The sequence below is a fragment of the Toxotes jaculatrix genome, chromosome 4 (genome assembly GCF_017976425.1).
Source record: "Toxotes jaculatrix isolate fToxJac2 chromosome 4, fToxJac2.pri, whole genome shotgun sequence".
NCBI classification, from domain to species: domain Eukaryota; kingdom Metazoa; phylum Chordata; class Actinopteri; family Toxotidae; genus Toxotes; species Toxotes jaculatrix.
This window is the reverse complement of record NC_054397.1, coordinates 5980519-6235216: the sequence shown is the minus strand read 5'-3', so window position 1 is coordinate 6235216 and position 254698 is coordinate 5980519. Positions and strand designations below refer to the sequence as shown.

General features: G+C 39.7%; 13 protein-coding genes and 4 non-coding genes across 25 annotated transcripts; 13 read left to right on the top strand and 4 right to left on the bottom strand.

The window, feature by feature from the left end:
• Positions 1–14093: 14093 nt before the first annotated feature.
• trim2a (tripartite motif containing 2a) lies at positions 14094–32928 on the top strand. Of its 3 annotated transcripts, none has more exons than XM_041036658.1 (12): positions 14094–14235; positions 22128–22306; positions 24035–24272; positions 24793–24944; positions 25138–25318; positions 27230–27953; positions 28518–28621; positions 28893–29060; positions 29912–30080; positions 30622–30692; positions 30809–30949; positions 31270–32928. In XM_041036658.1, exons 2-12 carry the CDS (start codon positions 22173–22175, stop codon positions 31420–31422), a joined length of 2235 nt encoding a protein of 744 aa, XP_040892592.1. In that variant the 5' UTR covers positions 14094–14235; positions 22128–22172; the 3' UTR covers positions 31423–32928. The 3 variants fall into 3 exon arrangements, with proteins under 3 accessions (XP_040892592.1, XP_040892589.1, XP_040892590.1); XM_041036655.1 differs by having other exon boundaries at positions 29912–30092; XM_041036656.1 differs by lacking the exon at positions 14094–14235 and adding an exon at positions 20003–20114 and having other exon boundaries at positions 29912–30092.
• Positions 32929–33429: 501 nt separating this feature from the next.
• Positions 33430–47251, top strand: mnd1 (meiotic nuclear divisions 1 homolog (S. cerevisiae)). Its single transcript, XM_041035281.1, has 8 exons — positions 33430–33566; positions 34365–34430; positions 35035–35092; positions 37251–37399; positions 38893–38967; positions 39108–39222; positions 44689–44733; positions 46416–47251. The coding sequence occupies exons 1-8, from the start codon at positions 33564–33566 to the stop codon at positions 46520–46522; spliced, it is 618 nt and encodes a 205-aa protein (XP_040891215.1). The 5' UTR covers positions 33430–33563; the 3' UTR covers positions 46523–47251.
• A 1374-nt stretch (positions 47252–48625) lies between these two features.
• Positions 48626–78585, top strand: tmem131l (transmembrane 131 like). The gene is made up of 34 exons (XM_041036175.1): positions 48626–48799; positions 49547–49620; positions 53297–53340; positions 59984–60055; positions 63447–63570; positions 63708–63824; positions 64992–65096; positions 66272–66349; positions 67544–67697; positions 68444–68502; positions 68586–68691; positions 68820–68922; positions 69186–69306; positions 69493–69663; positions 69762–69831; positions 69939–70062; positions 70176–70245; positions 70344–70453; positions 70578–70647; positions 70955–71088; positions 71263–71405; positions 71519–71705; positions 72441–72626; positions 72950–73099; positions 73238–73790; positions 73899–74011; positions 74168–74337; positions 74432–74638; positions 74816–74894; positions 75455–75561; positions 75699–75831; positions 76194–76252; positions 76378–76511; positions 78016–78585. Exons 1-34 carry the CDS (start codon positions 48676–48678, stop codon positions 78322–78324), a joined length of 4560 nt encoding a protein of 1519 aa, XP_040892109.1. The 5' UTR covers positions 48626–48675; the 3' UTR covers positions 78325–78585.
• A 776-nt stretch (positions 78586–79361) lies between these two features.
• On the top strand, positions 79362–82813 carry LOC121180635 (toll-like receptor 2). The gene is made up of 2 exons (XM_041036221.1): positions 79362–79484; positions 79886–82813. The coding sequence occupies exon 2, from the start codon at positions 79895–79897 to the stop codon at positions 82289–82291; it is 2397 nt and encodes a 798-aa protein (XP_040892155.1). The 5' UTR covers positions 79362–79484; positions 79886–79894; the 3' UTR covers positions 82292–82813.
• A 1564-nt stretch (positions 82814–84377) lies between these two features.
• On the top strand, positions 84378–85665 carry LOC121181038 (protein PERCC1). Its single transcript, XM_041036804.1, has 2 exons — positions 84378–84625; positions 84728–85665. The coding sequence occupies exon 2, from the start codon at positions 84743–84745 to the stop codon at positions 85589–85591; it is 849 nt and encodes a 282-aa protein (XP_040892738.1). The 5' UTR covers positions 84378–84625; positions 84728–84742; the 3' UTR covers positions 85592–85665.
• Positions 85666–87636: 1971 nt separating this feature from the next.
• pdia2 (protein disulfide isomerase family A, member 2) lies at positions 87637–93610 on the top strand. Its single transcript, XM_041036334.1, has 11 exons — positions 87637–87990; positions 88711–88917; positions 89848–89981; positions 90075–90212; positions 90757–90873; positions 90971–91096; positions 91288–91482; positions 92090–92210; positions 92940–93118; positions 93213–93380; positions 93475–93610. Exons 1-11 carry the CDS (start codon positions 87696–87698, stop codon positions 93529–93531), a joined length of 1737 nt encoding a protein of 578 aa, XP_040892268.1. The 5' UTR covers positions 87637–87695; the 3' UTR covers positions 93532–93610.
• A 1877-nt stretch (positions 93611–95487) lies between these two features.
• si:dkeyp-75b4.8 (lipopolysaccharide-induced tumor necrosis factor-alpha factor homolog) lies at positions 95488–100386 on the top strand. 6 transcript variants are annotated; one of them, XM_041035289.1, is made up of 6 exons: positions 95488–95553; positions 95917–95979; positions 96853–97018; positions 98220–98327; positions 98456–98663; positions 98779–100386. In XM_041035289.1, exons 3-6 carry the CDS (start codon positions 96880–96882, stop codon positions 98882–98884), a joined length of 561 nt encoding a protein of 186 aa, XP_040891223.1. In that variant the 5' UTR covers positions 95488–95553; positions 95917–95979; positions 96853–96879; the 3' UTR covers positions 98885–100386. The 6 variants fall into 6 exon arrangements, with proteins under 6 accessions (XP_040891223.1, XP_040891228.1, XP_040891224.1 ...); XM_041035292.1 differs by having other exon boundaries at positions 95508–95553; positions 95931–95979; XM_041035291.1 differs by lacking the exon at positions 95488–95553 and adding an exon at positions 95631–95668.
• A 414-nt stretch (positions 100387–100800) lies between these two features.
• On the top strand, positions 100801–105908 carry zgc:136472 (uncharacterized protein LOC678514 homolog). The gene is made up of 11 exons (XM_041036634.1): positions 100801–100981; positions 101190–101390; positions 102197–102321; positions 102436–102573; positions 102852–102959; positions 103656–103781; positions 103891–104088; positions 104187–104307; positions 104985–105166; positions 105458–105547; positions 105659–105908. Exons 1-11 carry the CDS (start codon positions 100801–100803, stop codon positions 105740–105742), a joined length of 1554 nt encoding a protein of 517 aa, XP_040892568.1. The 3' UTR covers positions 105743–105908.
• Positions 105909–106773: 865 nt separating this feature from the next.
• On the top strand, positions 106774–146520 carry LOC121180831 (synaptogyrin-3-like). Of its 2 annotated transcripts, none has more exons than XM_041036491.1 (4): positions 106774–106878; positions 109569–109803; positions 110129–110274; positions 146293–146520. In XM_041036491.1, exons 1-4 carry the CDS (start codon positions 106774–106776, stop codon positions 146518–146520), a joined length of 714 nt encoding a protein of 237 aa, XP_040892425.1. The 2 variants fall into 2 exon arrangements, with proteins under 2 accessions (XP_040892425.1, XP_040892426.1); XM_041036492.1 differs by lacking the exon at positions 146293–146520 and adding an exon at positions 110412–110529.
• Positions 146521–149261: 2741 nt separating this feature from the next.
• LOC121180711 (voltage-dependent T-type calcium channel subunit alpha-1H-like) lies at positions 149262–191180 on the bottom strand. The gene is made up of 35 exons (XM_041036329.1): positions 191049–191180; positions 188537–188811; positions 181416–181509; positions 181063–181196; positions 180585–180682; positions 179167–179326; positions 177114–177426; positions 176900–176992; positions 176193–176769; positions 173499–173875; positions 171568–171719; positions 170846–171031; positions 170421–170538; positions 169773–169928; positions 168837–168924; positions 167778–167968; positions 165763–166062; positions 165370–165470; positions 164694–164817; positions 163879–163947; positions 163505–163689; positions 163285–163411; positions 161977–162102; positions 161793–161882; positions 161144–161336; positions 159530–159681; positions 159299–159408; positions 159068–159201; positions 158905–158975; positions 156954–157032; positions 156534–156655; positions 155867–156157; positions 155624–155774; positions 153788–154347; positions 149262–151554 (listed from the first exon to the last, which is right to left on the bottom strand). Exons 2-35 carry the CDS (start codon positions 188785–188787, stop codon positions 150859–150861), a joined length of 6669 nt encoding a protein of 2222 aa, XP_040892263.1. The 5' UTR covers positions 188788–188811; positions 191049–191180; the 3' UTR covers positions 149262–150858.
• Positions 191181–198933: 7753 nt separating this feature from the next.
• Positions 198934–215230, bottom strand: LOC121180093 (E3 ubiquitin-protein ligase RBBP6-like). Its single transcript, XM_041035229.1, has 20 exons — positions 214084–215230; positions 212961–213060; positions 212728–212767; positions 210088–210129; positions 209870–209958; positions 209614–209710; positions 209349–209491; positions 208965–209137; positions 208608–208711; positions 208145–208491; positions 207962–208025; positions 207692–207749; positions 207546–207600; positions 207119–207445; positions 206845–206940; positions 205057–206692; positions 203771–204399; positions 203567–203637; positions 203351–203438; positions 198934–202089 (listed from the first exon to the last, which is right to left on the bottom strand). Exons 1-20 carry the CDS (start codon positions 214247–214249, stop codon positions 201108–201110), a joined length of 5307 nt encoding a protein of 1768 aa, XP_040891163.1. The 5' UTR covers positions 214250–215230; the 3' UTR covers positions 198934–201107.
• A 538-nt stretch (positions 215231–215768) lies between these two features.
• trnal-aag lies at positions 215769–215850 on the top strand. Its single transcript has one exon. It is a non-coding gene; the product is annotated as a tRNA-Leu (tRNA).
• Positions 215851–216471: 621 nt separating this feature from the next.
• On the top strand, positions 216472–216553 carry trnal-aag. The gene has a single exon. It is a non-coding gene; the product is annotated as a tRNA-Leu (tRNA).
• A 456-nt stretch (positions 216554–217009) lies between these two features.
• Positions 217010–217091, top strand: trnal-aag. The gene has a single exon. It is a non-coding gene; the product is annotated as a tRNA-Leu (tRNA).
• Positions 217092–217562: 471 nt separating this feature from the next.
• trnal-aag lies at positions 217563–217644 on the top strand. The gene has a single exon. It is a non-coding gene; the product is annotated as a tRNA-Leu (tRNA).
• A 1594-nt stretch (positions 217645–219238) lies between these two features.
• On the bottom strand, positions 219239–224614 carry LOC121180722 (voltage-dependent calcium channel gamma-3 subunit). Its single transcript, XM_041036346.1, has 4 exons — positions 224193–224614; positions 220528–220611; positions 220223–220363; positions 219239–219842 (listed from the first exon to the last, which is right to left on the bottom strand). The coding sequence occupies exons 1-4, from the start codon at positions 224401–224403 to the stop codon at positions 219274–219276; spliced, it is 1005 nt and encodes a 334-aa protein (XP_040892280.1). The 5' UTR covers positions 224404–224614; the 3' UTR covers positions 219239–219273.
• A 2630-nt stretch (positions 224615–227244) lies between these two features.
• LOC121180087 (protein kinase C beta type-like) lies at positions 227245–253827 on the bottom strand. Its single transcript, XM_041035223.1, has 17 exons — positions 253391–253827; positions 252551–252582; positions 243893–243975; positions 242201–242312; positions 238189–238317; positions 237624–237780; positions 237070–237204; positions 236813–236909; positions 236528–236674; positions 236240–236413; positions 236010–236101; positions 235341–235403; positions 235102–235240; positions 234920–235000; positions 234727–234834; positions 234147–234287; positions 227245–233662 (listed from the first exon to the last, which is right to left on the bottom strand). The coding sequence occupies exons 1-17, from the start codon at positions 253552–253554 to the stop codon at positions 233510–233512; spliced, it is 2007 nt and encodes a 668-aa protein (XP_040891157.1). The 5' UTR covers positions 253555–253827; the 3' UTR covers positions 227245–233509.
• Between the last annotated feature and the right edge of the window lie 871 nt (positions 253828–254698).

The following is a 254698-nucleotide window of genomic DNA, read 5'->3' as shown; positions in this document are numbered from 1 at the left end:
TATCATCAGTCATGTGATATAATTTTTCTACTGTGAATGCAGTCTGTTCATATTTTCTCCAGACCTGCACCTTTCTTTCTAAAGTTTAATTGCAAAAATAGCTGTAACTGGTCATTTATTTAGCTTAGCATCAGTTAGTCCCTCTTATGTATTACCATTACATTCAAGTCACAGAGTTACTCATCCAATTTTCTGTAAAATAAACAACTAGGATCTTTGAAAAATCGAGAAGATATTTCCAAAATCCTCAAAGACTTTTTAAGATTTTTAACCCATTTCTTAAGTTGTGCCGCTGTTTTCTAATCCAGGTGACAAATGTCTGCTCCATTCGATGTGAAACAAAATGTATAACTTTGATTGGTGAAACAAAAGTTCTCTTATCAGTTATATTTGGACAAATATCTGGAAGTGTTGAACAACCCTCTGAGCTTTTCAAAGACTGTCAGTTATTTATTTTTCAGAAAAACGGATGCTTAGCTCTGCTGCTTGCATGTGATGGTAATACATAAAAAAGCACAAACTGAGGCTAAATTCAGCCCTTTGACCATTTCACACCACTTGCCTTTCAACCTGCATTGTGCCATTGCCTCGATGGCAACAACATTCACAACAGTGCATTGCCTTAAAGCTTAATGTAGCCGATCCATCACCAGTAGAAATTCCTTGATTGTAAAAGGAGAGTAGAAACTTTTCCTACATTCCATCACACCGAACTGAAACAGTGACTCCGCTGGTTAGTGATTCACTTTGTAAATAATGTAAAGACATAGTATTTTTCTGACTATCAATATGTTTACATAGCATTAAAACTGAAGGGTAAAGGAGTGAAGCATGTGAGAGCACATACGTTTTTGAACAGACACAGCATCCATATCGTCCATCAGACGTTTGAAAGTCCTGACCTGTGGTGCGTTGACATGCTGTGGGTGTCTTCCTGTTCCCTGTAATGCAAATGAAGTTGATGAAGCGATGACACAAAAGGCCCAGTGTGACGTGTGTGGCCCGTATGTAGTCTAAAATTAGAACCTTAATTAAAGTAATGTAGGGCTGCAGCCAACCGTTATTTTCACTATCACATCTATTACAGCTCCTGCCTCTTTTTCTCCATCTCACTAAAATTCATGACTAAATAAACAACAGTTCAGAAAAAAATCATTTAGTCATTATTAGAGTTTAACACTGAAAAACTCTGCCTCATTGGTGTAGACATCACAAGAACCCACCAATGTTTGGATTCAACTTTAAAATGGTGAGAAAAGCCTGGATAAAAACACAAGACTCTCTTATTTGAAAATACAGGACACTATCATAGTTATAAGCTAAAATATGTATTCAGGGAGTTTATATGTCAGGAAATAGTGAAGAATGTCTATCCATATCTTTTTATTATGTCAAATTTTTCATGATTATTTTTCTGGCAATGGATTAATCAAATAATGGTTTCAGCTCTAAATTAATGACTCTGCTTTTGAAATTATAACGGATATCTGTCTGGAAGTGCTATAACTCATCAGCTTCCAATACCATACAACCTATGATAAAATTATTTCTGAACACTAGTTTGATACTTGAGAGGTGGAATAGTGAGTCAGTGGACCTGGAGACTGTTAAATCCATTTCAGATATTTTAACATAAATCAATTTGTTACTTGTAAACCTTAAAATCAATATATTTACAACTTCAAAACCTAAGAAAAATGAGTGTTTGACTATAGACACTTTTCCTGCCAAGGTTTTGGATCATGGACCTGTCTCTGTTCTCTCAGCGTGGACACAATTTACACAATACATCCCAATCATCTGCACTGTCTGTCCTGAGCCTCCTCCCTTGTGTCTCCTCCTGCTGTCTGTATAATAGCCCAGAGCATTACAATGGGTGCCCTTTACATTAAATCACTCTGGCTTGCAGCAGTGGAGCTGCTGTGGAATTTGAATACTTACTTGCCCTTTTCACCACAACGTCCCTGTTACGAGATGGTTACCGCAGGAACAGTACAAACATCAGTTACCAATACTGACTATGGCCCTGTAAACCAAAATGTCAATGCCATCTACAAACTTTTGTCAAGTTAAATTGGTCACACCACCCAAACTTGTTCATGTTATCAGACTTTATATTATTTAGAGTGAATCTTTTTATGTAACCTTTATCATAATCCTATGTGTTCCCTCAATTTATCTCTCACCAAATGATTAACATGTTGTTGACATTAATTTACCCCAAGGATGTCTTTTGTACACTGGAAAGGACTTGTTAAGGTGTTTTTTTTTTTTTTTTTTTTTTTTACTCTGATGTGATTCCTTGTGATGAGAACATTGACGTGTCTTGCTGTAGTTTTCACACCTGTGGAAAAAAAATAGGTGCTCCGCTGCTCTGCTTGGTCTTTTACAATCTGAAGTCTCATGATGAAAAAAACCAAAAGACTGATCACTACATTGAGCTAATGATCATCTCCGATCACTAGACCACAGGGCTGCAAATTGTGATGTTAACTCTGTTCCAGTTTATATTTCTGATGATGGCATCGAAGAAATAAATAAAATCACATGTTGCTGTGTAAACTGAAAACGTGTTCTGGGTGTTTCTTTAAACTGAGCTACTCAATAATGGATGCTGAAGTGAATCGTGAACTTTTTATTGGCCAAAATTATAATTAGCTCATGTTGTTAAAAAAATGCAATAAATAAATAAGAGTAAAGCACTTATAATACTGTTATTTTGACTGATACAAAGGCACACAAATTTCATTTTTGCTAAAAAGGCTAAAGAAAGGTTAAAACCTATCTCAATCCAAGATAAATGTGCTGTTATAATCTCACTCAAGCACAAACAGTAAAAACTTTTTTTTTCAGGAATTGTCCCACATCTACCTTTACACCACTAGAGTGCAGCAGAGTACCTTGGTTTATCAGTCTGTGACCCTAACATCATTGCATCCTTCTCAGAAACAGGTTAGGCTAAAAAAAAAAAAAAGCAAAGAAAAACAACAAAATTACTCAATATCCTAATTCCCGTAAAGTTCAGCTACTGTACTGGTAACACTGACAATAATTAGTGTTAGGATCAGGAAGGATTTCCCCCCTTCACCTCATGTCTCTGCTGTGTTCCCCCCCCCTGGTGTGTGTTGTTTGTCCCTGTATGTGTCCTCTACCTGTTCATGTGTGTGTCTTGTGTATATGTGTTTGACAGGACAAAGCATGGGGACTCCCGTTTCCAGCCAGCTCACCTGCACACCTGATTGGAATCCTGCCATTACTCCACCTCCTCCTACCTGTGAGTACTAAAGATTAGTGCTTCACTCCGCTCCTCGCTGGTTCGTCTCTCCTCATTCCTGGTAGAAACATTGGCTAACCTTGCTGTAGTTTTGACCACAGACTGTATAAGACATGGACGTAGCACCCGTGACGTCACCCACTGGTTTCGGGGAGTCGGTTTTGTGACCAAACCATGGGCATTTGAGCTGCGCCATCTTGGATTTTAGTGGGAGTGTACTTTCCATATTCGGCGGAGAGGCGGTTACTCTACGGGTCAGCCAGCCGAGAACCCGCCCACTTAGCTCGGAACGACATTTAATATTTACCGGCTTTCGCCGCTGCCTCCATCCACTATCCACTTACAATTACAGCAGCACACAAACAACGGCAGCCGCTTACTGACGGAGCTGCTCTGTCCATGCAATGTCGGACTTCTTAAACTGAAAAATGAGACGAAACAAAATTGTAACCTAGTATTTCCCCAATAAACGGACTCTGAGAGCACGGAACACACCGCAACAGCGTTCCTAACATTAGCTGCTCCGGTCCTCTATCTGTATCAGCGGCGACCATAAATCGGCAATTAAGTCATAAGCCAGCGGCAAAATATGCTAATACAGGCTAGTTAGTGCAAACATCCAGGTAAAATAGTGAGAAATGTACTTACCGAAAAAACTGCAACACAGACTCCTTTGACTGTCGGTTAGTACAGTCCACACTACAACAAGCCATATTGCCACAAAAACCTATCCGAACACTGGCAAACAAACACGGAGCCCTGTCAACCGCTGGAGGTACCCGGAGGCCTCTGGATGTAGCCGCCTAGCCCAGTCGAGGCTTTAGCAAAGAGCTAACTTCCAGTGTCTGTCTATGGAGCTGCCACACAACGTAACCAGGCCCTAATTTATATAAGCATTTTAAGCCTAAATAACACTATAATACTATGTACCAGGCTTTAATTATGTTTTTTTAGGCTCTCAAGTTGGCTATTTTAACATGGGGGTCAATGGAGAATTGCTCACTTCTGGAGCCAGCCCCCAGCGGCAGCCGAGGAACTGCAGCTTTTTGAACGCGGAAGTGATCCTCACTGCTGAAACCTACAACTCCCGCCTTGGTTTTGACCTGCTTGTTTAAGGAACTGTTTGCTTCACTTGTGGATTACATGCCTGAGCTATCTTCCCTGTGCCGCAGGTGCACCCACATTCTACCATCCAGCCCGTCTCCACTCTGTGCCCTGTTCTGTTCATCTGCTTTTTGGAGAGCCGAACACACACTGTCCATTCACACATTCATCTATGATGAATGCATTGCCCTTCAGTGTTTTCTGTTGTCAGCTCTATTGTGTCTTTGGGATTACTCCAGAATTATTCACAGTTAGTCCAATACCACACACAGTATGGTATGTCCTGTATGACTTGCTATGGTGTACATATAGTCTTACCCTAAAGGCATTGACCAGTATAATCTACTACCTAAGACAAAGTACAATGCACTGTATGGCATCAGATGTCAAATGGCTTGTGACTTGGCACGTTAAGATGTACAACAAAGTTGCTGTAGCCGTGTGTGGGATTATGTTCCTCTCAATCCCTCTTTATCCTGCAGCTCACCCCAGCACTCGAAGAGAAGGATCTTTACTTTCACTCTGATACTGCTGTTGGAAGTGACGGGTCTTCTCATAATTGCATGTCATCCTCAGCTGGTGAGCAGTGCATTCGTGTTCTCTGATTTTTGTTAGTGGATAACAGAGCAGCTCAGGGATGTTCTCTTGCTCGTCAAGTGCGTCATGAAGCAGACAACTGGGATTAGAAACGACAACAGTGTTCCTGCACAGGAAGGAGCAACATGATCCCTCCAAAGAGTGAGTCACAACTTGTCTGTTTTTGTGAGCAATTTTCAGTTCATGTTTACTAAAGCAGTAGTTTGTGGGAGTTAGAAATAAGCACATCGTCTTGTGGTGAATTTCACATTCTCTAACACTGATTGTTTGCATATTTGTAGCCGATTGGCTCTGACATCAAGCATTTGCAACCAAAAAAAAAAAATGTAAATGTGCCCCAAAAATGAGGCCATCATGGACTCCTGAGTTCATGTGAGTTCACTCTTCAGAGAGAATTTTTGCTTTTTAATATCCGGTGACAGTCTGTGCAGTGTTTTAGTACAGTCTCCTGGTGATGACCTTACTCCCTGTCACTGTAAAGGACATAATGTCTCTGCTGATTCTTCTCACTGCATCACTCTGACCTTTAACAGATGTATGCACATGAATGTATGTGCCACAGCCTCAGATTACCAACACGCCTGGATTTCACTGACTCGTTCTACTACAGCCACAGGGATTAACAGTGTAAGATCAACAGAGGACTGCTGAGATTAGCAGCCCGTCTAAATACAACAACCTGTAGACAACTGCCAACAACTGCCAACAACTGCCAACTGCAACAAAAATAAATAAATATATAAATAACTGATAAAAACATGCACAGCAAAATGCTTTTATTTGAATTCAAGGACAAAACTAAATTGCATGAACTATCAGTGTTCTGGAGAGAAAAGCTCTTGCCTGACAGTCGAGCACTGATGTGAGTGATGCTGACATCTTCCCTCTGTCTTCAGATCTACATGTCACGAACACATGGTGAAAGTCAAACCTCTGAACCGACCCGACGAACGCAGAGAGACGACGCTGAAATAGACATGGGGTGAGGAACATGTTTCACACTCTGCAACAGCTTTGATGATCAAATAATTGTTTCAGTCAATTTCTGGTTACAGATTGACAAATTTGGGAGATCTGCTTTTCTATATTTGGGTTTTTTTATTGATAGAAGAACAAAGAAAAAGAATCTGAAGACACCACACCTTGGGCTATGGGAAACTGTAGTGGACATTTTTCAAGCTTTTGGTTTTCCTTCACAGCAAATACGCCTCCGTCCACTAAATCTCCTGGTTACCGTAGTCTAGCTTGATTTAGATGATACTGTACATTCAAGAGCATCCTTTCTCATTTCTCTCCTTAAAAGCCTCATAATTACCATTTCCACATCAAACTTTCATTGCAATTTGGTCCTTAACATGTGCAATCAAAACAGCGTGAATGAGACAAAAGAAGTTGGTCAATTATTCAGTAGCCATTCACAGAGCTTTCTGCTAATCCCACCATGCTCTACTGAACTAATGACAGCAGCAGGTGCAGGCAGCTGTGACCAGTGCGACGTGAAATTATGGACAAATGATCAAGCTCCAGTCTGCAAATTCTGATTTTTGTTCTTAAACTAGCTTTCGAACAGGCACGATTTACAGGATCCGCACACATTTGCGATACACTGTGATGCAGGATTTGTTGATTGTGTACATGTAGCTTCTTTTGATGCTATGGTTTGATTTTGGCAAGAAAACACATTATTGATTTTTTTTTTTACCCCTGACATTCCAAGTTTGATAATGAGTATTGAGTTTTTACAGAGCTTGAGCTTCGTTATGTTTGGTTTAATTCTCAAACCAAAGCTGTTTTGAATCTGTGGAACTTTTACTTTTCATAATTTGGACACATTTTGCAGAAAACACTTAGTATAGTTTTGCTTAGGTAACACTTTGAAAATAGAATTTTCCATGTAAAGGAGCATTTTTACATTTAGGTTTTGCTTCTTTAGCTTTTGCTAAAATATGTGAATATATGTTACATCACAGGTTCTCGGCTGTTACTGTACCTGTTACAAAACAGAGGTGGGATGCTGAAACGGACAGAAATCTTTGCAGCGAGTCTGTGATTGTGTGTTGCATGCTAAGCAGGTGCCCTTTGACCGTGGTGTGCACACACACACACACACTCACAGTGCATTAGTTTTCTAAAATAGTTGTGAGGCCTTCAGATGCATCAAGATCAACCCCTCCCCCTGCTCTGATACACACCGGACAAAAGACCTCATACCGCCTTTTTTCTATCACACAAAATCAGTAATGGAAAAGGAATGCAAATAACTTGTTTCTGTCTTTCTCTCTGTTCTTTTCTTTCTTTTTTTTTTTAATCTGAAAAGAGTCTTTCATGGGCTGCTGCATAATCTAGGGTTGTCATGGCAACAGCCTCCCTTCATAAGGAGGGAGGGACCCGACTGGAAACCACAGTTACAACTGGTGCTGGGATGTCCCATCAGGAGTCCCACCAGGAGGCTGGTTTTGTTGAAAAACTTAAAAAAAAAAAAAAAATCACAAATACAAACACAATGGACTTAAGCTAAAAACAAACAAAAAATTATAATCTTTCATGTCTTTATTGAACACAGCACACCACAAATGTAAGTGAACTCTTGGATTTAATAACTGGTTGAACCTCTTTTGGCAGCAGTAACCTCAAACAGTAACTGTAGATCAGACCTGCATACCATTCAGGAAGTATTTTGGATCATACTTCCTACAGAGCTGAGAACAACTCAGCCATATTTCTAGGATGTCTGGTATGAACGGCTCTCTTGAGGTCATTCCTCAGTATTTCTCTCATTGAGCCACTTCAAAAGGAGGATTTGCTCAGTTTGAAGTCATTCTGTGGTCGATTTTCTTTGATGTTTAGGGTTGTTGTCCTGCTGCATCACCCAAATTCTGCTGAGCTTCAGCTGGCAGACAGCCACCCTGACATTGTCCTGTGACACCTTGATAAACTTGGGAATTCATTTTCCCTTAAGTGATGGTGAGGGGTTTTTTTGTTTTTGTTTTTGTTTTGTTTTTTTACTCCAAGGTGTCCAGTCATGGACACCAGGTAGACTCATGAACAGAAATGTTAACTAGCTCCAATGATTCCTTTATGCCTTTATGACCGTATTTTAAGACAAATTCATCCCTAAATACAGGTCATTCCAAAGGGTTCACTTACTTTTTCTAGCCATTGTATCCATACAATGCATCTGATCTCAGAGGTCAATGTACTCAGTACAAAATTGAGTACATTGACTCAAGTTCTGTACTTAAAGAGACTATAATATTTGTATTTTAATAGACTAAATGTATGCGAAATGGGTCACTCATGGTGATGAACCCACAGAGATTAACTTTGTGACTTTAAACAACATAAAGGAGATCCTGGGTAATATCCACTCGTAATTTTCCACCTACATATCAGAAAACCGCCTGTAAAACCACTGGAAAGGTGAATAGAAATAATGCATAGATACCGAGACTATTTTTACAAGTGAATGTAATATTTATGATTTCTTTTTTTTTCCCGGACTGGATCCGCTGGAACTGCATTCGGCTGCGGTTGCCTGCCCCTTTTATTGTCGACTGATCCCTTTAATAAATGAGGTGGAAGTGAGTGGAAGCGGCTGCTAGTTCAGCCGTAGTTTGTTCGTGTAGAGCAGCAGACAGGACGGTGGTTGGAGAGGAGACAACCTGACCGGTTAAACAGGGAAAAAGTCAGCGAGGATCGCACCTGTCATCTCATACGAGCTCATGCGTCGTTTTAGTTTTCACAGCGTCAGATAAGGTAACCCTTAGGTGAGTGAACGCACCGCATGCATGTCCCTCTATGGAAAACAGTAGCTGGGATTGAATCAATATCCGCATTTTGTCCACGCCTGATTTTTTTGTAAGACTTGAATTAATACATAAGACAGAAGAAGCTTTCAGATGCAGAATTAGATTTGATTTCTGCATAAAGTTACACGCATCCAATCATTTATAGTGCAAGTGTCCAGACGGTCCTGGGAGTACCGCCAGCCTCCTCATGGCATGTTAATTTATGAATGTGTACCACTTCAGTAATCCATTTACAGCAGGTCTATTTCTAAGACAAATGCAGCAGAGCAAGCAGCAGGCGCATGTTTGTATCTTAAATCTGTAAAAACTTGAATGAACCACCGTGCGTTAATGAGTTGAATCAAACATTGTCTCAGGGATCACTTGGGTGACGGTTTTATGTTTTATGAACATCAACATAGTTTCAAGTACATATATATATATATATATATATATATATATATATATATATATATATATATATATATAATAAATATTCAGATTTACTGTCAGAAGGCTTCAGCTCCCAGGTTTCTTGTGAGGAGATGGAAGTACTGAGTGCTTTTAGAGCTGCTGATGTGTGTTGTCTTGCACTTTAAGAAGCGGTGTTTAGTTCTTGTGAGTATTCTGTTATTTGAAGTTAAACTTGACCTATAAATATGTGCAATTTGATTTGATGGAGGAGTTGAATGGAACTTTTCACAGCATGGATTCTAATAAGTTAATGAATTGCTGAATTACACTGCAATCATTTCTGGAATGGAGTAATCAAACTACAGCTCCTAATCACATAACACTCCGTTAATTTGACATTTTTGGCTTTTTTGTTGTCTTACTTGGGGTGGATATCAGTTTGGTGTTCAGTGGGCAGACTGGTCTGGGATGTGGTTGAGGTCCGAGTGCCGTAGGCAGGAGAAGTTGTCTTTATACAGAGCCAGGTTCGCCTTTTCATCAAGCTCCCAGTCTTAGTGTTAAGCTAAGCTAATCAGCTCCCAGCAGGTTCTCTTCTAACTCTTGGCAAGAAAGCAAATAAGTAAATGCTCCAAAATGCTGAACTCTTCCTTCAACTTTGTTTTTCAGTTGTGTCATTGTAACACTGGAGCTGCTTGAATACAGTAAGTGATTGTGTGAAAAAGAAGTAGAGAGTGGTGCAGTAAACTCTGCATAACTCTCCCAACGCTGCAGTGCTCTGACTGTGCTGCAGCTGTAGCACTGCAACTGTGGGAGTATTCTCAGGCTAATCAAGAAATAAACGGGCCACAAAGATGACTCAGAGCTCTGAATTAATGCGAAGTGTTCTCCTAAGCTCACTGTTACGTACAGTTGTTGGCTGACATGTCGCACTGCATTACACATCATGCATCACGGTTGCTCGCTGAAGTGAAGACTCACTGCTGCTTGATTGACTACAAATGTATAATCTTGTGCAACCAGGTATATTAATAAATTATACTTTCTAATATTTGCAAAATATTAGAAACACCTATCTATGGCCTTCAAAATTACTGTGGAGCTAAATAAAGACTTTTCTGACATATTGTCAACAAACACTAAACCATATAAGCTCCACAAAGGTTCTTCTGACAGAAGAGTGTTTAGACTGTATTTAACTTAGGGAAAGTTCTTGTGCAGTTCATGTGTGAGAACTTTGAAAGGTTTTGTGGAGGATGTAAGGAAGTAAGGTATTGAAAAATATCCATTTTGTAGATTGTTTTGGATTTCAATAGATGTCATGGTTCAGATGCTGCGGAAGTGATGAAGGCAATTTTTTTCATCCCTAAAGTCAGTTTCTGGGTCTCTAATTTGTGCAACTCTGTCGAGGTTTAAGATTCAAAGTTTTAATGTCTAGTGCACAGAAAACCAGTTGTACTGTGCAATGAAATTCTTGGCTTGTTTTCTTCGGTGAATGTCATCCATACCAAAGATTAGATAGAGATTACTATCCAATTACAAAACTGAATAACGAGAATCCTTTGTAAAGTAAAATGTATATATCCAGCCATCATATGACAAACATTAAGTATTCATAAAAGGGCTACTTGTCCGTTAGCTGAGTAAAACGTGAATCCGTTTATGACCCAGAACCTAAACGTCTTTTTGTATGGGTTTGTATGGTGACCATCAGAACTTAATTACACACATAAAGACTGAAATCTTTTTCCATTGCAATTCTTGACTGGTGTTGGTATTGATGTTTTTCTGGTCCACTGACTGAAGGCCCTGAAGGCTTACTGTTCTGAACTGCTGCACTGTGACACTGTGACCTCCCAGGAGCAATGAGCTCAGCTGAAGCTCGACCACAGCGACACAGCGTCTGTCTGGTTACAACTAACTGATTAGCACTGGACGTCAGCCAGCTTAGTAACTCTTAACCAAGTAATAGTTCTGATTGTCTGAGGATTTGGAGAAGTCACAGTGTGTCTGTGTGTGAAGGGGCATTACTCTTACTGCAAAATAACAGTAATTAGATGCACTTTAGGCCTGGGAACTCTATCAATATGCATCCTATTATTTAAACTTTACTGTACAATAATTGTGAAAAAAGTCGTCTGATGATGAAAATGCCAAAAAGCTGCAGTCTTTTTCTAAGATCCATTGAATTAAATATTAAAAATTGTGAAAATTGCAAAACACAAGTTCTTAAAATGTGCTTGTTTTTTCCAATCAACAGATCAAAATCCAAAATATTCACTTTACAATGATAAACACAGAAAAGCAGCAACTCCACACATTTAAGAAGCTGGAACCAACAAATGTTTTGCTTTTCAGCTTGATGGCTTTGATTACCTAAAATCTTTGTTGATTAATTTCTTGTCCCTTGAAAGTCTGGGACAACTAACAACAACTGCAACTAACAATTATTTTCATTAGTGAGTTATTTGGTGATTGTTTTGTTTTTGATTAATCAAATAATTGCTTGGTCAGTGAAACACCAGAAACTCTAAACACACACACTATCAATGTGCAATTTCCCCATTGTGGGACTATTAAAGGTTTTATCTTATCTTATCAGTATGAACAGTGTATGTCGAGCTCCAACCAGCAGGGGATATCAGTGTTGCAGAAAAGGAATATCACCCTCCTTAATAATTAATATAAGCATAAAAATGGAGTGACAATGCAAACATACCCAGTCAGCGGTTGGTAGTGGAATGTAATCGATTAAAGGAAATCTGTTGTTTCTCCTGCTTTGTTTCAGCTCAGTGGTTTCATTTGAGATTAAGGCAGAGTAAAAAAAAAAAAAAACAACCACAAAAACAGGTAGTTCATTTCAAGCAGTCTTTAGTGTGTGTGTGTATGTGTGTTCACTGTCATTCAGACATGCTGTTTTTGCATTTCAGATTATTGTGTGCTTGATTGCTTTCTGTTCCTTAGCATCTAGGTCAAGCACTTTTCCTTTGTTTTCTTTACTACAGGGAAAGAGGGGGGTCAGAATGGCCCTAACCACCTGGTATTCTTGTTGTACTCTTCTGGATTCAGAGGCTCATTTTCTGCACAGTTTGCTGCAGTTAATTATTGGGCTCCTTTTCATTTTCCTTTGACAGTCAAAATGGAACTTAGCCACCTTTTTGTGCCCATTTACATACCATACATTCAGGCATAACGGGCATTTTCTGTTCAGGTGATTGTTGTGTTCACATAAATTTCCAAAATGCACAGTGGTGGATTAAAATTCTGGATCTTTAAGAGACATCCTCAGCTGGTTTCTCTTTACTTGGTTATACTAATAACATTCTCATATATTATTATATAAGATAAAACTGAATCAAATCATAGTGTTCCTGTTTCCGTATAGAACCATTTTCAGTGCTGTAAGTAATCCAGTTAAGTGGGAGTGGATGTAAAGGGGGAAAACAGATGCATTTGGATAATTACTACAAACATTGTTTGCAGCCTGCCAATAAGATTAAAGCTTTCAAGAGATGGGAAACTCTCTAGGGGCATATATGTCTGTGTTATGTTGTGTGGGTGTGTGTGGGTGTGTACAACCTAAAAAGACAGCATGAGTTATTTTATTGTTATGGAACACTCAATGTTTTTCTGCCAAGGTGGAAATATTAAATATGTGGTAACAATGACGGGAAGGCAGTGTCTCAACAGGACGATCATTTTACACTTACTGTAAAATGATCGTCTCAGTACTTCACAGTACTGAGATGCAGCTAAGATCTATAAAAATTTACATATAGAGACACTAATATAAACACAACACACACAGACCTGCTTAGAAGGCCCAAACCTATGTACTTTTTTGGTAGCAACTGAGATGTGGCACCAGGACTTTTGAAAGCTGGCGTCAAATGTTGTTAATTAGCAATTCAGAAAAAGCTGCGTATATTAGCCACAAACCACTGAGAGGATCTGTTTTGTATCTCAACCTTCATCTTGGTGATTTGTGGGTAAACTAGTTCTCTTCCTCCCATCCCTCCAGAGTTATAGTCTTTGGTTCTGTTACATCATCTCTGTCTTGTCCCCCGGGGGTGAAAAGGACAGATAGTAATAAGCTTAATGTAGCTGGTGAAAACTTTTACTTTAAAAGTTTTACTGTTTGAACTATAATGTACTGTTTACAAACTGCGATGATCATTCAGAGGATTGTTATAGTTATTGTGGTTTTTGGTGACCATGTTGGAGCACCTTGTTTCAGTTATTGTGACTTTAGTTTTTTCAGTTGTTACTCTTCGTCTCTTACGTCAAGGATTCTCAGGAATGCCAATGGAAAAACTATGTTTGCCTTCCACTCTGCCGTATAACACACTAATGTTCAGCTCTTCAGGGACATTATGTTTTAGCTCTGACAATTTGGACACCTGTCTTTAAAAAATATGATGTCATTGCAGCTTGTTACAGAGAGAGGCACAGCTCATGTACACTGGGGGCCTTTCTGGGAAATGAAGATAAAATTGTGCACGTGGGAAAAGGGTCCAGCTTTCCCCACCTGGTTAAAAGTATTTTTGTTTTCACAGAAAGAGACAAAAGATAGGACATGTAACTTGTAACAAACAGTAGTCTGTTTTAACAGGCTCAGTACTTAAACAGTTGAAATAATTTGGCTCCTGCTGGCATGTTTCCCTTCTTCTCTTTCCGTCAGGTTCCCCGTCCTCCGTCACTCCTTATCTGTTTCTCCTCCATGCTCGTCAAGCCTCTGGGACGCTTGCCCTTGCTGGGGTTAAAGAGCAGCACGAGCCTTAAGCCCAACCCCTCCCTGGCCTCACTAAAGCCCTCTGATTGGTCTGTTCTTTCCCTCTACACCACCGGTGTGCCCTCCCCCTCCATCTACACTCGCCCAGTGGCACCCTGTCAGTCTGTTTGGATTATTGTAACAGCAGCTCAGGCCTCTCACATGCGTTCCCCTCTCTGCCCACTGCACACTCTACAGTATATCAGAGATGAGAAGGATTAGGTGACATAGAGCAGTGCTGTTTTCACCCCAGAGAAGAGAGAGGACATGAGAGCAGCCATGGAGTTGAAGTAAGTGGGATGTTTTGGATTTTAAAAAATGGAGTGGAGGTTTGGAAAGAGTGAGTAATGGATGGAAAAATGACAAAAGGAAAGAAAGTAGGAACCATATTTGATTAAAAGAAAGGAGAGGCTGCACCAGTCTTGAAAAGTTGTTTGTGCATCAGTCTGCTTGGCTTCTGTAACAGGAAAAGATTATTATTAAAAGATGCTTCTGTAATTCCAGGTTATTACCCTGGAAGTCTTGTGAGTAGATACTAGAAATACAGGTTCCAGCTGCGGTTCATGCGGTATGTTCACATAGTGAAAAACATATTGTTTTCTTTCAGCAAATGTGCTTTAAGTAGCTTTTCTGTGCAGGTGCATACTGTATACAGTATACGCAAGAAAATATTTACTTGACATTCATTTCCTGTTCTTCATGCTTGGTGGCTACAGTTCATCTGTCTTGAAAAGTAGCAGGTACAGTGCACAGCTAGTTCATACACTTTGACTGATATGGCCCAAAGTTTGTCTCCTTTACAATCTGTACAACATACAACACCTTGTTTTCTTAGATATCTGAAGGGTAAATATGAAGATACAGTCAGCAGAAGTTCATCATTTAAAATATAACCTTGCAAACTCTAAATGGATTTCATTGGCCATGTTAAGTGCCATGCAGTTGATTAAGAATCAAGTAAATCAAAAACTAGAGCTGCTTTCTGCAGTTACTGTTTTGCCAAAGCGGTGCATTTTGTCTGGACAGTGTGCCACATCGTTTTAGCTTCACTGAATTCTGGCTGACAGATGTGCAGCATGGACAGTTTCCAATGGCCTTGTGCTGGCACATCTGTAGACTATAATTTGAGGTCAGTCGTTAGCATACATGAACTGACACCACACAGACTCAGACACAGCATTGTCTTATCTTTTGTCACCAGATACACAGTTGGCAGATATATAGCCAAGTGACGCGCTGACAGGGGGTTTCCTTATTCACGCAGTGTACTAAGTGTCACTCAGAAGAAGATCAGACAAACTTTCAGGGTTCAACGTCTTTAAACTACCCAAGCAAAACTTGCACATATGCACTCACTGACTAATATACTTTCATCAGTGGCTTTTTTTTTTTAATATAGATGCTGCTGTTTTAGACTTTTTAAAGGGGGGAGGGGATGGATGTGGAGCTGGATGAGGGGATGTTGAGGCTGAAGGCGTGCTCTGCCGCTGTAATCTCTCATCATCCTGTACCCAGTGGATGCTTTAGATTAACATGAGACTGTTCGCGCAAGTTAGGGGAGGGGCTTGTGTCACCCTGCAGCAATAAAAACTTGTGAACCCACTGATTCCACTGAAACAGAAAGCTGGTAAGGTTATACGAAGGTTTGCTTTTAATTATTTTGCAACAACTTCCTGGAGCTGCTGCAGATTTCTTTTTTTTCAGTGTGGATGAAACAGTGCTATTACCAGGGTCACCGTGGACATAAGCCTTACAGGCCGACCATCTGGCTTTAGGTGCTGACAGGATTTAAAATACAATAAATGCTATAAACAAACAAACTGTAGCTGTCAACTCACACGTAAACACAAATAAAATGATAATATAGTGTAGTACTCAGGCCATGTGGTCCTGTCCTGATTATGGTGATTTTAGGTGTAATGAACATGTAAGAGTGGTTGCCTGGTAGCTAAGTGGGCGGCCATTTGTGTCTTTTTTTTTTTTTTTTAACCAGCAACAGTCATTATGGCACTGTAGGCCATGATGAATGGGATGATGTGATTCTGCTGCCGGTTAAAACTGTCCGTTCCTTTTATTGTGTTGTCTGGCTGATGTGACTGTGATGTGGTTAAAATGTCCAGTCTAGTTTGAGTTTCATGCAAATGATTGACAAAGTAGTCTTAGTCTTATCTCTTGTCCCCAGAATGGATGATGGGCAGCCAAGTGATGTATTGACATGGGGTTTCCTTATTCCCTCAGAGTACAGGCTTTCTCTCCAGAACATGTAAAATGAGACCAGATCAGAGAGTGCTGGTGAGTGGATCTGTGATCTTCATGCTGTTTACCCCTGTTTCTGGTCTTTATTGCTAAACTAGGGCAATTGCCTCCTGGATTCAGCTGTAGGGCAAGAAAGGAATCGTACTTTCCAAAATGTCGCGTGTTCACGTGAGTTGTATGTTGAGGTCTTTCATAGTGCAACAACATAAAAAATGTATTTGCCTAGTTTGAATTTCTACACTTGCACAAAGAACAAAATATTATTTAATCTAAAAAGGTGCATGCAACATGACAATATCTGTTAAAGTGCAGGTAAAGCAGTTACCAAACAGTCATGTGATAATAAATGTGCAGCTTGCAGCAGTAAACTGTCCTGTGGCTCTACTCTGACGCTAACGTGGTAGCATAGCAGTGGACCTGCATGTGACTGGACTCTTGGACTTCTGACCTGGCAAACGAATGAGTCTTACATCATAACACATTGTAAAATGTACAGGTGAATTGAGACACGTCTCCATCAGTGCTGTGTGAATACGTGTGTGTACATATTCACACTTTGAAAGTGGTTGTTGTCACTGAGCAGTGTCATCATTGTGCATTTTGTTATGGTTGTGTTTAGAAACAGACAGAGATGATAAAAAACAGCTGAGGTCGGTGATCTGGAAAGAGCTGTGGGATGGACACCAGAGGGAAACCCAGTGTAACATACAGGCCACTGCAGCCACTATATAAACCAAAACCCAATCCTCTTCGTACTGGTGAGCGGAAATGAACTGGTTTAAAATTACAGCTTGGCCTAGAATCTCAGCGTACAACAGTTAAAGGTCAACTTTGGCTAAAGTTGTTTTTATGTATTGGATGATTGGTTGAGAGGGCAGCGAGTCTTGTTTTTTTCTTTTGTTTTGTGGTATCCTTTGAAGTGTCTACATGCATCGGTGGTGCTGCTGTGAGTGTGAAGAGTGAAGCAACTAAAACGGGTTAAGTGATGTGTTTACTCTTTACGTTTATGTGTTTGTGCCCCTGAGCTGCTGTTAGTGTCTCTACTTGCTGTTGGCTTTCAGACAGACCGTCCAGTGACATAATGGTCAGACTGGCTTCTTTGAAACTGAGGGACACTAAAGTTCCAAACTGTTTATTTTTAGAACATTTATATCCATAATTGAAGAGTGACTTTCAGATGAAAACAGTTTGCGTCCTCAGTGGAAAATATAGGCCTCTTTCCCTTCTGTGTTTACAAACTCTTCTGATGTAACCAAACCTTTAACAGCATCCGAAAATTTTATTAACTTTGATATAGCTGTTCCTAATGTTAACACTGAAAAGCCCATCTGTCAGTTTAGAAGTCGTAACAGGTTCCAGTCTGGTGGCGTTGATGCTGAAATTGACCTTCAGATTGCAGACTGTGCCTTTAACAAAGCAGAAACAAAGCAGAAACAAAGCGTGTTGTGTCACAGACACTGGTGGATAGAATGATGTGAGTTTGCATTATCCAAATTGAGGGCAGCGTCTATAACCACTCATTAAAAGCACCCTGCGGGGATTTTGATCAATAGTTGTGCTACGGAGCAATGGTTTTGCTCTTGTTTAGAAGATTACCTTCGAAGCATAAGGCCGGTCATGTTCTGTATTTTTCTTATTGTCAACAAATTCCATGAAAAGACCAAAACCGATAAAGAATTGATCCTAAGTTTTGTCTGTTTCCAAAGCTTATTTATAAAGTTTATATTAAATACATCGTACCCAACATTTGGTTAAAAACTAAAATTGGAAAGAGAAATTTAGAGAGAGACGAACACATGGGTAGTTTTGTTCTTTTCATGAGATTTGTTGACAAGAAGTAAAACATACCTTATTCTGTCATTGAATCTAAATTGAAGCTTTGGAAATTGATTGTTTGTGTCATTTGTCTGCATTGTGATGCTACACCCACTATTCGGCCAGTGTGCTATTCTCTTTTCTCCAGAGTTACACTGGCCTCTCCTGTTCTGTGTCCCACTCCTCACTGACTCAGAGCTCACTGAGTTTGGCAGAGGCTGAGATGAGATCACTGGAACAGCTTTAGAGCTGCCAGGCAAAGTGAAATGTGTGAAAAAGCTCTGTCAAGTTCAACTGATGTTATTTCTGAAGTGAACTAATGGAAATGGTGGATTTAAGATCTCTCCATGTTATTTTGAATTGTAGACCGAGGACAGCCATTTCTCCAGTTGTTTAAGTTAAGTTCCAGCCTCAGAAACTAGATAAGTCCTGGTTCAAAATTTCTATTTAATGCCATTACTATCTCACCAAGGAGGTTATGCTTTCACCTATTTGTCTGATTGTTTATTTGTCAACAGGATTATGCAAAAATACAGAAATTATTTGCACCAAACTTGGTGGAGGGATGAGGCATGAGCCAGGGAAGAACTCATTACATTTTGGGGCAGATCTGAATCATTTACTATGAATCAGATTTTTTTTTCTCTGAAGTCTGGTGCATGTTGTTTGACATAGGCCTTGGTGGAGGTCTGCACTTTCTGAGTCCGATTCTAGTTTCAAAATTCAAGATTCAGACATGTGACAAGACAGCATCCCTTGACTTTACCTTGTCACAGTGGAAATCTTCTTCACAGTGTTTTTTTTGTATGTTTGTTTGATGTCTTTCTTCAAATCGACTGAGCTCAATTCTGAGAAGACTGATTTTGATCTTGAGTGAACTTCAAAGTGCACCTGTTTTCATTTGAAGATATTTCAAACAAAATGATCTTTTATTTTATTTCATTGTTTCTCTGACTACAACTTCAGGTCTTTATGTTCTTTCCATTAAGGGCAGAATTTTTTTTAAGTGTCAGTGTTGTACTGTGGTCTAAAGGTTAAAGCTTTGTGTCGTGGTTTATGTGATCCATTCTTGCAAATGCAGAAAGCTTTATATAGTTTAGATCATCACACAGACAGCAGTGCAGGCAGATCCCTGCCTGTGAAATCACGTGATCCACACGTGGCCTTCATCTTTTCATTGTTATGTCAAGAGGCTATGAAAGAATAACAGCATGCTTTATTGTTAACAACTGACCTACTCGACCAATACTGTGTTGAAAATGATGACCAGTGTGTGTTCATATATAGTATGTGTGTGAAGGTACAGGATATGAAGGAATGTGTGCATGCACATACAGGAGTGTCTCTGATTTTAGCAGATTTGAGGCTATATTCACTCCTTTTATCTTTTATTCTCTTATGTTTTGAGTCGTGATTCTCTTTCATTTTCATTCCCTGTCTTTGTATTTTACCTCTGAGCTTTGTTTTTTTAATTTTTTTCGTGTGTGTGTCTCTGCATGTACAGTGAGTCAGCAGCTTGCACACACCTGCACACATATGCACTCAGAAAGATACCTCTGGCTTCAACTCTATTGGCCGTGGCGGGGACCCATTACTGCTGTCCCCTTTTTTCCCATTTGTTAGATCACCACCCATCAGCCAATACTCGCTCACATACTCCTGATGCTGCACACGCTCCCTGCACTGCAGTGAGCCAGCATTTACTTCAGACAGAGAGGCAGGAGGGAGATGAATGGCACAGGCTGAGCAACGAATGCAAGTGATGGGAGGAGAGGAAGTGGTAAGGGAGAGTAAGAGAGGGAGGGAGGGAGGGAGGGGAAGAGATGATGTAAAAACTGAAACACAATCTGGCTAAATCGCCCCTCCTCAAGTTTGCTCACGTGTGTGTGCACACCCATAAACACACAGAGGAGCTGTCTCGCTCACACGCTCACATCTTCTCATCTCATGTTTGGCTCGTTGCTGCTACCTGAAGCATCATTTCATGTCAGAAGTGACATGACTTGAAGGCGGGTTTAGAGGGATTTTAGTGTGTTTTAGTGTGTTTTGCCGTACAGGAGTGGATGACGCCTGTTGATCGGTCCATAGATGCAGCACTGTAAGTCGACTTGTTAATTCATGTTGCTTTGTACTGAGGTATTTGGAATAGCTGTTGTTCCCTTTAACTCACATTTTTGCATGATAACTATTTTCTCATTGACTCACTATGTGAAAAAAGGTAAAATTCCTTTGAGTTAGTAAAAATTTGTCCAGTAATATTTCCCTTTTTCATGTGTACCTTCCACTGTGTATTAAATCCAGCAGGAATTATTCCGCTTAGCTGGTGCGGATCTGATTATGTAAGAGTGGAGCGTTGTGTGGCTGCTGCGACCTTGTGCACTGTCAGCACAGGGCTGCTTGTGTTGTCCTGTTGTGGCTGTCTGCAGAAGGATTTAGGAACTGGAGTTTTATAATCAGTGCCATATTTGATGCTCCGTTCATTTGCTTAATCTGGCCAGTGAAGCGGGGAAGATATGAACATACAGCCTGAGGTCTGAGGTTTGTGTTTGTGCATGTCTGTGCTGGCAGTACAGTGTTCAGTGTCATTCAAATGTCCCTTTGTGTATGGATACATGTTTTGATGGTTTTAGCTTGTGGACTGGTCAAACGTTAGATTAGATTGTTGAGGTTTCTGTTACAGTAACTTGCTTTTCTGTTTCAAATGCAAGTCTAGCTTTGTGAAAGTGGACTGAGAGCATCAACAACTACAATTACTATTTGGCAGCTGACAGCAAACACATTACATACTGCTCATGTAACATACTGGAAATTTTGGTAATAACCCACTGACAGCATGACAGCCTTATTATAACAGTAATCTTATCCTCCACTCTCCATTTTCAGGCTTACCGAATCACCACGTTGTAGGTACAGGCTCTCATATCTGCTTTCAGAGAGGGGAGCGGGAGGAGACGCTTATAAGAGAGAGAGAGAGATTAAATGAAAATAGAAAAGAGAAGAAGAGAAAGAGAGCATGCAGCACAGAAAGAAGCACAGTCCCTGAGGGTTTCCTCTGAGCAGCAGAGGTGGCCTGTTTCTGTGCCTGTCTTGAATGTGAAGAGACAATAAAAGCACTGACACACTTTCTGTGTCTAAGTTAGCTGCCAGATTATGTTACATGGAAATCGGACAGAAAAGAAATCATGCCATGAAAAGATGTTTCAGATTAAAATTAAAGAGCACATTGAATTTGTCCAGAATTATGTGTGTAAATATCGTGTTTGCTTTATTGAGGCACTGTGTTTTATTTTGGTAGTTTCAGAGTTCTGTTTCTCACCGATGCGTGCTGAACACAGAGTGCTTTGCTTTCACTTTATAATCAAATATTTATCAGTTAAAGTGCCTTTTACGACAAACACCCAGCACTGCTGCAGCTCATGTACAAACCCCGCTCTATTAACTACTGCAGTGGTTCCCAACATGGGGGTCGAGATCTCCCAAGGTGGTCGCAAAAAAAAATTCATAAGGCAACAAGATGAGCAACATGAAAGGAAAAAACAATGAAAAAAATGATGCTGTGTTTATTTCTTCAGACTGTTTTTCATGTAGTTTAACCTCACACTGTGAAACTTTCATAGTCAGATACAGTAGTTGGCACATTTGTAAACATTTGATGTTGAAACCATGACCTCACTTTGACCCCTCAACAACTTCACAACCTCTCAGGTGCTACATATATTCCCAAATTTAATAGTTAGAAAAGATAATTATATGGAAATGAGTTCATCCCACTGATCACAAAGACCCCATGAGTTGGTTGTGTCTTGTTGATGTTCTGATTGAGGGGATGTTTACAGTCACTGTCCCTGTTTCTAGTCTTAATACTTCTGTGTTTTTAAAGCCTGTAGCCACAGGCGCTGATTGGCGTGACTGTTTTTGCATTTGGCATTTCCTCTCTCAGTGAGGGGATGGAAGGAAGAAGCTATTTTGCCTTCAGTTGCAAACTTTGATCTTTACTACCCCACAGATTTCCACTCATTTCCATGAGGTCATCACCCTGTGTTTGATCATGTGTCTTGTTGTTTTGCTCAGTCCTCGCTTATCTTGTCCCCCCCTCTGTTTCGCTCTGCAGGGTGCAGGGTACGAGGAAGAGGGACTCCTGTGTCAGAGTTTTAGGATGGCCAGTGAAGGCTCCACTATTCCCAGCCCTGTGGTCCGCCAGATTGATAAGCAGTTCTTGATCTGTAGCATATGTCTGGACCGCTACGAAAACCCCAAAGTACTGCCCTGCCTGCACACCTTCTGTGAGAGGTGAGTGGAGTCACCATGTTGTTCTAATGCTGGAATTTCTTTTTTTTTTTTTCCTACAAACCACATACATTGTAACCTGTGAGGTTTTGAATTCAAACAGATGATTTGTATGTTTTCTCTGAGAAAAGGATCCTGTACAAAAATAAGTGAGAGATGCAGTAATAATAATAATAATAATTGTAAATTTGAGCATTGTTTCACAAGAGATGGGGTTGCATCTCTGCTGTTGACTTTGGTGTGTTTGTGCCATCCTCTCTGTTAACCATTCTTTGTTTCTGACACAAAAGAGAAACTGTGGGCTGTGGCCGTCTGTCCCTGGTTGCTTCTGGAGAGTCATTAAGCTGTTAGAATTAACAATTAACAATACAGTTGTTTTCTGTTACTGTGTTGTGTATCTGTTTCACACATAAATGTCTGTGATGAGTTTTGAAGTATTTACCTCCCATATTTAACATTTTTATTGTTTAGATTTAATTAGATGACACTTGTTGCAAAGTTAAGGTTGAAATTAGTTTAAAGCTTTGCACATCTTTTTCTGTGCTAGGATTTGATTTTCCCTTGTCTGCCAGATAGCACCTACCTAGTGCTATATTTAACCATAATATGATTGTAAGAGAGAACCCTGACCAACTCAATGAATGTTTGAAGTGTGATATAACACTTAACCCTCAATGGCAGAAAGGCATTATTGCACTGACCCTTACACATGTTGAAAGCCTCCTTTACTCTGATCTATTTCTAACCACATCCAACATGACGCTAGGTGGGGTCAGAAGACCGACCACTCTCATCCATGATGTAATGTTGCTTCACACTTATGTTACCATTTTATCAAGTGCACATGTACAATCTAGTGCAATACAATATCCAATTGCCCTGCATAAATTTGTGAAGCGTATTTATTACAATAAAATAGTCAACTGTCTCTAAGGAGTCTAAATGTGTGTATGTTTGCTTTAGCACCCTCAGTTACCAATTTAACTTTTTAAAATTTAAATCCCTTCAATACATTGTCCATCAATCTTCAGTCTTGATTAAATATTATAATAATCAGTTTGGTGGTGATGTTGCTAATGTTTTCCCACCTCCATGTATGTTCATGAGGGGAAAGAATATTAAAAGAACCTCTTAATATAATCCAGTCCAACACAACAAACTACTCATGACCTCAAAAGTCAACAAAGCTGAACATTATAAGCTTCACAACAACAGGATTTATAGGTTTATTGCGGAGCTGTTGCATTTGATTGCACTTGTACTGTGCAGGTGTAGATAATAACCTGCGAAGCCAGTAACTCAGATTGCAGTGCTACTGTAAACAACTTCTGAATTGTAAATATTTTAACCACTAGATGGCATGAAAGGGAACATTTTCACCCTGTGCTCCTCAGACTTAAAGGTCAACTGACTGATAATAAACTGGTACATTATGGTGTTGAATGTTTTTGTTGAATGCTGATAATTTATGTTGTGTAAACAAAGAAAGGAAGATTGTGTCTCAAGAGATTTTCCGCTTAAAGAAAATTCTTTTTGTAGTCACAGTCACAAATGCATGTCTATGTATTATATCATCACTGTCTGTATTCAGTATAGCTGAGTCCTTTGTCTCTCTCCTTCTCAATGCAACACACACACAACACCACCCATCCCTTTCTCTAGACTCTCTGTGATATAACTTTGTACAGGAGGCTCCCACTCATCACAATTCCCCCTGCTCACCTCCTCCAGGTGCCTGCAGAATTACATCCCTGCCCACAGCCTCACACTGTCGTGCCCCGTGTGCCGCCAGACCTCGATCCTACCGGAGAAGGGTGTGGCGGCATTGCAGAATAACTTCTTCATTACCAACCTGATGGACGTGCTGCAGCGGGAGCCGGACAGCTGCAGCCAGGAGGCCGCCGCACTCAACAACATCACCGCTGTGGCTACAGGCCAACTGCTGTCCTGCCCCAATCATGCAGGCAACGTAAGAGTCTCACACACCACCAGTTTGTGCTTGCAGTTTGGGAACACATCCAAACAAAATTGGTCTGGTTAAGTGTCCTAATGATGCCTCACATGAATACTATGACATGAAGCACATTTTGAAGTTTATGCATGTCTAAAAACTGAGCAACTGCAATAAATCAGCTGTGTAGGTCAGTTATGGCAAATTATCAGCTGTGCTAGCTGCTCTGTGAGGCTGAACTTAGACAATGGCAACACTAATTTACTGATGAAGATGATTTCACAGCAGTCCATCCAATAGTTGTCATAATACTGTATATTTCACACAAAATCAAAGTCATTCGGATTTACTGAGGACCATGAATGTCTGTACAAAATTTCATGGCAGTCCATCCAGTTGTTAAGATATTTCAGTCTTTACCAAACTGCTGGACTGACTGACCAATGCTACGTTAGCAATACCACTTGTGGCTTAAACATTTTGGAATAAGACTCAACCCCATATTTAAGTCTAATCTGTACTTCTTCCTGCTCTGTAGGTCATGGAGTTTTACTGTCCTCCATGTGAGACGGCCATGTGTCAGGAGTGCACGAGCGGCGAACATGGAGAACATCCAACTGTGCCTCTTAAAGATGTAGTGGAACAACACAAGGCCTCATTACAGGACCAGTTAGACGCTGTCAAGAAGAGGTACAACAGCAGCATTGTGTAGATGTCATTACACTGCACTACACACTTTATGCACATCACTCCTAAATAACAGCTGTGATGGAGTGAATGAAGCAAACACAATCCTCCTTTTTGTGCATGCTCGGTCATATGATTGTTAACTAACTATATGACACATTTCTCCTCGTTCCTGCACTCCCTCCGATGCGCTCAGGTTACCAGAGATCGACTCGGCCCTGCAGACGCTGTCAGAGATCCTGCAGCAGCTGACCAATCAGAAGAGCTCCATTGAGGATGACATCCATACCACCTTTGATGAGTTGCAGAAGACCCTCAATGTCCGAAAGAGTGTTTTACTCATGGAGCTGGAGGTCAACTATGGCCTCAAGCAGAAGGTGAAGCTGACACATTCAGAGTGTAGTTTCAGTGTTTTGCTTGGATGTTTGGTTTAGACTTTGGTCCTATCTGGCTGTGGTCACTATAGTGATAACTGTTGTGTGAGTTTTTTGCAGTGGTTGTCTACCTCTTAAAAGGACTGTATTAAGTAGAAGCTCTGATTTGTTGTCATTAAGATTTTATGGATTACGTTACATATTGAAATTATAGAGAAAGAAATAATTGGTGTAGCATTACAATTGATACAACACTGGACTTGTTTAAATCTATTTTGGCAAAGCATTTAACCTGTCACAGGCTACTCATCAGGCTGTTTTTGCTGATCTGTGTGCCAGGGGCTCAGCTGGTGTGATAAGCGATTAACAGGCAGAAAGAGGGGGGTTGGGGGAGCTGGTGCACCACCCCAATCCAGACAACCAATCACCTAGTCTGGTTAAGAGCCTGGGAGCTGTGTCACATGGGTTGCTAATGATTTACAATTCACCGACTGGTGTGCAGTCAAAACACTGGAGCCCAGGGGAAAGTCAGATATGTGACTTGCAGCTGTGTTGTTGCTGTAGCTAGATGGAGCCAGTGCACCGTATGCAAACCCCATGTTGATTTGGGTGTGTCATGTGCAGTGAGGGAATACAGTACAGCTTTGCTCCTCCTGCTGCTAACACTTTATCCTCTTACACTGGAAGCTTGATCTCTCTTCTTTCAGTGTGTATCTGAGTTTTTGGAGTTTCGGTGTGTGAATTAGTGGTGTTTGGATGAAGCATTTGACTGTAGTCTGAGATACAGTTTTAATGGCCTCTCTTGTTGGAGAAGAGGAGTGTGATAGCCAGATGCGGGTGAGTCTATCTTGGTGCTTTAAGGAGTGTGTGGTGATGTCGCAGTTATGAAGAGAAATAGTGAAAAGTCGGCTTAGAGAACTTTGACAACAAAGAACTTCTTTTTTAATAACACTTGAAGTAGCATACAGACAGATTTCATGCTCTAAATGTGAATTGAGTTTATTATTAGCTAAAATGATAACACTTTACACTAAGATGACAAAACAGATCCAAGTAATTCATAGCAAATTCATAACTAATAACGATTTAATGCATGAATTAAATCAGGGTGTATCATGAATTCCTGTTGCTCCCCTTTAAGAAATCATTTATGTGATTAGTTAACACTTAATGGACCATCATTTAATGATTATTAACACAATTACTTTATACATTAAATTATACAGTTACATGGAACAGAGCCATTCATTTGGTCACCCCCTCCGAAAACAGACCTGTACCTGTTCTCATAGAAATATGAAGCTGTTTTTATCAAGTTGGTAGTCAGAAGCAAGCATCTACAAGTCACTGCATGACCCAGAGATCTTTGTTTATGTTGCAATGACAAGCCAGGGGGTGTCACGTAAGCTTTTTTTTAACAATGTTTTGTCGTTGTATGAAGCAGAGTGTAGCAAAGAAGAGCAGCAGGTGCCAGGTGACAAGAATGTCCAGACATGTTTAAGCATATCTTAACATTTCAATGAAACGAGGAAAAGAAACTATGACTATTGACCATCAGCATTACCTTCCAGACTGATTCTGTTGACCTCTGGGTTGACTGTGATTTTGCAGACAGATCTCTGCATGTCAGCACAGGGTGACATAGCCATATTTGACAGATATTCATCTGTCTTCAGGGGCAGTCACTACAGTAAAGCTGCAGCGGTGTATATCTGAAAGTGAGGATTATGTTTTTTCCAACACGTATTTACTGATATACGATCTCATTCCCTTCATGCGGACAAGTCATGGTCTCTGCTTTATGTTTTTTTTCTGACAGTTTTTTTAAGAGGTCACAAGCCTAAAAAGTTGGGAAACTCTGTTCTACCTCACCTCAAAGTAACCCTGCTGCCCCCTGGTGTTTCTATGTGTTAGGTGCTCCAAGCCCAGCTGGATACCCTGCTGCAGGGACAGGAGGGCATCAACAGCAGCTGTAACTTCACGGAGCAGGCTCTGAGCCACGGCACCGAGGCCGAGGTGCTGCTGGTGAAGAAGCAGATGAGCGAGCGTCTCATTGAGCTGGCCAGCCAGGAGCTTCCTCTGCAGCCCGGAGAGAACGACCAGCTGGACTTCATTGTGGAGACAGATGGACTAAAGAAGTCCATCCATAACCTGGGCACTATTGTAACGACTAATGCAGTGGCCTCTGAGTCTGTGGCCACTGGTGAAGGGTTACGGCACTGTGTGGTGGGCGTGCCCACTTCCATCACCATAACCACTAAAGACAAAGATGGAGATCTGTGCAAGATGGGTAACGCAGTCATAACTGCTGAAATCTCCTCACCTGATGGCAGCAAAGGTGAAGGAGATATACTGGACAACAAGAATGGAACTTATGAGTACCTGTTTACAGCCCCTAAAGAGGGAACTTTTAATTTGTCACTGCGTTTATATGACCAGCATATCAAAGGAAGCCCCTTTAAGATAAAGGCCACTAAGTCTATAGATGTGTCACCAACTTCAGACGGCATGAAGAAGAGGCTGAAGTCTCCAGGCAGTGGGCACATCAAGCAGAAGGCCATCAAGAGGCCGGCCAGTATGTACAGCACAGGGAGGAGGAAAGAGAACCCAATCGAGGACGACCTCATCTTCAGAATCGGTAAGAGAGCTGTTATTCTGACAGCAGAGCAGCCTTAAAGCAAGATGTATGCCAGCAACAGGGTCACTTTACTGTCATTTAATTGTGGAGTGTTTATAAGGTATAAGACGGCAAAAATGGAACATTACGGCAAACTTGATTCTTGATTTGGAAGTACAGGACTCAGAATTGTGAGAGGTGATTAATTTAAGTAATTTACAGAGAACTAGAACTGTTGGCCAGTGTCTCTGTTTGTAATTTATTTGGAATTTGTTTTTTGAAAATTGCATATTCCCCAGGCATTGTTGCAGTGCAGTGTGAGACAATTTTCCTTAACCTTTATATCTTGTCTGTAGAGCAGCAATGGTTAATTAATTGGTTTTACTATTTTGACTATTATTTGGATAGTTGATTAAACATTTTAGTCATTATTCAAGAAAAATATTTATAATTTATTTTATCATTCACTATAACACTGTAAGCTGAATATCGTTGGGTTTTGCACTGTTGATCAGATCAAACAAGACATTTGAAGATGTCGCTCTCATATATCAGCTACTAATGAAACTATTTTCATGCTTCAAGGCACAAAAGGAAGAAACAAAGGGGAGTTCACTAACCTGCAGGGAGTGGCTGCCTCCTCTCTGGGAAAGGTGCTGATAGCAGACAGCAACAACCAGTGTGTCCAGGTAAAAATAACTTCCTGTGCTGAGGTTGCTGCTCTCAGCATGCCGATATTAGAGATGTTAAGGGGCACAATGAGAAGTCACTGGTGTGGCACTGTAACTTATCATTGTTCAGGCAGCACGTTGAACAGTGCTGCCTGTGCACGTTACCATTTCAGTGTATGCTTAATGACTTTGTGCAGCGTTGGTAGGTAAAACTGCACATCAGATACATTTAAAATGTAAAATGTTTTATTTGTGAAAATTCTCTTCGGCTGCGTTTCGTGTGGTACAGATTTTCTCCAACGATGGCCAGTTCAAAAGTCGTTTCGGTATCCGGGGCAGGACTCCCGGTCAGCTGCAACGGCCGACCGGTGTGGCCGTCCACCCCAACGGTGACATCATCATTGCCGACTATGACAACAAATGGGTCAGCATCTTTTCAAGTGAGGGCAAGTTTAAGGTGAGTCAAGATATTTCATACTTATACTATCAGTATGACAATGTAATAAAATACATGATATACACTCAGAAAATACATCAACTGAGCTTGATGTTATCTGTGCACTAGTATTACTACCAAAATATAATTTTCTATGAAAGCAATAATAGTAGGGATATTACCATGTAATCCAAAAATAGTAGTATAAAAAGTAGCTCTGTACCTATAAAACCACCTGTACATTTACGGCGATGGACATATTTGAATTGATATGACTTTTTCAACAATTCTAACAGAAAAACAGGTACCGAAAATTGTCCGTCATTTGCAGTTTTCACACCTCATTTGCTAATTTCTGGAGTGTTAAGAGGTGCACACATGCAGATTTTCACTTCCCTCTTCAGTCTGTCTCTGTGGTTTTGATCGTGAATGACAGAAGCCAGTATAGATTACAGATAATTGTAGCCTTGTGCTTTAATTCTGGATTATGTCCTTTTTCGTACTTACAGTTACAGTAGGGTTGCACCAGCAAAATTGTTAGATACTGCCGTTTTCCATTGAGGTCAGCCTGTGACTCATTCACTGAATTCACTGAGATCTTTTCTTAACCACTGTCACAAAAGTACTTATTCCATTATTTATGTCTATCATTGATAAGTGTGTGCACAGTATATTAATGGGATTTCATTTATTTTGCTCTCTTTATGACTGTAATTCACACATAAGACAAAATATAATTTATTAAAGGGACTAAAGATAAGTTTTCTTTTATACTCTACTAATACAACTGTATGTTTCTAGTCATGAAGTATATGATTAAAAACCTCTGGTGCAACAGAAATGAATGAAATCCTTTCCTTTTGCTCGTGCAGAATAAGATTGGCTCAGGGAAGCTGATGGGTCCTAAAGGCGTGTCAGTGGACAGAAACGGCCACATCATCGTGGTCGACAACAAGGCGTGCTGCGTCTTCATCTTTCAGCTCAACGGCAAGCTGGTCACCAAGTTCGGTAACCGTGGCAACGGTGACAGGCAGTTTGCAGGTACACTCAATGGTAATATGTGCACTGCCCCCTACAGTCTTTCTCCAACCAGCTCACACCTGCATGTGGAATGAAGACGTACAGTGTGCCAAACCAGGAGCCATAAAGATCCCATCATCCTTTGACTTCTGAGTGTTTTCAAATTTTATAGATAAGACATGAACTAATAAACAAATAGACTTCCAATTTAGACAACACTAAATTTAGACAACACTGTCTGATGATGATGCATACATCTTTTTATAAATTCATGGGCCATTACATAGATTAGTAATTTAAGTGTCCTTAAAACAGCATGTTGTACAACTGAACTTGGTATGAGCAGCTTGATTTTCTCTCATCAGCCATTTTTGTTTCTGTTTTTATTTGTCATAAATGCATTGACCATTATAAACCTGCATGTCTACTAAAAACATCTGCTCTGCAACAGTTTGCCAAACTGAACTGTTTCTGTCTCGTCATTTAAGATCAGAATTTGAGGAATGGCCTGAATCTGAGATCTTAATTTTTTTATTATTTATTTATTTATTTTATTATCCAGGCCCTCATTTTGCTGCTGTCAACAACAACAATGAAATAATTGTGACGGATTTCCACAATCACTCAGTCAAGGTAAGTACAGTTTCAGAGTAGTACATCTTTACGTTTTTAGTTCATGTGTTAGTCTGTATTTGTTTACTACTTTGATATACCAAATGTTAGATGGTTGTTTCTATTTCAAAATGTAGGTATTCAACACAGAAGGAGAATTTTTGTTGAAGTTTGGTTCTAATGGTGAGGGCAACGGCCAGTTCAACGCGCCCACGGGAGTGGCAGTGGATGTTAATGGTAACATCATAGTAGCAGATTGGGGCAACAGTAGGATACAGGTCAGTGCAAAGGACAAGAACGAAATATTTTACCACAACAAGCCTAAAGAAAACACAATCGAGTGTTTTAAGTGCCATACTATCATGTGGCTTATACATCACATCAAATAGTTCAGATGGATTACACAATACATTACACATTACACATCATTTATGCAACCTTTTTTTCACATCATTATAAGCAAACATTGCCTTGTCATATTTTACACGAATAGCTTAATTGTACATGCCAAGGAATTTTACCAACTGCAAATGAAATAGGAGACAAATCATGTCCTGGTTTTATCCCATATACAAACAGATGTTTCTCTCTCTGTCAGGTGTTTGATGGCAGCGGTTCGTTCCTGTCCTACATCAATACATCAGCAGACCCGCTGTATGGCCCGCAGGGACTGGCTCTCACCTCTGATGGACATGTTGTGGTTGCAGATTCTGGCAACCACTGCTTCAAAGTGTACCGCTACCTGCAGTAGCCCTTACCCCGCAACGCACAAACTGTACAGTGTATATAAACACACATACACACATTAGTATGGAGCGACAAGCAGATTTTTTGCACTCATCCACTCACCCATTCATCCCGAATTGTGCTGTCGTTGTGCCATCTGTTTGAGTGTTCTCCACACATGGCATCCTGTTTGACCCCAGATGCTGAAGAAACAACAGAGAGCATTTTTTGTGGTGTGGATGAAGCAAGAGGATCTATAATATTCACAGACGGCTGCTGCTGACTGGTGCTTTGAGGAGTCAACCGTAACCTTGTTCACATTCCATCGAAATTGCGCTGATTTTTAAACTAAAAATTTTAGTATTGTACATATGTTAGGTCTTTCATTTGTTGTGACATGGCAGGAAAACTGGAAAATAGTGCTATTGCACTTGTTCCTAAAAAAAAAATACTGGTTGGGCACTGTGTTAAGTGAGACTTAAATTAAAGTGAAGAAATTACCTAAGTCACCTGAAAATTAAAGGGAATTCTATTTATAGTTTAAGTAACTGCAGCTTCCTGATAAATGCTCTTCACGTTTTGCCTGTTCACTATAAAAGAAAAATATTCCACATGCTGTAGGCAGCAGGGTATTTCCAAGCATGATTAGGCATCCCTGTGCATGCTGTTTTTACTGATACCTGAAAAGCTACTGTGCACAATAAACATATGTGTTTGAAGCAGACACTTAACAAGATCACCTGAATGAACCTTTGAATGGAGGCAGTTTTTCACCTGCAATACTTCTATGTGTGAAAATGACTAGTCAGTGTAATTCATCATCACGTTAAACAAACTCATAAAATGGCCATAATTTCTGCTTAATTGGCTTTATGAAAACACATAGAGTGTTTGTGTTCACATGACAAGTGTGAATGTGTACGTGTGTTGTGTGATCAATTACGGTACCAACCATAAGCGACTTGAAATGCTGACTTCTGATGTGTAGGTGTGTGTGAAGCCTCTTGACATTTCAACTCACTATCTGCTGTGATGATGTGCAAACATCTTAGAACTCGATGCAGAATTTGAGCACATAGGTAAAATGTAGAAAATAAACTCAGTAGGGTGCATCAGGCCTCACTTAAAGGGTTTGTTCCTCATGCTGCAGTGTAGGTTTAATCCAACACCATAAGACACAGATTGCATAACTGCGGACACCTTCACTCCTTTCCATGTGCCCTTATACCTTAAATAAAATCTATAGAACTACTAACAAGTTTTAGTTTTTTAGTAAAACAACTTGTGTGCCCTCAAAAATAAATAAATAAAAGATGCGATATGTAGTCCAGCAGCTGAGGTGTATGTTGTAAAAATGCACTATGCTACCATTTGAAAGCCTTGGTCAAAAACTGTTTGTCTTTCAGCACACACCTTTCATTAGGTATCCTGAATTTGGTCGTCTATTTTCTACACAATCCTGTTATTTGTTTTCCATTGTCTTGTTTATATTTGTAATGCCAAATGGAATTAAAGTGCCCATAGAAATGAATATTGTGTTTCTGTTTGGTTTTGTGTAATACATGTGTTACACAATAAGCTGAATTTCCGACTGAAAAAAAAAACAACCGGGTCTCTTGTACATAAAGGCTTTTCTTGTTCAGCGTTGTCTCAGCTGTATGTGAACAATGTACTTTAATATACAGCAGAGGGCGTCAGAAAATCACGAGGTGAAACCAAACAACATAGTCCCTCCCCTTTAAAAGAATGCTGCCTTCCCGTGCAGTCGGAAATAATCACGACTGAAGCCAACAAGCTACTAATGATCTCAACATGGGATGTCTAGTGGGAATGTACAAGCCGTGTTAATGCCAGAAAATCACAGCGCCGTCAGCATTCATTCACCCCTGTTCAGCTCTAAAATGATGGTAACATTATTATAAAGTTTAAGAGTATGGATAAAGAAAAGCCTGCTGATTTATACAGAACTATTGATTCGAATTTCTTGTTTCCGAGGACCGAGAAGGCGGCGTTACGTCATAAATTTCCGCGGGAAAATTCAGAACCGCCTATCTGCTGTTTATGTTGTTTGGATTACAGCCATACAAGGAATAGCGATACTTTACATCTCAAATTACGCAAGTCTTTAATCTCTGTGGATGTTGCTGGTACAGCCAACATAACAAAATGGTAAGTAGATGTTCGCCTTTACTTGTAGTTTGTGTGTTGCAGCAGAGAGGATCGACGGTTATGTTCATGCTAGCATGTTCGCTTACGCCCAACTAGCATTAGCTAGCATGAACAGTTAACGTCTAACTGTTCATGCTAGCTAAACAGTTAGCGTCTAACAGACGATAGCGTAAGTAACGCTACTGTGCTAAGATGCAGAATTTGTTTACGTTATATATTTCGTGAAATGGTATCAACTTGTGTGCTACTGAACGACGGTTCAAGACGGTCGTATTCACTATCAGTACTGTAAAATTACCCGACTGATTCAGTGCTCATTACATTCCTTAACGGAGGGCCAGTGGAGTTACAAACACTGTGCAGAGGGGATGGGTTTCTCGGGGAGCTATCGGGGGGGAAAGTGGTCGATGTCAGACCGAAATGAATCAACAAAAACACGATTTACACCGATAAAATGCGGACAATTTCAATTAACCGGCAATCCATGTCAAATCCAAGATGGCGTGTTGTTAATTTTCTTCCTCGCCGGCTATTGCGTTGCCCGGTACTGTCACTGGTGGCTGGAAGCTATATTACAATAACACTGATGCAGAAGCTCAGATGTACAGTATATGTAGCATGGATCACTGGTGCTGACCTCCATTACAAATTCATATTTCAAAGTGCTGTAAATTGTATTGTTGCATGCTCAATGATAAGAGTTCATCAGACAGAATTAAATCCTTCATACATAGTTATAGTGTCTGTGATATTCAATTACTTTGTGATTTAATGATCATGTTAAACTTTCTGTTACAGTCAAAGAAGAAAGGACTGAGTTTGGAGGAGAAGAGAACTCGCATGATGGAGATTTTCTTTGAATCGGTGAGTTTTCCCATTGCCACACCATGAAACACACACACACAGTCTAAAGTAGGAGCCATATCAATACAATATGAGGCGTTTCAACCTTCATCTATCTTTACATTGTGATTGCGTGGATTTAAAAGCTGATCATTTCTTTATCGTGCTTTGCAGCACTAACATGCAAACTGAATAGACTGGTAAAGACTAAATGCGCGAGTGACACTGGGGGTTTGGTGTACTGATTTTAAAAACTTGCAGTAGACACGAGGGATGTTCTTAGAAGACATGCATCACTATGGTTTTCTTTTTCTTCATCCATATGGTGTGAATGCACACATACTTTTCATAACTAAGTCAGGCAAATAAAAGTACAGAAAAGATTTCTAGGTCACCTAAATAAACCACCAGTAAAAATGCCTGAACAGGCAACGCCGGAACTATATATTTTACAACAACGATGAATGTAAATCCATAAATATGTCAGTTGTATTAATTTCCAAGCAAAGCAGCTGAAGGCATAGAAATTGATACAGACTTAGGTAATTGCTAAATGGTTCCCATTTCTATGATACTGTAATACAAATTATTTTTCCTTGAACCCATTTTCTCACCCTCTTTCTAGAAAGATGTGTTTCAGCTGAAAGACATTGAGAAGATTGCCCCTAAGGCAAAGGGCATAGGTGAGTAATGATCAACAGTTTTATTAGAACTGCCTCATTAACCCTGAATTTTAAATGGTCTGTCCACATGTGCCAACCTAGTGAAGTGTCCAGGTTTGCTGCCAAACTGTGTACAGTCTTATTTTGTGCATTTCCCCTGTTGAACAGTAGATGGTTAAGAAATTTCTTAAGGGAAACCGAGTGTTTGCAGGTCATGAAAACTCTTAAAACACATAGATTTCAGTCTTCTCAAAAAGGCCTTTAAAGGTATTGAAAAGTCTTAAATGGTATCAAATATTTATTTTTAGCATAGTTCATGGAAATATTTTGGGACTATTCTCATATCTCATATTTTCAAAGACCATTGGGGTTTTTTGTTGTTGCTGACTTCACATTTCATGTTACCGGTGACCTGTTTCTAAAGCATACCATGATTTTTAGACTTTTTTCATACAGTTCTTCTACTGCTCAGTCACTCTGTGGACATTTGACAGACAATCAACAGTGAACACTTCTCTCAGGTTTATTTTTGTTATCTATTTGTTGTTGCATTACACCACAGTCACTGAGGACAAATTACATTTTCCTGATAGTGAGGGTTTGCAGAGTTACAGCAGCTTATGTTAAAGCTGACTTGTAGGTGAAAATGTATGCTTTGTGTTGCCTTACAAAATGTAAGAAATGTTTGAAATGTAAAAGACTTATCAGAACACTGTAAACTTTGTTGTATTCACATTGCTACCTATAGTAGATTTGTGAGGAAAATATGGAAATCTTTTAATATAAACTGTTAAAGGTAAAATTTCAGCTTTTGTCTGGGGGCCCCAAAAGTTTTTGTTGGAGGCCCAGATTTGGCCCACAGACCAATATTTGCTTACCACTGCCATACTGTGGTACTGCCATACAGCATTTGTTGACAACCATTGCGCCCGCATGCATTCTTAAAAATATTGTGCTGACATGCTTGCAGAATTACCATAGCAACCAGGACTAGCTGTTGAAATCTCAGCTGTATTCAGTCTGTATAAGCAGAGCCAGACCTATGAATAGCAGCATCTCATAGTGCAGAGTTCTGCTGAAAGCTTTTGGTTTTTAGATAAAACACATTACCTCAATGTCAGCATGGAGTCTTATATCATGAGTATCAAGGGAAAATGTGTAAAAACACAAGCTTTTAAAGTGCTCAGTCCTGCAGAGGAACAGAACCTTGTTGTATGTCTGGGTGAACCAAGGAGGGATTTTGTTTTAAAGTGGACAAAACATTAAACTGGTGAAATTGGATCTTGTTGCTGTGATTAAAAGCACATGTTTCTGACCCCTGTACTTGGGCATAATGTAGTTACTGAGTGATGGGGGAAGGGACCAATAAGAGATTTACATTGTGGGCACCTTTCTGTGTAGAAAGGGAGAAAATGTGAGAAAGGGAGCCAAGGGAATGATCTCAGCTAAAACGAGAAAAAGATAATTACACACTAGTAACCATTATAAGGCGGAATAGTACTGGAGGGGGCAAAAAGTTATTTGAATCACATGCACAAATAAGAAATGAAGGACTGGAAAAGACAGTTCTAGAGTCAGTCAGATACAGAGTTTGGTCAGTCCATCCAGAATGTTTTTCATTTTCGATCCTCGTTTTTATTTTTGCTGCTGTTCAGAAATCCTCTCAGGACTCAGCACAGCTCAGCCCCTTAACGCAGCAGATCAGCTCTTTCAGTTTCACAGTGGAGCAGCTAAACGTGTGGGAGTATCACATCTCACCACTGACACTGTTCAAGATGTAACTATGCTCTGTTCCATCCTCTCATGCAGTGTTCTCTCAGATAAGTATAAAACAGCCAGATAGGCTGCAGATGTGTGGGTTTAGTTTTCTGAACATATGAGTGGTAAACCTTGCCAGAAGTACCTAAAAATGAGACCTGATGCTGACGAGTATTGTTCAAATCTTTAGGTTTAATAATGCATTCTTCTAACATCAGGTGCAGTTTGTATCGCCAGATAGACTCAAAGTCTTCTCAGCTTGTGCTGGCCATACCTTCACCATAAATGAGTCATTCTCAAATCTAATCAGTAATCCACAAATCACATCAACTCTGCTGTCACGCAATGTAAAGATGGAAAATAAAGGACAGTGGACATTTAATGCGGAAGGTGTTCTTTCCCCTCTCCCTGCTGCTTTAAGCTCCTATGACTGTGAAGGAAGTGCTGCAGAGCCTGGTAGATGACAACATGGTGGACTGTGAAAGAGTGGGTACATCCAACTACTACTGGGCCTTCCCCAGCAAGGCCTTACACGCTCGAAAGCATAAACTGGAGGAACTGCAGAAACAGGTGAGGCCTCACAACACAGTGTTTATAGCAAAGAGATCGTACATAGATCTCCAGAGATGTGTCTTTGTGTCGAGGTGTGGTGAATGCAGACGGTACGAGTTTTACACCAGCTTGCTGTGTTGTGTAAGGTACATCAGTACACAGACAGGCTGCGAGGCAAGAAAACAAAAAGGGGAAACAAATATTGTAAAAGTATATAATAATAATAATAACTATAATAAATGTGGAAATTATGTGATGTACACATTCACACTCTATGCACTAACACCATCATATGATCTGTTTGTATAAAATGCACACTTTAGTATACAATATATTATTATTATACACTATATAAATGATATAATGCAATATAAATTTGAGCCGTGTTACATATGTTAGCAAAGCTCAGAAAACACTTCTGGTAATTAATGTGAAGAGAAAAATGGGAACAAGACTCAAATGAGCAGCTGATTATGGGAAAGTTTCTTTGTGTTTAAAAAAAAAAAAAAAAGCAGGGGTTAAATTCTAGACAGATTTTTTTTCGTTTTTTTTTAGTTGTTTTTAATCAGATTTTTCAAAATTTTTTTACATTTAAAATAAAACATTAAAAATCATGTTACATTTGGTGGCTTTTGTGGGAGCTTTGTCATCACGTAAAGTAGCACAGCTCGCCTTTGAATTTGCCGTCATCTGTTATGACCCATTTCCCTCTCCTGATGCATGGCAGACAGATGGTGTGAGGGTGGTGACTCCACAGAGAATGCCGGCCACCAGATATGTAGGACAGAAATTAAATGTTATGAAGCTGCAATCTGTCTATAAACATTTGGTTGTACCACAAGCATAACTTCATGTAGCCTTTACTGAGATATCACAGTTTTTGGTCATTAGAATAACTGTATACTGTTAAATTCTATCTGTTAAAGACAGCGATGTAGATTTGTGTGCTTGGTGTTATGACAAAAACAAAAAGAAAAATTAAGGTTTGGTCAGGGTATAATTTACATAGAGATTACAACATAGCTCCTTCCATTTCTGCCAGATTAATTAAAAAGTGTGCTTTAACACCACTGTAATTGGGGATCAATGCCAATGAATCATTCGTTTCTAAAGCTCTGCTCCGCAGTCATGTTCCACTAAGATTTCAAGGTTGTATTCACTGCAGTCACAACTTAAAGGTGGTGATTACTGAGACCTGGCAGTACTTTCCAGTGCACTAATATAGGTGGTGATTTCAAGTAACGATATCATGAAAAGTTGTATTGAATTTAGTATTGGTTCTATGGCAGCGTACAGTAAAATTGCATGAATTCATTCAGTAAATATAAAGATGTCCTACGATCTACCTTGTTCTATTGGCCCGTCTGCCTTATAATTTGACTATTGAACTGCTGTGTATGTGGAAAATAAAATGTGTCATTGCCCTACTTTGAAGTTGTTAAAAACATATTTTACTTTGGAAGCACTTTGATGTCAGTTTTTACCTAATGAAACATTGTTTTACTTTAAAGATTTCTGAGGCGAAACAGCGGAAAGTGTCTGTAGAGAAATCGGTCGAAAAGGCGAAAGTAGGACGTCAAGATACAGTAAGAACATACTCCCACACCTTAAACGGAAAGATTTATCTATTTTTACCATAAAGTGAATAAAATAAAACGAATGACATGTTAATTAGACTTAACATAAAATAAGTCTCTCTAAATGATCTGTGTCTGTGTGCGCACAGGAGGAGAGAAGCTCCATGCTGAAGGAGCTGCAGGCTCTGAGAGAGGAGAGAACTCAGCTGCAGGCTGAGTTGGAGAAGTACAGAGAATGTGACCCAGAAGTCGTTGAGGAGATGAGTGAGTGCAGACACGACCTAACTCGTTTTTCCAAAAAGTCTCTTTTAAGCTTTAGCATCAATCAAAGTCACCTGCAGTCACTGACCAGACGCCTGTAAAACGCAGCACAAACCAGAACAGTTATGTAGAAATAAAACCTCTCTGTGAAACGTCAAAGGTCCAAAAATGCTTTAGCCCCTTATATTGTATTATATCTATTTTAGGACAAGCTTTAGTACAGTGATATATTTTGCAGGGCTGCTGTACTGTTTGCATGACATTATAAAGAGGTTCACTTTTTGTTTTGGGTCATTGAGTCTATGTAGCATGTCATGTCATGCATTTCTGTTTATACAGTGCTCCAGTAACAAAGCAGGTTTGAGAGAAGTGCTGTACAAGTACTTATTTGGTGATTTTCTGATTGGTCTTGCATAACATGGTTCAATCATGGATCACATGTGTGTTTGTGTGTGTGTGTGTGTGTGTGTTTGTGTGAGGTTATTAGAAGCCTGGTGATAATTCCTCAAATCATCTGACAACAAGCTTTTACTTGGTTTATTTAAGTGGCTCACTGAGCAGATGGTGCTGTTTTGCAACTGGTGAGTATCGCTTCTTAAAATGAGGGACTGAGTTGGGCAACATCCCAAAAAACAAGTTTTTGAGGAGTTTCCATCTGACTGTAACTACCATCCACCAGAAAAGAAATGTAGTTTTCAGTGTAGCCTCCCATAATTTGGCAAATATTGCTGTGATAAAATAAGACCTTTGTACATTTGGCAGACATTAACATTCTTCACCCTTTTTAGGCTGTTCAGAAGAACGTCATTCAATCATTCAACACAGAGATAGGTACATTCATTGAAAAGATACCCTGTAAAACTACCAATAACCAAAGCTGCAGTGAACTTGGCCCACAATCAAAAGCACCTACTCATGCTGCTAAAAATAACATAGGCAGGATGTGGCAAAACATATTTTACACCTGCAAATTCTCTCCGCACACATTTCACTGAACACTGTCTTGGATGTTCAGGTGGCTCTGAATAAGGTGCGAATGCATCCAAATGCACTGAAGAAATACCTGGTTCCAATTGCTTAAAGCTACCATAATATGCAAGTACTGGAAATCGAACTACCACTAACCTCGCGAGTCAAAGGCAAACAACTCTGCTCACCCCACCCCTCCCTCTCCTTGCGCAGCTTTGCTCCACCCAGCCCTTTACCTACATCCTCATCAAGCAGCTTAGGCAGACCTCTTCCACCAGCCTATAGTAGCTTGAAGCCTCTGTGTGAGACACCCATGAGCTCCCGCCCCTGATTTTGGCCTTCTGATTGGTTAGAAAGGTGAGGCTTGTCCAAAAACTTTAGATGGGAAGATGACTGCACTGCTGCCGGGCTGTTCAATGAGTCTGGGTCACCGAAGCCTTTTACTGAACCTCTCCACATTAACACGTGGTTTGAAGCATATTTCAACCAAAAAAAATGTACATATTGTAGCTTTGAGTTAAGTTAAACTCTGCCCATGGACACGTGACCACATTCTTATGGAATAATGAACACAAATACTTCCTAACTGTCTAGTCAGTAGCGTGTATAATGTGTGTGAAGCACAACAGTCCTCTCGAATACAATTGTATGCATTTAATCTTCTCACGTGAGACAACTCAGGGACAGATTTTGATGTGTATGTGTGAGCCACAGCAGACCTTTTCTCCAACTTTACTGCTGAGAAGTCGCAGTTAATATCAAATGTCAGCGAGGAAGTGGTCACTCGACATTAAGGTGCGTTCTTATGTCTGTTTTAAACCGTCAGCTTAAACCTCAAAGTGCTTACACACTGACGAGACAACAAGTACCAATAGTGTGAACCTTTCTGCTGAAACTGGCTCATCTTTTGTGTGTTCTGGTCCTAACCCTCGCATGTCGGTTTTAATTGCAGTCTAACAGAACCTTGTAACATCTGACCTCTCAGCTCAGAGAGATGCGGTTAAAAGCTTTTAAAACATTAAGGCCACTGGGAATAACTTATTTACTGGCTGTTAAACACTTTTTTTTGTGGTATGGTCACACAATGTACGAAGCGATTAGTGATGTTACAAAGTATTACTGTAGTGCTTTGTGTTCGTGTTACAGCTGACCTGTGGCAAAAGGGAGTGTGATACTTTATGTACACATGTGACATGTGTGGTGTTATAAAAATATCTGGTCTGTTTACCTGCACCTCCCAGTTTTACACCAGGAATGCAGTCTGCACACAGTTCTGCTGGTTTTTTCCACTCCATCATGACAATATTGTCTTGTCTACTGAAAGTGTCTCAGGCATGCAGGCAGATAATCCCTGACTAATGTACATGTAGTTCAAATGAAAAATGTTGATGTTTTGAGAGAATTCCTATCATTAAGCTAAATTATAATTATTTTAACTAAATTAAAGCAGAAACACCCAATTTATCTATTAGTTGATTGTTACAGAACATTAATCTGTAACAATTCTGAACATCAATCAATTTATGTCTCTTATAAAGTAAAAATGTAAAGTATTCTTGCATCTCAAATGCTGTTGAGTTTGTTTTTGTTTTGTTTTTAAGAGTTCTTTAATAGTATACAAACAGAATGTCACTGGGTTTCATAATGTTGGCCAGACAAACATTCAAATATGTCAATGTGTGGTTTGAAAAATTGTGATTGACACATTTCACTATTGTGTATATAAATGATCAAGGTCAAATTTCTCCTTCATGTCAGGAACCACATGGGTCACTCTTTTCAAAGTTAGATTTAAGTGTGAATTGACTGTGAATTTACTCAGCAGAGTTGAAGTACCCCAGAAAACAGGGAAAGGCAGTGTGAATGCAATAGAGATACTATAGCTTGACAGTGAACAATGGCAAAACAAGTCAGAATTTAAAATTCCCCCTGTAACATTTTATTATGTGTCCCAGAGAAATAACCTCATGACCAAAGTTAGTCCCTGTGGGGAAACTTGGTCCTTCTCACTGAAACCTGAGGCTTACGGCAAATCGTTCAATCCATGGATTGAAGGGTTCTGTAATGTAATGCTGATCACAAATACACACTGTGTATCCAAATTAGATAGCTGAACCAAGTAGTTAGACAAAGGAGGAATTTCACATCGCTGTCTCCACTTGCCTGTAAGAGCTTCTTTTTGAATTACACCTCATGCACACAGCTTTGTTAGAGATAACCATCTCCCTTCAGTGAAACTTGAATTGTATCCTGAGAGCTTTGTGCAGCTTTGCATAGTGTGTATGACATTATGTTATGTCTACTGCTGAAGGGGTAAGACTGGACTTGCAGAATGGGCTCAGACCTGTTCGTGCTTATGTTCATGCAGATGTGAAACTCATTGGTTCAGAGAGCATTTTGTTACACATACATTTTAACCCTTTCCCCTTTTATTTTATGGATTTTCAGGAAAGGGACCCAGAGAGAATAACCAAAACTACTCAACCATAATTTTGCTTTCTAACAGCTGCGGCTCCAGTCAATACTAAAGGCTCTTTATAAAATCAAAAGTAGGCTAGCCCTAGCATAATTTACTTCCTTAACTTTACCTCTGTTCACATGAAACTAGACCCACAGTCTTATTTATTGTGTACTAGTTATTGTGTGCTAGACGTAATCTGCCCTGAGTGTGTTTCACAGTGGTTGCCGTTACCACTATGCTGTTGTGGCAACAGGCAGGACTAAAAACCAGCAAACGTTTTTGGCAAATCCAACTGAAACCAAAATTTAAACACATTTGTAGATTGGGCTCAGGCTGTAAATGTTGCTTTTCTCATTAGATCACACCCTAAGTACAATTAAAAGCCCATGTACCCCCCAGTTCTCTGCTGGTATGTTCCAGTGACAGGGTGGAGAGACGACGTTTTGATTTAATTGGATTTGTCAGGTCAAAATGTTTGACATTTGTTGCCACACCCATAGATACCCGTAAGCTGCTTTGGTATCAGGTGAGCTTAAACCACCCGACGTGGGCAGGGCAAAAGACACCTCAAACAAATCAGAGCTCTGTGCATGGCAATTATGACACTATGTGAGTCCACAAACCAGAGTTTAAAAGTTTGACATGTATTCAGACATTAACAACCACATTGAAGGAAAACCATAAAGTACACAGATGTTAATCCTAAATGTTTTTTGGAATTATTCACAACTTTTGAAAAAGTTGTTTGTGATTATCTTTTCTGTTTGTAAAACATGGATTGTTGTGAAATATACTGAACTTGTGCACAAGATTTATTATTGATTTATAATTTACTTTTATGTGATATCATTTCATTCAGTAGTTTTTTTTTTTTTTTTTTTTTTTTTTTTAACGTGGTCATGATCAAAAGATAAAAATTTGTTATCTACGGCAGTAGCTCTGACTCATTCACAGTTTATTCTCCCTGTTAATCAGTGAACCTTTTCCTGCCTAATAAAATTAATAAAAATAAATTGAGCGGGTAAGCAGATCAAAAGTCAAAGCTTAGTGTGTTATCACAGCTAGATCTGTTTGGTGGTGGTTGAGACATCTGCCCATGTACCCGTAAGTTGTGATTCTCTTGCCATCCAACTTCTCAGCCGTAATGTAAAATAAAAACGACTCCAGCTCCATAAGTCAGAAGTTATTCAGTTTAGTCCCCTCACATTAATTAAGCTTTTGTGTTATGGCATCGTTATAACTGTAGAGATGGTGTGGAAACGTTTTCCCTGTAGGCTCATGCAACAAATACCTATCAATTGTGACAACTATACCAAATATTTTCGCAGGACATTCAGCAGCTGTAGCTCAGTTCCACTAGAGCAGCTGCCAAATCAGTGTCTGTGGATAATTATCATGGAATCAATAAAAGATTATTTTTAAAGGCTGGTAAAAGGTAAAGAGATTATCCCACATGCATAGACGCTTGATGTTGTTACCTGCTGTTGTTTAGGATTCAGTTTTATACCTCACCAATCAGATAAGTCAGAAATAGAGATGTAGTCAGTTAGAATACATTGTTCAGCTCCATTTGCAGGGGAAGTGGAAGCTAAACTGTCTAATTTATTAGTATACTGCTTTTTCATGCAGTATGGCAGTTGCTATCCAAACCATCACTTCGCTGACCAAACTTTCAACCAAAAAACACACTATTTGCTGTAGACCTTCATTTATGTTTGTGTAGCAAGTATGTTTTCTGTCTGGTGTTCAGTGTTTTGTGACAGTTTTGTTTTACTTAATGCATTTAAAGTACATTTGATGCAGAAAACATTTTCTGCTCGGAGGACCATTAACTGAGCTTTCCCATTAAGCAACTATTTGTTTGATCTATTTTACATGCACACAGTATTGTGAGTCTTATGATTATGCCTTGGTTTGTGCAATGACGCAAAACTGACTGAAGGGAATGATAAGTTACATTTACCTGATACTAGTGAAAGAATCTCACATTGCAGACATAATGTATAATGCTTGTATTGATTGTAAATTGTGTTTTGCAGGAAAGTCAAATGTTGTAGCAAAAGAAGCTGTTTCCAGGTGGACAGGTGAGTCATCTTATCTTTTAAATACATGCACATGTAATTGCTGATTAATCAATTAAATAATTTCCAACTATTTTTGCTTATCAAATAATAGTAATTTTTCAGTTTCATGGTGCCAACTTCTCAAAGAAGGATTTGCTTGCTTCCCTTGTCTTACGTTGTAGTGAGCTGAATATTTTGGGTTTTGGGCTGTAGTACTGACAAAAGAAGACATCTGATAACATCATATTGTGCAATTAATAATTTTATCTATAAACTAAGTAAATAGTAAAACATACCCATTATAATTTCAAGCAACCCAATGTAATGTTTTCAGATTGTTTGTTTTATTCAACCAGCAGTCCAAAACCTAAAGACATGAAGTTTACTATTATATATTACAAAAAAAACTATCAAATCTTCACATTTGAGAACTTGGAACCAGTGAAAAATTAGTGTATTTGCTTGAAAAAATAACTAAAACAACAACATCAGTTATCAAAACAGTTGACTGTACTCTCAAATTTTCTGTTGAGAGTACAATTATTGTGGAAAGTTGCCTCATAGTATTCTGTATGAAAACAGCTTAAGACTGACTGTGACATGGTTTATTCCAAATTCAAAAAGTGCAAGTTATTAGGGCACTGTCATGTCACCTCCCTGTAGCCAGCACTTAGGCTCTCTGCGTGCATTAGTTGGCCTGACTGGTAACCTAGGAGACAGGTGACCTTTGAGGATCATGGTAACCAGCCAGGTTGTGTTGTGGTTGTGGGGTTTTGGCTCTTCAGGTCAACGTTCCCTGTAACTTGTCAACAAAGTCACACAAGTTTTAGTCGGCACATTTTCTATTTAGTCCCATAGAATTATACTTATTTTAAGAAGCTATGAGTCATCTATGAGCCTCTTACATGACTTTTTTTTTTAAACTGGAAGCTGTAATGTTCAGCTGTTCAGTTGCAACTACCAGTATTACTTTGGCTGTTCTTTCAGTAGATTTCCAGTACATTTCTTTTTGCACTGTGAAGATATTGTGTTCATCAGTTGCATGAATGCCCAAAATCAACACAACAGTCACTTACATTTTCCTTAGACACCAAAAAAAATACATGCACTGCTGTTGTTGCTATGTAGCTGGTGTTATTTCAGTACACCAGTTAGTACGCTTTTCTTATCACAACAGACGCCTGCAGGCAAGTAACAATGCTGCTTAATGTGTTTGTGTGAATTCGTGTGAATTGCCTGTGGCTGCAACTTGCTTCGTGAAAGCTTAAGACATTCCCTTAAAAAAAAAAAAAAAAAAAATGCTGTGTAGTTTTAACCTGTGGCCTTGTCACACTGAGACACACCCACTCAAAGACACACACTCAAGAACAGGCCCTGACACAGTTGATCACTTGCACTTTAACTGCATATTGTCATATCAAAGTTGCAGTACAGTGATAATGTAAAACTTTGAAAATAGTCATTACTAATAGCATGAATCAGAATTTATTGACTTAAGCTTTTGATAAGACAGGCATTAATCCACAGGAAGGCATTTGATTTACTCTTTAGATGGGTGACTTTTCTTCCACCACATAAATAAAATCACAATTGCATCTCAGTTAGGCACATGTCTAGATGCCTGCTAAAAATTCCATCACATGCACAAATCTGACAGAAAAATATAGTAAATCGAGTAAAGATTTTGATTTTTCTATTTTCAGATAATGTTTTTGCCATCAAGTCATGGACAAAGAAGAAGTTTGCATTTGATGACAGTCGCATTAATAAAGCCTTTGGGATCCCTGATGACTTTGACTACATGGACTAATTGCCCGTCGTTCTACCATAGTTCATGGACAGAATGGGAGTTTAAGCTTCAGTTTGAAGCCTCCATACCTGTTCTCTGCATTTTTTTGTTTCATTAGAACGAAACCAAATGCACCAGGATTCGTATCTAAGGCCGGAGGTGGGCTTTGAACAATGACTGATATCAGTGATTTTTGCTGCAACAGATGGACTTTATCAGCAGATGTGTTGCTTTGGTGCAACCAGAGAAGAGACTGAACTGGCCATTAGTGGCTGCAAGGGGTGAGGGGGTTCTGTGGTAAACACAACGTAGCAGCCAGACTTTTAGGACACCTGTTTGCATGAAAACTGAGAACTCCAAGTTGATGATGGAAAGAAATCAACTCTTAACACATCTGTCTTGTCAGTGGTCTAATTTATATGGTTTAAACAGATGGTTTGGAACCAAATGTTTGTGCACTTTTTCCTCTACATTGTCCCTGTATTTTTCTGAGGGGGGAAAATGAAAAACTCAGTGTAAGCAATAGCTCTTTCTATTCATTTATAAAAAAAAATTGGGACTGTCAGGAGAATTAAATTACAATGGATATGTTTGTTTACACATGCTGTAAATATTTAAAGTACATTTACTTTTTTGCAGAACCTCTTTTTCTTGTGTTGCAAATAAAATGTCCCTCTGAGTTCAGTAAGCCATTTTCTGCAGTTGCATTCATTCCAAAACTTAGTGTGCAGTGTGCAAATGCATTTACACCACTTTTTTAAAATTCTTCAGAAATTGCCACTGGAGTTTTACAAAATCTGTCACAAAAGTACAGCATTTTTTTCAGAGCTGTACACTCACTTTCTGTATGAGCAGGAAGGGAACAGTGCTGTCATAACATATCCAGAATGACTATACCCCAGCTTTTTTTCCTCCTTTTTTTCTGTCAAACCAGATGCAAAACGGGTAGTTGTGTGTTCTGTGTTTACTCAGTGACCTACTTGTCATGGCCAGTGCGTCTGGATTCGTTGATTTAAATTTCAAATGTGCTCATCTTGTCTTACTCATTAGTTTAGTTTTCTTTCCAGTAGATAAAAGATATGAAACCTTGTTCACGTGTCTTAATACAAATTAGTACTATCTATAAGCCATTAAAAGAGCACATATTGGTATTAAGAGACTAATGGTATGTAAATGATATATATCCCCACAAACACACTGTAGGCTATTGATTGTCTGTAGCCTACTGTCAGTTTCCTATGTACAGTGCTTCCTAATGCATACGTTCACTTATTTATACCCATAAGGATAATCTGCTATTAAACACTGTGCAGATGCAAAAGTCAGTGTTCTTACAAGTTGTATATTTAATGTGGCAAACCTAATCCTCTTGTTAGAAGTGCGTTGGTGACTGTAGCAACACAAGAAAGAAGAAAAAAAAAAAATCTAAATGCCTAACTGTAGTTTTGTTTGGTGGAGCTGACACACCTTCAAAAGTGTAACCCGAGTGTCTTTTCATGTGTGTACCTGCCCAACCTGTCGCAACTTTGATGCATGAATCAGATATGCTGAATGAGAAAGCTTTCCAAGCGGACTGTGCAGAGTTTTAACTCACTGGCACTATGTTAAAGACTACTATTAATCGCAGCTTCTTAGGTTGAATGTTTCTTGTCCTCACAAAGACCAACATTGCAGTAATTATGCTAGCTAAAGACTTTCACTTTGTCTAAAGCATACACTCACAGAACACCAGACTGAGGTGTAAATAGATTTAGTGCATGCAAGTTTACTCAGTGTCCCTATTAAGTAGGTTTGAAACATATTAAACATATTTTTTGCCCTGAGTATTTACCTCTGAAATACAGTAGAGTTTAAGTATAATGTACCATACAATGGAAAAACCCAAGTATTTCACCTTTGTACCTGAGTACAGTAATTAGTTCGTCTCCAGTACATGCATATCTTTGTAGATGTTTTTTTTTTGCTATCTTTGTTTGATTTACCTTCCGCAACAAGCACATAAAGAGCCTTGCCGCAGATGACCCCATGTCTACCCTCACTGTACAATGTGTTTGAGCAGGCGGGGACGAACCGAGAGGGAGGGAGGTGCTGCTGCTGCCGCTGCCACTGCTCGGTGAGAGAAAGAAAGACCAACACAGCGAAACACAAGGTAGGCTGCTAGCTGAGAGGGCAGCATGGCGGGGCTACAGGACTTCCAACAAGGCAGCCACTGTCACAGGAAAACGTGGATCAATATACTACTAGGAATACTACAATTACTTTTACCCTGCGTCCAGCGCGGAGGAGCTCAGCTGCAAGGTTTGTGCTCACCTTTATTTTCCGCCTCGGGAGTAACGTTAAAACCACCATTGCAAAAAAAATGTACGTGAAGTTAGCTAGGCTGCCTTGACAGCAAACGTTAGGCTGGAAAAGGGGTGGCGAGCTGAACTGTCCAAACAGTAGATAATCTCAAAATGGGCGATTTTTTTTCTGAATACATTTTCACGACGTGACTTGGGCATATTTTGATTTTTACCAACTTGGAAGACGGTTGTAGCTATTTTTTGTCAGCCTGCTACTTCATGCTAGCTGCCAGTCCGCTGTGCTGTTTCTAAACGAAACTATAACTTGTTCAGGCAGGGAAGTAAATTAACATATTTATGGGACTTAAAATGGGAATTCAGCGGTTTGTATTGTCGCTGTAATGAAGCTACACAATGCTATAAGCTAACTCTTCAGTCGTGTGTACTGCAGTAGCAGTGGAGATGTGTTTTCCAAGTTCGTTAGCCACCGAGCTAACCTTCCTGCTAATCAAGCAGCTAGCGAACAGCCTTTGTCAGACTGCCGAGGCGAAGTCATTTCCTCACTTGTCTGTGTGATTGTCATCCACTCCGTTTCAGTTAATTCATTTGTAATAACTACTAATAACAAAGGGGATTCGCCCGTTTGCATCCCATTTCTTTCGACTGCTTAAATTTGGTGCATTTCCAGTTGTCTGTCTTATCCATGTTACTAAATTTCCAACCCAACATCTCACTATTAATTTAATTTCTTGTTCCCTCAAAGCTCTGAGTCAGATGTCCACCAGCGTGGTCGAGGTCTGGCAGCCAGAGGATGCAGACCCATTAGTCCCGCTTCAGGTAATCATAATGTTTTTTTTCCTGGGGTGTGTTTGTATGGAGGAGGAATTGAGAGTATCAATACACAAAACATAGATCACGTAACAGCAGCTTTGAAATGCAACCAGATGCATGAACACGTGTGTGGTTAGTGCATCCTCATTGTGTTTGGCTCCACTGTGCAGCTAGCCGAGTTGTGCGTGTTCAGTCGTACATGTAAGTAAAGGTCTGGTATCCAGCCACGATATTTGTGATTCTAGTTTTGTGTAAATGTTGCAGTTAAATAGCTTGTAGCCAGAGTTAAATACACGACTATGAAATGTGACCGGAGCGGGAGGCCACCTGCCATGTGGCTCCTCCTTATTTTCTTTTGTACATAGTGTCCATTGTGGAGTTGAGTCACCAGTACACACTGAGAGCACGTTAGGAATGAGGCAGTGCTTTCCTGCATACTTGTTTTCAATTATTTTCCTGCACCTTTAGTTTGCATGTTTTGTTTGTTGTGCAAGTTTTTTTAGGATGTGAGTTCCAGTTTCCAAAACATTTTCAAGAAGGTGGATGTGGTGATTATACATTCATTGAGCAAGGCCAGCACACACAGCTGGAGTTTAGTGTTTACTGATAACCTGTCATGAGGTCACCAGCTGACTGTCATGTTACCTGAGGTGGGTGTGGCAGTTTCTGCAGGACTTTGTAGACAGATAGCACTGATAACTTAGTTGCCTTGCAAATAAGTAAAATAGTTTTGGCACATTAAGGAAGGGTTGTGTTTGTTTTTTAAGGTTGAATAGTAGGCTTTTCTTAAATTTGATATATAGTAGTAATGTAGAAAATGAATAAAAGCAGGGTTGCTTTCTATTAGTGAACTTTGTTTTTGTTTTGTTTTTTACTTTGTTGGTTTGCAGAATTTTAAAATGCTTATTTTGCAATCTGCCAACTGCAGTAATTACCATAGACCAGAGATAACAGGATTATGAGGATTAGATTAAGATGATGATTCTTGGAGTATGTTGAATAATAAAAAAATTTAAAAAATTAAAAAAAAAAAAAAGGCAGTGAATGGACTGACTGTCTCAGTTTCATGGACTATGTGAAATAGAGCATGACATGGATGTCTGTCTCCTATACTCCAGTCCTGGGGGTGGTCAGCTGGTTAAGTAGTGTATGTTGCTTCAGGCTCATGTGAGTGGCGATGCAGGAGGTAGAGTGTCATGTCCCCTGACACACAGTCAAAATCAAATCTGATATCAAATTTGTGGCAGAAGACATAGCTGAGCACATACTGAGCGCGTAACTCAATATCTTGTAATTGCTGCCATCCGCATCTCATACCTTTTATAATTTTGTGAATGTTGTTTTGGGTTTGACTAATGTTCAAGTTTGGATCAGCTGCAAGTGTAACGCTTCCAGCTCCCTAATAATTGTTAGATTCATTTTTATTCAATTTCCTTGTCTTTCATTTGCCTCTTTGTTTTTTTTTTATGCAAACCCTTGTGCTAAAAAATTGAATTTCTCCATTTATCTTAAAATCCCTGAATCTAGAATCCAGTTCATTTAAAAATGGTGCTGTTCTGCTTTTGAATATTCCTCCTGCTTTAATGGCTCACCTGCTGCAGCGAGCAGCAGAAGCATGTGTTCTGTCATTGTTGTGTTTAATCAGCTGGAAAATCAGTTCTCTTGTTCACTTAAGCCATTAACATACCAATCTTCAAAGGTGCTGGAAGCACTGTAGGATAAAATGCACAATAAGGAAAGCTACAGCAAGTGGCACTTTCCAAGCTGCAAATTGTAACACTTGCCATGTGTAGACAAGGGATGTGAAGATATGGATAGAACTGGCATATCTAATTTTATATTCCAAAATGTAAAACACGATCATGTAAAGCATCTGTACAGTCATTGGAAAAAATGTTTAGAACAAGTGAACTAAAGGCTTTACAAGCCAAGCCACCTCATCACATCAGTGCAAAAAAATCCTATTAATGCACAACTGCCATAAAACACTCTTGCCCATTAATTTGCAACATTGCATGCAATGGCTTAATATACCAAAAACAGAGATAGTAATGATGTACTATACTATACTATACTAAAACCTGACCATGTGGATTATTTTCTTATCTCACAAACATAGCATCTTGATGTTGTGAAGATTTAATTTCTTCTTAACTGTACCAACATCACTACGTTCTTAAAGGATTTGTTGTATAATTGCAGTAGTTTTCAATTAAGAGGTTGTTGAAAGACATGACAGAGGAAGTAAAACTCCTGACAGATCAGGGTAGTGTTGCTCAAACAGCCTCTACAGTTACATTGGTGTTATTTTGTGGTGTGATCATGAGGCCACAATTTAGTTCAGTTCAATTCAGTTTTATTTCTGTAGCACCAAATCATAACATACATTATCTCAAGGCACTTTAGAGAGTAATGTCAGGGCCTTACTGTATTATAGAGAGAAACCCAACAGTTCCCACCACGAGCAAACACTTGGTGGTAGTGGAAATGGGAAGAAATCTCTGACAGAACTGGACTGAGGTTGGGCGGCTCTCTGCCTCGACTGGTTGGGTTGAGAGGAGAGAAATGGGGGAGAGAAAAGAGGCAGAGACCAGGAACCACAGTCAGGCAGTTGTCTGACGGCAACTGTCAGACTGCTTGTTGTAATGATAATAATAACAGCAATATGTATGGGTGTAATAATGTTATTAAGAATAACAAAAGTATTATTATTATTATCATTATTATTACTACAACTACTACTACTACTACTGCTAATAATAATGAGTGTTGATTAGTAGTGGCAAATCTGATTCCTGCAGCTCTGGAGTCAGAGTTGCCTGTGGAATGAGGACAAGGAGGAAAAGCACAGAGTACAGGAGAGAGAAGACAGTTAAGGACATGCAGTCGTGTGATATAAATGCATGGGAGTTGGAGGGCTCAGTTTGTCAGAGGACTTCTCCCGGCAGCCTTGGCCTATAGCAGCATAACCAAGGGATAGCTCAGGGCTCACCTGCCTGAAGTGCAAGCTTTATCAAAGAGGAAAGTTTTTTGCCTAATCTTAAATGTAGACCAGAGCTTATCTCTGTGGGCCATGCTTGCTGCACATAACCTACTACACAGTGTTAGACAGTTTTTACTGTTTGTACTACTGTGGTGTTATTCTCAGTTACCAGTCCTCATTCGGTGACAGGAATATATACTCCCTGTGTGCATGTCCATTGTTTATGGTTTTCATGTCGTACTGCAAGCTTGTGTATTTTGAAATGTTTTGCAGAACAGACCGAAACTGAACCTAATTTTCTTTACACACCACTATTGCTCAAATCATGGTTTAATTCAAGCCAAGCCATTGAAGCACTGACAGATCCCTTGTCAAGTGACTATCAAGTGCACTGCCAGTCAAATGTTCTTTCAAGAGATGTGAACTCAGTACATGCTGTATGTTGACATGCACAGTGTAATCTGGTTAGGCAATGATTAGAAGTGTGCACATGGTTTAGAGTAACCAGGGTTTTCCCAATAGCTCAAGCTGGCATAATTGTAAAGCCAGTTTTTGTTTCCCAAAGCTATTCTAGTTTTCTGCTTGGACTTGCTGCTTTATATGCTGTGAAATCCTACAGTGTTGATTCAGAACACATGGGTTGCAGTTAGCTTTTTTGACTTTATTAACTTTATTAAATGTACTTTCTTTCATTTTCAGGTGGAGAAGGAGCGAAGAAAAGATGGTCTTCCACTAGAAGACAGGTAAGTTCCTTTTTAATTAATCGTCTGTGGGAACAGCATAAAAGCGAAACTCTTCTGTGGGTTCTTACACACATTTGTAACGTATTACACATTTCATAACAGTGAGCAGCCCCAATTTTAAAAGTGAATTAAGTTGATGAAAGGTTTCCACCTGCTCATGAGTGGCACTTGGCAGTGGGTGGAGAGTTTCCACCAAGCCACATAATGATGAACAAACCCCAAAGCAGCATACAGACTGAATCATCCCGAAGTGTTTCTCTGGTGTGGATCAGAAATATACTGTAAGACACAGAATGAAGCAGAGCTGTGGTGTAGATTTGGTTTGTGAACAGCCCGATGGAAAACTAAACTTACCTCTGCATCACCAAAGAATGATTGTGTGCTATAGTACAGACAAGAAGTGCTGTGGAAAAAAGGTGCTCCGATGTACTGTGATCACGTCCAACAAACTGTAAATTACATTGCAGCTCTGGTGAATGGTTTATTTAATATGCAGAATCACACTGTAGCTGTAAGGTGACATGTTTTTGTATTCACACAGACAAATGGTGTGCTGTGGTCTCAGGGTAATAGGACTGAAGATTTGTAAAAAGCCTTTTAAAAGTCTGCCCCTGTGTGCCGGCTATGTTGTTTATGTTGGTGAGTGAGGGGGTGTGTGATGGAGAGAGTTTGGGGGCGTGGGTTAGAGAGGCACAGAACCAAATTCCTGACTAATTTTAGAACTCCTTGAAAGAAAAAGGAGGGGAGGTCTGTCTTTCCCAGCTGTTTTTGTTTCCGTAGAAAATTGTTCGGAAAATGGATGTTTGCAGCAAAATATCACCAAGTCATGGTATTATTTAGTAATACGCTGCTGGTGTCTGTGCTTGCTCGGACACGGAACAATCTTGAGGCTCGTTTTGCCCCGAGTTACACATATGTTCTAGGTTTTGTGCTTGTTTCTGCTCCCTGATTGCCTTTGCAGAGAAGCGGTGTCAGTAATGTAAAGAGCCCAGCTTGTCCTATACCTAAACTAACCCAGTATGTTCCCCACACTTAACTCTTTTGTGGTTAAACATTTGTATGTCAGCACAGTAGGTACAGTTCAGCTGACTTGTCTCTGCAAGACGTTTGTAATGCTCTGCTGATGAGTTATGTCAAAGTCATGCTGTTATATAACCCACCATGACATTTGTGGCTGTAATATGAAATTAGTTTGATGTCCAAATGGGAAAGATTTGCTAATGCAACCTAGCATAAAATTTGAATTCTGTATGTAAGACCTGTACCAAATATTGAAGAGTTTGGACTAATTTGTGCCAGAGCATTTTAAAAGCCCTATGATATTACAAATCATGCATTTTCTATTGTAAAAGTATGTTTAGGAAACACTAGTTGTTACTAGTTGTGAGGAGAACTATGCAGCCTGTGAAAAAAGTTGTTCAATGCCCTCTGTGGCTCTGGAAGTAGATGTCTGAATAAAATAATCTCTCGCCTTGAGAGACTGCAAATTTCTATCAGAAAGCCTGCATCACGAACTTGTGGGTGTGGAGTTTAAAATGTATGGGCATTTACCAGGCAGAGTGAATCTAATAGAAAAAATGGTATTAAGTTGCCTTATGGGAATTGTGGGAGCAAGTGTTTTTGAGCTAGGCCCAGACTAGGGACTAAAACTCTGTATATCTCGAACTTTGATTGCTCCAGTTTTGACAATTCTTTTTTCAAATCTGTCTCCCAACTGTAATTAAAGTTGATCTGGAGTGAAACCTCTGGAGTACTCCTTTAAAGGGACCTTCAGTTATGAGGTGATGTTCATCTGGTATATATGCACCTAACATTTGCTGAACTGTCTTGAAATAAGGCTGTTTTTAAACCCAGTGAGGTGAGAGGCAAAGGAGGCTTTGTAGCGCTGCTTGACCTGGAGACCTCCTGAGCTGTGGGCTGTGAGGCCTCTCGTGCCTGGGTTATCAGGCACTTGGCAGACTTGCCATCACTCTCTCCCAGCCTAAAGAGCAAAGCAGCCTGCAGATGCAAAGGTTAATGATATCTCTTTCTCAGTCCAGTCTTGTGTTAAAATTCACTGGCTTTTCTCTTCAATTTTTTTTAAAGCTCCTTTTAACTTTAATTTCCACTACAGTCATTTTTTGTAATACCCATGCTCCTTTATTGTTGTTGATTTACAGAGATCTTCCTGACACAAACCTGCTCTTTGCCCTTGAATTGTGTTAATAATTTGTATTACTGTGCCATGTGGTTTTAATTTCACTGTTAGTTATATTGTTTCCCTGCCTTCTACAAATGTGTGTGAACACCAGTTGACCTAAACTCTCCTCTGGTCCTAACCTTTCCCCTGGAGCATGGCTGAGGTCACTGCTAACACTGACTTTGAGTTAGATCCAGGGGATCAAATAGCGCCAAACATAACTTGTTATTTTTGTACTGTGGCAGTGGACAGAACCCTTGGACTACAGCTCAGTGGTACGCTTATTGAGAGACTAAGTTTTTCTCCTGCTGTTGAATTCAGTGAAAATACTAAGGTACTTATACACATGACAAGGTAAATGTCCTCCTTTGCCTTTAAAGAAGTACATAGGAACCTGACACTTAATGAGAACCTGACACTACTAACCATTAAAGAGAGTGCAGCATATTTACCACTTTGCATTTGAACTTTGAATCTGGCTTTTGCATATTGAAACTAGTCTGTTTTACATATACATTAATCAGTATATGTGGATTGCAATTGGGTAGCGTATTCCTAAACATTGTCTTTTACTGCTCTCTTATTCCACAATAATCTATTTTTAATGAGAAGAATAACTATGTGATGTTGAAACTGCTGACCTTTAAATTTCAAACAAAAATGCTAGATCTATATCAGCTGTTTGTCATAACACAGGACTCCTCTGCAGAGGCAGATGGCCTCATTTCCCTTCTACATTTGACCCCTCATATGCTCATCCACACACTCTGACTTACACTGTGTAGCAGGTTATGAATTAACAAACAGAACTACAGAGAGAGAGAGAGAAGCATTTATTACATAATGTGTAAGACAGTGTCACTCTCATCAAGTAAAACCCCACTTCCTGCTTATTTCTGGTTGTGTTGTTTGCATTTTGTGTTATCATAGGCTAAATCTAGAGAGAGAGGGGGGTGTGCTAACCTGTTGCAGGTAAGCAGGTGGTAAACCACGAGCGTTATGACAGCTCATTCCCTCAGAGCGGGTGGATGAATAGCTATGACTGGTTGAAAAACAGAAACTTATTGTTGGGGATAATAGGGTGAAATATCTGCCACATAAATCTATAAAATAAGGTCGACCCTTTGACACCTGTTTGGTCTTAAGTGAATAGAAAGTTTCTGTGTCAGCAAACAAGAAGAACACTGCACGCTCACCTGGTACTGTGGTTAGGTCTCACTGGGTGGTAACCTACACTGAAACTGTTGATTTGTATTTTAAAATAAAGGGGATTATGAGGGGATTTTCTCATCATTTGTTTTATTTTATCACAGCTACTTATGCTTGTGCTCATGTTAAGGATCTCTACTTGGCATCTGGTCTTGCAAGTGATTGATTTCTTTGTGTGTGCATTGTTGCGTGTTGCTTCAGTTACCCATTGTTGAGAACTGTCCATTTTAGCCTGAAGTAAATTGTTCTTTTCTATGATGACTAAGCAGACCCTCCATTTTTATTTCTTATCTAACGGCTTGTTGGGGCACAAATTCGAAAAAGCTGCACTTATTGATTGGCCAGAGCGGAAGGAAGATAGGGTAGCTAGGATTGCTTGGGGTTTTCATGTTTGTCAGTGATCTTTTCTGTTTCTGTTGTCTCAGCATTGACCTCTTTTCTATTTTGCATCCTTCTCAGTTGCCTATATAGGCTTAGCTGCTGCTCAGAAAGTGACCCAGTTCACTAGAGCTTTGGCGCAGGTGGCTAGTGACAGTTAATGGGAAGGTGGATGTAAAATTAATCATCACCACTATACAGTATGTAAAGTGTGATCGTTTTTTTTTTTCTGCCAGCACTAAACACTGTTTAATAAACTGTTGCTTAATGGGACATGTCCCAAAAGTGGGTAGAGAATGTGTCAGCCATCAGCCCCAAAAAATGTCTTTTTATGAGATTAATTGTTGAATGAAAAAATGCTTTGTCTTACATGATAGACCCCAAGACATACCTCTCACGTCATGTCTTTTTTAAAGGCACTGTTTTAATATGACTAGAGAAGAAGTGCAATTAATAACCTACAAAAGTGATTTCAAAGAAGAAAAAATCCAAATAGTTTTTAAATTAATTTGTCATAAGCAACAAAACTCTGTGACAAACTTACTAAACAAAACTGAAATCTCAGACCTTGCACAGCACTGTCATTATAACATGGGGACGAAAACAGACATTAAGAAGGCAGTTATGTAAAAAAAAAAAATAAAGTGAGTTTCTTGAGGGTATGCTTTGCATTTCTTACAAAATTCTTTTAGTTGTCAAGTGCAAGCCCGCATATCATGCTCATGCGGTCACCAAATCCACAACACACGTTTTGTGTGTGTGCACTAATAAAATGTGTCTGGTAAAAGTCTGTTGGTTACAAAGGGGTTTTTTCTTACATCTGTAGTTTATCTGTTGTCTCTGATCAACACAAATCAGGAAGTCTCACACTTATGCACAACTGTATTCTGGTCTCAAAATCCGCACTGTGGTCACTGCATCAACTGTTTGTCACTTCCTCTCCTGTACCCTTGACAGTGTTGCAGCCTACTAGTCATGCCTAGATAAGAGACCCCACAGTGCTATAAGCTTTGGCAGATGGCCATTGGTGACTGGTATGAGGAAATGTTACTAATGTGAATAATCACCTGGGGCTCAATTTATGAGCTATTTTACCTAGATGTAATGGCAAAGAGAAGCTCCTAGATGAGGACACTTATAAGCACTGTATATGTGTTTGTAACCAAATTTAGACTGCTCAGGCTGCCTGTGTGTTTTAAGGAAGTGTCTTTGACAGAAGAGTAGTTATGGTATGAATTGGCAAGCTGCAGTGCTGCTGCTGTGTGCTTAGCAGAATGCAGTGTAGTGTATTCTCCCTTCCTGTTGCTGTTCACTCATATTTTACTTCCTTTTTATTTGTGTTGGTACATGTTCATAATGTACTATGTATTTTACCGATGTTAGCTGCATTTCGGGGGTTTTAATCAAAGATTTTCTCTACTCTTGCTCTTTAAATGAGGTAATATGTTATGAAGATAAACTGAACTTGATTAGGGAATACTATTCAAAACAAAAATACTGCTGTGATGATCACTTGCACCTAGAAAATAACGCTGACGCGAGTCGTAATCTTTGAAAAGTCTGGATGTCGCACTGATGGTGTGTTGACTGAAAAGAGTCGACTCCCCCCTCTCACAGTCCGCACATCCTCTTTGCTGCAGTGCTGGGTTGGTGTGGGAGTTTGCATTGTTCTTGGTGTTCTCTCATCTACCTGCCATTTGTAACCAGTGCTGGTGGCTTATGATTATTTTTATTGTGCTGTAAGCAGCAGGGCCTAGGGATGGTGAAGGTTGCTTGTCTTTCTCTGGGTTGCTGTAGCTATCAAAGTGAACAAGACATTTTAAGCAGCCCTCAGTTACCACTTTGTGTGCTATTTTGTGTTTCGTGCTATACTTTGTCAGCTTTTTTTGCCATACTACAGCACGTCCGATGTGTGCTATGGTCGTCAAATACTGAGCATCAGTTGAGACGCTGAGTGGCCAGTGTGTTTTTGTGTGTGTCGCTACTGGGTTTACTCTAAAAATAGCAAAGTTGTTCTGTCGAAAGCTTGTTTTTTGGCATGTGCCATTTCAGCTTCTAGTGTAGCTTTAGCATGGCTCTAGATATAGACTCTACTTTTTAGGGCCTGTGTCTGTATTCCATGTTCTGTTTTTTTCCTCAGCAATGAAGACCTACAGAAAAATTACTTATTTAAAGATGACTACATTAGTAGCATTTAGAGTCCTTTGCCTGTGTGATCTATATGAACACTTAAACCATGGTCTGTCCACTTGCTTGCTTCTGTTGGTCAACAGTTGTGCGAGTCTTCTGTCAGCAGGGTTCAGTCGTCTTTTTACACACACATACACATATAGCTGCTCTCACACAACCACATATCAGCTGCTCTCTCCCCGTTTCAAGGCTCCCGTTCCCAGAGCACATTAGCACAGGATGTCTCACTCACCGTCACCAATAAAAACACAGTGGAGCTCAAAAAGGAGCAACCCACGTTTTCACATGCTCACATTTTTGTTACTTACTTTTGTGCGATTCCATTACATGTAACGAGTTTCTGATTTTTAAGTATTTGTTACTGTGTGTGAGAGAGTTTACTGTTTTAACCTGGACTGACTCATTTCTGTGCTGGTGTGGTTCTGTTCCCTTTGTCAGGCAGTCTTTTGAAGTGGCCTGAGGCTGTAATAGTTTTATCTGTTACTTGTGAACTGTCACATGCTCTGTTGGAAAGGGGACGTATTGTTCTTGTCCTACGTTATTTGTAAAATATATGCATAGATGTTTTTAATCTCAAGTTTTACATTTTAGTTAATTAATAAAATAATAATAATTAATAATAATTAATTAAATATAAGTGTTGTCCTTTGGCCTAATGTTTTTTTTTTCTGTTCTTCTCCCCACCAGCTCCTCTCCATATACACGGGAGAATGGGAGGCCCTTGCATTTTCAGCCCCCAGCATTTGAGTTTGGGACACAGTAAGTGCTGCTCTCACTTCTTAGTTTAATATAACGTGTCTTAACAAGCATAGAGTTATTCATTGTGTTTTGAAGATGATGAAACCCTTTTTTTTTTTTTTTTAAACTTACCCAGCTCCTTAAGACAAGGACAAAATGTACTTCATTTCACCATCTCTCAGTCTTGAGTGATGTGGAAAACTCCACTGACTTATTTCAAACTGAAATAAAGACAGTGGCGTCATACAGGGTGACTTGTTTCTCTGAGGAATGCTACAGAAAGGGACGATTTCGTAAAGCAGGAGGCCCTTCAATGTGAAAGAATAGACAGGATATCCAAGTATGGTAGCAAGTTCACTTTCCCAGCATCCAAGTGCATACTGGAGAGGTTTGACCCCAATCAGAACGGTTCAGGACTTCACTTTTTGCCTCTATACTCCCAAAACAGAGTGAATATCAGATGTTGTGGTTGGACAGCGGTCCTTGTTGCTCCTGTTAAAAACAAATAGCCACAGGCAACATCTATTTTGTGATATTTTATGTCCTACCTTTGGAATGCAGAAAGCAGGCACATTACTAAAAGTCCTGGTAGTTTTGTATGAATATTTCAGATTTGTTTCAGGGAATTTGTATTTAAGATAAAATCAGGAATGTGATTCTCACATCTGCTTGTGGTTTCCTTTTTTGTGTGTGTATGTGTGTGTGAAAACTGTGGGAACAATCATGATTCGACTGTTTAGTTCCACCAGTAGTATTAATTAATAAGCATGGCTGAAGATCAGACTAAAATAAATTAGTGTTAGAGCTAAAAGATATACAGTGGTACAGCTGGTGTATGTGACCAAACAGGAACTGCAAAGTTAAAGTTGATAGCTACAAATAAATAGCAGAAATTATGTAATTACACCACTCTATCTCCCGCTTTAAATTCTGTTGCACATATGGTGTAGTTGCTGAAAATGAAAGTTAAGTGAAACTCTTACTGACAAACAGGAAGTGAAAGATACTTCACTTGAGGTTTGACAGAACATCTCAAATGGAGATGTCAAGAATCTGGGCATGATATGTTGTTGAGTTGTCACAGGGTAAAGTTACCTTTTTTCCAGCTTTTCCCTCAATGACAACAAATAACTTTTATTTTGCATTCTAAAGTACTTACAATTAAATCTTTTGTCTTCCTACTCACCTTTTGAACCGAGGTACAAAAATTTTAGCTAAACGTTTTTGTCATCTCAACTAATTATACTCTACCTCTGCTGCACACATGTACACACAGGCCACCACTGACTCCACACTAATTACATCAGCTTTGTCCTCAGCCAAATTCCATGTGCTTCTTGGTGTTTAACTGTGTCCAGCTTGGCCTTAAATATCTTGTGAAGATTTTCAGATGTACTGAATGCTAGCCAAATATTTGCTGTCACAGCAGACTAAACAATGCAGTTGTTAGAAAACCTTTCAGATGAGTACATACAAGTACTTGGTCAACATTTGATTACCTGTGTAGTTGTACACTTAAGGTGCAGATTGGAATAACCAGTTCTTCTAATGGTACTTCTGGTAATTTGTTGTTACATTCCAAGAATAGTTCCAGCTGCAGCATTGCCAGCTTTGTGTTGTGACAGCAGTGTCCATGAAGCATATATAGTCCACAATTTGACAATTCTCAGTGCCCAAGGTGTGTAGTTTTCCACGTAATTTAAAGTCTAGTATTTACAACATTACAACATTAGGAAAATCTAAATATCCCCATAAAAATCTTAGTTATCTCCAAAATGGTCCGTGTTATAAATTATGTAGATTAGTATACATTTCAACTGTAGCTATCCAACCACTGATGGAAAAATAACGCACATCATAGACAAATATTTATTTGTCTATGGTGTGTAGTGTTTTTTTGTTATGGCTGATTCACAGCAGGTTAATTTATTGTAGCTTAATTTCATTCAAAATAATTTGTCGTCATTTGTTCGTTGGCATTAGACTACAGCAGGAAGAAAATATTTCCAGCCTCATCTGCAAGTGAGTTTGCAGTTCACATATAAGGGTTATGTACACAAACAACACAACCAGTGATAAGTCATTACTATATTGCAATGTAATAAGACAACATGAGTCGTGTCATCTAAATATAACATAAAGATGAAGCAGCACCTCTCTGGTACAGACTCAACTAACAGTGAACCGTAAAAGTGGTTGTATTTCTTGCAAGCCTCTCGTATTGGATTGCTACCCTCCCCTGCAAAGCAATAAAACTATAATTACACTAAGTCATGCACACACGTTGCATTATACAAGATTATCTCTAGGACCCGGTCAGCTCGTAACTTTTCCCACATGAAAGTACTTAACATCCCACCTTAGTCAGTGATACATGGCTAATGCAACATCCTTTATGAATATTTGTACACATGTAAATGGCTTTGTTATCATATTCCACGTGTGTAAGAACACCACACTTAGATTATTAACAGAGATTTTTCTTTAAATGGAAAATATAATTAAATTATCAATATAATTGAAATGAATTGCTTGTTGAAAGGGAGGCAGGGTGAGAGAAATGAATTGGTAGCCGTAGTGTGACTGTCACCAGGCAAAAAATGCTGAGTGACAACGTGTCACTGTAATAGCTCGTGCCTTTTCAAAGCCTTTCTTATGTCCATATTTGTATATGTGGTTTTATTTCTGACACCAGTGCCTTTCTCAGATTAAAAATTAAGAGCTCATACTTGTTATCCATCTGTTGACAGAGAGGCAAATGACTGATTTCCCTCTTACAGCTTCCCTGTATTGACAGAATGCAAAGTGCTAGCTGTTCATTGACCCCCCCACGGCTCATTTCTGAAATACTAGGCTAATCTCTAACTTGCAAACACGGGCTCATGGTGGATTTTTAAATTTCATCTAACCTATAAACGCAAATGAAAACGTGAAACTGTTTCCTAGTTTAGCTCATCTAAATGTCACTTCCTGTTCTCTCACAGTAAATTTCTGTGTTACACTAAGCACAGTATAAGAAGAAGGCAATATTCTTGTTTGGTATTTTATATATGACCTTAAACTTACGATCATGTAGCATGGAGAAATGTTGCTTGCATTATGAGACGTGCAAAATTAACATTTTGGCCACGAATGTTCCAGTGGAAGTTGGCTATTTAATGGTGCATTTTTTTAAGTTAGCCTTAACCGCCACAGTCATATGGGCGGCAGGAGGATGTAATTTAACAGAGTCTCTTTAGAGGACTCATGAATAAGCTAACTCATGGTGTATATAACTGTGAAGTGAACAGTTTGGTACCTTTAAATTTTGGTGTGTGCGCCTTTTAGTTTCCCAGCTGGCCATGATGCTCCCTGGGTAAAAGCTGAGTGGAGAGCCAAGTTATTTATGATACTGTTCTGTCTGTCTTTACAGGCCGCTGGGGCTGCCAAGAGCTGAAACCATATATATACACAACCCCAGCCAGGAAGTTCCTGTGACACTGCTGTCAATGTTTACATCCAGCAGGCATTTTTACATACCTTCCTTTCACAGAAGAGTAAGTGTCCATGTGTGTACACCGTTAGGTGCGCAAGACATTCAGAGATTGCGATGATAAGAATGAATAATTCTGTTCAAATAATTTTTGTGTCTTGTTGTAATAACTGATTGTCTCATGTTTCCTCTCTGTCCAAGGTGATCCCACCCAGAGGGAAGGCATCTTTTAAATTAATTTTCCTCCCGCTTGAGGAGGGCAATGTAGAAAACACATTATTTATAAACACATCAGCCCATGGGTTGCTGTCATACCAGGTCAGTTCCATTAATACACATCTTCACATCTTGCTGTATAGTGTCAGACCATGCTATGTTGGGATAATGGTGAAACCCCCGCCATAAAGCTGATAGCAGAGTGAAAGACATTCATATATTTGTTTACGGACACCATTTGTCAGACTTTGTTTTCTTAAAAATAATTATGATCCAAAATAGCAGCAAACCAGACTGCTGCTCAGCACCCAGAATGTTTGTTTTTTGCTTTTTATCCTACATGCTCATGTTCATAAACAAAGGAAGTCAACAGTTCTGTTGTTTATGATGGTTGTCGTCGTTTCAGATGAAAATCTGATAATTCAGTACTTCACTACTGCCTCAGGCAAAAACAGCGCTTCTGTTCTTGCAGCTTTTATTATTGCATTTCAAATGTTTTTGCTTTTACTTGACCCTTAGTAGACCTGTGTTTGTACTTTGTGTTGCTAGAATAAAAAGAATGTGGTGTGGAAATGTGCATACATGTGCTTCAAACTGTCGTTGTATCCTCTGGACTTACTTTCACTCCAGTCCCTGAGTCTGTCTTGTTGCTCCACCCTAACTGGTTTTGCTGCCACTTTAACTACTTCAGGATTTGTCTGACCTCCATTCACTTAAAATTTGCAGACCTTGGCTTCTTTTGCTAATTCTGTTTACTCTTATGTGTCTTTCAAAATTTTTATTGGAGCAGTTACAGTGTTCTTGGAAGCTGGGTTGTGACAGAATTGGGCTCTTAGCCAGCCAAAATGAAACAAAAACAAAAAAAATTACCTACAGAAGTTCACTCCCAAAGCTTTAGAAGTGTCTATTTCGTGTAGTTGTGAATTTTGTCCATCCCATATTGAACTTGCATCACAGCACTTCTGACAAGTACTTATTAATGGCAAACACGCCCAGACACGCAGACACTTGGACTCTCATGCACAGCCTCCAACAGTGCCACTCCCTTTACATGTTTACTTGTTTCTTCTATGTTACCAATGAGTGCAGCAACACAGTTGCTTTCATGTGTATTTTTCTCACTTTCTCACATGTTCACTGCCCCAAAAGTTCACTTCAGGCCCTCAAAATGACACTGCTCCTTTGTTTCCTTTCCATGACTGCCTAGACTTAATATAACACACACGGCATGGAGAATCCTTTTATAAATGTTAACTGTTCCTTTTCCAGGTATTTGGTGTGGGAGTTCACCAAGGTTCATTAAAGTCTGTCCAAAGAAAGGATAGTCTGCTAATATTCCCTCACATCCAGAGCATTAAGCTGACCCAAACTCAGGTATGTATTTAAATGTCTGCGTGCTGGTTTGTGCATACCGTACAAATAAGTTCATCATTGGCTCATCATTGGAAACAGCTGATTTCCCCTTTCCTGCTGGTCCTGATAAATAGATTCCTGCATACATACACACAGAGGCTTTGTGATACACACTGACAAACACTTGTTGTTGTGAACTTACTTGAATGTGTGTTCAGTCAGCATGAAGTCAAAATGTTTTTTCCATGGTTAAAAAATGTAAATGTTTACCTGTAGAGTATAACAACAAAACACTTTAAAATTTAAAGGAATGCGAGCGTTGTACAATCTTTCGTTTGCACACATATTTTGGAACCATTTAAAAAAAAAAAACACTGAAACTAGTGACAAATGAGTGCATAGTTTTAGAAACAAGTCAAAGCAGTGAAAGTATGTGAGAAGTTATCTGAAAGGGATCCTCGCCTCCACAACAGGAAGTGGGGTGGCAGTTGCAAAATGTCAGCTTGGCCAAGCGCAGAGAGACTGTAGCTCTGCTGCCTGTGCTGAATGCAGCTTTTTTTTTCTGCTCCATGAGCTCCCCATGTTTTAACACGTGGTTAAGAAAATCAATAATCATACTTTAAACTTGTGTCCCATTTGAGATGCAGTCATTTAACTTTGTGTGTTTTTTTAATATATATATAAAACTTAGAATTCAGCACAGAAGAAGTATATTAACAACTGCACAGCCTTAGTGCTCTGCATTTCATCTTGCTGCTACTAAGTGAAGATAAATTAATTTTTTTTTTAGCTGGTGTAGAGCCCCCAAATGTCTACCATCATCAGTACTGGAATTAGAGCTTGAAATTGGATGATATTTTAACCACATTTAAAGACTGCAGAAGTTTACAACCACAAGATCCTCAGTTATTCATTGGTCTGTGTTTGTGAATCTGTGAGTGCAGACAGTCCTTATACTACTCCCTTTAATTTGTTCAGTAAGCGACCAAAGCTGCTCTGTTGATGTATTGTATTGCTATAATGTGTAGTGCTCTGTACTGCCACTAGAATTCAGTAAAGTGCGGGACTGTAGTAGCCACTGATTACTCAAATGCCTTGTAGCACATACAAGACACATTTTAAAGATATCTCTTTAATGTTAACATTAAAACATTTAATCTCTGACTGTGTCGCCTGTTATGCTGTTTCTCCTGCAGGAAGATGCCTCCAACATCACTATACTGGGTCTACTCCTGGAGTGCAGCTTACCGAAGACTTTGTTCAACAGTCCTCAGGTACTTCTGTTCCTCCAATCTGTTTCAGTAGTTGATATTTATAAATGTTGTCAAGCCCTTGAATGGATCGTTAACGACAGTGGTTTTTCAGTTGACATAATGACACGCGTTGAGGAATAACAGAAGAAGTGCAGTTCACCACACACTTTGTCTTTTTTATGATAAAGTATGTGGTGTTATTCAATACATATTTTATTACATCATTTTCGGTTTGTTTCTACTTCACAAAAGTGGAGCTGAGTCTTTCTCACTGCTCTCGTCATGCCCGCCCTTCTGAGCAGAAGGCCATCTAGTCTAAAACTTCGGCAGACAGCCGGGCTTGTCATCTAAGCGCCTTCTGTTTTCTCCAGAACCCCTGAGGAGAATGAGATCGCTTGCCAGACTTTTAATTGCTTTCTCAAGAGACTCTATAATTGACACGGGGCTCCCAGTGCTCATGTGGTGCAATACCCATGATGCAAGAGACGGCTGCAGACAGCCCAACTATATTGTCATAATTATACAAACTGAAATCATCCATGCATTCTTTTTTTTTTTTTTTTTTGCATCTGTCCCAGCTGTGACCTTCGGCTTGTGCCCAAGATCTACACCTGCTCCTCAGTCCTTTTCCAAGACTTCACTAACAAAATTGTGAACTGGCCTTTGGTCAGTGTCGATTCCCCTCACAGATTAAATGAGCCTTGCAGGAAGTTAGCAGCAGCCTTGGTTTCAAGGGATTAGGTTTGCTATTGCAAGCCTTGAGCCTTGGTGGCACCAAGCCAGAGCGTCTGTCTACAGTTCGTCAAGTGGTGATTCACCCACCGAGGCGAGCCCTGGTTTGCAGTGAGATTTGCACTCTCCCTCTACTGATCTGTCAGTTTGATGAGGGTGTTAGTCACAGGGTGGGTGGTAGTAGTAGGCTACTGCCCACTTGGTTCTGTCTGTCGTTGTACAGTCACAAGCACTACAGCAAAGAAAATCATTTTAACTTTCCCATCACCATTGATTTTCTTTACACTGTTTCCTCAACAACTTATTTCATAAAATTCACACATGCATTTTCTCTTCTTAACATCTGGATTGCCCCTTTTTTTTGAGTGTTTGTCTTTTGCCTATTTACTTGACTGTTACTCATTGTTCTCATGCTTATCTTTTTTCTCTCTTACCCAAATCCGTTTGGTGCGTGACTGGTATGCCTTTCCTGTTGTGTCCCAGGGGTCCTGCCTCCAGAGCGAGGAGCGCCTCAGTCTGCAGATTAATCTGTCGGCGCGTGGTGACCGGCCCGCTGACCTGGACAAGCTCAAGCCTTACATCATTGAGCACATTCTGGTGCTGCTGGTGTCCCCCACTGCTGGACAGGCTGCAGTAGGTAGGTGTTTATGACCCCACTGCCCCACTGTCTGGAGGCAAATTGACTACAGGTGTTGCACACCATACATCTTGATTTTGATGTGTCCAGTCACACAAACATTTCTGCTTTGTCAGCCTCTAGTAAAGACTTGTCCTTTCTTTTGAGTCATGGAGGGAAAAAAATCTTTTTTTTTTTTTTTTTTTAAGAGAAAATAGAGAAAATAATGTTCATGGTGCTGTTTTGAAAGAACTGTCAGATGAGAGGCATGAGAGAAATATGAGAGGACATCAGTTCCGCTTTCCTGGGCTCACTTCACCAAAGTAACACAGACGCTAAAGATAAAATCAGCCACTGGTGTCTATACAGTGTTTACATGCTCAGTGTTTACAAGTGGTGTACAGTTACTGTAAATAGTTTTGTCATGAGAACGCACAAAGAGTGTTATTGAATCACATCAGTGAACCAAATTTGTATTTCTGATCACTTGTTTAATAATGTTAATTTTTACAGTACAGTACATTATAAGACTGTTTCTGTCAGCAGCAGACTGTGACTTGGTATTTAATCTTGTTATACCTTTTTTTGTAAAACTGGTTATATGAACATGGACGCCATTTTTCATTTCCTTTTAAGGAAATCTGTGTCAGCCTTGGCAAGCAGGTTTCAGCAAAATTCTCATACTGACTTGCTCAGTTATTTAGTAAGTTACACTGTACATATGTGCACTGTTTTTATTTGTCTCTTGATTTGTCTGTTTCCTACAGGGGAACCAAAAATAGGAGTTTATATGTTAAATTCTGGAGGCAAGAAGCTCTATGTAAAGGTGAGTTTTTCTCGTTGTTTTGCTTCATCATGCCCTCCAGTTAGCATTATTTATGCTTTGACAAGATGTTTTAATCTCCCCAGGAAATGCAGGTGCTATCAAAAGTGGAGGCCAGCCTGGAATTTAATCAGGTTCCTCTGAGACCAGAAGCAAAAAACTTCACTGAAGTGGCTACCCTAGCCTGCAGAGGTGAATACTCCTTTCATTTCCAATAATTTCTTCTCAGTTCTTATAATTCCTTCAGAGTGCAATTTCATGTGACCCAAATGTCTTGAAATGTGTGACGGAGTTTTGACGAGTTTTGTGTCTGATGTCAGATTCATTGCCAGGCCATGGAAGAAAATGCATAAGTCATATCAGTTTTAAAATTCTGGGTAACAGGACAACCTACAGCTTTCTTGGACTACATACCCCACACAGGTAATGTGGAGACCATTTGCTGTTTCACACTCAGCTTGTTGTAAGAAACTGTTGTAATTAAAGCAAAGCTTTTTGGCCTTTTGGCTAAAAACGCTACAGTTGTAGCCCGTGAAAAGCACCTGGAACTACACACGCACATTTTTCTTCTCATGAGAATAAGTCCATTACAGCACTGGTTGAAACACTTAAATGCTGAGGATGTTTCTTTAATGTGTAAGACTGAATAACAAAGTAATATGGTGTGATTTTTTTAATTTGTTCAGCCTGTTCCACGTGAAACAAAGAGATGCAGACCATGTGGATCTGTGGCTGACAAACCCCCTCCTCCTTCCCCTCACTGTGACAAATGTCAGCCTCTCACAGAAACTGCAGGGAGTAATGAAGGTATGCACCACTGAATCATGTAATGATAGGAAAGTGATCTAATCACATAATGATAAAATGATCCTCAGCAAACCTTCTGTTAGTTTATGCCAAGTGGATTCTGAAAAACACACTTCATTTGTCCTGTGAATGTTAGGTTAAGGACAAGTTTTGACACCAATATCTCTGCTGCCCCCTGTTTGTCAGGTGATGAACTTCAGCGGTCCTCTCACAGTTCCCCAAGGCTGCTGGCGGATCCTGTCCCTCCAGCTGCTCAGCAGGGCCCTGCCTGTCAATCAGCTGTCTACCCTGAGTCTGGATACCAGCCTGGGCTCAGCCCTGCACATTCCGTTCTACTTCCACTCTACTCCTTCCAAGGTAAAAGAGCAGCTCTAGTGGTTAGTTAGTGGTAAGCTGGATTGGGGATCAGTATACAAGATCAGATGTGGTAATCGGTGATGTGTTCATTTTCTCAGCAGGGGGAAGTGGTGTTTGAGGCAGAACGAGAGTGTGGGCGGCCTTGCCCACTCAGATTGTCTGAAACAGGTGAGACATGGGGTAATCCTTTCTGTGAGAGAAAAAGTCATTATCTGATTTTTTTTTTTTTTTTAAACGTTCATTGATTCATGTTTTTTTCCCCTCTGACACATCAGATCGTTCAGAGTGGCAGCGTTCTCTCCTCCCAGACTTTTTCCCCTCGTCCTGGGCTGTAGACAGCAAACTGGCAGCTGAACTCTGCTCTCGATGGCAGAGCCACAAAGACAAACTGCCTTGCAGGTCAGTATTAGATGCAGCACACTGCTTTCCTTGTGCGTGCCATTGTGAGCCTTGTTGTTGGCCATGACACAGTATTAATGTCATTAATCATGTAAATCCTTTTGTCCCCTCAGGTGGCCCAGACTCCCCGTGGAGACATCTTCTCCTCTGGACTTTGGTGCTACACCTGTCAATGAGAGCAAGGTGGACAAACCTTAAAGATTCCTCACTGAAAATTACGGGTTTTAAAACTTGCTTAAAACTTGTGAAATTTGTCTAATCAAATAAGTGTTATGTTTCAGGTGAAGACTTTCATGCTGAAGAATCCTTCCTCTTCAGTTGTTTCTGTGGAGATTAGAATCCTCTCTCTGTACCCTGCCCCTTTGGAGGCTCTGGACCTCCTAACCAAATGGTATGCCACGAGTACTATAAATGTTTTTATATCACAGTGAATGATTTAATTTATATAGATTTTTGCTTCTGCTGTTTTGTGCCTTGAGGCTCTGGTTAAATTGTTAAATGGTTTTCTTTGGCAGGTTTAACATCAGCCCCCTCTCTGTCAACATCAGCACTACAGAGTTTTCTCTGTTGGCTTCTCCCCCAAAGGTAAATCCTGAAAACAATCTGGGGAAATAAAGTTGAGGCACTGTTTAATCTTTTAGTATTTACTCATAGCTTTTTGGATGACAGCATGTATATTCTGAATGCCTGTACCTTACTGTATCTGCTCTTTGCTGCTGTAACGGTGTAATTTCCCCATTGTGGGATTAATAAAGGTTTATCTTATCTTATATAATCCTATTCTAAATTTACTGATTCATTAAACACATTTACAACGTTGGCATTCTTGTTGTGCTTCTGTGTTGCCTTCCCTGCTAATTCCCCCTTTCCTTCTCTGTGTGTTTGTGTTCAGGCGGGTGAGAATGTGGAGGACATGACACGAGAAGGTGTCCTGCGCCTGCTGCTGCAGCCCTGGGAGGCGAGAGAAGTCGCTGTGGTCTTCACTCCCTCTGAACACAAACCCACCACAACCATTCTCATTATCAGGTGATTCATATTAATAGAACAAGTATTTGTTTAGTTTTCCTAACAGTTGAGAATTAAAAAGTTTCTTAAGAGACAGTTTGCAATTAAGGTTAATTCTGTTGCCTGCCATTTTCACATTAGTTCATATCTCTGAATTAAGGCTTTAGTTCATGTGTGTTTTTAACTGTTTTTCAGAAACAACCTGACAGTGTTTGACATGGTGACGGTGCAGGGCCACGGGGCCAAAGAGCTGCTCAGAGTTGGAGGCAAACTACCCGGACTGGGAGCCTCCCTGCGCTTCAACGTTCCTCAGTCAACTCTAATGGAGTGTCGTGATGGTGAGACTGATGTTTACACTAAACATAGATAAATCACTGTTAAGTAATCTTGTCTTCAATTTAAGTAGTATTCACTTAACAAATGGGTAAACATTATTATATGTCACTCCTAGGTCTGCGTACCAACAAGCCACTCTTCGCCATCAGAAAAAGTTTCAAGGTGGAGAATGCAGGAGAGCTTCCTCTGACCGTCATGTCGATGAATATAAATGGATATAAGTGTCAGGGATTTGGCTTCGAAGTGCTGCAGTGTCGCTCCTTCAGCCTCGACCACAACGCCTCCTCTGAGATCACCATTGCGTAAGTGGAATTAAAGTCTGCTTAATTGTTTACAGCAGAGTGTTGACATGTGATATCTTCAGTACTTGGTGGATATTACCAAGTCAATTAAAATGGAGATGGCTATAAAGTCTTTCAATTACAGGCTGTGCCCACATCATTTTTCTCATTTTCTGTTCTCTTCCTTTTTTTTTTTTTTTACATGCTTGATGCATATCTCTAAAATATCTTACCATAATCGTTGCATCACTTCACTGACTTCCTATTGCTCCTATAATGTAGTTCAAAAATAATTAACTATTGATCACCTACAAAGCATTAACTGCATCAGTTCCAAGCTAGCACCAGGGCGCACACTTAGATCAAAAGAAAAGGCTATTCTCGCAGTTCTGATGTCTAATCTTGCACCCAAAGGTGACAGTGCATTTTCTGTCAAAGCACCTAAACTGTGGATTGAATTACTGTTCACGATCTGCACAGCTGCTTCTTTATTGTCTAACTCTTTTAAACTTTTAAACTAAAGCACACTTTCTAAACTGGTGTTTAGCTGCTCTGTATGATTTTATTTCTCCTGGTCTGTATGAATTTATTAATTGTATCATGCATGTTTATATGTTTTCACTTTCACTGTACAATCTTATTACTGTTACTCAGGTCTTCTGCCAAAGCACTTTGTTTTTATTTTTTATTTTTATAATTTATTATTGTTACTGTTTTTTTTCCTCTCTCATCACCTCTGCATGTCGGTTTTCTCAGGTTCACCCCAGACTTCACCTCATCCTGGGTGATCCGGGACCTCACTCTGGTGACATCTCGTGGCACCTCTTTTCCTTTCACGCTCAATGTGACGCTGCCCCACCACATGTTGCCTCTCTGCGCTCAGGTGGTTCCTGGCCCTAGCTGGGAGGAAACCTTCTGGGTGATAACCCTCATTTTCACATGGTGAGTATCTTCTAAGGAGTTATTTCATTTAAGGATCTCCTCCACAAACATTACCTGCAAGATACTCTACACAGAATGAGATTTTATGTAATTTGCTATATCCGCAAAAATGTTTAATGAACTACTGAAAAGCATTTAAAATCCTATCTATCTATTAATGTGAAAATATGGAGATACGATGGGCCCTAAGTTTATACCTACCACCATTTCTCCCATTACTCTCCATTCTGAACACAGTAACAAGCTAACACAACCACACATACCATGTAAAATTATTGTTTTGTCTTTTTTTTTTTTAAATCTTTTTTGTCTTTTCTTTGCAGCTTCTCGCTGTTTGGTGTGTGTCTGATGGCCTTCCATCAGGCTCAGTATATCCTGAATGAGTTCTCCACACCCACCATAAGAAGCAACCACAACTCTGTCCTTTCCCGGGACAACGGATCTGTCAACAATATCACACCCAATGGAGTAAAGTATGTCCAGTGTTCTCCTCAGTCATTTACATTCACAGATCATTGACTGTTTACTGTTTGCACAAAGTCAAACACATGAATTTTTTTTCTGGTGTTAAAATACTTAGATATGTCTCCTTTTTTGTCTTGTTTGTGCAGTAAAACGAAGGGAAGTTGTAAGAGCTATGTGGACACTTGTCATACCTCTGACAAAGGTAAGGGGCGTGGCTCCCCAGCTTTGGCCAGCAGCCCTGCCCCACGTCCACAATCCTCGAAGAAAGGCTCCTCAACTACCGCATCCCAACCGCAAAAGAAACACAAGGTTTCACTTTATTACACCAAATACAAATCCAGCTCGTCCACAGCCGTAGCTGGCGCTGTGACGATGGATGAAGAGCACGAAGACCTGACACCGGATGCTCCCCTCACACCGGACCCTGATGTCTGCAACAATAACGAACCAGCTTTCATCAGTGAGCTGGATAAAAAGGCACCCGCAGACTTTAAAGAAGACCCCCACAGCACTGTAGAGGATAGAGTGCCAGCAGCAGTTATATTTCCTATGGAAATGCCTGTTGGTTTCCCAGATAACGTCACACTGGGTCCAGGACCTCGACCAGGCCTGTTAGTGTGTAGTCCTGTAGAGAAGAGCTGCACTGAGCACTATGCAGAGAATATCGACTCTGAGAAAAGGGACAGTTCTGAACTGGAGGTAAGGAAGGGACTGCAGGTTACAGTGGCAACACCTATTGCAAAGAGTACAATTTGGTTTCCTATGAAAAAATAACCATCATCACTTTTATTGTTTTTACCATTCCAGCTGAGAGAAGATGGCAAAGGCCAGAAAAAGAAAGCACAGAGCACAGAGACTGGCACCGCACCAGGGAATAATAAGGGAAAGAGGAGTCGCAGGAAGACAGAGAATATCTCCAGGTAGAGTAAAATGCCATCCGATACTGGTCTTTGTTGTGTAAAATTTAAAGAGTGAACAAAGAGTTACATCAGTGAAACTAAATACGACAGTGTAATCAAACACTAACAACAGTATGGTAAAATGTGTCATGTTTTTTTGTGTGATTACTGCGTTAGTGCTCCTGAGCACAGTGTGCTAGTGATGCCAGAGAGGGAGAAAGAGCCTGACTGGAAAGTAGGGGACCGTAACATCAGTGGAACCCGCAACAGGAATCGCTGCTGCAACATCTCCAAGTCAGAAGCGCTAAAGCCTGGACATAGTGCTGAGAGCCCCCTCAAACAAAATGGTGGGTACAGTCCTGACCTGTCACAGTTCTCTGCAGCTTTACAGCTCAAACACGACTGATTTTAATGTCACGGGCTTTTGTCGATTTCTTGCAGGTGTGTGTCCTTCCCGCACTCGCAGAAAGTGTGCTACAGAGCGGCGCGGCGGTGGAGTGTGTGAGTCAGGCTCAGACTCCGGCAGCTCGTCAGGCAGTGTGAGGGCCAGCAGGGGGAGCTGGGGCAGCTGGAGCAGCGCCAGCAGCATGGAGGGAGACAAGGACGCCAGTGCCCGGACACACGCCTGCACTACCTCATCCAGAAAAAGTACGGAGCTCTAATGCACTGCCTTATCTAGGATTATAAGAACCTGAACTCAGATTTAAACGCTGCTGTACTTCCCTCTCTTGAGTTTATAGTCATGATACAATAATTGTCAATATGATAACTGGCAATAGATGAGAACAACAGTTTGCCAAATTTTGACATTTTCTTTTTCTGCAGGGGACTCCATGCAGTACAGCGTCTACCCAGTAGAGAGAGACTGCTACCAGACCATGAATACAAACTACAAGGCTCTGAGGTACTAAACCAAACACACACACACACACACTCTTTCTCTCTCTCTCTGCTGGACACAAGAGCTGGCTCTGATGATTGTATGAGCCTCCACAGAGTCATGGTATTATCTAAGGGTTTTTTAGCATTTGTCAGCGAAAGTAATACTAATTCATCTGCGTGTTAATGTGGACAAAAGTTGTTAAGTTGGTTTTAAAAAAATATATATCTTCCAGTGCCTAGGATTTAGTGACATCTAGTGGCAAATTGCAGATTGCAACGAACTGAATACTCCCTCCCCTCTCACCTTCCTTTCCAACCCTTTCCAAGCTCGGGAATGTTTGGGGTTTTTTTTTTCTATTGTTAGTGTTTCTGTTGCCACAAAATGGTGTCATTTTCCAGACTGAATTAGATTTTACTAAAACTTGGGAATCAGAGAGTAAAATCTTTATGTTATGGACATGTCACCACAGCCAAGCCACTGGAGATAATTGTCTAAATTATAATCAGTTTTGTTTGAGAGAGAAGTGTGAACTTTTTGTTTTTTTTTAATCCACTTGTAACCTGTGACTTCTCTTTGTTTAGCATGAACAGCTTGTACCGTAAAGACTTGTGCCAAAGCCCAGAGTCCACAGCCTCCAGCTTTGCCCCGAGTTTTGCTGCTGTTGCTGCAGGAGTGGACAGGAACATGGGTAACGGCATTCATATTAAATACATACTGTTCTTTTAAGTTAAATCACATTTCAAAATTTGGTTGGTCAGTTTTTCAACAGAAAGCCCTGTGCAATACTTCTGATCTCTAATGGAAAGTTGTTGTGTTCTTCCCCAGACCTGACCGGTCAGTATTTGCCTGAGGAGACGTGGTCGGCTCCATCCATACCCCTCACCACTGAGTTCAGATACAACACCACTGAGGCTCTGCCCTACATACCTCAGCCAGCAACCACCGGGCCATACAACGGGTAGGTGTTTGAATTCACATTGGTTCAATCTCCGCAAATAAATGTTTTCCTTTAACAGTAAACTAACTAACTCTGTCTGTAATATAAAAGGAACTGAGGGGATTAAATGTCTGTATTCAACTGAAATCTCTATCACTGATGCTGATGCAGCTTATCTCCTCTGTGTAAACAACTTCCCTAACAGCTTAAAATAACTTTATTAGCAAGCACACCTATCTGTCCTGCCTCAATGCTGATACTAGTTTATAATTTGTATAATTGCCAGTGCTGCCGCAATATATCTGTGTTTCTGCAGACCAGTGTATCAGTTTTATCTGTCCCTGTTTAAACCATTGGATCAAATGTTTCCTTGTTTCCTGCAGGTTTACCTGGAGTAGTGCCAACAGTCCCTACACCTACTGTGAGGAAGCCAACTACATAGGTACAAGCTTGCGACGTGCAGTTTACCTGTATTTGAATCTGGTTTCATATTTGACATCACACCCTAAAGGTTTCTGTGTCAGATTCATGCTCCGCTTTTGTTTGTTTGTTGTAATCATTTTGTAGGAAATGGAACCTTTCCGAGTGGTTTCCCCGGTCAGGAGGCCCAGAACACACACAGCAGTCAGACCAGCTGGAGTGAGGAACAGCCTCAGGAATCTCCCCCAACCTGGGACACAGCAGCCTGTGTGGGCAGCAAGGTGACGACTCAGACTAAGGGTCTGCTGATGTTGTTGAGCTGCAGCAGCTGAACAACATTTTTTTATTTAAGTCAGTGGTAGTAGACTTACAGCTGTGATGTAACAAATGAAATTTGATTAATATTGGCCAACTCTAGGCACATATATAAACCACAAGAAGATAACACTGTAAGAAGTCTGTTTCCCTAAGCAGCAGAGTGTTGCACTTAAAAAAATAGATTCAGGATGTGGTTAAAGTTGTGTTGTCTGAAAATGAAAAATCGAATGCAGTAGTTAAATAAAATTATGGCTATAATCATTATATAAAGGGAACACTGTGAAATAACACAATCTTTACATAGAGACGACTGTACGGCTATATTATATATTATATATTATAAACACAAGACAGGTAGAGACTTTTGGGGAAACAACGGGTAATTGCAGTTTCTTGCACAACTGGTTGTGCTGTGATTACAATATAACCACAGTATGAAGTACATTGGCTCAGGAGCCTCTCCTCTCTTTTGACTCATATATCTTTAAGAGGAAGTTATCAGCTCTTGCAGTTTCATCACTCTGCTCTCTGATCAGAAATGAGGAACCAGGGCATGTGGTTTAAGAGACTCAGTCTTACGGAAAGTGGGTTTTTATAAACTCTTTTCATCTGCTGCTTCTGCTTTTTACACAGCTGTGGTGGTACTTCGTCTTGCTCAGTGCTGTGTGCACTACATTTACAGTTTTTGGTCACGATACTCGTGAGCTGATATTGTCGGCCAATATTGTCTTGTCACAGATAAACCAGTGTGGTGTGAGTTCGCAGGTATGTGACATGAATCTGCAGAACATAAATATTTTGTTAAGTGCAATTATACCTTTGATTACTTTAAAAATTTTATTTTAATATATAGTTATTACAATTGCATTTCAGTTGATATATAATAATTTATGTTTGAGTGTGGTTTTCAAAATTTACCATCTTTTGGTAATATCATAAAAAGCCTCACAATTCCAGTATCTGTCGTTCTTAATTAATAGTTTTTTATTAACATTTTGAAATATGGGGATGCTGCTGAATGGATCGCTTTTATTTTACATAAATACTATTTCACATATATTTTTCACAAGGCTCCCCAGCTGCTCTCAAACAGGGGACATTGCAGTTATATGGCAAGTGTCTTAACCGCGAGTCACCTCAACACCCTCCTTTTCCCCATCCTCAACATCCTGTTGAGGGTGGGGAAAAACTTTACGGTCTTTACTGGAGCGGGAAGGTCATTTTATTTAAGCTGAAAAGAAGACGCAAGATTTCCACAAGCAACAGACGGCCAAATGTCCGGTGGTAACAGAGCACAGATACAGATAAGGTCAGAAATGTCATGGTATAGTAGGTAGGTAAGTATAATACTGGAACACAGCCTCTTTAGACAGCTGTGGACAGTAGCACCTGAGCACGCAAACTAGCTACAGTATCTCAGAAAAGTGGCGTAAAAGTTCATGTTTTCCCTCCTTTCATCCCTCACAGCCATACTTCCCAGGTACTCGCAGCCTCTCCCCCATGTCCAGCCTGTTTGGATCCATCTGGACGCCTCAGAGCGAGCCCTACCAGAGCCACTTCCAACCTGAGCGATCAGCCCCGATGTCCCCCTTGTCCCCCATCACCCCTCCTCACTCTCCCTTCAGCCGGGAGCCAGAGGAGACCTGCAGACCGATCCAGTACTCGAGCTTCAACCCTTTCGGCCCGCACATGAACCTGGACATATGGAACTCTTCTTCCAACCGCAGCTCCAATTCACAACTCTCCAACGACTCTGGCTACTGTGGAGATGTTTAAAATATTAAAAATACAAAAAAACAAAACAAAACAGCAGACCTTAACAATCATTGCAAACATATAAAACATTGATATGTAAAAGAAAGGAAATAAAAATGAATGTTCTTTTATCATTATTGGGGAAAATGTGAATATTCCTTTTCTTTTATGTTCCCATTTTCAAATGTTAAATGTTGTGAAAGGTAAACCATTTGTTGTATATTTTTCTAGATGTTTTGCAGTTTTGATCCTAGAAAATAAAAAAAAAAAAAAGGTTTTGTACTTCAAGAACTTATCGGACTTTTTTCAAATTACATAATTTACATAGCTGCCATTCCTTCTTGGCTGCCTGGAGTTCAGCTGTCTCGGTTAGGTTAGGTTAGGTTAGGTTAGGTTAGGTTAGGTTAGGTTTGTTTTATCCTCTGCACTATTTTACACCAACCACAATCTTTCAAGATTCAGTTGAAACATATGAGACCACTGAAGAGTTGTCCTGTGACAGTGCTGCCAAGGCAGTGCTTCTCCACACCTCCCATGTATAGTTCTGTGCCAAGAATAGTTTTTATTTATCAGTTAACGTAAAACAAAGTGCACTAAACAGAAAAAAAACCTAAATCAAATCCATATTTGCTGTGACCACCTTTTCCCTTTTAAACAGCACCAGTTCTCCTCGGTAGACCTGCAAACTGTTTTCAAGGTAGCCGACAGGTAGATTGTCCCAAGTATCTTAGGAACTTGGTACAGTTCTGTAGATTTAGAAGACATTACCGTGGAGAAGCATTCATTGGCATTTTTATCACTTTCATCACAGTGAATATTTTGTTCAGATAAATGATTGCAGGAGCATCCATTAGTCGTGAAGCAGCATGACAGGATAAAGGGTTTGGTTTGTTGCAGGTGCTGATCCGCCTCAAGCACGTCGTGCTGTTTTTGGTTCTGACGGCTGTCTACGCACAACTGAACTGTGAAGCCAAACATACCACAGCCTTCCTGTCTGTAAGATTATCTGATCCTAAAGCTGTGCCAGGAAACTGGAGCTTTACCTCCTAATGTGACAGAGTAAAAACAATGAGGCAGAGGAGCAATACAGACAACATCTGTGTCACTGTATGCATCTTTCTGTCACTGCATCACTGTGCTGAAGAACGACAAGAACTTTCAGGACACCGAGACCTTTCAAGGTATATTCACTTTATTTTCTCTCTTCAGATTCAGATCATTTACTGTGAATTTACATTTTTCTCTCTGAAGTCTTGTGTTTGTTGTTTTACATTGACCTTAGCGGAAGTCTGCGCTCTCTGAGTGCCCTTCTAGTTTATCAATTTGTTAATTGATTTCATACCATGGTCACATAGATTTCTCAATTCTGATTGACTGGCAAAGGTGTGTTAATTTCTTGTAATCGGACATTATAACTGTACCCTTTTAAATCAGTGTGTTCATCTTAAACCGCAGACAAAGACTTAATTTTAAATGTGCTTGATATTTGTTTGAATCTGGCCATACAGCTCGAACATGCAACATATCACACAACAGTTTGGATGAAAAGATCAGATGTTTTTTTTTCTTTTGTGTTTTACAGGAACTCAAGATGAAAACCCGGACATTTCTCACGTTAATTCTTCTGCTGATGCGTCAAAGCTTCTCACTCTGCAGACCACAGTGTCACATCTGTGAGCAAACAATGTGGAACTGCTCGAGACAAAACCTGAGGGAAGTCCCTGTAGCCCCCTCAGTGCTCATCACTGAACTCGACCTCTCATTCAACAGACTGGAGACAATAATGAAAGATGACTTTCTTGCTTATGGCGGTTTGAGGTCTTTGATCCTGACTCGCAACAAAATCAAAACAATCCATGAGCTAGCATTTGACCCGCTGATTGATTTGGAGAAACTGGACCTGTCCTTAAACCAACTGAACACGTTGTGTTCCAGATGGTTTAAGAACCTTTGTTCCCTTCAGTACTTGAATCTTTTGGGAAACAATTATAAAACATTAGGCCAAGGCAATCTGTTCCAGCCTCTGAAGAAATTAAAGACCCTGTATTTTGGAGGACTTTACCTTCGGTCAGTCAGAAAAGGTGATTTTTCAGGGCTTAGAGGTCTTGAAGAGCTGTTTATTGATGGGAAAAAACTACAGGACTATGCACAAGGAAGTTTGAGGCAAATTGGGCCCATTAGCCAGGTGACCCTTGGTCTGAATGGTCCATTTATGATGAATCTAACACTTGTAGAAGTCTTACTGTCTGATGTTGTACACCCAAACACAACGCTGACTTTCACTGACACCTGGTTCTTCTCAGTGTATCAAATGCTGCCATTTAAAGTGGTTTACACTGGTGGTACTACAGGTCTTGCTTTTAAAAATGTTAACATCACAATTTCAGCTGGTGCTGCACTTCTACATCACTTGTCAGACTCCAGTGTAACTATGTTGACAGTTGAAGATACAAATTTCCAGCTACGGTCTCTGGACCCCGTTATGTCAGTCCCAGACATGGACCATTTGCAGTCTGTCGTCGTAAAAAACGTGAATGTTCCTCAGTTCTACAGTTTTCCAGCCCTCCTTGTCATGCATCCACTATTGAAAGTGGCGCGAAGGTTTACTGTGCTGAACTCCAAGTTTTTTGCCCTTCCCTGTCAATCCTCTGCTCTCTTCTCAAAGCCGGAGTACATAGACATCAGTGGCAACATTTTGAGTGACTTTGCGCTGAGCGAAATGATGTGTTACGGCAAAGGTGTCCTTTGGAATCTGCAAACCATCAACGTCAGCAGGAATCACCTGCTGTCAATCAACAGCCAGCTCTTCACCAAACTAAACAAGCTTGAAAACATTGACATGAGTGGTAATGCGTTTCACAGTATGCCTGAGACTTGTAACTGGCCACTGAGTCTCAGGTTCTTAAACCTTTCGTCAGCACATTTAACAAGGGTGACCTCTTGTCTGCCGCAAAGTTTACGCATCCTTGACCTGTCGAACAATGACTTTACTGTGTTCAACATCGAACTACCTTTTCTCAGAGAGTTATACATCTCTGGCAACAAGATCGGTAGTTTGCCTGATGGTGGTTTATATCCTCGTCTTGTATCTCTCTCCATTCGAAACAACAACTTACAGACATTCAGCGATAATAATCTAAATGATTATAATAATCTGAAGAGTCTGGAGGCTGCTTATAACACATACGTCTGTTCATGTGATTTTGTAGCGTTCATGACAAGTGACTTGACGAAACATCGAGTCAGAATTAGAGATGATCTCAAGTCGTACATCTGTGACTCCCCCGACACTGCGAGAGGACAGAGTGTAGCAGACGTGAGCTTGTCGGTGTTTGAGTGCCACAAGGTTTTATCTTCTTCTTTACTCTGCTCAGGCATCCTGGCAGTGTTTCTGCTCATTGCAGGTTTGTGTCACAAGTTCAGTGTTGTGTGGTATATGAGGATGACCTGGACCTGGCTGAGAGCTAAAAGGAAACCAAAGTTAAAAGAGGGAGAGCTTGAGTATGACGCCTTTGTGTCCTACAGCGAGATGGACTCTGGTTGGGTGGAGGCGCATCTGGTCCCGGAGCTCGAGCAATCTGAGCCTCCCCTCCGACTCTGCCTCCACAAAAGAGATTTTGTTCCTGGAGGATGGATTGTAGATAACATCATGGATGCCATTGAGAGGAGTCACAAGACACTCTTCATCCTTTCTCAGCATTTTGTCAGGAGCGAATGGTGCAAGTACGAGCTGGACTACACCCATTTTAGACTGTTTGAACAAAATGACGACAGAGTTGTGCTGATTCTGTTGGAGCCCATTGATAAGAAGGCCATCCCCAAAAAGTTCTGTAAGCTGCGGAGAGTCATGAACTCCAGGACGTACTTGGAGTGGCCCGGCGATGACGACCAGATCGCCAGGTTCTGGCAGAGTTTGAGGACAGCTATTGAAAGACCTGTGACTGATGATGGCAGTTTAATCGATTTCACTGGTAATTTGATCATTTGAATTCCATTTTTTTCCCCTATACATATGTAACCTTTGAAAGCATCACTTTCTCGTTAAAATGTCTGTGGTCAGAAATCTTCCTCTGTATTTGTCATGTCCATCCATTGTTTCTTCAAACTTTGGGATGGTACAGCTGAAAAGTGGAACAACAACAGCATTGCTTTAAAGTAAAACAAAACCTTGTCAGCAAACTCAAAAAAAACCCAAAACAAAACAGAGCAAAAACATGCAAATAGAGCAAATTAAGCAGTTGCATCAGGTTTTAATTGTCAGGGATCAAACTATGAAGGCTCATCTAAAAGTTAGAAATTACGTCGATCTGTTGTTGCACAGTGTGGTGCAACACAACAGGTTGGATTCACTGTTTTCTTTCTATCAGTTAAACATAGTGCTAATGTCAAAAATAGCGAGTAAGTCACAGAACACAACAGATGATTTACTGTTCAAGACGGTTGAATATAACATTTTCCTTGTAAACTGATTTTGTAAATATGCACTACCAGTCATGTGAAAAGGAGCTGATAATCATTGATCTGCTATAAAATACTTGCATAAAGAGCTTAAATGTGCTAACCTACAGTACTTACAGCTATTTTTTACTATACATCTGCAACTGTATTTTTATATTTGTGTTTATTAATATGATTAATTTAACTTATAATACAAATCTGTGTGTGTGTGTGTGTGTGTGTGTGTGTGTGTGTGTGTGTTGATTGTGTGCATGTGTGTTCATGTGCTTGTGTGCCTAAAAACGTGTGTAATTCATTGTCAGGCTCTTGAGAGCTGACATATTGCCGCTATTGATCTTTAGGCCTAAAGTCAACACAGAAGCCTGGATACTGATGACAGGCAGGCCACAGGAGCCAGGGTGTCCTGATAACACACACACAGACACACACACTAACACACAAACACATTAATGCTCGACATGCACATATGTACAGAGTTACAGATGTCCGTAAAGGTCAGTAAAATCTGGTGAAGTGCAGGACTTAATAAACAAACTTCACCAAATCGTTGCTTTAATGATACATTACATGCATACAGAGGCTCTGATACCTGACTCATACTTACTGTTCAAAAAAAGTGACAGGTTTATCCACTAAAAGCAACATCGAATCCACAAAAATGTAATTTAAAGTTGAAGAAAGATGACAATATTTTCAAACTTCTTAAACATATAATGGGGGTCTAAAATATATTTCATTTGGTAAAATGGTGCAGCTGGGACAACATGTTCTCTTGAATTCCCCACATTCACGATCCTGCTGTTGTAAATACTCACTGGAGCACAGAATGTGTATCAGTCTGCAGCTTAAAACAGTCCATGACAAATTAGCAATTTACTCCTGTATGAGTAATGTGCTGAAAAATACAGTGCCCGGCTGTTTTTTTTTTTTGTCTCTTGGGGGATTTGTTGACTGTAACAAAAATATGGAATATCTCCTACCTCATCTTGTACACTGACCTTTAGTTGGTGGCGTGGGTTTATACCAATTGATGCTAGCAGAGCTGTCATGTGTTACCCAGCTCACCGGGAGCAGTTTGCTGCTTGAGGGCACTTTCTTCTGCTCTACTGCCTGATCTGTTTTCACCACAACAGAGTTTTATTCTCTGAGTTGGTCAAGAGCCACAGGTGAAACTTGATGTGGTGTCTGTGAATACAATCATCTTGTTATGGACAAGGATTGGCTGTCGGGGAGTTTGAAGTGGTTGACTCTGGTTAGTTTTATTTTACATCCATCCAATGGAAAAAATATTTCAGTGCGGTACGTGTTGTGGCGAGCAAGTTGTACTGTATCTCTGGTATTGCTGGTGACGAGCGGTGGTGGGCTGATGTCTGCTCAGAGTGTTCCCCTTTAGAAGTCAAAACAGCATATGATTTGATTTCATGCTCTTTTATCCTTTAACTAGCCTGATAACAGGGACGGAAAAGGCATTGATGTGTGTGTGTGTGTGTGTGTGTGTGTGTGTGTGTGTGTGTGTGTGTGTGTGTGTGTGTGTGTGTGTGTATAACAACTCTCCATCATCCCCTAGCAGAGGATCCATTAGCCTCGGACCCCCTCCCTGGTTGCCCAGTGATAAAGTAAACAAAGTGTGTTTAACCAATCTAGCAGACAAATATTTGTTCTGGAAGCTGCCTCATCCGACAGGAGACACACACACACGTCTGTAGTCGTGTGCTATATATATGGTCACAGTCCTAAGTCCTACTGGACCAGTACTGCATGTGCGCACACACAAACAGAAAAGTGGATCCATCGGTGACCTGAGCCAGACCTTTTCTTGGACACGGACTCACCTGAACCTGGCAGCTAATTCACTCTTTCCAAGGTAATTAAACATTAAATTTCTCAACCAATTTCAAAATTTCACTGCGTCAACAAACTTTCCTTTCAGATTCTTACATTTTCTCTTTTGGATTTGTCTCTCCAGTGTTACTAAGCCAACATGGCGGCAGGCGTCATCAGGAACTTCCTTGTCCAGGCCCCGACTCCAGCCTACTTCCCCCTGATTTTCCAGCACTCTCCATGCAAAGAAGACGAAGAAGAGGAGAAGCAGGAGGAAAAGCCAGAGGAGAGGGAAGATGAAGAAGAAAGAGAAGAAGAGGAGGAGGATGAAGAATCTGAAGCTCAGGAGGAAGAAGAAGAGTGTTTAGAGGAGGTTTTTCTAAACCCGTCCCACTGCGCTTTGGATGTGACCAAGCAGCTGCTGAGGTTTGCAGACCTCATCAGTCGTGATGTTCAGAGGTATTTCGGCCGCTGCTCTGGTGACCAAGAGGCTTGTGACATCTACAGCGACTCTGTCTCCGTCACAACCAGCGGGCGTCTGCGTTACTACGATGACCTGCTGAGAATAGCAAGAGCAGGAAGTCCAGAGGAGCAAGAAGGCAGCTTTGGGATTTGTAGTGATCATCAACGAGTCGGGGTTGCTAAGGGCAACAGCAGTTTGGGGCCCCTGGCTGAACTGTTCAACCACATGGGCCCCAGCCAGAGCCGTGGTCGACCCATGATCAAGCGGCACCTGCCGCTCAGTTTCTGGACTGAGCCGATCCCCTGCTGCTCACTGGTCAGTTTCAGTAACGCACCTGAATTCACACACACAAGCAGTGACACACCTTCACAGGACAACACACACACAGACTCTGACACACACATGCACTATAATGCACTCACGCACCACAACACACACACACCCATCGACAACAATCAACCAGACTTTAGTGACTTGCTGGCAAACTGGGATCCAAACCCAGAGCTCACACACGCACTGACGGAGAACACACACATGCAGCACTGAAGGCTGCTGGGACTCACAGTTGAGTGTAAACATTCCTCCTTTACAGTTTTGATACGCAGTTGTAAAAAGTTTAATAAAAAGGAAAATAACGGGAAATAAAACAACACATTTGTTGTGCACAAATACAAACAAAATGTTATTTGACCTACCAATAATGGTGTCCAGTCACAGTTTTCTCTTCCCCAGGTTCTCAGTTACGTGTCTCCGAGATTTTGCTGCTGCCCTTAATACAATAGAGGGGAATGGAGTTTAGTCTGTGAAGGTCCAAATAATAAGGTCTAAATAATTCAGCAGTAACCCGCCTTTCCAAAGACACTGTCTCGGTTCCTCTGAATAATCTCTAGCCTTCACAGTGAAGTGCAACGAGAATTGTTCAGCCTGTTTATTCACTTCATTCAAGCATTTTCTAAAATCAGTTTTCATCTTTCTTGATTTTTTTGCTGAAGTCCAGTGGTTTGACTTCTTACCTCGCTGTAGTGATGTACAGGTACTTTAGGTACCTCATGATGTCACTGTTGGGTGTGGTTACAGGTTCAGCAGAGCTCACCTCTGGCCACACCCAACCATAAGCATGAGTGATGCTGGGAGTGGTGCAGGGAGTATTCAGAGCCTTTGTTATAGCTGCTGGTGGAATTCATTTTTAATTTGTTATATTTTTAACAACTGCAGCTAAAGATTAATTTCATTATTGGTAAATCTCATTATTTTCAGGGTTAATTGACTGTTCGGTTTGTAAAACATCAGAAAATAGTTGAACAAAACAAACTCCAACGAACCAAAATAATTTAAATAATTGCAATAAAAGTAGCAAATCCTCAAACTGGTAGTTTCCAGTTCAATAATCAACTAAGAATTTAAGCTTTATTTGTACAGTTGGGTATTATTATTCTATAACAAAGCATCATCTTTTGTATTTTCTTGGTAAGTTTTATATGTAAAATCAAATGCATGAATGAAAATATCTAAAGTCTCATGAAAATTAGTTTGTTTCAAGTTGTTTTTCAAGTAGAAGTTGGAGATGGAGACTGTTTTGAGGTGTATTGACTTTTTCAACTATAATTTTTCAAAATTAAAGAGGCTCCAAGATTTTTTTTTTTTCCAGCTGCTATTTCCAAGATCAAGCAAGGAAATCTCGATCTCCACTTTTAAACCGACATGAACGAGAAGTTCCTTTCAGTGCTTAAAAAATGTGCAACTCCATGACAGCTGGGCAAACGCCATCTGCTGACAAAGATGGTGTGATATGATCCAAAGCTCCATGGTCTCTACTGGATCAAACTGGTGGTGAGATAGACACATACAGTAAAATCCTCCTCTTTCTGCCTTACCAGACACCCCTAATTTAGGTGCACTGACCCTTTAAAGGGGACTAAAATATATAACCATCCCTTGACTAAGGCACAGCATGAATCTGCTGTTATTGCCCAAACGTTACTGACAGTATCATCCCCAAAAAACCCCGAAATCTAAATTTTCTGTTGCAAGCCTGATGCAAAACGGATTAATTTCCTGTCTTTTCTGTTCAACAGTAGAGTGAATGAAAACTTTGAAGTCAGGTGGGAGAGGGGAGGGCGAGGTGGAAGTGTTTGCTTCAGCTTAATCAAACAGAAATGGTGAGATAAAACAGGAGAGTGGAGAAGAGAGAGAGCTAGAAATCCACATAATTACTGTGCTCACACTGTTTTTTAGGTAAATGAGGGTCTGATAAGGCCCAGAGAGAAGGCTGACAGTGTGAGGACTGAGCATGCACATGTACATGTTACCATCTGTTCGGTGATGTTCTCTGATAGAAAACAGAATGAGAAAAAAAATTCAAGAAAATGGTGAAAAGGGAGGAGAGAAGACAGAGGAATAAGCGTACGTGTGATGAGTCCTGAAACCAGTTTGCCCAATTCTGACTCTACAAGGCATCGTGTGATTGGTTTAAACTGGAAAGAGTCCCCCGCAGGCGCAACTCCTGATTGGATGAGCAGGAAGGCCAGTAACATTTCAACACACACTCTCTATATTAGACACATAAAGGTACAAACTTTCGGTGACACGTGTCTTTACGGTTCCCATACCTGAGCGGAGGTACCAGAGCAGCTCAGACAGAAACTCCAACATGAAAACGCACACTCTTTTGTCCGTAACTCTCCTGGGCCTGCTGCTGTGGGCCTCCTGCATCCAGGCCGACGGCTCCGACGAAAACAGTGACAAACAGGCAGAAACACAAGAAGAGACCTCAAAGGAGACAGCAGAGGAGACTTCAGCAGAAGCAGAGACGGAGGAGGAAACTGAGGAAGAACCAAAGAAAGAGAAAACAACAGAGATAGAGGAGGAGAAAGATGTGATGGTTCTCCACATCAACAACTTTGCCCGAGCTCTCAGCGAGAATCAGTATTTACTGGTCGAATTCTGTAAGTAGTTATGGTTTAACATAAAAATAATAGAAATACAACAAATTCTTAAAATAATTGAGGCTTTACAGTATGATGGGTTCTTGTTTTCTTTTAGACATTAATGTTGATTTTAGGCACAATTTACGTCAGTGACCACAAATATTATTAGAATGTGATACAGATGTGTATTTTTTTTTTTTTTTAAAGCTATGCAAGACGTGATCTCTTTTTTTTTTTTTTGGAGTGATAACAAACTAAAATACTAAAACGAGTGTGGATGTTCTTGACCTTGGGAACTGTCCGTGACTCTTGGGAACACATATACGGTGATAAAAGCTCTAACCTCAGCTCTTCAGTGGGACATGCCGAGTTTTCCACCACAGTTTTCTATTCAAGCCCTTGTGTGCACTGAGGCCTTCTCATACAGAGTAAATGTGTGTGTGCATACACGTGGCCTCTTCTCGTCCAGATGTTCTCCTGGCTTAACTCTCCCACAGATGAGCTCAGCAGTAGTGGAGGAGAGGTCAGGACAAGGAAACACTGAGCCCAACTGCCACTGTTGCTATCAGCAGCTCATTTCCATGTTTATCGGGACACGTGCTCCTGATAGCAACACAAAGTGGACAGAGCAGAACAGCCTGCTTTTGATGAATAAACCCTTCTCAGTTTTCAGCATCTCTCATACATGTGCTGCAAAAGCATGAGAGCCACGAACTGTGTGTGTTTGTGTGTGTGCAGATGCTCCCTGGTGTGGTCACTGTAAACAGCTGGAGCCACTGTACGCAGAGGCTGCTGGGAAGCTGAAGGAGGAGCAACCAGCGATGCGTTTGGCCAAAGTGGACGCCACAGAGGAGAAGGAGCTGGCTGAAGAGTTTGACATCGGGGGCTTCCCCTCTCTGAAACTGTTCGTCAACGGAGACCGCAAGCAGCCCATCGATTACACTGGTAAACAGACACACACACAGAGACACACATCTCCATTCATTCATCAGTCATCAACTGTAAGCCATACTGCTCATCAATAAGCTAATAACTGTAACCTGAACAGTCATGTCTGAGCTTAGACAGTGTGTGTGAGTGTGTGTGTGTCTGTGTTTACCCTCCCTGTTTACTGTTGAACCAGTCTACTGTCTTTAACTGCCTTAAACTATTTAATTGGATCAACAGTTTTTCGTGCCTTTGTGCTAATTTGAATGTTCAACCATGCAAATCAACCATGAATCGAAACCTTTGATTTTAACAAAGTTACACAACAATTACTTTGTGAGCAAAACATAAAGGTATAGTTCCCATGAAAAAAAAAAAACAAGCACAGCAGCAACAGTTGTTTAAAAAAAAAAAAACATCCTTATCTAAACACAAATGTTGTAGTTTCACTTCAGCTCTCTGTGGAGCTTTAACAAGGAGGTAATTAGCGTAGCTTAGCATAAAGACTGGAAAAATAGGGACACAGCTAGCCTGGCTCTATCCAGTGTTAAAAAAAATGAATGGTGTCAATCTTCTCATCTAACCCTACACAAGAAAGCAAATAAGAGCATTTCAACATCAAACTTTGCCCTTAATGCTGTTTTCAGACACATACGCATGTGACTCTTCATCTGTAAAACTGAGGATGACATAAACAGATATTTCTGAGCCTGACGTGCATAAATGTCAGTGTGTGTTTATCTTTCGTGTTTGATATGTTAACTGTTCATCTGCTCACTCACCTCAACCTATTTGTCTGGATCAACATATATTTGCATATTTTTATTACCTGTTGGCTTGAGTTTCCCTGTTGCTTTTGTTTTTGTTTTATCTTATATAAAGCAGCTGAAATAACTCTTACATGAACTGACGCAACTTCATTTGTTTGTGTTTGTATGTGCTGGCCAGGTAAGAGGTCGGTAGAGGGAATAATCCAGTGGATGAAGCGTCGTACAGGTCCTGGTGCTCCAGTCCTCGACTCTGCAGAGTCTGCAGCTCAGTTCATCGATGCCCATAACATCACTGTTGTCGGATTCTTTGATGTATGTTTATCTATTTTCATCTATCCAATGTTACGTATAACTACTAAAATATATTTATATTTGTATTTATATTTTGAATTATATATATATTAGAATCTGGAAGGTGAGGCCACCAAGGTGTTCAAGGAAGTTGCCTTTGATATGACCGACACAGAGTTTGCCATGACAGCGACTCCTGAGGTTTTCCAGAAGTATGAAGTAAAAGCCAACTCAGTGGTGCTCTTCAAAAAGGTATGGACATGTACTGATGCTGAGAGAGAACCAGAGAGTCCAGTGTTTTATAAAGAGGCAGTGCCAAGGTACAGGGAGCTTTAAGGATGTTAGCTTTGCTGCCATCTAGCGCCTAGATATAGTGTATACAGTACATTCATGTTAAAGGTCCTGTTTAGAGAAATGAGGATGTTTTGCCTGTTCTTATTTATTTAGGTAATTTTCTAACTTTAGGATTTCTGTATTTAGGGTTTAGTTCAGATTAAGAACAAGGATTAACTTACATTTAGGTGATGTGATTTGCCACAGAGCAGAAGGTAAAAGAAAAGACCAGATTTTTTTTTTTTTATCATGGATTAATACTCACAAATGAGAAGCTGAAACCAGCACTTGTTTTGTGGATTTGCTTGATAAATGAATGAAACAATAAAACAATGGTCAAATTTGTTGAGGGTTAATTTCCTGTTGATCAGTTAACACAGAACAGTAGAGGACAAGAATAGATTTGGAAATTAGGGCTACGGTCCAACGATGTTTGGTGAAACGTGTGTTTGTGTTTGTTTAGTTTGATGACGGCAGAGCAGACTTTGCATTGTCAGAAGACGGGAAGCTGGACAAAAATAATCTGACCAACTTCATCAAGGAAAACAGCCTGGAACTGATCATCACATTCAGACAGGAGGTAACACACAAACACATGCACATACACACGCGATTAGAAAATTAAAATTAGATGTAAAATTATGTTGAAATAATACGGTGTGTACGTGTGTGCTCAGACTGCAGATAAGATCTTCACCTCTAGCATCACCCTGCACAGCTTGCTGTTCATCAACTCCACTGTGGAGAGTCAGGCAGCCCTGGTGGACGAATCCAGGAGTATTGCCAAAGAGTTCAAGGGCAAGGTGACAGTTTGGGGTGTGTGTGTCCCTGTGTGTGTGCCTGTTTGTGTGCCTGTGTGTGTATGTGTGTGTAAAAGAGTGTGTCTTTGAAAGTAAGTCAGTGATAGAAAGACCTAAAATGTAATTTAGCCCTATTTTATTGTTTCTTATGTCCTGTGTGTGTGTCTGTGTGCGCGTGTGTGCATATTATGCAGATGCTGTTCATTGTAATTGACGTGACAGCAGCCCTGTCTCATGTGCTGACATACTTCGGCGTGTCCAAGAACGACGCCCCCACTGCACGCATCATCAACATGGAGACAGGAAAGAAGTTCAACATCGCCTCCGGGGATCTCACAGTAAATTCACTGCGACAGTTGTGCCAGGAGGTTGTGGATGGCACTGCCAAGGTAATGCACACAAACACACGTTTCATATTCAGCCACGCTGAAACATTAAACCCAGTGGTGGAAAGTAGCTGAGTACAGTTACCCAAGTACTGTGCTTAAGTACAGTTTTGAGGTTCTACTACAGGTAGTACTTTACTACATTTCAAAACTATTTTATTTTATTATTACAGTGGTCTCCAACCATTTTGAAATTTGACAAAAAATGGTTTATGAGTTGTTACCAGTTCCATGACCTCCCCACCAAACTTTATTTATATAACTGTAAATATAAAAAAATTCACAACAAAATCAAATATTAGAGAAGAGTCCAAAAAATGAAAACAGATTTCTGTACCCCCTCTTTATCCTGTGACCCTTCGGAGAGGTCAAACCTTAGCTTGTTGCTCACAACATTTTACTCCAGAATGAGTACTTTTACTTTGGCTACATTTTGCTTACTGTGGTATTAATTAAGTTGGATTTTGAATGCAGGACTTTTACTTGTAATGGAGAATGTGTGATATTTGTGCTTTTCCTCAAGTAAATGATCTGAATGCTTCCACCAGCTTTATGCTACACTTCCACCTCTGATTGAACCCAATGACTTGTCCTGTTTTGTGTGGTGCAGCCCTACTATCGGACAGAGGAGATCCCAGAGGACTGGAATAAAGGACCAGTCAAAGTCCTAGTGGGGAAGAATTTTGAGTCTGTTGCTCTGGACCCAACCAAAAACGTCTTTGTGGAGTTTTGTAAGTCAGTATGTCTGCCTCAGTTTGAGTGACATGTGTACTGTAAAAACTTAACTTTGGTTAAATCAGATAATCTTTTATCATTAAATCCAATCCAAGTGATAAAGATGGATTATCCAGAAATTAGTGAAAAGCAGAGGCGTGATAATTCTGACAGCTGTTATCTTGTGCTGTTCAATGGGGTGAACATGGGAATTCTTCCCATTCCTGCCTTCCTTCCCACGTGAATGCACAATTTGCATGCATTTTATTTGTTGAAGACAAAGACTCTCTCTCTCCAGTTTGAAGAAAGTTTCATGAATGTTATTTTGTGCCTTTTCACACATGCTAAAGGATAGGTGCGCTTCACTGCAACTTGGGCCATCACTTGGCCATCATTTCTATCAATCACAATAACATCGTACTTACCAAAGTCATTGCTGAGATTTGGGAACACTGCCACACCAGTATAACAAAGTTCAGCGGGGCAAGAAACATAAACAAACCAACAGTTTATCTAAACCATTTTACTCTGCACCGATGTAACATCAAAAGGGTTGTCTGCAATAATTCCTGACTTTTCTTTCTCACAAAAATGAAACTGATCTCTAGTCTGTATACTCTCTAACTCTCTAACTCTTTTACTGTTTAGGTTTTAATAACCCCTATGTTATATAGAGCAGTTACCTGGCCTGCAGATGCCCTTTTTCATCCTCTAATAGAGGTGTGCGTGCTTGTGTGTTTGTGTAGATGCTCCATGGTGTGGACACTGCAAGGAACTGGCTCCCATCTGGGAACAGCTGGGGGAAAAGTATGCTGACCATGAAGACATTATCATAGCCAAGATGGATGCCACAGCCAACGAGGTGGAGTCTATTGAGATTCAGGGATTCCCCACGCTCAAATATTTCCCAGCTGATGGGAAAGAGGTATGCACACACACACACACGCATGCACGCACGCACACACGTACACACTTGTTTTCATAAAGAACTTATGATCATTTCTCTCTGCCACTGACAGGTGGTAGAATACGCTGGAAAGAGGGATCTGGAGACCTTGTCTAAGTTCCTGGATAATGGAGGAGTGTTGCCTGAGGAGGGAAGTAATGAGGAGGAGGACGAAGATGATGAGGAAGACGAGGAAGATGATGATGCTAAGGAGGGTGACGGCCCCAGTGAAGACAGCGAGGTTTATATTTTTACAGCTACTTTTTCTATTTTCCTCTAAAAATAGTTCTGCTCCACTCACCGCTCTCCTATTTCTTTATTATTCTCTCTTTCAGGATACTGATGAGTCTGCAGAGGTACAGACGAACATAACGTCTAAAGATGAACTGTGATGTCACTTTGGTTTCTGGCCAATCAGAATCAACCTAGCATCTTCCAATTTTTCTTAATAAAATTAATTTGGGTTTAAAAGTGTTGTGAGCTCATGGCTATTTTAAACTGGCTTTAAATTCTGCTGCGGTTTGTGTAAATACTTGATTTGATTTTAAACATTTTTCCTATAAATATATAAATATCTCATAAAACAGTTCAGGCCACTTTTAGATTAGTTAAGTAGTTCAAACTTAGACTTTTACAACTTCATCAAAAGAAAAAGAAGGAAATAAAGAAAGAAAGAAAGAAAGAAAGAAAGAAAAAGAAAGAAAAGGAGAAAGAGGGAGGAAGTAGATTTAAAGATAGGGAGTCATGTTTCTCATTCCTGAGTCTCTCATCAACATGACAGACAGACCTGTGTCATAAATAATAATGGACTGATCAGAGGAGGCGCTTTGGGACTTTATCTGAGAACACGATGTGGAACATAGACTGAAAAGAAACAGTAGATAGAAATAACATATAGAACTCATCTGCCTGGCTGTACTGAAACAAAGCGGTGCCTTGAGCTACATGTTAATGTCAGCATGCTAACACACTTCCCATTATTTATCTGCACTAATATCTTCTACATGCCAGTATTATTTAGTGGTAGTCACTTCTGCTTTTCATACAAACAATTGCTGCATTGTTATTCAGTAAATACTTACATAGTGTCGCTGCTCACAGCAACAATTCACCCGTATCACACTGTAAAAATACTCAGGTACAAGTGAAAGTCCTGTGTTCAAAATGCTCTTAAGTAAATGTATGTCAGTATTCTCAGGAAAATATACAGCCTCGGTTCTTCATGGCATGGACTCCAAAAGATTTTGGCAATATTCCTCTTAGATTCTGCTCCATGTTGACACGATTGCATCACATCATTTCAGCAGATTTGTCCGGTGCACATTCATGCTGCCAATCTCCTGTTCTACCACATCCCAAAGGTGTTCTACTGGATTCAGATCTAGTGACTGGAGAGGCCTCTGAAGTACACTGAACTCATCGTCATATTCATGAAATCGATTTGAGACCAGGCTACGGTTTTCGAGTCTTCAACTGTCCAGTTTTCGTGAGTCTGTCCTCACTGTAACCTCAGATTTCTGTTTCTGGCTGACAGGAGAGGTCTTCTGCTGTTGTAGCTCATTGGCCTCAAGGTCAGACATGCTGTGGATTCTGAGATACTTTTCTGCTCAACACAGTTGTAATGAGTGGTTTTCTTAGTCACTGTAGCCTCTCTGTCAGCTCCAACTAGTCTGGCCATTCTCCTCTGACCTCTTTCATCATCCAGGCATCTGCAGAACTGCTGCTCACTGGAAGTTCTTGTGTTTTTCACACGACTCTGTGTAAAATCTAGAGATTTTTGTGCGTGAAAATCCCAGGAGATCAAACTAGCCTATCTGGCACGAAGAATCAAGCCACAGTCACAGTCACAACTGAAGCTTAACTGAAGCTGCCACTTGATTGGCTGATAGGATAGGATAAGATAGGATTGTATGAATTAGCAAGTGTACAGGTGTTCCTAATAAAATGCTTGGTGGTGAGTGTAGACACTTTTGTGTTTATAATTTTTTAAGTGTTTGACGCCGTTAAACAGCTGACAGTGGCTGCAAATTAGCTTCATCCCTCTGCATGTTACATCTGTTGCACTACTTATGTGTGTAACAGTGTTTATCTGTGTGGTCTGAATTAAATAAGCAAACAAATATGTAAAAACAGAAACCGCTAAGCAAATTTTACACATTTTACTATACAATGTTTTGTTGGTTGCTGTACTGTAAACGTGCTGCCAGAGAATGAGTCAGCGTTTGGGAAGCAGTTTAATGTGAGAGGGTAAACTCCTGTGAGTGAAGGAGGTAAAGAGGGTTGGCTTTCAGTCTGAGGGAAGTTAAATGTTTCTAATTCCAGAGGAAAACAGGTTCAACTGGCTGTGATGTCTCGACTGTCACCAACATGGTACATGTTTCGTCCTGTCAGCTGAGCTTCCTCATTTGTCCAAGGTAAGGAGACCACTGCTCTCACATATCTCTCACATCACACTGTTTAATTAGTGCAGGAGGACATGTACTACTCTTTGCCGTCTGTATTGGGAGTTGTTGTATATGGAGGTGGCAGGTTTGTGCCTCTTTGGATCAGATACCAGGTGCCTTGTTGACATAAGAGAAGAGTCCCATGTGAGCTAGAATTACTTGGCTGCGTTCAGCAGGCATGTTTTATAACTGATACAGCTGGTTTTGGGTGACATATTGGCATGAAAACACTTCTTGTGGTGAAATGGTGAAGTGGAGTCGCATGATTCAGGATTATTGGTTCGTTCAGTGTTACATATTGTAATCAATTTTGTATTTGTTTTGTACTCACAGTAAGTGTTTAACAGGGCACCTGAACTGTAATAAGCTGACTGTGAGTGTGACATGTCTAAAAAGGTAAATACTTTACATCAGTTTCATAAAAGTTAAAATGTTTTGAACGTACATTATCTCTAAATCTATTCCGTTTATGTTAATGTTTAACTTTGGTGTCCTATACACAGGAAAGTACAGGATACTTTGTCACTGTTCTCGCCATACTGTAATGTTATGATTGAAGCCTCCTCTCTTCTGAAGGGAGTTCACACAAGTAAACGCACAATGATCTCAAGCGTAGCTCTCTGTTGTTTCTGGTATCTACTCACACAGTGGGCTGGTACAAAAGAAGTAATAAAACTGTTTGGGTATTGACCTGGAGCCAGATCAGTGTTGCCAAACCTTTTTTCTTGCTCGTGAAACAAGTCTACTTGCAACCTCTTATCACAACTCATGGTGTAGGCATGAGCTGTGGGCAGTTTGGCCAAGGATTGATTTTTCCTTCACAGATTGTTTCCTCTACAGGATTTTTAGATGCCCAAGATAATAAAAGTAAAATAACCAGATATATGAGAACAATCAGGAGAAAAAGTACAGTGCAATATTTTTAGACACTACAAATAAAGAGAAGATTATTTCAAAAATAACACAAATCAATGTCTGGTGTGACCAGCCTCAGCCTTTAAATCAGCACCAGTTCATCCAGGTGCACCTGCCACAGTTCTTCTGTGGACTCAGGCTGTCTCAGTGTCTTCTGTCTCTTCATGTGAGCCCAGACTGACTCCATGATGCTGAGATGCAGGGGCCCATATTCAAAAGGCACGTGTTTAAACTTTCATTGGTTCTGGCCCTGCTCTCTCTCTCTCTCTCTCTCTCTCTCTCTCTCTCTCTCTCTCTCTCTCTCTCTGTGTGTGTGTGTGTGTGTACCATTACAAACGTCCTTTTTATCACCAGTGTCCTGTTTGACTGGATGATCTCCTGATGGAACCCCCTCCCTATGAAGAGGCCAGTCTCCACCCTCCTGCTCTGAGTACAGAAGGAGTTAACATCCCCCCACCCCCTTCCTACAACGCCTCCCTCTCCTCCCCCTCAACACCTCCTCCCACCTATGGAGAAGCAGGTAAGATAACAACTCCCTGCTCTCAGTTGCTCATCCACACTGAAACAGGTGGATTTGTGGATTCATGTTTTTCACTCTTTTTTGGACCTTTGTCCACATGCACCTGGGTTTTTCTCACCCATAAACTAAGGTTTCTGGAAACAGTATGCAGAATGGATAAATCTGAAAATGCTTGCTTTGTCTTTTAGCGTAGACCAAACAACTTAACTTTTTCAAAACAATGAAGTGAGCTTGCATACACAGTAAGTAAAGTTAAGAAGCCAATTTTGTCGCCTCTAACGTCTTAACTCTTATTATTGACTGTATTTGTGTTTAGTTTATCAGAGAACTTCATGGTCATAAAAAAGTGATTTTGTTGACATCTCAGTGTATGAAATACTGCTCAACTGCATAACAGGAACTGATCTCTAATCTGGCCTCATTCTGACAACTGAAGCAGAAGATTTTGTAAAAGAGAACAATTCAGCTGTGATGTTCACTATATTAAAGTGTAGATGAGTCACATTATTGGTTATTACAAAGAGCACAAGGGGGGCAAAAAGGAGCTTCAATGAGCTGCAACTGAACAAAATGACCCTTTAGTCTGCGCCACTGCTAATCACGTTTTTTGTTTGCCAACAACAGATGACAAAGAAGACGTTTTGCAGAAGCACTAGTCAGGGCACACCTTATTTTTCTACATTAAACTGTCAAAATTTTGTTAAAACGATTTGCATCCATATTAGCATTTTCAAATTGTTCCTGTAGAGAGCTCTGTCCACAGTTAAACACCTGAACAACTTGAAAACACACAAATCTCCTCTTCCTCTTTTCAGTTGGCAAACAAAACGTGGTAAGGAGAGGGACAGAGATCCTGTTGACCAAATTATTATCTCATTGCTTCTTTGACCAAATCAACAAAACTACAGGTTAATGACAACCGCTGTGCTCTATCATCGGCTAAATCGACATTTGAAATGTATGATCACAGGAAATTTTGAGATGTCTGAATTTTGATCACAGAGAAAGTTAAAGGCGAGGGAAGGCCCCTTTCGTTGTTGTTTTGCAAAATCTCTGTTTTGCTTGTATTCCACCAAGCCAGCGATTTATGGTTTGCATACGCTGCAGACTGTTTTGGAAAAGCTCAGTTTTGGGGTCTTGCACAAAGAGCTGAAACAAACAGAAGAGTTTTTCTTTAACGTGAGGGTACTCTTTACTACAGTTACAATCCAGCCGAATCCATTTCCTGTCCTGACTCCACCCTCTGTGCCAACTGCTGTGACCTCACCTCCCCAAAACACTGGAAACATAATCCATCCACATACACAAGGTATTAGGTTACATACAAATTATAGCTCTTAATGATGTGCATGAAAATAGTATTTCACATGCTTACCTCTTTGTCCCTGTTTCCCCCTGACATCCCCCTCTGTCCGTCCTGTGTCTCCTGTATACCAGTTGGTGTAACACCGCCTGTCAGCGGCAGACAAACTCAGCCAGCAGTAGTTGTGACCCAGCCACTGCCTGTTCCTATCTCAGTGACATGTCTGAGAGACATCCCTGGTTTGGTACGCTGCCCACACTGCCACCACACTGTCACCACTAAAGTCACATACCTGCCTGGGAGGGCTGCCTGGTGTATGTGTGTGCTTCTCACATTGATGGGGTGAGACACACAAACACACACGTGTGAGAATTTAATGTCAGAGTGCCGTTACAGCTTTAACAAAGCTTAAGCTATGTATTCTGTGTCTGCATGCGTGTGTGTGTGTGTGTTTCAGGCTGGTCTGTGGCTTCTGTCTGATCCCGTTAATGGTACGTGGACTACAAGATGCACATCACTCCTGCCCACAGTGTGGAAACCATCTGCACATTCACACAAGATGACGCTGTCGGGATTAATAAGGCTCCTGTTGTCCTCAGTCCACCCAGAACCTTGTAACACTCATATTTTTGTCACAACATGGATAAATAGTTTGTCATGAGCTACAAATATAAGCAGCTCACTGTACAAGCTACAAGGAATCAGAGTGTATTTAGGTGATGATAAGTGTTTAATATATAATATCTAGAGAACATGCTGAGCATAAGGATGGACAGAGAAGTGGATGATGCTGCAACAGCAACTTGATAAGTTTCTGTGGACATTTTTCCTTTGTAAAAACTTGTCACAGCTGAAATTTCTTTAACCAACGGGAATTCAAACCCACCACAGCAGCTTCTCACATTTAAAACCTACAGGGGGTGAGTATGCAATACCAAAAATGTTTAATCTTTAATCGTGTATATTACTTTTCTAATCTTTTCCATCTCTCTAGTTGACATTTTTGAACATTTTAAAGCATTCTTCACAAGCACAGAAGCATTTCTAATATATACAGATGAAAACTAGGCAAAATCACTTTTTGCACTTTTGACCTTTTGTAAGAATGTATTGGGAGGGATGGGAGGGGGTGTTAATTTAAAAAAAAAAATGATGAGGAACAGAATATTGAATCCGTCTCTGCATATGTACACTGCAGCATTTTACCACAATTCAAAGCACAAACAAACAACTAAACAGAGAGGACATTTAACAAACAAGATGATGTCCAGTCCCGGGATTTAATATGTGGTTCGGTTGTTTTTTTTTTCATAAATTGTAATGATTGTATTTTCCATATTTAAATACTAAAATAACAAAATTGTTATTATTTCTCTTTTTCTAATGCAAATACAGCTAATATTAACTTTTGCTGAATGTAATGACACAGTGAAAATTTGTCCAGGTATGAAAGCCAGACATGTTTTTCTTTGTTAAACCAAACAAAGCCTGTTGGAAAACTCGCCGACTTAACAAACTGTCATTTATTTTCCACCATAATTCTTCTTATAAAAGCTTTGCACACGTATTGTAAACCCACACAGGTGGTTTTAATTTTACTGATTAGACCTCTTGTCAGGACTAAATCCAGCATATCGCTCCACCCAGCTTCAACCTGAGCAGGTCAAATCTGTGTGTGTGAGAGTGTGTGTCTGGGTGTGTGTCAATCTTCTCATCCAGCTCTCGGCAAGAAAGCAAAAAAACCTATTTCTCAAAATGTGAAACTATTCCTTTGATGATACAGACTTGATGTATACTGTGATTAGACTTCCTGGTGTAGAAAGCAGGGTGGAGGTTGTGGGCGAAGTACATGGTAGTGCCTGTACTGCAGAGTCTATGCACTGCAATGCAATGACTGATTAAGGCATCTTTACCTGTTGTTGTTGTAATGGTGTGTGACCATAGACTATAACTCCCTTCCATGTTGGACTCAGCTTTCTTTTGTTTTTTTAATCAGAATGTCATCCCGTTATTATTTTTCATTCTATCATGTTGATAGGGAAATAAAAGTGGTCTCGGTTACTTTGACAAAGCTGTGCACTTGTATTTTTCTACCATCTGCTCTAGTCGGTGAATTTTGCATATGTTGCATATGTGCATGTGCTTAGTGAGTGTGTCTGAATGGGTTTGTGTGTCCATTTTGACCTTGCTGAGGCTAACAGAGTTAGGCAAAGGGCATTTAGATATTAGTGATATACTTGATATGAACAGCAGCCAATAGCAGAGATACAGCTGGGCTTAGATAGGAAAGTTAATCAGCTACAGACTGGTGGGTCTAGCCGGCAGATAACAGTATTCACAACTACCAGCTCAGCACTGATACACTCATACACACACACACACACACACACACACACACATTATCAGCCCTTCCTTTCACCACTCCCTTCATACCTTCCCGTCAAGCTTGTTCCAGTGTCCAGATTGTGGGAGAACCGTCATGAGGAGACTGTTGCTGCTCGGGGTGACGGCCTTCTGTCTCTGTGTGTTTGTCGCCGCTGACACACAGCAAGACCGACAGGGAGACAAATCCTTCCCTGAGAAGGATGGCGTTTTACAGCTGAAGAAAGGAAATTTCAACAGGGCACTGAGAAAATACAAGCAGCTCCTTGTGCATTTCTGTAAGTTGCACACTCAGGCTTGCACAGCAAAACCTTGACCTACATGTTTTTAGAGGCTAAACATGAAAATGTAAATATTTATAACAGTGATTAAATGGTTTGCAAGTGACTTTAGACTGCCTCAAAGCCACGCAACCACCTGACACTGCAGCATGTTCATCATATACTTATTTATACTAACTTCCTGTTTGTGTTTCTATGTGTGTAGATGCTCCTCTGTCTGGAGAAGCCTATCGTGTGTCCGCAGCTTTTGAGGATGCTGCTGCGGAGCTTCAAGAGTCAGAGGTCAAACTGGCAGTCGTTGATGTTACAAAGGAAAAGGACCTGGCTAAAGATCTAAATGCCACAGGTCCCCCAACAATCAGGCTGTACCTCGCTGGAGATAAACACAACCCTGTGCCCTGCCCTGGTATGTGCAAGTGTCAGACAGTACATCCTTTACTCCTTCATATCTGGGCAAGATATATTATTTTCTTAAGAACTAAAAACCTTGGTACAGTCACCTGGTTTCAAACTTGTTGAGCTATTTAAAGGTCTGGGGTTGCTCACTGGCGGAAAGCAGCGTGTGGACGAAATCTGGATTTCTAACAAAAATATCTGACCTCCCACCCCCCCACGAAAGTTTTCCCTTCGCAAAAAGACTTTTGCATAATTTTTCATAAATCTACTTTCATTAAGAATATGAATAAGAGACTTGTGTAACTCCCCAAAAAGATGACCTTGAATCACCATGCCATGTACATTAAACTGCAACCATTAATGTTTAAGGCACAAATCAAAAATGTTTGTTATGTTTATTCAGATATAACATTTTATTTGATGAATTACGAAAATAATCAGCTGCTTAATAGATGATGAAAATAATTGTCAGTTTGAGCCTTTGATCATTTTTTCGTCAGTGGGAAAAATGGCATCTGCCTTAAGATACAACCCTTAAACAGGTTTTATAAAGTAGTTTTATTCCTAAAAGGAAAAAAAATCCTACATCTCCAGGAAGATTATTTTCTCATTTGTAGAGAGCCAGGCTAGCTGTTTCCACTGGCTTTCAGTTTCATAGTTAACAATCAGACATGAGAGTGGTATTGATCCTCTCATTTAACTCATTTTCATTTTCCCAAAATCTCTTAATCACAATAATTGAGCTGTTGAATGTTATTTGGTTTGGTTAAAATAATTGAAGGTAAAAATTATTTGTTTTCCTGGATTGTGTTTCAGTTCCTCAGAGCTCGGCGTCCATCTTGACCTGGCTGAAAAGAAGGGAGGGGTCTGCTGCTGACTTCATCACAGATCTTAGCCAATTAGAGGCATCAGAGGAGCTGACAGTGGTTGGGTTCTTTAAGGTGAAAACCAGCTGTTTGATTTACCTTTTCTTCTCCCTGGTGTTGCGGTTTTACTGAAGTTTAACAATTTGTGTTTGCATTTTTTTGTGTGTGTGTGTCTGTGTGTGTGTGTAGGACCTGGACCATGAGTATGTCCAGGTGTTCTACGCTGCGGCCATCAACCTTCCTGACATCAGCTTTGCTGTGACACAGAACAATGATGTTATCAGTAAATATGGTCTCACACACGATGTTGTGCTGCTGCTTAAAAAGGTACTTTAATAGAAATGTTATTCATTGTCTACAACAACACATAGTATTTATAGAAATTATATATGACATCATTATGTTAGTTGTAAATTTTGCAAAAATATCAAAAATATTTTGAAATTTTTACCAGACTAGGGCTGCAAGTGATGATTATTTTTATTATTGATCAATCTGCCAATTTTAGGACTTGAATAATTAGAACATCACACTGCACTCATACCTATGTGTTATTGTGTCTGTGTGTGTGTGTGTGTGTGTGTGTGTTTGTGTGTCTGCTGCAGTCTAAGCTCATCCAGGCTTATAAAATGATGCCTCAGACATCTAAAGAGGAGCTGATCATCTTTATCACCGTCTACCAGATGGACCCAGTCACCGAGTACACCGGAAAGGTTGAGTATAAGATGCATGTTGTATTTCCACTCACGTATTCTGTAACTGCTCTGCTGCAGGGCAAGGACGGCTTGGAACAGTTTTGTGTCTTCTTTTCTAAAACTCCAATGACCTGCTGACTCTTTGCACGTTTGTGCAAAGTATGAAATTCTTTGATGAATCAGGCCTCACATATTCCTCAGATATACTCAACTCAAAATTTGCTCGGTTCTGAAGACTTCAGGGCTTGAACGATTGCTGTTAAAAGCATATGTGATGCTTGTATTTGCTGTGATTGACTAACGTGAGCAGCTGTGTGTAAAACAATTTTTTTTTCTGTGAAATGTTGAGAACATATACGACAGCAGAAGAGTAAATCGTGCTGCATTAGAGGTTTTGGATGTTTCTCTGGGCATTTTGATCTGTTTTCCTGTTGGAATCCACTGTAAAACTGTAAAACTACACTAACTTTAAAGAGCCGTCTTTAAACACAAGTTTTTAAAACTAAAAAGATAGCTTCTGGACTGATACCCTGCTAAGTCAATACTTAGTAAAGTGTTCTTACATGAAAGTGGTTGGCAGGAGTAAGCACAAGACAAATAGCTACATAGCTGGGAAATTTAATTCAGTTGTTTGCAATGTTTATCATTTCTAATATCATTATATCCAGCCTATGATGTGGATTGAGTAGATGAATGTTATTCCGTCTCTTGCAGACAGCCACGCAGGTCTTATCCTCACCTGTGTTAAACCACGCCCTCCTGTTTGTGAACAAGAGCTCTGCAGACTTTGAAGAGATTTACTCTGCCTTTAACAGTGCTGCAAAGGCATTCAGGTTGAAGGTACACACACACACACACACAAAAATCTTTCAAACAGCAGCACTGTCTTACATACAGTGTTAGAAGTAAGCCGTTTGAGTACTTCACCTCTGCACGTGTGTGTATTCAGATTTTGTTTGTGTGGGTGAACGTGGATGAGCCTCGTAATGGCAGGCTGATGGAGTACTTCCGTGTACGAGATTTTGAGGCTCCTCTCATCCGATTGGTCAACCTGACAGACCATGTGACCTATCACCTGCCCTCTGACTCTCTGGATACTGATACCATAAAAAAATTCTGTCAATCCTACCTCGAGGGCAAGGCTAAGGTAGCTTAAACTTTAATTTGGCGTGATACATTACAAAAACTGGGATGACAGGTTGTCCTGATATGTAATATGTGTTTGTGTGCATGTTAATATAACAGCCTAAGATGCAGAGTGAGCCGATACCTGAGGGATGGGACACAAAGCCGGTGAAGGAGCTGGTGGGAGTGACTCTGGAGAAAGTTGCCTTTAACCCAGACAAGACCGTTTTTGTCCTGTTCTGTACGTAAACACACCTTCCATCTGCAGTCTGCCCAGTGAGCATGGATTTGTTCATTTACCAGGTGAAAAGATGTCTGAGCATCTAAGTTAAAACTGAACCAAATTAGACTGAAAACTTTTTTTTATGTCTAGCTTATATTACGATTGTTTCAACATAGTTTTAATAACTGTATTTCAAAGTAAAACAGGTCAGAACTTTGAAATATAGTCCTTTAGGTCACAAATTATGCTAAAACAAGAGTTAAATGTAGCAGAGACATGTAAAAAATGTTCAATTTTGCCAAATTGGCAGTCAGACATTACTTGGAAATCTACAAATCCATACTGTAGTTGTAGTTCAACCACACTCTTATGGCTATATTTTGTCCTCTGCTGTTGTTTATTTTATATCCTCACTGTTTTCCAGCCTTGTTTTTGATATTTTCCTCTTGTTGCTTCCCCTTAACCACTAAGAGTAAATATTGGACTTAAATTTGATAGGTGAAGAGAAACAAAAAATTGGTGTTGTTGGATGTGCAAATAAGAATATTATTGTCTGCTTCTGTTTCTTTGCATTCATAGCTCTCTCTTCTTAACTTTTTCCATGTTGTCCGTATGTATAGCTTACCTGTGTTTGCTTCCTGTACAAATCCAAATACAAAGCATCTTAAACTTTGCACTCACTGTGTGTACTTTAGATCTGCCCTACAGTCAGGAGTCCCGTGCTCTGTTCCCACTGTGGGAGAAACTAGCCGAGGCCTTAAAGGAGAGAGAGGACGTGGTCATCGCTCGATTCGATGCCTCTGCCAATGACATCAACATGTCGATGCAGGGATCCTACCCATCACTCTGCCTGTTTCCTGCTCTGCATGCTGAAAGGGTATGAAAGGGTATCATTCCTGGAGCAATTAGTTTTTGGGGTGTTTGTGTCTAAACTTTACCTGAGTTAACTGTCTACAAAATGCAAACTAGTTATGGATGTTTACAACCATCAAACAAATCCAGAATGTGTAAATATCTGTTTAAATTGAAACAAAAACACTGTATTAATGAGGAGGTCTTATTCACTAGGAAATGTCAGTGACAAGCTGAAAAACATTGGCATACACATATTGACCATCCTCTGTGTGACAAACTGGACATCTATCAATGTGATCTATGTTCCCGTCAGATGGTGGTTTACACTGGAAAAAGGAAGTTGAAGGACCTGGTTAAGTTTCTGGATAAAGAGATGGAAAAAGCCAAAATAGAGAGAGTTAAGGTAAATCATGTTCCTCACCGGTGCTCTGGTGTGAGTTTGTATGACTGTGTGTGTTTGAAAGCTTCCTTTTTACTCTGTTTAAAAATAAACTTCTTTCCTTTGTGTCTCCAGGAGGATGAAGACAGGAGGAAGTACATCGAGGCCATAAAAGCTGAAGAGGCAAAAAAAGCCAACAAAACCAAAGACGAGCTTTAGTACAAGAACAAAGAGAGTATACTTTGTGCGTGTGTGTGTGTGTGTGTGCACGTGTGTGTGTGTGTGTGTGTGTGTGTGTGTGTGTGTGTGTGTGTGTGTGTGTATGTACTTCATACCTTTCAGTCAGTACTTTCTAAACATGGATCTGGTTTTATCTACTCAAACAAGCTGCCATTAACCATCTGTCCAATCAAATCCAATAAAGTCTTCAGTTAAAAACTGATGGTTGAAAGGTTTTTCATTTCTTTAACCTCAACCTGACTTGACCTGATGCTGACATCAACTAAGTAATAGTAAATGTACCAGTTAATATTATAGAGCCCAACTGATGCTTCGGCATGGTTGACATTATAGACTGATTTTAGTTTAACACCAGTTTGCTTATATATTGGCAAATAAGTACCGAGAACTTATGTTTGAGGTAAATTAGAAACACTGTCCCCACTACAGGAGTTTTTTTTTAACTTAACTTTTTAGAAAATAAAATCATAATAAAAATAGAGTATTTCCTGAAACAAAATTTTCCTGGCAGTGTGGAATGTTTTGAAACTGCTTTTACGTCTTGCTAATCTATGAAAAGCTTGATAATCTATGGAAAACACAAATACAAACATATTACATAAAACTCTTTGCATGTGTAAAACAAAAAAATCTCTTTTTCTTACAATTTCGCTTAAAACTTTACGATTTTGTAAAACGATAACACTAAATAATAATAATATCAATACCAAGTCCAGTCCTAATTTTTTTTTTTTTTTGCTTAAGTACCATAATAGCCTATGGGAAATTAAGGGGAAAATCCTCTTCATGAGCCTCATACTCTCAAACAAAGCAAAAGAAAACCCGATGAGGATTTTAATTTGAAACCGTAATGACTGTTCACAGTTCAGCTGCTGCAGTCTGTGATCTGCTCCCGGTGACGCGGTGTGACTTCACACGGAGGCTGGAGGAGGACGCCGCCGCGCCGCGCAGCTCTCTGACCGTCTCCTCTCGTTGTCTCAGCGGGCGTCAGGCAGCAGAAACCCGGAGGGATGGAGGCAGCGGGCGCGTACGGCGCCGCGAAGGCCGGGAGCGTCGCCTTCGATCCGGTCGCCTTCTTCACGCATCCCCGGACCATCCTCAGACTGCTGTCGTGGGTAAGCCTCCTCCGCAATGTGTCGGTTATCATCAATGGACGGGCCTACCTGCCCCCTCCCCCCTCCTCTGTCTCTCACCCATTCACATTCTTTATGTATTTCTACCTCCTTCCCTGCCGATGCGTCTTTTATCCAGTCAGGTTAGGATCGGTTTAAATCAGTATTTTTTCAACAGGCTGATGAAATTTGATTCAAAGCTCTGCTGTGATTTTCATTTAGGGATCGCGCTGCAGCTCGGTCTGATAAACAGAAATCATTTCAGTGGTGCAGCTCCTGGCTGGAGCAACAGGACTGGCGTTTGGTTACCATATGTTCAGCTGCTGGCTCTTTGTGTCTAGGTTGAGCTAATGTGAGCGATTTAGATTTAAATGCCTCCCTTCAACCAGATTGCAGCTGTATGTGAGTCGGCTCTGTGGTGTGATTGTATGGTGTGAGTCACCATACAACGCTTAATGTGCACCGAAGGAACAATTTTGTTTGGACACATAGGAAGTTAACACAATCACATCAAGTCTCCGTCTCTGAGTCTCATAATTCAGTTCAGCTCAACACAGTTTGTCAGAGGCGGTTTGCCATTCCCTCTTGAAACAAAGCAGATGTGATGGTAAAATGAAATAGAATAGAATAGAATAGAATAGAAATACTTTATTCATCCCAAGTTGGGAAATTTCACTATCACAGCAGCAATACACAGGCACTCAGCCTCCAAATATAAACCTCTAATGGTAAAAATAAACAATATAGACATTATTTACAGAAATAGGAATTTAAAATAAGAGTAAAAAAGGAAGTGTGCCATTTGAATAGAAATATAAAAACTAAGTACAAAAAAAAATAGCATAGTAAAAGCAAAATCAAGCCCTAAGGAAAAATTTCTGATAAGAAAAACATACAAACTGGAACAGGTTGGCACAATAAACAACCTGATGTGTAGACCTTATAATAAATTGTTGTAGATAGACATTATTTTCTCATTTGGTATATAAATGATGAGAAAATTGCCCATCAGCTTGTTTTGTCCAACCAACGCTTCAAAACCTAAAGATTCTGAATTTTCTATCACAGAAGACAAAGAAAAGCAGCAAATGCTCTAAGTTGAGAGGCAGGAACCAGGGTATCTTTAAAATTTTGTAATGTTTTTACTTGAAAAAAGGCAGAAAAGGATAATGAGTTACCAAAACAGTTGCCGATTATTTCTCAGTTAACCATCTAATCAATTAATCAACTAATTGTTTCAGCTTTAATAGAGAAACCCAAGATAAGTAAAGTAAAATGATATGCTTTATGTATTCTGTATGCTGTTTACAGTCTCTTGGTTAGTGTCTTACATTGCCACCCAGTTTTGTAATGATTGAAGTAAAAAAATATCTTAACAGGATCAGTTCACCCACAGTGCAAAACACTTTCCATTATCTAATGATAATAAATCCAGATGGTGAGATGGTTTTGGTTTTATTTGTTGAGTCTTTGAGATATCTGACGCTGAGACCTGAGTCATCAAGCAAACACAGTTGAGGCAAATATCAAAGCTGGGTAACTGACCTCAAAGGCTCCAGGTTCACCGTTTGCTAATTATTTTGGGGGCAGTTTTATTGACTACAAACGTTTTTCAGTGATATGCTACATTAAAGCACAATATACAGCAGAATGAAATGTAATACTGGCTCTTCCAGTATAACTGGAATGCTGTATCTTGCAGCTTGACACCCTGTCAAAGTATAGTGATAATACCTTTAAATGTTCCCTGTTAAGTTCTCTTGTAAACTAGCTTATGTTTACATTCAGGGTTTCTCACCAAAGCACATTGCTTGTGCCCTAATAAATGTGTTGAATGCATTTCCTTCCTCATACAACATTTGTAAAGCTGCTTTTTTTCTCTCTAGCAATCTTGCTAGAGCTCACAGTCTTCCTCTTTCTTGCCTTTAGTTGCGCATTCCTTTGTTTCTTTGTAAGTTGCTGCCAATTATCAATCAGCAGCACAGCATGAAGGCTTTGACAGGACTGTGCATCGTGCTCTCTGTGTGCTCTGACGGTTGCATGTGCCTCCTGAAGTGTGTGCATGATAAAAAAATAAATAAATAAAAATAAGGATACACTTCCAAAAACACTGCTCCATAACACTACTGGAGGTCAAAAACTCCACATGGTAGCTTTAATATTTTAGATAACATTCTGCTTTCATCGTCCTTAAATAAATTAGCATTTTATCAAATTATAACTACAATAACTTTGGATCAATTGAACCCTGGTAAATGTTTTGTTTGTGGTCCTCAAAGACAACCTACCAAAACAAAAAGGGTTAGAGTTAGACGCACTGCTCACCAGTCAGCGGTGGATGTCTCAAAATCTCTGCAATTATAACTAAATCTGAATGCATGGCTCAGTTCTATTAAGCGCGAGTGGGAAAATGTTTTGTAATTTGGGTGAAGTGATCCTCTGAGAAATTTTGTTTCGTGAGCCTCACTTCACCAAACTGGATGACAAGTTATTATCCAGCACTCATACAGCACCACTTTGGCAGATAATTTCGAAACTATCTGCATCCCCTCATCCACACATACAGCGTTTGCTTTGCACTGGTGCGTCTGTGTGTGGCATGTATGAGGAATGAAAGGCATTCATACACCAGTGTGAGTTCATTCTCTTTCACCCGTTAGATAAGAAACCAGCCCGTGTGTCTTTCCCTGCAGGTTTTCTCCATGGTGGTGTTCAGCTGCATCGTGAACGAGGGCTACATCAACATCGGCAGCGAGCGTTTGCTCTGCGTCTTCAACAACAACGCTGACGCCTGTAACTACGGTGTCACTGTTGGCGTGGCCTGTTTCCTTGGCAGCATCTGTTTCCTGATCCTGGACGTTTACTTTCCCACCATCAGCAGCGTCAGGGACAGAAGACGAGCTGTCCTGCTGGACCTTGTCTTTTCTGGTATGAATAAACACAAATATCATGGATTGTTGTTGAACATTAAGAATGAATTGGAAATTTTCAAAGATATAGTTATAAATAGGCAACACATTACAAACCAAGAATGTTGAAAGTAACTAGAAAAGCTTTTAAGTATATAAAGATGTAAACTGTTTCACAAAAATACTAGTGAAATCAAGTCGGAAAAAACTCCAATAACAATCTATTTTAAATAAAATAAGTAAAAACCCCTGGATTAAAGAATGTTTTAAGATCAGATTTAAAGATGATCTGCATTATTAGGTTGTACTCAAGCTCTAAAAGACCCTTTTCGTCCCTCCTCCAGGTCTCGCCAGCTTCCTGTGGTTCGTTGGCTTCTGTTTTCTGGCCAATCAGTGGCAGGCGACCTCTCCAGACGAGCTCCCATTGGCCCAGGGCTCCGATGCTGCCAGAGCCACCATCGCTTTCTGCTTCTTCTCCATCCTCACCTGGGTCTGTATGTTTATACCTGCGTGTGCACCTCTCCTCTGTCTTTGTGTGTGCATTCATCTGTCTTCATCATCATCATCATCATATTTGTGTTTATGACCGGCATTGTGTGTGTGTGTGTGTGTATGTTATATTTTCAGGGTTATCAGTGTCTGCTGGCAATGAACACACTTAAGAGTATTTCCTTCATGGAGGACAAGCAGATGCTGCTGCCTAGGACCCCTCCTACCCTCTCTTTAGTCTAACACACACACTCACACATCCTTTATATTACTGACTGATAAAGAGCATAAAGATTTGTCATAGTAGCAGATTTGGTTCCATTTTACAAAATCCGTTAAGTAGTGGAATCAGCAGATTGAGAGTAAGGCTTGGCGATATGGTCGAAGCTGATACCACAATATGAACAAAAATATTTTTTCAGTATTTATTACTATATGGCATATGGATCTAAAGAAAATCGTAAATGAGACACTCAGATTGATACTCAATGCAATGAGCTGCAATCCACTGTGCATTTGAGACAAAATTCTTCATATGTGTAAAGCAAAAAGTGCAAAAAAATTTGTATCAATTTCTAATTACAGTTTGTTTTGAACCATTAATTTGGACAACAGAAAGGAAAATCAATATGCCACAGAAATGAATCACTGCCAGTGCCAAATGTTTTTACTCAGAGGTTTTTCAGGTGTGAATGTGTCTTTAACTGTGTGTGAACAAGGTGTTCCTGAAAAAGAGAACATTGCTCTCAGTGATAACTCCCTTGTTAAATTAAACTTTTAAAAAAAATGCAATGCCAGAAAACATCATTGCTCAGACAGAGACCTACTGACTTATTATCCACAGGTAACTCAGTGGAGTCTGTTAAAACTATCTTACCACCAAAGATAAAGCAGCTATTCATCTCACCATCAGAGGACATGAAGAGGTTAAGATGTAATTGTGTCAAGGAAGTACAGTATGATACAGTGTTCGTCTGTAGAGGATTTATAGCTTGTGACAATGAACAAAATCAATGTTCTTTTGACTTTAGATGCTTTTTGGGGACGTCTACTAATTTTATATATTGAAGCTGATTTACTGGTCTTGAGGAGTAAAACTCTGGCTTTCTGAAGTCTGAAAAAATGTCCTGAGTGATTTCACTGTTGTTGTTGGTTTAATCTGGGCTTGGGGACTACTAACGTTTAACAAAAAACAGTTACAAACCGGTTGAATGGAGTTTGAAAGATGTGGGGGTTTATAAAGCATGGAGGCTGTGAAGTAAAGATGCTCTGAAGTTGTGTTATTGGAAATGGAGGATCCAGCATTTTTGGAGTATGACGCATACTAGCTCCTCAGTGTCAGGAGACACTGGTCTCAGCTGTGATGATTTTTACTGTTCTTTTTAAATCTGTCTCTTGGGAGTCCGCAAACTTTGTGGAAGTACAATACTAAATTGCTGGAGTTCTATTTTAAAGCACAGATTTTCCAACTAAACCTTTTGTACCCTGCTCTTCTAGTGCCCCCCCCCCAATTTCTGTTTGTGTAACTCTGTTCTCCATCCACTTACATTTCCTGGAACTCGATTTTTGTGTTTCTTGTATTTATAATAATAATGATAATAATAATAATAATAATAATAATAATAATAATAATAATAATAACAATAACAATAATAATAGTTATTATTATTATAAATACAATTATTATAATAATACAATTTCCAGGTCCTTTGCTGGTTGCTGTCAGTGCTGTTGATTGGGATTGGTCAAAAAGATGTACATCCAGGGGTTGAAATTCAGCCCAGGAGCTTGGTTTGGAGAGGCCTTTTACCTGATCGCACGACGGACACAAGTGGAACTGTGATTTTATGAATACTTTATTTGCAATATAAAAAAACTAATCTAATGATATACAGTCAGTAGAGTGTACTACAGTAAGCTACATATGCTCACACATACTATGCATACTCAAAAACTGTTTATTTAAAAATTAAATCTACTGTGTGTGTGTGTGTGTGTGTGTGTGTGTGTGTGTGTGTGTGTGCGTCGAGAACAGAGGCAAAAAGACTGGCAAAATTCTGTTCAATTTCTGCTTTATTTGGTAGCATGAAAACATGGAGAAGATACTTTGTGTGTTGCTTACATGTGGTTTTGCTCAAATAAAAGCAATTAAGTGTGTGTGTGTGTGTGTGTGTGTGTGTGTGTGTGTGTGTGTGTCTGTCTCTGTCTGTCTGTCTGTGGCTTCTTTCTTAATTTACCTAGCTCGTCTTTCTTGTTTTCTTTTTACAGTTTGATGACCTACTGAGCACTTGAAATAATAATTAATCTTTTAATGAGGTCATACTACATAAGAAATAAAGCCAAAATTTTTTTGCCAAAACTCAACTTAAAAGTTAACATTAATGTTACAACTCTTTGAAATTACTATCTAAAATGATATTGAGAATTTTTTTCAAGAACTTTAGTGTAGTAAGGCGTCAAAATATCGTAAAAAACATCATAGTATAGTAAGGCGTCAAAATCGGTGAAAAAAAGTCAAAAAAATTTTTGACCTAAAAATGTCATAAAAAACGTCATAGTATAGTAAGGCGTCAAAATCGGTGAAAGAAAGTCAAAAAAAATTTTGACCTCAAAATGTCATAAAAAACATCATAGTATAGTAAGGCGTTCCAAAAAAAGTCAAAAAAATTTTTGAACTCAAAATGTCATAAAAAACGTCATACTATAGTAAGGCGTCAAAATCGGTGAAAAAAAGTCAAAAAAATTTTTCGACCTCAAAATGTCATAAATAACGTCATAGTATAGTAAGGCGTCAAAATCGGACAAAAAAAGTCAAAAAAATTTTTGACCTAAAAATGTCATAAAAAACGTCATAGTATAGTAAGGCGTCAAAATCGGTGAAAAAAAGTCAAAAAAAATTTTGACCTCAAAATGTCATAAAAAACATCATAGTATAGTAAGGCGTTAAAATCGGCCAAAAAAAGTCCAATTTTTTTTTTTTACCTCAAAATGTCATAAAAAACGTCATAGTATAGTAAGGCGTCAAAATCGGACAAAAAAAGTCAAAAAAAATTTTGACCTCAAAATGTCATAAAAAACGTCATAGTATAGTAAGGCGTTTTTTTTGGGCAAAAAAAGTCAACATTTTTTTCGACCTCAAAATGTCATAAAAAACGTCATAGTATAGTAAGGCGTCAAAATCTGACAAAAAAGTCAAAATTTTTTTCGACCTCAAAATGTCATAAAAAACGTCATAGTATAGTAAGGCGTCAAAATCGGACAAAAAAAGTCAAAAATTTTTTCGACCTCAAAATGTCATAAAAAACGTCATAGTATAGTAAGGCGTTTCTTTCGGGCAAAAAATGTCAAAATTTTTTTCGACCTCAAAATGTCATAAAAAACGTCATAGTATAGTAAGACGTCGAAATTGGACAAAAAAAGTCAATTTTTTTCAACCTCAAAATGTCATAAAAAACGTCATAGTATAGTAAGGCGTTTTTTTCGGACGAAAAAAGTCAAAATTTTTTTCGACCTCAAAATGTCATAAAAAACGTCATAGTATAGTAAGGCGTCAAAATCGGACAAAAAATGTCAAAATTTTTTTCGACCTCAAAATGTCATAAAAAACGTCATAGTATAGTACGGCGTCAAAATTGAACAAAAAAAGTCAAAACTTTTTTCGACCTCAAAATGTCATAAAAAACGTCATAGTATAGTAAGGCGTTTTTTTTTCGGGCAAAAAAAGTCAAATTTTTTTTCGACCTCAAAATGTCATAAAAAACGTCATAGTATAGTAAGGCGTCAAAATCGGACAAAAAATGTCAAAATTTTTTTCGACCTCAAAATGTCATAAAAAACGTCATAGTATAGTAAGGCGTCAAAGTCGGACAAAAAAAGTCAACATTTTTTTCGACCTCAAAATGTCATAAAAAACGTCATAGTATAGTAAGGCGTTTTTTTTTCGGGCAAAAAAAGTCAAATTTTTTTTCGACCTCAAAATGTCATAAAAAACGTCATAGTATAGTAAGGCGTTTTTTTCGGGCAAAAAAAGTCAAAATTTTTTTCGACCTCAAAATGTCATAAAAAACGTCATAGTATAGTAAGGCGTCAAAATTGGACAAAAAAAGTCAAAATTTTTTTCGACCTCAAAATGTCATAAAAAACGTCATAGTATAGTAAGGCGTTTTTTTCGGGCAAAAAAAGTCAAAATTTTTTTCGACCTCAAAATGTCATAAAAAACGTCATAGTATAGTAAGGCGTCAAAATCGGACAAAAAAAGTCAACATTTTTTTCGACCTCAAAATGTCATAAAAAACGTCATAGTATAGTAAGGCGTCAAAATCGGACAAAAAAAGTCAACATTTTTTTCGACCTCAAAATGTCATAAAAAACGTCATAGTATAGTAAGGCGTCAAAATCGGACAAAAAAAGTCAACATTTTTTTCGACCTCAAAATGTCATAAAAAACGTCATAGTATAGTAAGGCGTCAAAATCGGACAAAAAAGTCAAAATTTTTTTCGACCTCAAAATGTCATAAAAAACGTCATAGTATAGTAAGGCGTCAAAATTGGACAAAAAAAGTCAAAATTTTTTTCGACCTCAAAATGTCATAAAAAACGTCATAGTATAGTAAGGCGTTTTTTTCGGGCAAAAAAAGTCAAAATTTTTTTCGACCTCAAAATGTCATAAAAAACGTCATAGTATAGTAAGGCGTCAAAATCGGACAAAAAAAGTCAACATTTTTTTCGACCTCAAAATGTCATAAAAAACGTCATAGTATAGTAAGGCGTCAAAATCGGACAAAAAAAGTCAACATTTTTTACGACCTCAAAATGTCATAAAAAACGTCATAGTATAGTAAGGCGTTTTTTTCGGGCAAAAAAAGTCAAAATTTTTTTCGACCTCAAAATGTCATAAAAAACGTCATAGTATAGTAAGGCGTCAAAATCGGACAAAAAAGTCAAAATTTTTTTCGACCTCAAAATGTCATAAAAAACGTCATAGTATAGTAAGGCGTTTTTTTCGGGCAAAAAATGTCAAAATTTTTTTCGACCTCAAAATGTCATAAAAAACGTCATAGTATAGTAAGGCGTTTTTTTTGGGCAAAAAAAGTCAAAATTTTTTTCGACCTCAAAATGTCATAAAAAACGTCATAGTATAGTAAGGCGTCAAAATCGGACAAAAAAAGTCAACATTTTTTTCGACCTCAAAATGTCATAAAAAACGTCATAGTATAGTAAGGCGTCAAAATTGGACAAAAAAAGTCAATTTTTTTTTCGACCTCAAAATATCATAAAAAACGTCATAGTATAGTAAGGCGTTTTTTTCGGGCAAAAAATGTCAAATTTTTTTTCGACCTCAAAATGTCATAAAAAACGTCATAGTATAGTAAGGCGTTTTTTTCGGGCAAAAAAAGTCAAAAATTTTTTCGACCTCAAAATGTCATAAAAAACGTCATAGTATAGTAAGGCGTTTTTTTCGGGCAAAAAAAGTCAAAATTTTTTTCGACCTCAAAATGTCATAAAAAACGTCATAGTATAGTAAGGCGTTTCTTTCGGGCAAAAAATGTCAAAATTTTTTTCGACCTCAAAATGTCATAAAAAACGTCATAGTATAGTAAGACGTCGAAATTGGACAAAAAAAGTCAATTTTTTTCAACCTCAAAATGTCATAAAAAACGTCATAGTATAGTAAGGCGTTTTTTTCGGACGAAAAAAGTCAAAATTTTTTTCGACCTCAAAATGTCATAAAAAACGTCATAGTATAGTAAGGCGTCAAAATCGGACAAAAAATGTCAAAATTTTTTTCGACCTCAAAATGTCATAAAAAACGTCATAGTATAGTACGGCGTCAAAATTGAACAAAAAAAGTCAAAACTTTTTTCGACCTCAAAATGTCATAAAAAACGTCATAGTATAGTAAGGCGTTTTTTTTTCGGGCAAAAAAAGTCAAATTTTTTTTCGACCTCAAAATGTCATAAAAAACGTCATAGTATAGTAAGGCGTCAAAATCGGACAAAAAATGTCAAAATTTTTTTCGACCTCAAAATGTCATAAAAAACGTCATAGTATAGTAAGGCGTCAAAGTCGGACAAAAAAAGTCAACATTTTTTTCGACCTCAAAATGTCATAAAAAACGTCATAGTATAGTAAGGCGTTTTTTTTTTCGGGCAAAAAAAGTCAAATTTTTTTTCGACCTCAAAATGTCATAAAAAACGTCATAGTATAGTAAGGCGTTTTTTTCGGGCAAAAAAAGTCAAAATTTTTTTCGACCTCAAAATGTCAGAAAAAACGTCATAGTATAGTAAGGCGTCAAAATTGGACAAAAAAAGTCAAAATTTTTTTCGACCTCAAAATGTCATAAAAAACGTCATAGTATAGTAAGGCGTTTTTTTCGGGCAAAAAAAGTCAAAATTTTTTTCGACCTCAAAATGTCATAAAAAACGTCATAGTATAGTAAGGCGTCAAAATCGGACAAAAAAAGTCAACATTTTTTTCGACCTCAAAATGTCATAAAAAACGTCATAGTATAGTAAGGCGTCAAAATCGGACAAAAAAAGTCAACATTTTTTTCGACCTCAAAATGTCATAAAAAACGTCATAGTATAGTAAGGCGTCAAAATCGGACAAAAAAAGTCAACATTTTTTTCGACCTCAAAATGTCATAAAAAACGTCATAGTATAGTAAGGCGTCAAAATCGGACAAAAAAGTCAAAATTTTTTTCGACCTCAAAATGTCATAAAAAACGTCATAGTATAGTAAGGCGTCAAAATTGGACAAAAAAAGTCAAAATTTTTTTCGACCTCAAAATGTCATAAAAAACGTCATAGTATAGTAAGGCGTTTTTTTCGGGCAAAAAAAGTCAAAATTTTTTTCGACCTCAAAATGTCATAAAAAACGTCATAGTATAGTAAGGCGTCAAAATCGGACAAAAAAAGTCAACATTTTTTTCGACCTCAAAATGTCATAAAAAACGTCATAGTATAGTAAGGCGTCAAAATCGGACAAAAAAAGTCAACATTTTTTTCGACCTCAAAATGTCATAAAAAACGTCATAGTATAGTAAGGCGTCAAAATCGGACAAAAAAAGTCAACATTTTTTTCGACCTCAAAATGTCATAAAAAACGTCATAGTATAGTAAGGCGTTTTTTTCGGGCAAAAAAAGTCAAAATTTTTTTCGACCTCAAAATGTCATAAAAAACGTCATAGTATAGTAAGGCGTCAAAATCGGACAAAAAAAGTCAACATTTTTTTCGACCTCAAAATATCATAAAAAACGTCATAGTATAGTAAGGCGTTTTTTTTCGGGCAAAAATTGTCAAAATTTTTTTCGACCTCAAAATGTCATAAAAAACGTCATAGTATAGTAAGGCGTCAAAATCGGACAAAAAAAGTCAAAATTTTTTTCGACCTCAAAATGTCATAAAAAACGTCATAGTATAGTACGGCGTCAAAATCGAACAAAAAAAGTCAAATTTTTTTTCGACCTCAAAATGTCATAAAAAACGTCATAGTATAGTAAGGCGTCAAAATCGGACAAAAAAGTCAAAATTTTTTTCGACCTCAAAATGTCATAAAAAACGTCATAGTATAGTAAGGCGTTTTTTTCGGGCAAAAAATGTCAAAATTTTTTTCGACCTCAAAATGTCATAAAAAACGTCATAGTATAGTAAGGCGTTTTTTTTGGGCAAAAAAAGTCAAAATTTTTTTCGACCTCAAAATGTCATAAAAAACGTCATAGTATAGTAAGGCGTCAAAATCGGACAAAAAAAGTCAACATTTTTTTCGACCTCAAAATGTCATAAAAAACGTCATAGTATAGTAAGGCGTCAAAATTGGACAAAAAAAGTCAATTTTTTTTTCGACCTCAAAATATCATAAAAAACGTCATAGTATAGTAAGGCGTTTTTTTCGGGCAAAAAATGTCAAAATTTTTTTCGACCTCAAAATGTCATAAAAAACGTCATAGTATAGTAAGGCGTTTTTTTCGGGCAAAAAAAGTCAACATTTTTTTCGACCTCAAAATGTCATAAAAAACGTCATAGTATAGTAAGGCGTTTTTTTCGGGCAAAAAAAGTCAAAATTTTTTTCGACCTCAAAATGTCATAAAAAACGTCATAGTATAGTAAGGCGTTTTTTTTTGGGCAAAAAAAGTCAAAATTTTTTTCGACCTCAAAATGTCATAAAAAACGTCATAGTATAGTAAGGCGTTTTTTTCGGGCAAAAAATGTCAAAATTTTTTTCGACCTCAAAATGTCATAAAAAACGTCATAGTATAGTAAGGCGTCAAAATCGGACAAAAAAAGTCAACATTTTTTTCGACCTCAAAATGTCATAAAAAACGTCATAGTATAGTAAGGCGTCAAAATCGGACAAAAAAAGTCAAATTTTTTTTCGACCTCAAAATATCAAAAAACGTCATAGTATAGTAAGGCGTTTTTTTCGGGCAAAAAATGTCAAAATTTTTTTCGACCTCAAAATGTCATAAAAAACGTCAAAATCGGACAAAAAGAGTCAAAATTTTTTTCGACCTCAAAATGTCATAAAAAACGTCATAGTATAGTAAGGCGTCAAAATTGGACAAAAAAAGTCAAATTTTTTTTCGACCTCAAAATATCATAAAAAACGTCATAGTATAGTAAGGCGTTTTTTTCGGGCAAAAAATGTCAAAATTTTTTTCGACCTCAAAATGTCATAAAAAACGTCATAGTATAGTAAGGCGTCAAAATCGGACAAAAAAAGTCAAAAATTTTTTTCGACCTCAAAATGTCATAAAAAACGTCATAGTATAGTAAGGCGTCAAAATCGGACAAAAAAAGTCAAAAAAAATTTTGACCTCAAAATGTCATAAAAAACGTCATAGTATAGTAAGGCGTTTTTTTCGGGCAAAAAAAGTCAAAATTTTTTTCAACCTCAAAATGTCATAAAAAACGTCATAGTATAGTAAGGCGTCAAAATCGGACAAAAAAAGTCAAAATTTTTTTCAACCTCAAAATGTCATAAAAAACGTCATAGTATAGTAAGGCGTCAAAATCGGACAAAAAAAGTCAAAATTTTTTTCGACCTCAAAATGTCATAAAAAACGTCATAGTATAGTAAGGCGTCAAAATCGGACAAAAAAAGTCAAAAATTTTTTTGACCTCAAAATGTCATAAAAAACGTCATAGTATAGTAAGGCGTTTTTTTTTGGGCAAAAAAAGTCAAAAATTTTATTGACCTCAAAATGTCATAAAAAACGTCATAGTATAGTAAGGCGTTTTTTTCGGGCAAAAAAAGTCAAAAAAAATTTTGACCTCAAAATGTCATAAAAAACGTCATACTATAGTAAGGCGTCAAAATCGGCCAAAAAAAGTCAAAAAAAATTTTTACCTCAAAATGTCATAAAAAACGTCATAGTATAGTAAGGCGTTTTTTTCGGCCAAAAAAAGTCAAATATTTTTTTGACCTCAAAATGTCATAAAAAATGTCATAGTATAGTAAGGCGTCAAAATCGGCAAAAAAAGTCAAAATTTTTTTGACCTCAAAATGTCATAAAAAACGTCATAGTATAGTAAGGCGTCAAAATCGGTGAAAAAAAGTCCAATTATTTTTTTTAACCTCAAAATGTCATAAAAAACGTCATAGTATAGTAAGGCGTCAAAATCGGTGAAAAAAAGTCAAAAAATTTTTTGACCTCAAAATTTCATTAAAAAACGTCATTATAGTAAGGCGTCAAAATCAGCCAAAAAAAGTCAAAAAAATGTTTGACCTCAAAATGTCATAAAAAACGTCATAGTATAGTAGGGCGTCAAAATCGGACAAAAAAAGTCAAAAAAAATTTTGACCTCAAAATGTCATAAAAAACGTCATAGTATAGTAAGGTGTTATTTTCGGCCACAAAAAGTCAAAAATTTTTTTAACCTCAAAATGTCATAAAAAAACGTCATAGTATAGTAAGGCGTCAAAATCGGTGAAAAAAAGTCAAAAAAATTTTTGACCTAAAAATGTCATAAAAAACGTCATAGTATAGTAAGGCGTCAAAATCGGTGAAAGAAAGTCAAAAAAAATTTTGACCTCAAAATGTCATAAAAAACATCATAGTATAGTAAGGCGTTCCAAAAAAAGTCCAAAAAATTTTTGAACTCAAAATGTCATAAAAAACGTCATACTATAGTAAGGCGTCAAAATCGGTGAAAAAAAGTCAAAAAAATTTTTCGACCTCAAAATGTCATAAATAACGTCATAGTATAGTAAGGCGTCAAAATCGGTGAAAAAAAGTCAAAAAAATTTTTGACCTAAAAATGTCATAAAAAACGTCATAGTATAGTAAGGCGTCAAAATCGGTGAAAAAAAGTCAAAAAAAATTTTGACCTCAAAATGTCATAAAAAACATCATAGTATAGTAAGGCGTTAAAATCGGCCAAAAAAAGTCCAATTTTTTTTTTTTTACCTCAAAATGTCATAAAAAACGTCATAGTATAGTAAGGCGTCAAAATCGGACAAAAAAAGTCAAAAAAAATTTTGACCTCAAAATGTCATAAAAAACGTCATAGTATAGTAAGGCGTTTTTTTTGGGCAAAAAAAGTCAACATTTTTTTCGACCTCAAAATGTCATAAAAAACGTCATAGTATAGTAAGGCGTCAAAATCGGACAAAAAAAGTCAACATTTTTTTCGACCTCAAAATGTCATAAAAAACGTCATAGTATAGTAAGGCGTCAAAATCGGACAAAAAATGTCAAAATTTTTTTCGACCTCAAAATGTCATAAAAAACGTCATAGTATAGTAAGGCGTCAAAATCTGACAAAAAAGTCAAAATTTTTTTCGACCTCAAAATGTCATAAAAAACATCATAGTATAGTAAGGCGTCCAAATCGGACAAAAAAAGTCAAAATTTTTTTCGACCTCAAAATGTCATAAAAAACGTCATAGTATAGTAAGGCGTTTTTTTCGGGCAAAAAATGTCAAAATTTTTTTCGACCTCAAAATGTCATAAAAAACGTCATAGTATAGTAAGGCGTCGAAATTGGACAAAAAAAGTCAATTTTTTTCAACCTCAAAATGTCATAAAAAACGTCATAGTATAGTAAGGCGTTTTTTTCGGACGAAAAAAGTCAAAATTTTTTTCGACCTCAAAATGTCATAAAAAACGTCATAGTATAGTAAGGCGTCAAAATCAGACAAAAAATGTCAAAAATTTTTTCGACCTCAAAATGTCATAAAAAACGTCATAGTATAGTACGGCGTCAAAATTGAACAAAAAAAGTCAAAACTTTTTTCGACCTCAAAATGTCATAAAAAACATCATAGTATAGTCAGGTGTCAAAATCGGACAAAAAAAGTCAAAATTTTTTACGACCTCAAAATGTCATAAAAAACGTCATAGTATAGTAAGGCGTTTTTTTCGGGCAAAAAAAGTCAAAATTTTTTTCGACCTCAAAATGTCATAAAAAACGTCATAGTATAGTAAGGCGTCAAAGTCGGACAAAAAAAGTCAAAATTTTTTTCGACCTCAAAATGTCATAAAAAACGTCATAGTATAGTAAGGCGTTTTTTTTTCGGGCAAAAAAAGTCAAATTTTTTTTCGACCTCAAAATGTCATAAAAAACGTCAAAGTATAGTAAGGCGTCAAAATCGGACAAAAAAAGTCAAAATTTTTTTCGACCTCAAAATGTCATAAAAAACGTCATAGTATAGTACGGCGTCAAAATCGAACAAAAAAAGTCAAAAATTTTTTCGACCTCAAAATGTCATAAAAAACGTCATAGTATAGTAAGGCGTTTTTTTTTCGGGCAAAAAAAGTCAAATTTTTTTTCGACCTCAAAATGTCATAAAAAACGTCATAGTATAGTAAGGCGTTTTTTTCGGGCAAAAAAAGTCAAAAATTTTTTCGACCTCAAAATGTCATAAAAAACGTCAAAGTATAGTAAGGCGTCAAAATCGGACAAAAAAAGTCAAAATTTTTTTCGACCTCAAAATGTCATAAAAAACGTCATAGTATAGTACGGCGTCAAAATCGAACAAAAAAAGTCAAAAATTTTTTCGACCTCAAAATGTCATAAAAAACGTTATAGTATAGTAAGGTGTCAAAATCGGACAAAAAAAGTCAAAATTTTTTTCGACCTCAAAATGTCATAAAAAACGTCATAGTATAGTAAGGCGTTTTTTTCGGGCAAAAAATGTCAAAATTTTTTTCGACCTCAAAATGTCATAAAAAACGTCATAGTATAGTAAGGCGTTTTTTTTGGGCAAAAACAGTCAAAATTTTTTTCGACCTCAAAATGTCATAAAAAACGTCATAGTATAGTAAGGCGTTTTTTTCGGGCAAAAAAAGTCAAAATTTTTTTCGACCTCAAAATGTCATAAAAAACGTCATAGTATAGTAAGGCGTCAAAATCGGACAAAAAAAGTCAACATTTTTTTCGACCTCAAAATGTCATAAAAAACGTCATAGTATAGTAAGGCGTCAAAATCGGACAAAAAAAGTCAACATTTTTTTCGACCTCAAAATGTCATAAAAAACGTCATAGTATAGTAAGGCGTCAAAATCGGACAAAAAAGTCAAAATTTTTTTCGACCTCAAAATGTCATAAAAAACGTCATAGTATAGTAAGGCGTCAAAATTGGACAAAAAAAGTCAAAATTTTTTTCGACCTCAAAATGTCATAAAAAACGTCATAGTATAGTAAGGCGTTTTTTTCGGGCAAAAAAAGTCAAAATTTTTTTCGACCTCAAAATGTCATAAAAAACGTCATAGTATAGTAAGGCGTCAAAATCGGACAAAAAAAGTCAACATTTTTTTCGACCTTAAAAATGTCATAAAAAACGTCATAGTATAGTAAGGCGTCAAAATCGGACAAAAAAAGTCAAAATTTTTTTCGACCTCAAAATGTCATAAAAAACGTCATAGTATAGTAAGGCGTTTTTTTCGGGCAAAAAAAGTCAAAATTTTTTTCGACCTCAAAATGTCATAAAAAACGTCATAGTATAGTAAGGCGTCAAAATCGGACAAAAAAGTCAAAATTTTTTTCGACCTCAAAATGTCATAAAAAACGTCATAGTATAGTAAGGCGTTTTTTTCGGGCAAAAAATGTCAAAATTTTTTTCGACCTCAAAATGTCATAAAAAACGTCAAAATCGGACAAAAAGAGTCAAAATTTTTTTCGACCTCAATATGTCATAAAAAACGTCATAGTATAGTAAGGCGTCAAAATTGGACAAAAAAAGTCAAATTTTTTTTCGACCTCAAAATATCATAAAAAACGTCATAGTATAGTAAGGCGTTTTTTTCGGGCAAAAAATGTCAAAATTTTTTTCGACCTCAAAATGTCATAAAAAACGTCATAGTATAGTAAGGCGTCAAAATCGGACAAAAAAAGTCAAAAATTTTTTTGACCTCAAAATGTCATAAAAAACGTCATAGTATAGTAAGGCGTTTTTTTCGGGCAAAAAAAGTCAAAATTTTTTTCGACCTCAAAATGTCATAAAAAACGTCATAGTATAGTAAGGCTTCAAAATCGGACAAAAAAAGTCAACATTTTTTTCGACCTCAAAATGTCATAAAAAACGTCATAGTATAGTACGGCGTCAAAATTGAACCAAAAAAGTCAAAATTTTTTTCGACCTCAAAATGTCATAAAAAACGTCATAGTATAGTAAGGCGTCAAAATCGGACAAAAAAAGTCAAAATTTTTTTCGACCTCAAAATGTCATAAAAAACGTCATAGTATAGTAAGGCGTTTTTTTCGGGCAAAAAATGTCAAAATTTTTTTCGACCTCAAAATGTCATAAAAAACGTCATAGTATAGTAAGGCGTTTTTTTCGGGCAAAAAAAGTCAAAATTTTTTTCGACCTCAAAATGTCATAAAAAACGTCATAGTATAGTAAGGCTTCAAAATCGGACAAAAAAAGTCAACATTTTTTTCGACCTCAAAATGTCATAAAAAGCGTCATAGTATAGTACGGCGTCAAAATTGGACAAAAACAGTCAAAATTTTTTTCGACCTCAAAATGTCATAAAAAACGTCATAGTATAGTAAGGCGTCAAAATCGGACAAAAAAAGTCAAAATTTTTTTCGACCTCAAAATGTCATAAAAAACGTCATAGTATAGTAAGGCGTCAAAATCGGACAAAAAAAGTCAAAATTTTTTTCGACCTCAAAATGTCATAAAAAACGTCATAGTATAGTAAGGCGTCAAAATCGGACAAAAAAAGTCAACATTTTTTTCGACCTCAAAATGTCATAAAAAACGTCATAGTATAGTAAGGCGTCAAAATCGAACAAAAAAAGTCAAAATTTTTTTCGACCTCAAAATGTCATAAAAAACGTCATAGTATAGTAAGGCGTTTTTTTCGGGCAAAAAAAGTCAAAATTTTTTTCGACCTCAAAATGTCATAAAAAACGTCATAGTATAGTAAGGTGTTTTTTTCTGGCAAAAAAAGTCAACATTTTTTTCGACCTCAAAATGTCATAAAAAACGTCATAGTATAGTAAGGCGTTTTTTTTGGGCAAAAAAAGTCAACATTTTTTTTGACCTCAAAATGTCATAAAAAACGTCATAGTATAGTAAGGCGTTTTTTTCGGGCAAAAAATGTCAAAATTTTTTTCGACCTCAAAATGTCATAAAAAACGTCATAGTATAGTAAGGCGTCAAAATCGGACAAAAAAAGTCAACATTTTTTTCGACCTCAAAATGTCATAAAAAACGTCATAGTATAGTAAGGCGTCAAAATTGGACAAAAAAAGTCAAAATTTTTTTCGACCTCAAAATGTCATAAAAAACGTCATAGTATAGTATGGCGTTTTTTTCGGGCAAAAAAAGTCAAAATTTTTTTCGACCTCAAAATGTCATAAAAAACGTCATAGTATAGTAAGGCGTCAAAATCGGACAAAAAAAGTCAAAATTTTTTTCGACCTCAAAATGTCATAAAAAACGTCATAGTATAGTAAGGCGTTTTTTTCGGGCAAAAAATGTCAAAATTTTTTTCGACCTCAAAATGTCATAAAAAACGTCAAAATCGGACAAAAAAAGTCAAAATTTTTTTCGACCTCAAAATGTCATTAAAAACTTCATAGTATAGTAAGGCGTCAAAATTGGACAAAAACAGTCAAAATTTTTTTCGACCTCAAAATGTCATAAAAAACGTCATAGTATAGTAAGGCGTTTTTTTCGGGCAAAAAAAGTCAAAATTTTTTTCGACCTCAAAATGTCATAAAAAACGTCATAGTATAGTAAGGTGTTTTTTTCGGGCAAAAAAAGTCAAAATTTTTTTCCACCTCAAAATGTCATAAAAAACGTCATAGTATAGTAAGGCGTTTTTTTTGGGCAAAAAAAGTCAACATTTTTTTCGACCTCAAAATGTCATAAAAAACGTCATAGTATAGTAAGGCGTCAAAATCGGACAAAAAAAGTCAACATTTTTTTCGACCTCAAAATGTCATAAAAAACGTCATAGTATAGTAAGGCGTCAAAATTGGACAAAAAAAGTCAAAATTTTTTTCGACCTCAAAATGTCATAAAAAACGTCATAGTATAGTAAGGCGTTTTTTTCGGGCAAAAAAAGTCAAAATTTTTTTCGACCTCAAAATGTCATAAAAAACGTCATAGTATAGTAAGGCGTCAAAATCGGACAAAAAAAGTCAAAATTTTTTTCGACCTCAAAATGTCATAAAAAACGTCATAGTATAGTAAGGCGTTTTTTTCGGGCAAAAAAAGTCAAAATTTTTTTCCACCTCAAAATGTCATAAAAAACGTCATAGTATAGTAAGGCGTTTTTTTCGGGCAAAAACAGTCAAAATTTTTTTCGACCTCAAAATGTCATAAAAAACGTCATAGTATAGTAAGGCGTCAAAATCGGACAAAAAAAGTCAACATTTTTTTCGACCTCAAAATGTCATAAAAAACGTCATAGTATAGTAAGGCGTCAAAATCGAACAAAAAAAGTCAAAATTTTTTTCGACCTCAAAATGTCATAAAAAACGTCATAGTATAGTAAGGCGTTTTTTTCGGGCAAAAAAAGTCAAAATTTTTTTCGACCTCAAAATGTCATAAAAAACGTCATAGTATAGTAAGGCGTTTTTTTCGGGCAAAAAAAGTCAAAATTTTTTTCGACCTCAAAATGTCATAAAAAACGTCATAGTATAGTAAGGCGTTTTTTTTGGGCAAAAAAAGTCAACATTTTTTTCGACCTCAAAATGTCATAAAAAACGTCATAGTATAGTAAGGCGTCAAAATCGGACAAAAAAAGTCAACATTTTTTTCGACCTCAAAATGTCATAAAAAACGTCATAGTATAGTAAGGCGTTTTTTTCGGGCAAAAAATGTCAAAATTTTTTTCGACCTCAAAATGTCATAAAAAACATCATAGTATAGTAAGGCGTCAAAATCGGACAAAAAAAGTCAACATTTTTTTCGACCTCAAAATGTCATAAAAAACGTCATAGTATAGTAAGGCGTCAAAATCGGACAAAAAAAGTCAAAATTTTTTTCGACCTCAAAATGTCATAAAAAACGTCATAGTATAGTAAGGCGTTTTTTTCGGGCAAAAAAAGTCAAAATTTTTTTCCACCTCAAAATGTCATAAAAAACGTCATAGTATAGTAAGGCGTCAAAATCGGACAAAAAAAGTCAACATTTTTTTCGACCTCAAAATGTCATAAAAAACGTCATAGTATAGTAAGGCGTCAAAATCGGACAAAAAAAGTCAACATTTTTTTCGACCTCAAAATGTCATAAAAACGTCATAGTATAGTAAGGCGTCAAAATCGAACAAAAAAAGTCAAAATTTTTTTCGACCTCAAAATGTCATAAAAAACGTCATAGTATAGTAAGGCGTTTTTTTCGGGCAAAAAAAGTCAAAATTTTTTTCGACCTCAAAATGTCATAAAAAACGTCATAGTATAGTAAGGCGTCAAAATCGGACAAAAAAAGTCAACATTTTTTTCGACCTCAAAATGTCATAAAAAACGTCATAGTATAGTAAGGCGTTTTTTTCGGGCAAAAAAAGTCAAAAATTTTTTCCACCTCAAAATGTCATAAAAAACGTCATAGTATAGTAAGGCGTTTTTTTCGGGCAAAAAAAGTCAACATTTTTTTCGACCTCAAAATGTCATAAAAAACATCATAGTATAGTAAGGCGTTTTTTTCGGGCAAAAAAAGTCAACATTTTTTTCGACCTCAAAATGTCATAAAAAACGTCATAGTATAGTAAGGCGTCAAAATCGGACAAAAAAAGTCAAAATTTTTTTCGACCTCAAAATGTCATAAAAAACGTCATAGTATAGTAAGGCGTTTTTTTCGGGCAAAAAAAGTCAACATTTTTTTCGACCTCAAAATGTCATAAAAAACGTCATAGTATAGTAAGGCGTCAAAATCGGACAAAAAAAGTCAACATTTTTTTCGACCTCAAAATGTCATAAAAAACGTCATAGTATAGTAAGGCGTCAAAATCGAACAAAAAAAGTCAAAATTTTTTTCGACCTCAAAATGTCATAAAAAACGTCATAGTATAGTAAGGCGTTTTTTTCGGGCAAAAAAAGTCAAAATTTTTTTCGACCTCAAAATGTCATAAAAAACGTCATAGTATAGTAAGGCGTCAAAATCGGACAAAAAAAGTCAACATTTTTTTCGACCTCAAAATGTCATAAAAAACGTCATAGTATAGCAAGGCGTCAAAATCGGACAAAAAAAGTCAACATTTTTTTCGACCTCAAAATGTCATAAAAAACGTCATAGTATAGTAAGGCGTCAAAATCGGACAAAAAAAGTCAAAATTTTTTTCGACCTCAAAATGTCATAAAAAACGTCATAGTATAGTAAGGCGTTTTTTTCGGGCAAAAAAAGTCAAAATTTTTTTCGACCTCAAAATGTCATAAAAAACGTCATAGTATAGTAAGGCGTCAAAATCGAACAAAAAAAGTCAAAATTTTTTTCGACCTCAAAATGTCATAAAAAACGTCATAGTATAGTAAGGCGTTTTTTTCGGGCAAAAAAAGTCAAAATTTTTTTCCACCTCAAAATGTCATAAAAAACGTCATAGTATAGTAAGGCGTTTTTTTCGGGCAAAAAAAGTCAAAATTTTTTTGACCTCAAAATGTCATAAAAAACGTCATAGTATAGTAAGGCGTTTTTTTTGGGCAAAAAAAGTCAACATTTTTTTCGACCTCAAAATGTCATAAAAAACGTCATAGTATAGTAAGGCGTCAAAATCGGACAAAAAAAGTCAACATTTTTTTCGACCTCAAAATGTCATAAAAAACGTCATAGTATAGTAAGGCGTTTTTTTCGGGCAAAAAATGTCAAAATTTTTTTCGACCTCAAAATGTCATAAAAAACGTCATAGTATAGTAAGGCGTCAAAATCGGACAAAAAAAGTCAACATTTTTTTCGACCTCAAAATGTCATAAAAAACGTCATAGTATAGTAAGGCGTTTTTTTCGGGCAAAAAAAGTCAAAATTTTTTTCCACCTCAAAATGTCATAAAAAACGTCATAGTATAGTAAGGCGTTTTTTTCGGGCAAAAAAAGTCAACATTTTTTTCGACCTCAAAATGTCATAAAAAACATCATAGTATAGTAAGGCGTTTTTTTCGGGCAAAAAAAGTCAACGTTTTTTTCGACCTCAAAATGTCATAAAAAACGTCATAGTATAGTAAGGCGTCAAAATCGGACAAAAAAAGTCAACATTTTTTTCGACCTCAAAATGTCATAAAAAACGTCATAGTATAGTAAGGCGTTTTTTTTCGGGCAAAAAAAGTCAACATTTTTTTCGACCTCAAAATGTCATAAAAAACGTCATAGTACAGTAAGGCGTCAAAATCGGACAAAAAAAGTCAACATTTTTTTCGACCTCAAAATGTCATAAAAAACGTCATAGTATAGTAAGGCGTCAAAATCGAACAAAAAAAGTCAAAATTTTTTTCGACCTCAAAATGTCATAAAAAACGTCATAGTATAGTAAGGCGTTTTTTTCGGGCAAAAAAAGTCAAAATTTTTTTCGACCTCAAAATGTCATAAAAAACGTCATAGTATAGTAAGGTGTTTTTTTCTGGCAAAAAAAGTCAACATTTTTTTCGACCTCAAAATGTCATAAAAAACGTCATAGTATAGTAAGGCGTTTTTTTTGGGCAAAAAAAGTCAACATTTTTTTGACCTCAAAATGTCATAAAAAACGTCATAGTATAGTAAGGCGTTTTTTTCGGGCAAAAAATGTCAAAATTTTTTTCGACCTCAAAATGTCATAAAAAACGTCATAGTATAGTAAGGCGTCAAAATCGGACAAAAAAAGTCAACATTTTTTTCGACCTCAAAATGTCATAAAAAACGTCATAGTATAGTAAGGCGTCAAAATTGGACAAAAAAAGTCAAAATTTTTTTCGACCTCAAAATGTCATAAAAAACGTCATAGTATAGTATGGCGTTTTTTTCGGGCAAAAAAAGTCAAAATTTTTTTCGACCTCAAAATGTCATAAAAAACGTCATAGTATAGTAAGGCGTCAAAATCGGACAAAAAAAGTCAACATTTTTTTCGACCTCAAAATGTCATAAAAAACGTCATAGTATAGTAAGGCGTCAAAATCGGACAAAAAAAGTCAACATTTTTTTCGACCTCAAAATGTCATAAAAAACGTCATAGTATAGTACGGCGTCAAAATCGGACAAAAAAAGTCAAAATTTTTTTCGACCTCAAAATGTCATAAAAAACGTCATAGTATAGTACGGCGTCAAAATTGAACAAAAAAAGTCAACATTTTTTTCGACCTCAAAATGTCATAAAAAACGTCATAGTATAGTAAGGCGTTTTTTTCGGACGAAAAAAGTCAAAAATTTTTTCGACCTCAAAATGTCATAAAAAACGTCATAGTATAGTAAGGCGTCAAAATCGGACAAAAAAAGTCAAAATTTTTTTCGACCTCAAAATGTCATAAAAAACGTCATAGTATAGTAAGGTGTTTTTTTCGGGCAAAAAATGTCAAATTTTTTTTCGACCTCAAAATGTCATAAAAAACGTCATAGTATAGTAAGGCGTTTTTTTCGGACGAAAAAAGTCAAAATTTTTTTCGACCTCAAAATGTCATAAAAAACGTCATAGTATAGTAAGGCGTCAAAATTGGACAAAAACAGTCAAAATTTTTTTCGACCTCAAAATGTCATAAAAAACGTCATAGTATAGTAAGGCGTCAAAATCGGACAAAAAAAGTCAACATTTTTTTCGACCTCAAAATGTCATAAAAAACGTCATAGTATAGTAAGGCGTTTTTTTCGGGCAAAAAAAGTCAACATTTTTTTCGACCTCAAAATGTCATAAAAAACATCATAGTATAGTAAGGCGTTTTTTTCGGGCAAAAAAAGTCAACATTTTTTTCGACCTCAAAATGTCATAAAAAACGTCATAGTATAGTAAGGCGTCAAAATCGGACAAAAAAAGTCAAAATTTTTTTCGACCTCAAAATGTCATAAAAAACGTCATAGTATAGTAAGGCGTTTTTTTTGGGCAAAAAAAGTCAACATTTTTTTTGACCTCAAAATGTCATAAAAAACGTCATAGTATAGTAAGGCGTTTTTTTCGGGCAAAAAATGTCAAAATTTTTTTCGACCTCAAAATGTCATAAAAAACGTCATAGTATAGTAAGGCGTCAAAATCGGACAAAAAAAGTCAACATTTTTTTCGACCTCAAAATGTCATAAAAAACGTCATAGTATAGTAAGGCGTCAAAATTGGACAAAAAAAGTCAAAATTTTTTTCGACCTCAAAATGTCATAAAAAACGTCATAGTATAGTATGGCGTTTTTTTCGGGCAAAAAAAGTCAAAATTTTTTTCGACCTCAAAATGTCATAAAAAACGTCATAGTATAGTAAGGCGTCAAAATCGGACAAAAAAAGTCAACATTTTTTTCGACCTCAAAATGTCATAAAAAACGTCATAGTATAGTAAGGCGTCAAAATCGGACAAAAAAAGTCAACATTTTTTTCGACCTCAAAATGTCATAAAAAACGTCATAGTATAGTACGGCGTCAAAATCGGACAAAAAAAGTCAAAATTTTTTTCGACCTCAAAATGTCATAAAAAACGTCATAGTATAGTACGGCGTCAAAATTGAACAAAAAAAGTCAACATTTTTTTCGACCTCAAAATGTCATAAAAAACGTCATAGTATAGTAAGGCGTTTTTTTCGGACGAAAAAAGTCAAAAATTTTTTCGACCTCAAAATGTCATAAAAAACGTCATAGTATAGTAAGGCGTCAAAATCGGACAAAAAAAGTCAAAATTTTTTTCGACCTCAAAATGTCATAAAAAACGTCATAGTATAGTAAGGTGTTTTTTTCGGGCAAAAAATGTCAAATTTTTTTTCGACCTCAAAATGTCATAAAAAACGTCATAGTATAGTAAGGCGTTTTTTTCGGACGAAAAAAGTCAAAATTTTTTTCGACCTCAAAATGTCATAAAAAACGTCATAGTATAGTAAGGCGTCAAAATTGGACAAAAACAGTCAAAATTTTTTTCGACCTCAAAATGTCATAAAAAACGTCATAGTATAGTAAGGCGTCAAAATCGGACAAAAAAAGTCAACATTTTTTTCGACCTCAAAATGTCATAAAAAACGTCATAGTATAGTAAGGCGTTTTTTTCGGGCAAAAAAAGTCAACATTTTTTTCGACCTCAAAATGTCATAAAAAACATCATAGTATAGTAAGGCGTTTTTTTCGGGCAAAAAAAGTCAACATTTTTTTCGACCTCAAAATGTCATAAAAAACGTCATAGTATAGTAAGGCGTCAAAATCGGACAAAAAAAGTCAAAATTTTTTTCGACCTCAAAATGTCATAAAAAACGTCATAGTATAGTAAGGCGTTTTTTTCGGGCAAAAAAAGTCAACATTTTTTTCGACCTCAAAATGTCATAAAAAACGTCATAGTATAGTAAGGCGTCAAAATCGGACAAAAAAAGTCAACATTTTTTTCGACCTCAAAATGTCATAAAAAACGTCATAGTATAGTAAGGCGTCAAAATCGAACAAAAAAAGTCAACATTTTTTTCGACCTCAAAATGTCATAAAAAACGTCATAGTATAGTAAGGCGTTTTTTTCGGGCAAAAAAAGTCAACATTTTTTTCGACCTCAAAATGTCATAAAAAACGTCATAGTATAGTAAGGTGTTTTTTTCTGGCAAAAAAAGTCAACATTTTTTTCGACCTCAAAATGTCATAAAAAACGTCATAGTATAGTAAGGCGTTTTTTTCGGGCAAAAAATGTCAAAATTTTTTTCGACCTCAAAATGTCATAAAAAACGTCATAGTATAGTAAGGCGTCAAAATCGGACAAAAAAAGTCAACATTTTTTTCGACCTCAAAATGTCATAAAAAACGTCATAGTATAGTAAGGCGTTTTTTTCGGGCAAAAAAAGTCAAAATTTTTTTCCACCTCAAAATGTCATAAAAAACGTCATAGTATAGTAAGGCGTTTTTTTCGGGCAAAAAAAGTCAACATTTTTTTCGACCTCAAAATGTCATAAAAAACATCATAGTATAGTAAGGCGTTTTTTTCGGGCAAAAAAAGTCAACATTTTTTTCGACCTCAAAATGTCATAAAAAACGTCATAGTATAGTAAGGCGTCAAAATCGGACAAAAAAAGTCAAAATTTTTTTCGACCTCAAAATGTCATAAAAAACGTCATAGTATAGTAAGGCGTTTTTTTCGGGCAAAAAAAGTCAACATTTTTTTCGACCTCAAAATGTCATAAAAAACGTCATAGTATAGTAAGGCGTCAAAATCGGACAAAAAAAGTCAACATTTTTTTCGACCTCAAAATGTCATAAAAAACGTCATAGTATAGTAAGGCGTCAAAATCGAACAAAAAAAGTCAAAATTTTTTTCGACCTCAAAATGTCATAAAAAACGTCATAGTATAGTAAGGCGTTTTTTTCGGGCAAAAAAAGTCAAAATTTTTTTCGACCTCAAAATGTCATAAAAAACGTCATAGTATAGTAAGGTGTTTTTTTCTGGCAAAAAAAGTCAACATTTTTTTCGACCTCAAAATGTCATAAAAAACGTCATAGTATAGTAAGGCGTTTTTTTTGGGCAAAAAAAGTCAACATTTTTTTTGACCTCAAAATGTCATAAAAAACGTCATAGTATAGTAAGGCGTTTTTTTCGGGCAAAAAATGTCAAAATTTTTTTCGACCTCAAAATGTCATAAAAAACGTCATAGTATAGTAAGGCGTCAAAATCGGACAAAAAAAGTCAACATTTTTTTCGACCTCAAAATGTCATAAAAAACGTCATAGTATAGTAAGGCGTCAAAATCGGACAAAAAAAGTCAAAATTTTTTTCGACCTCAAAATGTCATAAAAAACGTCATAGTATAGTATGGCGTCAAAATCGGACAAAAAAAGTCAAAATTTTTTTCGACCTCAAAATGTCATAAAAAACGTCATAGTATAGTAAGGCGTCAAAATCGGACAAAAAAAGTCAACATTTTTTTCGACCTCAAAATGTCATAAAAAACGTCATAGTATAGTACGGCGTCAAAATCGGACAAAAAAAGTCAAAATTTTTTTCGACCTCAAAATGTCATAAAAAACGTCATAGTATAGTACGGCGTCAAAATTGAACAAAAAAAGTCAAAATTTTTTTCGACCTCAAAATGTCATAAAAAACGTCATAGTATAGTAAGGCGTTTTTTTCGGACGAAAAAAGTCAAAAATTTTTTCGACCTCAAAATGTCATAAAAAACGTCATAGTATAGTAAGGCGTCAAAATCGGACAAAAAAAGTCAAAATTTTTTTCGACCTCAAAATGTCATAAAAAACGTCATAGTATAGTAAGGTGTTTTTTTCGGGCAAAAAATGTCAACATTTTTTTCGACCTCAAAATGTCATAAAAAACGTCATAGTATAGTAAGGCGTCAAAATCGAACAAAAAAAGTCAAAAATTTTTTCGACCTCAAAATGTCATAAAAAACGTCATAGTATAGTAAGGCGTTTTTTTCGGACGAAAAAAGTCAAAAAATTTTTCGACCTCAAAATGTCATAAAAAACGTCATAGTATAGTAAGGCGTCAAAATCGGACAAAAAAAGTCAACATTTTTTTCGACCTCAAAATGTCATAAAAAACGTCATAGTATAGTAAGGCGTTTTTTTTCGGGCAAAAAAAGTCAAAATTTTTTTCGACCTCAAAATGTCATAAAAAACGTCATAGTATAGTAAGGCGTTTTTTTTCGGGCAAAAAATGTCAAATTTTTTTTCGACCTCAAAATGTCATAAAAAACGTCATAGTATAGTAAGGCGTTTTTTTCGGACGAAAAAAGTCAAAATTTTTTTCGACCTCAAAATGTCATAAAAAACGTCATAGTATAGTAAGGCGTCAAAATTGGACAAAAACAGTCAAAATTTTTTTCGACCTCAAAATGTCATAAAAAACGTCATAGTATAGTAAGGCGTCAAAATCGGACAAAAAAAGTCAACATTTTTTTCGACCTCAAAATGTCATAAAAAACGTCATAGTATAGTAAGGCGTTTTTTTCGGGCAAAAAAAGTCAAAATTTTTTTCCACCTCAAAATGTCATAAAAAACGTCATAGTATAGTAAGGCGTTTTTTTCGGGCAAAAAAAGTCAACATTTTTTTCGACCTCAAAATGTCATAAAAAACATCATAGTATAGTAAGGCGTTTTTTTCGGGCAAAAAAAGTCAACGTTTTTTTCGACCTCAAAATGTCATAAAAAACGTCATAGTATAGTAAGGCGTCAAAATCGGACAAAAAAAGTCAACATTTTTTTCGACCTCAAAATGTCATAAAAAACGTCATAGTATAGTAAGGCGTTTTTTTTCGGGCAAAAAAAGTCAACATTTTTTTCGACCTCAAAATGTCATAAAAAACGTCATAGTACAGTAAGGCGTCAAAATCGGACAAAAAAAGTCAACATTTTTTTCGACCTCAAAATGTCATAAAAAACGTCATAGTATAGTAAGGCGTCAAAATCGAACAAAAAAAGTCAAAATTTTTTTCGACCTCAAAATGTCATAAAAAACGTCATAGTATAGTAAGGCGTTTTTTTCGGGCAAAAAAAGTCAAAATTTTTTTCGACCTCAAAATGTCATAAAAAACGTCATAGTATAGTAAGGTGTTTTTTTCTGGCAAAAAAAGTCAACATTTTTTTCGACCTCAAAATGTCATAAAAAACGTCATAGTATAGTAAGGCGTTTTTTTTGGGCAAAAAAAGTCAACATTTTTTTTGACCTCAAAATGTCATAAAAAACGTCATAGTATAGTAAGGCGTTTTTTTCGGGCAAAAAATGTCAAAATTTTTTTCGACCTCAAAATGTCATAAAAAACGTCATAGTATAGTAAGGCGTCAAAATCGGACAAAAAAAGTCAACATTTTTTTCGACCTCAAAATGTCATAAAAAACGTCATAGTATAGTAAGGCGTCAAAATTGGACAAAAAAAGTCAAAATTTTTTTCGACCTCAAAATGTCATAAAAAACGTCATAGTATAGTATGGCGTTTTTTTCGGGCAAAAAAAGTCAAAATTTTTTTCGACCTCAAAATGTCATAAAAAACGTCATAGTATAGTAAGGCGTCAAAATCGGACAAAAAAAGTCAACATTTTTTTCGACCTCAAAATGTCATAAAAAACGTCATAGTATAGTAAGGCGTCAAAATCGGACAAAAAAAGTCAACATTTTTTTCGACCTCAAAATGTCATAAAAAACGTCATAGTATAGTACGGCGTCAAAATCGGACAAAAAAAGTCAAAATTTTTTTCGACCTCAAAATGTCATAAAAAACGTCATAGTATAGTACGGCGTCAAAATTGAACAAAAAAAGTCAACATTTTTTTCGACCTCAAAATGTCATAAAAAACGTCATAGTATAGTAAGGCGTTTTTTTCGGACGAAAAAAGTCAAAAATTTTTTCGACCTCAAAATGTCATAAAAAACGTCATAGTATAGTAAGGCGTCAAAATCGGACAAAAAAAGTCAAAATTTTTTTCGACCTCAAAATGTCATAAAAAACGTCATAGTATAGTAAGGTGTTTTTTTCGGGCAAAAAATGTCAAATTTTTTTTCGACCTCAAAATGTCATAAAAAACGTCATAGTATAGTAAGGCGTTTTTTTCGGACGAAAAAAGTCAAAATTTTTTTCGACCTCAAAATGTCATAAAAAACGTCATAGTATAGTAAGGCGTCAAAATTGGACAAAAACAGTCAAAATTTTTTTCGACCTCAAAATGTCATAAAAAACGTCATAGTATAGTAAGGCGTCAAAATCGGACAAAAAAAGTCAACATTTTTTTCGACCTCAAAATGTCATAAAAAACGTCATAGTATAGTAAGGCGTTTTTTTCGGGCAAAAAAAGTCAACATTTTTTTCGACCTCAAAATGTCATAAAAAACATCATAGTATAGTAAGGCGTTTTTTTCGGGCAAAAAAAGTCAACATTTTTTTCGACCTCAAAATGTCATAAAAAACGTCATAGTATAGTAAGGCGTCAAAATCGGACAAAAAAAGTCAAAATTTTTTTCGACCTCAAAATGTCATAAAAAACGTCATAGTATAGTAAGGCGTTTTTTTCGGGCAAAAAAAGTCAACATTTTTTTCGACCTCAAAATGTCATAAAAAACGTCATAGTATAGTAAGGCGTCAAAATCGGACAAAAAAAGTCAACATTTTTTTCGACCTCAAAATGTCATAAAAAACGTCATAGTATAGTAAGGCGTCAAAATCGAACAAAAAAAGTCAACATTTTTTTCGACCTCAAAATGTCATAAAAAACGTCATAGTATAGTAAGGCGTTTTTTTCGGGCAAAAAAAGTCAACATTTTTTTCGACCTCAAAATGTCATAAAAAACGTCATAGTATAGTAAGGTGTTTTTTTCTGGCAAAAAAAGTCAACATTTTTTTCGACCTCAAAATGTCATAAAAAACGTCATAGTATAGTAAGGCGTTTTTTTCGGGCAAAAAATGTCAAAATTTTTTTCGACCTCAAAATGTCATAAAAAACGTCATAGTATAGTAAGGCGTCAAAATCGGACAAAAAAAGTCAACATTTTTTTCGACCTCAAAATGTCATAAAAAACGTCATAGTATAGTAAGGCGTTTTTTTCGGGCAAAAAAAGTCAAAATTTTTTTCCACCTCAAAATGTCATAAAAAACGTCATAGTATAGTAAGGCGTTTTTTTCGGGCAAAAAAAGTCAACATTTTTTTCGACCTCAAAATGTCATAAAAAACATCATAGTATAGTAAGGCGTTTTTTTCGGGCAAAAAAAGTCAACATTTTTTTCGACCTCAAAATGTCATAAAAAACGTCATAGTATAGTAAGGCGTCAAAATCGGACAAAAAAAGTCAAAATTTTTTTCGACCTCAAAATGTCATAAAAAACGTCATAGTATAGTAAGGCGTTTTTTTCGGGCAAAAAAAGTCAACATTTTTTTCGACCTCAAAATGTCATAAAAAACGTCATAGTATAGTAAGGCGTCAAAATCGGACAAAAAAAGTCAACATTTTTTTCGACCTCAAAATGTCATAAAAAACGTCATAGTATAGTAAGGCGTCAAAATCGAACAAAAAAAGTCAAAATTTTTTTCGACCTCAAAATGTCATAAAAAACGTCATAGTATAGTAAGGCGTTTTTTTCGGGCAAAAAAAGTCAAAATTTTTTTCGACCTCAAAATGTCATAAAAAACGTCATAGTATAGTAAGGTGTTTTTTTCTGGCAAAAAAAGTCAACATTTTTTTCGACCTCAAAATGTCATAAAAAACGTCATAGTATAGTAAGGCGTTTTTTTTGGGCAAAAAAAGTCAACATTTTTTTTGACCTCAAAATGTCATAAAAAACGTCATAGTATAGTAAGGCGTTTTTTTCGGGCAAAAAATGTCAAAATTTTTTTCGACCTCAAAATGTCATAAAAAACGTCATAGTATAGTAAGGCGTCAAAATCGGACAAAAAAAGTCAACATTTTTTTCGACCTCAAAATGTCATAAAAAACGTCATAGTATAGTAAGGCGTCAAAATCGGACAAAAAAAGTCAAAATTTTTTTCGACCTCAAAATGTCATAAAAAACGTCATAGTATAGTATGGCGTCAAAATCGGACAAAAAAAGTCAAAATTTTTTTCGACCTCAAAATGTCATAAAAAACGTCATAGTATAGTAAGGCGTCAAAATCGGACAAAAAAAGTCAACATTTTTTTCGACCTCAAAATGTCATAAAAAACGTCATAGTATAGTACGGCGTCAAAATCGGACAAAAAAAGTCAAAATTTTTTTCGACCTCAAAATGTCATAAAAAACGTCATAGTATAGTACGGCGTCAAAATTGAACAAAAAAAGTCAAAATTTTTTTCGACCTCAAAATGTCATAAAAAACGTCATAGTATAGTAAGGCGTTTTTTTCGGACGAAAAAAGTCAAAAATTTTTTCGACCTCAAAATGTCATAAAAAACGTCATAGTATAGTAAGGCGTCAAAATCGGACAAAAAAAGTCAAAATTTTTTTCGACCTCAAAATGTCATAAAAAACGTCATAGTATAGTAAGGTGTTTTTTTCGGGCAAAAAATGTCAACATTTTTTTCGACCTCAAAATGTCATAAAAAACGTCATAGTATAGTAAGGCGTCAAAATCGAACAAAAAAAGTCAAAAATTTTTTCGACCTCAAAATGTCATAAAAAACGTCATAGTATAGTAAGGCGTTTTTTTCGGACGAAAAAAGTCAAAAAATTTTTCGACCTCAAAATGTCATAAAAAACGTCATAGTATAGTAAGGCGTCAAAATCGGACAAAAAAAGTCAACATTTTTTTCGACCTCAAAATGTCATAAAAAACGTCATAGTATAGTAAGGCGTTTTTTTTCGGGCAAAAAAAGTCAAAATTTTTTTCGACCTCAAAATGTCATAAAAAACGTCATAGTATAGTAAGGCGTTTTTTTTCGGGCAAAAAATGTCAAATTTTTTTTCGACCTCAAAATGTCATAAAAAATGTCATAGTATAGTAAGGCGTTTTTTTCGGACGAAAAAAGTCAAAATTTTTTTCGACCTCAAAATGTCATAAAAAACGTCATAGTATAGTAAGGCGTCAAAATTGGACAAAAACAGTCAAAATTTTTTTCGACCTCAAAATGTCATAAAAAACGTCATAGTATAGTAAGGCGTCAAAATCGGACAAAAAAAGTCAACATTTTTTTCGACCTCAAAATGTCATAAAAAACGTCATAGTATAGTAAGGCGTTTTTTTCGGGCAAAAAAAGTCAAAATTTTTTTCCACCTCAAAATGTCATAAAAAACGTCATAGTATAGTAAGGCGTTTTTTTCGGGCAAAAAAAGTCAACATTTTTTTCGACCTCAAAATGTCATAAAAAACATCATAGTATAGTAAGGCGTTTTTTTCGGGCAAAAAAAGTCAACATTTTTTTCGACCTCAAAATGTCATAAAAAACGTCATAGTATAGTAAGGCGTCAAAATCGGACAAAAAAAGTCAACATTTTTTTCGACCTCAAAATGTCATAAAAAACGTCATAGTATAGTAAGGCGTTTTTTTCGGGCAAAAAAAGTCAACATTTTTTTCGACCTCAAAATGTCATAAAAAACGTCATAGTATAGTAAGGCGTCAAAATCGGACAAAAAAAGTCAACATTTTTTTCGACCTCAAAATGTCATAAAAAACGTCATAGTATAGTAAGGCGTCAAAATCGAACAAAAAAAGTCAACATTTTTTTCGACCTCAAAATGTCATAAAAAACGTCATAGTATAGTAAGGCGTTTTTTTCGGGCAAAAAAAGTCAAAATTTTTTTCGACCTCAAAATGTCATAAAAAACGTCATAGTATAGTAAGGTGTTTTTTTCTGGCAAAAAAAGTCAACATTTTTTTCGACCTCAAAATGTCATAAAAAACGTCATAGTATAGTAAGGCGTTTTTTTTGGGCAAAAAAAGTCAACATTTTTTTTGACCTCAAAATGTCATAAAAAACGTCATAGTATAGTAAGGCGTTTTTTTCGGGCAAAAAATGTCAACATTTTTTTCGACCTCAAAATGTCATAAAAAACGTCATAGTATAGTAAGGCGTCAAAATCGGACAAAAAAAGTCAACATTTTTTTCGACCTCAAAATGTCATAAAAAACGTCATAGTATAGTAAGGCGTTTTTTTCGGGCAAAAAAAGTCAAAATTTTTTTCCACCTCAAAATGTCATAAAAAACGTCATAGTATAGTAAGGCGTTTTTTTCGGGCAAAAAAAGTCAACATTTTTTTCGACCTCAAAATGTCATAAAAAACATCATAGTATAGTAAGGCGTTTTTTTCGGGCAAAAAAAGTCAACATTTTTTTCGACCTCAAAATGTCATAAAAAACGTCATAGTATAGTAAGGCGTCAAAATCGGACAAAAAAAGTCAACATTTTTTTCGACCTCAAAATGTCATAAAAAACGTCATAGTATAGTAAGGCGTTTTTTTCGGGCAAAAAAAGTCAACATTTTTTTCGACCTCAAAATGTCATAAAAAACGTCATAGTATAGTAAGGCGTCAAAATCGGACAAAAAAAGTCAACATTTTTTTCGACCTCAAAATGTCATAAAAAACGTCATAGTATAGTAAGGCGTCAAAATCGAACAAAAAAAGTCAAAATTTTTTTCGACCTCAAAATGTCATAAAAAACGTCATAGTATAGTAAGGCGTTTTTTTCGGGCAAAAAAAGTCAAAATTTTTTTCGACCTCAAAATGTCATAAAAAACGTCATAGTATAGTAAGGTGTTTTTTTCTGGCAAAAAAAGTCAACATTTTTTTCGACCTCAAAATGTCATAAAAAACGTCATAGTATAGTAAGGCGTTTTTTTTGGGCAAAAAAAGTCAACATTTTTTTTGACCTCAAAATGTCATAAAAAACGTCATAGTATAGTAAGGCGTTTTTTTCGGGCAAAAAATGTCAAAATTTTTTTCGACCTCAAAATGTCATAAAAAACGTCATAGTATAGTAAGGCGTCAAAATCGGACAAAAAAAGTCAACATTTTTTTCGACCTCAAAATGTCATAAAAAACGTCATAGTATAGTAAGGCGTCAAAATTGGACAAAAAAAGTCAAAATTTTTTTCGACCTCAAAATGTCATAAAAAACGTCATAGTATAGTAAGGCGTCAAAATCGAACAAAAAAAGTCAAAAATTTTTTCGACCTCAAAATGTCATAAAAAACGTCATAGTATAGTAAGGCGTTTTTTTCGGACGAAAAAAGTCAAAAATTTTTTCGACCTCAAAATGTCATAAAAAACGTCATAGTATAGTAAGGCGTCAAAATCGGACAAAAAAAGTCAAAATTTTTTTCGACCTCAAAATGTCATAAAAAACGTCATAGTATAGTAAGGTGTTTTTTTCGGGCAAAAAATGTCAATTTTTTTCGACCTCAAAATGTCATAAAAAACGTCATAGTATAGTAAGGCGTCAAAATCGAACAAAAAAAGTCAAAAATTTTTTCGACCTCAAAATGTCATAAAAAACGTCATAGTATAGTAAGGCGTTTTTTTCGGGCAAAAAAAGTCAAAATTTTTTTCGACCTCAAAATGTCATAAAAAACGTCATAGTATAGTAAGGCGTTTTTTTCGGGCAAAAAAAGTCAACATTTTTTTCGACCTCAAAATGTCATAAAAAACGTCATAGTATAGTAAGGCGTTTTTTTTGGGCAAAAAAAGTCAACATTTTTTTCGACCTCAAAATGTCATAAAAAACGTCATAGTATAGTAAGGCGTCAAAATCGGACAAAAAAAGTCAACATTTTTTTCGACCTCAAAATGTCATAAAAAACGTCATAGTATAGTAAGGCGTTTTTTTCGGGCAAAAAATGTCAACATTTTTTTCGACCTCAAAATGTCATAAAAAACGTCATAGTATAGTAAGGCGTTTTTTTCGGGCAAAAAATGTCAAAATTTTTTTCGACCTCAAAATGTCATAAAAAACGTCATAGTATAGTAAGGCGTCAAAATCGGACAAAAAAAGTCAACATTTTTTTCGACCTCAAAATGTCATAAAAAACGTCATAGTATAGTAAGGCGTCAAAATTGGACAAAAAAAGTCAAAATTTTTTTCGACCTCAAAATGTCATAAAAAACGTCATAGTATAGTAAGGCGTTTTTTTTCGGGCAAAAAAAGTCAAAATTTTTTTCGACCTCAAAATGTCATAAAAAACGTCATAGTATAGTAAGGCGTCAAAATCGGACAAAAAAAGTCAAAATTTTTTTCGACCTCAAAATGTCATAAAAAACGTCATAGTATAGTAAGGCGTTTTTTTCGGGCAAAAAAAGTCAAAATTTTTTTCGACCTCAAAATGTCATAAAAAACGTCATAGTATAGTAAGGCGTTTTTTTCGGGCAAAAACAGTCAAAATTTTTTTCGACCTCAAAATGTCATAAAAAACGTCATAGTATAGTAAGGCGTCAAAATCGGACAAAAAAAGTCAACATTTTTTTCGACCTCAAAATGTCATAAAAAACGTCATAGTATAGTACGGCGTCAAAATCGAACAAAAAGTCAAAATTTTTTTCGACCTCAAAATGTCATAAAAAACGTCATAGTATAGTAAGGCGTCAAAATCGGACAAAAAAAGTCAAAATTTTTTTCGACCTCAAAATGTCATAAAAAACGTCATAGTATAGTACGGCGTCAAAATTGAACAAAAAAAGTCAAAATTTTTTTCGACCTCAAAATGTCATAAAAAACGTCATAGTATAGTAAGGCGTTTTTTTCGGACGAAAAAAGTCAAAAATTTTTTCGACCTCAAAATGTCATAAAAAATGTCATAGTATAGTAAGGCGTCAAAATCGGACAAAAAAAGTCAAAATTTTTTTCGACCTCAAAATGTCATAAAAAACGTCATAGTATAGTAAGGCGTCAAAATTGGACAAAAACAGTCAAAAATTTTTTCGACCTCAAAATGTCATAAAAAACGTCATAGTATAGTACGGCGTCAAAATTGAACAAAAAAAGTCAAAAAATTTTTCGACCTCAAAATGTCATAAAAAACGTCATAGTATAGTAAGGCGTCAAAATCGGACAAAAAAAGTCAACATTTTTTTCGACCTCAAAATGTCATAAAAAACGTCATAGTATAATAAGGCGTTTTTTTCGGGCAAAAAATGTCAAATTTTTTTTCGACCTCAAAATGTCATAAAAAACGTCATAGTATAGTAAGGCGTTTTTTTCGGACGAAAAAAGTCAAAATTTTTTTCGACCTCAAAATGTCATAAAAAACGTCATAGTATAGTAAGGCGTCAAAATTGGACAAAAACAGTCAAAATTTTTTTCGACCTCAAAATGTCATAAAAAACGTCATAGTATAGTAAGGCGTCAAAATCGGACAAAAAAAGTCAACATTTTTTTCGACCTCAAAATGTCATAAAAAACGTCATAGTATAGTAAGGCGTCAAAATCGGACAAAAAAAGTCAAAATTTTTTTCCACCTCAAAATGTCATAATAAACGTCATAGTATAGTAAGGCGTTTTTTTCGGGCAAAAAATGTCAAAAATTTTTTCGACCTCAAAATGTCATAAAAAACGTCATAGTATAGTAAGGCGTTTTTTTCGGACGAAAAAAGTCAAAATTTTTTTCGACCTCAAAATGTCATAAAAAACGTCATAGTATAGTAAGGCGTCAAAATCGGACAAAAAAAGTCAACATTTTTTTCGACCTCAAAATGTCATAAAAAACGTCATAGTATAGTAAGGCGTCAAAATCGGACAAAAAAGTCAAAATTTTTTTCGACCTCAAAATGTCATAAAAAACGTCATAGTATAGTAAGGCGTTTTTTTTCGGGCAAAAAAAGTCAAAATTTTTTTCAACCTCAAAATGTCATAAAAAGTCATAGTATAGTAAGGCGTCAAAATCGGACAAAAAAAGTCAACATTTTTTTCGACCTCAAAATGTCATAAAAAACGTCATAGTATAGTAAGGCGTTTTTTTCGGGCAAAAAAAGTCAACATTTTTTTCGACCTCAAAATGTCATAAAAAACGTCATAGTATAGTAAGGCGTTTTTTTCGGGCAAAAAAAGTCAACATTTTTTTCGACCTCAAAATGTCATAAAAAACGTCATAGTATAGTAAGGCGTTTTTTTCGGGCAAAAAAAGTCAACATTTTTTTCGACCTCAAAATGTCATAAAAAACATCATAGTATAGTAAGGCGTTTTTTTCGGGCAAAAAAAGTCAAAATTTTTTTCGACCTCAAAATGTCATAAAAAACGTCATAGTATAGTAAGGCGTCAAAATCGGACAAAAAAGTCAAAATTTTTTTCGACCTCAAAATGTCATAAAAAACGTCATAGTATAGTAAGGCGTTTTTTTTCGGGCAAAAAAAGTCAAAATTTTTTTCAACCTCAAAATGTCATAAAAAGTCATAGTATAGTAAGGCGTCAAAATCGGACAAAAAAAGTCAACATTTTTTTCGACCTCAAAATGTCATAAAAAACGTCATAGTATAGTAAGGCGTTTTTTTCGGGCAAAAAAAGTCAACATTTTTTTCGACCTCAAAATGTCATAAAAAACGTCATAGTATAGTAAGGCGTTTTTTTCGGGCAAAAAAAGTCAACATTTTTTTCGACCTCAAAATGTCATAAAAAACGTCATAGTATAGTAAGGCGTTTTTTTCGGGCAAAAAAAGTCAACATTTTTTTCGACCTCAAAATGTCATAAAAAACATCATAGTATAGTAAGGCGTTTTTTTCGGGCAAAAAAAGTCAAAATTTTTTTCGACCTCAAAATGTCATAAAAAACGTCATAGTATAGTAAGGCGTCAAAATCGGACAAAAAAAGTCAACATTTTTTTCGACCTCAAAATGTCATAAAAAACGTCATAGTATAGTAAGGCGTTTTTTTCGGGCAAAAAAAGTCAAAATTTTTTTCGACCTCAAAATGTCATAAAAAACGTCATAGTATAGTAAGGCGTTTTTTTTGGGCAAAAAAAGTCAACATTTTTTTCGACCTCAAAATGTCATAAAAAACGTCATAGTATAGTAAGGCATCAAAATCGGACAAAAAAGGTCAACATTTTTTTCGACCTCAAAATGTCATAAAAAACGTCATAGTATAGTAAGGCGTTTTTTTCGGGCAAAAAATGTCAAAAAGTTTTTCGACCTCAAAATGTCATAAAAAACGTCATAGTATAGTAAGGCGTTTTTTTCGGCCAAAAAAAGTCAAAATTTTTTTCGACCTCAAAATGTCATAAAAAACGTCATAGTATAGTAAGGCGTTTTTTTCGAGCAAAAAAAGTCAAAAATTTTTTCGACCTCAAAATGTCATAAAAAACGTCATAGTATAGTAAGGCGTCAAAATCGGCCAAAAAAACGTCATAGTATACTAAGGTCAGTGAAAAAAAGTCAAAAAAATTTTTGACCTCAAAATGTCATAAAAAACGTCATAGTATAGTAAGGCGTCAAAATCGGTGAAAAAAAGTCAAAAAAATTTTTGACCTCAAAATGTCATAAAAAACGTCATAGTATAGTAAGGCGTCAAAATCTCTCCAAACTACATTCCCGGGCTGAACTTCAACCCCAGCCCGCCCCTGATCAATAGAGACCAAATACAAAAAATGTACCAGGCTATAAATGTTTTTTTACGCTGTTGTCTATTTTAACATGGGGGTCAGTGGACAATTGCTCACTTCTGAAGCCAGCCCCAAGCAGCAGTCGAGAAACGCGAACGCAGAAGTGATCCTCACTTCTGAAACTCCCCCCTTGGTTACGTTCCACTCTGTGCCACCTGCAGCTGCAAGGACACGCTGCTGCAGTACAGAGATACTGCATTTTATAGGGTAAAAAAACGTTCCGGCCACCGGCCGGGAACAGACCGACCGTTCGGGAAACCTCCCAAACCTCCCGATGGCCAGCCTGCCCCTGGTCACATCACAACAAGTACAAATGCAACAACAGTAACCACCATTTTATCACTAAATCCGTATCAAAACTTTGCATCACACCGCTTTCATTGGGTCTTTATGTTTCGTCTTCAGTGATTAACTGGTTCAACAGTAATCAGTGTGTAACAAACAGCCTCTGCTAACACCTGTGTGTGTTTGTACTAACAGGCTGTACTGACGCTGAGTGCATTGCGACGCTTCTTAACCGGCAGCAACACAAACTTGTTCACATGGCAACACCTGGACCCTGCCCCCAGCAACGCTCGAGCTACACCATACCCCATTGCGAACGGTGCTACCATAGTAACCACCAACCCCTATCAAGCCCCGCCTTTCACTGAAACCCTGGACCCCCAGAAACTCACACAGCAGAGACCCATGGCTCCAGCTTTCTAAAGACAGATGGACAGAAAGAAAGAAAGAGGTGTGAGCTGTACAACACCACACGGACACCGTTCTGCCTCGCTGTTTAGTGGCTCTCCATCCCCTCCTGGGATTGGCGGGATTTTGGGTCATGTGATGTATGATCTATTTTCACCATGGCAACTGCTGGCTCAGCTTAGTTAGGTGTAACTCTCTGTGTAAAGAATACTGTCTTATGTTCCTGCACACACTCAGATATCGACGCACGCAAACAAGTACACAGCTGTACTCACTCACACCTGGAAACAGATATACACGTATAGGGATGCACCGATCCACATTTTTTCACTAATGATCCGATCCCCATACCTGAATTTGGATATCTGCCGATACCGATACTATTCCGATTCCAGAGATCTGTTTGCTTTAATATTATTATCATTATTGTTAATTTTACATGATGCTGTAATAAAGCTTCTCTACAGGCAAGTATGATATGTATGAATGTATGTATGTCCCAAAAGGCAACTTGAGGTAAGTATAAGGTCATAAACGAAAGTCAGAAAAACAGAAAATCCTGTTAACAGTCTATATTTATTAAATTCAAGACAGATACCCATAAAGGGTAACATTCTTTTAGACTACCCCTCTCCAAATAGAAATAAAAAGGGCTACTTGATCTGATCAGCACAAATTAAGTAAACTGGCTCTTGTAGCAGCAACAAATAAAGGTTTTTCAAATCTCAAATATCCTGAGAGGCAGAAGCTCACTCATTGTTCATTTTCTTCCTGCTGTACCTAGAAGGGACATAAGTCTGTGAGTAATATATTGTTGGTGTGTGAATTACCTGTATGACTTACCTGTTATGGTGTCCCGCTACCAATGCTAATGCGCTAGCCCGTCAATGGGATTCTCCATATTATGTTAACGTCAAGTTAATCGCTACTCGTAGGTCGCGACGGAGCTTCCGCCCCTCGGTACAACGGCTTAGCAAACATTGCATGTTGCTGTCTTGCTTCGTGGTGTTTCTAGTGCAAAATATTTCCACACAGCGGACATGTTGTGCTGAAAAGTTGGTTAACCATGGTGGTGCTCAATGCTCGCCTGCTAGCTGGCTGCAAACTATTTTTTTCCACTACCTCATTCAGCGTCTCTTTTTTTATGTTTGCACTACAACCTGCACTATTTTCTCATCAGTCTGAATGTATATTTATATATGCATATAGTTATATAGTTATCTTTTTTTTTGCACTATTTTTTTTGTTTTCACATTCAGACTGACCCATTGCACCATTGGTAACTGTGAAAAAAAAAAAAAAAAGTTGTTGCTCCGTTGGTTGTGTTGTTGTTTTTGTACTGCATGAGAGCAAGAAAAACCGGAGTCAAATTCCTTGTTTGTATGCACAAACTTGGCCAATAAATCTGATTCTGATTCTGAATGGATTTCCTGAACGGTGGCGTGTCTCATTGCTCCGCATCACATTGAAACACGCCTCCGTTCAGGAAACCCTTTCAACATTTTGCAGCCAGATAGCAGTGCAGCCGACAGGGAATCACTTGTGGAGTCATTTCAGCAGACAACGTTAAAGCAACATTGGATCGGAAATTCCAGATTTGTGAATTATGTTGGTAAAGGAACCTGATACTGATACTGGACCAGTATCGGTATCGGAACCTGATATATCGTATATCAGCATTGGAACCCGATATATCGGTATCGGTATCTGCCCCATCCCTACATGTACACCTCGAAACCTGTACAGTATATACTATACACCTGGAAGGACACACAGACAAACACACACACATAACTGCATGTTCATATGGTGAGGTGCAGATTAACATAGATGTAGATCAGTGATGATGCTCCACCTGCCTTATTAAGGGATACAAGGTCTTAAGTGAGGGAAATATGGAGAATAGTGAAGCTCTATTTATCTGCTTCTGTTTGCCTTCAGTCAGTCTGACTAATCACAAGCTGTCCTGCAGACATGTGGCCTCCCATTGGCTGAAAATGTAACAGACACGCAGCTTGACCAATAGATTGTGAGCAAATGAGTAAAAGGCGGTAGAACTTGCAGAAATTGGTACATTTTCTTGGCAGGGAAATAAACGCAGGACAGCTTAATGCATTCTGAACGCTATAGTGTTTCAGTGTGAAATATTCATGTGATTAAATATTTTATTGTGATCTGCTGAAGTGGTATACTGAAATATGAAAAATAAAATCTATCCACCACCATCACAACTACTGTGAGAACTGTGTTTGCCTTTGTTCACATCATCTTTAAATAATTTCCTCTTTGCTTCTTGCAATGTGAGAAACAGTTTTTTATATAATTACGCATTGAGACCAAGATGCAAGGATGTGTTAGGCATATTAGACAACATCTGCTTGAAGACTATAATTAGACAGGGTACTCGAGTTATGTCGAATTCATTAGCAGCAGCAGGCAACAGCTGTGTGTTAGCTTTATTTTTAGATTAAACAGCTCATGTTGAAGGTCTACAGCCGCTCCTACTGTGTTTTTTTAACCTCTTCATAAAGGGGGAAAGGACAGGTTCAGAAGAAAGATTGTGGAGTCAAATGAAAGTCAGAAAGGAAGTGGTTTTATTCCAGCACTGTCCAATCATGTTACTGCAGGTGAGCTTCCTGTATATCATTCCCTATTTCCAAGAATCAACAGGAACATTATATAATCTCATCCAGAGTCATCATCATTATAATCATCATTCCATAATACTAGCATCCTCATCATTGCCAGCACCAGCAGATAAAATGACATTCAACAATGTAGAAATTCACCTTTATGGTTCTCATATCATTGCTGCTGTGTTAATAAAATATAATCTTCGCCTTTTTCTACAAAGTTTTAACACCAGAATAAGCCCTTCTGTACATCTGCTTCAGTCTACATTTCACCCTGCACTCATTATACAGCATAACATCTTCAAACACCCGGCGACACGGGCCAGCTCTGGCTTCAGACAGCAGGGGGCAATCTAACTCTGCGGACCTCTGATCACATGCTTCACACTCACCTGCCTGAACTACCTCTACCCTGAGAATACTAAGACAGAGAAAAGGAAAGTGGAGGGGAGTGAGAAAACTAAGCCGTCTGAACATTCGAATGGGTTGGATCAGGAAAAAGCGAGGTAGAGACTACTGAAGCCTAGGTCACACTACAGGATTTTAACTTAGAGGCTCTGACAGCGAATTGATTTTTCTAACTGTCAGGGTTGGGTGGATTCAGGCGTGGGAGGAAAATTCCGGGATAAATCAACAAGATATCAAGGTTTTCTTAGACTGTAGTCTGAGAATGATCAAGCAACATCCAGTGGCAGTTTACTGTTGGTCAAGAGGTAAGAAAAATTAGAACAGAGGTCATATTTACCAGCTAAAAACTCCAGCTTGGTTAAATACAAGATTCTTATTTTAACAGGCTGCTGTACAATTTGGTTTTTGGAGGAATATGTCTGTTATAAAATGGTGTGTGTTTGCACCAATCCATAGTCTTCAAGTCTTCAATTACAAATTAAGCAATTTCTTATAAAAAACTTTAACTTTTTGTAAGTTTATGATTTAAAAATATGTTTCTTCTGTAAACATTAACTGTAATTTCTGCACCACAGAGCAAGAAATGCAAGACTTTTACTTGCAGTAAAAAGTTCTGGCAAATTATTATGAGACAGAATTAGATGCTGTGTGTAGATGTAGTGTAAGTGATTATCCAAGAGTTGGAACAATTTTAATAATTAATGAATTATTAGGTCAATTTTTAATAGAGAAAATAATCAGCAGATTAATCAATAATTTAAACAAAATCATTATTTCCCATCCCTGTCTGTGTTATTTCTTTGTCTACATGTTTGTATCAACATGAGCAGATCAGTCTGTAACTTAACCTGTACTGTACCTTCCGTGTGATTTCATCTTGTACTCTGACCTAGGCTTGAGGTGCAAGTTTAAGGATGAGAGTGAGGGCAGAAGGGGGAGCGCAAGCAAGGGAAAGGTTAGTGTTTGGGTAAATATAGCTGGAGAGTGACTACTATGTCTGAACTAAAGCTAGGACTATGATAGAAGAAAAGGAAACATCTTGTGTGCATCTTGTGTGCAATTAGCACAAAGGGGTAAAAGTCTTTTGAACACATACACACTCATACATACACAGTCTGAAAGAGGTCGTCTCAAACACCCTGTGAAAATTTTGTGATTGGACAGGACAAGGCGAGGGGCGTTGCCTGAAACAGGAAACAGGTATACTTCCTGTTTGGGATTGCGACTCTCACCCCTCTCGTGTGCTCCAGCAGCACATTCGTCTCCTCCACTTTAGAGAAGAACCAATCCATCCACCCATCACTGAGTTTGTTTAGTCCTCCATAGAGCTCCCCTCCGGCTGATTAGGAGAGAGGGGTGTGGCGTCAAATGACAGAGTTCGCCTTCTCAGCTCAACATTGCTGTCCATCAGCTGGGTTGCCGTAGTAACCGGCTCCTCCTCCGGCGGCGGGCTCATCCTCTGCTTCCTGTTCCTGCCCGACACCGGGGACACTGATTGGCTGAGGCGGCTCCTGTGCTCCCTGGGGCTCGGGGTAAGGTGTCTGCTTTTGTGTGAGGAGCTGGGAGGAAGTTGTGTGTGTGAGTGAGTGTGAACAGAACTATTAATACGGCTGACTTCCTCATCGGCGTCATCTAACTGGGGGCCGGGCTCGGAGCCAGGGCCAGGGCTGGCTGAGTTACAGTGCGGAGCTGATAGGGTGGATTCACTGCTGGGGACCCTCAGACTGGACAGGCTCTGAGGGCTGACAGGCCTCTTCTCAACATCTGTTTCTGGCTGCAAGCCGCAGATGGCCTGCTCAGGTACACGTTCTTGTCCACTGGTTTCACTGTGGCTCCGGCTGTGGCTCTTGCATGAGATGACCCTCTGGGAGTGTGTATATTTCAGTGTGTGTACACTGGATGATCGCTGGCGTGGTGGCGTGGAAGAGGCGGTGGACACAGTGAGGTGAGGCTCTGCCAGATCGTCAGCTGAATCACTCTGATCCAGAGAATCAGATCGCACAGCCTCCTGGAGACACAACACATGCACAAACACACACATATAAACACACAGCCTTCATTATGTGTTGGTTATATATCAAAAATGACTGAAGTACAACAGCCATTGAAAAGCAAAATTTGTGAATACAATCCATTGCAACTTGGATGAAGGTCAGACAATAAATATAAAAGTGTGTTATGCCTGGTGCTTGCAGGTCACCCTGGATCAAAACATGATCTAGCCGGGCAGCCGAAATAAAATTGTAGTATTTCCCCAATAAACGGACTCTGAGAGCATGGAACACACCGCAACAGCGTTCCTAACATTAGCTGCTCCGGTCCTCTATCTGTATCAGCAGCGACCATAAATCGGCAATTAAGTCATAAGCCAGCGGCAAAATATGCTAATACATGCTAATTAGTGCAAACATCCAGGTAAAATAGTGAGAAATTTACTTACCGAAAAAAATGCAACACAGACTCCTTCAACGGTCGGTTAGTACAATCTACACTACAACAAGCCATATTGCCACAAAAACCTATCCGAACACTGGCAAACAAACACGGACACTGCAGCCCCTGTCAACCGCTGAAGGTAGTCAGAGGCCTCTGAATGTAGCCGCCTAGCCCAGCCGATGCTTTAGCAAAGAGCTAACTGCCAGTGCCTGTCTATGGAGCTGTCACTCAGCATAACCACACCCTAATATCAATAGAGACCAAAAACAAAAAAACGTACCAGGCTGTAAATATGTTTTTTTAGGCTCTAAAGTTGGCTATTTTAACATGGGGGGTCAATGGAGAATTGCTCCAGCCCCCAGCGGCAGCTGAGGAACTGCAGCTTTTTGAACGCGGAAGTGATCCTCACTGCTGAAACCTAAAAACTCCCCCCTTGGCTGCTACCAAATGCGTGCTCTGCCATCATTGGAGGTAATAGAGCCACCTGATTGGTTGGCAACGGCAAACAACCCCTCAACGCAAACAGTGTATTTTTTTCATGCAAGATTTTGAGGAAATTATGTTCATAACATGCAACGAGTAACAGCATAAGTTGTAGAAACGTAGTGGAGTAGAAAGTACAGATAATTGCTGCAAAATGTAATGGAGTAAAATAAAAAGTAGGCATTATTATTTTTACTTAAGTAAAGTACAGATACAAGTACAGTAATGAAGTACAAATACTTTGTTACATTCCACCACTGCAATTTTGTGAGAGTTTATAATCCAGCACAGTTTCAGGTCATGAAACAATCCTACACAACTACACCGCACAACAGACAAAATCCAAAGTCCTTGTTGTTCTTAAGTAAGTCGACCTGAAGCTAAGATGAAGCTTTAGCAGTCTGAGCTGCTGAGCCAAGTAAAGATTTTTTATATCTACCTTCACTGAACTGCCAACTTCCAGGAAAACAAGGGATTTTTTTGTGAAAAGAAGCTATCCGCTTGATTTGTCTAACTCAAGACTGCTCAAGCCTCACGTTAGCTTTGTCCAAACTGAGGATTGCCTGTGGCTCTGTGAGCCAGTGTTTTTTGATATTTTTAGCCCATATGATAACTGCAAATCATATTCTTTCCAGTAAAGCTAAAGATTTTGCAAATATTGCTGTTGTGTTTTTAGTATTTGCCTGTATTTTTCCTGCCATTCTAGGCATCGTCAGTATTCAGTCTTGAAACTTGCTTGGGTTGCATAATTCCATCACAGTGAACACAGTTAAGGTAGTCTTAATCCACCTTAACTGCCTTTATTTATCTTTGTGTTACATTCCCCTATACATGAATGTGTAACTAATAAAATGTTTTAATATGTCCTGTGTCGCTCCTAGTTCCTTCTACCTGCAACTAATAGGTCAATCTCAGGGTAAATAAAGACTGAGGAGCTGTACTTGGGCATTTTGCTGCCTGTTTACACCCAGAGAATTTGTGTTTGTGAGATATTTGATCAGGACTTAGTCCACAGTATTGTATTATATATAACTGTTTAGATTTTTTCTTTCTCTCTAACACCTGGGGGCAGATTGGTTAGGTGGGTGAAAAAATAAAAAATAAATAAAAAGACTGGAATACCGAACAAATTTACCTCTCATATTCTTCATCTGGCTTTATGTTACTTCCCTCTTTATGTTACTTCCATCTTTCCTAAATAATCTAAAAACTCTAAAACTGTACAGTATGCATTTGAAAGTGGTCAAAATGTTAAAGTATCTGTAAGAAGAGTAGTGAAGAGAAGAGAAGAGAAAAGAGAAGAAGAGGTGATAATAACACACCTGTCTCCGCAACTGTCTGCTCGCGGTGCGGAAAGATGCTGGTCTCTTCAGAGCTGAACTATCTGGGATGTAGGAGGGACTCAGCTTGTTTCTGTCTAAACTGTCTTCAGGACTGAGCCAATGAGAAGGACGTCTGCTGGAGCTGTGAGTGGGACTCAGTCTGAGTGACGGATGTCTGTCTATGCTGTGGCTGGACATGAGTTTAGGTCTGTCCGTGTTTTGTTCTTGATTCAGCCTGTATCCATCTATACTGTGGGCAGAGCTGAGTCTGTGTCTGTTTATCCGATGGGCCGGGCTGAACTTGTATCCATCAATGCTGTGAGCTGAGTTAAGTCTGTGTCTGTTCATTCTGTGAGCAGGACTGAGCCTGTATCCCTCTATGCTGTCGGCTGGACTGAGCCTGTGTGGGGAGTGCCTGTCGATGCTCTGAGAGGTGCTGAGGCAGATCATTGGCCTTGAGCTGCGTCCAGATCCCAGTGAAGCGTGGCTTATGGTGGGCAGAGCTCCTGGAACCTGCAGCAGAGAGCCGCCTCCACTGGAGCCCAGGGATGACATGGAGCCTGCAGAAAATAATGTGACAAACATCACATGGATGAAAAGAGAACAGCAGAATAAAGTGTAGTATTTCTAAATCAGAAGCAGAATCAGCTTTATTGGCTCCTACATACAAGGAATTTGACTCAATTTTTTTTTGTTGTTCTCAGTGTACTCACACACAGTTCCAAGAAGATAGATAGAAATAGACATACAGCTAAAAATAAGGACAACAAAACTGAACGAAGATGGGTGAGCACAAACATTTAAGTACTATGTCTATACAAGTAGGTAAAAAAATTGATGTGTATATATGTGTGTGTCTGTGTGTGTGTGTGTGTGTGTGTGTGGTGTGTGTGTGTGTATATATATATATAATTTACTATGTCTGAGTCAAACTGTGTAAATTGTAAACATGACTACAGGACATGTTCCTGAAAACAAGAACTGTCTCGGCTTCGGATGGATTTTGCTGTGAGAGGTATGATCTAACCTCTAACCTCTATAATTAACTGATCCTATTGACAAGTGCTGTCTGTGCACACAAAGTCTGATATACAGTCTCTTATTTCTCTGTGCCATAGACTTCCATTTTTGTCCATAAACTAATGAAGACACATCAATGAGCCACACTGTGGCAGAGTGACATGTTCCTTCATTTTAGCAAATATGGGCACAGTAGCTTATCTTGGCTCAATACCACTGTCCCGCTGCTGTAAATACTCACTAGAGCACCAAATGTGTGTTAATCCACCACTGAAAATAGACCCCAAAAAATGCACCCTTGTGTATTTCCTCTGTTTCAGTAACACTTGCTCAGAACTACAGAGACCTGCTGTTACGGGGCATATTTGGCCTTTTTAACAAATTAAAGTGCGTATTGGTGACCTCAAAAAAAAAACAAATCTTATTTAGTTGGAAGGAATGGACCTGGGGGGCCTGAGTGTCATAGAGTAGGGAAGTTAGAAAGTATTGAGAGATGGATTAACACATTGATCAACACATTGCTGATTCATAGGATTTGTTGATAATAAAAATATACAACTAATGTCCCAATCTGAAAAAAAAAAAAGTCACCAATGTTCTTTGCAGACATATGCTGGGCCTATTAATTTGTCACTATTATTAAAAAAATATCCTCCACTTTCAGGCCTATAAAAACAGTGCCACTCATTGTCCCACATCACCTCAGCTGCCTCCTAAGCTATTTATGGAAGCAATAATCTTTACAGCAATCAGTTAGTGGTTATAGCACAGTCAAAACTGTTCCTTAATTTAATTGGCTATAAATAACTGAAGTACCTGAGTAGCTGTAGCCGGAGTAGGCCTCGTGTCCAACGGGAGGATAAGGGGAGCATCTGAGTGGCTGAACGTAGCTGTCGCTGGGGAGAGACAGCATGCGTCCCATGCTCAGCAGGTTGCCATGGGAACACTCCTCATCCTCAACCTGCACCTGCCACATGAGATCACCACCACTGTCACCGATATTGTCACCTCCACTCTCTTTCCTGCCACACATGCAGAAATATGAACACTGTACGTTACCTGAGCAGGTGTATCAGAGTTTTGGCCCAGGTCTCCGCTCAAAGACGCAGTACTGAGGCGTCGGTTGGCCTCCTCCCTCTCCCTCCTCTCCTCCCGCTCTCTCCTCTCTTCCATCTCCTCCAGCTGCGCCTCCTTGTTGCTCTCCTCCAGGTGCTTCATCAGAACAGCTACAACCACATTGACCAGAACGAACTGAGCCGTTAGGACGAAGGTGACAAAGTAAACGGGGGAGATCAAGGGCAGGTAGGAGAGGCAGTTGCGATCCTGTGGGCGACACTCACGTAGGGTGTCCTGGAAGACGTGGATAAGAGAAGAGGACAAAGATTATGTATGAAGCAATGAAGAAAACTGATTATAGATAAAAGGATTATGGGGATATTCAGGTCTATTAAAACAGTACACTGTACTTCATCTCCTTTACGACAGGGGGAGATGTTGAGCTGGGCGTGAAAGGACCTTGAGCCTGTCACAGAAGAATAATACACACTCCTAACCCTCTAATGTCAGCATCTCTTAGTCTGTCATAAAAACAGTGATCTGCTCCCAGCTTAATGTAACGCCTGTCTCATAACCAATGCTTTGAGACACACAGACACTAACATGGACCTTGTCGTCTATCCACCTTCTTAAAAACTCCCACACAGTGGAAGAGAGAATGAGAAATAACCTTCATAATCCCATTCCAGTTGTCGCCGGTAGACACCCTGAAGAGGGTGAGGAAAGCCATGCCGAAGTTGTCAAAGGTAGCGTGGCGACTAAGACCCTCACATGGGTTCTCGTCTGAACACTCTGAAAGAGGACAAGAAGAGGAAAAGTATTAGAGGCAGCAAGTGTGGGAGAGGAAGGCAAGGGGGGGAGAAGAAAGAGAGTTGTGCGTAGATTAGAGCACTGATTAGAACACTGATTCTAAATTGACATAATTAATGTATGTAACACAACAAAATTTATTCATGTTATGTAATCCACGAATATCTCACCAGTGTCAGCTGGGGCACACACACATCTGCACCAATTTCTATGCATGCACACACTCACGTGCTCGCGCGCACACGCACATGCATGCACGTACACGCACACACACACTAACCCAGTTTTCCAAAGAGCTCAACTCCCAGAGCTGCATAGATGAAGAACAGCAACATGAAGAGCAGACCCAGATTCCCCACCTAGACAGACATATTACACGCACACACAGATATATACAGTGTATGATACACAGAAAAAAAAGACATGTACAGTATACATAGAGAGAGACGCAAACATGCAAACAGATAGAAAGAAGCCATAGACAGAGAGAGCTAAGCCTTACGGCATTGATGTTTACTACTTCTTAGAAGGTATTTGGAGTCATTATGATACCTGGAGATGAATCGTATCTCAGATTTCAGTTATCCAGTCCTCATGAATGACACACATGCCAGTTTATTCAAATTACAAAGCAATTCATATGGACTTCGGCTTTCCTTCCCTCACGGTGGGAGGTGTGGAGAAGCCTAATTAGATGATGGGTAGACCTAATGATGAAGCGCAGGGGAAAAAGCACTCGGACACTACCGCAGAGACCTGGGTTCAATCCCTGGGAGTGATGTGTCACTTCAAAGACAGCTTCGTGGGTGGGAGGGCAGTGATCGGTATTTTGCCGCACTAGAAATTCCTGCTGGTTTGTTGGAACATGTGTGTTACACTGTAAAGCTCCATATGATTTTGGAATTTACCAATTCAAATTTGAGAAGAAAAATTAAAACAATTATAATTTAGCTAAAGTTCAAAAGCAGGACCACACCTTAAACAGTTTATAAACGTGTGCTCACCCTGCACCCTGTTTGTTCTTTTTTAACACGCACCACTCTCCCTGCACCTTTCTCTTTCCACTTGCTCATCTCTCCTAGGTCCCCTGAGGGTACGCTGAGCCCGCAGCTGAGGTAGATCCTTCCTCCAAAGCCTTCCTCTGCACCGCAGCCATCATCATACTCGACTTATTCACCAACCACTGCTCACACAGTGCATATTTAGAAAGAGTCTACAGCCACACTAATAGCTGGAGGGTACAGGAGTTTACCATCTTAGTTAAGCGTAATAGCGTGCTAACATTTTCTAATTAGCAATTAACACAAAGTACAGCTGAGACTGATGGGAATGTATAGACATAGTACTAAACCAAAAAGTTGGTCAAGCTAAATATTGACCTGATGATGGTACAAGATAAAAAAGTTAAGGGATCACAGATGCTATTACAATTCATCCTGAGGGGACAGGAATGTCTGTAACCAAAGTTCATGTTGATAGTTGAGATAAATCACTATGCACCAAAGTATTGGGCTGACCTTCCTCGAAGCTAAGCCACTAATATTTGAAAAGACAGTTAAGTATTCATCTCAGTTTATGGCTAGGTCCTTGCTTGTGAATTGCTTGTTCAGGCCGACAATAGCATCATCATCATCGTCATCACTGAGGCAGGTATCATAGCAGAGGGCTCCAGCAAAAACAAAACAAACCAGAAAAAAAAAAAAAAAAAACATAGGGTGATCTGCATAGGGTCTGACTAGCTTGTAAGATTGTGCTAATTTTACTCTTCCGCTCACAAGCACTGAACCAGAGGAGAGAAATACTGCTGCCATGATAACTTGACAGAGTTTTACAATCCTGCCTCAAAGGAGCATAAAGTGCTGTGTGGTGTCTTTGTGTATGATAAGCTTTCAGGCCAGAGTTTCTGGTTCATATTTTATCTTCTCTAACAATTGCACCAAAGCAGCTGTGAAGTTATGATTTTAGTGCCACACTGATAAATTTAAGAATCAGCAATTAGCCTTTAGCTCAAAGTGAGGATGTCTTCATGCTTGTTTAGTGGTTATTTGGTGTCATTGGGTTAACACCAGCCAGCTGGGGAAATCAGTGATGTTAGTGAATCATGTGGGAGGCAGTGAGTGCCAGGCCTCATAAATTGCTAAATAAAACAAGCCATCTGCATTTCATCAGATCTGGAAACCAGGCTAGCACTTAAACAGATGTCTTTTGTTTTATAACATGCTGCCTCTTACCTGAGGCAGCGCTTGCATCACTGTGTCCAACAGAGCTCTCATTCCTGTAGCCATCTTCAACAGCTTCAGCACTGAAACATCGTAAAATGTGTCAGCTCTCATCAGCCACATATCATCCTGTTTTGTTTTTTGTGTTTTTGTGTTTGCGTCACTGTGCGTGTACCTCGTGTTATCCTCAGGACTCTCATGATGCGTATGATGGTGGGGTTGATGGGCAGGGAAGCATTCAGGTCTATTTCCTCCAGTGTGATTCCCATGATGGACAACAACACAATGGCAAGGTCCAGCTGGTTCCATCTTTACACACACACACACACACACACATTTTCAGTTTCTATAAGCAGGATGATGTATGTTATTAAGCGTCTTTGTAATCATGCCAGGGCTTGAATACCTCTCTTTGAAAAAGCGGCGCAGGCCAAAAGCGATGAGTTTGAGAATGGCCTCGATGACAAAAACCAGCGTGAAGACATAATTGCAATACTTCAGTATCTCCTCAAGGAACTGCAGGACACACAGGCACAGACACGCACTTCAAAAACCCACCGTAGCTGTACTATACCACCGCATACCGCTTCATTACTATGGTTCTAGGACAGGTGGTAGAAGGTGTTGCCATGGTTACCTGAGGCTGGTTGTAGTGCTCCATGCTCATGGTGAGCAGGTTTGTGAAGATGATGATGGTGATGAAGAGATCCAGGTAGTGGCTGGTGCACACGGTGTGGATGGATCGACGCAACAGGGAGTAGTCGGCGTAATACGGCTTCTCCTGGGCCCCTGCGTCGTACGCACACACACAAACACACACACGGTCATTAAAATGCTTCTGAAAGAAAAATATGATATGGGCTATGAAGTCACTGATGAAATGGGTGCCAAGTGGCGCACTGCTGTGTGTGTGAGTGTGCATATATGTGTGTGTGTGTGTGTGTACAGACTAAAAGTGCCACCTCAGGAATCCAACCCTATCCATCACACACGCACACACACTCCATGGCACCTCAAGGTGTCTTTGGGCAGAAACCCTCGCTGTCTGCTGCCAGACAGTTAACTGACGAAGAGGAAAGCACTACTAGAGATTACACTGCAGAGAGAGAGGAGGACAGAGTGATATAGAAATGAGGAAGAGCAACAGAGTAAGGAAAACGGGTGTGTGTGTGCGTATGTGAGGTAGTGTTAAGTGTGCATCTCAGTGTAATATAGGTAGAAATTATGCATGTACTCATACAGTATGTATGCAGAAAAAAGAGGTTTATCATGTGTGAGTTTAATATTACATCCACACTATATGGCCAAAAGTACGTAGACGCACTTGTCTTGTATATGTTTAGATTGGGATCGGTTTTCGTGGTAAGAATTAGTTCCAGTTAAGGGAAATCTTAAGTGTTTCAGACAACAATGTGCTTCCAACTTTGTAGCACCGGTTTCATCATAATAATGCCTGTGTTCACAAAGCCAGGTCCATAGAGAAATGTTACTCCCAGGTTGGCCTCAACCTCAATACTATCCAACATGTTTGGGAGAAACTGCAAACCAGGCCTGATCTACTGGAGATATCCAGATCCATGGATCTGTCGCCTGTAAGTGTCCATTGGAAGCATTTGTTTTTTCTTCTTCCACAGCCACATTTCCAGTACTCTTTAGAGTAGTCTGAATGCCATTTTTTTGCATGCCATCTTTTGTTTGTATCTCTATTTCCTGAAGATTTCCTAGTGTGCAGACGGAAAACCATATTCTTCTTCTTCAGACTTTGAAGTAGAAGTGACTTATTACACGTGCCATTAATGTCAGTTTTCAATAAATATAGGCATTCATGCACATTTGTTGCAGAAACATGAACCTCTCCAGTAAAAATAGACCTGACATGAAAAGAAAGCAGGGCAGAGAAAAGAGACGAACATAAGCCGTGAGTGAGATGCCCTAGTCGTTGGTAGAGAGGACACTGACACACCAGCTAGAATGGCAGGGGATAGTCTCTGGCAGCTGCTGTGTAGCCAGAATGAATTGGACACTGGGAATACTGCTCATGTGGCTGAATGGAAGCAAATCCCTGCAGCCAGGTTCCAAATTCTTGTGGAAAGCCTTCACATAGGAGTGGAGTCTGTTGTAGCAGCAGATTAATGCCCATGGCTTTAGAAAGACATGTTCAATAGCTACATATACGTGCAATAATCAGTTGTTCATATGCTTTTGGCCATATACTGTATACCCCCCCCAACCTCCCCTCATGCTTTCTCACTTCTCCTCCTCTTCTCCAACCGCCTCTGTCGTTTCTCCTCCCTCAGCCGTGCCTCCTCCTCCTCCTGCTGCTGGCGACACTTGTGAAAGTTTTCCACCACCACGCCCACAAACATGTTAAGCACAAAGAAGCTGACGATGAGGAGGAAAGAGATGAAGAACAACAGCATCCATGGGTTGTTGTTTCTTATTGGCTGCAGTAAGCGATAATAGAGAGAGAACGGGCGGAAGAGAGGTGGGAAGGTAGCATGGGGGACAAAAATGAAAAAGAGGAGAACAAAAGAGTGACGAAAGAGGGCGAGGAGGGGCGGAGAACAAGAAGAGGAGAGAGCATAAACAAGAAGACAATGTAAGTCCTGAGTCAGCAGTGAAACTGCCAGCACTGTCAACTCACATCTATTTATCCATCTGCCTTTTCTCTTTCCTTACACCTCCCTTCTCTCTTCAAACAGTTCTCCTTTCTGCTTGAAACAAACAAGATCAAATGGACCTGAGACTGACACAAAACAGAACCAAAACTCAGTGAAATACAATACACACTGGACGAACGGTTTGTAAGTCTCCCTGAGGTTCATTTTTTCCTCCACATACCCTGTTTCTTCCGCTCTCTGTTTATGCGTGTGTATGTGTGTGCTTGTGTGTGTGTTCACCTGCTGATCCACAGCGACAGCATCCAGGCCATCATACATGATACTGACCCAGCCGTCTTTACATGACAGCACAAACAGCGACATGAGAGCCTGGAAGAGTGAGGCACATGTAAATCAGCGTCATGCTATCAATCGGTTTGTAAGAGCAGGTGTGATTGATCAGTGACTGATGTGTGAGACAAACCTGTCCAAGGTTGTCAAAGTTGTATTTCCGTCTAACCCAGTTGTATCCTGCCCCTAGACACTGGGTTTTATTGGTGATGTTACTCACATCGAGCCCGTCACAGTAGAAGAATTTCCCCTTAAACAGCTGCACACACAGACAGAAGTATGCACAGATAAAAACACACGAGAACAATGTAACCTCAAGGTAGTGTAAACAAAGCTTCCCAGACTGGAGATAAGATTGATGTACTGGTGTACAGTAAATTACGCAGCGAGGGCCTACAGGCCTACTGTATGATCCAGCTAAGATATCCAAGTACCATCTGCTCCAGCCTGCCTTACAGTCATTACAGGCACTGAAACACTCCAGCATGGAGAGTTCTCATTAGAAGATAATCCAGTAGTAGTGTGTTTTTGAAAAATATGCTTGAGTGTTAATATTAGCTTCAGCATTCATCAAGCGTCATTTCCAGTGGAAGCATTAAATCTCAATATTTGCAGAAAGATTTGCAAAATGGAAACTAGCATAAAGACGAGGAGAGTTTACAGCCTTTACATTGTAGTACAAAAATACCACTGAAAATATAATACTTTACACACTGATCCTCAGCTGTTTTGGCATGTGAGCCCTTAAAATTAAACAATATGGATGTGAGATATGAGCAGTTCAACCAAAGAGCAACTTTCTCTTCTAGATTCATTCATTTAAGAGATTTTTGAGAGTTGTTGAGGCCTGAAGAGCTGAAACTATCCATTGTTTCATGAGGAAAAGAAGCAGTTACAAGTCAAAAGTAGTTACAAAAAACAAGGTTGGGAACCATTGTACAACATGATAAGCTTGTTTTTTTTATTATTAATTTGTTTTATATGTTAAAAACAGAAGAAAATTGCCTGCAATAAATAAATAATAGTATTTATTAATTAATTTAATTAATAATAAAAAAATACAGGTGAAATCGAATAAAAAAAAATACATTCTCAGCACAATCCGCCTGTAGCTGAACCATTGTTTTTATAATTACTTCCAGGGACTGGTGCATAATCAGCAGCTCATTTGCATTTTCTCCCAATTTTTCTGCTCACTTTTTATTACCTGAAGCATTTTCTGAGCTCTGCCTCATTTATTTTAAACCATGGTGATCAGTGTCTTCTTGCAGCAGGAAACAAGGAGACACTGATCACCAACCAGCTTTGGATGCTTGACGGCATTAAACTGTGTGACAGTGAGTTTCAACTGCGCATTTTTCGTCAGCAAAAAGCTGAAATGCTGAGCCTTATCTTCGACCAACAGTTGATGAGCAGGGGAATAAACAGTATAAATGTTTACCTGGACTCCTAATATCCCAAAAACAATGAAAAAAGCACAACAGATGAGGACGATATTCCCGATGGGTCTGAGAGATGTGATCAGAGTCTCTACCACCAGCTTTAGACCTGGAGCCCGACTTATCACCCTGTAACACACACACACACACGCAGTCACACACTGATGTGCACCAGATAATTTCAGTGGGATAAACATAAGAGAAAACCTCCCATACAACTACCTGAGAGGTCGCAGTGTGCGGAGCAGACGAAGCACACGGAGGATGCCTAAGATTCGATTACCACCTGCTGATGCGATGGAGACCAGGATGTCCACCAGCGATACAAACACCAGCAACCCATCTAATATATTCCAGCTGCTTTGGAGGTAGACGCCATTCCCAAAGTACAGGCCCATAGCTACCACCTTATCACACACACACACACAGACAGACACACATAGATCCAGCAAAATTACTGAAATAATAAAATAATATGAGGTGTAAAATGAGACTGAAAGCAATTCTGATCTCCACCCAGGAAGAAAATTGCCCTTTTACAAGTAAGATGAGCAGAGTGAAGTGCTTGTTCAGAAAACGTGTACTGTTATGGTTACCTTGATCATCATTTCACCCACGAAGATCACAGTGAAGATGTAATTGGACACACTGAGGAACACCCGCTCCTGTCACATACACACACACACACACACACACACACACACACACACACACACACACACACACACACACACACACACACACACACACACACACACATGCACGTGAGAGTGTGCACAGACACACACAGAGAAGCACATTCGTCAGTCTAAGGGTTCTGTGTCCCAGTAGCTTTAGCTTTGATTCTGAATTCAAACTAATTACAGCATGTTACATAATGAGGTGGGAAAAAAAACATCCATTACGACTGGAGCAGAAACATAATAAAAACATACTGGGAACAGCACGTGCGGTTATCATAACTCCCAAACTGCTCTTACATCAGCTGCAAGTACATGAGTGCCGCTGTCGTCGACAGCTTGTCTTGTGTGTGTGTGTGCGTGTGTGTGTGTGTGTGTGTGTGTGTGTGTGTGTGTGTGTGTGTGTGTGTGTGTGTGAGGAATGATTTTAGTTCTGTCAGTGGAGCTGGTTTTCACTTCTTTAAAGAGCTGTGTGAGGGTTATGGCTGGATGTCGATGTATATATACAGGAGTAGAAATGCATTAAAATAACATTTAAAAACACAATGAAGATGGAAATAATATCAATAAAATAGACCAGATCAGACAAGGAATGTAGTTCCAGTGCAAAATTACAAACATTAAGTTTAAGTTAAAGCTTGGGGTTAGGTTGTTGTTACAATGCTGCTCGGGTGTGTACTATGCGAATGAGTAAAAACACGTGAATCCATGTGTCTGCATGTGAGTGCTACCATGCTGTTCGGCTGTATGTCAGGTCTCTCCAGTGCAATGGTGATGCAGTTCAGGAAGATGAAGAGGAGGATGACATGATCGAACATCTTGTGGCCTACGACCCTCTGACACCACAACCTGAACCTGAAGAGAGACACAAAGAGAGGGAACGAGCATCATCAGCCGCTGCTCTGTTTGTTGCGTGATTTGTACTTGCAGCACATCACCAACATCACGGACATCACTGCATTTTTCAACATAATGTGTATGTTTACACTTGGCCAGATTTAATTGATAAAAGTGAAAATTGTATGGCTAAGCCTTAGCTGTAACCTTCACACTTTAACTGTGAATTTTCACACATGCTGTGGTTTAAGCCACCTAGGGCACTCAGGAGAGTATCAGGAGCTGTGTGTGCCTGTGTTTGTGTTTGTGTGTGTACGTGTGTACTTGTACATCTGTCTTTGTGAGGACCAAAAAGAAGCATAGACCTTACAGAGTGATGGCATTTTGGGAAAGTGCATTTTGTTCAGGCCCCACAACTTTAAAGACTTGGTTTTAGGGTTCAGGTTCGAATTGGTTTTTGGTTAGGGTTAGGCATTCATTTATGGTTGAGGTTAAGATAAGGGGCTTGGGAATGCATTGCGTCAATGAGCGTTGTCACAAAGAAATAAGCGTGTGTGTGTGTGTGTGTACCGGTTGTGTGGAGAAAACAAATAGAGGGACCATTCTTCATGCTCCAGGCACCACTGAGGCTCATATGGCTCCAGCATCTTCTTCAGCTTCTTACATAAACTCTGGAAGGAACACACACACACACACACACAAATTACACAGGCGTAATATACAGAGTTAAATTAAATTTTCCTTTCTCCACTTTATGAGCTCCTTGTCTAAATTATCATGCTACGAAGTTTACGAGGTGATCTTATATATTAGTGCATGTGCACAAAAATTCAAACAATATTCCCGGTGTTCTCTCAGAAGCAGGACACCAACAAAGTGCACATTTCTTCTGACTTAAATTTAGACTACTTAAACATCTTTTATCATCAAATCAATAAATAAAACAAATGCCCAGAGATTCACCTCCTCAACCTCCTCGTCCTCCTGATCACTGTGGTAATGTGTCGTTAGGAGAGCGTCGTCGTAGCAGTTGTCAGGGAGGTGAAAGGTGGTGCCGTTGCAGTCGGGTGGGTGAAGCAGGGGCACCTGCAGGTACTCAGGCTGGTCCAGAGACTGCTCCCTGCTGCTGGGGTTGGAGCTCGTATGAGTGTCGGATAACAGGGACTCCATCTCTCCCGACTGGCTCTTCCTGTGGAGGCTGGGGGCTCGACTGATGCTGGTCCAGCTGGAGCGACGACTCTCCGGACCGCTGTCCAACAGAGACTGCGAAGACAAATTTAAATAACGGTAACCTCATTGTATTTCTGAAGGAGTGCAAATAGAAATTTCATTCTTCACAGATTAAAGGTACCCGGTGGAGTTTCTGGCCACTAGCAGTGCCGTAGAGCACTGTTTTCATGAATTTGTCTCCATTTTGTTTTCAATCTAATGGCCTGCAAATGAGGACAAACACTAGGGCTCTGTGATTACACAAAATGTGGTCTAATTTTTATGAGGCATTTATTCTGCTGTGTTTGTATTAGTGGGGAGATCCATGGCATTAAAGCAAATTATTAGCAAATAATTATTTTTCAGACAAAAAGATCCAATTCAAAGGGATGTGAGGACTTTCAGACAATCTGAATTAGACTTCATTCAAGATACAGTACACCAGAAGAGACCAGAAGAGAATAGATAGGGAACACCAACACACTGGCAGTAGCATGATGTGCCTTCAATTAACAAGCAGCGATGGCTGAAAAGAGCAGCAACGGATGTCATCTTCCCCTGTCACTGCACAGGTTTCACTTTCTGTCATACCTCAAAAAACACATTTTTCTCCTGTCACAACTCTGACACACCACATGACCTGAGCTGATAGTACGTTTGCTTGGATGCACTTCGGTATTACAGCAGGTCCACAAAGAAAGTGCTTCAGCCATGTTTTTCAGTCGTCCGTCTCATGCACGTCTGATGGAAGAGATACACACTTATTCTAATCGATCCAACTGTCTGAACAGACTGCATAAAAGGTTGCATTTTACTTGTGCTATACACCCGTAAAAAAGTGTGTTTTTATGGTCCGAGTCTATTTTGCTGCAGGTCACTGATGTATTGTGTATCGGGCTCTGATAGCTTCAAAAACACAGGTGACTTAAAACTCAGTACTGTGCCTGAACGCCCCCTGTGCAGAGGCACACAGAGTGCTGAGGCTGCTGCTGATGTTCTGCTGACATGCTGCTCACACTGCGCCTCTTGTGTAGACATGGTGTTAGACATAATGACACACAGACCTGAGCCCTGAGGCAAACGACCAAGACGCTACCTGATAAGATTGTAAGCTATACACCGTAAATTTGGACCTGGCCTGATTCTTGTGATGGTGTCTTTACTACTAGGAAAGGAGTTGATAGTGAGAACCGCGAGTGCCTGTGAAGAAGGTACTAGAACAATTTAACTAAGCTGGAAACATTTCATCAGTTGCTCAAATTAAATCATGCACAGAATCTACACCACAAATATAAGTCATATCAGTGAAATGAGGGCTATATGACTTAACTGATCCGATAGCTGGTCCTAGTAATGCACCAAAGAAAGAAAGCAATGTGCCAGCAGAATGTCTCAAAGCAAGAAGACTGTCAGTCAAAACAATCCTAGTTTCAAAATATTTGGCTTTGTGAACATTATATGAGGAAGGACATGCATCCATGTCATATTTTGGGTCTTGAGAATGCATCGTTGTAAACAAATAAAACTCCACAGGGTACCTTTAATAGCAGGTCACTGGGATGGAATGTTTTTTCTCTCAGTTGTTATTTCAGGATTTTAACTTGTGCAAAATAATCATAAATCCCCAGTTTTAGAATTTATAAAAACAAGTTGGCCTGGATTTATCTCCTTTTTAATATATTGTAATATTCTCTGCTTCTGTAAATAAACTTTATTACTGATACTTGATGTGATGATAATATAGGTAAAAGCATGTGTCCAAGGCTCACCGGTGACCTCTGCTCGAGGCTGCTGATATCCATGGAAGCACCACTCGCTCGCCGTGACTGTCCGGAGTTTATGGTGGGTGTGGCTGCGGTGTGTGTGATGACGGGCAGAGGTGGAGGAGGAGGGTGGGGCATGGAGGCTTTTGGGTTCAGAAGTCCATTGGGGCTTAGCATCATGGCCTGGATCTTGAGCTCTGCACATACACACAAACAAACCCAAACTTTTTTTGTTAAAGGATAATTTTTGTATATTAAAACTAAAAAACAGTATTTTCATAGTTTTGACCATCATTTGTATCGTTTATGATCAGAGCTGTAACTACCATTGAAGACACTGAGGTCATGTCCACACTAGTTTTTTTCTGTTCTGGGAATCTGAGGATCTGAAGTGCAGTTTACATTTTAAAAGTTGGGTGCCAATATTTTTCAGACTCAATTTTTAGGCCAAGGAAAATGTAATAATAAGTGAATAAATAGAACACTTACATTACTATTAAACACTGATAATGAATACACTAGAATTAATTCCTGGCAGAATAGAGAAGAAAACTGCTTTTAGATCTCCACACAGAGAAACTCAGAGACGTGATGTTTTTAAATGAATAAAGAATACAAAAAAATTAAATAAAAACGAATAAAAACATAAGGTAGAAGGCTCAAAAATCTCATAAATTTTTTTGAGTCCATTCAAAATTATCTGAGGGTGAAAGGGACCACTTGACCTTTTGACCTCCAATCAGGAAAACCATGTGTGACATACAGCTACATCAAGTATGGTAAGTAAGAGTTCAGCCACAAAACCAGTACAGGAACAGCGATTGATGATTTCACTGTTTCTTTTGTTCAAAACAAGTCGGGTAAAATTGAAGGTTGCATGATCATGTGACTGGTTGTGTTTCCTGCTCTATCTGACTTATCTTACTGAGTACAATGTTATTATCCTGCCACAACTAAAACAACAAAAACAGGATCCAAGTTGTGACAGAGCTAAATTCTCTTTTAAGGTGATGGCAGGTGAGTTTGTATTTCCATGTATAGCTCTAAGTTGATATGAGTTTGTACCTGCAGCATATAACTCTCTCAACTTCTCCTCATCCTCATAAGAGAGTGATTGTCCCTCGTCATCTGCCTCAGATCTGTTGGCATCACCCTAAAAAAAAACACACACACACACACAGAGATTCGGGATTACCACTAACATCATAATCTTCATCGTCATCACCACCTTCCTTTTGTCACTGTCTGTTGACTGTTGTGAACGAGAAAAACAAGAGCAAGTCGAGTGGGAAAGGCTGAGAGACAAAGAACGGAAGGCAGACGGGTGGAGGGGATCTCCAGTGTTCTGTAGTTGAGTTATGTGCATGGCTTTGGCAGCGATCTCCTGTAGTCATGCCAATAAAGCTTTACTGAATTTAATTAAAATTCACGCCAGAAAGATGGAGGCAGACAGCTTTGGCAAAGGGTATCTGTACGTGTGTGTGTGTGTGTGTGTGTGTGTGTGTGTGTGTGTGTGTGTGTGTGTGTGTGTGTGTGTGTGTGTGTGTGTGTGTGTGTGTGTGTGTGTGTGTGTGTGAGTGTGATAGAGAGAAAGAGAGAGAGAGAGCAAGTGTTCTCTGATGCCGGAGATAAAAGATGAAAACTAAACAACAAAAGCTCACCAGCTGTGAATGGCAGGCGATATCAAACACATCCCTACCCCGGAGAGTATTTTGTGTGCGCGCGTGTGTGTGTGTGTGTCAGCGAGAAAGAAAGATAGAGAGAAAGAGAGAGAAAAGGAGATAGAAAGTGAGATAGAGGAAGAGAGAATAACTGAGAAACAAAGAGGAAAAAGAGTGATGGATAAAGAGAGAAAGAGGGGAGAAACCACACAGGCAGGATAGCGGACATTATTCTCTTGTAGGCAGCTTTGGTATCATCAGCAGCACAGAGCTCAATTAGTCTCGTTCTCTATCCCTCATTCTCTAAGCAGCTCAAATAAAACTGCATCTTTGCCCTTACTTCAGCTTGAAAGCCCTCAACCAAAATGGCTACTAGCAAGTTGAAGAGGACGTAGTTGCCAAAGGTCATGAGGGCAACAAAATAGAGGGCAGCCAACGGCGAGGTGGAGGCCATCCCGTTATAGAGCACCGCATTCCAGTCCTCCTGGGTGAGGATCTGCAGAAAGGAAGAGAGAGAGAAGAAGTCGCATCAAACACAAATGGATCATAAATGCAACCTACATAGCCAGAAGCTGATCTGAGCGTAATTACAAGAACAGTAAGAGCGGAGTCTTCCTTTAATATCTCATCGTCAGTTGAACAGTTATGATGCTCATCAGTATTAAATGAGCTCCTGTGGAGTGCGTGTTTCATTACTCTTCCTCACACTCGGCTTGTGAAGTGTATCTTACCTGCCCACTGGGAGAGTTTTTCTATTTTGTTGAAAAATTGAGCGTGAGCACTCCCAAATTGGAACAAATGAAATAATGGAGAAGATTATCAGGTCCACCGCCGGTGACAGCAGCAGCTGCTGCTTGAATCGCATCCCAATCCATTTTAAAATCAAATATAACAGTACTTAATCAATGGGGAAATTCCTCTAAATGAAATATTATGCATATTCTTGTGCGCTCACACGCAACTGCTTGTATTTGTGTGTTTGTCTAACCTGAAACACAGTGACAGTCGCCCAGAGCAGAGAGTCAAAGTTTTTTCTGTCAGGTAAGGTGTCTCCACTGTCGTGTCGCAAACCGAATTTACAGCCAAATAGATGCATCCCCAAGATACTGGAACACACACACACACACACACGTAAAACAATGAAAAAATACATTGCTTTCATTACATGGTAATTTAATATGGATGCTGCGCAACAAGATACAGTAATGCCGCCTGCGTGAATAATTGTGTTTGTGTGAAAGGTGATGATACATGTGGTAATATGTCCTGTAACAGTGTAAGAAAAAGGTCAGTAGCAGCGACTATAATTTCTAGGAATAATCAGTATAATTAAAGCTGAAGAAACATTTTGGCTTGTGAGTCTCAGCCTGCAGTGTTGCCTTTGGGCAAAAAAAAAAAAAGCGTGTACTGTACCTGAATATAAATATAAAGAGCATCAGCAACATGCAGAACGTGGCCACATTGTCCATGGTCTTCATCAACACCACCAGCTGCCTCCTCAGGGCAGGAAGGAACCGGACCAGCTTCAAAACTCGCAGCAGACGGAAGGTACGCAGCACCGATAAGCCTCCCTCTGCCTCCCCCACAATCTCCCACACACTAAAACACACACAGATGACAAGCAGATTATTAACACAAAGTTAAATTCACATTAAAGCAACCAAGATAGCAATGCCCACTTAGCCTCAGCTGTAACTCTTTTGTAGTTAGCGTCGCTATCACCCTCAGAAAGCCTCCCTTCCAGGTAGGGAAGGCGCTTAATTCTTTTTCTTGTGACATGTGGCAACTGAAAAGAGGAAACGGGCCAATGCTGTTTACAACTTACCAGCCAATAAAGAGAGTGAGAGCAGTGAGCACTGGCACAGTAAACAAGCAGAGCCTTCAAGCACAGATACATAATTTAGCTTGTAGTACTACATAATGGAGTGAACAGAGGCCCCTGGACCAAAAGTGCAACCACTTGGCTTCACTGCCAGAACCAGCATCACTGTGACAGTCTGGAAGATGTGACTGCAGTGCTGACTCGCGATCAGGATTTTCCAGTGACAACAGGAATATTTAATGACAAAATTCCCATTTTGGGGGTAAACACACGAACAAAGACCCCCACCGCTCATCCCCGCCCAGAGTCCCACCTGATAATGACAATGACGCTGTCAAAGCCGTTGTAAGGGTTCTTGATGTAGCCAAAGAGCCCAAGAGCCAGGAGCTTCAGCAGCATCTCAAGACTGAAGAGACTTGTGAACACCATGTTACTGATCTCCAAAATATCTGTCAGCTCCTGTGGCTGAAGAGGTGCAGTGTTTGTGGAGAGAAAAGAGGGAGATATTGATGCACAGAGATGGACAGGCACAGAGGAAAAACGAACAAATAAACAGAGACAGACAGACTGACAGTGTGGAGCGCTGTAAACTCAGCATGATAGGAATTTCTAAAATGCTAGTCAAGGCTACAGTGTGAGTCTGCGTGGATAAAGTCTTAGATATACACAGACGAGCTGCCCCAGGATTTGAATGAAGGGGTGTTTTTACCCACAGTCCCTTTCAGTAGAATCAGTGAATTCACGTTTATTAATATTATTATTAGCAGAGCTTCTCCAACTGAGGGGCAAGTGTCTCCTGGGGCCGTAGAGCCGCTGCAGGAGGGACAATAATAACTAAAAGGAACATTCTGGAGCACATGTAGAGTTCAGTTGATCTGATTCATGTGAAACAAGCTCCCATGATATCAAACAACTGTAGGCCTCATGTTAGCAAAAACGATTCATGGTATCAGTTTATTCAGAGCCCAAAACATGTTAAAGGAATACTTCAATATTTTAGGAAATAAACTTATTCGCTTTCTGTTACAGCGTCAGATCTGTTAAATACAAGGCTACAGTCAGGTTATGTACCAGACTCCTTCTTGGCTGGATGCTGTCACCACGAGGTTCCCATGGTTGTAACTAAGCCAAGAAACAGTCCAGCATATAAAACAGCAATCAAAACAAAAAATCTTAATAAAAAGTAGCCTGTTGTCTGAGTAACCAAAGTCTAATATAGCTTATGCCACAGTGCTGTAGCGCTGCTGTTGAACAAAAACTACAGTATTAAAAACACATAAAGGACCAGTATCGTGGCAGTTGGGTGACATTTCTTTATTACAGAGAACACAGCCACTGTGGTTTATTCCTCTCAGATTGTGGACTAGCAAAGCTGTGTAAACAAGGAACAGTGTCTCTCTGAGCATGCTCAGTGACATCTGCCTGACACAGAGCTAGTCCCCGGAGATCAGAAACAAGTCTCTGAGGTGTTTCAAACTGAACTGTACTGGTCACATCCACTGAAATGATGGAATGTCGCCCACTGAAGCCGTACGATTCCTATTTGTATTTTGGATACGTTTTTGGATGACAATACATTTCTATGGCAGGGAGAAATAAGCTATAACAGGCTTTGGATACACATTCATGTGTCATTATAGTCATTCATATATCTTCATTGTTGGTTTTGGTCTCCTCTGGGGATTTGTTGATACTAAAAATAAGGCTAAAATGGGGCTGGCCTTATCCCTTAACATTACTCATTCAAGAAGTTAAGGCCATCCAGATTTGTCATATTGTTCAGGAAATGGGCCAAATGCAATCTCCCCTCGTCTCCCACCCGCAGTCTATCCCTGCCTTTCAGCCAATCACAATGTCAGATCTGTCCTCCTCCTACTCCTCATTCCTTCATTCGCTCTCGCTCGCTTCTCGCACTGTGCCCCGTCTCTACACCGCTCACTCTCTCTCCTGTCCCAGGGTCATGCTTTAATTAACACTTCAGGTCTTATGAGTTTCTCCATCTCCTGATACATGCGTGCACACACCTACACAAAGCCTCACACACACACACACACACACACGATGATCCCATATGCTTTCGCTGTAAGTGTTGATTGGAGGGTAAGTTTATTGACTCCACCACACACAGTGATTAGCACATCCATTTTCAATCAAACTGTAGTCACATCCAATCTGCAAAGGGACATGCACATAGCTGCGCATGTGCACCCACAAACGTGCACCCTAACACACACACAAACATACCTGTTCGTGGTACTCTATGCCCATGGACAGCGTGTTAATAAGGATGGCAATCATGATTCCTCTGTTGAAGTATCTACTGCTAACAATGAGTTCGAGTTTAGTTCGGGGACCCGCCCAGCAACGCTCGAACAGCCCTTTCTTTGGCTCAGACACCTGTGCATCACCGTGGCAGGGGCTGCTACAGTGGCATGGGCTGTTACTATGACACGGGCTGTTGCCATGGCATGAGTTGCTGTACCCAGGGTGCTGGTCTTCAGGCTGCTCATTAACATTTTCGCTGTCACCAAGTTGGTTGTAGTAGATGCAGTAGGGGCATACTGAGGACTCTCCTGGGACTTCACCCGGCAACGGTAAAGCAGGATGCCCAGAGCACACACCTGCACAGACACAGGGAGGAAGTGATATAAACATGGGCCACACAAATCATACATGCACAAGGGCACAGAAGACAGCTGATTCTGTATGTTGTAGTTATGTAGACATTCTGTCATTCAATATATTCTCTGCTCAGTAAAGGAGAGCACCTTCATTTCATTTCTGGGAGACAAAAATTCAATAACATGGAAGCTACTGTGCAGTTGGGATGCTTTTGTGCAGAGGGGGAGTTCTTTTATTAGAACAGGGATGTGTGTCTGTCTGTGTGTGTGTTTGTGTTGGAGGGGAAGGGGTGTGGAGTGAAGCGGGAGTAAGATTTCAGTGGAATTCATTAGCAGGCAGCTCGGGAGGAATGCTCCAATGACAAACAAACACTAATCTAGCACGAGCAGTTCACTTGTCATCACAATTACAACAAATTCATGTTTCACTGGAGACTGATATAGTAAATCCAATCAAGTCGTTCCGTGGTGTGTGTCTATAGATAATGCGGGCTCCAAGGAAACTTTGAGCAGGCAGGCTGAAAATGACGCTGCATTACATACACAGAAAATACGCTGATCTAGAGCTGTGATTTTCAACCATTCCGGTTCCGGATCCCCAGTGCACGTAACAACATACTGAATAAAGTTCTGTTGTCCATGGAGAGTGTCCCAGTAACAATTAGACTTTATTACAGAATTGTATTAACATTAGATAAATATTTTCAGTGTTATTTAACAGCACGGGGAGTCCTACTGAGCATGTGAAGATGGTTGTATAATAGCGTCTGAGAGTGGAGGAGCTTTGTGAAGTCTGAAATGCCGATTGTGATGCTATCAGGGTTATTTTTTAAATTTTAGATGGAGTTTGACAGACGTGATGTGTTTTTGGAGCATGACCCATAGTAGGAAGGATATATTGGCTTCGGCTGCTTTGATTTTAACCATCAATTTTTATCTTTAAGTGAGAGCGCAGTTTTATGGAGTGCCCCTATGAGCCCTTGACATCTGGGAAATCAACATCTTAAAATCCTGAGGGACCCAGTGGGAGTCATTTTTGACAGTTCTTCAGTTCTTCTTTCAGTAAGTACTTCAGTAAAAAAAAAAAAAAGGTGTGCAGTTTATCCCGAGTAACTTGACTTTGTCTCTGGCAAAGGCATGCTGCTGGTTCAAATGTTTTTTTACAATTCTTTGAGCTCCTCCCCATGTGGCAACTGAGCACAGTGCCACAACACAATAACAACAATTTTTTTCACAAGTTAAAGGTTTTTGAACAGGAGCGCAGCACATGTAATGCAAAGAACGCTCTGAAGAGATCTCAAATATCCTGTTGCTAGTCATTTTCATGAATATTCACATCCTATCTCGCTCATCTCAAATTGCTGGGAATCCTGCACAGAAGATGCGATCTGGACAAAAAAGTAAGGTCAGAGGAAATGTTTAAGCTCAACTGTCTGGAGACACTTCAACCTTTAGGCTTGAATAATGAGTCTTTTTTGAGAATTCACTCTAATTTGACATATTTTTCTGTGGAGTATGATGACATTAGGCTGATCTTTGTTTATGCAGCTGTTATAAAGCTGCTTATAAAGCTGTTTCCCATCTCTTTGTTTCATACATTGCATCCCCTACTCTCCATCTTTGTAGTCACAAATGTCATGAAACTACAATATCCTTGAGTGTGATCTTGTGTAAAGGGTACACAGATGCGTTGCCTTGGGGATAATTACCTGAATGTATAAACACACCACAGTGTTCTTGCATTCTGTTTGCTTTGGATGTCCTCGAAGGTCTGTGACCGAAAACTTGTGAACGTATTAAAAAAAAAATGCTGTGCAGACTCTCGAATGTGAAGGCTCTTCTTCATTTGTATAATGCTTTAAGCACCAAAAACAAAATTAAATTCAACTCCACGGCATCAGAGTTGGAAAAAGTCTGAACAGCTGATGTTTCATTCATATTTCAATTTCGCCAAATAAATCTGAAGAGATCTTCAGGTCTAAATACCTCTGAAGGTGATGGTGAAGGTGAAAAATAAGTTTGTTTGTAATTTGGATGAACTAATGCTCAAGGATTATTTCTTCAAAGAATGAATTAAAAGAAATTAAGCAAATTTAAATAACTCACTGAAAAACAGAGGTACATTAAAGTTTTTCTTTTCATCAAAAGAATCAACACTGCTAACGTCACTAGAATACAGGAGGATCAGTGCTTGTCCAGATCTGTGAATCTGCCCCCTGTGAGGCTCAGGTTGTGAATCCTTGACCTTGAGAGGTCATACAGAAACACAGAAACACACACACACACACACACACACACACACCCATTTCGTTCTCACCATGCTCCAGCACCAGCTGTGGCAATCTGCTGACGGTCTCCGTGGCAGCCATCCTTTTCTGGTCCCGGCCTTTTGCGTCCAGGTGACTGAAGAGGGGTGATATGAAGGGATAATTAAAACCGTTCCCTCCATTACTGACAGCAGGCTCAGACTGAGGCTGATGCTGCTGGTGGTGATGCTGGTGATGATGATAAAGCTGATGAAGGTGTGACAGGTCATTGGGGGCGTGGCCTGAGTGTCGGTGGGCAAGTCCATTCATCTCCCCAACTCCGCCCCCTCTGGCGGATCCACACCTTCTGTCTCTCTGGCACACACACACACAGTGAAAGTGTGTGCGTGTCTGAGCATAGACGCGGGACAGTCGTCGCCATGCCTTACGGCCAAGGTGCGCCAGGTAGCGGATGATCTCCTCGTAGCAGCTTCCTGGTTGGCTGTCGCTGGCCAGCGTGGAAGCTGATTGGTGGAGCTGGCGGGCATGCTGCTCCGACTTCATTAAGGCGTGTTCTCTCTGTTTTGTTTCAGAAAACTGTGTTGCTATGACGACCAGGCACAGATTGATCATGAAGAAGGAACCCACCTGGTCACGAAAACATGCACACAATGGCCGTTACACGCGTTTAACTTTCTGTGTCTGAATGTGCGTGTGCGTGTGTGTGTGTGTGGGGGTGTGTGGGGGGGGGGGGGGGGGGGGGGGGGGGTGTACTTACTATAATGAGGAAAATGAAGTAGATGAAGTTGTAGAAGGAATGTGCATCCATGACATAGTACATGATGTCCACCCAACCTTCTAGAGTAATTACCTGAACGAAAAACACACACACAAACCAGTAATAATCACAGTGTGTAATATGTGGTGTGTAGTGTGCATATAATTCATTGATCATCGATGTAGCGCTTTAGTTACGTCCTTCAGACATTTACCTGAAAAATGGCAATCCATGCATATCCAATGTTATCAAAGTTAATAGCTCCTTTGTGCGGGTTCATTTCCCCGGCCCGACACTCATTGTAATACTGGTACCAGTTCACACATGAGACTGGTTCATCTACTCTAAGTCCCATCTCTGAACGGGCCTCCTCAGCGCCCAGGAGGCAGGAAGTCCTGCCTATGCGGCGGCGAGGCACATCGGAGCACCGAAGCATCCCGTTTTCTCTGTCTGTCGAGCAGATGAAGGGGTGGTCATCGGTGCCATCTGGCCGATAGTAGCCACTCAGGAAGGAAATGTTATATCTCCTGGCACGGGGGTATAAGAGGAATAAAAATATATTTTTGTTATTTATTATATATGTATAAAAATTATTAACAAATATAATTTTATAATAGACATTTGGACTACTAATGAGTATCTATGTGGCACTGAGTCAAAATAACCTACAGTGGCCATGTTCATTTAAATGAAGGAGCACGTCACCCAGTACAATGGTGTGGCTCACTAATATGTTTTCAATAGTTTCTGGACAACAATGGAGCACTATGAGACGGAGGACGGAGTTCTATCAGGCTTTGGCTGAATTTACTAACAAATACTTGTTAGTAAAATCAGTTCATTGTTGGTTTTCTTAACAGGAAAAGATAAGTTATCACCTTCTGCTTTGAACCTTCAAAACAGGAAATGGGTCTTAAATTCAAACGATAAGTTTCTGGACATATTCAGGTCAAGTCCAAACGATTCTGAGGAGGATAAATCATTTTATCGACCTGTTCTGTGCACAAACGTTCTGTTTTCTGGAAAAACAAAAAGAGAATATGAAATACACAAGGGTGCTGAAGAGGAAATGTGGAAACAGAGAGATAAATACAGATGAATGAAAAAAAGAAAAGAAAGCAGGAGGGTGCAATGGAGAGATAAGTGATCAATCATCTGTGGTGTAGAAAGGGGTCACAGGGGAGGGTTACTCTCACTTCTTATTAGGAAAGGTCATTTTGTTGTTTATGAGGGAGAAAAAAATTGAGAGAAGGATTAGTTTTGAGTAAAAATGTATAGGTTACTACGGCAGGATAATGTGAATAAACCAAGAAAACAGTATGATATTGCCTTTCTTTAAAAAGCAGTAATATATTAGAGATGCAATCACTACACAGACCCAGACTCCTGCCGCAGTGATAAGATTAAAAGAATAAAAAAGTTCTTCCTTTTCAAGGCCGTTCGTCACTGTTGTTCAGTACAGATTCTTCTGTTTTTGACTGCTAAAACAAGACTGTTAAAACGCTACGTTTCAAACATAATAAACTGAACTGCTCTGAGTTCTCCAGTGTGACAACACAGAATTAGTGGCTTGCAATAGAGTGGGAACTTCTACTTAATCACTCTTAGATCATCATATCACCTATTAAAGCTTATCTTTCAAAAAAGGCCTCTTATTCATCTCAGTAATTTTATAGCATTTTGCGTATTGTATTATAAAAGCTGTTTTGATGCACCCCCACCTCTACATATGACCACTGTCAGGGGTTATTATCTAACCAGGACGGTGGAGCAGATGTGAGCTCAGGAGGTGTACATGATGATGTTATGCATTGTTATGTGATATTATGGGATTGCGTTTGAGAACATGTGAGCGGAAGCAGGAGTGAGAGCGATGCTGTAACAGCGCCATTCGGACAGTGATCGAGCGTGACGCGAAGCATTGTGTGGGGGAGAACGGGAGAGACAGAGAAACTCTGAAGGTTTGTGCTGAAGTTGCCACTGAGCACCCCCCGAATAACAACACACAAATTTCACTTAGCCCTTCTTAATTTCTTGATTTGTGATCCCTAATGCTGGAGGTTGTAACAGGAAAAACTCTTACGCATCTACTTCCTCCCAGACGGAGCTGATTAGAGAACAAACAAGATCAGCCTATCGGTGATCGACCCCCTCTTAGAAAATAATAGCTGGGTGAAAGAAGATCAGTTGCGAGCAAACTTTTGACATGGGGTTCAGCGTAATGAGGCCAGTGCATTGCTCGTCTGCCGGTTACTATAGTAACTCACATCTTGACATCCTCTCCCATGAAACAGCGGTTCCTCAGTAGCCCCGCCCACAGCTGCACTCCAACGATGCCGAAAATGAAGAAGACAAAGAAGCACAGCGCCAGCACGTTACCCAGCATGGGAAGTGTGTCTAGGAGGAGGGTCACCAGGATACGCATACCTACCAACACACACAAACACACACATACAGCATAAACCCCAAAACTGGACTCTGAAACGTGCAAAGATATGCATATAACCAAGGCTTAAATTTAGCAAAATGTCAGTCACAGGAAGTGTTGGCCAGACAGGAAGAATCTCTTAATGTATTCTGCACAAAACTGGAGCAGTGCAATTAATTTAATGGCAAATAATTAGAGTTCAAACACTGATAATTATCCTCCACTCCATTCTGTTGAAGAGCACAGACAAAAAATCTTCCTGCTCACAGCTTTGAGACTTTTGGCCACTTCAGACACACTTTCCAGCTTTACAGGAGCTTGGCCTGAGTTGTGCCAAGGTCAAAGAGTGTAGTAAAAAAAAAAAAAAAAGAAAAGAGAAAGTTGGCTGGCCATTTTGTGTGATGAGCTGTTAAGAAGAACACGAGCATCACAATGATTTCCGTGACTTTGCTCACTGCGTCCTGATTTGTTTACACATACGTCCATCAAATGGAGGGCTGCAGCTGCCGATAGCCGTGCAGCTTGGTAAGGTAAAGAAATGAAGTGGAATTTACAGTGCAGTCAGAAAGTACAAGGACAGTGACACATTTTTCATTGTCTTGGCTGTGACTAATGAGGTTGCTGACTTTCAGCTTAGGGTGTTTCCACTTCCACATTGTCTTTCTTCATGAACGCTCCACCAATTATCGGGGACAGAAAGTTGATCGGACAGGTTAACATAAGCGAAAAGAAGTCTTGCACAGTCATCATATTTAAGATTTTGTTCAGTCAGTGGCTTTCTGAAGCCTACGACTCACAGACATCAGCAGACATTTGGTCCTGTATCTTTCCTGCTGATGTGCTGCCAGGCCTGTACTGCAGTCATCTTCACTTCACACTCGTTTCAGAGGCTTTATGCCGCCAGTCCGATCTCAAGCAAATCAAACACAAGGTCAGGTCAGGTTAGTGACTCATTAAGTCAAGAATGTTAAACAGTTTGACCATTAAAATCTTTTCTCTCCTCTCTCTCTTTACAATCTTTGACCTGCTGCATTGTCCTTAACTCAGGAGATTCCTATACTGTTCAGCTAATTTGAATGTGAACACACTTTTAACAAACTATTAAAGTTTAAAGTCAGCACTTTAACCTCGCAGTTACTGTTTCATTTAAAATCCAATGTGCCCGAGCACAGAGCCAAAACAATGAAAGACAATAAGGAACTGTCATCCTACTTTCTGGGTGCAATGTATGTTGCAGGGAAAAGGAGAAAAACTTACTGGGAACTCTGTTGATGGCTCTCAGTGGGCGGAGAACCCGCACAGTCCGGATGGCTGATAGGCTGACGTTGTGTCCATCAAGGGAATACTCCAGCATTCTGCGAAGAGGGAAAGCCGCTGCTGTGTCACTGGCATCCTGATCAGCCTGACCTTGGCAAATCCTGAATGTCTACTGGGAATCCACCAGAACACAGTGCACGGTCTTTGCGATACATAGCCTTTTAACTAACCAATCACCGAGTTCTCTGTCTCTCAGGACTGAATGATGTGATTGTCATTCTGCTGAGCTGTCACACACACACTCCTGTCTGTACGTCTAAGCACGCGCGCACACACACGCTTGACATTTAACTGGCATTAAACAAGTGTCTAAGCTTTACACAAAACACACTCACACACACACTTTTGGCTCATATTTAATGTCAGATGCGCGTGTGTTTCGTGTGCATGCGGGTGTGTGCATCTGTCAAACACTCACCCCACTATAACAATGAAGAAGTCCAATCTGTTCCATGTGTCACCTAGGTAACCGCTCTGACCTATGACCCCAAGAGCCACCATCTTCACCAGCATTTCCCCGGCAAAAAACACAAAGATCCCATCATCCAGAGCCTGCACACACACATACACACACACACACACACACACACACACACACACACACACACACACACACGCAAAACCCAGAGGATTAGTGTAAACTGATTAAGTGGAAAAAAATTAAAGAAAAAACTTTTCAGACCCTAGATAATAAAGTCTCACAGCAGAACATAATTACTTTGTAATTTCAGATTGTATGTGTGTGTGTGTGTGTGTACGTGTGTGCCTTACCTGCAGGAAGAAGGGGGTGTGGCCACAAGGCTGGAACATCCCCAGAGTCACACAGTTCAACAGGATGGCCAAAATGCTCACACGTTCAAACCACGTGGGACAAAGTTAAGGATCAACACCATGGCAGAGCAGCTACAGTACACTGAAGATTAACACATTTCACGCACCCGTGCTTGTAAATTTAGCTCATTAGTTTGACTGACAGGAGTCTCAGCCATACAAAACCAGCCAGTTAGATTACTTCTTGCCTGTCCCACTTCACCTCCACCCAGATGTCCTCCCCTTTCCCCAAATTAGAATTTTCTGGCTCTAGTATTAGTCTAGATGTTGGTAAGCAGTAAACTGAACATCCAAACGTTAAACATACCATCAGAAACCAATAGGTGCTGCAACCATGCTTTTCTAGAATTAGTGGGCTTGACTTTGGCATATATTCTACAAGTCTCTGGAACTCTACTGGAGGCATGAACATCATTCTCCATTTGGTGTTTTAGTGATGCTGGTGAAGAGCGTGCTGTCTAACGCATCTGTCCATCGTCTCCCATTGAGATATGGTGACTGTGAGGGCCATAGCATATAATTCACATAATTTTCATACCACTGAAAATCACTGAGTGACCCCTTGGACGCTGTGTGGAATCATCTGCATTCATTACGCATCTCCACTCATTTATTCAGGTTTTCCTTCAGTTTGTCACCCGTCTGTCTCTGGTCAAGGATAATGTTTGAAGGAAGAAGGAGAAGTTTAAGGTCTCGATGGATAGATCAGGCAGTGTATAAAACATTAACAGACTTAATTTACAAGAGATCTGCGCAACTCAACTCCATGTGTGAATTCTGTGCCTCACAGCTTGTAAAAATCAAATTTACAAGCACATAACTGAATGTACTAACCTAGAAAACAACTTCTGTGAGGGTAGAAACTTGCAATAATAAGCTTAAATGTATCAACCTTCATTTACAGGCACAACTTCTGATGAGACATTTTGACATGTTTAATATTCACAACTACAAAAGCAAGACAGCTAGCATGAAACCGTGGGTAAGAAGTCAGTCATTTGAAGTCAGTTTACATTACATTACATTACATTAACTCATTTGGCAGATGTTTTTATCCAAAGCAACTTACAAGTGAGGAGCAACACTAGAGCTTCAGCACAGAAGGAGACGTTGGAGTAAGTACTACAGTACTAAATCTGTTCAATAAGACAAAGTGCAAGGAGATCAGGTAAAGAAGTGAACAGTAAGTGAGAGTTAGGCATGTTAGGGTGTGAGAGGTGTTAGGAGAGGAGGTGCTCTCAGAAGAGATGAATCTTCAAGAGTCTCTTGAAGATAGAGAGAGACGCCAATGCTCCGATAACATTTGGTAGCTCATTCCACTCTCGGGGAACGATAAACGAGAACGGTCTGGACCAACCACATGACATTCTTAGGAGGAGGTTTAAGAGTAAACTTGCGTATGGTGTGTGTTTGTTGTATTTGTGCTGCTTGCTAGCTGTCAAACTGGAAGAAGGAGCACGGCTCAGAAGTGAAAAGCAGAGAGGCTTAAAAGGGAAAATAGTCTGAAGTAGAAAGTTAAATGAAAGATTGTGTTGAATTCGTACAGACACACACACACACACACACACACACACACACACACACACACACACACACACTCTCATTTGAGCACAAATGAAATGAAAACTGCTGAATGGATGACAGGAATGCATTCAAGACCCAAGGACGCATACATAACAAAGCCCGGAGCATGCACATGGGCGCATACACATAGACACATATGTGCACACACATGTGCACGCACACACAGAGTCCCCTTCCCGGACACTTTGCTCTCGAGAGGGCGGAAAAATTAATGAGAGTACAATCCTTTATCACCCTTGAGACAGAGAGAGAGAGAGGAGCGAAAGAGGGGGAGAGAGAGAGAGAGAGAGAGAGAGAGAGAGAGAGAGAGAGAGAGAGAGAGAGAGAGGGTAATCCAGTGTCCTCCCTTTGCTGTGGTTGCCATGGGAACCCCCATCTCACCGTGGGAACTGACTTCTGAGTTTCACAATCCGCTTGCATTCTGTCTGGACTGGAACACAACACAATTAATACACATGCACACACACACACACACACACACAAACACACGCACACACAATAGAAAATTATGTCCCTCAGCACAACTCCTGCTGAAGCATCCTTCATCTCCTCAATGCTGAGGAGGGTCGTTTTAATCCTGTTCCATGTGTATAAGTTACAGCAGCTTAAATAACCCCGTGTGTATAGAACACACACACATATAAATACACGCACGCAACAAGGGACGGGGCAGGGTCAAGGTATGAGTGATGGATGAGATGGGAGTATTTCCACGGTTGGCCCATCATTCAACATCAGCAACGAAACACAGAGGGAACGGCCTCTGTTTCACTCTCTCCATTGCTTTTCCTTTATCTCCTTTCACACTCAACCTTTCCCTCTATCATCTCTCATTTTCCTCTACAGCCTTTTCCCCCTCTCTTTGGCCCAATTATTTTTCTCTTTGCTCTGCTCCTCCTGCTCTCTATCTCTCCCTCTTCCTTTATATAGTGCGGTATAATTTCCCATCTTCATTCCGTATAATTTCTTGCCTGTCTTTTTTTTTTTTGCCTCTCTCATCCACTCCTGTGCACATACGTTCTCCTTTCTCTCCAAATCGCTTTTGCTTGGTGCCCTCCCCATCTGTTTCTACCATCTCCACATATGACTGCCCTTGGGTAGAGCTTTAGTCTCTCCGTCAGAAACCTGAGTCTCAGCCAACAGATAAACTACAACTACACTTAATAATTAACATCGTCAGAGAGATGGAGGGGCAGAGAGACAGACAGGGTGAGAGATGGAGATATAGATACAGTAAGGGAGAGGTGGAGGAGAACAAAGAGGAGCCATGGAAGAGGGACAATTAGAGATAAGCTCAAAAAAAACTGCTTGATGTCTAAGTCAAAAAAAAAGAGCACAGTTGAACAACGGGATAAGAGAGGTTAAGGCCCCGAGGATTCAAGCTTTTAAGCGTAAACAACTGCAAATGTTACGTTGCCTCCACGCTTTGTCTTCTCTCCTTAATTGCCTCATCCTCTCATCTTCACACTCTTCCTCCCTCTCCAAGAACCACCACGTCCCCCCTCCTCTTCCTCCTCGTCTCCCGTGCTCTCCCTCTCTCTCAAACTCTCTCTCCTCTAGTGCCAACACAGGTAATAAAGGTCAGGCAGACATTATAAATCAAATCATATCATATCTCCCTGATCTTTCTGTCATCATGCTCATCCTCCTTGGCTGGGATACACATGCTAAGGCCAGCGTGAGAGCCCATGAAACGTTCATTAGCTTAAAAGCATCATCTATAGGGACAAACAGGCTGACTGGATACATGCAGGATATGGCCAATTTCTTTTTCTTCTTGCTTGATAAGGTTTTACGTTTTCCAGTGTGGTATCACCATCCCATAAAGCGTCCTTTATAAAAAGTCAGAAGTTGTAACTTATAGCTTTATATATCAGTCATAAACCATTAAGAAGAACAACCTCTGGGCTGCCAGGTTGTAAAAATCCATTTGGCTGGTGTATGTTCTCCTTGCTAAGTCTTTCTACCTAGCTGTTAAGCTCATCAGGAAGACCACTCCAGTGGACCATTTGACTACTTAACTTCTAGAAAAGCTTTGCAGATAATGTGGACAAAGCCCATTTATAACAAGCTTATTAGTAAGTACTTACTGCAGACTTGATGGATTATGGCTTATTAGAAAATGAGAAACTCTTGAGTGCTTATTAATGACTTCTGAACTAAAAACTGGTATGTTTTTTATAAGCCTTGTTAGCAGCTTTATGAATGGCAATATCAGTTGGTGGGTTGGTTGATTCACTAAGACTGAGCAACTCTTGGACTGAGAGGAAATTTGGAATTTTTCTCTAGCGCCTCCATGAAGTTCACATTTACAGTTTTGAGTGAAAGGTTTAAACAACTACATGGTGGCCTGATGGCCAAATGGTTGGGGCGCGTATCACATGACCGAGCGTCTCTGCTTCAGTTCCAGCTGAGGACCTGTATACCATGTCATGCCCCTCCCTCCTCCCATATTTCCTGTGTGTCACTAAACTGTCCTATCCAATGAAGGAAAAAATGGATGAACTGTTATTGCCACATTTTCATTTAGCGCCATCATCAGGTGAAAACTTTGGTTTGTGACTAAATATTGTAAAAGCAAATATATGACTGATGTGTCTTTTTTTTTTGGGGGGGGGGGGGGGGGGGTGTCTGGACAGTCCAGTTGCCTTTGTACAATATTTAGAAATGAAAAAATGGGGTTTCACTCATAAACCCAACCTAGCAACCCAAACATTGACATACAGTATAACTGAACTTTAATGTATTGGTAAATAAAGTGTTAGCCATTAATAACAGCATTAGTTACAGCTTATAAATCCTATAAGATGTTCCTTACTAGAAAGTGGTGTCGATGTAAAAAAATATGTGGTTTTGATGGGAATACCTAAAGAGTGTATGAATGAATGTATGAATGCGCAGCCTTTTTACTAGTTCCCCATGCTCTTTGCTGCTTGGCCCCACACTTTCACTTTGGAATCCCCACACACAGACTTGATTAAACATAACCTAGTTAAGCTCGAGTGTGTGTGTGTGTGTGTGTGTGTGATTGTGTGTGTGTGTGTGTGCGTGTGTGTGTGTGCGTGTGTGTGAGTGTGTGAGTGTTAGTGCCAGAGAGAAAGAGAAAGAGAGAGCGTCTAAAACGAGGGTGGGCCAAGTTAAGTTACTGTCAAGTTGTCAACTCCTCTGACTCCACCCCCTAAGACTGTGACAGCTGGTAACCATGGAAACACTTGCTGGAACCAATTTTAATTGGCTGAAATGATTTTGACAGCTCATCCTGTTTTGAGTAAGACCTCCTTCTATCCATCGAACCCCCGCAGCCCACCCCCCTTTCAAGACCTATGCACCCACCTCCCAAGACCTACGCACCTTCCTCAGCCCAATTAAGAGACAGTTTAAGGAAAGGAATAGAGAGAGTGATAAATAGGAGGGGATGGGGCTGATATTGAGTAAAGAGGGATGATTGAAAGAGGAAAAGAGAGGGACAGCAGAAGAAGAAAGGCAGGCAGAGAAAGGTACTTGTATAGGAGTGACAGAATCAGCTTTTCTCATCTTTAAACAAAAGGAAACGCTCTGAATGTTTCATGCACTGCTGAATAAGTTATGTCCTGTGTGTGTGTGTGGTGAATCTACGCCTGTGTGTGTGTGTGTGCACACTTGGGCCCACACCTCTCCACATGTGACTGCGTGTTTCTCTGCGTGTGTTGTATGTTACATTAAAGGAGCGGGACGACTGCCACATGGAAAGCTCAGCACTTCACAAAGTAGCCGCCTTACTGCACACTTAAAGTGTAACTAACGTCTCCTCCCAGAGGAACGGGAAATAACAGAAATCAGTGTAGCTCAGAAGGAATATAAGAGAATGTTATATAATAGCAAAAGCTAATCTTGCTTTTGTTCCAAATAAATTTGTCAGATATGCTGTAGGGTGGAGGGATGTACAGTATGTTGTAAACATGGCACAAAGGAGGTTTCTAAGAGGGAGGAAATGGAAGGAGGGAGATAGGAAATTAATTTGTAATTTGTACTGAGAGCAGAAAAGGCAGAAAGGAAGGAGGGGTCACCTCAGGAAAAATGGGACTTACAGCTCTTGGGGACTGCCCCCCCTCCTCCCCCCCGTGTGCACACATTAATGTCCCTGTCGAACAACGTCCACCCACATTACTTCCCCCGCAGATCACTCACAGTTACACTCACACATGCAGATATATATACAAATAAACATAAAACAGGACACATGCCAGTAGCCGTGCTGCATGGACACGGAAACAGAGAGGAAGACAGACAGACAGACACGCAAACACACAAAAAAAAAAACAAACAAACACTGCAAGCGGAAGTAACCGGGCCGTCGGGGCAGAGCTACACTGTTGCCAAGCAACCAGGTGATTCCTCTAAAGAGCCTCTCCATGGGAGATTCCCTCGTTTGTGTGAGGGCATTCACTCGTTTGTGTGTGTGTGTGTGCTCGCATGTGAGTGTGATCATGAGAGTGTGTTTGTAAGTGTGTCCAGTAAGTTAGTGCTGACACAGTGAGCGTACAATGTTCTAGGATGCGACCATGGTAACAGCCCAGCAGGCTACAGAGGAGCTTGGTTCATGGCATTTGTAGTTTTTTTTTTTTTCTCTCTTTTCCTCTTCGTGTACATTTTATTTATTCAGCAATTATGTATTTATATTTTATAGAGTACACATAGTGCTGACGGTGGCAAATATCCACAGACGTGCACTGACAAGCGCACAACGACACACGCACGCACAAGTGGAGGAACACACACACGCGCGCGCGCACACACATGGTGTCATAAGCAGTGGAAAATATTCAATTTGGAAAGCCTTGACAAATCCCTGAGGTGTTGCTGACGTTTATGCATGCTTCGGGGTATTCATAGCTGCTCACACACACCACAGCGCTGATAACTGCACACATACACACACTCACACCTTCACATCTACAGCAGAAGTGGATGGAGGTTGAGAAAGAGAGTGAGAGAGAGGGAGGGGGACGCGAGGTGAGACAATGAAGACAGAAGCAGAGCGAGGTTCTGATAGGTGACGTGCGTTTTTACTATTTGTGACTCCTGCTGCTGTATAAATGGAGGCCAGTAACAATGCCACTGACAGGCGACTGTAACTCTGGAGATTCATTAGGGCTTGTCACTATGGAAACCTCCAATCAGGGAAAAATGTTAGCCATCTTTTCCTACAGCTAATGGGTCCAAGGAAATACCTGAGGTCTTCCAAACACACCCTCACACACACAGACACACAAGGACATGCACAACACTGACCTTCTTCCTGTCTCCCTTGTGTTTAAACGTAAAGTAAACATCTAGACACTAGGTGCCTTGTAGGTACAACGGCTTTGAGAAAGTACAGAGCCGAAACCCAAACAGACAATGTCTCTCTCGCGTTATAAACAGAAACACACTCGTACGCCCAAACACACCACACATGTTCGCAGTGCTTCAGGTGCACTCCCAGCTGTGAAGGATATGGGTGGCAGACAGCTCGAAGGCACCAGGAGCGGGGTGGGCTGGTTTGGGTCAGAGCCAGAAGGACCACTGGTGCTAGAGTGGGGTACGGCAGCTCCTCCTTTTCCTCCTCCTCCTCTTCCTCCCCTTCCTGCTCCTTCTCCTCTCCCTCAACTGACACATGCACCTTCTCCCCCTCCTCCTCCTCATCCCCTTCCTCCTGCGTTGGTCCTCTGTGCTGCTCATGCAGGTCTGGCTCCTGGGTGCCCGTCATGGCCGTGCTGTGAACAGCCTGAACCTAGAAGAGGGCGCAGGGGCGCCAGCAGACTGCTCAGGACATGGCAACATATCAATGCATGTGTGTGTAACTGTGTGTGTGTGTTTGTGCTGTGTTGCCTTGTGGCTGGCACTGGAGCTCCCAAAACAAACCGGAACCGTGCTGACTGTCAAGCCTGCCATGCTATCCACAAGACCCTTTACCCTCTAGCACAGCAGCATAAAAAAAAACCCTTCTCTGTTTTTCTCTGAAACAATAAGCGACCTTTGAAAGAAGAATCACAGCCACTGAGCAGTCCTGAGCAGGAAACATAAATCCACCTAAATCTAAACAGAATGAACCAGAAGAGAGCAAAGGTGCAAACAGAGTCAGTGCAGACAACAGGAAGCACTTAGACCCCTCCGTTATAATCCTACAGCTGTACAATTCTGTGATGACAACAGGCCATTACTGCTGATGCTTTTAATCCAGGCTGGCTTTAAACAATCTGGACATACAGAGAGAAAGTAGCTTAGACGGCTATTTCATATTGCAATGAAGGGGACGAAGTGTGGGGTTGGGCACTGATAATGTTCAGTTCTTCGATTTCTATTTTCATTAACAATAAATTTCCACTCATGATGATTAGTGTCGCTTAAAGTTCGCTGAGTTATGATTTTCCCTTGAGCTATAATCTTAGTTGAAATCTCCTGAAACGCAGTGACATTGTCGAGCTACAGCAGCCTGTGGTTAATCTATATTAGTACTGACTGGAATTTCTTGGAGCATTGGAATATCATGCAGGAAATGTCAAATTGAATGATAATCTCAGTTTAAGTTAAGAGCGCGATCACAAGAGCAGATTCATTTCTTGGCTTCTGATTTTATTTATTTATTTTCATTTTCATCACATTTTCTGCTTTATTGGGCAGCATGCAGTGCAGTTTGGCAGGAAGAGATGGGAGCTCAAGCATGTGACACAGTCCACATTGTCACAAGTACACAGCAAACGCTCCCCACTGGTCCACCTTGTGCTCACTCCATTGCTTATTGATCCCCTGAGATTGTGGAAAAATTATTCCAAAGCTACCAATTTGTCATTAAGTTGGGGCAAGAGCTGGCTTATTTGGACAATTAACATAAAGAAGAATCAGGACAATAGAAGTCTGCGCCAGCCACGACTCCACGCAGGCAGATATATACTCTGCCTACAGTAAGACAGGACAACAGGAGAGCTGGCATGCAAGTTCCCAGTGTAGAGAGGAGTGTATCTGTGTGTGTGCGTTTGATGAAAATAATGAGACTGAACCTGCCAGTATCCCTCTTTCCTGTGTATTTTCATTACGGGCACGTATCCTAGACTGTGTGAGGACTCCAGGGCCGCACAGTTTAAGGCTTTTTGTTGTGATTCAACAGTAGCTGTTGGGCAGACATCAATTAACCACTGAAAAAAAAGAAAGTCATTCTTCTGCACAGTTAAAAACCGGCTGATGAGCCCTTTCAGAACATTTTAAAAACTCATTATGAGCCTCCCTTGCTAACAGCCAGGCCATGTGGAAATTAAATCATCCTACTGAATCTAAAAAAGACACCAGAACAAAATATATTCATACCTCCAAAAGACCTCTGGAACCCATTAACTCAGTTTTATATTCACACCGGTCACACATCACAAAGGCATAAATTGCCCAAATTCTTTACTAAGAATTTATAACAGTGGGTCGCATGCCCAATAAAACCGGAGCAAACAACAAATCTCTAGAAAAGCAGACATTTTCTTTCTACTCTTAGTGTTTTACACTGATATATATCCTTGTGAAGGCCAGCCAGTATCTTATGCCGACGACATCTATGAGGCTATAGCATTTCCCAGCATTCCTCAGAGCACTCAAACGAAAGACTAGTCTAATTGATACTGTATGACAACAAAATGATTTGATGAAAACCCAATAAAAACCAAATATCTCAAAAGCAATCTCAACATTTTTGTGACATGATTGTCTATGATGTAAATATAATATAGGCCCACCACAAAGTACGATAAGGTCACTAACTTATTATATTGTATCACAGACGCATTATAACTGCCTATGAGAAGATTATTAAAATGTTCTCCTTTTTGTGGGAGACACACCGCCATTGACAAAGAGCGACATCACAGGAGCTGGAAATTTTCTACTGTGCCACGGGCATTCGCCCAACGAAGTGCCCAGGACAAGGAGAGCAAAGGAAAAGTGCATTGCAGCACAAAAAACATAAACTTTGCCTGCAGTCCTTACCGGGGAGCAGCGTCCATCCACCAGAGTCACTCAGTCCAGGTCCGCCGTGCGCCCTGAGCTCCCGGAGCCCTGGTGCTCCATCTGTGAGCAGCCCGCTGGTCCTCTGCCTCCTCCCCCTGTCGATATCCAAACTCTGTCCGTCAGTCGGAAGGATGAAAAAGAAGGGGAAATGAGAGAGGAATGTAACGCAGAAGTTTTAATAAACGGAAAAAGTAAAGTTAAATACGACCAAGCGGTCTCCCGTGCGTCTGCGTCCGCTCAGCCGCTGGACGCGCTCTGCGGTGTCAGGTACCGGAGTTCAGGCGCACCAGAGAGAGGGAGAGCTGCGTCAAGCGAACCAGAGAGAGGAAGATCGGAGATACATGGCTTCAAAATCCTACCTTCAAAATAAGACAGTCCGGTCCCGGAAGCAAGTAATTTAATAAAATGTTGATTAAAAAAAAGACTCAGTTACTTATGCTGGACTTATGCTAGAATATCGTATAGCTCGAACCCAAATCCCAGCTATTTACTCAATTAATTTGTGGGCTAATGTTACGTGGTGCTCATGTCATATCATTTCAACTGGAATAACAAACAGTCAAGTGGGAAAAAACAGTCACATCAGCCTCTGACTTCTAATTATGGATATCAGGAATTTTTGACACTGACAAGATCACCCACTCTAACAAACTGTTTTCAGAAAGAATTTTGTGTACAGTACAAATTGGGAAAAAAAACATACTAACTTAGCATGTCATTCAGAGCAGCATCACACAAAACTCGCTGTAGAGAGTGAAGCTGATTGACAGAAAGTTAACCGGGGACAGTTTTTCATCTTTAGAGCCAGTACTGAAGCAAAAATGGCAAAAATACTCTAATACCAGCTTCTCAAATGTGAACATTAGCGAGCTTTTCAGTTTTCTGTGATAATAAATTCAACATCTTTGTACTTTTTAGTGTTGGTCAGAGAAAACAAGCAATCTGTGTGTGTTCAATTACTAAAGAAAATTGTCAGATTTATTGTTTGGTTCCAGGCTTACAGTTCTCTTGTGTTATTATATTTATTACACTTATAGTATGTTATATGTATTAGTATTACCCTCCTCAAGGTTTTCTTTGTGTGAGTGACTTGACAGACAGAAGAAACACAATCTGATGAAACACAACCTCACAACAAATTAGCACAATATAAACTAAATATTTAATAAACAATGTAAACTAAAACAATCAAAACCTTCAAGCTAGATTCTGACACAGAGCGGGGCCACAAGATGGAAGATGGTATTGTACTTAAATGGTGCAATTTTCTAACAAAGTCAAATCAAATCAAATCCAAATGTTATGGAGCAAACCTGGGACTTTTGGGGGCCCCTTGTTGTCTGGGGCCCTGGAGCAGCTGCCTGTTTGGCCTGGTTGGGACTCAAGCCTAGGAAATGCCTCCTCATACAGACTACGGTGAGGGAATTTGAAAAACTAACAACTTGAAAAATAATGTTCATAATGTGGCGCTGTATCTTCTCTATTAACAGTTTTATTTTGAAAGTTTTGACTGGAGAACCTTATTCTTAATACTGGATAACTTGACACTGACGGAGCGAGCCAGAGCATGTGACTTGTCCCCTCTCCTCCACCTCACAGTACACCCCATCCCAGCATCCCTCTTTCTGTCTATGCCTGGCAGTTATCTCACCAGCCAGCAACCTGGACAGTGTGTGTGTGTGTGTGTGTGTGTGTGTGTGTGTGTGTGTGTGTGTGTGTGTGTGTGTGTAAAGGCAGAGGGTGCCGTCATATAAGAGCTGAAGCTCCACAGTCACACTCAGCAGAGGTGTCAGTTCACAAAACCCAAAAGTGTGGCAGAGCTACAACACAATACCTTGAAATCAGCTTCTGCTATGTTAGGTTGCAGAGGACAAGGAATTAAATAATCATAAACAACATTTTCAAAACAGAGGAGGAAGATGAATCCAGATCCTTTACTTAAGTAAAAAAGAAAGATTACAACAATGTAAAAATAGGCCTTTTCAAATCCTGATTTAGAAATTTTACTTATAAATAAAAGTGTAAATGTTTAATCAGAAAAATATCAAAAGTAAAAGTAACCATTACGCAGAATTCATTTATTAATTTCTTTACTTAAGAAAGGTAGACTGACCTGTGTACAAGAAATAAACCTGTACTATTTAAAGACATGGCAGACACACAAAATTAACACACACATTAGTTTCACAAATTCCTGTAAAAACAATTGTAAGTGGAACTGCACATACCTCAGTATAGTCTAGTAGTGAGTTGAACTTACAGTTTAGAAGTTCTTTGCAGCTCACCTCATTTGTAGACAGCACAGTAGCCGAAACCAGTTCTTCCAAGCTCAGTCTGAACATGTGGCACAGCTAATGTTAAAATCTCCTGTGACCTGACATTGCAAGAACAGTGCTTACATGAAACCAGAGAGCAGAGGTAATGAGGTAGTTTTTGCCAAAGAGGATAATGGATGAATGACATACAATTATTGGTTTGTTATTACTGGCACACTCACATTATCAGTATTTTCATGTTGTATAGTTGGTCAAGTTGGATTTATTGTTAGGTAGTTTTATTTGTTCCATCGCAATAAATTTTTATTAGCTTACCATATGTTTTGAGTCAACACTGTAACCAGTAAAGAAAATAGTAACTATAGCTGTTAAACAGACCATAACTTAGGAGTAATAACTAAAATATCTAACTGAAATATAATGGAGTATAGGTACAAAGTAGCATAAAATGGAACGACTCAAGTACCTAAAAACTCGTATGTGCAGCCTACCTCAGTAAATGTACTTTCTTGCATTGTCCATAATTTATTTTCACATCATCTAAATTCATATCAGAAATAACATATTTCTTATGAGCTCTCTTCAAAGAAAAGATATGCATATTTTACAGTAGGTAAGACTGAAGATAATAACAAGGCAGAGAGTGAAAAAGACAGAATAGCCATTGTAAATGTCTTGAAATAGAGCTGAAACTCAGCTACTGCTCATTTTTCTGGGGGCTCCTCGCAATTCCCTCAAGGCCCCCTGGCTGTCCCTGGATCCCACTTTGGGAACTAATATTAGATCTACAGTGTACAGTAGGTCTAAGCAAACAGCTTACAGGGAGCACTAGTCTTAAATGCTCTCCTGCCAATTTTTTTAATATCTACATATGGCCCCAAAACTGTTTTTTGGGGATGTTTTGTTTGATGTTTACACTCCATTAGACAGAAAACTAGAGTCCCCTGGTAGTGGCTCTAAGAGGCTGTAAGGCTCATTGCATGCTACAAAACAAATCTGAATGGATTAAAAATAGACAGACAATTTGCTATTCTTAGATCCAACTAGTGGGGCAAAACATTTAAAATTTGGGCTATTGCGCTGGAGGAAACATCATGTTCTTACTTAAATCAAAAGGATTTACCCTATGTGCAGCAGGAATTTTCAGGCATCTCAGACTCAGCTCTGCATCAGACTGAAAGTGAAGCAAATTTTAGTGGAGGCTTGTTTGCATATGAACTCAAGCAAAACAAATCACACAATTATCCCAATAAATGTACAGATACAAGAGCTCACAAAAGAGAAGAGAGATTAGAAGAAATTGACAGAAATACCTTTGGTATGCATGTTTTGGCGGCGCGAAAGTTTTGCAGCGGCCCGCAGGTTATACTCCTGAAAAATGAAATTTCACCTGTACTTCTGTGCAAGTGACAATAAAGTTCTATCTATCTATCTTCTAGCTAGCTACAGCTAACATCTGTATAGTTGGCTCTCTCTTCTTCTTTTTAGTCACACCTGCTTAATTTTCATTCCTTAATCATCCTCAGCCTTATACTTAGGCTTTGAGTTGATTTCACATGCTACATTGCTTAATGTTAAAATGTTCACAATTCGCTTGTATAGCAGTGAGTTGGGTTTACAGTGTCTGTGTGTAAGTTTTAGTATTTAAGCAATGAAACACAATAAAATTGAGCCTGAATCTTTAGCAGATATAGCATGATGCATTAGCAGTAATCTCAAAGTACAGCTGAGGTTAATGGGAATTTGTTCATTAGCTTTATAGGTGCCACTTAAAATCCCAACAAATGCAGACGCCTCCATACGGGGCACAAAGGGTCACTCAGTGGTTTAAGTAGCATCAACATTATTTTAGCCTGACATGAAAAAGCTAAGATTAGATTTTCAGAGCAGGGAAACACCGTGCAATACCCAATCAACGCCCACAGTAGACAGACTCCTCACAGCTATCATAAGTCTTACAGCAGCAGCATACATCAAACATTTAGTGTATCTCAACAACACAGTTTAAGATATCTAGGGCACATTCAACCGTACAAACACTCATACAGACCTCTCTGCTAAAAAAAAAAACCCTTACTCTCCCAGTGAAGAAAACCAATGAGCATTGTAGAAAGCCCTTGTGTATATGTGCGTGTGTGTGTGTGTGCGCGTTGGTAGTAATAGCTTGTTATTGGGTCTCCCTGACTGTGTTTCCACTCCCACTCCCATTCGTTTTCCCTCTCCTTCCAGCTCGTCTCATCCTTCTCACACTTATTGTCTCATGTAACTCATGCAAGACTCTTTCTGCTCCACAGAATCATTTCATGCATTTTTTACCCCAGCTCTGTCACTGTGGTGTGTTCAAATGCTGGTTTACATTAGTCAGTGAAATGCGCGCACACACACACACACACACACATACATGCAAAAATACATTCCCTATGTTATCGGTTGAGGATGGGTATCTAGGCCAAACATTATTATCAGTGTGCGGTAGGCGCCCCTCGGGTGTGTTTCCATGGTGACCATCACATAACATTATATATGGGGAAGTGTTTTATTCCATGCCATTGTCACAAATACACACACACATACACACACTGAGGGAATTCGATTACAGATCAATAATCCTGATCAATCATTGAAATTGCCATGACAACCACCTGAGGGCACATCCTGATACGAACGCGGACACACACATACTCTACATGCACATGTGCAGAATCACATGAGCAGTGTGACACTGAGCCTGCCTACTCCTTTACTTGACCTGGTTACAGTAGAAGTACATGAAGAGGTTAACATGGCATGCACACACACACACACACACACACGCAGCATGTTTAGTGGTGTCAGTGTCAACTTCTTAAAGTTTCAGTTTTCAGAGCAAGGGGACAAGGAAGACAGCAGTAGTCCTAATTATGTGTCTCTGTTGACTGTCAGTCTGTCTTCTCTGCCTCTGAGTCTTTAATCTTTATTTTCACTTCAGTAAGCATTCGTGGTATATCTTAACATTACAGCTCACAAATTACAGTGTAAATATTTTGTACAGTATTCATGGGGTATCACTAAACTACTTATGGGTACCTACTGGATGTTAAGGGGTGAAGCACAGGAAACGGGGAGGTAACATTTTCCTTTTAGAAGACAATTACACCGTATGCATGTTTGAAATGTACCTCATACATATTAAAGAAACAATGAAATATGGAATGACGATCATTCCTGCGTACTGTGTTGTTCAGGTATCAGTTGGTTCACCACTTTTTGGCCACTTGTTCCCATATTTTAGGAACAACTAAAATATGGGAACAACTATTGGTTTGATTGCCATTAAAGTTTTTTTTATAGACATTTATGGTTCTCAGATAAAATAACCGTAATGACTTTGGTGATCTCTTGACTTTTCCTCTAGTGCCACCATGAGGTTGACATTAGTGGTTTCAAGTGAAATGTCTCAACAAGTGCTGGATGGATTACCACGGATGATTTGTGCTAACTTTGGTGACCCCTTAACTTTTCATCTAGTGCCACCAATCAAGTCAAAATTTCTGTTTGTCTTATACTTTATGACCTGCAAGATCGTGACGTTCCCATCATTCTCAACTGCACTCTGTTTAATGCTAATTAACAAATGTTAGCATGCTAATCCAACTAAGATGGTAAACATCATACCTACTAAACATCAGCATGTTAGCATTGTCACTGTGGGGGTGTTAGCATGCTAACATTAGCATTTAGCTTAAAGCACCACTGTGCCTCAGAAGCCTACAGCCTCATGGAGCTGTGCCTGTTAGCCTTGTTGAAATAACATTCAGTTAGCAGTGTTTTGGGTTCACCATGCTAAAACTAATGCAGTCTAATACAACAGCTCTGTAACAAATCCTGTGTTCATTAAGGTTACAGCACTCAGTTTTTACTGAAACTGTTCTAGAGAGGTACTGATCGGCGTTACGGTCATTTGTGAGGCTGATGTTTGTGGTGCTCTTGAAGTGCACTGCATTATATTGAGAGTTGTTTCTAGTATTCAGCCTGCCCTCGTTGATATAAATGGGGCTCCTGTCTTGTTTTCCAGTTACAATATTACCATACTCCATAATTATTGAATTTGTACTCTGTAATTTGAAAGCATACAATGTACAGTTTTCTTCTTTTCATGCCTACATGTGTCCCTGGATAAATAACCAGCAAGTATTTTACTGATATTTAAATTTTTCTTGTAAATATTTACATTACATTTTGCAGTGCGGAATCAACAACATTTGTAACCACAGTAAGACTTTAATACGTAAAGAAAAAAGGTTCTGTCAGAGTCACAAGTCAAAAACGTAAATGACTTGTTTGGCAGCATAATAGGCTGTTCAGGCTCACATATTTTGTTGTATTTTAGGCAAACCACTGGAGGGAATCTTGCATGCGGCAACATTACTGACTCATCCTTTTTATTAGTTCGAGGAATCATAGAAATCTATCAGACAATACAGTTCCACATCCCACTCTTCTTTCTCTCTCTCTCGCCTTTTCCTTCACCAGCGTTTGCAAGCATAAATGCACACTGGTCCATACAAGTGCATGGGCAATCATGCACACATAGCCAGCACCCTCCCTCAGATGTTACATTCATGACCGAGAATGAGAGAGAGTTAGGTTGTGAGCCGGTCAGTGGAGAAGCATCTTTTCTGACAATCGGCAGAAGTGAAGTTGCTTAGCAACCTTTGGCCTTCATGACAGGAAATGATGTCATGCTTGTAAGACAAAACACAAGCAGACACACAAATCCACAGGCGGATGGCAGGTGCACACATGCACACACGTGTGGGCACGCAGACACACACATGCCATGTGAACCTTGCAGAATGTTAGATGGCAGGAATAATGAGTTGTGATGATAATCTGGGCAGGGGTTAAAACAATATATTAATCTTCTTTAATGGCTCTCTGAGTCCATTAAGGATGACGATATATATATGTGTGTGTGTGTGTGTGTACATATATGTGAACACACAAACACACACAATGTATGGACTGAGCTGAGCATGTGCTTTTATGTACTGCTGTTTGAGGTAAAATACATCTGCTGCTCTCTTGTTTTTCAGTGTTCCCTCAACCCGTCTGTGAACCCATCTCCTGCCTTTCCTCTGTGATCCACCAGTCACGCCATCCCTCCGACTGGGTACACACACTTACCACATGCACACACAGACACACAAACACAAACACAATGAAGCTTATTGCTATGTGCTCTAGGAGGGATAGAGAGTTAGTGACATGTGGGGCTGTATTTTGGAGCTGAAACATATGAGAGAAGATTTTTTTTTTTGTTATTCTGTTTTCTCTCCCATGCTAAAAGTTGTAGGACTTACAGTGCCACACAGTGTTCAGTGTGACTCACTGCACTCGATTCCTACTGGGACTATTCACTTTAATTATTCATGTTTGTAAAGAAATGAGCTGTCAAAGACCCTGAAACTCACCATTGTGTCTGAGGAAACTGCTTTCGAGGACACATTCCATCCTCTCTGAAAAAGCCACTTATTTCCAAATATATCTGATACTCCATGTGCTGCAGTACATCTTTGCTCTTGTTTAAAAAAAAAATTAGAATCCTGCATTTCAAATGAGAAAAAAAAACTGCAAATGACTCAGCTTTCTAATATAAAGTCAATTTTCTACTTATCCATCCTTTTTTATCAACTTATTTGTCTATTATTTATTATCAACCATCAATGTACATGTTCGACATCTTAATTATTCCAAATAGATACTAATACATTTGTACATTGGCAATGCATCTGTCTTTACACACTGTGGTAGTGGGGTCTGAGAGGAACAAAAGAAGCCCCACAAAGCACAGGAAACTAAGGTACAATCTGTCACTTTAATATTAAATTCACGTCTCAGCAAGTACCATGTCTACCAGTATTCTAAGAATACAAAAACACTGCATTACACAAAGGAAATGAGCATGTTCCCTTCCCTAGGAATACTACTGCAGTACCTTAGTTACAGCAAAAATTAATTCATGGTTTATTTTTACTGCCTCATTCACTGATGTTCTGTTATTAAGCTGTTAGATCCACTGTGGTAATTTATACATTTTAGTAAGAACTATGCCACTGTTATGATGGACTGTTGCAGGACTAGGTGTAATTATTATGACTGCAGTAGGTATTTAATTATCACTTACAGCACTATAACCATTATTGTTATATATAGCTTTTATGCTTCTTATATCCACCGTTGTTTTAATGGGGTAGGTACAAGTGTACTGGTAAGATGTTTACCAGTAGTTGAGACTGCTGTGACACCTGAGAATATTAAGTGGGCCATTTACAGTCTTTCTCGCAGGTCTTGATTAAATATTATTTCACAAGACTGTAGCCCACTTATTATCTACAGCGGAAAGTGACTGCAGTATGCTACACATCGCAGTGATAGCAGCCTGCATCGTTTATCACTAGTCTGGTCTCAGATTCTACATTAAAAGTTCTAATTACAAACACCTGAAATGCTTAAATGTACCACTCAGAGGTCCAATGTTTCCACACAACCTTCATTTGTATGTTCACTGATATAATATAGCTCAGACATTTTCACGAGGTCAAAATGTTTTAATTAAAAAAAAAAAGGAACAACTTATTTGTAAGAACATTAGTCCCCCAGTTCGTCCCATTTCTGTCACATTTCACTTTCACAACATCACACACATTCACTCGCTCACACAACGTGATACAGTCACTACACCTTTGGAACAAAAACGTGCAGACTGATTTGCCATTATTAATAAACACATCCTAGATTCCGACAATCCAGTGTATCATGAACGCATGACAGTCTGCTTTAACTTACTGTTAAACTTACTGTTACTGGAACATACTGTTGATTTTGCAAGTTTCAGTTCATTAATCACAAAAATTTTACTGTTAACCGTTTTCAAAGAGTTTCATTCTTCCAGGTAGCTAGTAGGGGGAAAAAAAGATTGTGAATGAAATGAAAATGAATGAATGAAAAGAAATTTTGTTGTCTCAATTTAAATTTACACTGCCCTAGACAAAAACATGAACTGAACCAGTGGCTGCCTAAAAGTGAAATTATCACCACTGAAAATGGCTAACAGTAACGAAAAGCATACAGTCTGTAGTTAATGTGCTAAAACATGCAAAACTGCTAGTGCAGTCCTTCAAAAAGAGCTCACAACGGCATTGAAACGAAGGTTATCCAGTATTTAGGCCTTGAACAGTACAGGGGGGATGTGAGCAAAACAGAGGAAAAATTATATTATGTGAAGCAACAGTTCATCTCTATTTACAACTGAATCGAGGCAGAGAAACAGCAATTCCTCCTCTACGAAGAAGCAATCACATCCCTGAGTACAGTTTGTTACTCCTATCATTTAGACTCACTGCTGTGATCAGTTATTATCATCATCAAGTCCTTTCTTGCCAGCTCTAGGTTGATCACACTATCACTCCCGGGTTGTTTTGTTTTTGACCCAAAGTCACTGCAGAGGTTCACATTAAATCATTAAAGAAACCTCTGCAGTGCTTAAAATGCTGCAGTCCAGACACATCAAAGTACCATGTAGGTTTGGAGAGATGCAGGGACGCTATAAGTGTTAGAGTTACCGCCCTCCAACAGTGCTATGGACAGTCTAACACCTATTTCATTGTTCCTTTCAAGTGGCACATGGAGCAGCATGCCAGTGTTAGCCGATATTTCTAGATACATCATTACCCCTGTAAAGGGTTACAGATTGTGGCCAGGAGGCTTAGCTTAGCCCCTGTTAACACGGAGTCTCCTCTGCTGCTTTCTCTATCTTCTCCTCCTCTTCCTCCACATCTTTGTCTTTGTTCTTTTTGTGTTTCTTTTTCTTGTGTTTGTGCTTATGCTCCTTGTGTTCTCCTTCTTTGTCCTGACTGCTATGCTTCTTGTGCTTTTTGTGTTTTTTATGTTTCTTGTGTTTCTTCTTCTTCTTGTCCGTCGTGGTGGCTGAGTCGCTGTGGTTGCTCGCGCTGGGGCTGCGGGAGGGTTGGCTGAGGGACACACTGGGGCTGCCGCTCCGTCCTCTCTCCGGCTCTGAGCCTTCGCCTTCGCTATAGTCGGGCACGAAGGCGGCCTCATCCGTCTCACGACCCAGGTCAGAACACAAGCGCTGCCTCCTGGGCTCTGGGCCACGACTCTCCTCTCGTCCTCCTCCACCTCTGCTTTCTGTTGATCTCTCCTCCTTTGCTGTCACTCCTCGCCCCTCCTCTCTCCCGCCTCCTGCTTTCCCCTCTTCTCTTGCTGCAGGTCTCCCCTCTTCTCTCACCCCTCTACCCTCCTCCCTCACCGTTTTTGTTTTAGTTGATTTGTCAGAATTTGTCTGTGCCACCCTGCCACCCTTGCCCTCTTCCCTTGGTGGTTTCCCTTTCTTCTCCTCTCTCACTGCTCCTCTCCTCTCCTCTCTTATGGCATCCCGACTTTCGCTCCTGACAGGTTTAAGTGCATTAGTCTGCCCCTCTCTGCCTCGGCTCCTCTGAGGCACTGGTGAGGGCTCCTTGGGTGCACTAACTCCATTTTCCTGCCCCTCTTCGTCATCCTCTCTTTCCCACTTGGAGCGAGGAGGAGGCTGGATGAGTGGCTCCTCCCTGACCAGGCTGGGCTCTGGGCTGACACTTGGGCTGCGGCCACGGCTATCCGCAGGGCTACAAGGGGGCTGTTCTGCAGGTTTAGAGGATACACTTTTCTGCTCTTTTTCTGAATCCCGCTTTGTCTCCTGAGTTGACCTAGTGTTAAGGTAAAAACAAATGTATAAAGAGGTGTTTGAGGAATGTGATTGGTTATATTGAATCAATCTTCTACACTAACCTATGGTTGGCTAACTTTGTATAGTTGGAAATATTTTGTTTGGTATTTTTTCATATAATTTTTTTTCAATACCTTGCTTTTAGGAATGTTAACATATTTTTTTCTTAGGGATGCAATTAATTATTTTCATTATCAACAAACCTGAGAGCAACTGAGTGTTGCGCTCAGCTGCTGACATGAAAAGTGCTAAAAATTGTTACGTAACAAAAGAAAACAAGTGAGCTGAGAGAAATGTTGTTGTTGTTGTCTTGTTTATCACCTCCACACAGCTCACCAAGCGCGGCGTGAACTCGGTGTGAATGCTGGATTGTTGGTTTTGGAAAGTTATATAAGTGATGAGACATGGGTCTCACCAATCCGATGTCGGAAAGATGCGCGAGGGGCGGGTTTCCAAAGCTATTCAGCCAACTATTCAGTTAGCATACTGGCGCCTCAAGCTTTCCTCATATTGTACAGAAACTTTGGCATATAGATACCATTTACCAAAATCTACATGTTGAACTATTCCTTTAAATATAGTCTCAACAAGAGCAGCCACGAAAGAACGCTGTCTAAATTGACTAAAACCGGGAACACTACTATTGCTGATTCTGACAAGACATTCGATGCCAGGTTTGGTTACTGAACAATTAAATACTTCGTGGAATAAATTCTGGTTGATACAAAAAAAAAAACAAAAAAAAAACGATGAGTTCTGATACCCATTCCTAGTAACCAACTATAAACCATTTCCCAGTTTCAGGTATATCGACAAGTTTAGTTTCTGTTAGAGCTTAACAGCTCACAGAAATTAAACTTTGACCCCCAAGTTACTGTATTTCCAAGCAACACTAGTCCTATGAACCATAATTCTATTAGTATCCTAAAGGAAATTTGGTTTGCAGCAGGGATTTAATGAACAACAAAACGTATCTGACTGGAATCACCGCCTCGTGGTTGTATGTAAGGAATTTAATAAGGTACTAATTTGCATAACATTATAATGTCACAGTGATATAAAACGTCATCATAATTTTATCCTATTAGACATCTGTGTTAAGTTTTGCCACGATCAATGTATGAATTCTTGAGTTATGGCCAAAAATGTGTTCCTTCACTGCGTTTCTGAGATATTGCTTTCGCAAGAACGCGACGGACGGACGGACGGAGAACCCGAAAACAGAGGCACAACGGACTCACCTGGCGGAGCTCACAGTGTGGCTTGTCAGAGGTTTTCGGCTGATCCTGGGTTTGTTCTTCACAGCAGAGGCCTCACCATCTTTCACCACTGGAAGAAAGAGAGGGAATAGTAATGCAAAGACAGGTTTAATCAATGCGTAATTAGATGGCACAAGACAAAAATCAAAGTCATCATCTCTTCACACATGCATGCACTCATACAGTGATTCCAATTACCTTCTCTCTGAGCAGCAGCTGGTTTCTCTCCTGAGGGGACACTTCTCTCTGTTCTGTCCTTGGACACACTCCTGGGAAATAAGAGAATATAATTACACATATTACAACTGTGTTTACAGATAAAAACCACTAAATCCCTGCTTTCTTTCAATCATGGATATGGATGCTGGTTTGACAAGTAGGAGGTAAACTCGTGTAACAGACCTGTCAGATTTAGCAGCTCTTTCTGACCCTTCACCTCTCTCCTTAGAGGATACGCTTGGTTTCTCCTGATGGTCTGCCGGTCTCTTGGTGATGGCTGATTTCTCGCCGATAGTCATTTTATCCAGACAGACCGATCTCCCTCCTCCATTTCCGCCTCCGGAGTTCTTTCGTTCTGTCCTCGTTGACCTCTCTCCTTCGGTGTCTCTCTCCACTGTAGCTGCTACTTTCTGTGAGCCTGACCCTGAGACCCTGTCCCTCTCTCTGTCAGACCCCAGACTTCTGTCTCGGTCTCTTTCCCTGTCTGATCCGGAAGCTCTGTCTCGCTCTCTGTCCTGTCCTGAGCTTCTGTTCTGCTCTCTGTCTGAGCTCTGTAGTCTCTCTCCAGCACTCCCTGGTCTCTCTCTGGAAACTCCCCTCTCAGCAGATGCAGATCGCTCCTTTCTTCCAGCTCCTTCTGTTGTACTGCTGGGTCGGTCTTCTTCAGAGATGTTAGCAGCAGCTGATCGATCTGACGTGGATGTTGTCTTCTCAGGACCCGTTGGCGCTCTGTCTGAGACTGCTGTCTCAGTGCTGCCTTTTCTCCCCAGATCTCTGTTCAACTTGATCCTCCTCTGGGTCAGTGGCTTCAACTGGAATTGGACAGAAAACAAGATCAAAATGTTAAAGGGGTGACATCAGAAGCATCGCATACTTTTTACAGCCGTACCTTTTTTTTTCCAATTAAAAGTAATGATGGTAACAAACAATTCATTGCTGTTTTATTTTTAGGTTACACAGAGATCACTGTTCAGGAGGTTTTTTACCGGGGGCAGAATTATCCACAGAGATCTCACCTCTCAAAAACAAACAAACCAGGTAATTAAATCAGGTAAAAACACTGAATAAAGCAGTTTCACATTAAAAATCAGTGTCTCTCCGATGCTCAGAGGAGGTGTAGGCTCAGCTTGTTTTTCTGATAACCGGAGATCCAGACGAATAAGGTTACAAGGTTATGAAAAATAATGGTGTTGTGACTTGAAACAGTAAGAAATTAGTACGCAGGAAATTTTCCTAAGCTGGCGCTTATGAAAAAGTAAATGATGGTAGCAGACTATAATGTGGTTGTAAGCAGGGATAAGTCTTTCTCAGTGTATATAACAACAACAATATCACGTGCTGTGGGAAGCCATAAGTGGAGGTTGGTGTATAAACAGATAATTAACAACATAGTACATTAGTAGTATAGAATATATATTATAACTTAATATAAATACCCTGTGTAAATACTGCTCAAGCAACAGACCCACCTGCAGGTCCATTAGAGGTCTGATAGATCCTCGATCTGCGTCTCCCCGGCCCATCTCACGGCTCCCCGCTAGTGGAAGACCAGGTCTGTCCGAGGAGGGCGGGAGTCTGTGGAGCGGGGGTTGGTGAGACATGTGAGAGTGGGTCATGACATCACCACCACCCCCTAACCCATCTATCCTCCTCAGCTTTCCAGGAGGAGCTCCGAGCAAAGAGCGGCCCTCCTCTCCCATCCTCCTCCGACTGTCCACTGGGGAGGTCGGTCGGTGGAGGAGTGGGAGCCCGTGTTGATGAGGGGTGGGAAGGAGACCACCGCCCTGAGGGAGATCTCTTCTCCCCCTAATGTCGTGGCCGGTTCGAGGCCCGTCATGAAGAGAGGGATGAGGTAGAGGCAGGTTCTGGGAGGTCAGTGGAGGGGTCTTAAGCAGGGCAGGTCTCACCGCAGAGCTTTTACTCTTTTCCTTTTTTGGGGTAGCTGAGTTTAAAGTATCTTCTGGCTTGGCTTTAACGGTCTTCAGCGGTTTGGCGACAGTTGAAGAGGAGGAGGAGGAGGAGTCTCTCTTTTTGATCACCACTGCTTCACCAGTCTTTTTCTTCACCTTTTCGTTCTTTAGCTTCACAGGCTCTGTCTTCACTTTAGGTTTTACCTTCTGACACTTCTCTTTCTTTGTCTTGTCAGACTGAGTCTTCGATGTGGCCTTGGTTGAGGGTTTAACGGGTGCAGCAGTGCTTTTAGAAGCTGGAGCTTTAGTGGTTGCAGCACCAGATGGAGGCTTTGAGGAGATGGGAGGAGTTTTAGTGAGTGAAGGGATTTCGTCCATTGGCTCATCTCTGACAGGAGTAGCATCACCTCTGTCCACTGACTGATGTGATGGCTCTGCTTCCTCCCCAGTCTTCTTCTTTTTTAATTTCTTTGTCTTCTGGAATTTAGTGCTGGACTTAGTCCCTGATGAGGAAGAGGATGGAGGATGGTGAGGGGGAGGACCTCTCTCTTCCCTGCCTCTTCTTCCTCTCCCCTGGGGGGAGTATTCTCTGGATAATGGGGACATTCTTTCCCTCTCCCTGTCTCTGTCTCTGTCCCTACTGCCACGACCTCTGTGATGCAGTGAGGGATGTGGGTTGTCATAGTCTTTGTAGTACTTGTTGTACCAGTCTGTGTAGTCCTTTTCCCACTGTCGATACCTTTCTCTCTCCCAGCGCTCATGGCCTCCAGGACTTGGTCCCTTTAGTTCATACGGCACTAGGTCCCGAGGAGGTGGCTTGCGCCCACCAGGGCTGCGGCTCCGGTAGCCACCAGGGGAGCGAGACCGCGACCTAGACCTGTAGGGTCCTCCTCCTTCTGCTCCCTCCCAGCCTCCACCCCGATAGGAGGGAGGAGAGCGTGGTGAGCCAGAGCGCCGATACCCATAAGACCTTGAGCGGGAGCGAGACCTTGTCCGTGAGCGTCCATAACTTCGTCCGTTGCGTCTGGAATAAGGGGAGCGTGGATAAGATCGGCCGTGGGAGCGGGAACGGGAGCGGGATCGGCTGGGGGAATAAGAGTAAGACCTGGATCTTGATCTCGACCTGGATCTTGACCTGGATCTGGAGCGAGTGTAAGGAGACCGGCTGAACGGAGAGCGACTGTATGACCGGGACCTAGAAAAGGAAATGGTTAAGAAAAGAAGGAAACAAGGGGAGAAACAAGGCAGACTATGTTAAAAAATTGACCAAATGGCTTGAAGGATTATGCATATGTGATAAATGTAAGAACTAAAACCTATTTTGATATGTCTTCTTAATGTAGTTACCTGGAATAAGACGGTCTTCGTCTCTTTGGTAGATTTCTGTACTTCATAAGCTCTTTGTGGAAGTCTTTAGTAAACTCATCCAGTTTGGATGGAACTCTGTGGATGCAAAGACAAGAACACTTAAACTTTCAAAACTACTCCAGGGCTCTTAGTTCTTAATACATTCCTAATCTCAAACCAGAGTGATGTTTAGTAATGCTCTTTATGTAAATTCCCAATAAGAAATCAGTAGCCACTGTTGCTGTTTAAACCAAAAGCAAAAAGAAAGGCTCACTTGTCCTGTCGGTGCCGTTGTCTGTAGAAATCTTCCTTAGAGAGGGGGGGCTGAGAGAGGGAGGGTGCAAGATGGGGTAGAGGAGGCTGGGTACCAGGGGCAACCCAGGGGGGGTTGAGCCCTGGTGGTCCAGGGGCATAAATAGGCTGGGGCTGGTAACCAATGGCAGGAGGAGGAATCAGGCCAGGGCCAGAGGTGTATGGAGGGGGATAGGGCTGTGGTGGGGGCGGGTACAAGGACGGAGTTGGGTATACTGGAGGAGCAGGTGCAGGAGGTGGAGCTGTCTGGAGGTGTGTAGGGGGGTGCTCTCCTCTACCCCTGTAAGACCTGGTGCAAAGAGAGAGACACGCCATTGTGAGGCAGGCATAGAATACAAACTTTTAACAGATGAGACTATGATGAGCTGAGTCCCACTGACGGGTCTTACCTCTCCCACTGTCTGCCCCCCCCTCTGTGAGAGTGGTGGGGCCGTGACTGGTGACCTAATAACGCAAGAGACAATTTGTTAGCTGCTGAATGTGTTTCCTTGAAGCACACATAATCCCCTTAAATGATCCAAATTGAACCTCTTACCTGATGGATGGGGCGGCCTTGTAGGTGGCGGATGGCCAATAACAGTTAAATGGTAGCCCTGTGGAAGAAATCACAGTGAGAAAAATGGAATTACCTCCAAGAGAAGTTAAGTTTCTTTTGTTCAGTGATGTGGAGGTAAGTTCTAAGGATCAATTTAAGTCTATAAGTTTACAACAACAATGTCATTAACATTAACAACAACAATAATAAAAGTAATGATGAGAGCTATCGCACCAGTAGACCATTATTAGGAGATCAAGAAGGACTCACCTGTGATCCACTATCTGAGGTACCTGATGAGCCTGGTGTCACAGTAGGTTCTGGATCTGTCTCACTAAAACATAAACAAGCACAGACACATTATGACTGGTAGAAGTGGCTCTTCCCTTCAAAGATCCCCTCTTGCATATGTCATTTCATGTAGGTATACAGACTATCTGGGACTAAGCTTACCCTGGTGGGGGTGGTTCTCCCTGGCTGGTAGAGTGCATAGGAGAATGGTGATCAACAACAGGTGCAGGGGCTGGTGAAGCGTCCCGACCTTCGACAGCAGCAGCATGAGGAGGAGTAGGAGCAGCAGTAGTAGCAGAAGTAGGTGCAGGGGGCTGGACCTGTGCTTGAGGGGCAGTGGTGGGCACGCTTGTAGGAGGAGCGTGAGTGACATTGGCCAGTAGTGGGTCCTGCTGTCTCGAGTGCAGGGGTCTGGTCAACTGAGGGCGAGGAGGCGGCAGAGCTGCGTGCTGGACCTGCTTGCGTACGTGTTTGGTGTATCCTGTTTCATTCTTAAAGTTGTTCACGGCCTACATGATAAACAGATTAGACATAGTTTAAAACATTTTTATAGTTTGCTTTCATTTTCAAGTAAAATGAACCAAAATGTAAAACATATCAACATGCATGCATTTGAAGGAGTTACCTGTCGAAGAAATTTGTTGGCAATGAGATTATCAGGTGAAACATCTGACTGTTTGCATGTGAAGCAGATGTGCTCCTCTGAGTCCAACAAGGCAGTCCGAATACCTGAAAACAAACACTCCTTAGTTGAAATTTAACGTTTATTTGACCAACAAATAAACTAAACTTCTTTCCACTCTTGCCACTCTTTCCACTGATAAAAAAGGGGCTTGAAATTATAACAATACACAGTGGAACAATAGGACCACAGAATTTCCAACCATTAGAAATGCGTACAAATGCAAACAAATGTAGCGTAGCCTGGGACTTTGCACATTGAGATTTTTGCGACTAATGCTCATTACGAGGAAGAACTTACACTCATCGCAGTAACTGTTTCCACAGCAGGGTATAACTACTGCGTCTGTCATCAGGTCATTGCAGATTGGACACAAGAGTTCGTCGGGGATTGGGTCTGAATCGTCCTCAGATGACGACTGGTCATGAGGAACAAATGGAGGACGCTCCTTCTTTCCTTGTGCATACGCTTCCCTGTATTAACATAATTGTTTTGTAATTGTGAGGACTTTGTTACTAGCAAACAAGCACAAAGCAACAGCAATAAACTCATGTCTGTGGATCCTCTTCAAGGAGGACACAGACATAAAATGGATTAAGACAAAGATGAATATAACGCTTCATTATGTGCTATACAAGTATACTAAATAGTGTACATTTGTGGGTATCCTAAATTGACACATACGCATCTATTGCAGGTATCGCATATTCTCCGGTGCTTGTTAACATGGCTCCTTTGGTGCCTGGCTCTGCTTTCACCATGAAGCTCTGAGGAATTCCCTTACTAATCCTGACTGGCTTGGGACCCTCCACACTCTTATCCTGGACCTAAAAAGTTAAAAACAAAACAATACGTCAATTACACTGCAAATTAGTAAAAAATTAATTTCACAGATGAAATTTCACAAAAAAAAATAAAAATAATAAAAATAATCAAACATGACAGTTACCATCAGCATGGGGCATTGTCGGATGTAGTGACCAGCCTTTCCACAACGAAAGCAGGTATAGTGAGCGGGAGGAGGCCCAACTGCCTTCTTGGAGTAACTACAAAGACAAGTACAGTTCGTTTTTTTAAAACTATCCACAGCTAATGAACGTTGTTGTTTTGTACCAATTCATGATGTTAAAACATGGAAGAAAAAAAATCTGACTTTAATCAAGTACAAGTGCAAGGTGTGCGGCTGTGTGTGTGTGTGTACTAACTGTATCGGGTCATATTCATGGTTGGACTGAGTCATCATGGCTTTAATCTTGTCCTCCTCTGATGCATTTGCGTCAACCAGGTTAGCAGTCTAAAACACGTGATGGAGAGAAGAAGAAAGGAGAAAATTAAGATGTCAACTCCACAAGAAAAAAGGACGAATCTATTGAACTTAGGAAATATTTTCTCCAAGTACAGCCAGCGTGTACAGAAACACTACCTTGGCGAGTTGGGCGAGTGACAAAGAAGGAGAAGAATCAGTCTGCAGGAGAATCAGAGTACAGATATTAAAGGTATTAACATTACATCTAATTGATACACAGTGGAAGATAAGAGCTCAGACAGTTCCCCACCACATCTGTGTCCAGTCCATCACAGTCTCCAACTAAGTCTGCACACCAAAATCAAGGCATTGGTCGAGTACTCAAAGTGCATGAAATAACGCAAGCATATGAAAGTGAGCATTTAAATCTAAATATGGATAGCTAAGCTTGTGCACAATGGTCAACCATGTACTGGTGGCATTGTGTCAAGACAGAGTTAAGGCTGTCAAAGCCTCATCTAGGGCCATGTCTTTCAAGAGCTGTTTACATGGAAGAAATCTAAATTATTTGAAGTAAATTAGTAAATTAAGAAAGAAACAGCTGTCAAACAAAAAGAGTTAGGTCCATTGAGTAATGCTACATTTTAAAACCTGTGTGCTTGCTAAAGGCAAAGTCTATTCACATCAGGGGGCGTTACAGTACTACTGCTTGCCTATTTATTGGCAAGTTTCAGGGTTTACAGTTGCAAAATAATCACTAAATTTGAAATTAAAAACACATTTCTCATTGTCACTGTATGGAAATCCGAGAGAACTTCAACACCACTAAACTGCTTAAAAATCAAGATGCATTAACATTTAAAACAAGTAAAGCAAACTTTCACTGCAACTACTCTACCATACATGACAACTCTAGACCTGCTTATATTCTGAGCCTTTAACCTCTAACTATGTTAACGGTTCTCGCCACATTCAAAATGCACACTACTGGCACATCCCTCTAAAGAGATCCTAATGCTTCTCCTGCTATGTAGGGAGAAGAAGATTTTCTCAAAGGAATACTTGACATTTAATTATAGCATGCAGTTTCCCTTTGCCGGGATGTCATGACTGTTAGAAACTCTCATCAAAACCAGTTTAAGACTGCTTTCTGTAAACTCATGAGCTAGCAAAGTAGTGCCAACCAAAAAAAAAAAACCAAAACATGCAAACACCATAAAGTGTCAAGTATGTAGCGCTGATAATGCACAAATGTAGAGTATGTTTCTTTAAAACTTAATCAATGAAGAAAAAATTAACTAACAAGACCTGTCAAACGTTCCTTCAAATTGTTCCCTAAAACAGTCACTACACCACTACAGAGTGAGGGGTGACAGAAAGGGATGTCTCTGTAAAGCAGGTCAGGAGTCAATGAACCATGAGAATTAAGTCTCACACACCAAAAAAACAATGCTTTACAACAACAAACAAAAAAGCTGCTCCGCCTAACTCTTATGAAACATATCTTCAAGTAAATAAACAAGCGGGCAGGGTGGGTTGTCCATCATGATATGCAGGGCTTGGAGGAAAGACTGGGTATTGCAGAATGCTGTGGAGGGAACACACAGGGTCTGGTGCAAGCGGTTCTGACACTGAACCACTGAACAACTTTATTGACAGGTTCTGCAGCTTACAGCTTACAGGACACACTACACCAGTATTCTTATCACTGCAGCAACCATGGAAGGCCTCCCAAGATAGACAAGATGTTTACTTTTCTGATAATGTGTCATTGTACTTTGTGATCACGTCACATTATACGTCAGTGGCCAAGTCACAGCATCTCCCTTAGTAAAACTAGCTTCTTACTGATGCCCCAAACCACAGTTGTAACAATTCACGTTGAACTAGTACCTGCTTCTTTTTAAAATAGACACTTCTGAATTAATTCATAGCATTTAACTCAGCAGGATGAAATCCGTGAGCCTTTACGGTTTAAGGGTTGTGTGCAGTCCATACTCAGTGCAGAATAGAACATCTTCATGGTGAAATTGTACAGGAGAAAACATTTGACATTGGTAAAAGTTACCAAACAAGAGATTTGAGTATATTAAAGTTTAGCAGGGTAAGCTTTAAAAATAGAAAATCACTGGCGAGTCTCACTCACACAACTTTAGTCTTGTAATTGTAATCAAAGTTAATTACAATCAATCCCAGCCACACTTTACTTCACTGGGTTCTTACACCACATAATAAATAAAATATTTTCACACAAAATAAAATGACAATAAATTATCAGTACAAAAATACCATGTTTTCCTTTTACAAACCCCTTTAAAATACATTTGCCTGGCCTGAAACAGGCTACAAAACCATTTCATTATGAAATACAGTCATTAACAGTTTAAATGATTTCTCAATCAATTATAAAGCGGCAACAGTTCAACAATTAAGTTCAGAGCATTCAAAAACAATAGTAGCTAGTCTGTTGTTTCTCTTATATCAACCTCCTCTCATTCAACCACAATTTCAAACTTTAATCTACTAATTTCAAAAATGAAAACCATGGTTTTGTAGAGAGAAACAACAAACTACTTAAAACGTAGTAGGAAACCCTCCCCAAAAAAGACATCATATAACATATAGAGATTGAGATCTCAACACAAATGTAGCCAACACACGGTGAACAGAAAATACACAGAGCTCGGTCATTGTTGACAGAATGTTTTCAAGAAAGGTGACTAAAGCCAGAAAGAGGGGGAGAGAGTGAGAGGTGAGAGGAGGAGGAGGAGGAGGAGGAGGAGGAGAGAGTGTTGTTTTTGGGTTTGTTTTACATACGGGTCTAGAAGATCCAACCACAGCTGTGTCAGAACGATCTCTGCAGAAACAACACAGGACAGAGAGAAACCATGTTACTAACATAACTCGACTGCCAACTTATGACCAACTGCAGGATCAAGTTTTCAACTATGAGTGCTTATAGAAAGGTCTGTAATCCATACTTTGAAAAAACAAATCCAAATGTAAACCTATTAATAACTTCATGATGCTAGTAATAGCTGTATACTTACACAATGAACGTCCTGCCAGCAGGTTTTACTCCACCAATTGGAGTACGGCGGACAATCACGGAGGAGTGTTTCGGGATGTGGGCTTCATCATCTGTGTATTCTACAAAACATGAGATAGAAATCAATAGAGAACAAACACAACACATAGCATGATGACTTCTAAACCAACCACAGTATAACACACAGTATTTAACAGGTGCATAAAGACACTTTCAAACACAGTGCCAGGACAAAAATTTCCATATTTTTTATTAAATAAGCCAAAGAAATGAGAGTTTATGAACTCTATCATATCACAATTTCAACTAAAGCTGTGAAAATCATAGTAGCAGACATATGATGAGATCATCTGCATCAATAGAAGCCCAATAAAATAAAATTTAAAAATAAATAAAAAAATAATATATATATATATATATATATATATATATATATATATATATATATATATACACACTTCATATGATATAAAGTATATAGACATAAAAGAAACATGGCTCAGAAGATGGTTTCGACAAAAGGTGATATGGCGCCATTAGAGATAGTTAATGTGACATTATTAATATCTTCTGCAATTTTCAAAATGTATAAACTGTTCAAAGTAATTTTGAGGCAGTTTCTCATACATGTTTTTACTGTTGATCTATTCTTCTATAAGACCAAAGCTGAATTTTTGGCTATCTTGGACTACTAAGCAAACAAAACAATCTTAAGACGTCATCTTCGGCTCCGGTAATCTGCAATGAGCATGTTCCTCTAATTTCGGATTTTCATAATTTTATCATTTAGAACTACAACTAATAAGCATTTTCTGATTATTTTTTCAATTAAAAGATTTTATGTTAAGTCTATGCAATGTGTCCAAAATGCCCGTGAACGTCCGAAACGCGCTCTTATAAATACCCAAACACATTCCGTTTACAATGACTTGCGGCAAAAATCTTATTTGAGAGGCTAAAATTCGAGAATAACTGGCAATGTAATTTTGCATGGAAAAAATGCTGAAATGATTATCAATTATATAAATAGTTGATCGCTTCAGCCCTATTATTTACTGTTACTCACAAGAATAATGGATGACATGTTTGCCACTCATTTTGCAATGTGTAAGCTGGTAACATACCTTCTCGAGTCTGCGCATTGGTGATCTGCAGGTCGCAGTCTGTGGCCTTGAGGCGCTCCCGGGCCATAATCTGCCTTTTAAGCTCATTGAGGGTGATATGCAGCCCATCGAAAGTGACTGTGTTGTAGTCCAGTTTGGAAGAAAACTTATAGTGAACACACGACATTTTTACAGGTCTAAGCACTTAAGTAAATCAAGCACAAGGAAAAAACAAAAAAAAACACAGGCCTGGTATGATAATAAAATAAAACAGCGTCAACACTGAACACAGGAGGCTAAATCGGGTGACTTTAATGAGTAAACCTTCTTTATATTCGCTGAAACACTGTGGACAAAGAAATGACTAAAATGGGGAAGGGTTCAGCTCGCAGATGGCGACAGAGTCCTTGTTATTGCCAAAGAAAAATAATCGAGATTTGAAGCCAGAGCGCCATTGTGCGGCGCGGTGTGCCTCTCAAGTTCTTTAAAGTCCGATAAAACACAACAGGGTGCCACCAAATCCAAGAGAGTCCATGAAGCACAGAGTAAATCTTCTATTACAGGGATGTAAATGAGGCCATGTCCGTAGTGAATTGTCCTTGGTAGAAAGCCCGGGCCGCAGTACTGCAAGCTGCTAGTAAAGCTAGCAGCGGGCCTGGGGTTCCCTCAACATCAGTCCTTGTGGTAATGTTTCGCCGTTTTAGGAGTAGTTTCTTATTTTGGAAAACAAAACAAACACTAACGAGCCACCACAAAAAAGTCCACAAAACTGCGTGAAAGCTTCCGCAACGAGTCCTCAAGTTCTACCGCTGTTAGAGCTCAAATAATTTTTTCTGAAATTGAATTCTACCGTATAAATGTCTGACGAGTTAGCTAATGCCAAGGCTAACATGCAACACCTCGAGATTAGCTAACGCTCCCTCTGCGCTAACAAGAGCTAACGGCTGTTGCTAAACACTGCTATGCTAACAATGCTAGCAAAGTTAGCTGTCGAATAATCTCACAAAATCCACCCGCTACGATGTCAAAACACAAAGGTTTCTCTTCGGTCCACGGTCATTTTCCACCGTGAAAGGTGTAAAGTTGTGCATCCGGATTACTCTTCAAGTTAAATCCATAAAATCCCTCTCGCTGATCCAACCTGCTCGTCCCCTCGCTGTTTCATCAAAATGGCGTATGACGGAACCGGATGTGTACGGGGTTCTTCCAAAGAGAGAACATGAAGACAAGATAGTACATCACAAAACAACATCTTCGCTCTATTTCAAAATGGAAGCCGGCTTCCGCCAAAACATGGAGGAAGATATGAAAAGCTGGGTAGTTAGCGCTTTGTAGTATTATTACTACCATTGTTATCGTCGTTGTTTTTCTTCTTTTATACTTAATGTCAGTTTACGTTAAACTGGTTGTAATGGCGCACCCTTTCATAACCTTAGTGTTGGTATTAACTAACAAGGTGGATGTGAACTATCTTGGTCTCCTGGCGTTCTTTGGTTATTTCATGGCGTTGTCAAGGAACCTTGATGTAACTTCATGTTTGACATCGGAGGGGAAGAAGCAATTAAATCGAAAAATGTGATAATTTGCCCTGTTGCAGTGTTTTTCTCTTCACCATTCATGAATGCAACCCCAATTCCTCCGACACAGAAAGATTCAACACTGCCTAGACATCGACGAGAACAAATTGTACAACTGAAGGTGACAACGGTAGCGTGGCCGAGCGGTCTAAGGCGCTGGATTAAGGCTCCAGTCTCTTCGGGGGCGTGGGTTCGAATCCCACCGCTGCCAGGGTTTTGTCATAATGATTTCTGAGACAATACCAAAAAGCAAACTATGCGGACGTGAAACAGTATTGATAGTGAGCACGCCCTCCACTCACTGAGCAGAAATGCTTTTGTGTACATTGTGAAATGAATAGTAAATCTGAGTACTCAAATGAGTATATGCAGTGTGAGAGGTCTGAATAGGGACAAGCCTACAGAGAATTACCTCCCTCTCAGTTCACCTCAGTTCTTCAGAGCGTGTTGGTCTTAGTTTACCCTACATTTACATGTACATCATGTAAAGTAATCCACTTCTGCTCACACTCTCTATGCTGTCTAGACTGTCTATACTGTGTACAGTGGTTCAATATTGTATATACTGCTCACAGTGTGAATACTGTCATTTTGTTTACAGTATTTATTTTTTCTGGTAAATCTTATCGAGTCTTATATTTTTGATTTTTTGTATATTCTGGGTGAATCTGTCTCTTTGCTGCTGTGTCGGATGCAGTTTCCCCATTGTGGGACTAATAAAGGTGTATCTTATCATACAACATTACTCTTGAATATTACTGCTATATTTCACATTAAAGCAATCGAAAACTCTGTATGAACTGTAATGAGTTGTCTTGCGTTATATGGACAGGGTAGCGTGGCCGAGCGGTCTAAGGCGCTGGATTAAGGCTCCAGTCTCTTCGGGGGCGTGGGTTCGAATCCCACCGCTGCCAGGATTTTGTCACAATGACCTCAAACAATACCAATCATATGAGTGCATCCTACCTACAGTAAGTGAGAATTTCTGTGAACAATAGACAACTGAGGACTGAAAAGGGTGTGCTTGATACCCTTCAGTGGTTTGTACAGTTGATGGGGCAACTGCAGAATATGTCATGGCTTTTTCAGGTAACGTATCATCTGTAGAGAAAATCACAATCTACAGAGTCAAAAAAGATTAGGCTGCACTAATTTACAATGGAGCAAATGAGTATGTTCAATTAAAGAGGTGTGTATAGGGATAAACCCACAGAGAATTATCTCCACTGCAGTTCACCTCATTTCATCAGATCGTGTCAGAGTCTTTCACCTCATTGCTCTGGTTTTTCAGCCTCCTGTAGTCCACATTAAATCAGTTCAACACTCCATATAGACTGACTGGAATGAGTTGTCTTGCGCTATATGTACAAGGTAGCGTGGCCGAGCGGTCTAAGGCGCTGGATTAAGGCTCCAGTCTCTTCGGGGGCGTGGGTTCGAATCCCACCGCTGCCAGGTTTTTGTCACAATGATCTGAAACAATACCAATCATATGAGCACATCCTACCTACAGTAAGTGAGAAATTCTGTGGACAATAGACACTGTGGACTGAAAAGGGTGTGCTTGATACCCTTAAGTGGTTTGTACAGTTGATGGGGCAACTGCAGAATATGTCATGGCTTTTTCAGGTAACGTATCATCTGTAGAGAAAATCACAAGTCAAAATCACAAGCTATAGAGTCAAAAAAAAATTAGGCTGCACTAATTTACAATGGAGCAAATGAGTATGTTCAATTTAAGAGGTGTGTATAGGGACAAACCCACAGAGAATTATCTCCACTGCAGTTCACCTCAGTTCTTCAGATCATGGCTGAGTCTTTCACCTCATTGCTCTGGTTTTACAGCCTCATTTACAGTCCACATTAAATCAATTCAACACTCCATATAGACTGACTGGAATGAGTTGTCTTGCATTAAATGTAGAAGGTAGCGTGGCCGAGCGGTCTAAGGCGCTGGATTAAGGCTCCAGTCTCTCCGGGGGCGTGGGTTCGAATCCCACCGCTGCCAGGGTTTTGTAGTGAAAAGCTCTGAAACAAGAGGAAAGTACATGAAATCATATCAATGTTATCTGTAAAGAAAATCATGATTTTTTTTTTTTTAAAGTTGACATGTTAAAGCTGCACTAATCCAACATATAAAAATAACAATGGATCAAAAGAGTATGTGCAGTGTGAGAGGTCTGGATAGGGACAAAGAAGTTGGTGGAGACCAATCCAGAGCTAAAAGGATAGTAAACATACTTTTATGGCCACTTCCATTATGATAATTCTCAGAGTCACAAAGCAAAAGGCGTCTCAAACTGGTCTCATGAGGTCAGTGTACTTCAGTGGCCTCCCCAATCACCAGATCTGACTCCAATAGAACAGCTGCCTTGAATGCTTGCCTGAATGATGCTGCTGCCATGGTAACACATCAGGTTTCTTAGTCCGCCTACTGTTCTCCAGCCATTGTGTCTAACACAGCTTACTCATGCATGTTCACACACGAGACCTCAGTGTTTTGCAGTACCGGGGAGTCCATTATTTTTGATAAATTGTCTGTGCCTTTGTTTATATATTTGTACTTGGCTTGGACATTTGCTTCTGTGCCCACATGCAAGGACAGATATCTGAATATTCTCCTACACACACAAACACCTGAGATGTGCCCTGTACAAGGCAAGAAAAACAACACCAAACCTTCAACCACACTTGTTTCTCTCCAAAGCACACTGTGAGAGATTCTGTTCATTTATAAGCTTTATTTGATGTAAACAGAGACTCAGTGACACAACCAAAAGGGCAGAACCTTTTGGTACACTTATGCATGCTCACATGCTTACGCAATACACACTCTGACACCCAAACGGGGAGAGACAGATAGAGAGTTTTAATGCATTTAACGGGGTTTCGATTTTGTGCTTAGGTCCACAAAAAGGAGGACATGGACAGGACATTGTTATGTCATTCCCAGATGTACGTAATGTGTGTTTGTTTTGTTTTTTTTATGTGAAAGTTTCTAACTTTCATGGACACCGGTCCTCTCTGTCTCTCTCTGCATGACTGTGTGTCTCATACACGTATAGTCATAGGAATATGTATATGAGACACAGTCATGCACATTCACACACACTACAGGTATACTGTAGCTAAGTTACTGTAGTAGCTTAGCAAAATGACATTCAAAGAGGACAAAAGTAGCAGATCTCAAAATTGTGTTCTTGTTTACTTCACCTCTTTTTCTCAGAGCTTGTCAACAGTAAATAAAAGAGACAGTTTGCTTATGTCTGGAGCTGTAATAATTAGTTGACTGACAGAAAATAATCAGCAACTAGTCTGATAATTTAAAAACCACCAAAACCTTAAACATGAGGGTTCACTGCATTTCTTTGTTTTATAATATTGTAAATTTAATCTCTTTGGTTTTTGTTGACAAAAACAAAAAATTTGGAGACGTCATGTTGGGCTCTGAGACAATGGGATTTTTCAACAGTTTTTTGACTCAATCTCTTCAACAGATTAGTTGATGCACCCCTACTCCAGTGTCCAAAGTCTTTACAGAAGAAGTGAGGATTCCCTCTTATTTAATGTCCACCTCTCACTGACGTTCCTCTTGTGTTTTATCAATGTACACCTCCCTCTTCCAGTACCTCTCCACTCACACAGGCGTGGTCCTTCTGCTGGCAGCACAGTTTCCAGGCAGCATGTCAGCATTGTCATGAGCAGCTGTAGTTAAATCATCCACACCCATGTCGATCTTACCATCTTTGAGTGGCGAGGTTAAGGTGTAGAGCATGAACTCTGAACCCACTGTCACTGCCGTTGGCAAACCTGCCATGCCAGTGACTTTGGATTCAGCAGAGAGGGACGGCTCTCGGTCCTGCACCAAGGACGCTCGAAAGGAGTGCGAGGTTGAGTCCCCTGCACTGTGGTTGCTCCTGTAACTGTATCGGCGGGAGCGGTTGTGGTAGTAACGGTTGCGGTAGTAAGATGAGTTGCGGGAGATGGGCGGCTTCATGAGGGAAGGCCGGCCTTTAGTGCGCAGCTGCCTGTGTTTCTCTATGAACACATGCACTGCCAGGACGCCCACCATCTCAGCCAGCACGAAGGACAAAGCCCCAAAATAAAAGGACCAGCCGTAGGAGTAGCTCTTCTTGTTGTCGCTCTGGCTGGGGTCACCTGAGTTGGCTGATATGTACACAATGATGCCAATGATGTTACTGAGACCTGGAAGAGTTTAGAAGGAAGGACACTGTCAATGAATAAGACTTTATTGGTAAAGCAACTTTCAAACAGGTTAGTACAATTCAAAGTGCTTTATAGATGACTGACTAAGCTAATATTAACTAAATTATAAAAAGACAAAGACATTTTAATCAAGAGGACAATATAAATTATGGTAATTAAACAACGGTCACAGAACATTCAACTCAAAAGCCAGGCCAAAGGGGTAAAGGGTACATTTTAAATTCATGTTTAAGTTTAAAGATATCAACTCAGGGTTGCTCCCAGATCCTTAGGCAGTATGAAAAAACAACAGATGTAAGGACTTTTGAACAGGTGAAGAGCATGCATGCTGTAGAAATCAGTGTTTGTGTGTTTCTGACCTGCAGAGACAAAGAGTATACCCGCACTGAGAATGACGTTGTAGCGTGACTTGTAGAACTCACTGGCAGCTACACACACACCTCCGAGAAATAATAATCCCACACTGAGGATGGGGAAGAGGCTGGAGGCTCGTACTGCTCCTGTGGGGAGGAGAGAGGAGAATGAAATGGGGTTGTATACAACATTTGAATACTTGACACTTCCACTATAGCTGTTTTATACCACACACACTGTAAATGCTTATGCCACTTATCCACCATGCCATCTGAAACAATCACAACACTTATTTGCATGTGTTACCCACGTAGTAAATACTCTGCAGCATCCTGTTCATAATCAGCATCTTCAGGAAAGTGATCAATGTCTTTGCAAACACCCCGAAACGTCCCTATGGAAAGACGAAGAGGGAGAAAAAAATGCATTACAGTACATCCATTAAATAACTAATTTGGTGCTGTGTCAATTTATTACATGTGATATATACTACAGGGTTTATAGAACTCAGTCTCTTTGACCCAGTACCCTTTGCATACTCAAACAGTGACTTGCATAATGCTAAATATGCTTATCATCTGATGGGCTGTTTTGTTTTGATTTTTTTTCCCTGTTTTTGAAACAGTTCAGCTCCAGGTCTTTTGCCATTTTGCTTTGAATATTATGCATGTGGGGGATATCTGCACTGTGACATCTTCTCCAGAGTTGCCACAGGAAGTATGTCCTTTAACTTCACATGTACATTCTTGACACTGGCATGTTCTCAGGTTTACTTGGTTGATTTAAGTCAGTGGCTGCCTACTTATTTTGCTTGTGACGCTTTAACATTAGCCAATGCCTGCTTGTGAACTTTTATCACAGTTTTGAGCAGTTTAAGCAAAGACTGATTTTCCCTCTAACATTGTTTAATTCTGGGGAGAAAAATTTAACAATGCAGCTACTCATTGCAGTTCAGAGTAGCTGCCAATCCACAGCCAATAACTGTCTGCATTCGTACACATATTCAGAATATTAGTCTATTTCTTAGTTATTCTCCTCTCTCCTTGATGAACTAATGTCCAACACATTCGATCACATTGTTTAGCTGAAAAACTGTCAGATTGAATGCAGTGCTTTCTGAAGCACCTGTGATGTCTGGAGCTTCAGAGTCAGCATCAACATTAACGTGGTAGTGTCTATTTGACACAAGCTCCAACAAAAGGTGTTTTAACAGTGAGCATCACAGGCCCGAAACAACTTCAGAGCTTCTGTATCATCCACTTGTCTCTATTGATGTAGGTTTTCTCATTCTGGGGGTAAATAAAAACCACAATTTTTTTTTATTTAAACCCCATAACCGGTTTGCTGCTCAGTGCCTGACAGTTGACTATATAAATGTGTTTACAGGAAACATCTCCCAGCACTTCATGTTGAAGAATCAAAACCATCATCAACACTAAACTGCCCCCCGGAACCTTCCGCTCATTAAGCTGCCAAACTGACAGACTGTCACCATAATAACCTGTAATGGCTCTAAGGTATTTTATTGTTGATTTTCATGCTGTGAAGATGCAAAAATCAGCTGCACTCATGCTTCCTGCTCTCTGTAACCTTTGACCTTGTGGTGCCTTTCAACATTTCCACACACACACACACACACATACAGGGATATATTGATAAATGTGTCCCTATGTGCTGCACTGATTGAACAGTATTGATGATGTGACTCAGTCGCCATGGTAACCAAAACAAAACTCATTCAGTAGCTACAACTCACACAACGCCACACTGAACAGGTCAGAGAGAAAGGCACACTACTGAAAATGTATTTATTCAAATGATTGTCAGACAAACTAGGAGCTCTCTCCTTACTCTTACAGATCTTACAGATACTTTCTGAGAATTCACAGCTTAACATCATGAGTCTTTAGACTGTTGCAGTAACTCTGCTACAGAAGATACTAAGTGCATCCCGTTGTAAATGTATGCCTGCAGTGCTGAGTTTCATAAGTGCCCACAAACATATGTCAACCTGTTGTACTTGCGTCCTCTTGTACTTTTTATTTATCTACACATCTATCTTTGTTACACCTGTCGTGTCACTATTTGTTGTTTTGTCATTTTACACAGATAAAAAAATACATTTTAGGAAAACATTTTTTAAGTTTAGTCATACAGTGTTCTCACACTGTATGAAAAGTACGCTACCGAACAGACATACAATCCTAACAAAATCAACACTGCCACCAACCGATGATTATTTATGGCACATAATGCAGAGACAGCCTTCAGCTTCCCGTCTTTCTGTCTGTCTGCCTGCAGGTGGCTTTTTGTGATGCAGGCTGATGGACACACACAGACAAACACACAAGACTGTCGAGGCACTGATGTCCTCTGCATGCTCTGTTAACTCTGCATTAAACCATTTTGGAGCTTAGAGATAGTGGAGCTGCAGCTGAGGGAGGGGGCTGAGAGGAGCAGAGGGATGAAAGTGAAGTCTACGAGGCAGAAATAAAAGAACGGAACATTTAAAAAATTTGCAATGCAAAACCAACTGAGGATATCGAGTAAGAGAAAGAGGGGTGCTATTAAAAAGCAATAAACGATTGAAAATGTCATTTCACACCATCACATTGCAGGACTTAAACTCTTCTCCTTTCCCTCCCTCCCTCCCTCGCCAAGATGCACCTTCTTGAATCTTGCCATCAATCAAAGCCCAATCATAAACCCACCAAAAGCTAAAATATGGCGTAAATGTGCAGCAGGAGAGCACATTTTCTTTAAGACTGTCGGTCCTTAATAAAGCAGTTCTTCATGCATAAAGAGGTAAAAGTAAAGTAGTAGCCTCAAATGTCTTTTAATTGACTCAGAGCGCTGGTTAGCAGAGTAGTAGACCAGCTCTCAGTGCCATTTTGATAACTCATGACCGCAATGGGTTTTATGTTTTTCCTTATTATTTTGTTTTAATTCTCTATATTTGACAGTCCCCTGAAACTGCTGCACTTAATAGCACTATATTTTTATGTGCACTTACTTTCTTAGCTAGAATTTATACAGTTATAAGTTTCTTTTATATTCTGTTTCATCTTTTTTTCACTAGTTAGATCATCTGGACTTTTATTTGTAAAACACTGTCAAAACTATTGCTCAGTTCTGCGCTTCTAGTGGTGGAATCTAACTAAGCACATTCACTCAAGTACTGTACTTAAATACAATTTTGATGGTACTTAGACATTATTTGAGAATTTCCATTTCATTGCTTTGTACATGGTGTTTCATTGCAGTACAGTCCTACACACATTCATATTTCATGTACAATTCAGGGTAAAATAGTGTGCTTTTAACTCCACTTCATTTATTCATACTACTAAACACAAATAACATATAAAGAGCTTTAAAAAGTGACAGATTATGCTATTGATTAAAAAACTGCTCAGTCAGTAAAATAGTAAAACATATATCCAACTGCAAAATACTATGTACACATCAGATAAGAATAATTGACTGGTATAATTCATAAGATTAGAACACTGATAGGAGCCATTTTCCTGCATTATATACTTTTGATAGTACATTTTGCCAATAATACTTACTTGTTATGTATTTCCTTGTACTAGAGTATTTCATAATGTAGGATGGCCTCTTTTACTCAAGGATTAGAATAGTTCTTCTATCACTGGATGCTGTAATCCTGCAAGGCTGTGATCATAGAAATACAATTACCAGCCTATAATGTAGGCTACTGCTGTTTTATCAGACATGGGGTACATCTCCTCTCCTGTGGGAGTAATAGGCCTGTTCTACCTGTATGGCCTCAAAGTGTTTTTATTACTTAATGTGAAGTAGTGTGATTTTGCCCTTTAATATATTTTTATCTTATATGACCATAATACCAGTTTTGCCTTGATTCCTACTCTCATGTGGCTTCATTAGTTGTTGAAACTAGTTTATTGGTGAGATCTTTAAACGTACATGCAGGAGTAGAGTATTTCCTACCTTCTGTGCAGCAGGTCCTCCACAGACCCGAATGTGTCAGGACCTCCTCGTTCTTGCGGACGGTCTCGTTGTCGCTCTGGCTCTTGGAGCGGCACATCCCGCGGGAGTACAGCCAGTAGTCCGTGCCCACGGCGATGGTCATGAGGCTGAAGGCGCAGAAAGCCCCCGCCGTGGTCAGCAGCATCATCGCACCCCGGTTACACAGCCTCATGTCGGCCCAGCCTCCTCCTCCTCCTGGAGTCCTCCAGTGGACAGACCAGACCCTCTGGGTTTCAGAAACTGTTGAAAACTTTCTCCCGGTGTCTTTTCTTTGTGTGGGTCCAGTCGGCTGAAGGTGATGGAAACTCACACTTTGTGCACATCTTCTGCAGCCTGCGCTGAGCTCACATAGGTGGATAACTGCAGGTTTCAGGACGGGTCTTTCCCCCTAAACTACATGGATAATACTACAGAGCTGGGATGTTTCCATGTCAATGGCGCAGATCAGGATCACGGGATGTGGCTGTTTTGTCAATAGTACAACTGAAAAATCAGAGAGGAAAAGGCCGAGGGGCGAAAAGAGGAAAAAGTCAACATCCTGGATGAAACAAAAGTTGTTTAGAGAAAACGGCAACGGCAGCGCTCCTCTGGACACCATCAAGTTTATTGTGGACCAACTCTAAATGACAATAACTGCAGGATAATCCCGCCCTCCAGGTTGTGTGTGTGTGTGTGTGTGTGTTCCTGAAACCTGTAGCCCACATCTGAATCAGTTCGCAGTGTTGTCCGTCAGCTCAGCAGTTATTCAGTTGTTCACTGAAGTGACCAGAAAAGCAGAAACCATGCACATTATTAGCCAGTGGTGAAATAACTTTTCAAAACATTTCTCTAAGTAAAAGAGGAAAAAATGTTTTAAAGAAATCCCTGTATTGCAAGTAAAAGTCCTGCAGACAGTTCTTTCTTGAAAGTCAACAAGTACAGTACACTCTAAAAATGACTGGGTTAAAATTTGAGCCAGAGTGGGACACCAGCATAACTTTATCCAGTACCAATGGCTTGTTTTGACCCAGCGTTAGTGTTATTTTCAGTTTTCTACCAATGAATGAAGGACAGAGTTAAAGCTTCCCTCCACTCAAAAATGTGTTTCACTTATTGTTTTACACTGATTATTAGTCTTGTTTCTTTGGACTTAAATAAATAAACATTATCACATCTTGAATTTAAAATCTTTTGTAGATACATATAACAGGGTCAAATCTCTTGATTTGTAGCTACATATGTCAGTTGTATAGCACAAAGTGAAATGATTCCCTCTGAAATGTATTTTATATTTATATTTTATATTTAATGTCTGTGTTTTTAAGGTTTTCCTCCTACTTGAAAATGAGGTAAAATATTAACACGTTAGAACGTTTTTGAACGATTTAAATAACAGAAATCTATAAAAACCTATTTCTGAGGAGCTTTGTGGCTGATATCACACCTGTTTACTCTTTGTGTTTTTTCATATTAATACCCACATCAGAATCACATCCACCAGCAAATGGGAAAGGTGCTGAATGAATAAAAGAAAAAAGAGAATATAAATATTTAAGGCTTTGAATATAAAGTGAGTGAGCACGTGAGAAGAAGCCAAAGCAAGTAAAATCAACAAACAGTATGGTGGCCGATTAAAAACAAAAACAAAAAAACCCCCAAAAACTCCAATAACCACAAAGAGACACAAAAACACTAGAGAGACACAGAACGACCCCAAAGACATGCAAAATAACCATATGGACTCAAAACAACCTTAAGAGACGCAAAACGTTTCCAAAGAAGACCACAAAGCGACACAAAATTACCACAAAAAGGACTAGAAATGGACTCTCATGATCACAGAGACTCAAAATGACCAGAGAGATGCTAAACAACCATGAAGAGAAAATGACAGCATACGTATTTTTAGCTAAGTAACATTTTCACTGCAGGACTTTTACTTTTCGTGGTGTTAGTACTTAAGTAAAAGAGCTGAATACTTCCTCCACTACCACTTGTTATGTACCACCCTTCAAAGTAAAACACAGGAGCCAGAGTTACTGAAATGGTCTTATGATAATTCATTTTAATGTAGATATCATACTGGAGGTGTTTCTCACGCGCAGGTAAAGACGGCGCATGCAACACATGAATACTGTCCTGTTACACAATTTCTTCAGGTTTGCTATATAAAAGTTGTCCTCTTTTCCTCATCCTCTTCCTCTTCTTCTCCTGCCTTTTGCATAGTAAACACTTTATTCTCCCCTCTTTTCCCTTCTCCCTCTTGTCTCGCCTGTCTTATTTCCCAGTTGCTTCTCATTAAAATCTACCGATGTGAATGTTAGCCGGAGAAAAGTGAGGAGCAGAGAGGAAAAAAGAAAGAACAGAAATCAAAAGAAGATTTAAGGAAAGGTGAAGAAGAAGAGGAGGCGAAGGGGAGAGATAAAATGGGAGAGAAAGTAAAAAAATAAATCAGTAAAGAGGGTCTGCAGGGGTAAAGAGAAGAGCGGATGGGAGATGGGGCTGTGAGGAATAGCAGAGAAGTGTGTCATAACATGAGAACCACTTCTAGCTCTAGATCCCATTCCTATGTACACATACACTGAAACACAAGTCATACAGAATTATTACATCTACTTTATATGTTCATTTCACAGACAGCCAAACAGTCTTTGCTCCGTGCTTTGTAAAGCAAAACTCTTCAACTACGCGTATTTCAACATCATCAGAGATAGCGTACGCAGCTTTCGGAGTGGAAACTAAAACTTGATTTGAGCATGGACGCTTCAAAACTGACTTGCATCGATAAATTCGAGACAGAATTCGAGTTTTTCTCCTCCACAATGTCTAATGCAAATCTTAAAGAACTACTGTACCAACAAATATGGCATGCATAGAGGAGCTGCACCACAAAGACTGTATAGGCCTACACAGCACTAACCCACTGCATACACAGTGCCATAGAGAAAAGAGAAAGAGAGAGATTAAGTAAGAGAAAAAGACAGAGACATTTTTAAATATCACTGCCAAACAGGCATTTTGGGAATTTCTCTCCTTTTTTTTTTTTTTTTTTTTTTTTTTTTTTTAATGTTTTTGCATCAATTTGGAAGACAAGACGTGCTTAAGACTAAGTTCAGGACTAACTTAGACATGAGGTTATAAATCAGGGCCCTGTTCTTCATACATGGAAAACACGAGTATGGATTTCTCTTTTGGTTCTTTGAAGCTGTCTTAATGTTTATCTGGAACTCTTGTAAGAGCAACAAGTCCTTAAGCCCCAACCTGCAAACGTGGTGGGTGATAAAGCACTCCTGACTCAAGGTACTTAGCCCTGGCCCTTTCTCCCGCTCTGCTCTGGTTGAACCCTCACCTGGAAACACTCTTCACTTAGGCGCAGGTAAGTTTGACTTTTAAATTTATTTTAACAATTGTATTTATATGTGTTTTCTGCTTCAGGTGACACCATGAGGTGGCCAGTCAGGCCTGGAAGGTATATTATCGTTTCAAATCTTTTAATTGCCATTTCTCTGTTTAATGTTTTTTAATATTCAGGCAGAAAGGTGCATACTGGACCTGCCGCACCAACATTAGAAACTGAGGTTGTATTCAGGTAAGTAAACTCATCTATACTTAATATACTTAAAATCACCTGTTCAATACATGTGGGGGTCCCAAAACAACACACCAAACTTTGTGCAACTGTCTGCACAAGGATTAACAAATCAATCCCCAAACTGCTGTCAAAGAACCAAACTAGCTGGATGAGAATAAACAGGATTATTTTAGCCTGATAACAGCATGTTAACCTGAACTAGTTAAGCCACATTTGAAGAACAGGGCCTTGGACTTTCATAATTCAAAACCTTCCTTCCCTCCAAACCGCAGCCTGCACAGACACGTGTGTGTGTGTGTGTACATGTGTGAACACATACATGACATATTGATCATGGAATGTTCATGACGCAACTTTTACAGGCCGAAGAGAAAGAAATAAAGTAAACAAACACACACTGTTGTCAATCGATAGAGCGCATACACACAGCTACACGTATACTGTGACTCTTGATCGTCAGCCGCTGTATTGACCCACCACGAGGTCCTGTGAACGCTACACAAGCCTGAAGTTTTTCAGCAACTGGCCTGTTACCATGTGGCCAAAGTCAGTCCCACTGCGACCAACCAGCAGCTAAAGCCATCTGCAGTTTGTGTTTTATTCTGCTGTTTGTGTGTTTAGATGATAGATGTGAGTATGTAGTGAGAGTCGTTTATGATTACGTACTGGTTTATGATTATTATTATGCTGGCATGGGTTGAGTCTGAAGATTTCTATGTGTGTATATGAGTGGTTTGAGTCCAGGTGGTGCTGATGAGATGCTGGATGACTCTTCGATGAAATGTAACTGGGCTGTACGGGTTGGAGTAAAGTCTTATCCGGGCTGCGTCTAACCAGCGGGACCTCCTCAGACTTGTATAATAAATTCGGGGTTGGTGTAGGAGAAGCCTTGAAACTCGTTCTGGTCCAGGTTCATAATGAAGAGCTTGTCTGTGGGTGTCAGCTCCACCGCCATCTTTGTGAACTCCTTGTCGAAGTTGCCAACGTCACAGCGAGATTTCTGCCACAGAGAGAAGGAGAGGGAAAGAGTTAGAAATATAACTTTATAGTGAATTTCTACAGCGTCAAAAAAGGCAGTTTGAACAGAACATGTCTGATGACAAGCAAAAAGAACATCTGTCTCATAGAAACACAAAGATGCAGAATAGAGGAGGTGACAGAGGCCGACTGTTTCAGCAAACAGAAAGACACATTTTAATAATCTGCAGAGGTGGGACAAAGTCATTGTTCTGCAAGACACAAGTCTCAAGTCTATGAAGTGCAGAGTCAAGTCCCAAGTCCAAAATTTTGCATTTCAAGCCCCGAAGAACTTATAACTTATATTTATTAAGTAATTTTTAAGGCATTTTAATGCATTTCACTATTTTAATTTACAAATCAGTCAGTTGATTAGTCAGGAGATGTATCCATAATGAACGTAATGTTACTCCACCTATGTGATTTACTCACATACTTTTATTGAAGTAATATTCTCAGGGCAGGAATTTTACTTGTAAATGTAAAATTTAAGTAAGTGGTGCTCATGAGTCATTGGTGTCAAAGTTGAGTGGCATGTGTTTTTCGATTTTGTCATATCTAAGTCCAGTCTAGTCCACACCTCTGATAATCTGTAGATGGTGGCACCACAATAAGTCTAGACTCAGCAAAACACACCACTGATTCCGTACAACACCGGGGGAGCAAGTCGACAAAAAACAAACACACCCTGCCGACAAACCAGCGACACAGTCAAAAAATGGAAGAGACCCACCCGAAAACACTTCAACAGCACAGATGCAGAAAGATCCAAGACAAACTTCAAAAGCCAGAGAGAGGAAATGTTCTAGTGCAGAACAGACAACGATCGATAAAACAGACCAGCTGCAGACCAAACCACAACCGGAAAGGATTTCACACAGGGAAGTGAAGCAGTGAGCCCCAGGCAAGACACATGAACCACAAACATCACATAAAGCATTTAGTTTCCTACCTCCGCCTTTTGTCTCATCACAGGGATCCAGCTGAAATGATGAGGGGCTGTAAACTTTCCCACCTCTACCACCGTTCCACGAATTCACCACTAATTCAGTACATTTTTGTTTACGAGGCACGTGTGACGCTGGTGTGCGCGTGTATGTATTTGTTTTGTGGTTAACACTATTTTAACCCCATCTGTGTAGCATTTTTAAGCAGCAGATAAAAAATAATAAACACTACGATGCAGTTACCTGTAAGCAGATATAGAGAGACTTTGGTACACGAGTAATCAGTAATGTGTTTGACAAGAGCTTTAAGTCCTTTGAAGCATCAATAACTGGTATATAAACATTTAATGAATTTAACACAGTTGCAATAATATAAAGTAGGCTACAGAGGAGTGTGATAAGTATTTTTAAAGGACAGTCTCGAAAAGGATGCTTCATGGGAGAAGTTCTAACTGTTGACAAATACATTAATAAATGCTTTAAAAAGTCCTAATATCTGCTTGTGCTACACTGTAGTGTGTTATGAACTACTTTACATGCTGCTTATACATTTTTGAAAATACACTTATTTTCTTTCTTACCAAAAGTTGGATGAGAAGATTGTTACCACTCTCATGTCAGTGTATTAAATATCAAGCTTCAGCCAAGAGATTATTAGCTTAGCTTAGCATTAAGATTGTAAGCAGAGGGAAACAGCTAGCCAAGTAAAGAAATAGCCCAGGACATATAGCCTCCATTAAAACCAAATGATCTGTACAGATCAAACAAACAAGACACAATCTAACATCGTCTTTTTTTGTGTGTTTTAGTGTTTTTTATAAGCTTTGGACAGACTGTTTCCTATTTCCAGTTTTTATGCTAAGCTATCTGTCTCTTGGCTTTAGTTTAGCTTCACGATGTGAAGTGGAAACCAGCAAGAAACCAAATAAATGTGTATGCCATAATATTGAACTCTTTCTTTTAAAGTGTAACTTTATGTTGGGTGTAGCAGCAGTAACAAGGCACACACAGCAGAAGTAGTCTGGTAGGCACCAGTGAGTATATTGTCAGTTTCCAGTCATACAGGACAAATACACAATCCACAGAAGCATCTCTCTCATCCAGAACAATTTATACAAATATCCCTCCGATATAGAACTCAATATATATTTTTTTCCTCTCCGTTGTATCTCCCGTTATGCCATCATTGATTCATCACCGCTACCATCATCGCAATAAGCGCTCACAGTTTTCACCTGGCGGAATGATCGTCTTTTGTCAGCGAGCATCTTTGTACAACAGACACAAATCTTTGCTGTCACCGAGCTGCCGCCTCCCTTTTTTGATACAAGCTCAAAGAACAAGATTTGACACATTGATACTACCCTGCATCGTTACACAGTTACAAAAGGAAAATACAACCTGCCTCACCACAATGTCAACGCATGTCTTCTCAGACAATTCATTTCATATATGAAAACGACTTTCCAAGGGTATTGTATTGTTGGTGAACAGGTAAGCTATAATGCATATTCTAATAATTATACATGTACTGCAAAATGGCACAAGATGGCTGCCCTTCATCACAGTTGTTGAGGACGATATTTTTTTTCCACACCCTCATGATTCTGACCTCTATTTTGGCACTTTTGGACATCCTGTTTCTGTAAGCTAACAAACTACCAGCCTCACAAGACTCCACAGGGCTTCGTCACATGTGAAATTGTCTAAAAATGGTTGTTTCCAAGCTAAGAGATATGCCCGCTGTTATTAAAAACACAGTGTAATGTGGTGAATGTTTTCGGTAATGAATCATGAGAAAAGTAATGAGCTTTCATTCAAAAAATCTCTAACGTGACGCAGACTTGCACTCTTGCACGTATAAAGACTTCTGCCCTCTGAGTGGTTAAAAATGAATGAAGTCAGCAAAAAATTTTCAGATAAGCTCACCACAACACTGACTGAACAGAAAGTGAAGAAGTATTTGGTCCTATAGACAAAAGTAAAGTCAACCATTAGGAAACTGATTAGTTCTCAAACAATCATAGCAAAGCAACTGGTCAGTGTTCACTTGCACTGTATGAATATTACCAATATGTGATCAGAGTACACTCATCAATATTACTGACAGGTCATCATAGTCAATATGCAGTTATGGGGGCAGGGGGTGACACAGAGACGGGGCAGGTTCAGGTCGGCCCCTGAGGTCGGACTCCGACATGAACCTGCTGGTGTGAGCAGCCGGGCGGCATTCAGGAGTGAGCAACAGTTCTGCACTAAAAATAGAGATAGAGCCAGCAGAGCTGTTATGAGAGCAGCAGTGCAACATGACATGTTAAACCACAGTAAAATGAAAACAGTGTCAGCACTGGAAACAAGACTAGTCTCCTACTGGCAACTTGACACATGAGTATCTGATTATTTCTCCTGAATGTTAGCATTTGAGCACCTGTCTGCATTTCCATCTGATCGTTATTAATAGGAATTGTTTGGCATTTTGGAAGAATGTGCTTATTTGACTTCTTTCAGAGAGTTAGATGAGAGTATTGATACCATTGTTGTGTCTGTAAATTAAGTGGAGGGAGCTGGAGGAAATTAGCCTAGCTTTGCATAAAGACTGCATAAAGTTGGGGCTCTCCTCACAAATATGGCAAGTTAAGTTTACCATTAAGATGTTTCATCTCATTTGTTGAATTCATGTATTGGGAGAAATGTAAGATGGTTTCCATCCAAATTCAGCGCAAATTTTAATCAGATTTCAAGAAAATTAACAAATCCCACTTAGTCAAATTGACGATGTAAACAAGTTGATGTTTAGCAGGTATAATGTTCACCATGTGCACCACCGTAGTTTAGCTGAGGTCAATGAAAACAGTTTTTCCTTGGTTCAATCCGCATCACAGTGATAAGGCAGGCTACTGCTTTGTAAAAACTAAACAGAAAGAAAAGATACGACTGGTTCTGCTTTGCTGTGGAAGTTTTATTTCTCATGGGCAGGTGTTTTATTGAGCTTCATCACTGATAGCCTTCGTAGAGCAAAGCTAAAAAAAGTAGCTTAGTGATGCCTTCAGCCATCTTCATCTGCCACAGAACACTCGCCTTGTTGCAGCGGTCCTACGAGGACCTGCCAGTTTTAGGAGGAGTTATGTGGCGTTTAAATCTTTAATTAACAGTTAATTTGTCCACCCAACACTTCTCTGCAGTGTCTTTGCTCGATGCCTCACTGTGGCAAAAAGACTCCAGTGAGTCACTGCACCCACCTGTTATTTAATTAAGACACGGTTGCAGCACATAACTCCCACTAAAACCACAATATACTTCTTTGAACACTCCTTCTTGAATACGTAGTGTAGAAGTGCTGCTAAATATTAAAGAAAACATTTATGTTTATGTCAGGATAAAACGAACGTGAAACATGTTAGTTAGAGAGCTTTGGTTCTGGTAGGCATGTTTTGGAGCTTGGCGAGAAGCTTCCCGCTGCTTCCAAGCTTTACTGCAAAACTAATCTAATCACTCCCGGTCTCTAGCTCCACGATTAAGCGAGACTGATATCAACCTACTCATCTCACTTTGGCAAAGAAACCAAATAAGCGTATTTCCCAAAATGCCCAATGATTTCTGTAACGTTTCACCCTGCCGAATGCAGCCTGGATATGACATCATGGTGATTTTTTTCTTTTTTTTTTTTTGACCTTTTTTTTTTATTTGCGTATGTTTCTGAGGTGTAGGGGATTACTAGTGCAGCCCAGTGATATGTGGCATGGTCAGTGGGTTGTGTGAGTGTACTCAGGGTTAACAAATGAGAAGCCTTGGAACTCTTCCTGGTCCAGGTTGGCTATAAGCTCCTGATCTGGGGGGGTCAGCTCTGGGGGGTTGCGCGTGAAAAAGCGATCAAAGTTCTCCGCATCACGCCCACACTGCCGTGGAGAGGAGAGGAGAGGAGAGGAGAGGAGAGGAGAGGAGAGGAGAGAGAGACAGAAATGGAGAGAGAGATGGGGGGGATGGAGTGAGTTTGATGAGGGATGTGAGGGAAAAAAAGGACAACAACAAACAACAAAGAGAAAAAAGAGAAATACAACTAAAACATGGCATCAACCAATCAAATCACTCACAGCCGAAGCTGTGGATTTCCATTGGTCCATACGTGAGCCAGTGACATCTCAGCTTCATCATTGGTGACTACACTCACAAAGCTCAGGTCTGCATTTGTCAGAGTAGTGACCAATGGCAGGTGATGGTTGGGTTTGGGAGATGAGCGATCTAATTGTCTCCATAACTTACCTTGAAAGTTTGACTAAGAATGTTATTTCCTTCCTTACTCTTCCAAATTTCTTGGGAGAATAAATGATGTTCTGGTCATACACAACAGCTCAAGAGTGTGTGTGTGTGTAATGTACTCACAGCTTTAGGTTTGAAAGGTGGCTGGACCTCTTTATTCTCCATTTTTTCCCAGTCTATATAGCGGAAGAAGGCGTGCTCCTTGATGTCTCTCTCTCCCTCTGGACCACAGCCCAGACGCTTACCTGGGTGTTTGGTCATCAGCTAAAAAAAGAAAAAAAAAAAAAAAAAATCACACACAGATACAATATAAGAGTCTGAACGTGTGTGCGTATGTGTGTGTATCTTTGTATACAGTGGACCCTGCCCACTGCCCCCTCACTATGTCTATGTGCTTTTCATGCAGCTCCATGTTTCACTTGGTCCATGTTTATATTGACGTTAATACAAATTAAACATATCTGGAGACAAATGGTTCCTTTTTTATTTTACTTCACCATATATTCTGACGTTTAACCCACCATGAAAAGACAGTGTTAAGAAAGTATAACTACAGTTTTATGTGCTTTATCAAAATGTTTCCTTCAATATCTGGTATCTCATGTCCGCTCTGCTGTAGCCTCACTGTTGGAGTTATTCTCATGGACTTTCACTTCAAACTATGAGCCCTTCATAGGGCGCACCCTCTAGTGTGCACGCTCACCCCCTTGCAGATAGCAACAGCTTCTTTGGACATGGATTTCGGGTAAGAGACATGATGCTCCATGATCGACTGGAACAGCTCGTCTTCGTCCTCCCCGTCAAAAGGCGGCTGGAGAGGCACAAATATATTTTATCGTTTTCACTTCTTGTTATTGGTGTTTCCTTAAAAAAGTAAAGAGTTTATCCATACAAACCTGTCCAGCAAGCATTTCATATAGTAGTACTCCAAAGGCCCACCAGTCCACAGACTTCCCATAAGGCTGATAGGCTATGATCTACAAGACACAATGGTAAACACCTGAGTCTTATTCAGAAGTGAAAAGATGTTTAAAAAAAAAAACAAAAAAACATCAACTACTAAACAACATAAACATACCTCTGGAGCGATGTAGTCTGGTGTACCACAAAAAGTCTTTGTGGTAACTCCGTCGAACATGTTCTCTTTGCACATGCCAAAGTCGGCGATCTTTATATGGCCTTCAGAGTCCAGCATCACATTGTCCAGCTTCAGATCCCTGAAAACAAGCACACACAAATACACACACAGAGGCATTAAACACACTTGTTTTCTGAAATGTTTGCTAATGGCACCCGCAGACTCACAAACGGACTCACCGATACACAATGCCTTTGGAGTGAAGGAAGAAGAGTCCAATGGCAATCTCTGCGGCATAAAACCTAAAATACAGACAAACATCACATCACAGGTTATTTATGTGTCTGTAATGGTTCAGATATGGTGTGTGTTGTGGGTGGGTGTTACACATAAAAGATGACATTTATCATGCCAAAAATTCCACAGTGTTTTTGTGTTTTCAACAATTTCATGTGACGTCATTTCAGTCTACGGTACTGTTAAAACTTTCAATAAAAACTAGTTTTGTATCATCTTGTGTGAATAAGCCTTTTAAGAACTTACAACCACCAGGCTTTCCCACCACCCCACTGTCAGTAATGTGCCAAGAAACATAGGAATATGCCAACAAAGGCAGGGAAGAAGACGACTGCAAGCAAGTAAACGTGGACGCGAACGATGCAGTCTTCACAGGAAAGAAAGGCATTCAACACTCTTGAGACTTCAATGATGCACACGTTGAGTTTTAGTGAGTGACATTTAATGTAAACATAATTTTTGTTTGTTTATGAGAAAACCCCACAGGGCGCCTTTAAATGCATGAATTAATGGAGTGCTGTTGGGTTTTTACCACAAAGATGCTGTAAGCATGTGACACACATGTACACAAGTGCCTTAAAATGTCAACTCTTCTCCATGTGTGTACTCACACAGCATGAGGCTCCTTAAACTTGCCGACCTGCTGGATCTGGTACATGAGGTCTCCTCCATTTATGTACTCCATCACAAAATACAATCGGTCCTAGAATACAAAGATGAAGAGGTAGAGGAGGATGAAAAATCGGGGACAAATCGATCAGTAGCCAGTTCTGCCAGAAGTTGTATGTTGCCGTGTTTCTAAATGTGCTCGTCTTTGTCAATAAAAGACATTGTGCTCTACCATGGTTTGGAAACATGAGTGCAGTTGAGTGAGGAAAGGTGGTTTCCCAGACAGAGCAAGGACTCTCTTCTCCACCATGGTGCACTCCACATCATCATCCTGGATCACCACGTCCTTTTTCAGGATTTTGATGGCGTACAACTCGTCTGTACCCTTCCTCTCAGCCAGCATCACCTGAGGGAGTGAATGAAAGACATAGAAATGAACTTTCAATGAAATTCCATTTTCCACCAGATGCTGGTTCATGTTTTCCATCATGAAGCCCAAGCGTCTATGAATGTGAATCACCTTGCCGAAACTTCCTTTGCCCAGAACCATGATGAAGTTGAAGTCTGAGAGCTTGACACGGTCCTGATTGCCATTGCTGTCATACTTGTACACCGAAGAGGAGGAGGAAGAAGAGTCTGCGGGCTTCCCTGGACCCACCCTCGCCCTCTAAAGAGAGAAAGAATTACAGGAAAAGAATGAGATTACAACAAATAAGCCTTGTGTTTAAAAAAAATAAAAATAAAAACAATGACAGCACAAATTAAACCTGTTGTCATGTTGGGTCTTTGTTCCTGTGTGTCTCACCTCAAACTTCTGTCGTAGCTCCTCATTACCGTCCTCTCCATCTGGCTGGACAGGGACGTTGAAGTATTCTCCCTCCTCCTGGGACAGCAGCTTAAACCTAAACCCCAGAGTAGTGTCAGATAAAATCCAGGATTATCACCAGACTATGACAATAAAGCTCTTTAATATTCACACCCCTGTGCCCTCTGCCTTTGTTATTTCTGGGGTAATTTTCCCAGTTCTCTTCCATCTGCCATTTTCTCCTCCTGAAATCTCACCATCCGTCTATCCCTAGTTTCTGTAGCTCTGAGATCCCAAAGGACAGGGATCCCATGAAGTCGTTCCTGCTGGTCAAATCCCAGTCCCAGACCTCCACCGACAGACGGCGGTCCTTGTCACTTTCTTTTAGGTTGCTGAGAAATGGGAGAAAAGGAGAAGGGGAGTCAGACAGAAGACAAGATAAAGGATGTTCTTAAAATAGGTAAAAAAAAAAAAAAAAAAAAAATCAAAACTAAGATCATAATCTGATTTCAAAGCCACATCCCTCACATCCCTCTCTATTTAAACTGCTAAACACTCGATATTTTTTCATGCCTGTGACTTTCCTTGCAGCTACAGTGACCCAGAATAGCTTGAATAACAACAAGGAAAAACGGGGAAAAGAATGAGGACAGGGTCACTTGCATGAGCTCCTGTTAGCTTTGTGCTTATGTGACTGAGAATGAGGTTTAGAGAGTAGCTTTAAAACCGAACAGATGCCAAAAATAAGTTATCAGGTGTGTGGACCCTCAAAACTCATGCATGATATTGTACGGAAGGAGAGATGTCTCACAAAGTGAAGGTCTCATTCCAGGTGGGGTTGAGGCAACATTTGATGGTCTTGGTCTTCTGCTTGCTCTCACTCTTGGGATCTGGGATCAGCTTGAGCTTGACATAGGGGTCTGACAGGCCATTGGGGTCCATGGGCACCAGGTTCTTAGCCTCTTTGACTGTGAGGGGTTGAGGACACAGATAAAAATAAGTGGCAAAAAAGAGAAAGAAGAAGAAGAAAACATCCCAAGATAAAACATGCTGGTTTGTCCTTTCCAGAGGACGGCAGGAGGGGAAGTCTCGCTCTGGCCTGCCCTAAATAACTGTGGCTACATTTGACAACACTTAACGGCAGTTTAGTTTCTGTTCCATAATCAATCCACAGCTGTCTGAGAGAGAGTCAGCTGGCACGTGGATGCACGTCCCAGTGGTGATGTGGGTCAATCGTTGGATCATTGATCGACTAATGGACTTTCCAGTTTTAGTCTTAGGCTGATAGAGAGCTCTGAGAGGTGCTTAGCGTGTGTGTGTGTGTCAGAGAGAAAAAAGTGAATGTAATGAGACAGACAGAATGAGAGAGTGCTCACTGTTGACGATGAGAGCGCTCTCAGTGATCTGGGCAGAGATGTGGATGCGTCCTCTCCTCTCGGTGTGATCTGTCCCACACAAGCTCGGGACGTTGGCCACACACCGCTTGTGGATGTTCATCATACAATCTGAACACAGACACACAAAAATGCAGAAATCATTTCAAAAATCACAAATAGCCTCACAATCTGTACATATGACACCCCCTGTCCTTATACCCTCTATTCATTATCTCACTGCTTTCAGTTCCACATTACCAGACTCTTACTGTTGCACTTTCATAACGTTGGGGGGGACTCACAAGAGTCAGATTAAAAAAAGATTTTGGTCAACATGAAGAAGCAGAAGCTGAGATATCCAGACTTTAAGTCACAAAAATACTGCATGCTACACTTCCCAAAATGAAACTCAGTACTGTGGCATCTTTTCATTAAGCCCTCCCTGCCTGATAAACCCCCACATCTTTCAAACCGCACAAGCCCAATTTGTAACACAGGCTTTCCTTAAGCCGACAGTAACCCCTGATGATATGACTCGGGTAATTTCTTTTTCAGACTTTAAAGAAGTCCCTCCAGAGCCACAGAAGACATTTTATTACTGCACAGGCTGAGTATTTCTTCCCAAGACCAGTAAACAGATCTTTGTGTATAAAACCAGTGGCGCGCCCCTTTAGTGCAGACTACAGGACTTTGAAAATCTCAGAGTCGCTGTGCTGCTCACACCATGAGTCTGTCACATAGATGTGAGGGTGCAAAAGCCACAGAATGGATCTCAGATGAGGTGTACTGACTGCAAGATTACTCTCCAGAAGAGATCTGCGATAGGAGTGAGTGATCGCGACGGTCGATGAAAAACCTGTGAGAAATCATTTGACAGAAATGATATCCGGTTTGTTTAAGTCCAGCAAGTGACGGAGCTTGACGAGGGTCAGAGTTCACTGAGCCACCCCTCCATCCCTTGGATCTCTTGTGTCCACACAAGCTGCATAATGCTGCATCCTGATTGGTATATCTTGTGGCAAAAATCATGTAAACATAAATGAACAGATTATTGAGTATTTCTTAATGGTAAACAGTGGAAAAATGATCCAACGTAATTGCTCAGTCTGACCACTAGATGTCAGACTGCTCTGATGTACGAAGCTCAGTGTTCTACTCCACTCTCTCAATTCAGTGGGTGGTACTGTGGTTCTGCAGAGGTGGAGGGTGAGAAGTTAATCTGTTTCCTTGTGTACGTTTTCCATTCCATGGCAATAACCTTTCATATCACAGTTTCCTCTGTGAATTTATTTTATCTTACAGCTCCATCAGGCGGTGCACTAAACACATAATTAACTTCATGTAACTTTACATTAACTTCTAAACTTCAATGCTTCACAAAAAGAGAAGGCCATTATTGCTTTGCACCAATGGAAAAAAAAGTTGGCGTCAAATCATAAGCATCATAACCAAACTGTCCTTATCGCTAATCAGTGATGCATAGATGGAAAATGTCTCACAGAGCAGCTAGAACACAGAGAAACCAAATATATCACTATATCAAGTCTCAACTGTCCTCATATACTGTTTCAAATTTAAAGGTTTTTTTAAATTATTTATGTAGCCACATGAATCTGATTTCAGGAACATGTCTGTATGGTCTGTATCTTCATTATTTGGTGTGTAGCCTAAAAAAAAAATCTAATTTGGTAATACAAATAGTATTTGCAAAACACACAGTGCTTCTACTCACATGTTGTTTGTTCACAGGGAGTAATATATAACTTAACAACACTTCTGTAAATTGAGCTACTCCAGTTTTTTTTTCCCCAGGAGGGACCTCTTAAGGTGTCCTCTTTAGAGCTATTCACAAAGCTACTTTAAATAAGGGGTCAGTCTGACAAAACATCTTGAGGCTTAAAGTAAAACTAAACTGGACTCCAAAAACATGTAAAAGGTGTGTAAGTTCTAACTTTGACTCTGTCTACGAGTAATTCACAAAGCATTGCATATAAACATAGCTCCTGTGCTGCAGGTAATGAGTCTCATAGCGTCAGTGTTAATAATAATACAATGATAAATAACTTTTAAAAGCATATTTGGTGCCAGTTAGTTAGTAAAGATCCTGTCAGCTCAGCAACAAATCAAAACAATCCAATAACACCAGAGACAATGGTTTACACAACTCTGCACTAAGAAAATCGGTGTGCAGCACTGATCAAACTGGAATATCTCAGCTGTCGGTCTGTATTATTAATCAAATCAAAATGAACAATTCAGGCTCGTGTTTGTTTGACAGTATATTCACTGTACAACTGAACTGAGGAAGCTGGAAGCCAGATTTTTGTGAAATTCAAAGAAAGCTATGCATTCAGGATCCTGACTGTATATGGCAAGAAGGACTTGCTCTACTCTAAGTAAAAATATTGATTTGTTAAGTATTTTGTATAGCGTGTGATATTTTTTCCAGCTGACAAAACAAACCATCACAGTTCAATGCAATAATTCTACATATATATATTCTACATGCAAACTGTATTTTACAGGTCTGAGTAGCATAGAGTCGTGCAAACTGTCATCTCCAGTGTCACTGGATTGTTTTGTCAGTGAAGCCACTGAATCCATATTAAATGACCGCCTTCAACATATGGATTAAAAGGTCATTATCATTATATTTTTACACAAACAGAAACATTACCGGCAGCACATTACTGACTGTGAGCAGGTCTGAGTGACTTGTAACTTCTCTCAGATGGATCAGCCTTAAGATGTTTTGTCGGCACGACCGCTGGCATCTATATGACTGCATATCAAACTGCTGAAGGCACCTTTTCAAAAGGCCAAGTCAAAATACATCAAACGCTTAAACTGCACACAGGTACAATGAGGAACTGAATACGTACAAAACAATACTGGTCATGGCTGGAGACAGCACTGCAGAGATGTAAGCCACTTCCTGTCTGTGTCTTTGTTGTCAATAACAGGCAAACGGTCAACAAAAAATATGACACAACTACAGCAATGTAAAAACCATACAATTATTGCTATGAGAAGCTGCTAATCTCCCTCAAACTGTCTGTCATTAGGCTGATAATATCTATTTCACTGCCTCTCACTATGACTCATGAGCAGGTCAGTTATTGTAAATGATGCAGAAGTAATCTCAACGCAGAGAACGTGTTTTTCACTGAAACGTTTTAGCTCATCTACAGTCTACAGCCCACATATCACAAGCAATATGTGGATTGTGAACCCTATAATGTAAACTCCTATAAACTGGACAGAGAAAATTTATTTTAGGCAAATATTTCTTTGTTTTCTGACCAGCGGCCTTGACACTTGGCCAGGTGAAATCTGGCCAATGTGCTGAACTTTTTAGTTTGAAGACAAAGTTTGACTGAACCAAAAAGTATATGAACTGGACTCCATCAAGTCAAGTGTTTCTAATATGTTTTGGAGTATGAAAGTGCCCGTGAACAAAAGGCATTACAAAGCCACTTTCACATACCGTGTTGTCATTTCTGTTTGGATCCACTGTTTAAAAAGAAGCAAAAATTCAAATGTGCAGACAAAACTAACTTAACTGTCTTTTGACAAGACAGACTTTGTATTTAAAAGATATACATCTATGAAGGTCTGCTGATATGAGAATGTAATTCAATGTAATTGAAATGTTGAACCAAGAAATTTCTTGTTGAACCAAGACATCAGAGCACAAGAGGAAGTTGTGATACATGAGGCAAATAAAAAACTACAAAATCAACTAAGTAACAGTGCACGTTTTGCTGTTGACCTGCTAGTGAACTAAATTCTACACGCACACAAAAACAAGACTGGTTTTGACAACAAAGAGGACACGAAGGCGAGAGATATTTTTGACCCCAATACAACCCTTATTTTTGGTATTTTTCTAAAAGCCCATTCACTTTGCCTGTTTCTGCTATTATGGCCTCTGAAGCACAAATATTCATTTGTGCAGGCTCACACACACTGACACATACATAAACACACACACAGATGTTTCTGTACTTACGGTCACATTTCATTCCCTGGTGTATCAGCCCATAGAGGAGGGAGCCACAGTGGTCACAGAAGGTGGGGCTGGAGTAAGTGTGGACCTTAAACTTGTGTTTACTACGAGGATCCTGCAGAGGCAGAAACATGGAGAGGAAAGAGGAGACAGTTGGAATCAGGATTGAAGTAATCCAGGTAGTTTAAGTAGAGTTTCTGCATCCGTGTTGCTTAGACTCTGTTAAAAGATTAAAAACTGCAGGTTCAGGTGTTCTCAGTTGTCCTGTTAGGTAGTATTTAAAAAGTCGGTTCAATCAAATTACAAGAAAACATGTTCTCACTTACTTCTAGTGGTATCTAACCATGCAGATATTTTAGGTTTCGGGCAAACAAAACCTAAACTATCTGCCAAAAGTTTGCTGACACCCAAATTAAGTTTCTGCACATCAGAATGTTTGGGCCATAACATAATAAAACCACATAACATTCACTCTTCTGGGAAAGTTTTTCACAACATTTTGGCTGCAGGGATTTACTCCCATTAAACAGCACTAGTGAGGTCGGTCGCTGACGTCAGGTGATAAGGTCTGACTCCTAGTCCAGGTTCCAGTTCATCCCAAAGCTAAGGTCCTGGAAGGGGTTGAGGTTGGGCCCCTGTGCAGGCCAGTGATGTTCTTCCACATCAAACTGGGAAAACTATTTTTTTCTTTTATGGACCTGGCTTTGAGCACAGGGTGTTGTAATCCTGAAATCGGCAAGAGTCTTCCCCCAGCTGTTGCCAAAAACTGAGAGCCTTACTGTTGTCTAAAATACTCTATTCATCATATTGTTTTCTCTTAACTGTAACTAAAGGCATATTCATATTACAGCAGAAAAAAAAGGCCTTACATCCTGAATTTTCTTTGAGCCTTTACATATTTCCATTGCCTTTCTTATGACAGAGAGCAGAAGTCAAAATATTGAGAGAGGGAGAGAAAATGGAGCACTGATTGAGCGAGTTTGGAGGATGTACAAAAATAGGAAGCAACTAAACAGCTTTGGTGATATAACAAAAACAAAGAAAGAATGTGAGATTAATAAACATCAGTGAATATGACTTCAAAATCCATGCTGACTCACAAATGTTTGTGTGTGTGTGTGCGTGTGTGTGTGTGTGTGTGTGTGAAGGAGAGATATTGGCTCATTAACCTGAGGCAGCCAGGCAGCATATTTTCTTTTTACTGACATGTTTCAATGTGATTTGGGGCCAACAGGGTCAACAGGAGAGAAGGCAAGAGGTTACATCTGTTTGTGTGTTTGTGTGTGTGGACTTTTACAGTCTTTGGGAGGACACACTACAGTTTTAAACCACCGTAGTGAGGACATTTCTACCACTTCAAAGGACTGTTTGAAGGTTAAGGCTTGTGTGGCATGTGTTAAAGGAGCAGCACATACAGGAACTACATGAAAGAATGCACAGACACACACAAACAAAAGGCCAGTGCTGACACTGCTAATGTTATTAACGAGCATCACTCAAAACAATCACTAACCACATGCATGAATATTTAACTTGAACACATGAGTGGAGTGATGTGCTTCACTGTTCATCACAAACTCCCAGAAACAAATAGCATTTTTTATGTCGACCTAAAAATAAACAGCAAAGAAAGAGAAAAACTAAGAAGCAAGCTGTGTAGATCTTGCAGATCTGAAACGTGTGTTTTTTACTTACATCGGAGGCGGGTCCTTTGTCGGCCCCCGGACAAGAAAAGGTGACAAACTCATGACAGCGCTTGTGGACTACAAAACAGCACACTGTGGAGGGAGAGAAGAAAGCCAATATCAACTCAGGCTCTGCAATGCCAAATAAGGCGACACAATAGCAACAAAGGGATGAATCAATGTCAGTTATGTGGTATTAGTCACTGCACAATAGGCTACACATAATACAGCAGTTCCTTTTTGTCCCTTCCTTGATGTCAACATCTATATATAGTTTAACTGCTTCAGTTTAGAATATTTTAAATTTAAGCACAGCACGGTGGGACATCTCATAATCACACCCCATAACATTAAAGCTGCAACAGGAATCTTCCCACGTTGGCAGCTCCAAATGGCAGCACGCTCTGCACCTGATTTGACTGCGTGCTCCTGCTCGCTGCTTCAAGTTGTGCTAAAAATCATTCAGCATAGTGACTGACTGAAATAAATACCCCGCATACTCTCTTCCTAATGCAGTACATGGAGGCTGATCCCCTCTATGAGGAAATTACAAGGGCAAAAAAGTGCTTAAGATCTTAATTTTACTTTCACAATGGAAGCTCAGTCTCTGCTGGAGAAGACAGAAAGACACACACAATGGACAGTCAGGTTTTTAGGGAAGTGATTTTTTTCAGCATGCATTTTAGTCTTGCTCAGTTCATGACAGTCTTTCATGCTACAATCAGCTCAAAAATAGGGAAATAAATTTCAAAAATACTCTGTAAATAGACTGCTGTTCTAACTGAAGTACATGTCATTTACATGTTTATAAACAGCTATGTCCAGGGCTGCATTCTTGAGGTTGCTGATTCAAATTATTGGTCAGGGAGCCCAGAGACTTTCCATCATTTATTAAATGAAGCATTAGACTTTTTGCTTGCTATCATCGTCCGCAGTAAATTGTGTGATAAAAGCTCAGGCAGTTTGGTTTCACTTTGAGCAACTCAAAGACGATCCCGATAACTTTCACCAGATGTTTCAGATGTGATGTGATGACAAATGTGAAGGATTTCCATATGAAAACCAGAGTCACACGTGGCTTTCAGAAGTTTCACACTGAAACAAGTTCACAATACAGACACGTGGTTGTCAGACAAGCCACAGTGTGAAATCTGAAAAATAGTCAAATCTTTACTTGAAGGGACAAAAAATGTCTTAATGTGTCTTAATGAGCTGACTTTTGAATGCTGAGAAAGAGATCCCTGCCATCAGGCAGGCAAGAGATGGACAGGCTTGTCTAGTTCAGTCTGGAAAAGCTGATCCATCGCTTAGGCAGTGCTTCAGCTAACGATTATTTTTTAAATAATAGATTGGTCTATAAAAAGGTCAGAAAATTTCCATCACAATTTCCAAAAGTTCGAGCTGAGATACTCAAAAAGCTTGTTTTGTCCAACCAACAGTTCAAAACCCTACGAGATTCTGTTTGCTATCATAGAGAGAAAAGAAAAACACCAAACTATTCACAACTAAGAAGCTAATACCAGTGAAAGAAATTACTCCAATGAATTGGGTCATATATTTTGGTATTGTCATTACTACTTGGCAACGTCTGAATCGTGGACAGGGGGTAGTTTTACTGATAAAGAAACAATACAATATCAAGTCCCATTCACAGCAGAAACACTTCTGAACTGTACATAAATGTTAGAATTCAGTGTGTGCTTGTGTGGAAAAGTGGAGCTGAGTCGATGACTCACAAAATTAATCAGCAACTCTTCTGATAATGTCATTTGTCATCAAAAGCACCAAACATTTCCTTGCTCCAGCTACCTAACGGTAAGAATTCAGTGCTTTTCTCTGTTTTATGTTATTTTATGTTTTTGTAAATTAAATATCCACAGATTAATCAGTGATGAACATTTTTGTAGCCGTAGTAACAAGCAAACTAATGAAGGTATGAAGGCATGTTTGCTATCTATGATCCAAAAGACTGATCCAGCTGAGCAAAGATCGGACCAGTATACCTTTAAACTGCACACAGAGTCGTAAGAAACGCATCCATGAGTTTGTTTCACTCAGATTCAGATGGAAATAAAGTATAATCCATCCCTTTAAATTTTGATCAGCCACTTCCTACAGATGAAGACGTGAACATAACCAACACCAGAACTCCATTTAGATAAATAGGGCAGATCAGTGTGGGACAATCTGCTGTACTGCAGCCCGACTTTGTGGCCTCTTCTTCAGTGGTGTATTTTTACATATAAATCTTGCGCAGGGCTGATTTAAACCACTTCCACTTCACAGTGACTTGCAGTTCTAAAGAAAAATGGAATTAAGATGTCACATTTCCACAAAACTGACCAACAAGATTATGAAAACATTAACACAGATGTTGAAACACCACGGACTTCACATTAAAAGAAGAACAAAAAGACACACACACAAATGCAGGTACACACACAAGCACACACACACACAGAGGGTGACATTACGCTCTGGTTTAATCTTAATTATTCACATTCTCGTTACATTTTCATGAGGCACTGTGGCAACTGGCAGCACTTTCCACAGGTTTCTAGCAGTTAAGCAACAGAGAGCTTATGTTTGTGTATGTGTGTGCGTTTATTTGTGCAGGAGAGAGGGTGGGTCACATCAGTCAACACAGTGGTACAGTTAGTGCAGTTTTAACTCAAAATACCGCAAAATACAGACAGATACCACAGACACAGCAGCTGCTTTGTGCGACGATAGTTAGGGTATAGCATGGTTGAACTAAGCGCTACGCAATGCAAATGAACAGGCAAACTGTGAGGAGAGTGCTTTAAAAAAAAAAGGAAATGCAAAGAGGAAAACACTGAGACAGCGGACAAGAGGAAAAGAAAGAGTGAAGATAGGCAGTTTGTGCGCGTGCATGAGTGTGTGTGTGTGTGTGTGTGTGTGTGTGTGTGTGTGTGTGTGTGTGTGTGTGTGTGTGTGTGTGTGTGTGGGCAGGAAAGGATGGGGGCACAGCTGGGTTTGAGGCAATGTGAGGGGGTGGAGAATTCATTTGTGTGTTTGCAGTGTGTCAGAATGACAGAAACAGAGAAGTGGAGCAGCAGAAAACATGGTGGAGAACGCAGTCACACTTCGCAGCTCTTTGTTCATAAATCTGCTCTGTCAGTCACACACACCTGTGCATGCGCACTCACTTGCACATACACGCCTGAAAGACAGGCCTAGTGACCTGCCGAGGAGGTCTTTGCTCTGTTGCCTAGCAACCAGGCTGAGCCCTACAGTCGAGTCTACGCTCGCCACCCCGTTTCATCTGACTGACAGCGTTAGCAGCAAATCAGGGCCGATCCAAAAGAGATTCCTGCGATGAACTGCCAGGATGACAGCGGGCCGACAGTTTCGCATCAACAGGAGCACCAGGAAGTTCCTCCATGTTGGATGATTACCAGTCCGCAAACCACAGATGGAGACACTTGTAATCATCACTCAGGCCTCAACATGCCTGAATAATCTGAAACACAGAGATAAGGCCCAGCCACTCAACTGCTTTCTAAACACTCTGGCTAGTGCCGCTTGTGTCACATCGTTTAAGCCATAATTAAGAGAAACCAAACCCGGAAAACCGTTCACATCAGACTCCGAGCTGGCAATATTAGGAATTTCTAACAGCAACAGCACCTCTCACTTGGTAAAAAGAACCACAGAGGTGTCACCAAACTGTGGGCAGAGTAGTTCCAAAGCCTCTATCATCAGCCTCTACATCTAAATAAAATCCAATATTAACACTAAAGAACAAAATCGGCTAATTTAAAGAAGCTGTACATGGTCTGTGTCTGGTTTCTACTTCTTCACTGAAAAAGAAGCCAATTTAAAATGTTATACCTGCGATAAAAAAACAGATTTTTTTCTGGGGGCACATGGGAAATAAAGAAACAAGCTGTGAACACAACACTGACACATCATCACCTTTTAAACTGATACGGTGAACTTTTTATTAATTTATTTTCTTCCTCTTCCTTGCTCATAAACCCACATTCATCTGGTCACACTTATCTATCCACAAATACACAACGCACTTAACACACGTATGCACGTCTCCCACCAACATAAAAAACTAAGCTGTGTCAAACTGAAATTATAACCTCTCTTACATCTTACTGTTTAGTGTTATTGGCGGTTTATTGTGTTACACCGATGTCTGTCTAATTGGAACAAAACCTAGTACATGAACCACGTATAGTCAGTGTGCGAAATTGAGGATGTAGCTGAAAACTGTTGTGGAACTGCTACAAACAACTACTTCTGATGTAAATAACTTTGAGTTTTTGGACTTTAGGTGAGAAAACACAAGAGTGTTTAAAAAATATATATGCTTAAAATTACACTGAAGTTGAAAAACTGGTTCATCAATCTGTCATCACTTGCTATGATTCGTTCATGTCATCTCCAGTCCCGTCCCACGGCATCCTGACATCTGCAGCTCAGAGCACTGACGCTGGAAAGATCTGTTGAGTTTAAAATTCATTGTGAAGGAGCTTACTGACTAGCAGGGCCTGCACTGTGGACAAGCGCACTCTAAAATATGTGCTTGCTTTCTCAGCCACAACCACAGAGTCACTGGCGTATCTTGTAATCAATATCTTAGACTGGCTAGCCTGTTATCCAATCAGTGGAAAAGATACCATTTCAACCGCTGATCAGTAAATGATCAGGATCAAAAGTCAGCCACAGCACCGGTCGAATCAATAACAACACTTAAAAACAGTGGAGCTAAGCAGTATTTCTTTTAGATAAGTGTGGAGGCCAGTGGGGCGTGAAGTGGAAAGATCAGTGATAATCACAGGCTTCATCCGCAAGACAAAAAAAAAAAGTTTCGCTCTAGTCAACTTTTGGTGGAGTTATAACCGAAAAGACACACCTGCACCCGCTCAATGAAAACACACTCTATGATAGAATACTTACTGCTTTCAGTTCAGTTAAAGTTATAAACGCCAGTAGTCGCTTTTTTGGAGATCTGTCCTCTCCTTCCGTGTTTTGAAATGTCCTCATATAATTGATCAGATAAACGATGTGTGGATTTAGATCACTTTGGTCCAGACTGGAACCAATGGGATGTCAACAGCTACAAGATGGATTACTGTGACATTTGGTGAAGACACTCATTGTCTCCAGAGGATGAATCCTAGTGACTTCAGTGATATCTTGACTTTCCTTCGAGCACCATTATCAGGCCAAAACTAATGACCTTCCCATTAGCCGCAGCTGTACCTTGTGCTTTGTGCTAACTGGCAAAACTTGATTAATTTGCATTCTAACACCATTCAGCTCAGAAAGTGAACACGATAAACATTAGCATTCTTATATCAGCGTTTAGCTCAAAGCGCCACTGTGCCTCAGTAAAACCTCCCGCGTGGCTCCAGATTTCATTTACATTTTGCCACATCCATACGGTCTCTGTTGACCTGGTCACAAATATGCAAATCACGCTACACGCAAATCAGGGTCGGCCTTCATTCAATCCAGAAGGAGGCAGTGCTCCCCCTGAAGCTGTTACAATAATAAGAGTTTAGCTAGTTTTTGCTTACAACTATCAACAACCTAACACAAAGGCATGAATGAATCATATCTATGAACTGCGAGCAAGACAAAAAGTTTTATCGTCTTCACAGGCTCTAACTCACTCATCCAGATAAATTCTCTCTCGCCCACACAGATCATTCAGTGGTTGAACTGATCAGGGATCAAAGGAACACTATGGAAGCTGAGTGCACCTTGTGTTTGAAATTGCTGGAGACGTTTTTTTTCCCTTGTTGCTTTAATGAGACAGAGAACAATGGCTAATTTTAGTGTAATTTTAGCGCAACTTTAGCTGCCGATATCACAAAGACAGAGGAGACAGGCCATGGATGTATTAAGATAATCAGGCAATGAGTGCGTAGACTGCTCACGGACACAGCTACAGTATGGGTAGAGTAAAGATACATATGTGTGCTGTATCTCTCTGATCCGCCAGAGACAAATGGAGTGTAAATGAAGTCTTATTCTTGTAACGGTGTAAGAAAAAATATATATAAATCAGCCTCAGTTGTGTTTTATGTTCTGGGCTCCTGTTTTTCTGTGTGACAGCTAAGTGATTTCCGCCCTGATGTAAAAATAAAACTTCGAGGCTGCAGACAGTTTCACTGAAGACATTTGACATGTCACATTAGGAAAAGCACAGGTGTAAATAATAAAATGAATGATGGCAAAGTTCCATTTAACCGCTTCAGTTTCTAGATCTTGGCACTGCTGGCTCACTGGCACACTGTCATGGTTTACTGGGGCACTTAAAAATAACTTTAAAGTTATCTTTCAAGTTTTTAGTATCACCTGTGCTTTTCCTATTAGGACAAGTTAAAATCATCTGCTGTGAAAAAGGCCTTTGTAGAGATATGATCATAACAAGCACTGTCAATAGCTGGAAGAAAATAATTTTAAAATTGTTAGCTGCATTTAAAAGGAGTTTGTTTTCAATATGGAAAAAAGTGGGTTTTGCGTTTCAAATCAGAAAACTTCTTGTAAAATCTCTCTCTCTCTGGCAGGAAATGACATGACGGTAACTTCCTCTTTCTGATGTTACAACACGCACAAACATATGAACACCAAGTTTTTTTTTAAAAACGGTAGGAAAGAAAGAAGAGAAAATTCTACCTGCAGAACAGGTATTCGAACACACCCACAATGCACAGAGGACAGCTTTGTCACACAGACACACATACAAATTCTGTCTCTTGCTGAAGCACACACTCATCTCTACATGCTAGAACAGGTCTACACCAGATGTCTGACATTCCTCCTAACCAATACAAGAGTGTTGATGACTTGTGTGTGTCTGTGCACCTCCAATTCATGCTGAACTGCATCTACACCCTTCTTATTCCTCTTGATCTCTATAAGACACCACTGTTCATGCAACCCTCACTGTTTCTTGTTTGCAAATCTCCCACTCCCACTCCAGGAAAAGAAAACTAATTCCACAATTAGCCACACTTGGCTAGTAGTAGTAGTTGTTTCTGTTTTTTCTATTCTGTGTCAAAGTACATTGTTAAAGTTAAAACCAGGTTAAATTTGGTTACAACCTATGTCTAACCACTATTTTCAATGGACCACATTTCACTATGAAGTAGGTCTTAACCACAAGTTGAAATATACTCATTTAATGTTGTTGGAAAAACGCCTTAAAAGCAGTTTCCAACCAAAACTTCTCAAGTTTTAAAATCTCGTGCCCTGCAAGTCACGAAACCAGTGCCTTCTGTTACAATATGTCCAAATAAACCTTACCACTGAGAACAGCTACTAATGGACCTTGAGGTGAGATTGTTTTGCCAAATGCTGCTACGAAGGTCAAAAATAAACTTCCGATCTCAACACTGAAGTAAATGTGGACAAGAAATCCTTAAATGCATAACACCTACTAATCAACCTTCAGAGGAGCCGGTCTTAACCAAATCCTTATCATTTCTTCCTTACTAATATCTCTGTACGCCTCTCAAGCTGTTTTTAATTGTTTTCTACCTGTCATGCAACGATTTTCAGGACAAAGTCACCATTTAAATGTGACATTACTGCACACTGAAATATAGTCTTTCAGATGCAGTTGAAACAACAGTTATGAGTCGTGCCATGCCAAACACATGGGATTAAAAGTCGAAAAACATGCTGAAGGTATTTCACCACATGCCAGTTCAGCATTAGTCGGGGAGGCTGTGCACACACAGTCATATACATAATGTGTTCTCATCCTCTCTACCCCCCAGTGCATTTCCTGTATCACCACCAGAGCTGTTGACAAGCCTGTAGCCTGCAGAGATGAGGGGACTTCAGCTTTTTACTGCTAATAAAAATGACACAACATCACAACACAAACTCTGCACAACTCTTCCAAATCAACAAGAGCGCAATGTGGAAACTCTAGCCATGTTCTCTCAGAACCTCACACTGCTGGTCACAACAACTGGAGCAGTTTAAGTTTAGGTGGGTGTCTGAGATGGATCAGTGAAGAGGAGGAAGTGATACTGTGAGCACAGCGACAGCATTTGCTGCAGTATAGTAGCATGCATATGATTGAGGGGTGTCACTACGTTGCTGTTAGGACCTGTTTATGGAAATATTTTGTTCAGAGGTCGGTGTCTAGACACCCACCCATTCACTGACACTATCACCACCACCAAGACCAGCCGCCCACCCACAGACACAAATCATCACCAACCCACCCACACACTCACTCACCATTTTACAAATTCAATCAGATGTCAGGCTCAGTGTTAGGGAAGGGGAAAAAAAGCTTGAGAAATCTAACTTCCTGGTCTGTCTTCCTCCCGTCTCTCCTCAGCCAAGACCAGACATCTCAGCTTTCACCGCTCGGCCGACTCTTCTACTCTTACATCTTACACTGTCTCTTCTGCCTGAGCCTGTTTGAGTATTCTCACTCTCATTTATCACTGTTGGCAAGCACCTGCTTTGAGTTTGACACCTGCCTGCCAACACCAACACGCTGTCAATGAACGAGGCAACAGGTCACTCTTAACAGTGTGCAGACCTGTGGCCCTGAATACAACAGACACACACAGCAACACTCCTTCAGACAGTCAACATCCGTCCACACACCCACAGCCATATGCAGAAGCGGGATTTGTGAATAAGCTGCTGCTCTTACCTTGGCACTGGAATCCCTGTTTCCCAAAGCCCCTGTGGACAGAAGACAAGGACATGAAATTTGGGGAATTCACAAGATGACAGCAACTCAAGCACACATATACTGATAAGGGTTGAAACTAATGACTGTTTTTATCAGTTAATCATTTAGTCTGTGACACATAAAAAAAAACTGTCAAAAAATGTCACTGTGCTGAAGGTGATGTCTTCAAAGTATCTTGTTTTATTCAACCAAAAACCCAAATATTCAATTGACAATGACATATGATAAAGAAAAGAAGCAAATCTTCTCTTCTGGGAGGCTTTTTTTCCCACTTTTACTCGACAAAAATGACTGAAACGATTAATCTATTATCAATACAGTCGCCCATTATTTTTCTGTCAGTGGACTAATCGATTAATAAACTAATCATTTCGGCTGTAATGCAGCCATCCAATCACACATGGACACAGGGATCAACCCACACAGCTGCAGCAGCAACACTGGGGCCCTGTGTCTGTGCGTCTCCAGCTGCATTCCTCCACCAGACCTCCAGTTACAGAGATGGGTGTCGGGTCGATGCGGTAACGCCGAGCAGCAGCCACTGCTGTGCGGCTGCCGACAACGCGTCCCCCGACAGGCCCGCGGTACTGTCGCATTGTGGAGAGCTGTGGGAATGGCGCATCGCGGTGTTTTTTTTTTTTTTTTTTACTGTGACAGTGAATGAAAGACTGCGGTGTCTGGGCACTGTCAGTGTGGAAGGAGGCCGATCAGAGCCGCAGCAGCAGCAAGTGAATCACCTGTGTCCTTTCCCCTAACGCGCGCGCGCGCACACATATATATACACACACGCACACTCACCAGATGAAGTCCGTGCAGTGGCTGCAGAAGGTGGGCTGCTTGAAGAAGCGCGCGATGAACTTGTGGTTCTTCACCTCGTGCACATTCTTCTGGCGGAGGGCTCCCTGACGGGCGAAGCCGCGCGCGCTCTCCGGTACCTCTCCGTCGCTGTTGGGGTCAGCCATCTTAACGAGGAAACGGCGGCGGTCCGAGTGGAATGAGGGGTGAGGAGAGCCGAAGAGAGAGAGAGGAAGAGACGACGGAGGCAGGGGGAGAGAACGAGTCGCGGTGCAGGTGCCTCCTCCTCCTCCTCTCCGCCCCTCTGGCCGCCTCGGTTTCGCTCGTGCTGCCGGTGTTTTGTCGGTCTGCGTCCAGCTCGCGCCGAAGCTGCTGCTGCTGCTTCTTCCGGCGGGTCCCCGTGCCGCGCGCCTGCTTCCCTGTTTCACCAATGTGTTGCTGCTTACAACTCTCTCTCTCTACCTCTCTCTCTCTCTCTCTCTCTCTCTCTCTCTCTCTCCAGCCAATCTTGTTTGTCAAAACTACCTCCTATGTGTGTGCGTGCGCAGGAGTTTACGTGTGTCACACTGAAGCACTCCTTTACAGTCATGAGTAGCACAGGTCAGACCACAAGTACTGCATACTTTCAGCAGAGTCTGACTATAGGACACACACACACATCACTCATAAATCTGGATCTCTAACCAGACAAAACAGCCAAGAGTCCTGGAGCCCCAGACCCAAAAAAACCCCATGTCCCTCCAGACATTTTAGCTTGAAATGACTGCATTTCACACAGGCGAGCTAAAGTGCTAAAACTGCTGCAATCAATTACTCATTATACATTAAAAAAGTCTTTACATTACAGCAAAAGTAATCTGCTGTTAGTTTCAGTGCTGTCAAAGCCCATGCTGGCTAAAGGCCAACTCATGGTTCCCACAGCCACAGATCCATGAGGGTCAGCGTGGATCCCTGTGTGGACTGACCACACTACAAGCACACCTACTGTGCAGGCACTAGAAAAGTAAACTGGACGTTAACTGGACTTGTTTCAGGCACATTGTGTGTGCACTGTATATTTCCCATCCTTTTTCCTATTCTTGTTAAGCAGTCGCGCCCACTGTGTTCTTATTTTTTTAGTTTTTGATGTTGTTCATCATGTCTTTAGTGCACATGTGTACAATGTGTCTGTGTATGTATCCTCTGTACTGTAGCAGCCTATGCATATGTTGTCAATGCTGTGTTGAAGCACATCAGCTGTCCTCATCTGCGTCTGTCCGAGTGTGATCAGGGCTTAACTGTCTTAGCTTACAAGGAGACTTTCTCTGATGA

Coding starts and splice junctions, on each gene's coding strand:
- trim2a (XM_041036655.1), top strand. CDS start 22,173: ATGGCCAGTGAAGGCTCCACTATTCCCAGCCCTGTGGTCCGCCAGATT. Junction 30,693..30,808: donor TCCACAATCACTCAGTCAAG/GTAAGTACAGTT, acceptor TTCAAAATGTAG/GTATTCAACACAGAAGGAGA. Junction 30,950..31,269: donor GGGGCAACAGTAGGATACAG/GTCAGTGCAAAG, acceptor TCTCTCTGTCAG/GTGTTTGATGGCAGCGGTTC.
- zgc:136472 (XM_041036634.1), top strand. CDS start 100,801: ATGAGGAGACTGTTGCTGCTCGGGGTGACGGCCTTCTGTCTCTGTGTG. Junction 105,167..105,457: donor CTGCTCTGCATGCTGAAAGG/GTATGAAAGGGT, acceptor TGTTCCCGTCAG/ATGGTGGTTTACACTGGAAA. Junction 105,548..105,658: donor CCAAAATAGAGAGAGTTAAG/GTAAATCATGTT, acceptor TTGTGTCTCCAG/GAGGATGAAGACAGGAGGAA.
- si:dkeyp-75b4.8 (XM_041035289.1), top strand. CDS start 96,880: ATGGAACCCCCTCCCTATGAAGAGGCCAGTCTCCACCCTCCTGCTCTG. Junction 97,019..98,219: donor TCCCACCTATGGAGAAGCAG/GTAAGATAACAA, acceptor TCTTTACTACAG/TTACAATCCAGCCGAATCCA. Junction 98,328..98,455: donor AATCCATCCACATACACAAG/GTATTAGGTTAC, acceptor CCTGTATACCAG/TTGGTGTAACACCGCCTGTC.
- LOC121180093 (XM_041035229.1), bottom strand. CDS start 214,249: ATGTCGTGTGTTCACTATAAGTTTTCTTCCAAACTGGACTACAACACA. Junction 207,750..207,961: donor CCTCAGATAGTGGATCACAG/GTGAGTCCTTCT, acceptor TTTCTTCCACAG/GGCTACCATTTAACTGTTAT. Junction 206,693..206,844: donor CGAAGACCGTCTTATTCCAG/GTAACTACATTA, acceptor TTCCTTTTCTAG/GTCCCGGTCATACAGTCGCT.
- LOC121180087 (XM_041035223.1), bottom strand. CDS start 253,554: ATGGCTGACCCCAACAGCGACGGAGAGGTACCGGAGAGCGCGCGCGGC. Junction 235,241..235,340: donor TCCAAAGGCATTGTGTATCG/GTGAGTCCGTTT, acceptor GCTTGTTTTCAG/GGATCTGAAGCTGGACAATG. Junction 234,288..234,726: donor CTGTTGCTATCTGCAAGGGG/GTGAGCGTGCAC, acceptor TTCTTTTTTTAG/CTGATGACCAAACACCCAGG.
- LOC121181038 (XM_041036804.1), top strand. CDS start 84,743: ATGGCGGCAGGCGTCATCAGGAACTTCCTTGTCCAGGCCCCGACTCCA.
- LOC121180711 (XM_041036329.1), bottom strand. CDS start 188,787: ATGACGGGCACCCAGGAGCCAGACCTGCATGAGCAGCACAGAGGACCA. Junction 159,202..159,298: donor CGCCGCTTTTTCAAAGAGAG/GTATTCAAGCCC, acceptor GTGTGTGTAAAG/ATGGAACCAGCTGGACCTTG. Junction 158,976..159,067: donor AGTCCTGAGGATAACACGAG/GTACACGCACAG, acceptor ACGATGTTTCAG/TGCTGAAGCTGTTGAAGATG.
- LOC121180722 (XM_041036346.1), bottom strand. CDS start 224,403: ATGAGGCTGTGTAACCGGGGTGCGATGATGCTGCTGACCACGGCGGGG. Junction 220,364..220,527: donor TGCTGCAGAGTATTTACTAC/GTGGGTAACACA, acceptor TCCTCCCCACAG/GAGCAGTACGAGCCTCCAGC. Junction 219,843..220,222: donor TATACTCTTTGTCTCTGCAG/GTCAGAAACACA, acceptor AAACTCTTCCAG/GTCTCAGTAACATCATTGGC.
- LOC121180831 (XM_041036491.1), top strand. CDS start 106,774: ATGGAGGCAGCGGGCGCGTACGGCGCCGCGAAGGCCGGGAGCGTCGCC. Junction 106,879..109,568: donor TCCTCAGACTGCTGTCGTGG/GTAAGCCTCCTC, acceptor CTTTCCCTGCAG/GTTTTCTCCATGGTGGTGTT. Junction 109,804..110,128: donor GCTGGACCTTGTCTTTTCTG/GTATGAATAAAC, acceptor TCCCTCCTCCAG/GTCTCGCCAGCTTCCTGTGG.
- LOC121180635 (XM_041036221.1), top strand. CDS start 79,895: ATGAAAACCCGGACATTTCTCACGTTAATTCTTCTGCTGATGCGTCAA.
- tmem131l (XM_041036175.1), top strand. CDS start 48,676: ATGGCGGGGCTACAGGACTTCCAACAAGGCAGCCACTGTCACAGGAAA. Junction 65,097..66,271: donor TTAAGCTGACCCAAACTCAG/GTATGTATTTAA, acceptor TTTCTCCTGCAG/GAAGATGCCTCCAACATCAC. Junction 75,832..76,193: donor ACCACCGGGCCATACAACGG/GTAGGTGTTTGA, acceptor TGTTTCCTGCAG/GTTTACCTGGAGTAGTGCCA.
- mnd1 (XM_041035281.1), top strand. Junction 35,093..37,250: donor CCCTAAGGCAAAGGGCATAG/GTGAGTAATGAT, acceptor TGCTGCTTTAAG/CTCCTATGACTGTGAAGGAA. Junction 37,400..38,892: donor TGGAGGAACTGCAGAAACAG/GTGAGGCCTCAC, acceptor TTTACTTTAAAG/ATTTCTGAGGCGAAACAGCG.
- pdia2 (XM_041036334.1), top strand. CDS start 87,696: ATGAAAACGCACACTCTTTTGTCCGTAACTCTCCTGGGCCTGCTGCTG. Junction 87,991..88,710: donor GTATTTACTGGTCGAATTCT/GTAAGTAGTTAT, acceptor GTGTGTGTGCAG/ATGCTCCCTGGTGTGGTCAC. Junction 91,097..91,287: donor CCAAAGAGTTCAAGGGCAAG/GTGACAGTTTGG, acceptor CATATTATGCAG/ATGCTGTTCATTGTAATTGA.